Raw genomic sequence first — 238,051 nt, 5'->3', positions numbered from 1 at the left:
AAAATATGAATATTTTCGTCATTTAAAATACTTCTGTATTTTTGTTGCACCGTATTTAAACTTGCTTCCTCGAGTTATTGACATTAAATTACATTAATTCCATTATCTATCGGAAAATAATTATAGCAAATCATCTATTTACGACTTCTCTAAGAGGTCACCTTTTAAGAGATCTCTATTTTTGGGAACATAAACAAACATTGGTAGTGAACATAATCTTCTTAAGACCACCACATGTAAAATCCTCTAAAAGCATGAATGGTTGCATTTAATGAGGACCCATTACTTTTAATACGGAATGTAACATTAAGCTTAATTATACATGTTTTTGATGTGTGTGCCAAAATAGTGATAACGTACTTCTGTTGCTTTCGAAATGTGTGAAATTAAAAAAATGGATACTATACAACAAAAATGTTATTATATTCAGATACACACCTTTTGAACACGTCTGAAATTCATTATTCTGCTCAACATAATTTGTCTGCATAAAATATTAAATAATATTAAACAATCAAAAGCTAAGTCGAAGTAGAAACAGTCATCTCTTCTAAACCATTTTAATTGAAGTAAACAGACGTTCGCCTTATCGTAAAGTAAACACCTATTTTTCAAACAGCGGATGAAACGGGAAAGAGGGAATTGGTGGGGAAGGCAGCGAACGAAATAACACTTTTTCGAGCTGGGGATGAAATGAGAAAGGACGAAACGATACTAAGCCAATAAGACAAGATCTGGTATTTTACTTTATTATTTAATTAGTCATCATAAATCTAAAAATCTAAAAAGTCATCATAAATCTAAAAAAATTAAAATAATTTTTATTTGTTTTTACATTTTTATTAAATTGTACTTATAAGTATCTTATATTTCAGTTGCTAATTATTATGTTACTTTGATTATTCATTATTTTAAACACTATTTTTTATTATTTTAATTATTAAGTTTTTTAATAAGTAATTTTTTGTTATTTTAATTACTAATTAATGTTATTATTGTAATATTTATTTTTTTCTTTCTTTATTTTTTATTTTATTTTTTCCTGTTTTCCTGACAGCCCTCCGTAGGCCCTTCTGACTTTAGAAACTAAGCCCTGACAGCAATAGAAAAATTAATAATGAATCCAGTGCACCAAAAAATAATAGCCAAAATAAAGTGAATTATTTCTACCCAAAAATGCGACGCAAAACTCCCTATTGCAGCACTACCCAGTTCCCGCGGAGTAGGATAGCTCACGTGATTCAATGCAATGCGACGTTTCAAGGCCCTTTTTAGGGCCGTAGACCGATAAAATAGGCTCAGGATAACGATCGATTTTACGGAAAGTAACGAGTAACGATACGATAGTAACGAGTACTGGTTCACCGAGTAACGAATACATACGGGTACACAATTTCTCGTTACTTCTACAGCACTATAACTCATAGCTCAAATTACAAAATGCTGTATCCGCGTTGCCAAATGACATTCGCAATAAATATAATACTGTTTACATTGCTAGAAATTTTTGTTTCGTTAGTTTTTCATAGAGTTTTTTAACACTGTAAAACTAAATAATAAATGTATATATATTTAAGTTTGGAAAAGAGTGAGAGGGGGTGATGAATTTCTAGTAAGGGCGAAAGGGGTGTGTAGGGCGAAAAAGATTAACAACCCCTGTTATATACCAAGCCAAGTGCGGCTGGTGGCTGGAATTCAAGTGCGACGGTTTGAAGACAAACCTCTGAAAACAACGTCACGATTATTGAAAATTTTGCAACCAGACCGGAGTTCCCGCAAACTCTTTAACCCTCCTTGTCTTTAACAGCGTTTTGTAAACAAGATGGTATTGTTTGATGACCGGCAAAGTCACAATCATGATTAATTTCTAGTTTTTGAAATATCAATGCAATTCTGCCGAATTATCAGTACTGGAGTTTATGATTCGCTTGGAATATCGCTGTAAGAATTTATGCTAGGAAGTGAGCCTTATTTAAATGCTGATAGATATTTTAATGGAAATCCAGGTATGTACAGGGTGGAGCAAATAAAAGTAACCTGGAAAACAGAGTTTCAGATTACAAAAAAACACAGCGAAGGAAAGTATATAAAATTGGGCCGAACGAGTGGATGTGAATGTATGCATATAACTACATATTTTGACGAGTACACTACGCGTCAAACCACTTCAAAGTTGTGTCAGTGTGAACTGAGCAGCGCAAAGTTAAAGGTGATACTCACAGTGCAGCAGAGGGTGTTCGTTGTGGAAAGTTACGTTACAAAAAGTCGTGAAAACAATGTGGTCAGTTGTTTTCTAATATATTTAATCGTGTCAAAGTGCTCTGCTACGATTATTCTGAATATGGCGTCAGACAGGATCTGTTTTGAACAAGTGAAAAGGCACTGCCGAACTTTTCCGAACACCAAAAGATGTGGCTGCAGCTCAGTAGATATTGCTTCAGAGTCCTACAATTAACCCCGACGCCTGTCGAAAGAGATAGACATATCACATCTATCATGCGGACGAATACTTCACCTTGGACCTGAAAAGGTATTCCTACAGAGTGCATGCATTAAACCTTGCAGATGCTCCTCAGCGCCACCGGTTTTGCGAGTGGATGTTCACTGAGATAACAATGAATGACTTGGACATGAAACTTTTCTTTATTTCTAATGAGGCCTGGTTTCACCTGAGTGGTTATATCAACTCACAGAATCGTAGGTTCTGGGCAGCGTGGGATTCGCATACCTTACACAAAACACCATTGCATGATCAGAAGGTTGAGGGTTTGGTGTGCAGTGCCTGCACCCACATTATTGGTTCCCTCTTCTTTCATCAGACGATGAATTCGGAGCTTTGCATTTACACTATTTTTAATCGACTTGTGGCAGCATTAACAAAGGAGGAGAAGACCTACAATTACTTCCAACGGGATGGAGCAACTGCCCGTTACTTTGATGATTGGACTTTTTGTCACTACGGCCGATGGGCCCTCTTTTCCTTACCTGCCCCTATTTCTCGGCCGGGAACTAACTGATAGTTGATATTCTGACTGTCCTTAGAGGATTAGTTCAATATAGCTTATATTAATCCAACTGGGCTAATAAAAGCAATTAGCATTTAAGTAACTGCCCATACAGCCGGCCACACCTCAGATCACATTTACACAAATTTTACGCCTGGCAGAGTTGTTACTAGAGGTCAGTCTGGTCAAAGAATACGTACACGTCGCGGAGGACGAAAATCTCGGCCGGGTCCAGTACATCATACACAAAGAATCTCTAAGGATTCTTTGTCACAGAGGGAGAAATTCTCGCCAACAGGTTCCGTTGCCAAATCCCTTACCGAATTTTCCCTCTTCTTTCTAGCGGCGTGGAACACAAACTGGTTTACATTACATCTACAGAGCCTTTCCTTCTTTACTAGACATTATTTTTTCTGATCTCGGCCCTAGATGGCCACCTAATCTGTCAGTGTGCGATTACTTTTTGTGGGGCACCCTCAAGTCTAAGGTGTATCGTAACAACCCTCATAGTCTTCAAGAACTGCAGTAGACTATTTTGGATGAGATTACAGCAATTCGTGCAGTCCAGCTTCGATCTGCCTTTAGTAACTTGTTGACCAGAGACGAAAAGTGCCAAGAGATGAATGGTTTTCAATTTCAACATCGGATATAGTTAGGTTAGTACTGTATTTCCAGTCATTTGTTATGTTTCTCTGTAACCTAAAGAAATTGGCAGCAACAGCAGGAAGCAATTCTGATGGTTTTAAGTTTTTACCCATGCCTGCTCGTCCTTCTCTGAAGTTATTCACATATGATGGGAGGAACTCTTGGCAGGTGTATTAGACACAATTTTCTACAGTGGCGGAAGTGAATAGATGGGATAGCCCAAGCTAAGGCCTGTCATCTCACCGCTTCTCTGAGAGCAGATGCAGCGGATTATTCTTTCAGACTCTTCCAGAAAACCAAAGGCTAGATTTCCAAGTTCTGTCCGGCGCATTGCAGCTGGTTCCAATTAAAATTCTATCTGCTGAAGCCCACGGAAACACTCCAGGAACTTTCCACGAATGTTTCAAAAAGGCGAGATGAACCAGCCACGGAAGGCTGGTTCATCTCGCCTTTTTGGAATATCCGACAGAAACAACAGAAATTCTGTCCTTGCAGTAATTCATTGGAGAAAAATTGAAATATTTTAGAAATTACTGTTTATTTATTATTATGTTTATTTTCCAGTATAAATATGTTTTTTACGTATAAACATTTTCTAATTTTAGTATTCTATATGCATGCAAATAAAGCGTTTACTATTCTAATAATAAAAATTTTATGCTATCGAAAGCTTGTAAACATTTGTACTGATATCATTATCATGAAATAGTTCCTTACTCCGTTGAAATAACCACAGAAAAGAAAAGTCAGCATTAGAAATGCAAACTTCAGCTTAATTTCATACATTTTCGGTAAGACAGCTGCCTTCTAACTTTTATCTTTCTCTTTGTATTAAATGTTAAAGCTGCTATAATGTGGTGTTGAAAAGATTTCCTTCAAATGCCTTTTGTATTGCTGTTACTTGCAGTGTGATGCTCGATATTCACTACTGGTGATATATAAGAATTATCGTACATATATGTATTTATATTTTGACACTAATGCATTGGCTATTACAGTCAAAAGTCGTTAATTCGGACACCCATAATCCAGAATGATCTATAATCCGGACCTCAAAACTACAAAATTTCTGCGCATGCGTCGCGTTGACGCATGCGCATAGGCGTTTACGTGTGCGCGTAAGACCTTTACGGCTGCGAATATGCGTGTGCGCATAAAACGTTTACGCATGCATGTTTAATGTATAACGGAGCTAAGCTAAAATTATCTAATATAAGCTAAGCTAAAATTATCTAATTCAGTTAATGTTGCAGATTTCGTTGTTCCTTAATCTTCGAATTGGATCCAGCTTATTATTTTTTGCAGACTGTTAAAGCAATTTTATAAAAGTAAGCTTGAACTTTCGATTATATCAAATAGAATTTCCGATATATATTTGCTAATATGTAAAGGATCTAAAGCGAAAGTATGTTTCGAAATCCGAAATCTATTTATCAGTTTCACGTTGCTCGGCGGGTGGAACGCCGCGGCGCGCAATGAATTGGAAGTTGATCTGTCAGCACTATCCTTATCTTCAAGGCAGATGTTTTTATTTTATTTGGCTTATAATTCCTTACTAAATGTAGTATTTCATCTCGATGTACTCCGTCTTTGATATGATTTAAAACAAGTTCCTCCTAATTATGATTCGCTTCCGATAGTGAAGAAAGTGACAGAGAGTTTATTGAAAACGAAAACATTTCGATTGACAAATTAGTCGGTATTCTCGACAGAGCAATTATAGGACTTGAACAGCGGAACTTTGTAACTAAACAAGAAATTATGTCTGTTTAATAGAATTAAAGAGAAAGTATTATCACATTAAAGGAAGCAAGTTAAACAACTTACACTGAAAGAAATATTTAATAAAGTAAACAAATAAATATTAAGCTTTTTCTTTTTGTAAATTTTGATACCCTTTAGATCATAATTGTTCTTTATTTCATAAAATACGGTTTCATATTTTTAATTTTGTAATTTCTGCATGCCATCTTGCCAGATCTAAACTGATGATCTATAATCTGGAATCGCTGAAGTCCCGACGAGTCCGGATTAAAGACGCTTGACTGTAATTGCAAATGCTTCTCCTCCCTTTTTTTTGTTTTTTGGGAAGAAGTGGCTCAGATTTCGCACTACAGATAAAAAAGTACTTTTTTATTTAACAAATTAAACATATTCTGTAGAAAATATTCCTTTAAATAAAATGAATTACAAGTTAAGTCTGAAAATATTAAGAAAAAATATTTCACTCTCTTATTTTGTAAAGTGAACTACCTTAAAAACATATTTCATTTCTGCTACATACATAAACTACTTTTTTAATGTTTTCAATTTCCGCTGCTTAGTTAAATTATTACTTAAAAGATTATCATTCAACTTTTTGCTGTAATTATTTAGAAAAATATTTGTTGATGATTATATATTTTCAAAATAATCCGTAGTACTGAAGTTGGATGTGTTACGTGTGACCAGAATGTTTTTTTCTTTGACTTCTGAATTAGTATTTGTTCGGCGTGTTATTGTGTCTTAACATATTACTATTTCAATTTCAGTATCAAAGTATTCAAAAACTGCTAGAATAAATAATATTTTAATACATGACACAGGTAATTAAAAACATTTTAATGTTACTTTTCTAAAAATCATAATTTTAACACATTATCTTTGCATTTATCTATTTGTTGTCCTGTCCAGTACTTTTGACTCCTAACCCAATGGAGTTCAGAATCTCTGCAAATTCACACCATTCTTCTTTTTGTTCGTTTAAATTAGCGTACAATTTTCTTGATTCCTCACTCACAAGTTCTTCGTAACTCTCAAGAGAATTAACAAGAACTTTCAATTCTCGCTCAGAAAAATTACTCGATCTTTGCATGATTTTAACTCAGTTGCAGTAGCACAATTCAAGTTCCCTTCGCTTATTGAAAAACGTGAGTTTGTTTACAGGGATACACAAGATTTTAATAACATGGTTGTTTATAGACCTCTGCCTCTCATGGTATCCTATTGCACGAAAATAGTAACGAGTCCTGAGCTGAACGATATTTAGTTGCTCATGGAACCAGTTATTAAAAAGGCACCACAGGGCAAAACGATCTGCCGCAGAACGTCGCAACTGGATTTCACTTATCTAAGAATGTAGCTTTAACTATAAAAAAGCTGTATGTAATTATAACCATATCTCTATCTCAGCAACGTAATCTTACATGCATCCTTGTAACTTGATTTAGTTAAATATAAAAGTTATCCTATAAAGACGATTACATATTTTTTCAAGTTAATTATTTCTCTTCCACTATAATGAACATGAATTAAGACCTAGTACCAAATATAGTACAGTCAAAAGTCGTTAATCCGGACTCTTCGGCGATTCCGGATTATAGATCATCAGTTTAAATCTCGTAAGATGGCATGCAGAAAATCTAAAATGAAAAATATGAAACCGTAATTTATGAAATAAAGAACAATTATGATCTAAAGGGTATCAAAATATACAAAAAAAAAAAAAAAAAAAAAAAAAAAAGCTTAATATTTATTTGTTTACTTTATTAAACATTTCTTTCAATGTAAGCTGTTTAAGTTGCTTCGTTTTATGTGATAATACTTTCTCTTTAATTCTATAAACAGACATAATTTCTTGTTCAGTTACAAAGTTCCCCTGTTCAAGTCCCGTAATTACCGTGCCGAGAATACCGACTAACTTGTCAATCGAAATTTTTTCGTTTTCACTAACCTCTCTGTCACATTCTTCATGTCTTTATCCATTTTTTGCAGCAATTCCACTTTTTGTTTAATGGACATCGAAACATACTTTCGCTTTGTGGATCCTTTGGGAGCTCCAGCATCAGAAATTCTATTTGACATAATCGAAAGTTCAAGTTTACTTTTATAAAATTGCTCTTACACTCTGCAAAAAATAAGCAGGATCCAATTCGAAGATTAAGGAACAACGCAATCATCAACATTAACTGAAATAGATAATTACATAATTTTAGCTTATACCGTCCGTTATACATAAAACGCGCACGCAAAAAGTATTCTTCGGTTGCGCACACACATATGCGCAGTCGTAAAGGTCTTACGCGCACGCGTAAACGTCTATGTGCAGAAAGTTTTTAGCTTTGAGTTCCGGATTATGGGTGTCCGAATTAACGACTTTTGACTGTACAAATATCTTGGTAATTTCAATGTTTCTACTTATTTTGCTATCAAGAATGTAAATAATTTACAAGGAAGTTTAATTACAGCTTTAATACTGAAATAACTAGGTTTTATTAAACAAAACAAGCAGATTAAAATACATCATCGTTACTTCAATAAATATTATTAAAAAAATTTTAATACAATATAGCAAAATTTAGTTATTTCTGTGACAGTCCTGTTTTGCAAACATCTGTGAACACACAAAAATAGTCCGAAAGTGGCAAATCTAGCCAGTTTCCATTCAATACCAATGTTACATCATACTTGGCATGGCCGGCACTAGCATTCTTCTGCTTCATGCAATCATGGTAGGTCTTAAATTCTGCTTCTCAGTTCTTCTATAAATTCTAAATGCCTTTAAATTCTGCTGGCCAGTCCATGCCCTTAATTCTAAAAATTTTGCCGTCCCTAAATTTTGTTGCTTGAAGCTTCACTTAATTCTAAAATTTTCGCTGTCCCTAAATTCTGGCTCCCAATGGGATTCCACTGACCCTGATTATGAACTGAACTACCAATGAATTAAGAAATGTTTTAATCTTCACTTTCTTACAATGCTAATTTTTGGCAATATTTGAAAACTGCTCGTGGGTTACAAATAGAAACTGTCACATTTCTTACAAAGGACATGTGCATTCTTGCACGTTCAAAATGTTTCTTTCATCGTTATATGAAAAATACTAGGTATTCTTCCACTGATTGTAAAAGCAGGCAGAGATCTTATCCCAATTCTTTCTGAGGAAATCTGGAGGTATAGATGCTTCTTTATTCAATAAATAATCACAAATCATTCTTTATTTAGTTCCACAATTAACAAATAGAGACTGTGTAGATAATTTTTCCAGCCAATTAGTGTCTTGTTAACCACATTCATATTTTCTTTCTTCCATTTAAGAAATGGTAATTCTCTCGACATGCTGCTGTTAAACAACTGGAGTGCAGGCACAAATGTAATTTTAGAGCCTTCAAATTAAAAACTTTTCAAATGGATATTTGACTGTTGCACTGCCACTTTTTAGCTCTTCTCAAGTACCATATAATCATATATACATACTTATATTTGACGACATAATCCCAGAACTCTAAAAATATGTCAATGTATGAAATTTGCTGTTCTAGTGAATGCAGGTCCCAAATTCAAATTATTGTTTTCAAAATACAAGAGAAAAATAAAACAACAGCAGTTAATTTACATCCTTCCTCAGAAAAACAAAATTCGCTTATGAAGCATAAATTAAAACTTACATAAAATGAAAGTGAAGAGATTGAGTGTGTTATGAAAATACTTTGATCTATCACGGGCACTTAATAGTACTGCTTGGCAACAGATTTACACTAGACAAATGAAGTGTATATATAAATATACAGTCAAAAGTCGTTAATACGGACTCATCGGGACTTCGCCGATTCCGGATTATAGATCATCAGTTTAAATCTGGTAAGATGGCATGCAGAAATTCTAAAATTAAAAATATTAAACCGTAATTTATGAAATAAAGAACAATTATGATCTAAAGGGTATCAAAATTTACAAAAAAAAAAAAAAAAAAAAAAAAAAAAAAAAAAAAAAAAGCTTAATACTTATTTGTTTACTTTACTTTCTTCACTATCGGAAGCGAATTATAATGACGAGGAATTTGATTTAAATCATATCAAAGACGGAGTACAGCGAGATGAAATACTACATTTAGTAAGAAGGAATTATAAGCCAAATAAAATAAAAACATCTGCTCTGAAGATAAGGATAGTGCTGACAGATCAACTTCCAATTCATTGTGCGCCGTGGTGTCCCCCCCCCCCCGCCACAGAGCAGCGTAAACAGATTTCGGAATGGTTGGATAAACAAAGGATATGCCTTTATCCATTTTTTCCAGCAATTCCACTTTTTGTTTAATGGAATTCGAAACATACTTTCACTTTGTAGATCCTTTACGTATTAGTAAATATATATCGGAAATTCGGTACTTTTCCGTTTTGCCGGCGCAAACGATAAAGTCGCCAATAATGGTTTAACTGATACCAGACGGAATATCTTCGCTGGTAACCTTTTACGCCTCAGTTTCAAAACAAGTTGCAGCCATTTCTTATCAGATTGTTTCTTTCACTACTGGCATACAATAATATAGAATTTTTACACGATATTTAAATTTTATCCCCTAAGACAATTCACGGTAATTAAGACAATTAGAACGCAATTACACCGCTCATCCGAAGGCAAGTGTTAAATTCATCAATTCTAATGAGAATGCACTAGCGAAGTAAAGCACTGCGGTTTTACGTAATTTCTGAGTAAGCTATTCTTACGAATTGAAATAATTCTTGCATTTAAACTTGTATTCCAAATTAAGATTTAACTTGAAATTAATGTAGATAATTACTGAGAGAATTAGATTTTAGTAACGTAGTTTACGTGAGATGAGATCACTTGGGGTCACGTGATACGAACCGACGAATCAGAATTTTGAACCATGAAATCATAGTAAATTCTTAAATTAATGTCTCTTTACAAATTTATTGGCTTTGTACAAAATTTTAAACCATATTAAAATGTTTATGCCTTGAAAATAAAAAAAAAATTCTTAGAATTAACATTTTTTATGTGTATACTGTATGTTGTCGCCAACAAAGTCTGCTTGGCGAGATTTGCGCTGGCGAAACGGAAAAGTACCGGAAATTCTATTTGACATAATCAAAAGTTCAAGCTTACTTTTATAAAATTGCTCTAACAGTCTGCAAAAAATAATAAGCCAGATCCAATTCGAAGATTAAGGAACAACGCAATCTTCAACATTAACTGAATTAGATAATTTTAGCTTAGCTTATACCATCTGTTATACATTAAACGTGAATGCGTAAACGTATTTTGAGCCTTCACATACGCATATTCGCAGCCGTAAAGGTCTTACGTGCATGCGTGAACGAGACGCATGCACAGAAAGTTTTTAGCTTTGAGGTCCGGATTATGGGTGTCTGAATTAACGACTTTTGACTGTACATTAATAAAAATGTAAAACAAATTTTGCACATAATTCTTACTTGCACTGAAATGTTTCTCAAGTTATTACTAGCATTTTAATCAATTGACAAATTACCTACCATAGTCGTGTTTTAACTAAAATGCAGAATCACCCACTTATTTGTTTGGCAATTTTTACAAGAATTGGATTTTTGTCAATTTTCTTTGACTTCTTAAGTGAAAATAGGTCAATGTATACATGGATAAAGTCAAGCACAATGCCATTTTTGTGCAATTCTGGGATGTTTTTTAAGTGAAAATATTGGGTTGGCAACTAAGTAATTGCGGATTTTTTTTAGAAAATCATAGACAATTTTTTCATGGAACTAAATAACTTTATTCTGTGATGTATTACCCATTTTGATCAATGATGTTTTGCCATCTTTCAGGTAGTAGCATTGCAATCCCATGTTCATAAAACGCCTGGTTTTTATTAGCTAAAAACTGAATCAGGTACGATTTGACATCATCATCATTATTGAAATTTTTACCATTCAAGGAGTTTTGTAAAGATTGAAACAAAAAGTAATCAGATGGTGCAAGGTCAGGACTATATGGTGGATGTGGCAAAACATCCCAACCAAGCTCCAATAATTTTTGCCGAGTGACCAAAGATGCGTGTGGCCTTGCATTGTCATGATGGAATAGAACACCTTTTCGATTTGTCAATTCAGGCCGCTTTTCTTCAACTGCATTGTTTAATTTCGTTAGTTATTCAACGTAGACATCAGAATTGATCGTTCGATTGGGTGGTAAGAGTTCAAAGTAGACAATTCCTTTGTAATCCCACCAAACTGATAATAAAAACCTTCTTTTGATGTTGTTTGAGTTGGTTCACCTGGCCTGCTCCACGATCTTTTCCGCTTGATATTGTTGTAAACAACCCATTTTTCATCGCCTGTTATCAGTCGTTTTAAAAATGGATCAATGTCATTATGTTTCTTTAGCAACTCGCAGCTGTTAATGCGTTTCTTTCAGTTCGTGAGGAACCCATGTATCGAGTTTTTGAACATAGCCAAGTTGTTTTAAGTGATTTTCAATGCATGTATGTGATACATGAAGCTTCTCTGCAATCTCACGTGTTGTACCGTGACGATCCTAATCGATTATTGCTTTGATTAGGTCGTCATCAACTTCAACTGGACGACCAAAGCGTTTTTCACCTTTGAGTGAAAAATCACCAGAACGAAATATGGCAAACCAATTTTGACACTGCTGTTCTTTTAAGGCTTCGTCACCACAAACAGCATATACCTTTTTATGAACTTGCGATGCGTTTTCCCCTTTGCGGCAATAAAAAAGCAAACTATGACGAAAATGTTCCTTTTGATTTTCCATTTTTCAACGAACGCCAAACGAAAACTATGCAACCGATCAAAAAACTTTTTTTACTGATTGACAGCTGAATTGCCAACTATCAAATAACAAAATGTGTTTTACATTTTTACTACATCTGCAACCCTAAAAATTCAACTGAAACCATCTATGAGTGAAATCCACAATTACTTAGTTGCCAACCCAATAGGTCGATGTGTACATGGATACCGAGTATGTGCAATTCTTAAAAATGCGTCAACCAGTGGGTGATTCTGCACTTTCTCTGGTGTTTCTTTGTGGTATCCTTAGAGCATTTATAAGTTCTTATAAATGAAGCTTTTCCTTAAAAGAATGAAGCTTTATTTCTTTACAGATAAATATACATTTCCACAGATTTACTCTTGTCTAAATTATTTATTATATATATTAACTCATGAAATTTCTCTCCTGCGTTGATACATATAACTGATTTAAATCACACTTTAGTATGACTTTTACGAACCTCCCAAGTGAAGTTACTGTTCTCTGTGAGTAAGCATATGCTGGTTTAAAGTATCTTTATGTCTAAATGACTTCCTACATAACTCGCATATATGAGGTTTCTCTAATGCATGAATAAGCCTATGCTTGCCTAAACTATACTTTTCATCAAAGGACTTATGACATACTTCACACACACAAGGGTTCTCTCCCGTATGAATAAGAAGGTGCTTCTTTAAAGCACCTTTTAGTCGAAATGACTCTTTACATAATTTACACGCATGAGGATTTTTTTGTGTGTGAATTAGCATATGCCGTTTGAAAGTACGTTTATGTCTAAATGATTTACTACATATCTCACAAACATGAGGTCTTTCCAATGTGTGAATAAGCATATGCCGATTTAAAGTAGCTTTATGTTTAAATGATTTGCTACATATTTCACACACATGAGGTCTCTCTAATGTATGAATAAGCATATGTTGATTTAAATTATATTTTTTATGAAAAGACCTGTTACATACTTCACACACATGAGGTTTCTCTTCTGTGTGAATACGCATATGGTCATTTAGAGTACCTTTATGTCCAAATGACATGTTACATTCTTCACACACATGAGGTTTCTCCCCTGTGTGAGTAAGCATATGGTGCTTTAAATTACCCCTTTCTCCAAATGACTTATTACATACTTCACACACATGAGGTTTCTCTCCTGTGTGGATCAACACATGCCTGTTTAAACCTGCTTTTTGTCTAAATGACTTGTTACATATCTCACACAAATGAAGTTTCTCTAATGTGTGAATAAGCATATGCTTCTTTAAAGTATACTTTAGAAGAAATGACTTATTACATACTTCACACATGTGAGCTTTCTTTCCTGTATGAATAGGCATATGCATTTTTAATCTAGCCTTACACCTGAAGGATTTGTTACATACTTCACAAACATAAGGTTTTTCTTCTGTGTGAATACGCATATGCTCATCAACAGTACCTTCACGACTAAATGTCACTTTATATACTTCAGAAACATGAGGTTTCTCTTCTGTGTGAATTCGCATATTCTCGTTTAAAGTACCTTCATGACTAAATGGCACTTTATATATTTCAGAAACATAAGGTTTTTCTTCTGTGTGAATACACATATGCTCGCTTAAAGTACCTTCATTACCAAATGTCATTTTACATACTTCACATACATGAGGCTTCTGTCCTGTGTGAAGAAGCACTTGCTTGCTTAAACTGCCCTTTTGTCTAAATGACATGCTACCTAATTCTTACTAACTTTCGGTGCCTTTGGCAAATACATGCGACTATCTTATTTAAAATATGAATACAATTTGTGGGCAAGGGTCACCCAATATATGTGATATAAGCATATTTTGATTTATAGTAATAGATTGAAATTGCTGTATTTCATACAAATATGAATTCTTACCCGGGGTTTTCATCCGCAGAGAACCCGTTGGCGCTTCGGGAGCGAACCCGTTGGCGCCGTTCCATTTTTACTCGCCAAGCTCGCGTTTCATCGACGCTTGAGGCGAGCCGTAAACGTGATACTTTGTAAACGTGATTTTTAGTGCATGTAAATTCTAGTTAGCAGACTAAACAATATATTAAGCATATGGTAGTAAAAATTCACAGATAATAAGCATGTAGATGTAAAACTAACAGGTTAAACGTGATATACGGAAATAAATTGGTATTAAATTTAAACAGAAATTAATTATTAAATTATTAACTTTTGTTATGAATTTTGCTGATTATGATACTTCTCATTTTAAACTATGCCATTTGACATAAAATCAACCTGCTACTTACTAAACCGCTAGCCTGACCAAGTATGTGACATTATGAGACAAAAAAAAAGTTACATAAAGTTAGTAAAATGTAAATGTCACTTCTTTCAAATATGCCCAACTATTATAAGTGTAAAATATTTAATGCTACTTGATCAATTACTTAAAGTTTATTTCATTTTCAAACTTATTAATAATTATGTTAATTCATGTTTAGTAATAATACATACTACTTATGGATCTATTTTATTTTTAGGATGGTATTACAAATGTGAAATGCAGGCATCGCTAATATTTTTAATTGAATTTATTCAGTTCGCGTTTACTCATAGGTCCTGAATTTTTTTTCATTAATGGTCCTTAATTTCTGTGTGCAGAAATGTGTATGAACTCTGATTAACAGTTTTCAGTATTTTTTTTTTTTTTTTTAATGTTACTTGCATGCAGGTTAAAGCAATTTACATTGAAACAAATACCCATCCTTTTCATAATTTATTTCACAATACTAATAACCTTCAACAGTAATCAAATTTTCTTCAGTAGCATTGTTAATAAAACTTGAACATTACACATTTCATTACTTTTCAAGAGTCATTTGAACTATATTCCTTACACCAGCAGTGGTTTGCTAATTTTGATGACCATGGGAATACATCAAACTATTTTGTCACAGATAATCAGTAATAAATAGTATTTATTATTAAAATTTAATAATCTATTTATGTCACACCTGCCATCCTCTGAAAGGTTATTGTAAGAAAAGCATTAACAATATATTGTTACAATTTTACGCCATAAAAATTGATTTATTATCATAGTTTTAGGTGAGAATAAACAATAATAAAAATAAAAGCATTACTTAATTATTTAAAACGCACATTTTTGCGGAGTACGAAAACGAATTATTTGAGCGTTTCGAACCTCATAGTTCTGCGTGCGTACAGCTGTTAATAATTAAGAACACAACGTGAACAGCCGTGTTACAAATTAGCATTCACCCCTCCCGCTTTATTTTCTTCCTTTCATCCCGAACCGAGAACCGGGATCTACGAAAATATTTCTATCTATTCGTTGTTAAAAAATTAAGAAAAAAAGTAATAAATAAAAGAAGAATAATAGAAATCTGCAAATGCGAAGAACCACAGTGATAACGAAACAAAATGGACGCAAGATGAATGGTTGCAACAAGCGAATAGGTTGAATCCGCTGGGTTACCAGATTTTAACTATTATCGCCAAATTTGGCAATGTTTACATTCACCGGGTTCTCTCCGGAAGTGCTTCCCTTACCCGAACATATGTACATGTTTAAATAAGAATTTACGCAATCAGGTTATATATGCTACATGAAGTTTCAAAGTTACCGAGAGCTTAGTATTTTCAACAAGACGTGTTACACGATCTTCACATTCCAAAATAAAAATACTGTATTCCATGTTGCCAAATTACAATCGTAATAAATATACAACTGAAAGAGACTACGTAGTACTAACTAACTAGTATCAACATTGGTAGAAATTTGTTATCCCCTTATTATTACCAAGGAGATTAGAATAGACTATTCTAACGTCTTTGATTATTACAAATGTTTTGGCTGTCAATAACCTTCTGGAGCTGACATATGTTAGATCTTTCGAGGCTAAGCAACAACAACAAAAAAATTTTTCACATCAGTTTTTCAGTTTTTGTCCCCCTCACATCAGTTCTGTAATATTTTCGCATTTGTTCCTCTTTTTTTACGCAAACCATTTCTTCTAAATTTATTTCAAAATTGTGATTTAATATTTCCATTCCCCATTCGGTATGTTCGATATGAGGAAAATTGTAAACATATATATATAAATATATATATATATATATATATATATATATATTTCAAGTTTTGGAAAGGAGTGAGGGTTATAAAATTAGATGGGGTGGGGGGGTGCTTGAGCAAAGAACGTCTATGCTTTGGCTTGGGGTCAAAAAGATTGAAAATTCCTGTTATGTATTACTTACGCGCGTAATTTGATCTGGCAATATATTTTGTGCGCGTAACATTTGATTGTTTATTATTTATTTCCGTCGATTTTCATATTTTGCATGCCCAGAATGGTATTGATAACTCTTGTCAGTATATTTAAATACTGTTGGGTTGCGTAAATAACACCTGCATAAGATATTCTTTATGATTAACATAAGCATTTGTTATCACTATGAAGTTCACGAAGATTTTTATTTGACAGCTAGCTTTTAATCATGAACATATTGTTTTCGATAAGTAAGTGTGACTGAGAAATTTTTATTGCTTTTCCATTTATTGATTATCGTGTAGAAAAAATGTTTCATTCAGGTTTTCTCTGCAGTATTATTTTGCACTACACAATGAAATAATTTGATTTTTTCTATTAGACTGAAATTTAATTAACTCCAGACTTAATTCTCGATGCGTGAGAAAAAAAAATTCGAATTTCTGTTTATAATGAAGTTTCTGCTGAAGAAGCCAATTCAGGTTGGCTCCTCTGTTATATAAAACATATCAATTCCTGTAATACAATCTCGTAGTTAAAACAAATATAACCATATTTTCCAGATTAAATTGTGCACACTTATCTTTCCTGATTTTGGAATTGATTCATGTAATTATATGCCAAGTATTTTCATTTTGTTTATATCCAATTCTTGTTCCTTTACATGTAAAAGTTTTTTTCTCTCTTACTTTAGCAAAATGTGTAAACTGCTGGCATTTTATGGAAATCTTCTTTTCATTATTCATTTCTACACTATCTATGGAAGTTTAAGAACCTGTTTACATGATGATATTGTTCTTGAAGATATACCTGCAAGCAGTCACATTATGAAAAGTAGGCATCACCGCCATGTCCATGAGACAGTCTATGTGCCACTTCAGATTTCAACATACATGGAAAATATTGATCAAAGTATCTCAGGCAATGCTTTGTATAATGTAGAAACGGCACTGACTAAAGTAATTAAATATGTGTCAGAAGTATTCCAAGGTAATATTCTTTATATTTTAGTTCATAAGTTTATGCATATTTTTTATGTATTACTTTAAAATGTGTCCTTTTAGTAACTTTTTATCACATTGAGTTGTTAGCAAAAATAGTCAGTGAATGGTATTTTTTCTTTTTTCGTGTGTGTGCGCTTCTAGCATTGAATTAATCGGCTAATGTTTGGAATATGATAACAGGTAGTTTGGCGACATTTTGGTAAGGCGATAAAGGTTACTAGCTAGGACTTTAGCAATAATCTGAGAAGCACACAGTTCGAATCACAGATTATTTTGTCTCAGAGAAATGAGCGATCATGAGACATGTAATGTGACATTTTCCGGGAAATTCCAATCGGGATTTTAGCTAATAAGCATTTGGAAACAATTTCTATGCTAAAGTGCAGAATCGCCACCTTATTTGTTTGGCGCTTTTTACAAGAGTAAGAAGAATTGGATTTTTGTCAATTTTCTTTGACTTTTTAAGTGAAAATAGGTCGATATGTACATGGACCATTCTCGGTAATTGAGTCAATTGTGATGCAACCACACCGTTTACCCGAAGGCGAAAATATAGAAAAGGCAAAATCAAGGGTTAAATTCATCAATTCTAATGAGAATGCACTAGCGAAGTAAAGCACTGCACCCAGTCAATATGAAGCGTTTATTCGAGCGGCACAGCTATTGCACATGGGAGGTTTGATGCATCCACTCCAATGTGCGTTGTGCCGTTTGGAACTCGATCTGTTTATTTACGATGTGAGATAAGATATTCTTATCTGTTGTATTTTCGTGGACCAGGCTTGGCTTGTTTTCTTAGTTTAGTTAGTCTCAGCATTCGCTTGAAGGAAAAAAGAAATATGGCTTCAAGCTTTAGAAAATTTAAAGCTAAACCTATGTTAGTTCTTCACTAATGTAGTCGAAATTGTCTCTAGTTGCTGGCTCATCCAAGCAGAAAAGGTCTCAAGGTTAAAACAACTGTTCCCTTTACCAAATTTGTGACAAATGCATTCCTGCAGAAATTTTACCATATGGCTGTAGAGCCAAAATATTATGACCACCTATTTAATAATACGTTTCACGACTTTTGGCCTGAAAAACAGCTGCAGCTCACCTGGGCATGGATGCTACAACTTCTTTTTAGATAATTGGAGACAGATTATACCATATGTTTAAGCAACGGTCACACAAAGTCGAGGTATTCTGAAATAAAGGCGTTTGACCTCTGAGCTGCTGGTCGATGTCATCCCAAATGTGCTGTATCGTGCCCTCTTAGCGTTACAGACGGATTTTTCTGTATTGAAAGATGGCTTAGCAAATCATCACACACGGATTATTTTGTCACCTCTTGATGGATCTGAAAGCATTTCAAATAATTTTTTGTGCCTCAGATTTTTCGTCTCGAAATCGTTGAGGACGGAATATTCTGTACTGTCGTTCCCCTGACCTCCTGTTGCGCTTAATTGGTAGTAGTGAAACAGCGACCGTTAGAGAAAGATGTTACAATGGGAGGGTCATAAATAAAAACATCAAATCCAGCCGTACCATCTGCTGACCTGAGGGCGATTTTCATGCCGAAACTGGAAAATAATGGAAAGCCTTCAACAAAAACCTATGTGTATGCGAAAAATTTGTGAAACAAAATTTCTGCTGCAAAAGTAAATGCAATTAGCACGGAACCCATGAATAATTTTTAAAGAATTTAGCATCACCTAATTTACAAATAAATTCTTTTAGCATAAAATAAATACTTAAACAGGTATCTTACATTGACTGTAGAAACAGAGAAAATGGATATAAGTTTTATTTTAACTGTGCGCATTGATTAAAGTTACTGTATTTGTTTAAATTACTATAACAGTTCACAAAAACAGTTACTTCAATATATATTTTGAATAATTGTTCTGAAATAAAAAATGAGATTTTTGAAAGAGTTCAAATTGTGTAATTCTATTTTAAACTAATGTATCATTTACTATATGTTTGCATCGAAATTTAGTTGTGTGAATGTGAAGTATGGACATTTTATTATTGAAATATGAGGACAAGACGCGTTTCCTTAAAAAAAAATTCGTTTTACTCTTCTGATTTCTCATCTAAAACGAACTTCTGAGAAATTTCCTTGGCGTGATATGAAAATCATTCACAAATAATATATTTGATGAACTCACTTTTTGGCATTGATAAAATAAGTACTGAAAGTACATGAAATCATATGATGCATTTTTTACTTTAAGCAAAATACTTCCATTTTACTGAAAATGCCATCGAATAAAATTCCTATTCGAAATAGTCCATAGAATAAAAAGGTCCAAATGATATTTAATTATGAATATTTTACTGTTATGAAGTTATGTTTATTTCCAAATTTCGAAACGGTTAGGACAAAAAAGTCTCAGCAGGTAAGAGTAAATATTTATGAAAAATAGTTGTTAGTGGAAGAAAAATGTAAATGGCTTTTTATAAAATCCTTGCAATCATTATACGAAGGTGAAAAAAATATGATGGTGATCTGGGTGATGCAAAAAATTTCAAAAAAGGAAATAAGAATTTCTGATTCTTTGTCTACATCAAGATTTGAAATGACACAGTTAGATGTTCTGATAAAGATAGACAACTTTAATTTTCGTGGAGGACTTTCAAAGGGAAAACAATTTGTTATTTACGACTATGGTTGATTAATTAAAACAAAGGAGGTCTGTCTCAGTATGGGAAGCGGTGCCTTCTTGGAAGTCTTTTTAAAGAAAACTGGCTCGTATTCATGTTACATGTGAGGAGAACTCAAACTACTCGTGTTCAGTGACATTACTGCTCAGCCGCTAATGGACGTTATTTACGATTAAGGACTGATGAGCTATGTTAAATTAGGTATTTTTAAATTCATTAGTTAATACTTATGATTGGGGTTTTACTAAAAATCCAATATATGTATGTATTTCTTGAAATCAGTGTTCCCATCTTATTAACATTTTATGTGCAGTTTTATGGTATCCTTCCTTCACATCGACCCAAATAATTTCACAGCCTAAGAACAAAATAGGACTATTTAAAATTTAATATCTATGCTTCGTTTGAAGTACTTCTTTTTGGTTTAGTTTACTTGACAAAGGGCTGTCTGCCAAAGGAAGGATGCCTTCACATTGAAGTGTCTAAGAGAAAATGGCTCCTATACATGTTACAGAAAGAAAAAAATCGTGAAAACGTCCATGCAGCCAATTCGAACCGAACTACCCGTGTTCAGCAATTTTAGTGCTTGGCCATTGGTAGGCGTGTCACCTTTTGAGATAATTATCAAATTGCTATATGTTTTAATAGGCATCAATAACAATTCTGTGCTTAGTATTGTGATTTACATTGCCAGTGATGTTAATCTCGTAATTAATATTCTTGTGTATTTCATGGCTCTGTGCCTTAAAGCAGTAAAGCTTCAACTGAGGACTTTATAAATGGAACTGGCTCATATCCACATTATACATGGGAAAACCACTGTAGTTAATACAAATATGGTAATATATTTCTTGTCACTGTCAATAATACCAATCGTACCATTTGGTATTCACTTTCAGAAAAAAAATACATTGAGAAAGAAATCAATTTAGAGATAAAAAAGAATTGATGAAATAAGTATTATAAAAAAGCCAATTCCTTTCATATCTTGGGTCATTTGCTAAAATTCTTTCAATTCTAAATATTATTTTCGGTTGATCTTTGGATTATGGTAACTTGGCGATTTTTTTGCGAAAATTTGACGACCAACTCTGCTACAGCAACCCTCTATATTTTTTTCGCCGCCATTTTGTCTTCACGAAGTAAAGACATGTTTCTTTTCTTTTTATTTACTCAACACTTTTTCCAACAATCTACTAGCCGAATTACACTGATGCTAGAAATTTTATCTAACAAAACTGCTTAATCATGACAAATATTAACTGCAAAATTGGGAAAAAGTGTAGAATCGCAAACTCCTTGCGCGTTTTTCAGAATAGCACATACACATAAACCATTTACACGTCCACTTATTTTTACTTAAAAAAAAACATCGCATAATTGCACAAAAATGGCATTGCACACACTCTTAACTTTATCCATCTACACTGCTATTTTCTCATAAATTACAAAAATTTGCACGAAAATGCAGGAAAATTTTCTTAATCTTTAAACTCGATAAAAAGCACATATATGAAATTACCTGATCGCGAAAAAGTACATACCCTTTCCAAGGATGAACATTTCCACATATAAAATAAATAAAATATCCAAAAGCTTTTACCTCTAAATTATCTATTATATTATAAACGTCACTAACGAATTTATACACAAACATTAAAAATAGTTACAAATACTTAGTGTCAAATATTTAAATTATTCCCCTACACGTTTACTTCAACTGAAACGTCTACCAAATTCCTACAAACATAAAATTCACAAAATAACTATCATTTAATTAAAATATCACTAAACCATGTACACGTCGACTTATTTTAACTTAAAAAAACATCCCAGAATTGCACAAAAATGGCATTGTGCACACTCTTCACTATATCCATGTACACTGCTTTTTTGTCATAAATTTGAAAAATTTCACGAAAATGCATGGAAATACTCAACGTATTCTACTCAAACATATTCCAAAATACTACAAATATATAACTCATAAAATCACAATCATTAAATTAAAATATAATTAAATTAAAAAACACTAGTTAAAATATAAATAAGCACATACATTAAATTAATAAAAATTAGATTACAATCCTAATTACTTTAAACTAAATCATTGCTAATAACAATTTTCCAATAATACCACATTAATTTATTTACTCCTTACATTTGGAACAATGCATAAAAACAATATCCTCAAATGATTAAAAATACTAACTTACCTAATCTTCTTTAGAATCTTCATTACGTCGCTGCAGTACTACTGCTAATTTCTAAATCCTAAATCCAGTAGTCAACTGGAAGTCTATTCACCAAGTAATAAGAAATTAATAAAATTTCACCTATACTCAAACTACTTTCAGCAAACCACGTACCCTTCCTTACACTCCTTTTCACAAAATGTCCATTTTCACCATATTTCTTGCACCGCCATTTAAACTTAACTGTAATATCCTTCCTTTCACACAATCTCATTATTATTATCAGATAAACGCATTAAAAATTTAGAATTCACTTTACATAGCGCCATGCAATCTGAAAATTAATCAACACAATTTCACACAACACACAATGAAGCTTTTCCAAATTAACCCCCTTTTCCGATTAAAGAACTGTAATTCGTTCATTAATGTCACGTTTCACACAACACAGAATATAGCTAAATACGAAATTTCCAAATTTCCCCCCTTTTCCGATTAAACAACTGTAATTCGTCCATTAATGTCACATGACATATCTCATGATCTCTCATTTCCCTCACACAAAATAATGCGTAATCGGAACTGAGTGCTTCTCACATTATTCCCAAAGTCCTAGATAGTAACCTTTATCGCCTCCAAAATGTCGCCAAACTAGCAGTTACCATATTCCAAAGATCAGCCTTATTTTCTTTCCTAGTTCAAAAAATGTATTCTTGATATTATAGAGTAACAAAAAGATATAGTATTCACTAAATCAATATGCAATTATCGTTAATTAAAGTGCATTTTGGTAGTAAATTCATGATATTTGTAATGTACACATGCTTCAAAAAGATTGCACGACTAAACAATTTTTTCTCCGTTCTGGGCAGAACCATGGTTTTTCCAATTCAAACCAATTTCAAATAAATAAATAAAAATAAAATAGGCTTCCGCACAACGACAGTTTTTTGACTCATTTTATTACAAATGTATGAAGCAAATTTCTTTTCGTTCTCAAAAGAAATAAATATGTCAATGAATAATATGTTTTTCAATGTGCTATTAGAATAAGAAATCCATACTCATCTGATGCAAATTAACTGATTTATTAATCAAAATTTTGCAGGAGAGATTTCAAATATTATTTTCAAGCACTAACCACACAGAAGTCGCATTTTAAAGTTTTTAAATACAGTTTTCGATAGTTTCAGCATCTTTTATAAGTGCTACGAACCGTCTTATTTCTCTAAATTTTCTTTAGCAAGGTAAGGAACAAGACATTCAGTGGCACTTTTTTCTCACAATCGCTTTGCAGACACATAAATTTCACATATGTCTGTCATACATTCCTATTCGAAATAGTCCATAACTGAAAGCCTAATTTTATTCAATTAATTTCTTACATTAAAATCATAACCACTTGTACTCTTTTTAAGATGTTCCCCAATAAATAGGCATTCTTCTAAAATAGAAATGGTAAAATCATTTGAGATATAATTTTTCCTTCTCAAAACAAACTATTTATTTCGCCAAAATATAATCGAAAATAATTTTAGAGCTATGAAATAAATTCAAGAAGAGGAATAAATATTTTAAAATTCATTCAGTTGTATAAGGAAGTAAATGATGGCAGCACAACATTATAATGCATCATAATATCAGCTGAGAGTTGTAAAAAGGTTTCATTCCTACTAAATGGTTTGTACGAGTATAACTATCCTTTTATAATAGTCTGAAAAAAAAAAAATAATATATATACGAGGGTTGGAACTTTAATAGTGGCAACACCGCTGAAAAAATGCTATGCAACAAAACCAAAGAATATCGCGTATACCACACGTAAACTACATACCTACCTTACCTCTCATAAAAAAAAACTCGTCCTGGCTACGTAACATGCATGCGGAGTGACGCGAAGAACGGATCCTTGTATTAGCTCGCGGTCTAAAGTCAGTCATGATGTTTTCAGAACAGGAACTACGATGTTGGATAAAAATTGAATGTGCCAGAGGTCGTACAGCACGACAGTGTCATCAAGGGCTTCAAGAGGCTTGCGGGGAATCTGCATTGCCTTACAGAACTGTAGCAAGATGGGTGAAAGCATTCAATGAAGGACGCCAAAACATGGCACACATGCTGTGGCCAGGTCGTCCGAGTGTCAGCAATGCAGACGTGCAAGCTGTTGCTGCACTAATGGACAGTGATCGCCGCCAAACGATTCGTCAGCTGGCCGGACAAACAGGATTAGCGCATACGACTGTGCTGCACATTCTGATGGAACGTCTGTCCATGAGAAAAATTGCTTCACTATGGGTTCCACATCAATTGACGGAAATGCAGAAATGGCTACGATACGATCCTGCCCGAACCCACCTGGAGCGCTATGAGCGCGAAGGAGATGCTTTTTTACGCCGTATCATTACGCTGGATGAGACTTGGGCCCAATCGTACCAGCCAGAACTGAAACGCCAATCAAACGAATGGCGTCATCACGGGTCACCACGACGTTCGAAATTTCGTCAGAACCCCAGCAGTGTAAAAGTTAGGGTGATTCTCGTTTACGACTGTGATGGTGTCATCCTAACGCATACCGTTCCCCCACAGCAGACCGTCACTGCGCAGTATTACTGGTCATTTTTGGAGCACAATCTCCGACCAGCTTTGAGAACAAAGCGGCGACACTTTCTGCAGAATGTTCCTCTCATTTTGCATGACAATGCTCGGCCGCATGCAGCGCAAGCTGTGACTGATTTGTTCAAGCGATGGGGCTGGGAAGTGCTTTACCATCCACCATACTTCCCAGATCTAAGCCCTTGTGACTATGACTTAATTCCTAAGATGAAGGAACCACTTCGTGGCACTTGCTTCCAAACTGTTCCTGAGACTCTTGCGGCAGTAGACCGGTCCATTCAAACTATCAACAAAACAGGCATTGCTACAGGTATTCTGTGACTTCCACATCGTTGGAAACGGGTTGTACACAGTGCTGGCGACTATATTGAAGGACTGTAAAACATGGTGACATGAATCACCTTTGAATTCCTTGTAAATAAATAGTTGCCACTATTAAAGTTCCAACCCTCGTATATATCATGTGCATTGGTAAATTAACATATTAAAGGCATTGTTGTATATAATATAAATATTTGCTTATTATTTTATGAAATAGAGTGTCTGCAGCTCATTCAAATACCCTGTAGAATTTTAACAAATTGTTTTATAGGCTACAAATACGCATATGCGTTTTATGAAATTTGCAAACCTCATGAAATATAGTTTTGTTTTATTAAAATTAAGGATTATGAAATTTATTTTAATATAAATATATTACCATACATAAAGACATCTGCAGCCATCGTTATTCCCATTGTTTTTCTATTATTATCATCGAAAAAAAAAATAACAGTCTTCATCTTCTAATAAGCCAATTGGATTAGTTTAAAAATATGACCTTAGAAATCTTTTTGTCCTCCTTGCTTCAGTTTTTCTTATGACAGTTACACACTTTTTTTAACCTGATATAAGATCCATTTATTTTAAATACTTCTTTAAAACGTTTTATAAAAAATAAGAAAATAATCCTAGCGCAAAATATTTGTTTGAAAAGTTATGTAAAACTGGATTCAATACCCCCCCCCAAAAATGAAAACAATTTATTATTGCTATATTTATATGTTTATATTTTATATTTATATTAGGTTCAAATGGGCATTTTTTTTTCATTTACAGACACATACATGTTTTGAGAGCATTTGGGCTGATGCCACTTTGGCCTAAAAATATTTAGAAACAGCATATCATTAGAATTTCTGATACACAGGCTCGCAGGCTGTAGACAAAAATGTTTTATTCCTCACAGTGTTGCCATTTCTCGCTTTGAAACTGTTCAGTTTTTTAATAAAAAATCCGTTAAAGTTATACAGAATATGAAATAGACAATAATAACAAATTCCTGATTCCAAATTCGGGCTTTCAAGTGTCCTTGTTCGGAGGAGGACTATGTGATCCAAAATGTGATGACTCTAGGTAACGTTCTTTTTCCACAATGCAAAAAACATACATATGTTCATGTAGATTCTCATTATTTAGTTTCTTTAAATAAATACAGGGCAATAATATTTAGTGGCAACAGTTTAAAAAGTGATTCGATGCAAAATGCCGTTTCGAAACTAATAGCCCTTCTGTACTAACTCTCATTTGAACCTTAAAAAAGAATTATAAAATTAAAAACATTAAAATAAAATTCAGAAGCTTTCAGATTTTATATTATGCCTAAAGGGACTTTTTTGATGCTGAAAGCAATATAATAAAATATTTAGAAACAGCATATCTTTAGAATTTCTGATAAATAGTCTCGCACACTGGAGATAAAAGTGTTTTATCCCTTACCACTGCTCGCTTTGAAACTGTTAAGTTTCCTAATCAAAAATTCGTTAAAGTTTTACAAAATATGAAAGAGATAATAAAACAAATTTGAACATAAAAATTCCATTTACAGTGTGTATATTCGAGGGGAGGATTACGTTATTCAAAATTTGATGGCTCTAGGTACTGTATTGTTAATAATACAAGACAAAGTAATGTTAATGTATTTAATGAAGATTCTTAATTATTTCATTTCTTTCATTATACTACAGGACGATAATAGTTGGTGGCAGCAATTTAAAAGTTGAGTTGCCGTTTACAGTGAAACTCTATAAAATGCCGTTTAGAGACTAGTAGCCCATCTGTCCTAGTGCCGTTTTGGGGTTAAAAAAGAAACTATGATTTTGAAAAACGAATTTGTAAATATATATATAATCATAAAATCCATTCTTAAATTTTGTGTATATTATTGACATATTTATTATAAAATTGAAGCATTTTGCAGAATATTTTCCTACGGAATTGTATTCACAGAAATGCATTCTTACATTCTGTTGAATGTCTTTCTTCTACGATACTGAGAAATATTTAGCCTCTATTTTTGAAAACAGATCAAGTATTTTCCAATAGGGTGCATTTTGAAAAGAAGCGGTAATGTAAAACGACTAGAAGAAAGAACAGGATATGCGCTGAAAATTAGAGGAGGGACGATAAGAATGAAAGGCAATGTGCGTTGTCATCCACGTATTATGTATGGTATCTTTGATGAAAAAGATGTCTTTTCCACTATCCACGAGTCAGTACCCCTTGGACCTATATAACTATTATCTGTTTCTGTTTGTATAACTGGGCTCCCATTGTAAAATTTAGAATGATGTGAAAGAAAATTCGAAAGTGCAATTTGCTTTAAAGCTTTCCAATATTGATATTACCTGCTAATTGCATTAAAATTAGCTAACTACAGAGCACAAGAAATATAGTAAGAATAGAATTCTCTTATTGCGGTTGTCGAGTTAAGTATTGTATGCGAATAAAATTTTTGAATTGGTTTCGTCTAGTTGAACTTTGCTAATAGCCAAATGATAAAACACTTGCTGATAGTTTGATTTAGGTTTGAAGATAGGTGAATGAAGTGACTGCATCATAGGTCTTTTGTGCAAAGTCAGTTTCCCTTAGAAAGCCCTTCACGATGGCAGCCCTGACATGTTTGCGATAAATAGCTCTCTTATGTTCTGCAATATCCAAATAGTATAACCTATTTTCGGTTGAAAATGAATAAATTATGGATTTTTGTTTTCTAAAAAAAGTATCTTGTTGAATTTAGGAAAGAAAGGAAGAAAAAAGATTACATATTTATTTCTAACTGAGCCAGCCAGCAATGTGAACAAAACTTAAATTTGATTCTTTTAGTTGAAGTAGAAATAAATTGTGCATTTTGGTGAATAAAAAGGGTTTCACACTTCAGTTTTGCCTTAGAATGTCTATTTTGCATTTTGTTTTATGAAAATTAAAATCTTTAATTTTGTTTGTTGCAAACTCCAAAAGGGGAAAACATTCTCTGTATAAAAAAATAGCAGTCACACATGTGCATAGTAATAAATAAATATGAGCCTATAGGAAGCAAACCTGCTGCCCAGACTTTCTTAAATAATCAGATAGATTGCGATCATATTACTCCGAGTATTCATTGAAATTAGTTGAATTTCTGTTGCAAAGTTTACTTCTACTTCAGTGCATGTTTTAAATAATTTCTAATATTCGCACTTTAAGCATATATATTAAAACATAAATATTCTTGAGAAAAACCTAACTGAAGGAAGATTAATCTACTTGTTCAGGAACATGCACGAACTCAGTTAATACACAATAATTTAATATGTTCGTTATAATGTAGATTTTTTGTGGCAACAGTGATGTTGTTTTATATATTACTTTGAGCGTGATAACGCATGGAATTTTATTCTTTTGGATTTGTTTAGAATGCTAAATAAATAAGTTCATTGTTAATTAAAAAGATTTTCTCTGCCAAATATGTTACCATTCGTCCGAAGTTATTAAATAAGTCAAGAAATTGATTAATTTCAAACACTAATCATGATTAGTTCTACACAATTTTATTTTAAAATCCGTTTTCATTTGCATTTTTTGAGTGCAAACATAATTTTTTTCTTTTCATATTTCCAAATTTTCATCATTTACACCCTTTAAAAACAACTGCATATTATTATACTGAAAAATGAAATTTAAGAATGTATTGAATTCTGGGAAATCTTAGTTCATTATATCGAAAACCAAATTATAAATATAAATATTTATAAAACTTTATGTTTCTGTATTAGGTAACTACACTGAAAGTAATACTGATAGAAAATGTTTAGTAAAACTATGCATTACCTCTATTTAACTATAATATTTTCAAAAAAATATTTTCAATATTCCGACTGCACATACAAAACTTATATTCCATAAAACGCATCAAGAGCGTTGGCCCATCAGCGAAGAGCAATAGGCTCTAAACACTGATAATTCGGCCCAGGATTCAATTTTCGGCGAAAGAGCTCACTGCGTAGGCGTTTGTATTTTTCCCACGTGCAACATGCATACGAAACAGTTTCCCTTAGAAATTCCTCCATGAAGACATGCCTACTCTTAGGCAGATAACCTTTGAGTGTTTTGCCATAATCAAATTAAATAAAATTGAAAAACTGAGTAAGCATCATGAGCATTAGACTAGTGTATCTGTTTAATTCTTTAATTCTTTGTATATAGAAAGAGAAAGAATTATAGGTATAGAGATTAATAAAACCATGAGAATTAATCCATCAAAATCCGATGTCTTTTTTCATTAATGCTCTTATATTTTTCAATACGAAGATTTCGAAGAGCACCTGTGTATTTGCTCTTAGCCACCCCCCCCAAATAAGTAGTTGAATAGTAAAATATGCTGATATTTTCTTAGCTTTTAACGAAAACAATATCATTATGGCACAATTAATGAACTTGCAGATTTCCTTACTTATGGCTATACACAAAAGCGGAAAATTCCATGAGAAAAACTTGGAGGTCTTTAATTATGATTAGCAAATAAACAAGTTTTTTACTTCATGTTAAGTTAATTAGTTCTGGCAATGTATCAAATAAACTGTGAAATATTATTTATATCCGTAACTTCAAATAAACTCTGGATCAAAAATACCCAAAGTTGGAAATAGAATAAGAAATTTTCTAAGTGCCCAAGATATTTTATTTTATTAAAAGAAGTAAACTATCTTGGGAACTGTTGAAAATCATATTGTTTCAGTGAGAAAATATTCCTTTTATCTTAGGCAAGCAATCGTATATAAGGGGTAAATTCAATAACTAAAGTAAAGGATATTAGAAACACAACAATATTTTGATATTATGGCCATATGCACATTTATTTTCCATAAAAATTTTAATATATATATATATATAAACACGCACACGCACATGTATATATAAGTACATAAAAATTCAGGTTTATGAACAGAAAAAAATTAAACATTTATAATTTTTTTCTTTCAAGGTCTTGATTTTCAGTTTCTCTCAAAATTTTTATTTGATAACAAAATCCATAACATAAAGCGGACAATTACTGTTACAAGGCAGATGACTTTCAAAGCACTCTACTTCTTCAAAATCCCCAAAGGACAAAGTTCTGACAGTGATTGATATTTTTAAAGTCAACGCTAATTAGTTCATCCGGATGATTCGCTGCAGGTGTGGGGAGGGTTAAGAAAACTGCTTAACGCTTTCGGTGGTTTCAGTAAATAAAACATTCCACGCTTTCCAAAAACTTCGTTGACAAAGCTGTTGACGCTTTGCAAAACAATACCTGATTTCTTTCAAAACCTTCGGAGGGTTAAGATCTGGTGAGTTAGATGGCCAAGTCATTAACTGTAATTCATCATTATGCACCTCAAACCACTCCAACTGAGTTCGAGCCTTGTAATATGGGGCATTATCCTGGAAGATTCCATTTCAAGTTGAGAACACAGATGCCATGCAAGGGTGCAACTGGTTCGCATTTATGTTCAGATAGTCTGCAGCTTTCATGGTCTGTTCTACCACAGCAGAGTCAAATGAGAATGTCCCCCAAAGCATATTACCACCACTACCAGCCCATGTATGACCTGCTGTACAGGGGAAAGTAACTGTTCGCCTGGACCATAGACATTTTGTAAGGTATATTTTAATTTTATAACAGTTATTTTAATTTAATGCATATTTCCTATCTTACAAGTCCCTACTTTTTTGAATTGAATACATTTTTGAGTGACTTTTTTGAATCGCATTAAATGCAAATGAGAAGGAGAATAATATTTAAGTCAAGTTCAACTGACTTCGACACAGATATTTGGGATTCCTAAGTAGTGCACGTTTGTCTTTGGGCTACGTCTCCTAAGCTTTTGTTATGCTCAGCCTTATTATGTGCCTTTTTTTAGTTAGTTGGCTAATTTAAGATCACAGGCCAACTAGTTTAGAATTGTGTTAGCTTCGGCTAAATCTCTTTAGTGAGTTATTATTTAGTTCTTATTTTTTACATTTTGATTTTAAGCCCAAGTGGAGTCTTTGCTGTACATCCTGAGAAAGGGGCCAGCTGTTAAATCTTAGTTTGAGTGAATAAAGGGTAATTAATCCTTCTTGAGTTTACATTTTTGTTCTTGGACTTAAGTGGTTATTTACTTAACAGTTCACTTGGTTCCTTGACACTTAATTTAACAGAATAAAAGTGAGGAACCCTATATTGGCATCCGTAGCATTTTAACAAACCATGTTGTTGGAAAATGGAAAGCTTATGCTGACACTTCCTACCTTTCAAATCCTGAATCCATCAGTAAATCCTATGGAGAGATTTGGTATCATAGTAGAAACCATGCAAGCAGCTATGAAACCAGCTGCGATGTTTGATGGCAAAGACTCAATGATGAGCTTCCTGGAACACCTTGATCTGCATTTTACACTACATCCTGTAAATCTGATGCAGAAGATCACAGTAGTAACTGCCAACCTAAAAAAGCCCTTAAGTTGGCTCAAGGGCATTGGAAAATTCTTGTTGGGGAAATCAGCTTCTAAAACCTACACCTGGGAAGGAGAGTTTTTCAGTAAATGCCAGACGAATGTCAAAGATATGAGCGATTTTTTTTTTGAGAGAAATACAAATCTTCAATCTACTCTACGGAAAAAGGCCAGATAATGATTAATCAAGGTAATTTTGTCGCACCTGCTTCCTTCAGTTTAGAATTTACTGGAGGTGAGAAACCCACAGACATTAGAAAGTCTATTTCAACTGGCCGTGAAGTTCCAGAGCAGACGAACAGCTGAAAACATGCTTTCAGCAAATTTCTGCCAGTATTTGAGGTTTTTGTCTCAACAGAAACCTCAAAATAAGCAGTATCATTATCACCAATGGGGGAAGATTGTAAAAGGCAGCAAGAAGGCAGGTCAACCAAAAGTATTTGGAGATTGCAAAAAGAAGCAGAAGTAAGGGGCCAAACAAAAGGTCAGATCAGATCTCAGATCAGAGTGGCCGAGAAGAGGGTCTGGTCACCCTTTGTGAAGAAAACTTCGGAAATTAAATTAAATACGGTAGGGTACAGAATTTGACCTTGCTAGAAATTCATATCTTGTTAAACAACGCGCCTACTAGGCCTTACTCAACACTGGGGTGCAGTGCAGTGTTTTGTCACAAGACTGTTTTAAAAAGAATTTTTGCCGTTACAGACTATTTAAAATCACGGGACAGAAAGTAATTGCCACCCAAGGAAAACAATGTGTCTGCATTGAGCTGCATGTACAAATAAAAAATAAGAGACAGAAAGTTAATTTTCTTGTAGCAAAGGATTCACTAACTTCGGTTACTTTAGAGGGTCGATTTTTTTTACGGGCAGCAAGCGCAAACTTAAATTTTAAGAACGCTAGCTTACAGGTTCAGATGGACACTGTTGAAGAAGGAGTGGGGGCCACTCCAGACATAGACCATAACAGCCTCTAGGAAGAGGAGAAAAAGAAAATGGAAAAAATGGTAAGAGATTTTTATAAATCATTTAACGAGAAGCCAAGTTGTGCAACATTAAATAAACATGGGAAATGTTCCCCCCGGCTCGGTCTAAGCCTTATACGTATGACCAGAAGAAGGAAAACTTTTTGGAGCAGTACATTTAACAGATGCTGGCCAATAAAATAATTATTCTGAGTATTAGCCCTTACGCTAGCTCGGTAGTTTTATGTAGGAAGAAAATCGCCCTCCCACCATCAGATCTGAATTTGTGGAGATTTGCCATGGACTATCGTAAATTAAATAGTGTAATGAAATCCTGTCGATAATTGCTGAGATAATGAGAAAAATCCAATTTACTAAGTATATGACTATGCTTGGTCTGACATCAGGATATTTTCAAATTGCAGTAAAACCAGAAGATGTGGAGAAAACAGCCTTCATAACGAAGTCAGGTGTGTATGCCTTTTTGAGAATGCTGTTTGGATTAAGTGGAGTTCTGGCTACATTCCAGAAGATAATGGATACCGTATTAAGACTTGTCTTAGGCGGAATACATTTATTTATTTAGGTGATATAATAATCTAGAGCAAAATGGTAAACAGACATATTGACCATTTAAAAGAAGTATTTTCATTATTAAATGAAGCCGGCCTTAAATAGTGAATTTCAAGAAATGTAAATTTGTGGCAAAGGAACTTAGATACCTCAGATATAAGATCTTGAAAAAAGGCACTGAAACTCACAATTCTCAAATCTTAGCAATTAAGAGTCATCATCCTCCTAATGCAGGAAAAAAAATAGCATCTTTTGTGGGTGTGTGCTCATACTATTGATCCTTTATTAAGGACTTTGCATAGGTAGACGAACCCTTGCTGATTCTCAAACGCAAGAAAAACTAGATTCACGTGGACCGCGGAAGTGAACACTGCGTTCGAGGAATTAAAACACGCATCAATCAACTCCCCAGATCTCAAGTTCCCAGGAGGGGACGAGAATTTAGAAATTGTGGCAGGCGCCTCTGATTTGGTAATTGGTGCTGTCTTCTCCCCAAATGAGCAGCCATTTGCCTACTGCAGTAAAATGCTGAATCAAACTCAACGGAACTATTCTTTCGACAGAAAATGAAACTCATTGTCATAGCAGTTCAGAAGTTCCAAATTTGTTAGTCTACTCAGACCATGCGGCAGTTGGTCGCTTGTATACAGGGAAAAATCTTTCACCCTGGCCTATATGTTGGCCATTAAAGCTTCAGAAGTTCAATTTAATAATAAAACAGACAGCAGGGAAGTAAAATGTTATCACGGATGCCTTATCAAGAATTAAGATTGCCGAAGTGGAAAATACAGCCAGATGTACGATGTTAATTTCGAAAATAATTGAGTCCCATGAAACAATAATTGCAGAACTGAATTTGGGATTCAAAGAATTCAGAGATATTTATGCATATATCGAAGATCCCGAACATTTTGAGCATATGGACATAATGGAAATTAGAAATAGGGTAGTCCACTATGGAATCATTGATAAATTGCTATTTTACATAAAAATAACTAACGAGAATCAAGAATACTGGTCAGTGATTGCAGTGAGTCTACGATTAAATATGTTATAAGAGCTGCATGATTCACCCATATCAGGTCACCTCGGTATTAGGAAAACATTGCACGTCCACGAAGCTGTTTATTTCCTGCAGTTACAGAGAGTTGTGACAGTATATGTCAGTTCATGTCACATGTGCCAATTAATGACGTTAATTAGAACACTGCCGGGTTCTTAAATAACATAAAGACCACTTTACGTAATGAATTGTTTGGCATTCATTTCCTCGGACCCTATTCTGGAACAAGGCTAAATAAGAATAGATATCTCTTAACTATCATTGATCATTTTTCAAAATGGGTGAAAATAATTTCTCTTAAACAAGCATCAGCAGAAGTAGTGTCAGATTCGTTCTTAAATAAATATATTTTAAAATACAAGGTCCCAGTAAAAGTAATATTTGATAACAAAAAGCAAATTGTTAGTCAATTATTTGAAAGTCTTTGCACAGGACTTGGCATACGTCATCTAAAAACGGTATCATATAGGGTGCAATTGAATATAGCGAAACACATAAACAAACATATTGTTAAAATTATTCGAGGATATGTTAAGAATTGTCATGAACGTTGGGATAGCTGCGTCAATAAATTAGCCTTCGCTTTAGGAATGGCGAAATATAATACAGACCCCCGCAGAACTCTTTTTAGAGAGGAAAATTTTAACTCCCTTAGAAACTCTTTTTTGTGCAACAAAAGCAAGAAGAATTTACGTTAAAGGACATTCAGAAAATCAAATCTGATTGTTAAATCTTAGTTTGAGTGAATAAAGGGTAATTAACCCTTCTTGAGTTTACGCTTCTGTTCTTGGATTTAAACAATTATTCACTTAGCAGGTCACTAGGTTCCTTGACACTTAATTTAACAGAATAAAAGTGAGGAACTCTATATTTTGAATGAGAAATTGTGTTCATCTGACCAGGCAACTGTCTTCCAGTTGTCCATGGTTGTCTGGATGTTCCCAGGTCCACTGTAGGCTTAGTTGATAATGACGCTTGGTCAATAGAGACAGACGACTGGTGTTGCTACACAGGCCCATATCCAACAGTGTCTGCTGAATTGTGTGTTGTGAAACGCTTACACTCGGACCTGCATTCTATTGGGCTCTCAGCTGAGCCGCTGTTTGGCATTGATTTTACTGTACCAAACCAGAGTCTCAGACGTCCTTTTTCTTTGATTATGCTTGGATGTCTAACACCTTGGCGTCTATTTCTGGTTTAACTGTCATTTATTCACTTTCCATAAATACTAACAATTTTTATCCCTGATTATTTGCCACAGTACATTTTAAAGAGTTGTTTATAGTCTGTACCATTCTCTCAGCCTGGCCATTTCCAACTAGATGATATGGCACTTTAAAAAGTTGTCTAATTCCCTTTGAGGGAAGAGCAGAATTATTCTGAAGAGTATCTGTAAGAATAACATCAGGAATTCCATGAGCGGAAATACCTTTTCTAATATCTCAATGTGAGCCAATGTTTAAGGCATATACTTTTCTCCTAGCTGCTTTGAAAAAGAATGAATTATAATTAAAAAAATTTGGCCACAAAATGATCCTGCAAAATCAAGAAACAAATAATACTATGGGTAACTTGTTATTTCTCACAAGGTTGAATTGGAGCTGTACGAAGTTTATGTATAGTTTCTTGTCATGAATTACAACTTTAAATATGTATTTGCAATGTTAACATGCATTGGACCCCATGCATAAGAATGTGGTAATGTTTTCATATGCTTAATAACCTGGATAACTTAAATATCCTTATCAATTTTTGCATAATTTTTTTCTGTAGAAATTATGAATTCTGGTGCAAAAACTACTGGATCATCTGAAAGTTTTTGATTTAGCTCATAACCTAATCAATATGGTGAAGCATCAGACATAAGAATTATAGGTAATTTTTCATCAAAAGGGATTAATGCACTTTCTGAAAGTCATAAATGTAAAGGCAGATAGAGCGAACTTCAATAATCAGATTTCATATAGGAATGTGTGTGCAGTAATGCCGCATTAAAGCACTAGTACGTTAAAGCAGTATGAATCACTGGAAACTAAACAGACAAGTAAAGACAAAAGAAACAAATTACTAACAGTTTACAATAGGAGCTTGAAAGAGTGGTCACCAACAGAGATACAAGATTCGCAGCAGTGGCGCATGGATCGCCATACATTGGAAAAGATGTCAGGCATTTAGAGCACATGTCCAGCAGCAACAGACAAGAGAGCAACAAGATTTTCTGCAGATGTGACTAGACTGTCATACACGAGGTTTTTAATATGACCTACCCCCCGAAAAAGAAATCCAAATACGTTAAATCAGAACTTGGTGGTCAGGAAACTGGTCTGCCCCGCCCCATCCATTGCTGGCTCTAGACACGTACAGGTGATTCTTGACGTTTTGGCTGAAGTGAGCTAGGGCTCCATCGTGCTGGAACCAAATTTGTCTGCGAACAGCTGGAGAAACATCGACCAAAAGTTCAGTTAAGACCTCCTGTAGGACGATGCTGTACATGTGGTCAATTAAATGATGGGTAGAATGTACGGTCATATTAAGTTACTGTGCACATTGCCTGCCCAAACATTAATGGAAAACTTTTAGTAGGCATGTATTATTGTGCCATGTGGGTTACCTTGAGCGCACAGGTGAGAATTATGAATGTTAAACATACTCGACCGCATAAAAGTAGCCTCATCAGTGAATAAAATATCTGCAAAAAAGAAAGTTTGATTGCCTGCCAACTGCTGTAGGTACCAACGAGCAAAGTTGAGACATGGAAGATAATTGTCATGGGTCATTGTTTGCACTCTCTCTAAATTATACGCATGTATTCTGTCTTCATGTAAAGTCCTCAAAACAGTTGTATGGCTGACACCCAGTGCACATCCTGCAGCTCTCGAGCTCGATGAAGGGATATCCTCTACTGTGTGTAGTATTCTTTCTTCCAATGCAGGAATTCTGCGATATCTTGCAATGTCAGTATCATGCCTGGACGCATAAAACAATCCACCCATGCTTAAATCTCGGCGAAGGCGCTCGAATGTTCTACTATCCTGCTAATTTTCCCCTGGGAATCACTCCCTGTACATCTTTTGAGCAGCTAATAAATTTCACTGTGCAGCCCCATACATGAAATATATATCGGTAAGCTCTGCATTGATGTAACAATGCATGCTGCTCAAGATCCGTGCAGGAAATGAAGAATCCACCTAAACGCACTCATCTGCTAGCCATGCTAGCTTTTATACGCTGCACTCATCAGTGCTCTTCTACTGGCTCAATATAGCATCACTGCACACACATTCCTATACGAAATCAGCTTATTTAGGTCCCCTCTACTTGCCCTTACATTTTTGACATATAGTTTTGAACCACCCTGTATATTGCTTTCTTTTAATAATGGAACTATCTTAATGAATATGAATTTATGAAAACAGAGATTAAAATGAGTATTTATTCGAAATTAAACTGCATTTCCAAGGTTAAAATGCATTTTTTGACACCATATACAGTCAAAAGTCGTTAATTAGGACACCCATAATTCAGAATGATCTATAATCCGGATGTCAAAGCTAAAAACTTTCTGCGCATGCGCCGCATTGACACATGCACATAGGCGTTTACGCGTGCGCGTAAGACCTTTATGACTGCGCAAATGCGTGGGCACAAACGCAGAATACGTTTTCGCGTGCGCATTTTATGTATAACGGACAGTATATATGCTAAAATTATCTAATTATCTATTTCAGTTAATATTGATGATTGTGTTGTTCCTTAATCTTTGAGTTGGACCCGGCTTATTATTTTTTGCAGACTGTAAGAGCAATTTTATAAAAGTAAACTTGAACTTTCGATTATGTCAAATAGAATTTACGATGCTGGAGCTCCCAAAGGATCTACAAAACGAAAGTAAGTTTCGATGTCCATCAAACAAAAAGTGGAATTGCTGCAAAAATAGATAAAGACATGAAGAAGGTGACAGAGAGGTTAGTGAAAACGAAAAAATTTCGATTGACAAGTTAGTCGGTATTCTCGGCACGGTAATTACGGGACTTGAACAGCGGAACTTTGTAACTGAACAAGAAATTATGTCTGTTTATAGAATTGAAGAGAAAGTATTATCACATAAAACGAAGCAACTTAAACAACTTACATTGAAAGAAATGTTTAATAAAGTAAACAAATAAATATTAAGTTTTTTTTTTTTTTTTTTTTTTTTTTTGTAAATTTTGATACCCTTAGATTATAATTGTTCTTTATTTCATAAATTACGGTTTCATATTTTTAATTTTAGAATTTCTGCATGCCATCTTACGAGATTTAAACTGATGATCTATAATCCGGAAAAATCGATAATCTGGAATCGCCGAAGGCCCGACGAGTCCGGATTAACGACTTTTGACTGTAGTTAGATAATAAATGCTTTTTAAATATGGGTCTTCATAAGCTGATTGAAAAAGCCCTGCCATTCAGAACATTAGTTCCACACTGAAAGCATTTAATCTTGTACACACTTCTGTTTCTAATAATAAATTGTCTGAGCTTCAACAAATTTTTAACAACTAAAAGCCAAATTAATTTTTGCAACATAAATTCCTCCTCTTCAGTTACATAATAAAAGATTTACAGTAGGAAGATGGTAAGTTATCTGCCATGATTTTATAGTCACCACATAAACGAACTTCACCAAATTGTTTAATTCCAGGAAAAGTAGTGTTGATCAAGCAGGCTTTGCAATGAAATCAGTAACTTCTTCTGTGAGAATTTTATCTAAAAGCAGTGCTAGTTTTTGAATGCATGAGAATAGGAATATTTCTTGCTTTACAGAGAATTGGATTAACAACAGGATCAAGAAATGATACTATGCATCCCTTATAAGAGTCTAATGTGTTGCTGAAAACATTATCGAATTCGTTAATTACTTTCTGAATCAGATTAAGATTAATTAAATTTAGACACTCCACTTCCTAAGGTTCAGAACCTGTCATGAGTATATTTGTATATTTTATATCTGCAATCAATAGCTGAAGTTGAAACATTTTTATGAGTTACTTTAACTACACACAACCTTTTCAATAGAATTAAATTTCTCTGAAAATCAGAACAAGAATGAAAATTATTTTTTTTTCTTAGGGAAAAATTTTTTGAAGGTGCTGTAACAGTTCTAATAACTGTTGTTAAATTCTTGTACAATTTAAATAGACAAAGAATAACACATATGTTAATGGCAATGTTTGAAACGCAGGCTCGAGAGCCGCACGCAGTTCTCGTATGAAGAAGAGAGCATTTATTTTTATTTTATATAAGTTAGAATATGTTTTCTCTTCTTGTTTGTATGTCGCCATTTTTGAGTGTTAAATAAAAATTTATTGCTGTGTTCCATTAATGGAGTTTACCTCAAATTGTTGAAAGAAGTATCTCAGTGCCATAACAAATAATAGAGTAAAACCATCCTGAAGCGACTTCCATAATACTTTCTTTTTTCAATAAAAATGAAAACCTTTTCCTTATGAGGTGAAACATTTTATTTACCAATTGAATTTATGGAGTATTCTGCATTATCAGTAAAATGAAATAGTATTTCATGTATCTTATCTTCCTTTGAATAATGAGGAACTGATTTTTATCGCCGTTTATCTTAGAGTGAGGAACCATCGTGATTTGATTTTTCTGTTTACACTTATAAAAAATAGCATTACAAAATTTACACACTGTTCAATCATGCTGACCCCCTCTCACACAACTATGGCAATTTCCCATATTAGCATTTGCAGTCACTTTTGCTTTACCATTAGAATTTTTAGCTGGCTTTAGGTTATTTTTACTGTTACGTATTTATGCAGCCATGCTAAAGAATTTCACATATTTAGCCTGTGTTTCCAAATGGCAGATATCATAGAAAAATAAGAAGAAGCAAGTGTTGCTAAACAGCAGATACATATCATAACAGTGATATTTTGCTTTTTGGCAGTTAAGTCTTTCTAAAGTGGAGTTCCTGCTCTATTTCCACAGATTTTTAAGCAATTAAAAATAAATTTGTGAATTACTATCTATTGTAAGTCTAAAATAGAGTTAATAATAATATATATATATAACTCTATAAATATTTTAGAATGGAGAAGCTATAGTGAGAATGGTATTAAATTAAATATATTAATTGGAAAATTTAATTTATGGTGTAAAATTTTTAGTACTTTCATATTATCCCATCAACCATGAAACTGTTGCCAAGAAGTGAAGTTTAGCGCCAATTAAGGATGAGCATGGTCTAATAAAATAATCATAACATCTGTGTTTTCATTTGATGTAACCCTGACTAATTCTCGATAAGCCACACTTTTTTTATGAACAAAGATATAGTAAAAATCCTTTCCTTATTTCAATATAACGGATATTGAACCTTGTAGAAAGAACAAAGCTAAATTTTCAGAATGAACAAAATACTTTTATTTGAATTTTAGAACAGAACCAAAAAAATAAAATGCTGCAGCTCTTAACTATTAAAATTTTTTAACTGCTAACTATTACAGTTAAAACTCTTACAACTATATATAAAAAAATCTTCCGAATTCTCTTCTTGTTGCCACACCGTAAGATGCAAGTTTTTGTCCTATTATTTATATTTCACGTTCTCTTTAAGTCACGATCTTTACAAGTCATGATCTTTACAAGTCACAATCTTTACAAGTCATGATCTTTACAAGTCACGATCTTTATAAGTCATGATCTTTACACATATAAATTAACTATTATTATATTTTTCATGTATTTTGAAAAAGTGGTTAAAATTTAAAACTTGTTTTCTACAGAACAGCAATCAGGAGATTTTTTTCAAATTAATGGAATCCTACTGTTTAAAAAAAAAAAAAAAAAAAAAAAAAAAAAAATGTATTAAAGGGCATGATATGGTCCACGGAATGTGGCTGACAGAACAATGATAAATTGGAACTAATACTTGTGAGAAATTTGTACTCATAGTATTCTAAAAAAGGCTTCCATTAAAATGGGGGTGCCCAATAAAATAGTAGAAATCAACAAAATCATTTTTACAAAACACAAAAAAGAAGCTGAATATTAATTGTTTGTTAAATAAAATGGGGTCAGTTCCTAACCTCATTCTGCATTGTTTTTAAAATCAGTTGTTTTCATTTTTGAAGTTTTTCAGAAAGTGTTTTCTATATTGAAGAATGAGGAAATATGAAAACTAGCATTATGTATTGCTTTATGCTGTTCTACAGTTATCTTTGTGTTTAATGTTAGCATTGGAATATTTCTAAACACACCAGTTATAAATATGAAGTGCATATCTGTTTATATTTTAAATAATGCTGTTACTTATAATTCTGTATTCTTTATGTGGTTTAGTACCTCAGACAAAAAATCCTTTTCTTTTGGATCGGAATAATTGTGTTCAGCGATGGAAAAGTGGAGTGAATAAAAATAAGTATGTATTTAGTATATTATAATTCTTTATATATGCATTCAAAATCCTGATTAACAGGGGTTTGCTGAAAAAAAGTAAAAAATTAGTTAAGTTATTGTTACAAACGATCACTAAAAAACAAAATTTCTATAGAAGATACAAAAAGGAGAAGAAAATATGCGAGATAACAAGATAGCCGATGATGTTGTACTATTTAGAAATTGTTTTAATCCATAGTAGTATGCAATTTAATTGTACATAATCGGAGTCTAATCATAACTGAGTCTCTAAAAGTAATGATTAAATCATCCATTAGGAAAAAAATTGTTAAATCTTCTGTTTCCCATTATTGACTTTTATTAAAACATTAAAATAATATAAACAAAATATTATTTTTTTCTGTTTGTTTTGAATGATTTAATTTACATTGCTGGTCATTAAAATTGCAACACCGTGAAGGAAAGCAAATACAAAAAATATATTTATTGTACATAAACAGTATCGGATGAAGATGAAATAATTAAATTTGTGAGCAGTTTGGGAATTTACAAGAGTGAGACAGCTGCTTTCCCTGGCAGCTAAAATGGCCTTTACCCAGTTAGGCATGGAGTCGAACAAGGCTTGAATGATAGAAGCGGGCAACTCATTCCATGCTGCTTCAAGTCTATTCCACACTTCATCAACCGCATTAACTGGAGACGGGTTGCGCGCCAGTCTTCCGGCAACCCATGATCAGATGTTTTCAGTGGGTGGGTCTGGAGACAATGCAGGCCAGGGCAATAATCAAATACCCTGTGTATAGAGGAAGGTCAGAAGAGGACATGCAACATGTGGTCTTGCATAATTTTATGTTTGACCTGAACTTGATTTTAAAAGTATGTTTTTTGAATTACATATTATTCAGAAAATTGAATTGCTTTTTCAAAAATGTTCATCTATAACAGCTAATATACAGAGTGTTTTAATGGGTTTGAATGAGTTATTAAAAGGAGAAGATGTTGAGGAAGAGAGCATTAGATCTAATTTTGCTAATATACATAGAATTGATTCTTAGCTAACTGAAATAGATCATGACATAAGCTCTTTATTACAGAGGCTGTTCGCACACTTTTTAGATGATTTGGCTTTGCCGTTAAAAAAAGAATCTTCTGCTGGGAATTTTTTTTTTAACTGCAGCTATACTTTTGGAAGTATAAATTCTTGACTGCTACTTCACAGTTTTGTTTTCATGCAAAATGTTGCTTTTAAAGATGCAATGGAGGGAAGTTTATGTTTGTGTTCTTTTTGAAGAAATTTATTCGTATCTAGTTATTAATATCATTGTGAAAGCCATAGTTTTTTTATATCTAAAGCTACTAGGGCTGTGAGCTGTGGATCGGAGTCGGGCAGATTTTGGGGTAAAAGGAGTCGGAGCTCGAGGTCGCTAAAAACAGGTCAACTCTGACTCCAGTTTTTGTTGGACAGTTTGAATTTGAGATGAAGTTAAAATGAATTGAAAAAATTATTGACAAGCTGAGTTATTATTTTTATTTATGAACTATATACATTAATAAATAGTTATTTTCTGTTTTATTAACATACAAATAAATAAATATAAGGGAGGAGGATGGATGTGATATTTGCCATTAGTGATTAAACTGATTTATTTACTTACTTCATTTAGTTACAAATCTCACTGGTAAATTTAGGTAAGCAGCAATAGCAGCAAAAATTGATGCGAGCTGGAAAAGGAGCAATTATTGATCAAGCAACGCGATAAGGAAGTACATATTTGATGACAAACAGGTTTCTAGATTAAGAACCTTTTTAGAAGATGTAGATAACCCTAATGTTTCATTAACAGAGGACTGTGGAATGTTCTTGCAGAATTGGAAATTCTTCTTTCTACACTGTATATAGCCACAAAAAAGCTGCAATCTGAAGAATTGACAGGAGGCAAGAATGGAAGAATGGGTTGTTTGTTCTTTCTGAGATGGAGGGTTTATTGCAGAAGGAATCATTTCTTCAATGACGAAAAGAGAAACTAGTTTGTTAGACAATGAGATCTTGCTGGGTTCAATATATGTAGGTCCGAAATACCAAATTTTCTTGGATGATGAACAAATTAAAAAGGCAAAGAAAGCCATGTATGAACTTTCATTAAGAATGAAATTATTCTCAAAACAATTGGAGAATTCGAATCAGGACAGTCAAACTGCAGATATTGCAACTGAGTCTCTATCATCCTATTCCAGTGATGAATTATATTTTGAGAAAAATTTTTGGATAATATTGAAAAGGCTAAGGCAAAGCGAATGAAAATAAAGAACCAAGAGCCTTTAGATATAAGAATGAAAAAATGCAAATAAGATTTCCGCACGACCTTTGAAGAAATAGAGAAATATGATTGCGCTTGCAAGACACCTCTTTTAGAACTTATAAAAATCTATCCTGATAAGTTAAAAGAAGTAACCATAACAGTAACATCTCTTCCTCTTATTCACGTTAGTGTGGGACTTATCAGCTATGAAGTTTATCAAATCGGATCTATGGCCCTCCAACAAAGATCTTGCCGAAGCTATGCTGTTTCTTAGAAATAACTAATGCCAAATTTTCCATTTCATAATAAATGCTAAATAATATAAATAATTTGCTATGCCATCAATTTTTCCCTCTGTAGCATCTATTAATTCTTTTATATTAAAAAAATAAGCTGTAACCCATGTGTATATGTTTATATATATGAGGGAGTCGGAGTCATTAAAATTCTAGGAGTCGGAGTCCGTCATTTTCCCTACCGACTCTTATTTAATCAATGACAATTTCTACTCATATGTCAGGAATAAGCCTAGATTCTTCTACTTAAGTGTTTTAAAACTTATTTGTAATTAATTTAATAAAGATAAGATGAAGGTATGGAATCTAAATCTGACCCACCTTCTGGTAACACACATCTTCTATATCGCTGAGTTTTTTCATTAAATTTGAAATATTAATCCTATTCCCAAATTCCGAAACACCAAATTTTCTTGGATGACGAACAAATTAAAAAGGCAAAGAAAGCCATCTATGAACTTTCATTAAGAATGAAATTATTCTCAGAACAATTGAAGAGTTCGAATCAGGACAGTCAAACTGCAGACATTGCAACTTAGTCTCTATTATCCTCTTCCAGTGATGAATTAGATTTTGAGAAATATTTTTGGATAATATTGAAAAGGCTAAGGCGAAGTGAATGAAAATAAAGAACCAAGAGCCTTTAGATATGAAAATGAAAAATACAAACAAGATTTCTACACGACCTTTGAAGAAATATAGAAATATGATTGCGCTTGCAAGACATCTCTTTTAGAACTTATAAAAATCTATCCTGAAAAGTTAAAAGAAGTAGCCCTGACAGTAACAGCTCTTCCTCCTACTCAAGTTAGTGTGGAAAGACTCTTCCCAGCTCTGAAGTTTATCAAATTAAATCTATGGCCCTCCAACAAAGAAGATTTTGCCGAAGCTATGCTGTTTCTTAGAAATAACTAATGCCAGTTTTTCCATTTCATAATAAATGCTAATTAATATAAATAATTTCCTATGTCATCAATTTTTTTTCTGTAGCATATATTACTTTTTTTATATTAAAAAAATAAGCTGTAACCCATGTGTATATGTTTACATATATATGTATATATGAGGAAGGCGGAGTCGGAGTAGGTCATTTTCCCTAACGACACCACAGCCCTGAAAGCTATGATAGGTAATGTCAACAACAAAAGAGAAAAACATTAAAATTAGCTTCAAGTGGAAAAATTATTCCAAATAGATATCCAAGGAAAAAATTAAATGTTTTGAATATTGCAAAAGTAAGTTCTCTAATGTTAAAAGAAAATCCGTTAAGGCCAGTAGCAAAACCATTAAAATGCTCTGTGTCAATCGTAAACAAATTGATTAGTTCTGATTTGAATCTTAAAAAGGCAAAAAACATAATGTACATCATCTTTCTCCATGACATATCGCAAAATGCGCTGCAGAATTCTTTATGAGAAGCATTTGTCCAAAAAAAAAAAATGGAAAAATTTTGTCATAATAGATGAATCTTGGGTGTACTTAAATGACTGCAATAAAAAGAGATCCATTTGTTATCATCAAAGAGAAGGGGAAAACTTAAAACATGTTTCAAGGAATCTAAAAAACGTTTTTCTGGGGATTTATGATTGTTGCTGGTTGTTCATATAACCGCAAATTAAAAATGAAGATAGTGGAGAAATGCATTAAGATCAGCATCACATATTACCAAAAATATGTTTATACCCAATTTTCAAATATGAAATACCTTCTCTTTACACACAACGTGATCAATCAGTAGAATTGCATCAAGACAGTACAAGCAGCGATACATGAAAATCTATTGTTAATTTCCTGTAAAAAATGGAACAAGAAACGGATATCAAGGCCATATCCTTCGCTCATATCCTACTAAATTTTTTTATCTATCACCAATGTATTTTTGCACTCTAGGACTTTTAAAAAACCAGTTTGTCCAAACATCAACCTGCAACCGCCACAGACTTTGGAAAACTGTTCGAGATCAATGGGATAAAATACCTCTTCTGATACTGCAAAAGACTTTATTATCTTGGAAATCTTGGAAATTAAGATTGTAAAGAATAAGAGTTATCAAATAGAAGATTTAAAACATCAAAATTTTAGGTTAAATATTTCTGTAATTACAATGAAAAAATCCATTTAAAAAATGTGCAATCAGCCTCCATATGAGAAGATGAAGATGGTGAAAAATGTATACAATAATAGAAGGATATAACACAGATTACATAAAAGCAGAGGATCATTGGAGAACATCTGTTAATGAACGAATGGAAGGAAATAAAATGTTTAACATCAAAGAAGCAATGGCAGCATATCCTTGCAAGCTAAAATTTGGCTGTCCCCTCTTCTAGAAGCTGTTCTGTGGAAGTTTTGCTCAGATCTAAATGTTGGAAGAGTGGTCTAACCATGGCTTAAACTGTCTGAAGAAAATTGCCTATTTCTGAGGTATAGAAGTTTATAAAGATAGAAAAAAAGAATTAATGACCTTAATTACCTCAATTTTTTCTGACGGATACTGCGATTCTTTCAAAACTCTAAAAATCCAGATCACAAAATGAAATAAAGTATCTGTTCAGGAAATTAAAACAGCTTATAAAAGGCTTATGTTTGTCATTCAGAAAGAATCCTTTAACATATCTATTAAATCTCTTAAAATCAAAGTTGAAAACTCTTTTTTTGCGATGAAGAAGGTCTGATGATACTGAAAACAAAAATCCTTTGAAGAGAAGAACAAATAATTTTGTGTGTTCTATATTTTTAATCTCTGATCATCAGGTTTTAAAAAATTTGTTTTTGTAATGAGGTGGATTGCATGTTTTATTTGATTGCCTGCTTTTAGTTTATTTGATTGCGTAGGTGAATTGCTTGCAGTCCGCTTAATTTGGTTACTTAGCGGATTGCTTTATTATATTTATTTAGCTTGGATTGGCCATCCGGTCCGAGTTATTGAATTGCTTCCAAGTCAAGGTAATTGTGTTAAAATTGCAAAGGTGAAAACAGCTGTGAATAAACAGATCCAGCTTGTGCAACAGTTGTATCCTTTAGAAGGGATGGATGCAATTTTACAATTTAATATTCATGCTAATAAAGACATTTAACTTCCTAATAGGATACTGAAATTAAATGCGGTTGGACAGCTGTTCATGTTATGACTAGTTTTTTTTCTATAACTATACTAAGTATATTACTGTTTAGTCTTCTTGTTAAGTATATGGTATTTTGGTTTATGTTCCACCCACCATAAATCAAAAGGTGAAAGGAGATGTGGCCGGCAATTCAGCAATTGTGTAAACACAGTCTTTCTCTTTAAAGTTATTTTTCATACATTGGAAACTTTTAATTTTTAGTTTTATGTTTAATTTATTAACCTCTTCACAATGGCAGGATGCTGAACTGAAAGCCCTCTGCAGATGGGTGTGTCATATATACATCAGTTCCAAATGTTACCAGCAGCCTGGTGATGCACTGGTGCATCCCGGCTTACATTGATCTTCTTGACTGACGTGTCATATATGCACTTTCAAACATAAATGTTCTTTTAGAATTTTTTTAATCAGTAGATGGCGCTCTGTATTTACTACAGTTAGCTTGAACATATACATTGTTGACTTTGTGTCCATGAAGTGCTCTCTGATTCTGGTGATTCGTAGATGATATAAAGTAAACAAAACCCAGCTGATATGCAGTTGAGGCTTCACATGATATAAACATTGACAGTTTCCCATGCTTCACATTTGTTTTTTCTTTTTTTTTCCTATGGGAGGATTGGGAATGGAGCTGTGGTTTTAGGAACTCTAGTTTGCATCTTCTTTAGATAGCAGATGTAAGTTTTTTGCACCAGTTCAGAGATTTAAAGTAATACTGCAATGTCTAAGAGAAAGGATTTTTTTAACAGAAGAGTAAATTCAAATTGTAAAGCCCACTAGTGTCTATTCGAGCCCATGAGTAACTTATTTTGACACTGAATACTCTTAAATTTAAGTGAAAATAGTTATTTTTATACCGAAATTTTGTCAGAGACTGAATTGGAAATTTGTTTTTCTTTCACCTCACAGTCCAGCAGAACAGCCTCACAGTCCTCCATCATCAAATTGATTTGTTAAGTAATTGAAGCCTTATGAATTTACGGGAATTGCAGAAGTAAGCGTAATTGAAAGTTATGTGAATGAAATTGATTTTCCCCTCATTTTTTTTTTTTTTTTATAATCTAATGAAGATAATAGTTGAAACTAGTAATTTCTATGAATAAAAGATGAGTGAAAATCCATCGTCATTTAAAATAAACATAATCCTGTAGATGTACCTACTATGAGAGGATTCCTAGAATTAATAAATAATGGGATAATTAAAAAGTTCAATCTATAAATGTGTTTCATAACTAAGTAATTGATAGCAACTAGATTATCATACACTGTCTTCTTTCAGAATCATTTATGCTATAATATTTAATCCTATATATATATATATATTAATATGTTTAGATATAGATTTAAGTAAGTTTTTTACAACATTTCATCAAGATTAGTCAAGTGTTTTTATTTTGCATTTAGATTTTAATTAAACTTTTTTCAGAATCCCTTGATATTCTGTATTTATGATTACATTGCTGTTAGATACCATTACAGAAAAAATCAAAACAATTGATAAAAAAGTATTTTTAATGAGGTTTTTTTTTTTTAAAGTTAGGCTTAGCGATGCAAAATACCTCATTTTGTGAAATCGTACTAGTGCAACAACACACCATCTCCAAGGTGAGTTACGTTAAGCGGCATGCCATCGTGTAAGTGGATTAAATACTGATGCACATATGGTACACCCATTGTGAAGGAGTTAAAAAGAAAGGCGAAAATGCACCATATTTTCATGCTGAAGTGGATTGCCTTTTTTACTTAGGTGGATTGCCTGCTTTACTTTGATTACTTATTCCAGTTTCTGTTTTTTACATGAGAACCGACTCCATGAAAAAATTCAGATGGAATCCTGCAACAGGGTTCATATATCAGGGTTTTTTTTATGCTACTCTGTAAATAAATAAATAAATGTGTTTTTTCATGACTCAGATTTTTCATCTTGATGGGTGATTTACCTCAGATTTTTCATCTTAATGCCTCAAGAAAACCTTAATGTCTTGAAGCTAAAAAATCTTACACTGTAGAAAATTTTGCCACTGTTAAACAATGCTGTAGTAGAAAACAGCATGATTTATATATGTTTTTTATGTACTGTTTAATGTATTCAGAAGAATTGAAAGTGTGTATGATGCATAATTTTAGAATCAGAAAAATAAATTTCATTACGTATAAAATGAAGTTAAGTAAAATAGACAGCGAAATGGCGAAGGTAAAAATTTACTGTTTTGAAAGAAAATAAAATCTTTAAACTTTTGATTAATTTTCCTTATAAGTTTAAAAAATAGCTTTTCATTTATTATTAATAAATATTTATGAGTCATTTTTAATAAAAATTTTTTAAAAAATTCTCATGAGTAATCATCAGTAAAAGTTTATTTGGAAATTTAGAGTTTAAAAGAGCTGTTGCAATTCATTGAAGATTATAACAAACTGTTTTAACCACATTTGGTACGAGGGCTATCCAGAAAGTAGATTACGTTTTGGAATAAAAAAATAAACAAAGTATAGGAAACAAATTTTATTATATACAGATGAAAGCTACACTCAAATACTACTTTTCTACATAGTCACCATACAAATTAAGGCATTTATCGTAGCGATGTACGAGCTTGGAAATTCCTTCGTCGAAAAATTCGGCCGCCTGCGCCTTCAACCACTTCGTTACCTCTTCTTGCAGCTGTGCGTCGTCATCAAAACGCTGCATAGCCAGCCACTTCTTCATTGCTGGGAATAGGTGGAAGTCGCTCGGTGCCAGGTCGGGACAAACTTCGCGAAATTTGTGGAAAACTCAAAGAAAGTTCCGTTATTGTGAAATTTCGATTTTCACGGACTTTAGCATCGACTTTTTCGAGAAGTTCAGCGGTCACTATACTGGGTCTCCCACTTCGATCTTCGTCGTGAACATTGGTTCGGCCATTTTGAAATCTTATGACCCACTGATGCACTCCACCTTCAGTGATAATGTTGTCCCCATACACTTCACGAAGCTGCCGATAGATTTCTATCGGTTTACAGTTTTTTGCAGTCAGAAACCTTATTACTGAGCGCACCTCGCAGCTCGCGGGATTTTCAATTAACGCAGACATTTCAAACCGTCACAGTATCTGAACGGAGCACAGCACGAACCTCTCACTAGCACGGCTAGATGCAGACTGAGCTGCGCAACGCTCTGACCCCAAGATGGCCGCGCTAGCCCCGCCCCTAGCGGACACAGACGGAAACGTAATCTACTTCCTGGATGGCCCTCGTATTATTATCACTTATATCAAATATGCCAACGTTTTCAAAATGCGCCAATATATAAATTCGCATGTATCTTGGAAAATTTTGAATAAAATACTCAATTTTTCACAAGTGTCTCTCGAAATGCATGAACTTTAAGTTGATAGTAAAAATTTTATGTAATTAAAAGTTTTTTTTTTGAAAAATTTTAATTTTAAGACTGAATTTTTTAAAAAATTCTTGGTTGATTTTTACAAAGCTTGGCATTTAGGCATAATTTGAGGTATAAAATCTAAATATGGAAAAAAATCAGTATATTATTTCAGAAAGAAGTCTGTGCCAGAATACTTATGTTAGGATATTGCTATATATAAATCTAATATATATTCTAAGTCTTTCAAGACATGAAAAACGCAAATTGAATTTCGTCAATTGGCCCAGCAGAGTGTGAGATATAGAACTGCCCTCTTCTTTAAAAAAAAAAAAAAAAAAAAAAAAAAAAAAAAAAAAACTCGGTAACCTTTCTGCTGTTTTTCTATAAGTGTTTATAATACTTACTCCAATAAACAAAACGGCATCTATGATATAACCATGAGTGTTTGTTTCTCATTTGAATAGTATTTGCTTCACCATTTTTATAATGAACACAATGAAGGAATTATGCAAATTGAATTAAACTTACAGGAAATATAAAGTAAGGTAAGACATGCAAATGATTAGAATTACATAGAGAATGCGCTTGCATGGAATGAGAACCAGCCGGTTGTTCCATGTATACAAAGGATTGTAAAGTTGTGTTGAAATCTGTTTATCGAACTGTGTCTGCGGTGAACGTTTAATTAGTAGTTAATATGCCTAATCAACAGCAGAGGGTGCCATACCAACAACTAATGGAGTTTCACCAAAAATGTATCTTCGGTAAGCGAAAGGTTGGACTTTCGTATCGAGCAGTCGCAGCCCACATGCAGCGTAATTCTGTAACAATGATGTGTATTTGCAAGAAATGGACAGAAGAGAACTAAACAAGATGAAATCCCAGCAGTGGAGTACGCAATAGCATAACGACACAGGACAACAGGCACCTCATCGGCATGGCTGTGAATGAATTGCATGCAAGAATTCCTCTACATAGGCTTTCTTCTGTCGCTGAATCACAGGCATCTTCAACATTGATGAGCATGGCTACATGGTGTGTGGTGTTTCCAGTGGAAATAAGTTGTTTTCTCCAATGAATCTCGCTACAATCTGGAGTACAGTGATGGAAAAAAATCCATCAGATGTTACGGGGGGGGGGGGAATGTTTGCACCCACAGCATGTTATCCAGTGTCCTACTGCACAAACGCCTGGCATCATGTTTTTTGGGTGGCTATTGCATATAATTGTCAATCCCATCTAATGCAGATTGCGGGCAACCTCAACAGTGATTGCTACATAAGGAACTTGTAAAGCCAAGGGTCCTCTCCATTCTTTAGTGCATTCCGGACAATGTATTTCAGCAGAATAATGCCTGTGCACATGTTTCTCAGGTTGCACAATCCTTCTTTAGGGTACAACAGCTTTCACTTCTTCCATGGCCTGCTTATTCTCTGGATATGTCACCCATTGAACATGTCTGGGATTTCACTGTTTGGTGACTTGCTCGTACAGCTGGTGGGGTACAAACTAAGACTGAATTTGACATCAAGTGGAAGCCATATGGAATGCCATTCCCCAGGATTACATTCAAAAACCTGTATGATTCAATGCCGTAACATGTTCAAGCTCTGATCACTCAGCATGCTGGACTAACAAAGTACTAATTTCCAACATTCATTTTTTTTTTTTTTTGTCTTATAAATTTGATCAATTATTTTTAACACTATCAGTAATACACAGAATAAGTTTCATTCATTTTCGGCAATTCCTTCATGGTGCAGCATTTTTTATAAACATTAGTATGTATGCTTTTTTGTTTATGTCTAATCTCAGTGCTTTTTTGCTTTTAAAAAATATTGCCTTTTAAATAGGTGTGCAAGAATTAAAGCAGGGCCTGAATTTTGTTCAATTAAAGATACAAACTTTGCAGTGAGTATATGTTATTATTGAATCACTAACTGTAAAGTTTTGCAGTAATTATATGCTATTATTGATTCACCAATTATCACTTTTATCGTCTGCTAAATAACTTATCAAAATTTTATTTTTTTTTTATTACTGCTTAGATACCAGACAGATTTCTGAATAAATTAAATGTTTATGATTTTTCGGATCCCGTGCCACGTTTTGTTGCTGCGGCTGGTCCTGGAATAAAAAATACCAATTTTATCCTCTGTGTCACTAGTAGACCTACCTCCTGGTGTGAAGAGCCTGTAAGTTTCTTTTTTTCTTTCTTAGTTTTATAGAATAAACTGCTGGTCCTCCGAAATGTAACAGTATAACTAATAAAATATATCAAAGCTATATGCTGGCCAACTAATCAAAGGTGCAAAGGTGAATTAATTAAAATTATAGCCCTGCTCAACTTGCAGAATACAAAGAAATCAGTATTTTGTGTAGCTACCATGGCTGGCAATAACTACAACAGCATTGAAAATTTTGCCATTGAAAGAAAATAGTTTAGCTTGGGATGATATGTCATTTTTTTATATTGAATAAGTTCATCTGGCATAGGTATGGAAGATGTATGCTGGGCCACTTATTTACCAGCCATCGACCAGATGTGTTTGATGGTCAACATACCAGGGAATGGATTGGTCAAAGCAATATGACTTGCTGGGCAATGAAAAGTTATTGAATAATGCAGGCCATATGCAATAGTGCACTGTACTATTTAAATTGGACTATTAAAAAGCCTTAAAAGTGAAAAAGGACAGCATGCTGCGAAACTTCAAAGGTATAGCGATGGCTGTTTCGTATGCCAGCAGTGCGTATTCAGTGAGTGCAGGAGTAAAATCCAGTGACAGCCTAAGTCGTTACTCCAGGTGATGAACCAGTATAGTGATGCGTGATTCAATAGTCATTACATCTTATCAGCTCTGTTGCAACAGACTTGGATGCAATCATCATGGTGTTACAGACACAACAGAGATTCACTTAAATAGATATCATGTTATTCTATTTATTTATCCATGTTAGCATTCAGCACATCATTGCAGCTGCATAAGCCTGTGATGTAGAGATGACAGTTAATTGCAGCAACAGATGCCTTGCAAAGATTATCCTCCTGTGTAGATTTATAATGCTACATGCTGATCTAGATTGTTGAGCAACAGATCCCAATTCTTGTGATAGGATTCCTTTAACTGCTGTGCAGTCAGTTACTGCTACCACACTACATACATGTCCTGTTGTTCGGTGCTGAGTTGAAGTTGCTGCAATTGTTTGTATCAGTTGATTTATCTTTTCTGTATACACTGATTTAGTATCTGTATCATCAGAGTTTGATTTTATCAAACATGAGCATTACTTTCATAGAAGGATATTTTACAGTCTATGAGCAGCAATTCTTTTCCTGATAAGCTCAGAAACTAACTCAAATAATTGCCGTTTATTTCTGCAATGCATCTTGAAGCTTTCCACGCAAAGAAATAGCAAGAAAACATGTTTTGCATATATGCTGCAGTACTAATCATTTCCATGGCTTACACTGGTTACACATAATGCAAATTTGAAGCTTATTGGATGTTTCCTTCATAGTATTGCATTTTGGATGTCTGGTAGTATAAATGTAACTTCTTTATTGAAGTGGTGCAAAACTTCATTCTTTTCTGATGCAGGTTGTTACAATATTTCAGTACATTCTGTCAGGAAAGTTAGTTAATATTAAACTGTAGGTTTTCTATACATTATGTTTAATGTTCAAATTACAGATTTCTGACTAACATAATTACCGTATGAAAATATATAACTAGGAAGCACCTGTTGTCCATATATAACTAGGAAGCACCTGTTGTCAAGCACAAATTTCATGCAAAATATAACCTGAAGCCTTAAACAGCAACTTTGATGATGCTTTCAAGATGCACAGTTGACTTAAATTATAATCATTTATTCATCACAATTGTTAAAATTCTAATTACCTGTATCCTTGCTGAAAAAATGCAGAAAGTTTTTATGAGGCAATAAAAACGTCAAAATATATGTAAATAATAATTGGTTTTATCATTTATTACCTAAAAATAAATTTAAATCTGTAGTATAAAATTAAATGTTACTAAATAAACAAATATAACAATATAGTAAATCATGTTGATATAAATTTGTCATGTATATTATACTATTGTAAAAATGCCAGTGTTACCTACTGTTGCTAGTATTGTGTTAAGCTAGAATGTTCCTAGTATCTTATCAAAATGCTGCAAAATACTAGTCATTTTGGATTGAACATATATCAGTCCAGTAAATTAATTCAGTTGAACAGATCATCTGTAATTCAAAGTCATTTTTATAAATCTTAATACCATCAATATCTGATAAATTATTTCTAGTTTTGCTGATTAGCTCCTAGAAAGAAACAAAAGCTACAATATTTTACTGTTGTATTACTTAATATTTTTTAATACAATTGTGTGTTCCAAAGTGCTGCTGTGGATATAACTGTGTATTTTAAAAATTATATGATGACTCATTTCATTAGTGTTTTAGACTAAGCTTGTTGTGATGTAATTATATTGATTGTGTTTTCTTTTTTGTTATAAATTGCTGGTGCTGTGTTATTAGTGCATGAATCTTTGTACTTTTAAAGAATTTACTCTTTTGGTTGTTACATAATATCCCATCTACTGTGAAACTTTTGCCAAGCAATGCGATTTAGCACCAGTTATTGTATCACAAGACATTTGTACATTCTTTTGATGTAACCCCAATTGATTCTTGATAAGCCATCTGTTGTTTTTATGAACAAGGCTATAAATTATCTGTTATTGTGATATTTTTCTTTCATTTTGAAAAAAAAAAAAAAAAAAAAAAAAGTAACTGAAGGCTTGAGAATCACACATGTGATATACTTAGGTTCATTTACAGCTTGAGAGAATTAACATCTGTTGAATATGGAACATAGTAGCTAGACATGGACATCAAAAGAGTAATAATTGGAACACCTGCAGGAAGTTTGTCCTCCTAGTGTTTTAAACAGAGCTTCTAGTAAAATTCGAAGACCAAGCAAAATAGTAGAAATCGACAAAAGTCTTTTAAAGCACAAAAATGAAATGGATGAAACACTTCTGCAGCAATGGCTATTTGGTGGACTATGCAGAGAACATGAATAACGAATATATTATTTTAAAAGTTGCAAGTAGAAGTGTTGCAGAAGTTCTGCAAGAGCTATTAATGCAGCCTTTGCGAAATCCCTGCCAACTCTTTTGGTTTGATGGTAGCCAACTTTCACAGTAAATGGGATAATATGTAAATACTGTTTCTTTTTACATAACCTTTTCAATTTTGTATTACTTTTATGCCATTTCTTATCATATAAGACAGTACTGATTTAGGTATTGGCAAACAGATATAGATAGATAAATAGAGAACTCCTGTAAATAGAGAACATAAACTTACATTGCTGAAATGAATGCAGTACTATTTTTTTTTTTAGTTAAAAAAACACGTCTTGTACATTTTTATAAGAATACAGCATGTAAATCATGTTATAGGTAAAGCTTTTGTTCAGGTGAAAGCTACTTAAGTTATTAGGAGTCAATTACGAATGAATTTTTTATATGCAAGGCAGATATGTATCTATCCATCCATGGGCTTGTTTCCAGGCAATTCATATTTAACTGCGTTATGAATTCGTATTTTGAGTTTGACAAATCATACCTAATAGAGGTAGTAATTCTAACTAAATAAATTCACAAGCATATTTTAAACTTATTTGGGGTGAATTTTGATGGTAAATTTCACTTATACTAAATGCAGCATTATCTTTTGGACCAATTTGAAAATTTTTTTAAATCATTGATTTTTTTAGAGAGTTAATTAATAAAATTATTTTAGATCATCTTTAATTATTAGTTTCAAAATTACTCTTGAAATCTCAACTTGATTATTATTTTTATGCCTAACATCATATTAAAAGAATATAATAAAAATTATATCGTGGGTATCTTGATATGTTATCACCAGATGCCACATGATTTTTATGTGAGCATAATCTGATTGCAGCTTTACTTTTGATTTTAGCATGTATATATACCATACTTACTCTCATATTTCCCCCCTCTTTTCCAACTAATTTCATTGCTTCAAAACTAGGTGTGCGTGTGTGTGTGTGTGTGGGGGGGTGAAATAAGCAGTGTATACAATTTGTAAATAAATGACTTAAAAAATGATAAACTGTGTTAAAAAACTGTGTAAAGGCACATTAATATTATTATATTATGTATTTCAAAAGTCTTATCAATATCATTAATATACACAACTTTTTACTCACACAAAATATTTAGGATATTGTTTTAAATAATTTGTATGTATTATGTAGTAGATTATTATGTTATTAATTGAATGCTGATTTTAACATAAATTATACTGATGAATTTATATATTGTATTCATTTCAACTGAAAATTTAGAAATGATTTTTTCCCCTTGTTCTAATATTTAACTACAGGACGTTCAAGCATACGGATCATATTGTAGACTTGATGCTAACAACAGGCCAGTTGCTGGACTTTTAAATATATGTCCAAAATATCATAGCAAGAAACTGTATGCTTCAAAACATTATTTTAATGTGAGTTCTTTTTATGTCGAAATCAGCTTAATTTTAAACAAATTATCCTAAAAATTTTATTATAATGTATGCAAGAAATTCAGCAAGTTCTGCTATATGTTTTTAACCATTTAACTCATTTCATTTAAGTGCATTTAAACTAAGTAACACATATGTTATGTTAGAATACATGCAGTCAAAATAATTTTTTCTGTTTATTTCAAATTCATTTATTCATATTTTAATTAAACATTACTGTAGAAGTACATTGAATGTGTAAAGTAATATAGGTATTTGAAAAAATTATGCAGGTAATTTTCCCTTTTATGAAAAAATGTGAAAGGCAGAGATGCTATTCAGCTATATGTAGTGACTGCATAAAAAATAACACTTAAATAAGAAGTATCATACAAATTCAAAATATTTTGCAGTATACTTTAAATGAAAAGAGAAATGAAAAAAGAAAGAGCTGTATGGTTAAAAAAATGCATGCTTGCTGAGAAGTGTGTAATTAAAAAAAAAAAAAAAGACTTAAAATTTAGTAATATTTTTTTCACTCTGAACCCTTCGCGTAACATGAAGCAAATGATGCCTTGATTTTCAGCTTAGTCTGGCAGACCACATAGACCACATAAACTGTACCGTTTATGTGGTCTATGTTGTGTGGTATTTTTTTTTTTTTTTTTTAGTGTAGGTTTAAAGAACTATTTCATATAATTTGTTAGATTTTCTCTGAAGACCTGGAAATGTTTGGATTCTTTCTGTATATAGATTAATTGATAATTGCATCTTTGCTTTATGCCATTTTACCTTATGAAGTTTCACAGAAATTCTGTACTTTCATTGAGCTGAGGATACCTGTACCAACACTTAGTGTATTTAATGACTACAATGTATTCATTGTTAATAAAGTTGAATGTTGATGTGTGTAATCAGATTATTTACTTCAAAGTTGTGTAAATATTTTACATTTTTTTTAATTGTAAACAACAATGACTTAATGCCACCATTATGAAGATTATCATCCAATTGAGATAGCAGATCTTGTTAACTTTTCTGAAAGGAATTTTTTTTTAATTCAAAAATTTTAAAAGTTTATGTGAATATTGGAATTTATGCATTATATAAAATTTATGCATTTATTAGATTTTATTTTTTGTTTAGTAAGCTGTCACAAAGCATGCAAAAGGTCATTGCAAAATGTGGTAATGGAAGATTTTTCAAGAAAAATTGTCTCATATCCACGCTATATATGTGAAAAACAACAAGAATACCTGTGTAGCTCATTCATTGATATTTGAATCTGAGTCAAATTCGTGGTTTTGTCATCTTGGCTGATGCTAGGCCATTTTCTTAAAGTCATAAAACAAGAATATTTATCGTTAGTTACTAATTTTGCTTTAAGGATTGACAGCATCATCTATCAGTCTAATGAACTCAGCAAATGCTATGTTATCAGATTTATATGAATTTATGATTTTTATATAAACAGTTTTTAGCAACATAGGAAAAAAAAAAAATTCAAATACACTCTTCTTTAGTGAAATGTGTTTTTTATATATGATTAATCTTTCTTCCTTTTGCTTTTTGCTTATATTTTTTATTTCTATGTTTTTAAATTATAAAAAAGTTACTGAAATTATTTTATGATTATGTAGGTTATAATGCATGAAGTGTTCCATATTCTGGGTTTTTCCCGTCACCTTTTCCCAAAATATAAAACTTGCACATCAGGTAAACTAAATTCTTTATTATTTCAACCATCTTGGTAATGCAATAGTATCATACACAATGTACCCTCATCTTAGAAAAGCTAGCAACTGATGAATGTGATTATCAATTTTCATGACATATTTGGCCTATTTGAAGCTCTAGTATTTCATTGAAAAAAAAATATTGAGATACTGAAGTGCACTATATCTCTTCATTAGGTACTTTCCCATTCTCACTGGCCCTTATATAATAGCACTGAGATCATCTCTAAGGCTGTATGAAATGAAATGAAATGTTTCTTGGAAGAAGGATATGGTATCTTCCTCAGTTATCAGCAAATAAAATATTGTTAACATTTAAAAAAGATAAATGCATCATAGTCTACTCATATCACTTATCTTCCTCGGATGTATTTTTGGAAAGTTTGAATTTTTTCTCATACTACTTAATAAAATTTCAGCTACTCTGTCCAACAGTAAATGAATCATAACAGTGCTAGAAATGATGTTCTGGAGACACTGAACCATTGTTGTTGTTGTCTTGTCCATATTACATGGAACAATGGTTGCCAGAGCCTACTCCAAAGAGAGATTGGACTTCGATTTTGCTCTTATGAAGAGAAGGTTAATTTTTCCTTTGGGCTTTAGACCTTGCACCTAGAAAGGTCTGAAGGCAGTATTTTTAGATTGTTTAGAAGGCAAGATTTATAGACTTAAAATTTTCAGGAAAGTGCGACAAAAGGAAAAGTGTCTTTATGATATTAACACGTAATGGATGTGTTTTATAGGAAATTTATGAAGAATTACTTATCTTTTGGAAGAACAGTAAAAAGAGAATTATTTTAATTTTGTCCTTTTGATCCCAGAAGTCTTTCTCTTAATATGTTTATCTTCCCTTTATTTTCTTATATTTTCATTAAACACAAGTATTAAAGCAATGAAAGAAAGCAAAGAAATTTAAAACCGAAAATTTTAAAGGATTCATTATATATGTGTCAGTGCAGCATACATACCTTAGTGCCTGCCCTAACATGTGTTGCTCAATGCTTCAGTAAATTCTAAAAATTCTCGCAAACTGGCTGTGGCGCCAGTGTCAAGACTTTACATTATGAACAGTCAAGTGAGAAAGTCAAGACCTTACGTCATTTCATATTTATTTTCAATGTAAGACCTATCTCTATCATTCCACGTAAACTAAATTAGATCCTACAATGAACCTGGTGAATTCTCGCACAGGCGTGAATAAATTACCAGCTCAGAAGAAGGGTGAAAAATAACCCTTTATTAATTCAAACTAATTTAACAGAATGGCACAGACTTCATGTGTTACAAAAACACCGTCCACTTGCGGTGGGAACTAAAATGTAGAATATAATACAAGTCAAACCTGAAATAAATAGTGCAAGAGTGGACTCAAGTTTATGCCTAAGAGGCAGATTCACAGAAATCTAACCGACATGATATTAATCTGATAAGGCCAAGAGGCTTACAAGCGTGACCACGAAATAACAATGAAACGTGCACTTGGCTAGCAAAACACGCTCTGAATAAACTGAGATATTCACATGTTTAAATATCACTTCATTTAACTTTAAGTTTACATCCTGGTGAGAGAATGAGAGGGAAAGTTGAGAAGTTTAGAACAGGAAATCAAACTTAAAATAAATTTGTTATGCAAAATAAGGAAAACCCTACATCAACACTCATAAAGAAATAAAATTAGCAGTTTCATTTAAACATTCTAAGTACAAGCAGTTTTTTAGAATAACAAAAGCCTTTAATTAAATGCAAAAATTCTAAAATGAAGAGGAAAGCCATTAACCACCTTGCTCTACGACTAAACTTCACGGTTGCGGTGCCGTGCGCTACAATATAACAAGCGGTAAAGTGTTTCATTTACGCCGCTCCATGTCTGCAAGTGCAATCCAGAGCTGTAACTTTAGAAATAAACAATCTCGTTTTTAGGCGACATGTGCCCCACGTTATTTTCATTTTTGCGATAAATGCCTATCGACGGGGTGTTCACGTCGCTCGCGGTTTGAGGCAAAAGCATCTCGACGTGCATGCAGGGGCGTAGCTAAAGGGCAAGGGGGGCATCTGTCCCTGGGCGCAGAATCCAAGGGGCGCCAAACTGATGTTACGACATTTTATAATTAAATGTTTTCCATCCTTGGCAAGCAGTAGGAGGCGAGAAATCTTCAGTTGTCCCTGGGCGCTGAAAACCCTAGCTACGACTCTGCGTGCATGGCACATCTTTTTAGCACAAGTGGTTAAAACAAAAATTTGTTTTATAAAAAGAGAGAAAATTATTCTTCAAAGGTACATTGTTGAAACATTAACAAATTAGGAAATGAGACAGAGACTATAGGGAGTATTGATTTATTTATTAACCGCTTCCCTAACAAATTTTTTTGAAAAAACTTGCAAAAAAATCATCACATTTTTTTATTTTATTATTAAATACAACAAAATGAAACAAATCAAAATATGTAGGTTTTAAGTTGAATTTTAAATTTTTTGAAGGTGTAAAAGCATTTAGTTTTAATATTAGTTTACTGTCTTGAGTTATCTTAGGCAAATGAAAAATGTTAAATATTAGTCTTTGTATGATAGTTTTCGGAACAAGGGACAACACAAAGTGATACCTGACATTCTACGCTGGTATCTGGTCCCTTTTTTTTTTATTGGTTTACCGCTGGAATCTTTTTTATGGGAGCACAGAGTACACTGTCTTATTAGTTTTTTTTTTTCCCCAATCTCTTCATAATCACTATCTGAAAAATCATCGCTTTCGCTATCTTGCATCATTGCCATTATTGTATTTTTTTTCAATGTATGTATTCTTTATTCATTACTAATCCACAAGCCGACGTATACTATACAATAGGGAAACATGTGACCAGTCCCTCGAAAAGAACCACACAAAATTTGGCAAACTGCCAATCAAAGCTGAATATTTCCTTTCATTTCCTCCAGGCCGAGTAAAACCGTGATTAAACAAATCGTACTAATAAATTCTGCTTCACCCGAGTTTTCACGGGATCATAATTAACTGCAATATATACGAACCCGATCTAACTCGGGATAATCAGGCAAGCGGTTAAAGCAAATAAACTTAGAAAAGATGCTAAAGAAAAAGAAATCGATCTAAATTAGCTAAAATGCCTGGAAAATTTTCAAGTTTAAAAGGTGCATAAACATTTTGTTGTTTGTCGTTGGTACAAAACAGAGTTTTTGTAGCTTTCAATGTGCAATTATATTAGTGTTATTTTAGAATAAATATTAGAAATAATAAATGCTGTAAAATGTTCTTGGTGTTTTTTTAATGGATATTTTTTGGAAATAAAAAATTGTATTTGTAACAATGTAAATATGTTATGGCTAAGAATATCTAATTTAATATTTGTAATGTTAAATTAGACAAATTTAATATTTGTAATTAACTGCTCACCTTTAGAAGTTATCTTTACTTCAAGCTATCCCCTATCTTTAATCTTTATTGTGTATGCAAGATACAACACAAAAATGTATAAATCAACATACAAAATTATTCCTTACAGCTAATGAGACTTCAAAAATACAAAATAACCTATCATATCTGGTACTTCAGTGGTGTATTGGAACTTTATATTAACCACTGTACATTAACTGTGTTAAAACTTCAGCAAATTTGCATAAAGCTATGACACTGTCTGGGTCAGACAAAGTGCAACTAAGTTTCAACACTTACCGATGTCAGACGTTCATGTTTCTGATCGGTGGCTCTCTGTCTGTAAGCAAGCAACTGCAGTGGCAACAGCCAAGCTTTCGTTAAGAGTCATGCTGATTATTATTTTTACTTCACAGTTTAACTTATGCCAGTTGACAAAATTTGCATGTACCTCTGGACTGAGTGAGTACGTGATGAAATGAGGCATAAAAGAAAGAGTCAATATAAAATTGTTAGTAAAATTTAAATAAAAAGTCACTAATCTTGTTTAAACTATGTGAGACTATTATAAGTGTAAGATATAAATGTTTCAAAAAATTTTATAAATTAATGCAAATTACTTGAAAAAATTTGTGAATTTTACTCTTGAATTTATTTTATAATTAAATATTAAATAATGTTTAATAATAATGTATCCTACTTACAGATTTGTTTTGTTCTTAGAAATTACAAAAGTGAAGTTTGGGTGTAGATAATTGCTTTAGTTTATTCAGTTTTATTATTATTATTATTATTATTATTTATTTTATTTTCTGGATCTAGAACCATTCCACAGATTTTGCCATTCATTAATTGATTGATGATTGGAGCTTTTCATTGCAATAAATATTCTTTTGTTATATTATCTTCATTTATTACCGCTTCTCCACATTTCTTTTCAAAATCCATTAAGTGAAAAATTGCACCTTTGGTTTGTGATATCGGAAAACCTTCACATTCGCAGCTATCATCTTCCTCATCCTCACCATGAAGTATGGTAGCCGGCTATAAAGTATGCCAAGCATTTTTTAAAGTATCTGGAGACACATCCTCCCACGACCTTGTGATGCTCCACACAGGATATTTTATGCTAAAATATTTCAAAAATTCTTGAATAATCTTGCCATTCAAAAAATTTAATATGTATTTTAAAAATGCTGTTTTATATTTGCATTTCAGCGCACACACTATTCCGATATCCATAGGCTGAATGATAGACATACACTTTAGAGAAAGGAATAATATGGATACATTATCTTTCACTAAAACTAATTGAAGTATGAGCTGAACTGTTGTCTACAACCAGGACAGTTTATGTGTCATCAGGTAAACCACCCGAATTCAAATGTTGCCGAGCCTCGGGTATGAAATGATTTTCAAACCATTCATTCGTTAACGCTTGTATCATCCATGCTGTTTCACTTGTACAATATATATAATGGGGAAAATCTTTACTCCTTTAAATCTCGAGGTTGTGTATTTTTCCTGATTATGAAAAGTCTACACTTATGCGTTCCTGCAGCATTTGCACATGCCAAAATTGTTAATCTCTCTTTGGGATCTTTGACACCAGTTGAGCCATTTCTGTAGAGGTTGCCAAGATATTTCGCGATGCATATTGCCAGAGAAGACGAGTTTCGTGAGTGTTGTAAATTTGTTCTGGAGATAGCATTTCACTATTAGCGAGTTCAATAAATTCATCTACAAATATTTCAGCAGCTTCAGTATCAGCTGAAGCTTTTTTACCTGAAATTTTTAAATTTTCTTATACCATGGCAAGTTTTAAATTTGGTTAACGAACCTGTAGAATATATGCACTTAGTCCTGTAATTCCCAAACCCTTGAACTAAATTAGTTAATAAAAATAAAAATTTTTAGAGTTGCTTCCTGAAGCTGTCCAGATTTTCTTTGTGTGTGTGTGTAAGAGGGGGGCTTATAATTTAATAGAATGTAAAATATAAAATTGTATGCTAATAAAATGTTTACATGTTTCCATTTCATTTACAGATCTTTAATGCATGTGTTTAAATTTAGTTTTGTAATTTGTATTTATTGGACTTTTTTTTCATTTGCGAATTGTAGTATTTCTGTATAATGAATGTCTTAATGAAAAAAATTATTGCAGTATCTTAAATTTCAGATTTATGCTTTCAGTATTTATTATCATAGCATGATAAGGCTTCGGGGGGATGTCATTAGATATAAGAGAAACACAGTAGGTCCATGCTGGGGGGGGGGAAAGTAGTTTGGACATTTCATTTAAATCTGCACATCATCATTTGGTATTTGTTTAATAGCTTAATGTTAAATGATAAATGGTTTGTGTATTCATGACTACCATACTGATATGAGGTCAAAAGTCACTAACATGAATACAACCTCTGTCAACAAATAAAGAATAGTTTAGACTTATTATATCTTTTGGAAAAGTGGGAAAAAAGTGTATTTACCTTTCAAATCATAACCAAGTTTAATATTTAAGGATGAATGGTGCATACTGAATGTTACTTCCATGAATATGTCTCTTTTACATCTGAACATTATTGCTGTCTGTTAGTGAGTTTCCCCTTTACTTTGAATATTTAGTAGTAGTTCATAAAATTAACAGAGCTGGGTGCTAGGACATAACTTAAATGTGTAAACTATAAATAAATGAATTCTGTGTTGTCTGTTATTCCTGGAAGAAGCTGAAGTCAATTTGTTTTCATTAATTTAATTTTGTATTTCTAGCTGAAAGCACGATAAGATAGTTTTGTTATTATTATTATATCTGTTGTATTCTGGAGTTCTCGTATTGTGAATAAAATGGGAACAAAATTTGATTTGGCATGTTAAAAGGTTAGAGTTGTAGAATTAAGTAGCAAAAATAAAATATACGAAAAATAAATAAATAATATAAAAAATAAAGATGAAAAAGATGACATTACAAAAGGTATTAAAGAATTTTGACCTACTGAACTTTGATAAGAATTATCATGCAATGAATAAAATTCGTATTTTGAGGTATATATTAAATTTATAGATTTGAGTGTTTTAATCATGTATATATAGTTTAATAGTTCTAAAAACCATCTGCTGATAAAATAGGGCAGTCTAGTTTCTTAATTTTTTTAATACAACCACTGTATTTGCAAATTATCATATTCTTTAATCCTAAGCATTACAAAATTATTTTGTGTCTGTCTATTAAGCAAGTACCTTTCAAATATATTTCACCTTTTCGGTTTTGAATAAGCAATGTAAATTCCTCTGTTTTTTGTTATAATTTTCCTGACCCATTTTAAATCATTTTTAGCCTTTTGTAACGTTCCTATGAAAATCGTGCAAACTGATTCATTTGGAGTACAACGGTTACTTTATCCTGAAGTTGTGAAAAGCATGCAAAGTCATTTTAATTGTTCAGATGATGAATTTGGTGCGCCTTTAGCAGCAAACCCCCAAAGCAATTCATCAGATAATGTAAGTATTTATTTTTTCCTCTTTCTTTTCTTCTGTTCCCTCCCAGCTTGTCTTCTGGTATTAGCTGCTTGGACTTATAAATTCATGAGTGCGTTTATGCCTATCACTGATCATAGGCGTTGACCAGTAATGATGATAATTAGTTTTCATTCATCTCCAGCATAATTTTAATCATGAATGCATTGAGGGTAATGGAATCCAATAGTACTGTACTATTATATTATTTCCCTGCATCCGACCTATCTAAAATACTTTTATGCAGTAAGTGCCTCTAAACTTCTTGTTTGATCTATCTGTATCTTGTGAAATAATAACTATGCTTGAAATGGATGCCAATTTGAACTTTTGACAATCCCTTGGAAAATTCTATCTTGCCTTTGGCATTATTTTCAAATAAAAAAGCTTAAAGAGATTTTTGGTCGAAACCCTTTGCTTTCATTATATATATATGAGTTCCCTTTATGAGGTTAGCTATAGTCTAATCAGTCCTTCTTTTAAAAATTCTCAGTTGCTAAAACTGACATCAAACTTTATTTGTCTTTGATTTGAATGGAACAATTTACATAAAGTCTGCAATGAAAGCTATTCAAAGTTGTCAAAGGAAACTGAGAGGAAGAAAACTGCAGAGCATACTTATATTACTGTATGTAAATCAAATTCCAATTCTGTAGCATTCATTTCATCTGATTAGCCAGTCTTCTTGCCTCACTTCCAGATATTCCCCTTCCAGAAAGAAAAACAATGAAGCAAGATTTAAATTAATTGGGTACTTTCTGTTTATCTACACCTCCATGAAAAGCTTTCAACTCTTCAACATGGGAATTGGTGAAAAATATTTGCTTGGTTACATAGTTTATAGGTATTCTTTTGTGCATAAATGACAATAAAAAGAAGCATTTTATAATAAACAAAGTTTTTTTTCCAGAGAGGTAAGTATATAAGCCCAATATTTACATTTTGACAGCTGTGGATATTGTTCAGTGAAACTATAATTAAATAGGACACATGTAAATCAATGTGCACTCAAACACCTCTGTTGTTCATACGTGCATAGTCTGTTGTGACTTGTAAACTTGAAAATGTGCTAAACCACACAACAGTTATACCAAGTGTTGAAACTGCAGATGTGGATAACTAGAAAGTACAGTTGATTATTTTTTATTTCTTCTCTCTTGGTTTATAAGATTTTATTTTCATGTTTGTGCGAACTAAAAGAATAGTACAATAGTTTCTGTAAATTGTTAATATATTGTTTTTCTTCTGTATCATTTTTATCATATTTTAATCATTATGATATTATTAGTTATATTTCAAGAATTAGTGTTATTATTTGTGCTATTCTTCAAGAATTTAAATTATTTACAAATCACAGGAATTTATCATATTTATAACTGAGAACCACTTATATTCTTATTTAATGAATATCTAATTAATCTGCTTATCAATATTGTAACAAACAAAAATTATCAGTTAAGATAAAATATAATTTAAATATATTTATTACATCTTAGTTTAATTTCAGATGAGAGTTTTTATTCCTTTTAACTTAAGATAACCAACATTTCACTAAAGGAATATCTCATTACGGATTACATATCTGAGTTAAGTTAAAATAGTTTCTTATTGCTTTAAGTCAGATTAATGATTTTTTAAATTTGTAAAAATTATATTATAGATGGGAAAAGAAATCACTGAATAGCAAGAAAGTGAATGTAATTAATATTACTAAAAATTTTTAAATATAAAAAAATGTTCTAGTGTAGTACTGAATTGGAAATTATGTTCCATTAGTTATTGTATAGTACCAGTTTAATGAAATATATTATAATTTATGTGTACATTTAAAATATATTAGAATTATGTTCATTTTATATAAAATGAGACTATTAAATTGGAATTACCTGAAATTATGACCTATGACTTTTTCTAATGTTTTCCATTGAACAGTTTTTAATATATTTTCTTTCCTTTTTTTAAACAAGTCTTATACTTCTCATTGGCATCCTGTTCTTATGTACACCAGCATTATGACACCCTCAATATCTGAGGTAAGTTTATTTTTGTAGTTAACATACAAACTGTTAAAGAGGTTATAACTTTTATGTAAAGGTTTATTAAAAAAATCTATTAAGATAACAATTACCAATCCCTTACCTCACAAACAGATTATCGTGGCTAGGAAGGAGCTAAAAATAATTGCTCACAATATACTGTGTCCCATATAATCACTGAATAGCCAGAAAGTGAATGTAATTAAGTGTACAAATTGTTCTTAGCTGTAATGTGTACATGAAGAAAGCATACATGAATGAACATGTGTAGAAAAATGTGAATAAGTGTATGAGTAAACTGTTACAGTAAGTATTGAATGCAATTACTATTTCTCTCCATTTATTCTTTTTACCTTTTTACAGTGTTTTCTATTTTTCCTTCCTCCCCTCTCTTTTTTTTGAAGTTTTTGGTTAACACATTTTTACAAATCTCTTCATTGTGATCGTTCATTGTTCCTGATCCACATAGGGAGGAAACTCAATAAGAAACTGTATGGTCAAACCTCATTTTGAGATGTTGGTAGCCTGAAAACTGCAGCTGATGACACTGTTGCCAAAAAATACTAGCGTACAAAAACACTTAATGTAATGTTTCTTAGTTGTATTGCAGATAATAGTCTTAGTTGTCATCTTTCAAAAATGTGGTGAACTGCATCAAAAGACAATATATCATTCCCCCCCCCCCCCGGTGCTGCTTTGAGGTACAAAGAAAATTAATTCTTTTTTGTAGTTACAAAAACTTACTGTAATGCTAAAAATTCCTTTCATTAGCCTTATATACCACTTTTTTACAGGTTCAAAGGCTAGTATTTGATGATTTTACATGTAGGATTTCTATGCTTTTTTGTTTTTGGCTGTTTTGCCAATTTACAATCAGAATACAAGGTACTCGGTGAATATAATACAGCCTATCACAGGCAAAGGCCGTCTCAACAAGCTTCCTCCAAAGCTTCCGATTAGTCTCTGCGGTCTGCCAATAATTGATTTTTAGAATTCTGAGATCTGTCTGTCCTGTCTATCCATCTTATGCGAGGTCTTCATGTTTTCCTGGTACATTTGCAAAGGTTACCTTTTTAACAGGGTTGAAGTTGTCATATTTAAAAATATGTCCAAGCCACCTGATATGATAAGATTTGATGACTCAGACAATATTAGGTTGTGTATATCTTCTATATATTTCATGTTTAAACAAAATTCTCCATCTATTTTTTTCTATAATTGGGCCGTATATTTTTTGCAATATTTTTCTTAAAAAAAATTAGAAGCCTTTGTTAATGCCCACCATTCACTACCGTACAATATGATAGGTCTAATAAGAGTTTTATAAAGATTTATTTTTGTCTTGAAGTTTAATAATTTAGATGTTAAAAAATTCTTTAAACCATGATAACATCTATTAGCTTTAATTAATCCATTGTCAATTTCAAGTTTAATATTAGGACTGTTAGAGATGGTGGTACCAAGATATGTAAACAGAGAAACACCCTCGAAAGTATAAGATTTTATTTCCAGTGGGAGGGGATTATGTACTCTGCTAGTTACTGCCATAAATTTTGTTTTAAACTCATTAATGGTAAGTCCAATGTCTGGCTGCAGATTCTAGAGAAATATAAGTCTCCAAACCACCTATTTGCTTCTGTCTATAATATTGGTGTCATCAGCGTATGCTAATAACTGTAAAGAACTCTGAAGATTTATTTAGTTAGTTAGTTAATCGCTGTTCAATTGTGTATTTATTGGACAACATTAATGATGCTGTAAAAAAATTACCATTGCTTTGCATTAATTAAAATAAATCAGGAAAGGTTGAAAGATATTGCCACTTTCTTTTTTTCATGTTTAGTTTTTATTAAAAAATGATGAGAACAATACAGGTGAAAAGGATTATAAAAAGACTTCTATAGTCACTTAATTTTGCTCATAATTTGAATTCCATTTTGCCAGTTCACTAAAAAATTATGTGTTCCATTCAATATGATTTACTTAATTTAATTATTTAATTGTTTACTTAATTCAGAGTATTAAAAATATTTTTGATCTGTTTATCATATATTGCTTACTGAAACAGTATCTGAAAGGCCATAATATTAATAAACTATTATTTTTGGCTCAGAAAAGATATAGCAGTGCCATATCTTTTACTTCTTGCCAGTTTGATGATATCCTTTAATTATTTCCCTTGTATGCAAATGCAAGTTAAGAACCTTACAAATTACTTTAAAAAAATCTTGATTTGTTTTAAATCCCTCCCTCAAAGAGTATAATTAAGCCCTTGAATAATAAATGCATTAAGGTTACCAACTGCAATGCTGTCAAAAGTCTTCATGTAATTTTTGAGTTCCTCCAAACTTAAGCTTTTGCATGAGCATCAACAGACTACTGTTGTTCAGATATTTATTGATAATAATAAACTTAAGCCATAAAATAATCTATAAATTAGAGAAAAAGAAATATTACTGAAGATATCACAAGGAAGAGATTTACAATATTCTGTGCATACTTAATTAATGTCTTCTGTTTGTATGATGCAGGGCTGTGGAGTTGGTAGGGAAAATGGCTGACTCAGACTCCTGGAATTTTAAAGACTCTGACTCGCTCATATATATGTCAACATATACACATGTATTACAGCTTATTGTTTTTTAAGATAAAAGACGTAATAGATATACAGAAAAAAAAAAAAAAATGATGGCATAACAGATTATTTTCATTAACTCTTTCACAACCAATCCTCCCCATGCGGCTCTACATTGAAACAACCAGAACCACCTGAAAACAGCCAAGTTCTTGTTTTCTTCCCTCCCCCTAAGGTATGCAGTAGCAGGAGCAGTTTCAACAAATGCATTGTATTAGTTTACTGCAGGCAGCTTGTCCTAAGAGGTTTCTTATCTTTTAGTTGCTCGTGACATTCTGTTGTTGATTCTTTTGTGGTACAGTGTGCTTTTAAGCTTTAAACAGCAATAAAAGTGCAGTTTAAAAATTTAAGGATTATATTTATTTTTAATCAGTTTATTCCTTCCTATAAAAATAACGAAAATAAACAAAATCTCAGTTGTGATCATAACAAAGCCAGAAAGGCTTGTTAGTCTGACCTTCAGAATAGTTTTATAAAGAATGGGGTCAAAGGCTAATGGAATCTTTGTTAGAAACTACAAAGGATGTCATTCGAAATCTTCACACCTATTTTTCACATTAATGGACTGGGAGGGGAGGAAATTGCAGGGCGGTTTGGTATTTTGAAGATACAGGTTAGCGAAGGGTCTGGATTTCAAAGAGTTAATTAGCATTTATTATGAAATGGGAAAACTGGCATTAGTAATTTCTAAGAAAAAGTATATCTTCGGCAAGATCTTTTTTGATAGAGGACCATAGATCCAGTTTGATAAACTTCAGAGCTGAGAATAGTCTTTCCACACTAACTGGAGGAGAAAGAGCTGTTACTGTTAGGGTCTTTTAACTTTACATGATAGATTTGTGTTAGTTCTAAAACAGGTATCTTGCAGGAGCTTTTATATTTCTCTATTTCTTCAAGGGCTGCTTAGAAATCTTGTTTGTATTTTTTCATTTGTATATCTAGAGGCTCTTTGTTCTTTATTTTCATTCTCTTTGCCTTAGCCTCTTCAATGTTATCCAAATTTTCTCAAAATCTAATTCATCGTTGGAAGAGGATAATAGAGACTCAGTTGCAGTATCTGCAGTCTGACTGTCCTGATTTGAGTACTCCAATTGTTTTGAGAATAATTTCATTTTTAGTGAAAGTTCATAAATGCGTTTCTTTGCTTTTTTAATTTTTTTGTCATCCACCAAAATTCAGTGTTTTGGATCTACGTATATCTTATTGTCTAGCAAACTAGTTTCTGTTTTCTTCATTGGGGAAATGATTCCTTCTGCAGTACTTCTCACATTTTAGAAAGAACGACATCACATTCTTCCATTTCTGCGGAAACAAGCTTCCACATAATTTATCGGATTATAGCCCTTTTGTGGCTATATTGTGTTTCCAATTCTGCAAGATCATTCCACAGTCTTTTTCTTAGTGAAAAATTAGGGTTATCTACTTCTTCTAAAAAAATTCTTAATTCTAATAACCTTTTTATCATCAAATGTGTACTTCACCATCATGTTTCTTGATTAATAATTGCTCCTTTTCCTGCTTGCCTCCTAAGAATGGCATGAATTTTCAGAGTTCTTGTTACTATTGCTGCTTGCCTAAATTTACCAATGAGAGCACAAGCATGAGATTCCTTCAACCCATCTCTAACAGCAAGCTGTGGACTGCACAATGCATTTGTTTGATTTGGCAGAGTTTTGGTGCCTCTTCAGCAGTAACATCTAAAGCTTCATATAAATATGCTTGAGAAGTTTCAGCATCTAAAGCTGTCTTTTTTTTCATCTATTATAACAATTTCTTCATCTTCATTCATCTTCTGTATTGTTTTAACCATATTAGATGAATTATCAGTATCTATGCAAAGAATCTGCTTTTCCTTTTCTTCAGATTCTTTTAAAACTCTTTCAGTTAATTTTTGGAGATAATGGCTATCATGATGAGTTTCAGTATCTTTTATGGCCAGTGCCTCTGTAATGATCACTTCATCATTATTAATAAATATAGCATTAATTTCTAAATAGTTTACTCTGTGTCTGGTAGCTGTATCCATCTTTAAGTATTTGAATTTCTCTTTGAGGTCATCTTTCAAATTTTTTTCGTGCTCATACCATTATTGAAAATAAGTTTTTGGCCACTTTCCATGTCTAATGAAGTTCCAAGTTTCCTTGCTATTTTGTTATTTAAGTCCTAGGAATGCAGGTTGCAAAAATACATTCAGGAATACACTGTTTGGTACAATTATGTTAATAAGATTTTTTTTAAAAATCTCTCATCAGTCATAGTTTTAATTATCTTGTCTGTAGTGAAAAAAACTAGTGGGGTAAGCTTGCCACCAGTAGAAGTGCAAGGTCCTGATATCTCTTTTTCTGTTGCACAATTTTATCAAAAATTTGTGGATGTAAGCGTGCTATGTGCTTCAATAAATTTGAGGTTCTTGTTGAAGCACCAAAGACTTTTTTTCTCACCATCAATACCACACTTTAAAGTCTCACGCTGACACGCAAAATACTTTTCATCTGTTATAATGGTGAAATATTCATAGACACTTGGTCTCCTGGATTGTTTCTTTGACATCATGCTTCAGATTTTAGAATACATAAATACGAATACCTGGAAAAATGTGAAATAATTACGTAAGTGAGCATCATACAATAATATTTATGAAATTACATTTCAATAATAATAAATATGTGTTATGGATGAAAAATCTTAAAAAAAAAAAAAAGCTACACCAGTGCTTCTATCTATGTTTAAAAATAAAATTAAATGACAGCAACACTAAAATATCCTCACAAATAGGAAAAAAGCCAAAGGCAAATAGAATTATTAATTTTACTTAATTATCATATATGTATTGTTGGGAAATGTCCAGCCATTATAGGATAGCTTTCCTGCAAACCAGGTTTAAAGGGTTGCCATATTTGGCGACAAAAATGACGATATGCCATAGATGGATGGAGAACCTTCTGGAACAAATTCTTACCGGTTTGGCCCAGAATGTTAGGCCAGAATGACTTTTTTTAGGGTGGGGGACATAAAACTTAGAATAGTCAATTTTAAGGTCACCAATAATTTCTTAACATAGCCATCACATTTTATTATATCTTACATATATATATAATGTTGTATGTATATTGTTTACATTCAAAGATGCAACGCTGGTTATAGGTGTTTGTGGAATATTGGTTATCTACTGTATATCTAGATATTCTTTTCAGCAATTTTTATTTCAAAATGTAAGCAAAAATATTTTATTTATTGCAATCGCTTAAACATTTGTTGGATCCATCATAATTTTAAAGTTATGAAAATTTACTTAAAACTTAAAAAAATAATACAATTTAATATACAGTCAAAAGTCGTTAATCCGGACTCGTCGGGACTTCGGCGATTCCGGATTATCGATTTTTCCGGATTATAGATCATCAGTTTAAATCTGGTAAGATGGCATGCAGAAATTATAAAATTAAAAATATGAAACCGTAATTTATGAAATAAAGAACAATTATGATCTAAAGGGTATCAAAATTTACAAAAAAAAAAAGCTTAATATTTATTTGTTTACTTTATTAAACATTTCTTTCAATGTAAGTTGTTTAAGTTGCTTCGTTTTCTGCGATAATACTTTCTCTTTAATTCTATAAACAGACATAATTTCTTGTTCGGTTACAAAGTTCCGCTGTTCAAGTCCCGTAATTTCTGTGCCGAGAATACCGACTTACTTGTCAATCGAAATGTTTTCGTTTTCAATAACCTCTGGGTCACTTTCTTCACTATCGGAAGCGAATTATAATGACGAGGAACTTGATTTAAATCATATCAAAGACGGAGTACATCGAGATAAAATACTACACTTAGTAAGGAATTATAAGCCAAATAAAATAAAAACATCTGCGCTGAAGATAAGGATAGTGCTGACAGATCAACTTCCAATCCTCCGCGTGAAATTGATAAACAGATTTCGGATTTCAAAACATACTTTCGCTTTGTAGATACAAATTACATATTAGTAAATATATATCGGAAATTCTATTTGACATAATCGAAAGTTCAAGCTTACTTTTATGAAATTGCTCTAACAGTCTGCAAAAATAATAAGCCGGATCCAATTCGAAGATTAAGGAACAACGCAATCTGCAACATTAACTGAATTAGATAATTGTAGCTCAGCTTATACCTCCGTTACACATTAAATGCGCATGCGCCAAACATATTAGCAGCCGTAAAGGTCTTACGCGCTCTCGTAAACACCTGTGCGCATGCGTGAATGCGACGCATGCGCAGAAAGTTTGTAGCTTTGAGGTCCGGATTATAGATCATTCCGGATTATATGTGTCCGAATTAACGACTTTTGACTGTATTTGGGATGGCCATTTCTATTTATCCACATGTATTATTGTTCCATCTATATCCTTAGTGTAGCCATTTTGTAAAACATGCATTCATGGCACATATATAAAAACTGTATTAAAGTAACCCACAAATAAGGTTTTTAAATAGTAAATTATCACTATTTTGATTTAGGCAGTCTTTATGTACATGAAAAAATGAGAAAGATGCAAAAACTGAACTTTTGAGTTCCATATTTGGTGACTCAACTTGCATTTTGCAGCCATGGGCTCCTTTTTCTTGTTGTGAATTATGCTACAATTATGCCATCTATGAGTTGAAAAAGTAACTAAATGAATCAGTTTAATGAATAATGGCAAATGTCACATCCATCCTCCTTCCTTATATTTATTCATTAATATATCAATAAAATAGAAAATAACTAAATATTTATTAATGTATGTAGTCTATGAATAAAAATAACTCAGTTTATCATGATTTTTTTTTCCAATTCACTTTAATTTCATTTCAAATTCTAACTGTCCAACAAAAACTAGAGTCGGAGTCAACGTCTTTTAAGCAAATCTAGCTCTGACTCCTTTTAAGCAAAATCTGTCTAACTCTGACTCCAACTCCAACTCCACAGCCCTAATATGACGAGTGTATTTCGATATTGTCTTTTACGTGAAATTCAATGATACTATTCTTATTGGCAGTTAAATGCTTGAAAAATTTGCATTGAAATCAAGTGGCATCAAATCTGCTTTATTTTTGTAATATTTTGTTGGCTGACATTAAAGAATATTTTATATACTATTAAAAAAAAAAGAAAAAGAAAAAGGTTTCTATGTTTGATGTGGATTTCTGTCCAAGCAGCATGTTAAGTTACCACGAAAACTGATAGCAGAAGTTATGCATGTAATTAAATTTGTCTGCCTGTATAGGTTACAATAATCTGTGCTCTTAAGTTGTCAATATTGACTAGAGCAGAAATGAAAAAACTTAGGTAGCTTATAAATAGCAGTTAGATGGGTTGTAGTCATATTAACCCTCTGAGCTGTGCAGATTTTTGAATCTGTCCTGAAGACCTGTGTTTAAACAGCATTTATTAGTTAAATTTGTATATTTATTTATTTTAGTCTTTATTTTCATAAAGTTACACTCATTAAGATGACATTTATGTCATTAAAGAAAGTAATGAAGCAAAATATCTTAAATTATAAGCTAATATATACCAACTGATGAAAAAAATCTCATGACTGGCTGGTGATGCCACTCAGAGGATTAACCCCTCGCAACAATATATTGCTGAAATGAAAATCCTCTGCAGACGTGTGTGTCATGTATGCATCCATCCCAAATATTGCTAGCAGCCGGTTGATGCACTGGTGCATCGAAAGCTGCATTCTACTGGTGCAACATGCTGTCTCCAAAGTGAATTATGCTAAGCAGCATGCCATCTTGTAAGAGGATTAGCTGCTGATGCGTATATGATACACCCGTCCTATAGAGGTTAAATCAAAATTTTTCAAATAATTACATTGACTTGCAACTTAGATAAACAATAAATTATATAGAAGAAATTGACTTTAAAGAGGTTGTGTTTAAGGAAAAAACCTTTTCTAAATTCGTTGATGACTTTTTTTAAATTTAAAACTTCTGCATTTAATATGGCATTGATGTAGTTATACGTTTTAGTTTTAGAAAAGTTGTATATTTCTTATGGAGCAAATGACTTTTTTTATAGGATGACTATGTTGTAACTGATAACATAACTCTAGCATTATTTGCTAGCACTGGATGGTATAAAGTAAACTTTTCAAAAGCTGAAGACTTCAACTTTGGTTTAGGTAATTTACATATGTGTTTACATACTTTTAATTTATTGAAGTAATGAATCATACATGTGGCTTCAAATTTTTAATTTAATTCGAAATGATAGCATTCAGTTTGTCAAACCATTTTTAAAAACTTAAATTAAAACACTGAACACTGTTGAAAATAAATTGCTAAAAAAATAGGTCCTTTTCTTTTAACAGGGTGCACTTAGCAGTAAACATAAAAAGTGGGAAAGCTACCTAGATGGCTGCAATTGTAATGATACATAAAAGGAATAACTATTTCATACATTGTGAATATAATAAAATTATGTATAATGTGTAATGTGTGCAGTGTTAAGCCTGTATGTGATACCAGATTTGTGCAATATGTGATTTTTTTTAAGTGAGCACAGCTATTTGTTTTTGTTTAAAAAAAAAAATCAGGAAATTATAAAGATTTGGTATTATTTTCTCCTTAAATAGAGATATCCCGTCTTCAGAGAGTATATACTGAAAAGGAAATGTAATTTAATTAGAAATTCAAATTGTATGAAGCTTAAATAAATTATTTATAAGTGTATAACACAGTCACAGTTTATTTGAATTTGAATGAATAAAAAATGAAAATTCTTAATTTAAAAAAGTGGATTCATTGCAGAAAGTATGAAATGAATAAAGTTTTGTACTTTGTGAAATTTATTCAGAATAGTCTGTTGCATGGGTTTATTTGACGGTATGTGCATTGCAAGGATTTTTTTGCCATGGGGGTTTTAAAGTCACTGATAATCTTCATTGTCCGTGAATATTTTTAATTAGGACATGTACTTTAAAGCAGCTACTATATAGTTTTTTATGTCACATGTTTCCTCTGGCTCTTCATCATCTTCCTCACTGCTTCCCAAGTTATTTTGTTAAAGCTCACATCAACTATAGTCGAAATAAAAGATTGTATGTCATTTTCAGTACACAAGTTTTCTTTAATTGCTAAGTATTCTTGCATTTGAGCACTGCCCCTGATTTTGACAAGTTCAAACAGTTCATTTCTACCAGTACTGTTTTCACTTGAAACAAATTTCAAAGCTTTCTTTTTTAAAACAGTACTGAACACAACCTTGTATACAAATTTAACAATCTGTGTTAACCACTGACATGCCATAAAAACAGTTTTCTGTAACAAACCTTGAAGTTTCCACTTATATCTATATCCAAAGGCTGTAATACTAATGTGCCATAAGTAAGAAAAACACTAATCTTGCTGATTTCAGTTTTACATTTGGTAGATGGGCTGGCAAATTGTCAAGAAATAGCAGAATATTCCTATTTTTTTTTTAGACATTGTTGCATCAAGAGCAATCAAACATTCTGACATTATGCTTTGCATCATCTGTGAATTTTTATTAAGATGCCAATGGACTGATAAAACTTTTAGATTAATGTGTTTGAAATGTCTTTGTTTTTTGGCCTTTTTGATTACAAGAAGTTATTCAGACTCTCCTTCCAACTTGTTACTACAAAATAGCATGGTGATATGTTCCTTGGAGCTTTTACCACCAGAGCACTTTTCTCCTTTGAAGCATAGAATATTATTAGGCAAAATTTGATAAAGTGATCCAGTTTCACCTCCACTGTATATGTTTAGCCTCATATCCTTCATATTTCATTTATCTTTTTTAACCAATATGTTACATGGGTTAATCTTTGGATTATGGTAACTTGGCGATTTTTTGGCGAAAATTTGATGACCAACCCTGCTACAGCAACCTGCTAGTTTTTTTTTTTTTTTTGGACGCCATTTTGTTTTCACAAAGTAAAGGCATGTTCCCCCCCTCAACATTTTTCCCCCAACAATCTGCTAGCCGAATTACGCTTATGCTAGAACTTTTATGGAACAAAAGTGCTTAATCATGATGAAGATTAGATGCGAAATTGGGAGAAAGTGCAGAATCACCCACTGCTTGCCACGTTTTTAAGAATTGCACATACACAGTATCATCCATGTACACATCGACCTATTTTCACTTAAAAAAAATTCCAGAATTACACAAAAAGGGCATTGCGCACACTCTTGACTTTATCCATGTACACTGCTAAAGTCCTAGCTAGTAACCTTTATCGCTTTACCAAAATGTTGCCAAACTACCTGTAACCATATTCCAAAGATTAGCTGTTACATGTACTTATCTACTGATTTTTCTTCACCACAAATAGTCTTAAAACTAATATTATATCTTTGCATAATTTTTTCTAACCATTTAATAATTTAAGTTCTGTAATCCAGACTTTCTGAAACTTCTTTTGCCTTTTCTTGCAATAATATTCCAAATGCAGGAGTATTGTTTGCTGTTACACAACAAAATCAATGAACATTACTGTATCAATATCACATTTTTCAGTTTTTCAAAATTTTACAGTCTTGGAATGTTAATTTTAATTGAGTATCCATAATATTTTTATTTCTTCTCTATCCCATTGGAGACTTACGTGGTTTTTACTTATTCCGAATCTCTCCCTTAAATCTCTCAAACTAAGCTTTTCAATTTCTGCTGCATGAATCACATTGATTTTTTTTGTTTTAATATAAGTCTTTTCCTCTTTGAAGCCATTCTAGATAAAAAATAACATACAAGTGCCAAACTATACTTCTTTTCCTCATCCTAACAAGAACTAAAAATTATAAAAGTTTTTCCTCTATTTACATTGTGAGATCCCTGCCATTGGCAGATGGTCCAGTCAACTCAAGACCATTTCTCTTAAATTGGTTTCCTGTCTTAGATTACCTTACAGAGGCTGTGTGCACATTTTAAATGACCTTGTTTTGCTGTCCGCCCTCCCCCCCAAAAAAAAAAAAATCTTAAAACATGTTTCAAGGAATCTAAAGAAAGTTTTTCTAAGGGATTTATGATTTTTGCTGGTTTTTCATATAACGGCAAATTAAAAATAAAGAGAGTGGAGAAAAATGTTAAGATCAACTCTACATATTATCAAAACCATATTTTATACCCAGTTTTCAAATATGAAATAATGTCTTTTTATACACAATGTGATCAATCAGTAGAACAGCATCAAAGGCAAGCAGTGACTCATCAAAATCTACTGTTAATTTCCTGGAAAAAATGGTATTAAGGCCATCCTTTTACTCATTCATGTACATTTTTGCTTTTGGACTTTTAAAAAGAGTGTTGTCCAAATGTTGAACCTACAACCTCCTTAGACTTTAGAAAGCTGTTCATGAGCACTGGGATAAAATATCTCTTCTAATACTACAGAAGGCTTGATTGTATTGAAAATTGCAGTTTATAAAAGTAGTGAGGAATGAAACTTTAGAAAGCTGTTCATGAGCAATGGGATAAAATATCTCTTCTAATACTACAGAAGGCTTTATTGTCTTGAAAATTACAGTTTATAAAAGTAGTGAAGAATAAGGGTTATCAAATAGAATATTCAAAATCTTAAATGATTAAGTTTGGATGACAAATGTATGGTGTTTTTCCAAATGCCAACACACTTCTTTTAAATCGATGTGTTTTAATCAAAAATTCATTAAATTTGTATAAAATATAAAATAAATCAAAAATAAATTCAAAATACTGTCTTTGAGGTGCACATGTAACCAGTCAACTACTGTTGATAAATTTGTGTCAGCATCCACTGGCAAAATGCAGGATCTGTTATGAATTTTATTTAAAAAATAGGAAAAACTTATTACTTTTTGTTGTTTTACAGCCATCATTTTTTCAACTAAACCTATCTGCATAATACAGAAGAAATTCTTAAAGACATATTCATTATCTTTTTTATCCTGCAATCTGGCACCATTTTTTTGTGTTTCATATCTCTTTCTCATGCGAATACAGGGAATTAATGCTTTCTTGTCATGTAAAACATTTTAATGCAGGAACATTATGCAAACTACATATACATTTTTAAGAATATAGCTGAAGTTTAACAAATATGGGAAATCAAAGTTAATTTTTTTTTTTTTTTACTAGTGGAACCTCTGGCACCATCTAATGAGGGAAAGAACACTTAAAACTCAATTCCTAACAGCACAATGTGTTTAGTTGAAGGACTATGTGTGAACAAAATTTGGTAGCTCTAGGTGCCATTTTTCTACCTGAGTGTGAGGAACACACATACATACATATTCTTCATTATGTGTATGTATGTGTACATGTAATGAACATACATTATATAATAGTAAAAAAAATGTAATTTTTTATTCTTTTTCTGGGTAAAGCTCTTTTTTTGGGCAGGGGGAAAGGACTAGGAGAAAGTAGAGATGGCTTCCCCACTTTTTTTTTATTTATTTTTTTAATTTTTATATCACCGGGAACTTTAGACCTGTTAGAGCAATTTAATAAATTTTTGGAAAGCAATTAAGCAAAAATAATGTATTATTTCCAGGCATATGGTATTTTGAGGGAAAACAATTTCTCCCCCTTAAGCATTACAATTTTTATGCAATTCAACATGACAGAAGCTGTATGATGAAAACATATTATCAACAGCAGCTGAGAAAATTTTAATAAATAAAAATCAGAATTGGAAACTGTGTTAAGAAAAATCACTCGCTCTCCCGTTTAGGAAGACCCACCAGCGGCCAAGCAGTAAGCCACAGAAAGCTGATAGTTTGACCTGAGTTTGATTCTAGATGAACAGGCTTAATTTATAATTTTAACTGTTAGATTGAGAAAGATTGAAATTATTTTAATTATTTTAAAATTTATTTCATGTTTCATTTTTAATCAGTGTTGCTATGAATAAACTTCTTGTTTGTATAAGGTGTTTTTTTCACTTAATATTCCTTATAAGCTTTCTTATATAGAACATTTTAAACTTTTCAGATGGTGGTTGTGATTTTGGCTTCCGAAGTACATGTGAAAGTAGTAAACATCTTTGCCTTCCAAGGTAATAGAATAGTGTGAAATTTAAGTTTAAGGTAATTATGAGAGAAAATTCCTATGCATAATTTAATTTCACTAATTGAAATAGTATATAGTTGTGTTAAGTATACTTTTTAATTAATTTTGAGCTGAATATATGTACATGTTTTTATTGTAGAATAAACCTACATTTGTGTGTATTAAAATTCTTCTGCATTATTTTATACATTGTATATCAAATTAAAATTTTAATGTTAAAAGTATCAAACTCTAAGAAAAAACATGAAAATGTAAAATTTTAAATGGGCCATGTGGCTGGTTAATCTGGAAAATAAATAATTTTATTTAAAATCTCCATTCAAAGTAAGATTTCTCTTTTATCTGTTTTAAGTTTTAGATATATTAAAATTTTTATGTCAGAAGCTGAAATGAAATAAAAATTAAAGCAAAATAATATCTTTAGAAAATAAATACAAAATACATCATTATGTTCTGCTATGTTCACTTATTTATGATGTGTCTACCTCTATTTTCAATTTTGATGCATCATTTTATCCTTCAGATAAATAACTATTTTACAAATCTTTCTATATTGTACCTTTCTGAAGCAAAATAAATAAATGAGTAATGAAAAATAAATTAAACATATATGTGAAATTATAGTTGGAAAAAATTTGAGGCAAAATACATATTCATTATTTTATAAATCTGGCAGCATGGTAAATATAACAGCACTTTATGTATGGTCTTCAACTACATATCAGCATTATTGGTATTATCTACACAGTCAAAAGTCGTTAATTCGGACACCCATAATCCGGAATGATCTATAATCCGAACCTCAAAGCTAAAATCTTTCTGCGCATGTGCCGCGTTGACACATGCGCATAGGCGTTTACGCGTGCGCGCAAGACCTTTACGACTGCGCATATGCGTCAGCGCAAGCGCAGAATACGTTTTCGCGAGCGCGTTTAATGTATAACGGGCGGTATAAGCTAAAATTATCTAATTATCTATTTCAATTAATGTTGACGATTGCATTGTTCCTTAATCTTCGAATTGGATCCGGCTTATTATTTTTTGCAGACTGTAAGAGCAATTTTATAAAAGTAAGCTTGAACTTTCGATTATGTCAAATAGAATTTCCGATGCTGGAGCTCCCAAAGGATCTAGAAAACGAAAGTATCTTTCGATATCCATCAAACAAAAAACGAATTGCTACAAAAAATGGATAAAGGCATATCCTTTGTTTATCTAACCGTTCCGAAATCTGTTTATCAATTTCACGCTGCTCTGCGCGGGGGGGGGGGGGGACGTCGCGGCGCGCAATGAACTGGAAGTTGATCTGTCAGCACTATCGTTATCTGCAGGGCAGATGTTTTTATTTTATTCGGCTTATAATTTACTAAATGTAGTATTTAATCTGGATGTACTCCGTCTTTGATATGATTTAAATCAAATTCCTCATCATTATAAATATCACGAATACAAATTAAATAGTTTTCTGGTTGCAATTTTCTAATTTCGGCTATGCGTAAGGTATGCTTTACGCATGCGTGCGTTGAAAGAAATGTTTAATAAAGTAAACAAATAAATATGAAGCTTCTTTTTTTGTAAATTTTAATACCATTTAGATCATAATTGCTCATTATTTTATAAATTACGTTTTCATATTTTAAATTTTATAATTTCTGCATGCCATCTTACCAGATTTAAACTGATGATCTATAATCCGGAAAAATCGATAATCCGGGATCGCCGAAGTCCCGACAAGTCCGGATTAAAGACTTTTGACTGTATTATTTTGCTAAGTTGATTTGTTAAGTATTCATTAATTTATTACTAGCTAATTTCCAAATGTTTACTAGCTAATTTCCAAACGAGTTGTGTATTTTTTTAATCCATCTAGAATATGAAAGAAGGCAATAAAATGAACAAAAGATGGTATCAAGCTTCATCAAAACTTTTTAAACTTTATAAAATGTTATATGTAAGCATGGTCTTTAAAAAAAATCTCTAATACCAAATAATGTTAATTGCAAAATTTCCGATTTTTCTTCTTTAGACTGTTTTGCATCTGCAATAAAACTGAACAGTGGTGATGAAATTTTGTAGTAATTTATGAATAGCAATCTATATATCGCACCTTTTTTTAGTTTTATTCAAACTTGTATATGTTTTTTATTATTTTGATATTTTCTGTTTATATCATATATTTCCATTTAGGCAATCAAAAAAGCTTTTAAAATTGAAATTCTTGTTCAGTTTGTTGACTTTCATTCAATTATGAAACTTATTTCAACAAGTTCACAACACTACTTCCTCAGGGGCTCACTTTTGTGAGTATGGATGCGGCAATCCCGAGGTACCCTAGCCTTTTAGGGCTATCATCATCTTGGTGAGACGGATGTCACAATCCTGGAGCCCCTGTGATCTATCCTCTTTTGTGCCTCTTCTCCTCTGAGCTGAAACTTTTTCCCATCATTCTCCTTTGTCGTCTCCCTCTTTAGAGGTTGAGGCTCATCATGAGAAGCTGGTATAGTTTTTATTCTTAGTTTTCAAGTGGCGAGAAAACTGCCCATGTGTTTGCTGTGCATGGAGACCTATGTCTTTGGAAAGGAGAGTCCTAGTAGTTGAGGAGTGAGGTACTGTCCTCAACATGCTGCTTTGGCCTCTGCTTCAGCTAAATGGAAGGCACATTGTTGTCTTCACCGGTGTCAATTGACTGGTCACCAGTCCTTGTGTCAGTGGCTTGGGGAAGTATCTGCTTTTGGGATAGCTGACTTTGAGGCTTCAATTTGCATAGAGGTCTGGCTAGCCCTAACACAGGAATCTGTGGTCCGTCATTAGGCTCCGTGGTGAGTATGGCGGTCGTACCCGAATCTTTTTTCTATTAAACATAGCCTCAAATATTCATATGATTATGACTGATTCTAGTCCAGTCCCATGATTTTAGTCCAAGCTGGTTTGCATGGAGTTCTGCAGAAGGTGAAGTCTCCATCCTGAGCCTCAGCTTTACCTTCAAGGGTCACTGATTCTAGTTATATCCGAAGTAAAATTTTTAGATGTGTTCTTCAATCAAAAGCTAACCTTCCTTCCACATGTTCAGTATTTGAGGAAGAAGTGTTTGAAGATATTAAATATTTTAAAAGTCCTGGGGCACAGAATATGGTTTATTGCTCCATATCTATAGAGCACTTGTCGGCTCAAGATCGGACTATAGCTCATTTGTCTATGGATCAGAAAGGTCTTCAGTTTTATTGAAACTAGATCCCATTCACTATCAAGCTCAACAGATTATGTTCTGGAATCTTTAGAATATCTCCTGTCCAGAGTGTATATGAGTCACTCAGAAGCCAATGCGGTTAAGTCCAGAAAACAAAAATTGAGAAAATTAATGTTTTTAATACATTAATTTTTAAAATTCATGGTTTATTAATTTGATCAGAAAAGTATATAAAGTCTTTTTTCTAAGTGTAAACTTGGCAAAAAAAAACAAGATATATACAGCATGTATAAATAAAAACTTAAGTATTTATTGGAACAATGACAGCCTCTTAAAAATTTTAGGGCTTATATCTTTTGGCAGATGAAAAAGATAAGAAATTTCCCTTAACATTTCCTATTTCCCTTGACTTTTTTGATCAGTCCGAGATTTTACATTTATTAAAGAAAATTTATTTAATATTTTTGATAACGCAATAATTTTCACAAACACATCAATGTAATATTTTTATGTTTCAACCAAAGTTTAGATATTTCAAATTAAAAGAAAGCACGTACATAAAACTCAAACCATTCGAAATAGTAGAAGTAACAGTTACAGTTACTATGAATTTGTTCTTTTTCAGTGTTGCCAACAAATATCGAAAGAAGAAGGATAATTTATTTTTTATTTCAAAGTTTATCTAAAAAATATTGAAAAAATGGTGGACTTACAATGGCTTCTGAAATTATTATACAATATATTCAAAAGCTATAAAAATGGCTGTCTGACCTAGAAAAAAGGAAGCAACGAGTAAATCATTTAATAACTAAGAAGAATATTATTTACTTCATCAAAATTTACAAAAATCAGAAAATATAAAAAATTGAACTTAACCATATTGGCTTCTGAGCAACTCATATATTTATTGTTATGAACTAACCTTCAATTAAGATGTGAGCATTTGTGTCTCTAGTGTTATTTCAACATTATATCGCAAGCTGACCATCCTTGTCAGATTCTTTTGCTTGATGACATGTGTGACTGCTTATTTGGCTCACAACCATCTCGTATGCCTTCCTTCTCTGTAAGGGCTTGCTCTCTAATAAGAAAATATTGCATGGACGATGTGGATATCCAGCCAGTGAAATATTTTAAGATCCCTCCTTGGAAGTATACTCAGATTCGGCTTCTGCATGTCCTCCAACATCTTGAAAAATGCAACATAGATCATGTATGTACATGTTCACTAGATCATGTATAAACAATTTTTTTTTAGCACAGAGATGAGTACAGCAGTTATATGCCATTTACATAGATGGATCAAAAGCAGCGAATCAAGTTGGAGCAGCCTTTGTGATTGGAAACCATGCAGAGGGTCAGCGCTTACATGAGGCATGCTCTGTGCTTACTTCAGAATTAACTGCTTTGTATTATGCACTTTCTTTTAATATCTAGACAGTGCCAGAAAATATTAATTATTTGTACTGACTCATTTAGTGTGCTAAAAGCTCTAGAAGCAATTTAAGGTGCTCGGAATCCATTAATTGATGAAATTCAAAGTATAAATCTGAATTTGAGAAGTCGAGGATATTAGATTCTGTACTATGAGGTCCCTGAACATGTGGGCATACAGAGAAATGAGCTGGTAGGTATTACTGCAAAGTCTGTTGAGAGATGGTCATGCCGGCTTGAATCCTATTGAAATATTAGGAAAGTCATCAAGCAGAGAATCCTCAATGAATGACAACTCTTCTGGAATAATCAGCTTACTAATAAGTTGAGAAATGTAAAATCTCAAGCAGAGTATTGGAAGGCCACTAGAAACCAGAAGGATGAATTAATTTTAACCTGTCTTAGAATTGGTCATTCTCGAATTATGCACAATTACTTGTTAAAAGCTGAGAATGAACCTATTTCTGCGCATTGTAATGCTGTTCTCTCTCTACATCACTTTGTAGCAGAATGTCCATATTTTAACAGGTTTCGACTCAAGTATTTTAATGACTGTGACTTGCCTCTTGACTCCATAATCGGGAAGGAGGCCAATACTAATTTATTTGACTACTTGAAAGTGACAGGTCTTTATCATTTAATTTGATTTTCTTTTCATGTTGCACATTGGTATTTGATGTTGCGTATTTTAATGTATATCATGCAGTAGGATTTTACTCCTGTTTTATATCTTTTATCATTATCTGAATTTTATTGTACATCTCAGCTTTCATTATTTTATCATTTCTGTTCATTTTATAGTGTGCTGTTGTTTTAAACATATATTTATCCAATACATAAGTTTGTCAATTATTTGTGTGGGAAAGTATAAAACTTTTATTCGCCGCATATAACCTTTCAGGTTTTGTGCCAGAAACCTGCCATTACATCGCAATAGTACATATTACTTTTATGTAGGGAAATATATATTTTTAATGGTTATCTTTTCTGATATTTGACTGTAGTTTCAAATTTCCAACTTGTGGGGCTGAAAATTCTATTTTGTACCTCCCCCTCATTCCAGTTTAATTATTTACACAGACACATATGTATATCCAGACTTCTGAACCACCAGTAGAAAACATATTTCTTCCTCTCACAAAGTATAGATATAGAAAAAGTAATAACTCAAGAAAAATTGAAGCGTGTGCAAAAGCATTTTTTCTCCTATTTTTGAATTGATTTTTACATGGCACTTTAAAATATCGCTTTGTTAGATAATTACACTGTGGTCAAAGACAATGCATTCATTAATGATGTATTGATGTTTTCATGACCACATTTTTAGCCCTTAAATGGTTGAGGGGGGTAGTATTTTTCTATATGGTCATCAATAAGTGAAGCCCTAGATGTATTTGTTTGGAGTGGGATGTTCTTCATACTTTTTTTTTTTGCATAGCAATAGATGAGGAAGAAGGATTCCTAGTGAACTTAAGTTCAATTAATGTAGCGAATTGCACTGTTCCTTAACTTTCTAATTTGATCAAGCTTGCCATCTTTAACTGGCTCATCAAAACTAATATTTAAATTTTCAGTTATGTTGAAAAGAGTTTCTAATTCTGGAGCTGCAGCAGAAACTGCAGATTGAAAGCATATTTCATTGCCAGTCAAGCAAAAAGTGGAATTGTTATTAAAAAAAGTACTGTTGTGTTATTGGAACCAGATGAAGAATATTATGTATGTATGTATGCATGTATGGATGGATGTGTTCATGTATGCATGTATATATGTGAGTACGAGTATATGTATGTAAGTACAAATATATGTATGTGTATACATATACACATACATTTCTGAGTTCGGTCCCGATAACAGAACAGTACCAATAAAAAAAAAAAAAAAAAAAAAGAAAAGAAAAAAACTAGATACAGGCATATCTGTCTAAAAAAATAAATGATTAATTGAACAAAAAAAAAAAGGAACTTTTTAAGAAAATCACCAGAACATCAAACAGAAAAATCATTTGTTATGCTCAATCATGATAAAATTATTTTCGAATGAGTGAGACAATATCACAGTGAGGACATATCATTGATGGGTCCAATGTTAATGGCTCAAACCAAAATATTTCATGGGGAAATGGACTTGAAAACTGACTGTGCGTACTCAGGTTGGTTAATCAAATTAAAAATAAAAAGCAGTTAAAAAGTTAAGTGAAAAAGCATCAGCTGATACTGAAGCAGCTGAACAATTTGCAGATGAGTTCATCAAACCCAGTAAAAAGTCCAAAATTATAGCACTTACAAAAGTAATTTTTTCTAGCTATATGTGTGTTAAAATACCTTGGTGATATTTATGGAAAAGACCTCAACATGTGTAAGACTAGAGATTTTAGTTTATGTGAATGTTGCAGAAATGTACTAATGTTAACTACTGTTCCAAAAAATCCCTGTGCACCTTGACATTTCTATATTAATGGTCAACCTAAGTTGAGAACACTGGATGCAGTAGAAAGTGTATGCGTCTGGCATAAAATATAGTTCTATCACTTCAAGTTGTCATATTATAGAAATTATGCTATAAAATATAAATATTGTTAAGAAAAGAGAACAGAATGAAAAATAGATTACATTACATCAAGCCTTTTATTTAAAAATTTGCTAATATCATGTCAGTCATCTGATGACCAGTAGAAAGACATCCCCTTTTTTGGGATAGGGGAAACTGTAAATTCCACCAACCCCAACCTCACCCCAATCTCGACGAGAAGAGATTTTGAAGCATTTATGCATGCATTGACCAGAAAGAGAAGAAATAACTGCAATGGCATCTGCTTCATCTTTGACATAGGTATATGATTTTAAAACATTCTAAGGCTGAAAAACCACTATGCAGCTCCGCTAAGATTATTGTTATGAATGCTTTTGTCAAATTATGAGAGGATTTTCTTAATAAGTCTGGTGATGAAATTGTTACATTTGCTGCTGATTTGACTGCTGTTTCTGTGACAAGCATCAATTGCATGAAATCCAACCTGAAAGCAAATGGTGGATTTTCGACTGCAGCGAATGACCTCTGAAGGTCGGTACACGCAAACCCGAATCAAATGAACTGACTTTAGCAACAATACGAAGAAAATTTCACCGTTTTTTTTTATAGAATAAGCCATGAAAAGGTTGTTCTAGCTTTATACGTGTTCTCAGGTTAGATTTTCGTGAGATATATCATGATAATATTGTGCAATTGAGGTGCACTGGTTCGTGTTGTTGCTGGCATTGTATTTTTCTGGTTGGTATTTTTCTGTTTTCAGGATCAGATGCAGAAATGTAAAAAAAAAATAAAGATTGAGCTTTTTATTTTATATTTTTATTCCCTTAAGGCCATAAATACTTTATTATTTCAAAAAGGTTTCATTTTTTTTTTTTTAAATTTCATATTTTCTATGTGTCATTTTACTAGATGGATGATCTAAAATCCAGAATTGCTAAATAATTGTTTATTATTTGTGCTTATAATATACTGAATAACTTTGGGTCAGTTTCTGTGCTCATTGGTGTTTAGGTATATAGTGGATTGTTTGAAATATTTATAGTATATGAATTTAAAATTATTTCTTTTATTTAATAACACAGTTTGTTCATATATATATATATATATATATATATATTCCCCTCTTATCTTTTAGCTCTAATTTAACAAGCTGTGATGTGTTGTACTACACTGTTGGTGCATGTAAGAGTGTGGTGCCTTATCATCCCTGTGGCGTTTATAAGCCAGATACTTCAGTAAGTATATCTGAGTAACATTCGTAATTTAAGCTGTTTACTCAGTAAATTTGGTTAGCCTCTTATTTCTATTACTGCGGCAAAATATTCATCTAAAAATTTTTTATATATAGTTTAGTCTAAGTATCTCATGTTTTACAAAATGCTTTTCATATAAAAAAATTATAAATAATTCTGCGCAATCCAAGAGAAATAAATGTGGGTAATTTTTCTTATATATCTACTTATTTTAATAACATGTTTTTCATCTGTTCAACATTCTGACATATGAATAACCAATCAATTTCCTGTTGCAGTCAAATTACTGCTAATTTTTCCAGTTATTTTCTTTCTTTATAATGCATACAAACAATAAATGCAAGAACGCTACAAAGAAGTTTTAGGAGATAAAATTATTCCAATTTTTTTAGAAGTTTTTTTAGGGAATTAGATTAAATTACTTTAATGACAAACTGTATTAAAAAGGGTCGTTATCTGCATTGGTATTGAAGTGAAATGAAAAGAGAAACACTTGTAGAATTCCCCTATCCGAATTAAGTGTGCATTTTATTCTTGGTATATAGTTCATTACAATAAAATAAAAAGTTTCAAGTTAAAAAAAAAAAAAAAAAAGTTTTAAGTGTAGTAGTATATTAAATTTAGTTTTTATCTTTTTAACTTTAAATCAAATTGAACAATTACTTTATTTGGCTTTTGAAGAATTTATTAGACCAAAATATAGCCCCACTGTATAATCAGCCTGAATTAATTATATTGGAATTACTTAATCATAAGCATTGTGAAATTTGTTTTCTAAATTTATGGTATAGTTGATTTATTATTTTAAAGGATCAGATGAGTTTTCTATACCAGTCTGTAGTATTGTCATATAATGTACGAGGGGTGATCCAAAAAAAAGTTTACAAGGCAAATGAAAAAGTATTTATTAACAATAGAAACAAGATACAAATGGGAATCAAGAGACACATCTGGCCTTCACTTTTCCACATAGTCGCCAAACCTGTTTAGGCATTTGTCAGAACGTTCGACCAACTTGTGTATCCTGTCTTGGTAGTAATCAGGGCCCTGCTCGTTGAGCCATTTCTCGGCAGCTGTTTTCACTGCATCGTCTGAGGTGAACAGTGTTCCGGATAAGTATCGCTTTAACACCGGAAAAATGAAATAGTCACTTGGAGCCAAATCGGGGCTGTTTGGGGGGGTGATTCCAGACATCCCACTTGAACCTTTGCAGCAATTCCTGAGTCTGGCGAGCTGTATGGGGCCTGGCATTGTCATGCAGAAAAATGACGCCTTTGCTCAGTAATCCAGGCCGTTTGCGTCGGATGGCTTTACGCAATTTCGTTAAGGTGGCACAATAACGATCAGCCTTAATGGTATGGCCACGTTCCAAATATTCGATTAGGATAACACCAGTCGTATCCCAGAAAATGGTTGCCATCACTTTACCGGCAGAGACCTTAAACTTCTTCCTAGTCGGTGATCCAGCGTGTTTCCACTTCATCATGGCTCTTTTGGATGTGGGGGTGAAGTGATGAAGCCATGTTTCATCACCGGTAACAATGCGATCAATGAAGTGTTTGCCGTCTGAATGGTATCGCTGAAGAAATGTGAGAGTACACATCATTCGAGTGGCCTTATGCTCCGCGGACAACGCACATGGAACCCAGCGGGCACAAACTTTGGAATATTGCAACTCATCGGTTACGATACGCTGAAGGTTACCATAACGCAGGTCCAACTCTGAGGCAATATCACGCACAGTTACTCATTGATCCCTTTGGATGATTTCTTCAACACGTGCCGTGTTGATATCTGTCCTTGAAGAACTTGGGCGGCCGCTCGCTTCGATATTGCGGTTTTCCACATGCTCCCTGCCCGCTTGATAAGAATGACACCATTTCGCTACCTGTTGTCTACTCATTGCTTTGTCCCCGTATACCTCAACGATTTGTCTGCGAATTTCGGATGCGGCCACATTCTTGGTCCATAAGAATCGAATTACGGCTCGCACCTCTATGCGAGACCACTTTTCTAGACGTCATGCCATTACCATTGGTCTTAAGTGTCTGCGTACTGACGCTACTTACTCGTAGAACCTACTTACTTGTAGTGAAGGAAGTAGTTTCTGAAACTACAGTAACAAAACATGTAAAATATTTAGGCAAAAGCTGTTAATGAGAATGAATGAAAAAAAATGGCTGTTCTGTAATATTTGTGTATTTTTCCTCATTTTTATGTTAATTTTTTTCTGAAGAAATTAAGTTGGAAAAGTCATGCAAAAAATTTACTTTTCGAAGGACAAGTAAGAACACTGGAAAGTAATCATGGGTAAATTGCAGATATTTATTACAAAAATATTTCTCTGAATGAAACTTACATTTTGTTAAAAATATATAGTAATATTAGCATTATATTATCTAATAAGGTAGCTCCATTTCTGTTTACTTGTACCTTGAATCTTACCCATTCTTACTGTCATCTCTACTACTCCTCAGGCTTTGAATTGTCCATAAATAATTAAAGAAGGTGTGAAGCAGACTCGTTGAAATTGTAGATTAATGTCAATTAGTGTTTTCTTCATTTTTGGGTCGAGTCATGGATTAGGCTGGCATAAAGTTCAGCAATTAAAAGGGAAGGTTTCGACGTGACCTTCACTTCTGGTGTAGGAGGGTGTGTCTTTGATAGTAAGGCGAAAACAATCACTATGTGGACAAATTCATTTTTTCAATTAGGAGAGCTTGTTGTCTGAACGCTTTCAAGAAGAAGAATATTAAATGAATATTTTTTTTATTTTTCGGAATCTGGCACTAAAAAGCTATAGGGAGAAATACACAAAGAAATATGGTTCATAAATTAAATAAATTTAATGAAGTTTTAAATGTTTAAGTAGGTTTGAAAATTGGAAATAGGATGTGTAGAGACATTCAGTTTCCCATCTTTTTTATGTTACTTGATTTTCAATGACTGTATCTACATTGATCATTAATTTCATTTATGTGTTTTTTTTTAATTATTTAATTTTTTATATATATTACTTTTAGAATCATTGCATAAATTTGAACTTCTTGTATTTATTAGGTTAATAAGCTATTACTTTTCACGATAAATTTGTTTATTCTTTAGAAAAAATGTATTGATAATGAAGGAACACTTTATGAAGTTGATTTCAAAGCTAGTGGGGAAGAACAGCGATGCATGTTGATGCAGGAGGGAAAACAGGAAGTAAGATTACAATTATTATGCCCATTTAAAAAATATATTGAATGGTTTTTGTATATGCAAGGTTTAACTTTTCTTATAGTCCCTACAGAACAGAAAAAGAGAGTTAATAAAATGTTTATTATGCACTAGTAAGTTAACTACAAAAAAATTTGATTTTTGCAAGAAACACTTGTTGAGATATTTGTTATTAAAGTTTGATGAGAGTCAATTAAAATAATATTGAGTGTTGTTTCACTCACAGCAAAACTTATAATATCCAAAATTGTTTAATTTTGTAACTGCTCGTTAAATTTTAGAAATATTTAGAGTAGGTTGAAAATGTGCATAGGGAAGTGATGCAAGTCAGTGAATTCTTTCTTTTATATTTACTTAAATTTTGTATTAATTAAAGGCTTGGAATATTTTGCATTCTTCAGGTTTTCTGCATATATTAGAGGTAACTGAGTTATGTTATTTAAGTTTTAATTAATTTGTTTAAATGAAAATTAGCATCACTAAACATGAAATTTAAATCTAAAATTTTTTCTTTTGAGAATTCAATTATTATAAGTTATTTTCCTTTAACTTAAATTGACACTTATTTTGCTTATGTCAGTGTCAAATGCATTACAGATGTTCATATTTTTAACTGGGAACTAAAAATTTTACCAGTATGTTCTAAAAATATTGCTCTATGGGGGGGAATCTTTTTTTTGGGGGGGGGTACGTGTGATAAACATTTTTGTTAATTCTTCTTAATTTATGTAAAAAATTCACAATATTCTCCTCAGCTTTTTGAAGAGTTTTTGTTTATTTAGAACAGTAGTCTTAAACTGGCTGCCTGTGTGCTGTATGCACCCCCTTCCCAAAGCATTTTATGCAGTTCATGAAAACGTCTCAATTGCATATTTGCAGCCAATACAGTGTTGCAAAGATTTCAAAATTTTAATTATTTGAAGCCCGAATTTCCATCATTTCCATTTCTGTAAAAAATGAATGTAAATAATAAATGGAGATAATTTAAAGTGGAACCTTATTCAGAGGTATAAAAATACAGATTTTATAACCTTTTATGTGTATATGTCAAAAAATAAATAAGTGTAACTACGAATTTTTGTGCTAAGAATAATCACATTGTTCAGGAATCTTTATATATATAAGCGGTTAAAGTGTGTGTCGCCGATAGTTTATTGTTGCCACTCGGAAAAATGAGCGCGGAAGTTAATGTTTCCGCAGTTTTTAATTAAGATCTCGACAGATTAAAGTCGTACGAAGATGAGAACGGTATTGACAGGTTCGGAGAATTTTTTGGAATCCGTGGATATGCGTTTCGAATTTCAACTCTGAACCGTTCCGTAGATATTCGAGAAAAAGAATTTGCCATGTAGCCAAATCCCTGTAATATGGAAAACACAAGAAAGAAAGTGGAAAATGTAGAGAAACCGTAGGGGGAAATTAGTTTTTAATTAATATCCAGGCTAATTAAAGTCCCAAGAAGACGCGAATGGTCAAAATGGCGTGCCATGGACCTGTGGAATCCAATGGTGTGCTTTGCTAAGCCCGGGAGCCAGCCGTTTCGGAGGAGAGGATGTTAATTCACCCCATATATATATGCGGCTTAAGTGTCTGTTTGTTGCCCATAGTTTATTGGTTGCTTGCGTAACTGTACTAGCCAATGGGGTGAAGTTGCCATGGCACAGGGTTGCCGTTTCAATTGAGACGGAGACAATTTCCTGTAAAACTTGCCTTTGCTATGACCATCCATAAGTTTCAGGGCATTTTTTTACCTGAGCCTACATTTGGACACGGTCAACTTTATGTTGCCTGTTCAAGAGTTTGGGCAAGAACGGAAGTAAAATTAAAAATAATTGATGGTCGTCTGCAAGGCGAGCTTAAAAATGATGGAAAGATCTACACAAGAAATGTTACGTACAAAGAAATTTTTGATATATGAATTAACATTTCATTATTTAAATCACCTTTATTGATTGAGCTAGCGGTGGACTTTTAAGAAATGTACCGCCAATGGTTTCCTTCATTGCACTCTACTTTAAGCAATTAAGCAAGTAGAAGGACGAAACCCCGTGGCGCAGTAAGCAAAGGGGGCATCCTCACCGCCTGCTCTGGGTAATTCAGATTAAATTAGCAGACACCTTTGCACAAATCATTTTAATTACAATTTATAATATCTAGAACAGTGGTCATTTCATATGACCGCCAGGCTTTCTAGTACATTAATAGGTGAATAGTCTTTCTCATGGTTGAAATTTAATAAGAAACCAATTGATCAATGAGCATCTGTAATCCCCAATGAAGATAATTTCTAGTATTACTCTTGAAGGCTGAAAATTTTGTCAGAATCAATAGTCAGACTGTAGTAAGAGATGACCCCCCGGGGAAAGCGATTAGAAATATGATTATTTGTATGCGATTGAAATGCGATATTATCGTGCAAAATTGATATAATTCTGAATATTTTGTTTCACTTCTTTTTTCGTGCTTTCCCAATGCTCAGGTACCTTGGCGAGGTCGGGGGGCTCCCTCTCCAAGGAGGGTCGAAAGCCTGAGCAAAAGTGCCTACTACTTACTGACTTGGTGTGAACCCCAGGGTACCAGGTCGGTCTACAGACCTAGTGCATATTATTTTGTTAAGTGTTGAATAACTCTACTTACATTACAATGAGTTCTAAAGGCATTCTCAAAGAAGGACAGGCATATATTGCCACCTTAGAGACAATATTGACAAATAAAGCTTCTGGCATAAACAAGGCAGTAGCTGCTGATATTCGACATCAATTTCAATTGATGTTCAACCTTCTAACTGAGTAGTGTGTCGAGATGGCACACATGGAAGGACAAATACAACAAACGACAAGCATTAAAGACTTATGCGGACGTACTTAAACGTCCAGCCCGTGACCGATCCAAAACACAGAGAAAACCAGACAAACAACATGTCACTATATTATACCCCACAAATGAAGGGGATAAACCAGACAATATCAGAAAGAAGCTCTTAAAAACTATTGATCCCACAAAGCTCCACATTGGAGTGAAAAGACTTAAAAATGTGGCAAAAGGTGGTCTCTTAATAGAGACTAATAAAGCGGAAGATATAGAGACGCTAGAAAATGAAATAAATACTGTTCCAGAACTTAAAAAGGACTTACAAATTGTACGTCCTACACGTAGACTACCCAAAATCATAATATATGACATTCCAAAGGATTTGACTAAGGAAGAACTTAAGGAAACTATCTTAGCTCAAAACGAAGGCATCGACGGTGATGGCCTACAAATTAAATTTTCTATCAAGCATAAGAATGGAAATCATTGGGTTTCAAAACCTCACCGGAGGTTTTCAAACAATTAAGTAAGTTACGCAAATTGTGCGTTAATTGGGAACGTTTTAATTTACGAGAATATATCAGACCAACGCAGTGTTTTAAATGCTGCCAATACCGACATATTTCTAAACAATGCCAAACAGAAGAGGCATGTGGACATTGTGGAGAAGTGGGACATTCCCACAAAAATTGTGATAATAACTACCAACAATGTATTAATTGTGCAAAAAGGAATGTGAATAGTGATAAACACCTAGACGAGCAGCACTCAAGTTTTTCAAAAGACTGTCCTAGCAGACAGCTAGAAATTGAAGATCTTTGAAGGAAAATCAATTATGGCTAGAGAACCTATTCAAAGTATAAAAGCGTTGCAAATCAATTTAGCAAGATCACATGTAGCAACCGCACAACTAAAAACTTGTATTTTTGACTACGACTTGATTTTTATTCAAGAACCATACTGTATTAATGACAAGCCGTCTGGCTTTCCGACTCTAACCAGAGTCATCTTTTCTCCAAATGAACGTCCCAAAACAGCCACAGTAGTGGTTAATCCACGACTTACGGTTCTGAATACTTACGCTTCTTCTACTTTAAATGTTATTACATTAAAGATTGAAAACAGGACAATAACCATTTTCAATTGTTATAGTCAACCTATAACGGACTTAACAGATTTAACTAATCTGTTAAACTTAGCTGAACGTTTCTTTGATGATCAACATGATCTTCTTCTCCTTGGCGACTTAAATGCGAAAAGTGAGCTCTGGGGCTCCCCTTTTGAGGATCCCAGAGGACGCACACTTAGAGAATTTTTAACAATGCATAGACTGGTTGTTGAGAACGATCCGGATGGTCCCCCCACTTATAACTGCACAAGGGGGAAGAGCTGGATTGATATTACAGCTTCCAGATCAACTTATTCTACGTCTTTCATTCATAATTGGAAAGTTATGGATTGTATCACTTTAAGTGATCATTGTTATATCTCTTTCGAAATTATGTATCAGCATCCTAGCTCAACTCAAAGAGTTAAATATAAACTTTCACAAATGGACTGGCTATTACTCAAGGCAAAAATTGGTCGCTTCTTTGGTTCAATGGAATCCCACTTGCCTAACGATACAGTTGATCTTAATCAACTTATAATTAAGTGGACTCAGAAAATCCAGGAATACTGTGACTTGGCAACCCATGCCAAGGGAAAATATGTTAAAACTCAACACAAAGGGGTCCCTTGGTGGACTCCGGAACTCTCAATCTTACGAAAAAGAATCCTCGCTTTGCGAAAGCGTTATCAAAAATGTTCACATGATGATGAATTAAGAGCACATTATAAGCAAGTCTATAAAAAGGACCTTGCTCTCTATAAAAGACAGCTTATGCAAACCAAAAGAACAACCTGGAAAAGATATCTGGAGCGTCTAAGTCCTAGTTCACCCTTCGGGGTACACTATGACATTGCTAAGGGGACTATGCAATCCCCACTACAATTGAAAGCGTTACTCAAACCAGATAAAACTAAGACTTCTACAATAGAAGAAACTATACGTTTCTTAATGGATTACCACTTTCCCAAAGATTTAATCAGTGAAGACACGGAGCTACATACGACAATCCGTAATAACTTAAGGATTCCGTATAATTCAATAAACAATGTTCCGTTTACAATTCCAGAAGTGGAAAATGCTATCAAATCCCTCAATCCAGGCAAAGCACCTGGAATGGACAATATACCTAAAGAAATTATAGCTGAAGTTTTTTACGCTAATCCGCCATTACAAGTAGCGTTATTGAATGAACTCTTCCGTAGAGGAATATTTCCCAACTGCTGGAAGACAGCGAAATTAGTACTATTCTCAAAAGAAGGAAAAAATGGTGAGCTTCCTGATGCTTACCGCCCTATCTGCTTGCTTAACGCATGGAGTAAAGTCTATGATAAATTAATCACAAACAGATTGACTTATTTCTTAGTATCGAATTCCAAACTAAGTGAACAACAATACGGCTTCACGGCGGGAAAATGTTCCGCGGATGCCATTAAGGACATAGTCTCACAAATAGAAGCAAACCGACGTAATAATAATTACACCAATGTTATCTCTTTGGATATAAAGAGTGCATTTAACAATATCTGGTGGCCGTTTCTCTTACAGGAACTCCGCAATCTGGGATGTCCTCTAAATATTTATAAAGTTATTGAAAGTTTATTGGATAATAGACATATCATTTATGAAATAAATAATGTTCAATACTCCATAAAACAAGAAAAAGGATGTGTACAAGGATCCAACTCTGGACCACTATTCTGGAATATAGTGATGAATACAGCTTTAAAACTTGAATTACACGAGGGAATCCACATCCAAGCTTATGCGGATGATGTTTTACTCCTAGTAACAGGATCTACGCATATGCAAATTCAAACCAAGGCAAAGTTGGCGCTTCAAAAACTATCAGAATGGGCACTCAAGTGCAAACTTCAATTTTCTCCAGAAAAGTCAAAGTCTATGTTTATAGCGATCAAAAAGCGTGGTGCAGCCTATTCAGCACCAACCATAAAGATGAATGATTATACCATTAAACGACAAAAATCTATTCAATATCTTGGAATAGTTATCGATGAATGCCTTACCTGGCTATCTCATCTAGATTATATTAAATCTAAAGTTTGTAAAATAATGAACAATCTACTTAGATTACCTGGGATGCCCAAACCAGTATTGAAAGAACTTTATAAACGTGCAATAGAGTGTACTATAGTATACATATGTCCTGCTTGGTGGTACCCACCTACGGTAAAAATGCGAAACAAAACAAATTCTATACAACGTATAGCACTTCTAGCAATGACCAAAAGTTATAAGACTGCCCCTACTGCAGCTCTACAAGTGATTGCTGGAATAATGCCGCTTGATCTTAAATTGGATATGGAAAGCATCATCCAATGTACCAAACGAGGATGGACTGACTTTAAATATGAGGACTTAGAAGTTTCAAGAGATCAGATTGAATTTCCAGTACAAAAATGGCATTCTTATCCAGCTCATATTCAAGTCTTCGGATGGGACAACAAGCCTCCAATCAATAAAGGATTGGAAATCTATACGGACGGCTCAAAGAGTGAAGACGGTACTGGAGCAGGTTTCTGTTCCTTCACGAATGGAGTTTGTCAAGATCAATTTATGTTTAAACTAGATAAGACTAATACAGTCTATCAAGCCGAAACTTTAACATTAAAGTCGGCATTACTATGGTTAAAATCACACCACAGTTCGGCGCATATCTATTCGGATAGCCAAGCTGTTTTAAAGTCTATTCATAAATACAATATTTTTAATCAGAACATTATCGCCATCAAGAAACTACTGGCTTTTACAAAAGCAAAGCTTCATTGGATAAGAGGGCACCAAGGCACTGCCGGCAATGAAAAAGCCGACGAGCTAGCCAAACAAGGGATTTACTTGAACACATACCTAGATTGCAAGATCCCTATGAGTTATATTATCAGGACGACAAAGATGAAAGCTCTCGATCAATGGCAAAGACAATGGAATGATGAAGAAACAGGCCGACATACGTATACACTTCTACCGAATGTTTCGGAGAAACGGCATTTCAGTGATTTTTTCCCTAAATCAAGTTATCACTAATCACGGAGCCTTTCCAACTTATATTAATAGATTCAAGTTAAAGGAATCTACATGCAAGTGTCAATGTGGTAATGATTCTGCGGATGCACTCCATATGATAATAGACTGTTCCGGTGTATCAACAAAGCGCAGAGAAATCTTCAAGCAAACTATAACTTTAGAAACTCTTAAAACAACTAATCAAGAATGACAAGGGTCGATCTCTGAGATCAAGTTTTATGGAATACATATACCATAATGAATCTGAGCTATACTTATAAGTTGATTGTTATATATATATATAATATTTTTGTACCTATCTTGGAATACTCATATTATATTTAGATCGGTAATTGTAACTTTCATTGTATCATGTAATATCTTATACTTGTATTGCCATGTTATTATTCTTCTAATTATTGTATTACTTAATATTGAATTCTTTTCTTTGTTCTTCTTATTGTAAGATGTTGCATTGTATAACTCAACTTATGTTCAAAACTAATTCTTTGTAAATATAAAATGTAAGCTATGTAATGTGTTTTTCAATAAAGACGTTGACGAGGAAAACACATCTCCTAGTCAGAAGACTTCAAAATTCTAACTAGGTTTTTTCAAAATTCTAATTGGCTTTATTTATTCTTTGAGCTCTTGCTCCAAAATTGAAAAATTTTCTTGGCCTATTGGCTCTGGTGATACTTCTGCTTAAGAAGTGCGGACCAGATAATCCATTTTCATGTAGTAAGAGATGAAAAAGTTTATAATTATTTACATATAAATATATGCATTTTATTTATTCATTGAAAAGTAAGTTAATAATAAAAAAAGACTAGGTTGTAGATATTCTCAAATTTTGTCCCACTGGGTAAATTTTCTGAAAATTTTTTAAGTTCTCAGAGTTTTTTTTAGTTTAAATAAGTTATTTAATGATTAATTAAACATATTAGATTTATTTGAAAGAAATGTTAGTCTAAGAATTTAACATTTAGCTGCCAATATATTAAAATTACAAAGTGTAACCAATAAAATTCTTCTGCCGGTATGAAACTTCAGATTTCAGATAGAAAATAAATATAAATTTGAATTTTTTTACTCTGTGATATTATTAGTATTGTTTATATATGTTTGTTAAATATCTAATGTAAATGAAATTTAAATTTAAGATATTTTTTTATTTTGTTAATAAAATTTTTCATTTTGTCTATATATATATATATATATATATATATATATAAAAAAAAAAAAAAAACTTGCTAGTCAGCTATTTTTAGATTGTGCATTCATTCCACATGCATTTGTATTGATTTAGAATATAGTTTGAGAATGCAAATGTTCATTCAAAGTTTAATCTTTCTGAATTAAGTTTATTCTTCATGTTTTAACTCAGCTCATGCAAAACAGAAAGAGCTTCAATGAGAAAAATATTTATTCACCATCTCTTTTTGCAGTAGTACTGAATTTTCACCAAGTAGTTCATTCCCCAAAAAGCCACAACTCGCTATATGTTTTACTTTAAAATATGCTGTAGACACATGATTCTAGAAATACTCTTTCCCAGTACTAATTTAAATTATAGATTCCTAGTTGCAATATTTTGCAGTGATAGCAAAAATGTTCTGTTCAACATTATGTTTATTGTACATCAGATAAGTCAATAAGCGAGAAGAAAGAAATGATCGCAGGACTTTACCACATAATACTATCTGTTATCTTTAAGAGCAAAGATTCTTCAAAAAATAGTGTTTCATGAAGTATTGAGGAAAACTGTTTTCTGGTCTGATAAACAGTTAATAAATAAAACTTATTTCTGTGCACATAGCATTGTAAAGAACTTTTTTTTTCTAACCAATTATTTTTAACTTCAGAAACTTTCCTTTCTGACAGTTTTCTGCCAGAATTTACACGCTATGTTATTAAAATTGACAGTGGTTTTAAGACTTCGAGAGGAGAGTTGGTTCGAATTTATGCCCGTATTTGAAGTAGCTTTGTCCGTGAATAATTGGTGCTTAGCCACTATCTTTAGATTATATGGATATTCTAGGTTCGGCTTTACTGTGTGCAGCAGATAACGATGGAGCCAGTCATGCAGCCAAGATTACTTTATTGTACATCTTATTTTTCTGCGAAGTTAGTTAGCCACAAGTGGTGGTAGATTGTTAGCATTGAGTGAATGTATTTTCTGTTCATATTAAGTTCAAATAAAAAGGTTATTTAAACCTTCTTCTGCAGTCATCTGTTCTTCCAAGACCTAGCAAGAATTCACTGCTTAGTCTTTTCAGCTAGGGTCTACAGTATTCCAAAACATATGAGAAGACTTTACAGCATTTCAAATATCCTCATTTGAAGGTATCGGAAATAGTGAACTGAAAAATATGTAAGTTAGGCTTATTCCTGAAGAGAAAGTAAATCATTATGAAAGGCCTGCCCTGTATTTGTCCAAAACACTGCCCTGCCCTTTACAATGATAGTATAATATTTAACTTGGGCTTTTCTCTTCCCAACCTTCTTCCAGAAATTCGTATGTGTATTACTTTTGTACATATTCATGTCTATGTTGCCTGACATACCTGAGATGCACCAGTTATGGAACGGAAGCACTTTCGCAGAGAACCCGGTAAATGTAAATATCGCCAATTTTGGCGATAATAGTTCAAACCTGGTAACCCATCGGATTTAACCTATTCATTTGTTCGAAGTTTGCAACCATTCCTCTTGCGTTCATTTTGTTTAATTTTCACTGCCATTGTTCGCGTTTGCAGATTTAGTATATTATTCTTCTCTTATTTATTATTATTTTTGATAAAATTTTTTAACAACGAATAGATAGAAATATTTTCGTAGATAGATGCCGGTTCTTGGTTCGGGATGAAAGGAAGAAAATACGGCAGGAGGGGTGAATGCTAATTTGTAACATGGCTGTCCGCGTTGGTTCATAATTATTTTCAGCTCTAAGAAACATGAGGTTTCCAACCTCTAAAATAATTTGTTTTCGTAGGCCGCAAAAATGTCATCTAAAAATTATGAGAATAAATCAATTTTTATGGTGTAAAATTTTAACAAGATAATATATTGTTAATGCTTTTCTAACAATAACCTTTCAGAGGGTGGCAGGTGTGACATAAATAGATGATTAAATTGAAATAAAAAATATTATTGATTATCTAAGATGACAGAATAGTTGATGCATCATCATGGTCATCAAAATTAGCAAACCACTGCTGGTGTAAGGAATATATTGTTTTCTGTGTTAACTGGAATTTAAGACAAATTTTTTTCGTATATCACGTTTAACCGGTTAATTTCAGTATATTAATACTAATTTATTATTTTTTAATGAATTTTTATTTCCGTTATAAATGCTTATATGTCTTATGCTTAATAATATATTCTTTTCTGTGCTAACTTAAATTTAATACAAATTTATTTTCGTATATCATGTTGAACCGGTTAGTTTTACATCTACATGCTTATTATCTGTGAATTTTTACTACCATATGCTTAATATATTGTTTTGTCTGCTAACTTGAATTTACATGCACTAAAAATCACGTTTACAAAATATCACGTTTACGGCTCGGCTCATCGTCGATGAACTGCGAGCTTGGCGAGTAAAAATGCAACGGCTCCAACAGGTTCTTTCCCGAAGTGCCAACGGGTTCTCTGCGGATGAAAACCCTATGGAACAGTTATTTACAACCAGCTTGAATAAAGACTCAATGAAATATATGGAAATTGCCACCTTATAGTAATTTTGAAAGCTTCAAGTGGTCATTTGAAAGCAAAACATAGTGTTTCTATATGGGAAGTGTAAAGAACTTTGATGGCACTATTTTATGAAACACTATTAAAAAAAGCTAACAAGGTAATTGTACAGAAAACTGTTAGGATTTAAAATGTATGCATATATGTGAGACAAAAACACATATGCTACAAAAAAAAAACTGCATTTGTACTTCAACAGTTTATATTTTTTATCAATACTTGTTATTTTTTCATTCTGTCAAACAAATAGAGAAAGCCTGTATACAAATTACAGAAAAGAATTATAAATGCTAACTCTTTAACAACTATATTGTGGTTTCACAGGATGCAGTATTTTCTTACTGATTTCATGGTATCATCATTTTACAGAATGGATGCCATATAGAAATTATACAATCGACATAGTAAATATAATATGTTTAATTTAATAAAAAAATTAGTACAATATGTGTGTCTCACATATATGCATACATTTTAAATCCTAACAGTTTTCTGTACAATTACCTTGTTAGCTTTTTTTAATAGTGTTTCATAAGATAGTGCCATCAAAGTTCTTTGCACTTTCCATATAGAAACACTATGTTTTGCTTTCAAATGACCACTTCAAGCTTTCAAAATTACTATAAGGTGGCAATTTCCATATATTTCATTGAGTCTTTATTCAAGCTGGTTGTAAATATATTTTTCTGTGTAATATTATACAGCATTCAGTTTACTCATAGTACAGATAATTACACATTAGTAACTTAAGGATAACAATTGAACTAAGTATATAAATAGAAGTTTTGGAAAAAAATACAGTCAAAAGTCGTTAATTCGGACACCCATAATCCGGACCTCAAAGCTAAAAACTTTGTGCGCATGCGCCGCGTTGACACATGCGCATAGGCGTTGATGTGTGCGCGTAAGACCTTTTACGTCTGCGCATATGCGTGTGTGCAAGCACAGAATACGTTTTCGCGTGCGCGTTGTATGTATAACGGACGGTATATGCTAAAATTATCTAATTATCTATTTCAGTTAATGTTGATGATTGCGTTGTTCCTTAATTTTCGAATTAGATCCGGCTTATTATTTTTTGCAGACTGTAAGAGCAATACTATAGAAGTAAACTTGAACTTTCGATTATGTCAAATAGAATTTACGATGCTGGAGCTCCCAAAGGATCTACAAAACGAAAGTAAGTTTCGATGTCCATCAAACAAAAAGTGGAATTGCTGCAAAAATAGATAAAGACATGAAGAAGGTGACAGAGAGGTTAGTGAAAACGAAAAAATTTCGATTGACAAGTTAGTCGGTATTCTCGGCACGGTAATTACGGGACTTGAACAGCGGAACTTTGTAACTGAACAAGAAATTATGTCTGTTTATAGAATTGAAGAGAAAGTATTATCACATAAAACGAAGCAACTTAAACAACTTACATTGAAAGAAATGTTTAATAAAGTAAACAAATAAATATTAAGTTTTTTTTTTTTTTTTTTTTTTTTTTTTTTTGTATATTTTGATACCCTTTAGATCATAATTGTTCTTTATTTCATAAATTACGGTTTCATATTTTTCATTTTAGATTTTCTGCATGCCATCTTACGAGATTTAAACTGATGATCTATAATCCGGAATCGCCAAAGTCCCGACGAGTCCGGATTAACGACTTTTGACTGTATTAGACTTATGTTTTATAATTATTTTTTATTTCTTTAATCTTAGAAATATAAACAAATTTTCTGAAACTAAATCACAAATTTTAATTGCACAAAATTTCGATTTTAATTAATGTGGTTGGCTGTGCTTGATGTATTGATGAAGGTTTTTTTAATCATTGGCATAAAGTTAATTCTTAATCCACCTCATTCCCAAATATTCAACAATATTTTTATTTGGGGATATTTCTCACGGATGACTTTTAAATCCTAAAAGTTAATGTACACATGTGTTTTGAATTAGGCTCATGCTTAAACATCCTCCTTCAATGCAATCAACTTTTGTTCCATCATAATATCAAAATTAAATATATCGCAGTTCAACGAGTCCTACTGGAATATTCATATTTTCAGTGTCTTGGAAGCAAACATTAAAATCTATTTTTTTAATTTTGCAAGTAGCTTGAAAATAAATTTATATCTTCTGAAAAAGTTTTTCGCACTTCATAATTTTCCTCTTTCCCCCCTCTATTGCACTTTTTGCATAAAAAATTTGTAGATTTTAAAAATTTTTATTAATTTTAAAAATTTAAAAATTTTTATTAATTTTTAAAGCATACTAAGTAATTTTTTTTTTTTTTTTGTATTTTGTCCCTTATATTTAATTTATAGGATTTTCCCCCTAAATACTTTCTTGCTTTACTTTGTGTAACTTTATATTAATAAACAATTAACTATCAGTTTTACAATGTTAATAATTTTTATAAGCATTGGGATTTTATGCCGATCAATTGGCCATGCATATTTGGCTGTTGACCCTCAGTTCACCCCTTGATTGTCTTAGACCCCTCGGGAACCCCTATTATGGATTGTGCATTGAACATACAAATTCGAGGTATGAAGAAAATTAATTGAAAATATGGATTGTTTAAATGCCAGATGTAGAATAAATTTTCATATATTATTAGAATTTGATCTAAATTATCATGCATTGTACTTTTTACCTTCATTCTTTTATTTAATACTTAATAATTTGCTGCTTTCAGGCTGAGCCAACATGTTTAGTTATGAAGTGTAAAACATCCAATGTGTACGAAGTGCTCGTAAATTCGACATGGCTCTCTTGCCAGTACAGAGATAAGGTACATGTTGTTGTTAACACTTTTGTGCTCTTTTTTCTGTTTAAAATCTGAACAGTTTTCCATTTTATGTTATTGTAATCCGATAAAAATATATTATTTATGTTCATATATATTTTTTAGGTTGAAATAGGTAACATAACTGTATATTGCCCGCAAGATCGTAAATTTTGTCATTCTAAAGGGTCAGTTGTGAAAGCTGGAATTTGTCATCCAGGGGAAAATTTTGGTAAGTAATAAACTTTATAATGATATATAATTTTAATTCTTGTTACTCTCACATGGCCAAGGCTTATGTCCAATACCAGCAAATGTCTACTAAATGGGAATACACTGGTGTTTATTTCAACAACCCAGGAATTATCCATTAATGGGGAATGTGTGTTAAAGAGGAGTATCTGTTAGGGAAGTTACAGACATAAAGCATGTTGCTTCTTAAAATAAAATTGAATGTATTTGTGTTTGATTTCAATGGTAGATTATTTTTGATTATCTAAAATTGAGAATATTTTGCTGTTATTTACTGTCAAGAAAAAGAGTATTTTTGAAATAGAGTGTGTAATTCTTAACTTGTTAACTGGGGAATAAGCTTTCAGTAAAATCGTTTCACAATGGGGACTTTTTCCTTTGCAGTAATTTCAGCACATTGCAAGGAATAAATAAAAGAAAATCGTTTTAAAATATTTAATGATATTTGATATTAAATATTAAAATTAAACAATTTTAATCCGGAAAAACAAATTAATTGAACGAATTTAAACAATTATTTCGTATGATATTCCCTAAAGCAATGCAGCATTCACAAAGCAACACTGTAGTCAGGACACCAAAATCTCGATTCGTTAAGACCTTTGTAATAGCATAATTTGCATCTCCTCGTTACATTTACTCTTGAATAGTCGGATGGTATATAGTCTGCAAAATGTCTTTCAAAGAGTCTAGATGGTTTTGATGTCAAAGATGATCGTCCTGTACTAGTAGATGGCAACTGCGATCCGTCTCTATATTTTTCAACACCTTTTTCTACAGTTTCGATAAGGAAATAAAGCCTATCTAGGAGACCGCCATCTTTCTTGTATAAAAGATATGCATTCAAACACACCATGTCTAGTGCATGTAAAAATATCTTATAGTAATACTTTTTTACTTGGTTTCTAGCGATTTCATAAGTTTTCATTTGTCCGTCAGCAAGATCAACTCGTCCCATATTTTTGTTGTAGTCAGCGATAACTTCCGGTTTTGATATCGTTTTCCTTCGTTTTTCTATTTCTACAAATTTATTGCCGTGGATAGTACTCATTATAATAATTACATCCTTTTTGTCTTTCCACTTCATAATCATTATTTTGTCTCTGAACCTAGCAATATGTTCATCTTTTTTGAAAACACAATTTTTGATATCAGATGGTATTCCCTTTTTATTTTTTCGCATTGTTCCTACAACATCGTTTTTTTTTCTGCACATCTTCTCAGCTAGATCAGTAATAGTATACCAATTATCGAGATATAGCGTATATCCCTTATCCAACAAATCGTGGCACAATTCAAGAACAATACGATATGGTCCCTGTTCTTCTGGATAGTTCGAACCATACTGCATGTCTTTACCTGTATATATAATGAAATCACTTATGTATCCCGATTTATTTTCACATATCTTATACAATTTAACACCAAATCGACTTCTTTTCGATAGAATGTACTGTTTCCAAGACGGTCTTCCTTTCCATAGCAAAAAGACTCATCTACAGATATTTCCTTATCTGGTACGTATAACATTTTGAATTTGTTTCTCAAATAGTTCAAAATAGAATCGATTTTGTAGGTTTTTTTGTAGCACACTTTTAGATCGAAAGCATTGTTATCACTAAAATGTAAAAATTTTACTAAGAGTTGGAATCTTTTTTCTGACATAATTTTATAAAAAATGGAGTCTTCAGACTTTCTGGCTTTGTGAAATAAAGCTGATAAGAAGGTTTTCCTATTATTCCTTGCAAAGTTAGTAAAAAAATAAATACTCTCATCTCTCGGTCATTTGTGTCAACCCACGAGAGACATCTTGAACGCGGTTTCATGGAAGTATTTTTTTTTTCAAAAATCTGTCCGGCGTATTTGTTTGATTGTTCCACAATAAGTTCTACAAAATTCCCATCGATAAATTTCTCGAAATATAAAAGGCAATCCTTTTCTTCAGGTCCTTCAAATGTAAGTCTAGATTGAGATAAAAATGTGAAAGGCGATCGCAATATTCTTTCACATTTCCATTCAGCTGATGTCGGTTGAGTATTTTGGTCTATAACATCATCATCCTTTGATTCAATGTCCGGACCATCAGTAAAGAAGTCGTTATCGCTTTCTTCCGAACTGGTACTTATTCTTAGAATTCAACGTCATTTACCAAACCTCCCGAGCAATATTTCATCGTCACTTTCAGACAATTCAAAAATATTTTCTGCTTCACAATAATTTTTATCCATATTTATAAAAAACTAACAATTACTCAAATCAACAATTTATTACTAATATGCAAAATACTGAAATACAAACTAAAATGAAATTAAGTTGTGCAAATTAGGAGTGTTATCACAATTTATGAGTGGACAGGTGTTTCCACTGATTGATTTTTCTTGAACAACAGTCAAGTGACAGATTGCAAAAAAATGTAAGAAAAATGTCGTCATGCCCATTGAAATAGTCTTCCCAGCATGAAGAAAAATTTCGTCATGCCCATTGAAATAGTCTTCCCAGCATGACGAAACATTTCGTCATACCCACTGAAATAGTCTTCCCAGCATGACGAAACATTTCGTCATACCCATTGAAATAGTCTTCCCAGCATGACGAAACATTTCGTCATACCCATTGAAATAGTCTTCCCAGCATGATGAAACATTTCGTCATACCCATTGAAATAGTCTTCCCAGCATGACGAAACATTTCATCATACCCATTGAAATAGTCTTCCCAGCATGACGAAAAATTTCGTCATACCCAGTTAACAGATTAATAATTAAAAAAAAATTTGTAATAAAAATGTTGCAATATTATTGTATTTACTTGAAAATAAGGCCCACTTGATTGTAAGATTCTCCCTACATTGAAGGATGATTTTAAGAAATAAAAGTGTAGCTGAATATTTGTCTTGCAGTAATTCTAAGAATGAGAACTTTAGTTCCTTCCTTCTTTTAAATTTTTCTTGAAATAACAGTAATATTACACGTGGCCCCAGGACATTGCTACTGATACATTGTTGTTACCTATATATTTTGAGGGTGGGTTAGTAAAGTGGAAACAGGCTTAAATTGAAATTACTTAACTAGAAATATTTATAATTAATGGTAGCTACACAATTATAAGGTATTTTCTCCCTAGTTTCAGCATGCCTTCGTGGTGTAATGGTTAGCACGCTCGGTGTGTATTCGAGAAGTCAAGGTTCGAGTCTCAGTGAAGGCACTGCACATATTTCATGTCTTCTGCTTCAAAAAATCCCAATGCAACTACAGTGGCACCCAAACTAAAAGGTGGTAAATGATGATTCTTCACCACCAAGATTTGCAATTGGATCCCTTATTACCAGTTGCTCTTTAAAAGGGGGATTATGTAAGGAATTTTCTCTCTCCTTTTGGCATGCGTTCGTGGTGTAACGGTTAACACACTTGGCGTGTATTCAAGAGGTCTAGGGTTCGAGTCCCGACAAGGGTGTTGCTCATTTTTCATGTTTCCTACTTCAAAATAACCAAATGACTCTATATGGTTTATATATACTATAATTACCTGCATAATTTATTTAGTATTTAAAAAGTATAATTAATTTATATAATATAATAATTAAACATCTTTCATTTTGCAATTATTTTATGAAAATATGAGATTATAAGATCTTCTTGAATTTTAGAATAAAAGTATAATAAAAACCTGACCAAAGAGAATATTTAGCCCAAATGTGCATTAACCCAAAAGGGCTATTATTCTGAAACCAGCATTTCATGTCGAATCACTTTAAAAGTCCAAATAATTTTTCAAATTATTGCCATCAAATATTATCACCCTGTATTATATTTAAAGAAACTAAATAATGAAGAATCTACATTAATGTATGTATGTTTCTCACACAGTGAAAAAACAATGGTACCTAGAGCCATCAAATTTTGAATAATGTAATCTTCCACCCAAACATGGGCACATAGAAGCCCGAATTTGGAATTTGTTTTATTGTGTATTTCATATTTTGACAAATTTTTGATAAAAAGTCAATAATTCCACAGCAGGCAGTGACAACTCTGTAGGAAACAAAACATTTTCATATCCAATATGAAGACTGTCTATTGGAAATTCTAAAGATACGCTGTTTTTAAATATTTTTAGCACAATATGGCATTACCCTAAATGCTCTGGAAATGTGTATGTATCTGTAAATGGGGGAAGAAGCGGAAATGCCCATTTGGGCATAATATAAAATCTGAAAGTTTTCAGAGTTTCAGTGTTTATATATATATATGTATAAAAATTTTCTTAACAAAAAATTCAGACATTTTTAAAAAAATTTCCATAGCACAATATATGCAGGTAAGAGACTTGTAAAGGTATTATAAAACACATATGACACTTCTACCTGCTTGTAACATCTGAAATGTGAATGCAGTTTATAGCAGAGGATATTGCTTAAAATCTTGTCCAGGCACACATATGCAGTTGCATCCATCATATCATTTCAAGAATTTGTCCTTGGATCTGGAGGTGCTTTGTTGGCATATTTTTCATCAAACCATTTTCTTCAAATGAAAATTATCACCAAACAGCGTAATTTAGTGCTAGTAAGAGATAAGCATGACAACCCAAACAATCATAAGATTTTAGCTATGCTTTAATACTTGTATGTTCATTGCCGAAGTTGATGTAGTGCATTTCTTTGCATGCGCCCAGATCCTATTTGCACTTTTGTGTTTTTAAATTATTATTTCTTGTTTTATTATTTAAATATAAGTGTAGCACAGATTACTTAAAGCAGTAAATGAATTCACTGTATACAAAAACTAGCATATGAAATAATATTTTTGCTCTTGTGCCAACTACCAGATAACTCAAAATTGGATAAACACCTCTTAAAATACTCGCATGTTCAGTGCATTCACACAAAATTCCTGCATGTTCAATACATTATTTTCCATTACTTTTACACGTGTCATAGAACAGGAATTTGAGATGTTCATTTATAACATTTCCCCCAAGTGAATAAATCAAAAATAAATAAATAATATTCAATAAGAAATGGTTAATTATTGTATCTTAGTTTTTCAGTTATTGTATCTATGTTTTGAGAAATAAAGGATTCGTTTCAATACACCAAGTGTATTATTTATCCCCTTCCTGTGTGCCGAATATCTAAACATTGCATGCATTTACTAGTGTGGTATTTGCACTTGGTGATTGATGTAAGATGAATAGTAGTAAGTTATCTCATAGATTACAACAAGTTTATCAAATAAACTCATTTTTCAACTATGAGTATTCTCCTAGTTGGCAGCAAATGCAGTAATGTAAACCTGATTAATTCCCGATAAACTAGTTTTAATCTGTAAAGAATATAAATTAACTTCTGTTCTCTATCTTTCCCACATATTTTGAAAAATGATTAAAATTTTAGACCTTCCTTCTATGGAATGGTATGCAGTGGAGTAATTTCAAAGTTACAGGATCCTATCATCAAGAAAAATTGTATTAATGGGCATCATATATGATTTTATTTGAAAATGGATAAAGGGTGGTGATGCAATGTGAAAAATTAATGACAAGCAATTAAAGTTTTTTATGTATTATATCCATAACCGGTATGAGTTGATTATGTGCTAAATAGAGAACAATCTGTATCTTTAAATTTCTTAGCATTGATCGGCACAGATTTGGGGGGGGGACACTGTGCCTATATTCATGGTCAACAATATTTCATATAATACATAATTGTCCTTTTTATATGTTTAAAACCTACAAAACCATTGATATCTGAAATGCATTTTTTCACAATCTTGCATAGTTTTCAATTTAAACTTTTGGTAACAAATAAAGTGACTGTTTTTATAATTTAAGACTGTTTCTTCTATGCATTTCGCCTCAGGCACGAAGTGCATTTTTCATATGCTCAACTAACTGGAATTTTCACATATCCAGCATCTGATATTTTCCAAGCTCTTGCTGTGTAGCCAAATATATATATATATATAGGAGAGTAATTTTCAAGTAAATACAATACTTATGTTCTATAAAATGCAAGTCTCAATGTTACTAACTTTTTTTTTCTCTTTGTTAGTTATATCTATTCGAATATATTTTACAAGACCAACATTTGATGAACTTTTAACTGGAAACAATTTTAAGAATTTCAAGATTAGCACTATATGGACTATTGCTTCCAAGCTTGAAATTCCAGTGAACTATATTACTAATGCAACACTATCTGTGTTCAAACAGATCTATTTAGACTTTTCCATTTGTCCTCCAAAAGCTATGACCGATGAAGAATTAGGATCTCTTATTAAAAAAGTTCAAATATTTCTTTCAAACAGTGTTTTCACGCATGTCCTACAAGGAAGGGAAGATATTGCTGTATCATCTAATACAATCTTGTAAGTTTTTCTTATTTATCTTCTAATAGTGCATATATAAAACCATTTATTTGCTAAATTATCAAAAAAATTTGGTGCTTACATCTTATTGCAGCTGCCTTAATAGAAGTTGCCAAATTTTCAAAATGTGCCAGTGGCAGCAGTACATATAACCATTCTTCAGGCAACCATGGTCATAACAATCCTTTAATCAAGCATCATCATGATTTTCTTATGCATTCTATTTTTTGTATCCCAAGTATCAATGGTTTTATAAACAAATCTGTGATATTTTTGGTCTTAAACACAGTTTTAAAATATGTGCATTTGGAATTGGCCATCAATGGAAAAAACTATGGTAAAATTTCTGCAGGAATACAGAATTTTACTTAAAATTTCTAAAGAAAACAACAAGGAGATGTATTCAATAGATAGCCAGTGTTGCAGAGGTTTCCGCAATAACGAGTCTCTGCGGTGCCGATGTTTTTTTAAGTGAAAACAGATTGCACCCGTAGAGAAATATAGAAAAAAAAAAAAAAAAAAAAACCTGCAGAAATATTTGGATAGAATGCAAGGGTTTTATTTTGTAATATATTATATATAATTCTTATTTAATAATTAAAATTTGCATTTTAAATTGCTAAAGTATGCTTTCATTTCATACGTTCAATAAATATTGATAGTTCAGAAATCTTTTGTAAAAAGTCATGAAAACCACCAACTTACATCCCTTAAATAACTTTTATCTTTTCATCTGTAAAGTACTGCCAAACTGCACCAAGGTAGTTATGCTAACAAAAAGTACCGTAAGTATCAATTTTTTTTTTTCAGTCAAACTGTTGATATAAATTGTTTCTTATGAATAAATAAAAGCTATGATATGAAAATATGAAGTCATTTCTAATATAGTTACAACTTGAGTCATGTTCCTTTTTTAAATTAAAAATAAATTATTAGACTAATAATCTAGTAGCTTATTGTACCGTTGCTACTTTAAGCTCTGTCATATCCATTTGATTTTTTTTTTAAATTAATGGATTTACATATTTGTAATGTATTTGTCTGGCATCATTGCATATTAGACATCTGATTAAATGTCCACAATGTTCACAATTAATCCAAAATTGCAGTTAATCTAATAGCAGTTAAAAAAAAATATATAGGAAAAAGAAGTAACCTATCTTAAATTCAACAAGAAATGATATTGATAATTTACCTAAATTGGGGAATAAGTTTAGTTCCATTAAATATAGATTCAAAATCGGAAGAATTAATGCACATCAAAATAGGAAAAACAGTGTTTTTGTTTATATTTTTCTTATGTTTGTGAAACAGCTGTGCATTTAATCTATTTATGTTATTTAGCAATTTATTTTAAATGGATGGATGATTTAACAAGATGTATATATTCCAGATTTTGTTCTGTTAAAATACACATTGTTGTGGATAAAGAACAATTCCTAATTATTACATCGTCTGCAGTCCCTACTATTTTCTCACCCCATTTGCATTTCCAGAAGACTTTTTCTCCAGTGGTCTGTGATAGTAATTGTTCCACAATAAAAAAATTTACATTAGAACCTTTTTAAATTAGGCAAGAAACAAAATTAGTATCTCTGATTTTAATTCTTGGAGAATTTGTATCTCGAAGAACATACTTTCAAACTGAAAGAGTATTAAAAATTTTGTGTCAAAGGAAACTGTATAACAGACATGGCTAGAGCCACATTAGCCGCCACATGCAGCTCTCCAACACTTAACTACGGTTCACGAGCTACTTCTGATCCTTTGCCATCTGAAATGTGACTTGTTTTAAATAAATATAGTTTAATGTTTTAGTACAAACGAAATTTGAAATAGAAATTATGCAGTGCCGCATTTCTTTGTTAATCGATAATTTAATTTCTGATATAAAGCATGTAAAAATTTGATAATTTTCAAACTGTCTACTGTTGGTTTATCTTCAGAGCAGTAAATATTTAAAATTACAAATAATTCTAGTTGTGGCAATTACTATTCTGGTTATGTTACTTTTTGAATGGTAATATTTATTGGAATACACTAATACGAAGTTAATCTAAAGCGCAATGCTAATATTTTTATTTAACTATTCTCCCTAATATTTTTTCTTCTTCTTCAATGACCAGACAGCCCAGTATGGGCCCTTGGCCTTCCTCAGAATCAAATTCCAAGCTCTTCTATCCCTGGCCATGGACATCCAGTTGGTTATTTTTAAAATTCTTAAGCTTGTTTCCAGACAGTCGAGCCACCTAAGTTTAGGTCTCCCTCTTTTTTGGGGGCCAAATGGACTGGCCGAGAAGATCTTATTAGTTACTTGATTTTTATCCATGCTGCACAAGTGTCCTGCCTATTTAATTCGCTGAATCCTTATATATTTTACTATAATCTATTTCTTTAAAGGATTTATAGAGTTCAGAGTTAGTTCTTCTTCTCCAGATATTGTTACATTTTATGCCACCAAAAATACTTCTCAAAATTTTTCTTTCACGGAAATGATACTTTTAAATATTTTTCTATCAAGTTAATTTTACTTCAGGCAGTATCTGCTTATATTCCTGTGTGATCCCATTGTTCACAACAGTTGTGATTCACTTGGAAGATTTGTTATTTGTTGTAGGATACTACTTTTATTCAGTCCTTGAATGGCATGAGTAACTGCTGAAGAAACCTGTTTTGCCTTGTGGTCAGTTCTTTTAATCTGTGAAAAAATTTTATGGGGATTTTATTTTTGGTAGTGTGAACCTTCAGCCTCTTATTTGGTTACGAGACTTATCTCAATTTTCTGCGGAACTCCTTCAAAATTAATTTCCTGTCACTAAGCAAATTGGGCATTTTTATGCAATTGCATCACAGAGTTTGCAACTATTCATAATAATATGCTCAATGTACATTTTTCCCACATGAAACACTGCCTTTCGTAATAATACCCTGTTAATCCTAGGCAGATATCATAATTTATTTCACCAATGGTTGTGCATGCTGAAATAACTGGAGTCATGGGAAGAATCCCTGGTTTAACAATGATTTAAATTTTAATTAAAATGTTTAATTCCCAATTTGCTAAATATTGTTATTTCAGATAGAGATCTTTCACCTTAATCATCAAATCTTCAAATCAATAACTTTGCAGCAAGTAATGAGGGATCAACAGCACACAAACCTCTCTCTTTCCCAAAGTTTCTGTCAAAATCAGCATATTGATATTGGTAACAACTCTTTAACTTGTGATATTTTCTCGTATTTTTTGTTTGATGGCCTTAAAATTGCCAAGCACGCATGCTGAAAGGTTAATCTGTTGATATTTTCTGTCTTCCTAACTTTCGATCGTCGTATACATCTGACATGTCCTTCATGAAATCTTAGTAGCCAAACAAAAAGTTGTACAATGATCCACTGCTTGATCACTACGAAGTTCAGACAATAATGTGAAATTTTACTCCCATAAACGTTGATTTTTAAAGTCTGATCTTTTATTTTCTAAAGTATCCTCTCTTATAGACTCCATTTGAGATTTGTTTTCTGTACACAGATTAGGTAACCCAATGGAAAGTTGTACTATGTAACTGTTAGACTGGCAGTAATTTATTTTAAACTTTCTTCTGAGTTATTTTACTTGGAAATTCAAAGCAAGATGGCAAGTCATTTGACTGCTTTTTTGCGTCCAACAGTTAGAATATGGTGGATCTATCCGCCTATTTGGCAAGAGCTTTAAGTAACTATTGTGCAGAAGACTATTGTGAAACTATTGAAAAACAAGATGTAAACTATTGTGCAGACATCTGTCGTATAACAAAAGGCCTCAGCAACGAACATCTCTGCATGTCTGTAGAAATATCAAGAGTTACACTTTCATGTTATATCTGCATTTGCAAAATAAATTCACTATAATAGTGAGAGGTATGTTTTCGTTCTGTACATTAGTTTTGATTTACCATGTATTTTAAAAACAGGTCAAAATTAAACAACTAAGTTGAAGAGTTCGGTGGTAGAGGTATGTTTTCTTTGTGTACATTAATTTTGATTTGCCATGTATTTGAAAAACATCTCAAAATTAAACAGCTAGGTTGAAGAGTTCGGTGGTAGATAGATCGAATATGTGTTCGACGAAGCGTTTATGTCGCCCGTCATGATATATGAATGACAGGTTATGTATGTCCAGAATTATTGTACTGTTTCAAGAGGGATTTTTGATGAATTTAAGTGATGCTCATGTACTTCGCTGTCTCCAAAATTATCAGGACAATTCGAGAGATAATTTCGAGAATTTTCAATAATGCATTGTATACTAATTATTAAAAACTTCTGGCAGATTTTGTTGGATGCTATGTTGAAATACTGTATCAATCAGGGCTGTGATGAGAGATACTGATAATTAAATTAGTAAAATTGCAATCTACTTCTTTTTGTGTGTGTGTGTGTGAATTCTTCTATACTGGCATCAGTGAAAGTAGTTATTCCAAAGTTTGGGGCAAAAATGTTTAATGATTTCTTAGGTTAGGATCCAAAGATTCGAATGATTTCAGTATGTTGGTCCTTATGTTAATTGTGTGAAGAAATAAAATTACTTTTTAAACAAAAGCCTAAATAAGTTAACAGCTTATTTTTAAATAAATATCCTTTCTTGAATAGCAGTCTCTGTGGAGAGCACATTGATGTGTATTATTTCTTTTATCTTTTTTAAAAGACTGCTCATGAGTTGAAAAAAACACTCAATTTTCTTTTAAATAATGATTTTTAATTTACTCAAATAACATTTTTTATGTAATTGTAGACTAGTGCTTCTGATTCATTTCACTTCTACTGAAATAAAACAATAATTATAAACTGAGAGGTATAAAGGAAATCAGAAGGAAATATTTGGTTTCTTTACCTGAAGAAAAAACTCTTAGTTGGCCAGTACAAGAGTTACAAACTTTTATTTTCTTGTGACTTAACTTTTCTAAACACAAAACAGTAGGTATAAAATGTATTTATTTATGGTTATGTGTTAATCACACATTCATTAATTTATTTCAAAAGTTTCTTTATATTCAAAATCTGTCTCATTATTTTTAAACAATATAAATTTGGCTCTCGAAAGTTCATAAAATCTATCATGTGGTTCCCGTCATCTTAAAGTTTGACCCTCCCTGCTATATAATATTAGTTCCAATCCAGTTCATCCTAACACAATTCATCCACACAGAATTCTAACATCCTTTACATTTTATTTCTATTATTTTTGCCTCAAAAATGGCACTATGGCTCATTTTCATTGTGCTGGACCCATTGCTTTTGTTGTTTCAAAATAGTCGTGCTCCTCTTATATTTTACTACTAAAGAACAGGAACCGGTGTCTAATTACCCTTAAAATTGATAAGAGTTATTAAAAATTTGCTCCAAGCTAAGACTGTTTTGGGCCTAATTTTTATATTAGCAGTATCTCTTTCAGTATAAATGCTTTTTTAGACAAAGCCTTGTTAATTATCAGCTCTATTAAATCAAGAGTTCGACTGAAATCATATATACGAACAGAGAATTGGTTGGAGAGATTAGTTTTATGAACAAATTTTTATCTTCAAAAGAATTTATTAATGTTATAAAAATAAAAGAAATATGTTAGTATGGTATAATATATAACATTTATATCACAATTAGTTGTAAAACAAAGTAAATACAACTTTAGTAAGTTGTATTTAAAATTATGAACAGTCGCACATGAAATAAGTAATATTTTTAAAAAGGGGGAAAAAATTTAAAAAAAAAATTATTGTTTCAAAGCCTTTTCATCTTTATACTTTTTATATTTCAGAATTGATCCAGAAGATGCTGTAACCTTTAGTGATTTTGAAGGATTTCGACTGTTCTCAGCCGTACCTGTAATTTGCGGAATTTTTGTGATTGCGAGCTTCATTGCATCTGTAATGAGGCTTTATCTAATTCAAAGGCACAGACCTCAACGAGCTATAGAAATGCAAGAAGTTAGTCAAAGTGTCTTAAATTCACAACTTTCTGATGTATCATTACATTCTTGAAGTGTGGATAAAATTCTGTAATAAAAGAGAGACTGATTTGTATAAATAATTCATGTATATATATATATATACATATAAAATATTTTTATATGAAATTCTGACTATAATAATCTTTATTTTTCTCCTTTTCTGTAGAACATTGACAAAAGTTCTAAAATTAAGATGTAATATTTGTAAAATATGAGTAAGAAAACTTTAAAATAAGTGAGAAATATTTTGTGTAAATAATTATATGTAAATATATTTGCACTTAAAATATTTTTATATGAAACTGGGGCCTATGTAAAATAGTGTTCACAAAATTGAGCAACATACCTCTTTTTATTGGTGCTTATTATTAACTTTTACTCCTGAGTATATTGCAGTACTTCCATTGTAAAGTTAAGTTGTTTATGGATCTATAAATTAAGTGTAAGGAATTTTATTAAAATGAAAAAGTTGTAGAATTGCCATTTACATTTTTTTGTCTGATTCTGCATAGCTGTCTATATGATTTGTGTAGTGGAAATAAGTATTTATAAAAAGATTCAGGGAATCTTTTATTATTCAAACTATGTTAGTGTAGACTAGAAGAGAAATACGCTAATGTGACAATCAGAATCGTAAAAACAACCTTGTATTTAGCATAAGTATATTGAAACACTCAATCGATTTTGAGGGCAGCTAAAGGTCCCTCCTCATCAGAAGAAAACTAAAGGGGAAGGAGTCTCAGAAACATGTGATTCTTATCAGCACTGCACGTGGTTATAACCGGATTTTTAATCAGAGTTACACTGGCCGCCTACTTTTACTGAGCCAGGCTATCTGATCAAACATGTAACCCAAAGGACAAAGAATTAGTGAAGTTAAAAATAGGGAGCGAGGAGCAACTGCAACTTCACCTTCAAAATCTGAACTTCGAATAATGGAAAGTAACCACTGAACGGATTTTTATACCCTCTGGTAGTACCAAACGCGAGGAGGTAACGTCATCAATCGGCAAAAATAGTAATTGAATTAAGATAGTAGAATTTTAAAGGCATTAGGAAGGACTGGATTGGACTTAAAATCATTAAGTAAACATGCTAAATCTTTGTGAATATAAAAAGCCTCAAGAAAATCCAATTCACCTATGGAAAAAGTCTTTTGGATAATTTTTGCAGACCCAAAGTCAAAATTATGGTTAAATGTCCAACTATGATACGCTATTGACTTGTTAATTTCGCCTTTTCTGACATAAGATTCACGTTTCTTGATACGAAACTTCAACGCTCTTTTTGTTTGGCCAATATATCTTAAACCACACTGACACGATATACGATAAATTCCCCAGAATTCAAGACAGAAACGCAATCTTTTAGAATCGAAGGGTGAATTTTATTAATAGGGGAGAAACCGACTTGAAAATTGAATTTCTGGAGAATCCGTGTAATTTTATAGCTAACAGAAGGATAAAATGGAAGCACGACAAGGTCATTAATATTATTTCTAACAGTGGAATGTCTTTTTTGATGGGAATCTGAAAATTTTTTAACGGCTTTATCAATAATCACGGGAGAAAATCCACGGTCAATCGCAACTGCTCTCAAATAATTAAGTTCATTGGTAAGCAAAGATTCAGAGGAACAAACTTTAAGTGCGTGGAATACATAATAGTAAAAAGAAGACATTTCTTGCTTAACAGGGTGGCATGACTTGGCATGGGTTGGTAAACAAACTGCAAAGGGTTTACGGTACACAGTAGTGCTAAAATCAGTTTCATTGCGGATTATAAGAATATCAAGGAAGGGGAGGGAATTGTTGGATTCAATTTCAAGAGTGAATTGCATGGCTGGATCAATTGAATTCATAATAGATAGAGTCTCGGGTAAATCCTCTTTATAATTGTCAAAAAGCGCGAAAGTGTCACCTACATACCGAATCCAAAGACGAAAAGATAGTATATCAAATAATTTCATCTCAAAATAGTGCATATAAATGTCAGCAAGTACCGGACTGAGAGGATTACCCATAGCCAATCCTTCAACTTGACGAAAATATGCATTTTGGAAAAGAAAGTGGGTTTGACTCAGAGAGACTTTAGTTAGCGAAACCAACTCATTAATTTCAGTATGTGTGAAGTGAAATTCCCGAAGCCTAGTTTCAAGACAATTTAGTGCTCCTTCGACCGGAACATTAGTAAACAGTGATTTAACATCAAATGAAACCATAATGGAACGAAGTGGAGAAATATTTTTAAGTTTATCAATGACTTCAACAGAATTTTTTACAGTGTGAATATTGTTAGCAAGTAGAGGAGAAAATCTGGAAACTAAATATTTGGTCAAAGGATATGAAGCAGTACCTATGTTGGGAACAACATAGGTTTCCCTTTGTTTTCCCTCATGTATTAACAATTTTCTTAAAGCCAAAATTCGCCATGAGAAAAACCATTTATATGCAGTAGCAAAATTGAAAATATTTGGAAGAACAAGGATTGAATTTTAAATAAGCAACAGAAAATTAATATTTTGAAATATAATGCTGAAGTTTATCTAAATAGAGAAAATATGACGTGATTTATTAGTATGTGTTGTTTGTTGGCAAAACAAGAGTTTCCATTTAGATGTTACAATAAACGATTAAGATACAATTCTTTTAATCAGGGAAACTACGTCTTACAGGTACTTTTAAAATAGGATAATAAATTAAAAATTCATTTAGGAAACATCAAACAAAATTCAAAATGTTGTTACTGATAATACTGGAAAACAGTCTCCCAGACAGTATAGTGGTTAAGGGAGCTGACTGCGATAACAAAAGGCCCGGGTTCAAATCCTGGAGAAGGTATGGTTGTAACTGTTCGTCTCCTTTAATAGGAGGCAAAGGTGGCCTACCTATTAAGTTCCTCCATAATAAGCCGAAGTCGTCTGAGGGCTCATCATTGGTAAAAAAAAAAAGTACTGGAAAACAAGAAAGAAAGGAGGCTTCATTTGTAACAACGTTAGATGAAACTACTAATATTGCAAATTTATTTAGAACTTTCTACTGTTTTTCTGTGAAAAATGAAAAAGTTCACAAAAGATTTCTTGGCTTTATAGATGTCAGTAGCGATTATTCTGCAAATAGTTTGGGTGAATATATTTTTCAATTGCTTTTAAATTTCCACCGTGACAAAAAATTTCTAGCTTAAGAATATGACAGAGCAGCAACATTTTCCTCCTACTTGAATGGTTTGCAGTGGGAAAAAGAAGTGCCCAAATGCAATTTTCATTTATTGTTACACACACAGAATTAACTGCACAACAGACTGAAAAATAACATCTAGCTGAAACATTTGCACCGAATGATTTACAGCGCGAATGTCTCCGCAAGATTTTAAAAGGTTGCTTAGCAAACAAGCTGTGCTGTGAAGGCAACTTGATTCAAACAGCGTCTCCGAAATAAATATTTTTACATTTGAGTATTCAGATAAGTATTTATATATAATGTAAATTTTTTGTATGACATACAATATTAAAAATTAAATATATATAACTTTTTATTTTTCATCAAAACTCTTTTAACTCCACAGCTCTATGGTAAAACATCTGCAAAGCACTGCTTTAGTTTCAAAAATTATCTTTTTCTTATACCTAGTTCCTTTGATCAAATCCACGGCATGCCACTGGGAATTACATACTACGTTTTGGTGATACAGCTCTAAATTTATCAGAAATAAAATCTTTAGATCCTCTGATACCAGCCAAAAAAGTTGAAACTTTAAGCACATATCTTGCATTTTTTAAACTGGCTGGCTTTTTGATAGCATTATTCATACCTTTTCTAATATTTTAGATTCAAAATCACTGGCTTTTAAGTATTGCCATATACAATATATTGACGAAGAATTCAGTAGTTAATACATGGAGTGAAGCTCAGCTAACTACAGTGGAATTACTTTTCCTTCCTATTAAAATTGGAAATCATTGGATCTTACTAGTTGCAAAGGTCAAAGAAAATTTTAATTTTGTGGTCATCAGGGTGTTACCAATACCTAGGTTAATAAAAATTATAAACCCATAACTTATTTTTTGGGGAAAAATAGCTGAAGAATCTTTTTAAAATGGCAGAAGATTGGTTTACATTTGGCGAACTTGATAATATCCAAAGTGAGAGCTATGGTTTGCTTTTATCCTTACCAATCAGAAATAATCTTGATATAATATAGAATTGAAAAACCTCTTAGAAGATTTATGTACAATTCATTACGAGGAGATTGTTTAGCAGGTAACAAATATCGATAATCTTACGATTTAAAGAATAGATGCTCAATATCTATCGAGAACATGATAGTGAGAGTTTGCAAGTCTCTTCCACAGTGGAATAATCTATGGAAAAAAGTGGCTGGAAGAAACAGGTTTCCCCCCTCTAAATTACAAGAAAATAAGACTTGACTTTATTTATGTTGTTATATATGTATTTTATTCACATGTAGCACTGTTGTATTACTAGTTTAGATATTTTTATTTTGTATACTTTTTATAAGATTTCTTTCCCATCTGTGAATTTAAACAGATTTTGAAACGGAGTTTCAGTTCACATCAGTAAAAAAATAACAAAATAATGCAAGGATATAGTACCAAGATAAATAGAAGAAAGGGCATAATATCAAGATATTATCTGCAAAATTTCCAGATTTTAGTATACTCCTATGCATTAATTTCCGATCAACCTTATAGTGCAAGTTACTGCACTTCTGATTTATTATAATAAAATAAAAATGAATGCACTGAAATTTTTTCATACATTTAAACCATGGACTTTAAATGCAGTATACTTTAAAACTGCCATGGAAATTATTCAGTAAATTTTTGGCTTCAGTTGGATAAATGTTTTAAAGCAAAACTTAAATTCTTATACATAATCTGTAATTTATTTTCTTTGCTTTTAGGACAGTGACTAAAATATATTTTACAGGACCTTGACTTTGGGCCATGGAATGCATCAGCATATGCCCTGGACAAGTGGTGAGCTTGTCGCGGGATCCCTCAGTGTTTAGGCTCCCAAGTGAAACTTGGTACTCATTTTATCGACCCACTCAAGGAATGAAAGGCAAATTTTACAACTATGTTTTTAAAATAAAATATCAAAGAAGATGCATTCTTTGAAATATGACTTCATTTGTTTTCAAAGATTTACTAGCCATATGAAATTCAAAAGAGAATTTGTATCCATTTGGATATTTGTGTTTACAATTCTGAGTTTTTCAATTATCTTAACCATATTCCATATTTTTGAATACTTTTCGTGAATTTAAGTGCACAATTAATACATTGCAAAACCTAATAAGAAAGTGTGTGTGTGTGTGTTGTGATAATGGCAAAGCCTCGAGGGCTATCTGCCTAAGAGGAGATATGCCTTCGTGGAGGACTTTCTAAGGGAAACTGGCTCGTATACACGTTACACATGGGGAAAACCACGAAAACGGCCATGCAGCCAGCCCGTTCACGGGATTCGAACCTCGGACCGAACTACCAGAGTTCAGCGACTTTGCCGCTGGTGGGCCCTAATAAGAAAGAAAAACTAATGTTAGTGTGGACTTTAATATAAAAAGGTGCTAAAAAATTTCCATATATATTTTTTATGCATTATTTGAATAAAAATAAGAATTGAATCAAACAGAGTATAATAGATGTATGTAATATATAGGGATATCAAAATATGCTTGGTTATGTTAACACATCTGATATTAAATCTAACATATCTACTTAAATTCAAAGAGCATTTGTGTCTTATAAGTGGAAGATTCAAAATTAAAATGATTCTGGTAACCATGCAAAGTAAAATGAATGTATAACACACAAAATGTAAGTAAGCATTCTTAACTTGGCTTTAAAGAGATTAAAGGCCTGGGTTCTAAATAGTTTGTTCATTTTATAAGAAAAAACTATACATTTAAAAGAAAATGACATGGATTCCTGTGTTAATGTTTGTTAAAATAAATACTAGATTTATATACCAAATGCTACAGATATTCTATTACAGTCTGTAATTCTTATCTATAAGACATATAAAACTGAAACATCCCTCAAAATTATATTTTTAAAGATAAACTAATTGAATTGTTATGATATGTGTAGTACCACAGGATTTAGAAAACTTTGTGCTGCACATGTCATGTAGTTTTTGATATTTTTAAATTTATTTCAATATGGCAGAAATGCATTATCTCATTAAATCTCTTTGCTAGATTACATTAGTTTCATGAAAAACTTCAAAACTAATACAGAAATTAGTTTCTTTGTTAAAGCACTTTTAAAAATAATATATTTTGCATACCAAAAAATGAGTTTTTCTGATTCACATACTTTTTAACTGTATCATGACTATAGGTTTTAAAAACAAATATTTAATTTACATCAATTGTTCAGATAATAAGCTTAATACCAACTGTTTAATAAATAGTAATGAGCTGCTGATGTGGACGATTTAAGAACAAATAAATTTTTTTCTTAGAATTTCAAAATTTGGAATAATATTATTTAAATAATAGATTCATTAAATTCTATATTTGTAAAACCGAAAATATGAATATCAAAATACTTATATCAGAACAATGCTATATGTAACTCAAATATATATTCTAGGTCGCACTTTCGAGACATGAAAACCGCAAGTTGAATTATTTCGTCAATCGGCCCAGTAGAACGGGAGATATAGAACTGTCTCTCTCTCTATCTCTTTCTTTCTTTTTTTTTTTTTTTTTTTTTTTTTTGCAGTGTATAATAATGCCAAGAAGCATTTCTTATAACTCTCTGTGAGCATTATGTGTCTATCCCAAAGGGAAGATTTTGAATGTAGAAGTCTTAAAAGATAAAGTGCAGAAGTTGCACTCCCATTCTCGTTGTAGCTGCTATTTGAGAAGGGACATTCATTCATTTACAGTGCCTTTGGAAAACTGATTTTGTTACCCTTACGATAAGGTAATTCTGCAAACAGTGAGGGCAAAGAACTCTGGAAACAGTGTCTGACAAGTACAGAGAGTGACAGGAAGAAAAATTTTAGTCAAACCCATTTTATTGTAGCAAATTGTTTTTTCACTAGTTGCACATTCACAATCACAGACTGCAAGAAGCTTTCTAAAAATCTGCATAACATTATCTATTCCTGCAATGAATTTTCAGAATCAAAACTTTATGTTCCTTTATGTAGCGCCCCATTTCAATCAAACTGCCATGAAGCTGCAAAATGAACTAACACTGATAAAATGCCAGTGCTACCAGGCCAAATCAAACATGACAATCTTAAAAAGGTAAATCAGAACATTTAACTGTCATAAGAATGTAAAAATATTTTCCATTTTCTAAGAATAAAGTGTATTTTTGGGCATATTAAATCCGGTGCTTTTATTGCGATAACCTAAACATACATGTGTATGTAGGTGTTACTAATAAAAGGTCACTGCAAGCATATAAATGTGATTAGTTAAATTAGGTAGAAAATGAAAATTTTTTAATTACAGTAGTGAATACAGTAATTAAATACAGTCGAATTCCAGTAGAGCAAACAGCTTATAATAAACAAGCTTTTTGGTCCGGTTCAATTTCCCACAGATTAAATGTTATTTGATACAGCTATCGCAAACGTCCAAGACTGGATATAATCAGTTTGTAACCTTACAAAAATATTTTTTGCTTAAACAGGGACGTTTCTGAGAAAATACATTGTAGAATCATTAGACTATTTTTGGAGCAGGAGACATGAAAAATGTACAATGCCCTTGCCAGGACACGAACTCTGGACCTGTCGAATACACGCCAAGCATGCTTCCAATTACACCATGAAGACAAGTGGAAAGGAGGGAGAAAATACCTTATGTACACCCTCTTTTAAAGAGCGACTGGAGATGAGGGGACTCAATGTCCTAGTGGGCACCATTTGTAGAGCTATTGGTTAAAAAAAAAAGCAGGAGATGTGAAAAACGTGGAATGCCTCGCTAGGACTCGAACCCCGGACCTCTCAAACACGTGTCAAGTATGCTTCCAATTACACCATGAAGGGGCACGGAAAGGAAGGCAAAAATACCTTGTAACTCATGACAGAAAAATACGTTGATAAATAAGATAAATACCAATGACTGAAAGGGCTAAATAAAGAAATCATTAACAAAAAACAACCATGAGTTAAAAGAAATTTTTATGGACTCTTTACTATTAAGAAGTTATTAGTATTTCTCATTACTGTGGAATTTTTTTAAATTCATTATTTTTAATGGCATTAAAAAATTCACTCAATTTAGTTCACTCTAAAATTTGTAGCTTACAGTTGAGAAATAAATGCAAATCTGATCTGCAATCTAAACTCTAAGACAGGACATGCACAACAATCATATTAGTTGGTTATGTTCCAGTACTGGGAATCTAATTGGAACAAAATGTTTTTTTTTAAAAAAAAAAAGAGAGAGAGAGGAGATATCTGGATCTTATTGGCTACATGTTGTTATAAATTTTGTGAAAAAATAAAACATCAGAACACATTAGACCACATGCTAAAATTTTGGGAGAAAACATTAAAAGTATGATCTAGATACAAAATATTTAGATTCGCAAGAGTAAGCAGAACAGATAGGATAATTAACTGCCAAATCCCCATTTTACACAAGTCTGTACTATTTTTACTTCTTGCATATTTAGTACATTTAAAATTTTATCATATAACTGGAACAAAATTACAAACCAGTTGAGATGCTGGGAGCATATCATCTAACTAGAATAGCCTCAGGCAAAGTGGGACGTCTGATAAGCTTAGATATAACAAACTTTGCAGATATCTGAAACAGAACAGTTTTCACAATTTTTTTAGAATTTCTGCAGCTTTAAGTGAAAAATCAGCAACCCTTAAATTCATCCATGTTTAGGCTATAAGAATAATGAAAAACATAATTTTTTCAGAATTTCTGCAGCTTTAAGTGAAAAATCAACAACCCTTAAATTCATCCATGTTTAGGCTATAAGAATAATGAAAAACATATTTATGTTACTGTGTTTCATTCCTACTTTTCTCTGTATTATAAACAAAAGGCTGGTGCAACATTAAGTTCTTGGAAAACTAGGACATACACTAAACATACCTTAGGAGATCCCACCACATCATATAATAAGCCAAAAAACCCTTGATTCATTGACACAACTTCTAACTGGTTCTTTAACTGAGTTGTAAGACGGAATTCTTATCTCAAGTAGAACAGTCTATCACCCAGGTACTTGAACTACAAGGCCCTATTCCTTAAGTATACATTTATTTAATTATTATTTGTTTACTCGATTCTAAATGCATATTTTAGACAGAAATGTCCAACTGGAGAGATGCATCTAAACCAAGACTTTTATGCTAAGCAATTTTTTGTGTAAAATTATTTAAAAAATTATAAAAAGAAATTTCATTGCCTGTAATTAACTTTTTATAAAATTAAAATTATTACTGACATTTTTTTGGAGATGTGATGATGATACTAACCCCCCTTTCTGTGAGATTCATCAATCAATTTATCAATTTTTACATTACTTTGCAAGATGATCTTTTTTAAAAATTTTTTTCTTATCAGATCAAATACAGCAAATAAAATTTTTGGTCCCTTAAAGTCTGTTATAGAATGTTTCTGCTGTTGTGCTCCATGTAAGTAAAATATAAATACAATATTGTGCTATGAGTTCAAAAATTAGTTTCTTGCATTTCTTCCACTAAAGTGTGTGTGGGGGGGACATGTTTCTTCTAGCCTCTTTTTTCTAGAGTTTCTTCTGATGTTTCTGGCAACTGCTACTAAAGAATGTTTTTCATGAAAGAAAATTTAAATATATGTATATTTAAAGAAAAAAGAAAAACACAAAAGGTTATATATTTTACACTGAAATTTTTACATCCCATTCAAAAACATATGCATAGTTCTAACATATTTAAAGCTTTCTTATATAAAAATAGTAATAAATTATTTTAAATCTTCTCTTATATCAACTGCCTCCGAATGTCAACACAAATAAATGCCATTTATAGGATTCCCTAAGCATCGGCCAGCCTCACTTAGTCTTACGATCCTCGTCCGTCTTCTCATCATCTGTTTTATTTTCGCTGACTTCGTCGACCTCCACAAACTCGAAATCGTTCTCGCCTTTCTGTCTGTCACCCCCGTTTTCTTCCTGCTCGGATTCAGAGTGGTTCTGGTCATTCTTCCTGTCTTGATCAGAGCTCGATGCATCAGACTTTTCCTGTTCTTTCTGAGATTCCTCCACACTAGTACTCACTGTATCATTATTGCTGTGTTTCTTGTCTTTCGAGTTTTCCTTCTTATCTTTATCTTTGCTTCCTTTGTATTCATACTTATATAAAGGCCAAAACGATTCAAAAAATCCGACATCTTCTGTAAGGTTTGGTAACAGCCACAAATTGTGTTTTCCAAAAGTTAATATCCATATCAGAACGAAGACAATAAGTCGAACTGGAACAGAAGATATTATCAATAAATTATCATTTAATACACATAATACAGTACAAGATCCGAAATCTGGACATCCAATATTTGGACCGCCCATTAAATAATAAAATACCCCTCCAAAGGCTAGGAATGGATAAAATGCTGAATTCTCCCCTTTCTTTACTAATTTTATTGTCTGAAAATCTAGAAAAGAAAATTATGGGAATAATTTAATTCTAAAGGACGTGCCTACAGTAAAAACATAACAAATGAAAAGTAGATAAACTACAAGCAACTATTACAATATTAGTTCTTTAAAAGAAACCTACATTCCAATAAAAATACATAGTGATATAAATATTACAATATCCGATAAGATGCTTTTATTTCTACTTCCCCGTAACTTGAATTTCACCCACTCTTATTGTATCTGCTGCTCCTTAGGTTTCGAATCATCTACAAATAATTAGGGAAGTTGAATGGTATAGCTGACTTGGCAACATCATAGACCAAATGCGAATTTGTGTTTGCTTCACTGTAGTTGGTTGATTCCTGTACCAGGCATAAAGTTCGACAGTTAGAAGGAAAGTATGGCATGACCTTCACAGGTAGTTTTTCTCTTTGCTAGTACGACGAAAACAACAATCACTAGGTGGACAAATCCATTTTGAAGTTAAGGGAATTTTGTTCTCTAAATGCACTGAGAAAGGGGAAAGTGATGTAAATATTAAAAAAGTCTAGGGGAAAATATGCAAGGAAATAAGCAAAACTCAACAAAAGGAAGCACGTCTACCAAAACTGCTTTTTTTCTCCCAAATGAGATTTCAGCCTGTCACTTTTAAGCATTTGTTGGCTAAGAAGTTGCGCCAGGCCAATGACAATACACCAACAGACAATGTATTGGTGTAGGGCCAGGATCATACTTTCTTCCTTTGAATGGTTCTGTAGGATCACCGTTTTTCTGCCTGACCTAAACAATAAGTGAAGGCCAAATGCTACCATGTCCACATGTCTTTTTACTGTATTTAAACACAATAACTTAAAATCCAGAAATTTTAAAAATCTGGAATCGCCCAATTCCCAACAATTCCAGATATTGGACTTTGTACTGTATTGCATGCGAGTAAAAATATTTAGATTTCAAGATTTTTGCATTAGCATGTAATTTTAACAATAACAAAAAACTAATTATCATACCTACCAACTTCATGACTTTCATGAGGAGATTTTCGAACAAAGTTTAGAAAAAAATATAAAGTAATTTTACAGAGGAAATCGTAACATAAATGAATAATCTAAAGTAATTACGGAAGGGGGGAAAAAACTTAAATAGAAAAATCACATAAATGTAATTCATTTAAATATAGTATTAGAATGGTAAATCGCTGCTGAATACAGATATGTGAAATGCAATTTTGCATATACTTGCATTACCTTAAAAGTTTTCATTTCACTTCTTCAACACTAAAATTTTATTCACATATGGTATGCTATAGAACAGTGGTGGCGAACCTTTTTGGGGCTGCGTGCCCAAAGCGGAATGGTCGCGTGCCATTCTGTGTAAGATATTAAATTAGAATTATTCATAAGTTATCTTAAAATGCTTATATATTTGGAAACTGGATTCTATTTAGCAATGAAAGTATTAAAACTCACCGGCAGTCTTTTGTAAATTTGAATTCGTTTTAGCAAACATTAGCTGCTTCAACTTTGGCATATTCTTTGCAATATAACAAGTAATATGATTGGCCCAAACAATTGAATTGTCATAAGTTGGATCAATAAATATGGATATAACTTCTTCGGCAATATATGAAAATCTTACATCTAGGCTTAGGTCCTATGCCAGTGGCATTATGTGATAAGTAACATTCAAGAACAGACTAAAACACTTTTTTAAATTGCATAGTATCATTTTGTGATTGTTGATTAAGGAAATAATATTTTATTCGCGTGCCAGCTGATGAGGCTCTGCATGCTGATTGTGCCACGCATGCCATAGGTTCGCCATCACTGCTATAGAACATTGGCAACATGGCCACAGCAACGCACTCTTTAAAACAGCACATCTAGCAACTACACCGGGCACCACCTGCCAGTTGACTGACCTAGCCCGAGTTGCAACCATTTTGCTCATGTTAGCAGAGCTGTAATCACACATTTATCGGTGTTTATACTCTTCTTCTTTTTCATTTTTATTTCTTTTCAATTAAAAAATTCAATATAGCACCTAGCAAGCAGGGCTAGGGATTTAAGATAAGCTAAAAAATGGCACACGTTTCATCACTTGTAAGAGAACAGCTATAAATGAATCAAGCATAAGATTAAGATTCGGTCTAGAGGCGATGCTTTGAGCGATACTTCCGTAAATCCTCGAGTTTCAAGAATTCCACAATTGGAAAAGATGTAAACTTATAACAACAAGAAACCAAAGCGTTAATTGTGAACAACAATTGAGAAATTACAAAAGAAGAATCGGATGATCTTATAACACTATAGTGAAAAAGATATAGAGTACCTTTAATTTACAAAAAGTTTAAGAACTTGTTAAAAAAGGCACAGAAACTGCCCGATTTTGCAATGGAGATTGACCAAATGAAGTACGAAGTTATTAGTTTTGTTTGTAAAGAAGCTATTTGACAATCTCCACAGAAATGAATAACAGTAACAATAATTATTAATAATAACACCAATTTTAAATAATTTTTATACATTTATTTAGATTCTTCAAATGAATAACAAATAACATAAAGAAATTAAAATACAATTTGAATGATAAAGTGAATGTAGAATGTATAATAATACTGCCCAAATAACTTCAACAATAAATTATACTTACACACAGCTAAGCCTATGATGAAAACAAGCAAAAATGCAGCTGCAACACTTAGATAATAAATATAATGCCTAATTGTCTGTGGCCATAGGGGGAAGAGGCATATCAGCACAGCTGCTATAACTACAAACGAAAAATGCATTTATTAAACAATACAGAAACTTCACGTTTTTTTAAAAATATTTTCTCAATACACAAACAATTAAAAATGGAAGTCAGTTTTACAAGTACATGCAATTTTTAATCTCTGTTATTAAAAAATGACGAATTTCTGGGCATATGCCATAATGGGTTCGCATTATGGCAAAAACGCAGCAAGCAGAGGCACCAAATTGTGAACACATGTAGTTCCCCATGTAGAAATTGTATTGCACCAGATGGCGCTGTGTGCGCTTGAATTCTTCGGACTAGTGCAGAATCTTGATGATCGCGAAAGATGTAACACCAACGCGAAACATTAACCAAAGTTTATATGTGCTTCTCTTTGTTGTAAATGTATTTAATTGTGTCATCAATAAAATATGGAGAAAATCATAAAAGGCAAGAATGCGTCTGACAGGTAAGTGAGATTTCTTTATATTTTGATTTGAATTGAGTTTTAGCGACAAAGAATGTATATGCGTATTTACACCCCACTTAAACATGTACATTGTGAAGCTTGAATTATGTTTTTGGTTTTAAATTTATTTTGTTTTGATTCAATAAAACTTTGATTAACAAACTCACCCATTTAAAAACAATGTGCTCTCATTTGGCAAAGAGTAACATATTCATGTTTCCAATTTAATCTCAAAGTGCAGCAATTAAAGAGATACGTGTTGTCCCCTAGCAATGTGTAAAATATATGTTTACATATGAAAACCCAGCAAATTACAAGAAATGTGTTGTCACTGCTGAAATAAAATATTTTCATCTTCCATGCGACAGTACGTTGACATTCGGCAAGGAGTAAAATACTTAATTTTTCTTTTGAATTACATCTGTCTGTTACAGATGACAAACTAAAATTTTAAAAACAATAAATAGAGAATTCTTCAACTCCAGTACTGTGAATTATTAGCTGGGCTCATTAAAATCAATATATTTTCTTTATTTATGAGTTTAGAATAACGATTTTAGCAGTTGGCTATGCAAGCAGACAGTGTAACTAAAAAATATTCAGATGTGTTTTTAGTAAGAGTCACGAAAGAGCACAGTGTTACCAAATATAATGATTAAAACCAAAAATCTGATATTAGAAAAGGCTAACAGAAAAAAAAAAAAAAAAAAGTGAGGGCTGTGGATGTCCTCAGCTCAGAAATGTTTACATTTACAGAGTGTTAGGTGTTGCCATACTTTTTTTATATTCACTATACAATTCATATTTGAAATGTAAATTGATAAAAATATCTGGATTTGCTCCAGATATCTTCACCTGTAAAAACTAATACTGCAATACTGCTTGAAGCTATAAAAAAAGGTTCCACATTTTTGGTTAATAATATATTTGCTCTTCTAGCATGTCTATTCACAAAGTTCATATGAACTGTTAAAACACAAAATTACTAATTTAGCATTTGAAAACACTGAAAAATATCAACATATTTAAATCAATTATTCCTTATTTTGAAGCTGAGGATGGTAATGATTTATAAAGCAATTTCAAATGGAATTCTAAGTTTCATGACTTATTTTGAATAATGGGTAAGACGTTATTTTTACATATTTGAAATTGCGAATTTTAATATTCTAATAACAAAATAGATAGGATGTTACAAGATTTACATTTCCCAGTATATCTTTTTCAGGAGGTTGGTACACCAAGAAATGTAAAACAGAAAGGCTGTTTTTGAGTCAACAGAGCCACAATTAAATCAGAAACAACTAACAGGTTAGAAATGGTGAGCCAAAATAAAAGCGAATTAGTAAATAAACAGAAACAAAGAATAATTAGTAAATAAACAGAAATAAAAATTTTCAACTAGAGAAAAGGGAACTACACACAGTAACACTTCTGTTTTCACCTTAAAAGCAGAACAATTGTGAAACGACGTGTCTGAAGAAACAGAAGCACTTTTGTTAGAAATGGAAAAATAATTGGAAAACAAGATAACTTGAATAGAAAAATAATTAAGACATTTTAAATAGTAGAAGAAAAATTGTGAGTAACAGAAAAGAGTAAAAGCATATAACTAAATAGACAAACAAACAAAAAACTCACAACCAAATTATTCAATCAACGTGAATCCACAGAACTTAAAAAAGCAAAGTCAAGCAAGTTTGCAAGAACAAATTAAATATTACTGATTGATTAAATCTGCATAAAAAGTTAAACCTATAACTAGTTTAGAATTAGTAGATCCAATAAAATTTAATAAGATAAATTGTATTGAATATCAGTGCAGCTGAAGGAATGAACTTTTCACAATTTAAGTTTCGGTAATTCAGTAAATTTCACTTATCGCTGGAAACCTTTCGTTAGTAAAGGCTAAAAATTGCAAGCCATGAGATTTCAGGGTTTACTAAGAGAGAATTGATAACTATAGGTACAGACATTGTTGCTTTTATTACATCTGATAAAAAATACAAAAAAAATCTTTTTACATTCTTACCCATTAGTGTTCCTGTAATCCATGTACGTAGAGGTATGGGATCATATATCCACACATAAGGCTGAAAGAAAATATATACATATTTATTTGTATAGATATCAAAATCTCTATAAATCAATATATAAATAAAGATAAAAAGACTATTTAATCAATATATAAATAAAGATAAAAAGACTATTTAATCAATAAATACAATTAATGTCGGATACAATGTTGCAAAATTAAAAATTTAACAATAAAAATTAATTTAATATTAAAAAAACATCCTGAATGGCATAACTGCTTGTATCCGGTCATTAGATATTTGTCACTAGGTTTAGTTATACAGTACAACTCCAGTTATCCGAATCACGTTCAGAATTTAAGAAAAGCGATAAGGAAGAGACAGGAATATATGAGAATGACGTGTCGCTTGAGGAATTAAGAAGCATTTTTTTGAAAATTCCTGAATGTTCAGAGGTTAGTGCTGAGGATACAGGAGAACAGATGGTGTTCGATTCGTCAGACCTGGGTTTCAAATCCTAAATGATGATGAACTTATTGAAAGTGTGACAAAAATAAGTGTCGAGGAAGTAGATGTCGATGTTAATGTCGAAGTCGAAGCAGACATGGGACCTTCAGCTAGTGAAGCATTTGCTGGCCTTGAAACTGCATTGAAGTGGATGGAGCATCACCCAAGTGTGAACCCATGCAACTCCTCATTGTCAAGCTGATGTACGACTCGGCTGCCCAAAAACGGATGAATACAATCAAACAGCTTACTTTGACCAAGATGTTCAGCAAGCAATGACTTTCAGCACTTGTAAGTACTGTACAGTATGATATATAACATATACATAGTACTGCCCTTTCATTTTAATTAATTAAAACCTCTTTTTCTTTAAAAAATAGTTTTTTCTCCCATTTCCAACATACAGTAATTAATTAAAGTGTACGTCGAACTTTTCTTCAGAAAAAATCCAATTAACCGAATTTTTGGGTATCCGAATGGGGTCTCGTCCCAATTGATTTGGTCTACTGTATATATCTTAGTTTATAATTTAAAGTATTTTGATTTTTTATTTTCTTTATTGATCTTGGAAATATTTGTAAATATTTCCAAGATCAATAAATATTTGTAAATATTTCTTTTATTATTGAATAATAAAGGAATTCAATAATACAAAAATTCAATAATAAAGGAAATATTTACAAATAAATATTTGTAAATATTTCCTTTATTATTGAATTTTTGTTTTTCTGTATTGGAAATACTTTGTACAGTCAAAAGTCTTTAATCCGAATGTCCATAATCCGGACCTCAAAGCTACAAATTTTCTGCGCATGCGTAAACACATAATGCACGTAATACCTTTTTGCGTGAGCATAATACATTTACGCATGTGTGTTTAATGTATAACGAATGGTATAAGCTAAGCTAAAATTATCTAATTATCTATTTCAATTAATGTTGCAGATTGCGTTGTTCCTTAATCTTCTAATTGGATCTGGCTTATTATTTTTTTGCAGATTGTTAGAGCAATTTTATAAAAGTAGGCTTGAACTTTCGATTATGTAAAAAAGAATGTCTGATTTTGGAGCTGCCAAAGGATCTACAAAGCGAAAGCATGTTTCGATGTCCATGAAACAAAAAGTGTAATTGCTGCAAAAAATGGATAAAGGCATATATATCCTTCGTTTCTCTAACCATTCCGAAATCTGTTTATCAATTTTACGTTGCTCTGCCGGGGGGGGGGGGACGTCGCGGCAGGCAATGAACTGGAAGTTGATCTGTCAGCACTATCCTTATCTTCAGGGCTAATGTTTTTATTTTATTCGGCTTATAATTCCTTACTAAATGCAGTATTTCATCTCGACGTACTCCGTCTTTGATATGATTTAAATCAAATTCCTCGTCATTATAAATATCACGAATACACATCAAATAGTTTTCTGGTTGCAATTTTCTAATTTTGACTATGTATGCTTTACGTATGCGTGCATTAAAAGAAATGTTTAATAAAGTAAACAAATAAACATTAAGCTTTTTTTTTTTGTAAATTTTGATATCTTTTAGATCATAACTGCTCTTTATTTCATTAATTACGGTTTCATACTTTTAATTTTATAATTTTTGTATGCCATCTTACCAGATTTAAACTGATGATCTATAATCCGGAAAAACCGATAATCCGGAATCGCTGAAGTCCTGACGGGTCCAGATTAAAGACTTTTGACTGTATTGCTTTTAGAATATCAATTTTATGGTTTGCATTTAATTTAGTTTTTGGTCACATCTTGTATTTAAGTGTATTAAGTGTATTTGTTGAACAGAATTATAGATGATCTAATGTGAAAAACACATTTTCAAAACCCTACAACTGGTTCTTTCAAAAGCTTCCAGAGCACCTGCTGCAGAGTATAAATAAGAGTAAGTGAGTGAGTGAGTGAGAGAGTGAGAGGTTATTGGCGCATACCAAAGATGATTATAACGCGCCACACATGAGCGAGTATAAATAAGAGTCAGGGAGCTGAGAGTTTAGTTGAGAGTAGGCTGCAAGATTTAGTAGTCAGCTGAATCATGAGTTAGGGTTTACACTGAGAGTGAGCTGAGGAACTTTATGATTTATTTTATGGGTTAAAGAGGAACTGGTGAATATTCATGTTTTCTTAGTTATTTCCACCATTATTGTGTCATGTTTATTATTTATTGAGCCTGTTTTCCCAATAAACTGTTTTATATCTTCCTGTTTATCAGGACTTGCCATTCAAAGAAACATCAATGATCCTGTAGCTCGTAACAACTAGTATCAGAAGCGGGATTTCTCTTAATGCCGATTACCAGTACAATGGGAGAACGGTTGAAAGCCAGAATGGAAACAATTGCTGCAAGTTTTACAAAGATGAAATCACCAAAAAAAGCGAATGCTGCAGAAATGAAGAACTCTATCGAAGCTAATGTCGCTGAGATAAAGGAGAGGATTGCAGCAGTTGAAAGTAACATCGCTAGTGCTAGGAATGAGAAAGTAGCAGCTGTAGAAGAAAATTTTAAAGAGAGATTTCTGCAGTGAATGCAAAACTCAAGAAAAAGATTCTAGGACTATCCCAGAAAATTGTAGTACTGGTTTCATTCACAAACAGCTTACTAGCTTAGCCAGCTTTGAACATTCTAGCTCGTTCTTCTTTGAATAATATTCCATTCCAGTTATCTCACCCCACAATTAAGCTCTCACCATACGACAGAAAGTCATCCAGAAATGTGTTTACAATTTCAGATGATTTCTCAAGCAAATTAGTGGTTCTATAGTGTCACCAAAGCATTAAATCAGGCAGCCTGTTTACGAAGAGAGGCAGTGGACATTCTGCAGACATTCCCACCTAGAAAGGTTTGGATATTGGCAGCTTAATTAATGTGCAAGAATTGCAGTTTGGAGAAACATTCCTGAAAGATTACCATTGACTGCAGCTTAAGATTCAACATCAGAAAGCAGGAAAAATCCTTCAAGAACTGGCAAATGACACTGAAAAGTTAACACAGCTAGCTTTTCTGGATTGTGAGTGTAAATTAAAGGCACATTGAGTGTCCAGTATTTTGTGGATGCTGTCAGAGATTTGAAATACAGCAAGCACTCCAGATAACACTTAATAAAAACCTGAAGAGTGCTCTAATATTTGCCATGAAAATGAAAACTGCAAAAAATGCCAGCAGAAAGGATCATCGACCGGTAAGGCCCATATCACACGTGCATTTGTTTCATATGAACTGTTTCGGACAACTTTTCTGCCTGGTTTACTATTGAAAGAAAGACGCACGATTTTTTTCTTACTTTTGAAAAAAATTGTAAGTTGTTTATTTTCAACCAATCAGCTATCAGTTTCAAATACTATCAGCTTATTTGTAATGGAGAACCCGCTTCCCCTTCACATATTAACCCCAAAATGATCTGTGGTGATTGGCTGTTGTAACAAAGCAGAAAAATTGTTCCAAATAGTTGTTCTTCTGAAACAAAGGGATGTGTGATAGCAGTTTAAGGGATATCTGCACAACAGATGACACAATGCTAAAAGTGGTGGTGGAACTGAAAAGAGTGGAGACAATGGAAACCTTTAAGATGAAATGCAGTAATGATAAAAATAAGAAAAAATGTTGGAACCATAATACAGAAGGAAATCCATGAAAACAGTGTCATATGCTTCCACTTGAAAAGACCAAAAAACATGCCGAAAGCGCATCACAGAAACTAGTACACCGCCACCTCCACGGTCAGAAGTTGCAGTGTTCCCATTCAGCTTACGGGCCTCTTAATGATCCTATTCAATGTTCTTCATATACCTTTTCTTAAAAGATGAGATAGAGGACCATGAATGGAAGGAGAAATCAATGGTTTTTCATCCCAAATGACAGTGAATACCACAGCAAATGTGACTGTTCTGCGAGCAGATACAGCCCACGATTTGAATAGGCACCTTCTGTATACGGCTCTATCCTTGAATCTACAAACCATGAATGCAGAGAAAATGCCAGTGCATTGAAAAATGATGGTGCATATCAAGTTTTCATCCTGTTTGTGGCTGATATAACCAATCCAAGTACCCTCGAACTTGACTTTCTAAAAAAGGATGGATTTTGTTTAGATATCAAGAATAATAAATTGCGCACACTAATGAAGATATATTGATGTTTGGGATAGATGAAAAAGAAACAAGTTTTTACAGAATAATTGCTCATAATATTATTATTCCTCCAAAAACAGAATGCATCATCAGTGATGCAATGAAAACTCATGAGAAATTTCAGGTGGGAATTACTGATTTCTCCAAGGAAACTACACATTTGAAAGGACTTTGTGGCTGCCCTTGTGGTCTTATCAAAAGGAACCGTGTCAGTCAAGATAGCTGGGACAGGCCATAACATAAGCGACATGGTATAACATAAGTGACAGGTCTTGAACTTCTCTGAAAGGAGAAGAAACTACTTCATGTTCTCCTGTGACAAGTAGTTTGTGAAGTGCTCTCGATCAGAAGCAGATTCTGCCTGAATTAAAAAGATTTAATCGACAGTACAGAATTAAATGATAAACAAATTCAAATTGCAAGTCATATAACTAAATAATTTAAGGACATCTCTTCAACCTCATTAGTGATATTGGTCGCACGAATGTGACACATCAGATCAACACTAGAAACCATTCACTTATCAAGCAACATCCTCGCTTCCGTTTGGAAAATAAGAAATTGGGAAACTTCTGAAGGAGATGTAGGACAATAAAACTATCGAGCCATCATCTAGTCCTTAGGTATCACCTATAGTCACAGTTTGGAGTACAGACAGATCCAGGAGATTTTGTGTCAACTACAGATGTCTAAATGACATTACGAAGTAAGACTCGAATTGTCTTTGCCTCAAATTGATAATGCCTTAAGACACCTTGGCAAGAAAAAAATGTTTTCCACTTTGGATTTGAAAAGCAGATACTGGCAAATGGAAATATGCTATCAAGATCAAAAGAAGACTGCATTTACTACCGATCAAAACTCTGGCAGTTTACATTAATGCTTTTTGGACTGTGCAACACTCAAGCAGTATATGAACATCTAAGGGAGACAATTTTCAAAGGACTCTGATATGGAGTAGCATTCCTTGCGTATCTCAATGACATTTTTGTTGTATGCACGTTTGCATGCATGGAAAATATTCGAAAAGTACCAAGAAGCTTAGAAAAGCTAATTTGAAGCTCAGTCCTATGAAATGTACTATCTTAGTCATACCACCACCTACAGAATCAAAGCAAAAGTTTATATGGATTGACGAATGTGAAGAAGCGTTTAAAAGTTAAGAATGCTTTCCTGTGTTGTGTTCTCTCCTGTGCAGGCTTATTCTTAATCGGAACATGAGTTAATTCTTGATACAGACATCCGCAATGAAGGAATTAGAGCTGTTCTTTCACAAGAAATTGATGGCCAGAGTATGTTGCAGCACATTTGAGTAAAAGTCTTTAAAAACCAAAAAGATATAACTGTTAACCAGGAAAGAGCTGCTAGCCATTATGAAGGCAGTGGAAAATTTACACCACTACACCTACAGCCAAAAATTCCTACTGCAACCAACCACGCATCAACAAGTTGGCTGCTTGCTTTAAAAAATCTGGAGGGTCAAGTGGCTAGATGGATATAGTGGCTCCTGGAATATGGCATGAAAATTCAACATGGCAGAAGAACTTCATGTGGAAATGCTGATGCACTTCCAAAAATACCTTGTACAGAAAGTGCAACCACTATTCAAAAGCCAATTAAAATATGGTTTGATGTTTCAGTTGTCATACAAATTAATACAAACTCTCTCACACCAGAGACTGATCCCTGCAGCAGCGAAGAAATGAGACAGTCTCAAATGGAAGATCCTGAACTAAGGCCATGATTGGAATTAATAGAAATGAGAAGAAAGAAATGGCACCCTTTAGTGTAGTAACAAAAAGATAATCAGCTTTGTGTAGTTCCCTTTATCTGCAAGATGAAGTTCTTTACTGCAAATGGGAAGCTGACGATATAAATAGTTTTAAATGGCAGCTCATCTTGCCAGATCTTGAGTACCTAGTGTTCGGTCAAAGCTTCATTACAGCCTTACTGGAAGTCAGTTTGGTGTGATGCAGACATTGCACGTTTTGTTTGGATTAAAGACAATGTGGTGCAAATCGTGTAATGCGTATGGAGCTCAAAAAGGCTTAACAACATGTACACGAGGAAGATTCCAGCACTACAGTGTGGCAGCACCATTCAAGAGAATTGCTTTGGACATTCTAGGATCTTTACCTTATACAACTAAGGGTACCTAGCTGACATGGATTACAATTTGGAGTGCCTCTTCTTAATCATTCTGACCAGGAACAAAGTTAACATCTTCTACACTTAAAGGACTTTGTAGAATTCTTGGAATGGGGAAGACTCAAACCACTCTTTACATCTTTAGTCAGAAAGAATGGTGGAGAAATTCAATCAAATAATCTTGGACTCTCTCTTTATTTGTATGCCGAGCCAGTGTGACTGGGACTAAAAATTAGCATTATTCCTGCTAGCATAAAGGAGTGCTGTTCATGAAAGTACTGGATTTTCTCCATAGCAAATGATTTTTGCGCATGATCCTGCCAAATATGCCTTCCTTGCCCGAGCCACACTTAGAACATCTGCAGGCACGTCTAGAGGACATTCAATGGTTCACCAAGGAAAGAACGAATACAGCCACTGAGGTTAAAGATGAGATATGATGCCAATTCAAAAGACAGAGAATTCAAGATTCAAGCAAGGATATCAAGCCCTTTGCACAATCTTTCCCCTGCTACAGATATTGTGAGAAGGGCCCAACTCTGCGATAAAAAATGAATGATGTAGTGGTGCACATACAAAGAACTTCTTTTAAACCTAAGGTAGTGATAGACTTGCACCTTATTACTATGGTAATGAGAATTGGTTATCCCTGTCTTACAGATTTCACTGCCTGGAACATGCAAGTCCTTAACGAGGGGGCATGTTGTACATATTCATATATATTTTAATCCTTTTCAATTGCATTTTTGGTTTTCTATATTGTTGTAGTATTTTGTATTGTTCTATTTATTTTATTTTTAAAATAAAATAAATAGAACAATACAAAACTTTGATGATTCTTTAGCTTGCAACAATATCATCTTAAAGAACTGAAGTTCACGAAAACAGAAACTAAAGTATTATACAAATCTAGCTAATAAATGCTGTTCAGATACAGGTCTTCACCCCCAGATTAAAAAAGGTCATACCACTTAGAGGGTTAATATTATTTATCAACAAAGATTTTCAACAGAGATGGCCCACTTGGAACAGTGAAACATTTTATAGAATATTAGATGAACAGACATTTTAGACTTATATGAGAATTCTATACCTTTTGTATATTTGAAAAACCAAAAATATCATTCTGTATAAATATTGAATGTTTTTAAACAAGATGCATCATGAATTCAGTGCATTTTTATTTAAATTAATTAGATTAAAAAATAAAATAATAATAATAATATTAACTACATCTATTGCTTTTAAACAGTTTAGTTTGTTTAAAGGAATAATTTTAACTACATCGGTCATAATTTCAGTGCATTTTTATTGAAATCCACCCCTTCAAAAGTATAATATAGTTATAAATTTTGTACATAAAAGTAATTTTTGTGGCACTATATGTAAATCGTAATACCCCTTTGTATAATGTAATGTGAAAGGTCTTGGAAATTCAAAGCTCCGCCGGTATTGGGGAAGGTCCATTTAACACTGAAGTAAATGGCTATCTTGCAAAATTGGTACATAAAAATTGCAATGGTTTTGGCAACGAATTTCTGTCACCACATTTGGCGAGAAAGCACCAAAAGTTGCCAAATATTTTGGTCCAATTCCTGCATAACTGTGACTGATGTGATCCCTATATGTAATTGTAACCATATTTGGCCCTATGTAATTGTACATGAGTATGCCTTCCAACAATTTTGAGAAACTGAAGGTACTGGAAATTTCTTGCCAGCCAGGGGGAAAATCACATGACCAGAGAGAGCATTAGCTCTCTGTGTTTAGTTCTGAGTATTGAGAGATCTCCATGCGAGCTCCGCTTTTTAGATGCACTTTGAATTGCATTGTATTTAATGTTGTTAGCAGTTGAAGTGGTAATTACAGATTATACTCTGTCATACTGAGAAGAGTTGTATGAGTGCTTCTGTGAAATGTTCCAGAAATGTGAAGTGCTTCTTTCGGAAAAATAAATTTTATCAAGCTATCATCATTTCTGAGCACATTCAACCCATATGCTTGAAATAATGTTCTTAAGAACTGCATCTATTGCTTTTTTAGCATAGTTTGTTATACTGAATGTTTTTCAATTAGATACATAATGAACTCAATGCATTTTTATTAAAATCAATCTAATTGAAAAGTAAAAAATAATATTTCTAAGAACTGCATCTACTGCTTTTAAATAGCTTAGTGTATTATACTGAGCATTTTAAATTAGATTTATCATGAAATTCAATGCTCTTTTGTTATTTAAATCACCGTGATTCAAAAGTAAAAGAGTAATAATCTTAAAAACTGCATCTTTTGCTTCCAAATAGCCTTGTTTGTTAATCCACAACAGACATGTTCAATCTACCTTACATTTTGATAAATGGCAACAAGGTCGAATGAAAAGTGAAACAACGCATTCACAGTGAAAGACATTTAAAGTGAATTAAAGCAAAACCATTTGTAGAGACTAATGTGGGTAAAGAGATAAAATATATAGAATCAATGTCAATCAAAAAAATCAAAACTAAATAACAGAAAAGCATAAATTAAAAATAGTAAAAAATCTGGAAAACAAAAATGAAAGAAAAATAAATTATTGCAAAAACAAAACAACACAAAACTGAAATCTTTTTCTAAAGTTCCAGGAAATTGTATTGGTACAACAGTTTTTTACATCCTTTTTTACGTTTAGTTTTAAATTTTGTTTTGAAACTGTTTTTAAGACTGCACTTTTTTGTGGAAGGGGGATCAATAAAGCTTCTTTTTTGCTTGTATTTGGCACAATCTTAAGTTCTCCTGTTTTGTTTTGAGTATTTTCTTTTTTAAACCTAAATTGGAATTTAATTTTTGAAAATTTAAATTGCTTCTTGTTAATTTCTACATTTGGAAAGCTTAGGGTATTTTAATAATAATATGATTCAGAAGTGTGGCTCTGCTGATAATTCTTTTGGCTGCTCCTTGGCAAAATACAGGGAAATACAAGCTATTATTTAGCTTTCTTTAATTCTAGGTCTGTTTCAAACTGTTTTTGTTTTGTGCCTTCCTGTTAGATATTTTGCCACTATAGCTTAGAAACTGCAAAATTAAGATTATTAAAGTAGTGCAGTATATTTTGAAATTAATGAAATACCTAATTAGATAATTATTTAGTTGTATTATTTTGTTATTGTTTCAGATTTCTATTTTAAATATTATTTTTATGTTAGTAGTTCCACTTTTAATTGATTTAATTACTTTAATTATACCTTGATTATGTATATGTACAAATACAAAATGATTTCAAAGAATTAATTTCAAAAAGGGTATTTCTCCTTTCCATTTTAAAAATATTATTTGCTTATGATAAATTGCTATAAAGTGCATCATTTCAAAATAAATAAAAATAAATAGTTGTCAAAAAACATCTACAGTACTTTACCTCATGATGATAATAAATACTGTAAGGATTTATTTTATTCTAACTAATTATTTTTCGTTTTCCTTTCCCTCCTGATTTCAGTTTCCTGCCAGAAGGTAAATTTTGTTATGATGTAGTACTCAAATTTAAACATGTTTCAGAAGCAGTATTTAAGCTGCATGTCAAAAGTTCAAAAAGAATAGTAGTGGACTTAGATCCCAGTTTATGCTGCATGTTTGAATTTAGCTCTCTAGGCGGTGTTAGACACCCTTCAGTTTATACTGATATTCCTCGTCTAGGCTTTGCTGTACATAGCTGATTTAGCGTTAGTTAAGCTAAAGAACCAGTTATTAGATATCTTAATTCACTAGTGATTTGTTATGTTCTTTTATTAATTTATGTAGCCACAAGTGGTGGTGATTTGTGAGCACGATGTGCATGCATCTGTTCTAATTTAGTTTAAATAAAAAGGTTATATAAATCTCTCTTCTGCAGTATTTATTCTCAAGAACATAGCAAGAATTCCCTACTTCGTCTTTGACTTAGAGTTAATGTTGTATGCTCCCTAAAAGAATATGGACACTATATAATATAATACAACTATAAAAAGAAGCATTTCGTGTAACTATTACTAGTTTTTATAATTTCAATCAATCTTACCATAGAAAATTCAAATTAAAAAGAGGAACAATTAAAAAAAATTAATAACCTCATTGCTATCAACAAAAATTTGCTCCAGATGCATATCTAATTTTATTTTTTTCTTCTCCTTCTTCTTTTCAATGGTTTCACTTCCATCCTAGGGAGGAGGGGGAAAAAAATCAAACACTATTTACTAAGCCTAATTTTGCTTAGATTAAGTAAAGCGATACTTTTGTATCAACAGGGCACAATCAAATATAGTAACCTGTTTGTATTCCATCGCAGACAGCCAGACTGTGCTTAATGTGAACAGCAAGGTTGTGTGTGTTGCTGAATTTCTCCAATTCTGATTTTTTTTAGAGCAAAATCAGTTCACTGTGTTCATGCAGAGAACAATAATACTCTCTATGCACACAGCAATCTATAATAGTTCTCCCCATGTATACAGTAATCTCTTTTCACTTAGAAAGTGAACTGCACAGTTTTGGCACTACACATCATATTACATGATTCACTACTGTTACTAGAGGTTAATTTTTTTCAATGAAGCTTTACATATGGTTAGGGCTCTGCCATCTAATTAGAAATTTGTGCCAACGTTTATGTTTGGCATTAAGTGGTGCCTCATTAATATAAAAGTACCATCATAACATAAAAGTTAATACAAAAGTTTTTACTTGTGAACAGAAATATCTAATTAATTCATTTAACATGAAAATCATACATTTTAATAGACATAATATGTATTAACACTACAAACTTTTGGATTAGGCATGTTTTCGTAGCTTGCTTAAAATTCTGATGTGCCTGCGATTTTCAAAATTACCTCTAGCAGTTCAGTTCATGATGAATGGGGATACCAGACCTTTACAATTGATTAATAGCTATTGTCCCACATTCATCATTAACTAGATTTATTTTAATTTTAAATAATAACAAAATTAATTACATTTTTCATATTAAAATATGTAATTTAAAACTATACATTTTGAAACATATTTACATGAAAGAGGTTTTAAAAAAATTTAATAAAATGCAATTGCATTAAAAATAAAGTTCATAGAGTCCACGGTTGATGGATTTGATAAAGTTCAATCAAGCATTCATAAAATTAATCAAACAAATAATCATAATGCCTTAATTAAGACCTCATACATTATGCTCATATAATAAAATTGTGTGCGAGCTTTTAAATAAAATAATTAAGATTTTAAAGAAGTAAATATGTTATTATTACTTTCTTATTTTTTAAATGGGATGACAAATATCTTTTCTCAGTGAAGCAGATTCATAACTTAACAAATTTTAAGAACAATGTCTGCTTAATAAAGAGCCTTTTGAAAGATATGATGCTAGCTTCAAGAAATTTATAAAGCACTCTCTTGCAACAAAATTTTTTTATTCGCAATGCAATTTCAACAAAGATTATGTAATTAAAATCTGATGTGGCCAGCACATGACCTTTCTCCAATTTCATGTTTTAAATAGCAATGAACTTTAACTACAGTATCACTTCCACTTGATCATCTGGAAACACAGTTTAATTTGTTGTTCCAATAAATAGAAAGTTCTGTAATATAAAATATGAATTCCATTTTATTAGATATAATTAACTGGCCATGTATAAAAATTGGTTTTTCTGGATTTACACCAATATAATCCAGTGTTCACCTCTTTATTTTTTAAATTAAAAATGTATTTTATTATGCAGTTGAATAACACACAATGGAACTGCTTTTTATAGAAAATTAAGTGTTTACAATATATTTAAAATAAATACCATAATTTAATTTTCATCTATGTTACTTCTATTATATCAATCAATCTAAATTCATCCTGATCTGCATATATATGCTCACAATATTTAGGTGCCAGCAAATAATGCTCACTATTGTTCTCTAATACTTGTTAAATTTTGGATTCTAACATATTTTTTTAGAAAAAATCTGTTCACAGCTTCAAGAAAAGTATCATTTCTCGTTATCCAATTTTACCTAAATCTAATCAATTCTTTATATGAATGAAAAAAGCTAAATTACAGAAAACAGAAATTTTTGGAAGTTTAATAAAATTACTATTGGGAGGGGGGAAATCATCACACGTAGACAGACAAATGGATAAACATCACTGGAAAAATCATAAAAATATGTTATGGGGAACCTAATTCGCGAGTATCGTTGAAAAACTCATCAGCAAATTTCTGGACCAAAAAGATTATCTCCCTTACCAGGTATACAGGTTGCTAGGAGGTAAAAACAAGATATAATTATTTCCATAATATGAAACTCCTTTTTGGAATACAATTAAATAATGAAACTATTTTTCTAATTGACTAAAAAAGTTACTAATAAGACTAATTTTTATTCCCTTTTCAAAGATCAATCAACTTCTATCAATACATTTCCATTTCAACTTAAAAAAAAAAAAAAAAAAAAAAAAAAGGTCTTTCATTTTTATTGTGCTAAACAAAATTCACAACTTATCAGTATTTAAACTAAGATATAATTGAAACATCCAGAAAGTTATGCAAATTTTTAAATTAAAGCATGTTTTCTTTTAATTATTTTGCTACTGTCAATATGGAATGATCTTGATGGAAGCAGATACTTAAATGCAATATTTCTGCTCATGTTGCAGAATTCTAGCAATGCTGTGGCATAATTTTTGTTTCAGGCCTTCAGGTTTCTAAATGGAGAATCCAAAAGCTCATTTTTGTCATATTATGCCATTTATTTTTAAAAAGGAAATAATCTTAGTCATATTACACATTGAATTTGTGCTGTGTATGGAGAAAATGCAGTTTCTGATGACACAGTTCAAAAATAGTTTGAGGAAGGTGTGGAAATTTTAGGCTCGAAGATTCTCTGTAAACAAATACCTGTTAAAAGAAGCTATTTCAGTGAATATCTAGTTTATGGTAATTTGGCGATTTTTTGGCGATCAACCCTGCTACAGCAACTTGCTAGTTTTGTTTTGGACGCCATCTTGTTTTCACGAAGTCTTTTTTTTTTTTTTTTTTACTCAACATTTTTTCCAAAGATGTTGCTAGCCGAATTACGCTTATACTAGAACTTTTATGGAACAAAAATGCTTAATCATGACGAAGATTAGGTGTGAAATTGGGAGAAAGTGCAGAATCGCAAACTGCTTGCCGCATTTTTAAGAACTGCACATAAACAGTATCCATGTACACGTCGACCTATTTTCACTTAAAAAAAATTCCAGAATTGCACAAAAATGGCATTGCGCACACTCTTGACTTTATCTATGTACACATCGACCTATTTTCACTTAAAAAGTCAAAGAAAATTGACAAAAATCCAATTCTTCTTACTCTTGTAAAAAGTGCCAAACAAATAAGTGGGCAATTCTGCACTTTAGCAGCGAAATTGTTTCTAAGTGCTTATTAGCTAAAATCACGATTGGAATTTTCCGGAAAATGTCACATTACATGTCTCATGATCTCTCATTTCTCGAGACAAAATAATCTGTGATTCGAACTGTGTACTTCTCAGATTATTGTTAAAGTCCTAGCTAGTAACCTTTATCGCCTTACCAAAATGTCACCAAACTACCTATTACCATATTCTAAAGATTAGCCCCTATTTCTAGCAATAGGACTGCAATAGGACTATATTACTTCAGCAATTCAAATGATCACTTATATTCACAATATTTTTCTGAATTGTTCAATTTGGTGGCAACAATTCATAATATGTAATTTCTTGGTAGTCCTACCATACAGAAAGCATAACTTTCGGGAGTTGCAGCCCTACTCTCAATATTATTGAAGAATGTTCTTTTGGCTTACCAATGATCTTTTTCTTATAACATTTATAAGGTAGTTTCTCCCTCCTTTCCAAATGTCTTCATGGTGAGACTGAAAGCATGCTCGACGCATATTTGGGATGTCTGATGTTCTGGCAAGAGCATTGCACAATTTTCACGTTCCAGCATCTATACAACCTAATGACTCTACACATTATTGTATAGTATCCACATCTCATCTGCAGTAATGAGCCATTTCAGAAAAGAAGCTTCTTTATTTCCTTTTGGGAGAAAAAAATCACAAGCTGAAACTCAGGCAAGCATGAAGTATGGAGTAACCCTACATCATAGCAGTTTACACACCTAATTTTCATGATCCTGTACTGTATTTTATAGAACATTTAGTCTGTCTGACAATTCCTAAACTGTATAATGTGAATTTTCAGTGGCACATTCCGTTAATAAGTTTTTGTTTACAGAGAATGGTCATACAGAGCAGATATCCTCTTCAAGAATGAAATCTCTGCACTTTCTCTTTTGGAATCACCTTGGAACTGTTCCATCAGAAACAGTACTTTGTTCACATAGAATACCATTTTTTTAACACTCTGTCCAGCACTTCCCCCCTTTTTTAATTAACAGCACAATATAACAAAAATGAATTTTGGGAGTTCTCCAATTTCAGAAATATACTGAAACAAAAATTATGCCACAAGATATACTAGAATTATGCAGTGTGACCAGAAAAGACCTTATTTAATCATCTGCTTTGATCAAGGTCACAACTTATTAGCAGTAATAAATTAAATAAAAAAAAATATGCTTCAGAATTTGAAAAAACACAGAACTTCTGGATTACGAAGTATAATTAAACATAATTATATTATTTTTACCAAGAGAGACAAGAGAAAAGACACTGAAAAAGGTAAAAGTAACTTTAGAAACATGAATAATACAAAAAGTATACTTTTTTGGCATCCTTTTCTTCTTTTTCTTTCCCTTCTTTCTCATCTGATTTTCCTTTGGTCTTTTTAGAATCTTTTTCTTTTCCAGATTCTTGAGCCGCTTCTTCTGTATCTTTTTTCTTTTTCTTTGTTTCTTTCAATACTACTATCTTTTTGGCACGGTGGAAAAACTTATGTTCAAGTAACCTGCAATTAATGAATTAATAAACATTAAATAATATTTTAGTAAGAATTTTATAAAAAGCTGCACTAAAAATAAACTCGATGAATATGTATAATTTTATGTTAAACTTGAATAGGTACCATTCAGTTAAGGTTGCAACCTCTTTTTAGAAAGGGTAATCTTTTAATAAGCTTTTCCTGTCTTGTTCTGTTTTTGAGTTCAAGAAAATTGCAATATGTCCTTTATTTTGAAATTAAAAATCCTTTAAGTTCTCATTTCTTAAGCAAACCACCACTGTTCTAAAAAATTATTTAAACTGCTTTTAATCGATGATAATTCTATTGAAATCACACCAAATATTAAAATATATTTACTGTGCTAATGTTATGTAATGGCAGTATTGAGCTTAGCTATTGAAGAACCAGAGAAGAAAAAAAAATTGGTTTAGATATTTTCAATGTTTTGACTAACTTAAGAAATAAGCTTAAATCTCAATATGATCAGGAATTTTTTGGCTTTTCAATTCATCAACATTTGAAAAAGTTACATAATGCAGAATCTCAGAGATTACTGAATATTTATTTATTTCTTAGAACACTTTGATGAAAATTCTACATTTGACAAATTGCCAATTCCAAGTCTGTTAAATAATTCATTTCTAGCATACTAGAAATTTTTTGAAGTTATTCAAGATTTGAAGCAAATAAAAACTAGATCTGAATGTGGATGACCTTTTTGATGAAGTAACATTAATTCAAAAAAAAACTTACCAAGATCCAAAACATCAAGTAGCAAATGGCATGTGATTTTAAAACCAGTTGATTATAAAAGTATGAATATTTTTTAAACAGTTTCACATTTTTTTTTTCAAGTCCTGCAATATCAGAATACCGTGAACAAATTTTTAATGTAATCAATGGAGAAATTAATAAAGCAAGGTGTTTGGTTGAATTTATAAAAAATGAATTATTAACATTTGAAACAGTGAAACATTTCCCTTTAATTGGGAAATGGTGAAAGATCTCCTATAACAGCCAATGAAAAACATATTGCTTCTGAGCAACTGTGCCAAATAAAAGGTTAATATATTTTATTTTGAAAGAAAGTTGTTCAGAATTTTCCGAAAAAAAAAATAAAAGGTGCACACTTTATCAAATCTGACAAAAAACTAAAATTTTTATCCTAAAAGTTTGCCATATTTTTTAATTAAAATTTTTACTGAATTTGAATGACCATTCTAATAGTGCGTATTTTGTGTATAAAAATGTACATCTTACAGAGGTCACTCTGAAATTTTTGAAATACTTGCAAACAATAAGTAATAGAAAAAATTTAATGGTTAGATTTTAAAATATGAAATATTTCAGCCTAGGAGATGATTTTTTATCGGCGAATTTCAAGTAGCTTAGCATAGAATAAATTTTAGGCAGAAGCAAAAATGGAGTTGGTGGGAGAACATTATTGCACTATTCAGATGGTTTACGGAATTTCACAGAGGTTGCAACTCTCTTGAGGACAAAGAACATACACAGGAAGGCTGTTGTCAGCAATAATTCTCAACAATGTGTTTGCCATACAGAAAATGTTAATCGATGATAATCGTTGCACCTAACAAATGATACAAAAGGAACTTAATGTTGTATGTGCTGCCATACATAAAATTATTCATGAAGAATTACATATGATAATTACTTAAAGATGGTGGCCAGTGCATTATTTCTAAAATTGTAACTGGTGATGAAACATATATACCATTTTTTGACGCTCCAACACATCAAGAAAGTAAAGTATGGGTCTTTGAAGATGACCCATGCCCACAATGGTGAAAAGATAATGTGTCATGAAAAAGTAATGCATGCCATTTTCTTCAGAAGCACAGGACTGGTCAAAGCAATCAAGTTGGAAGGACAGAAGATAGTCACAACTAACTGCTCTTTCAGAAAATCTTCAAGAAATGAGTGTTAGGACTCATCCTCTACATCTCCTTCAGCAAAATTGACTGCTGAGTTTCATCAACAAAAACACATTAAAATGATAGAACATTCCACCCTATTTACCTGATATAGCTATGTGTGACTTTTCACTATTTTTTAATCGAAAAAAGAATTACGTGGAAGTCTTTTTCACTCCGAAGATGAGTGATGAGGTTATAAATGCATTTTTTTCATTCAATCCAAAAAAATAACGGCTTTGGGCATTAATCTTTGGAAAATTTGCCTATAGATATATACTGATGCTAGAGAAGAGTATTTTGAACACTCCTAAAATTTTAGAAGTATAACTTAAAAAACCTAAGTGTATCTTAGAAAATTTCAGAGTGACACTCGCATCTGATACTTTTTGATATCTACACTCCTATGAAAGTAGCCAGCACGTTGGCAAATTTGTGAATTGATAAAAACCTTTCCTAGGCTAAATTTAATTATGTGGCTCATACTGTTCTGTCCATGATAACAATTAAAAAAGCATAAAAAGGGACATTTTATGACAAAAATCAAAAATTTATATGGCTAATATTTACATTCTCATAATTATTCGTAAGTTATGCTTATATCATATAAATCATACATATAATATAATTATGTATCATTCCCAAAACAAAACATTTACACAGTGTCTATGCTTTCAATTATGTATTCCATAACCAGGATAATGTGCAAAGTACTGATAAATAAAACTACTGTCAATTAGATGATCATTATATGAATTAGAAGTGACTTCAAATAAACTTCCTGGCAATTTTCACTTGTATATTCATACATGCATATAAAATACAGATCTAATAAGTCATATATTTATATGTACAAAGACAGAGAATGTGATGGTTCAGAAGTTGTTGATGTATATGTTCATTAGTATTAATGTAATGAATAAGATGTGTATTAATGATGTCTATTTTTCATCATGCATAATAATACCTCTAAATCCATAAACTTGATATGTAATGAGTAAGTAGCATTTACAATAAAACTAATAGCATACAAATTTAATTAGTATTCTCATTATTGCATAAGCAATACCTTCATTTTTTATGCATCTCTATTGTTGTTCACAACGTCATTGATTGTGCAATAAACAATTTAAAAGATAATTAATAGAAAAGTAAAGACATGCATATATAAACATATTTTAACGAATTATTCACTTTAAATTAAATAAAAATATATTAATATAATGATGATACACTCTTTTGCAATTTTGCGATCGTGATGAAATTTGGTATGCGAAAACATCCTGATCGAACATGCAAATGACCAAAGTTTCAAGGCAAATGAACAGGAATTGTAATCATAGTGTGTATTTCTAGTGTGCAATTTGCAAAGTATAAAACCAATAACAGAGGCGGAAAACTTATCTTTTTTTGTTGCTGCCATTGCAATTCCGTAAAGAAGCAACTAAAGATGTCATTTACGACGATAAGACCTTACAGACAACTAAACGACTTTGAAAATGTGGTCTCATTGTAGGCTTGCATGAAGCAGGGTGGTCATATCGAGCAATAGGCTGCTACCTGCAGAGTACAGAAACTGCTGTGCAAAGATGGCAGCAATGGTTGCTACAAGGAAATTGTCGATGAAGGCTCTGGAAGGCCAAGGAGCACAAATGCGAGGCAAGATAGGATGAATGTTCACCAGGACTGAACTGCCCCAATGGCATAATTGTCGACTATTCAATGCACTACAGCCACGTCTATACCTCCTGTGGTACCACCCACCATCTCACAGCGCTTGTCTGAGGCGGGGTTATGCTCACAGAAGCCTTTAAGAAGTTTGCCTTTGACCCCCACAACATCTGCGGAGCCATCTGGAGTAGTGTCGCAGTCGATCATCATGGCTGCCATCAGACTGGCATCATATAGTGTTCAGAGATGAATCCTGCTTCACTCTTAAAGCAGATGACCACCGTGTTCATGTCTGGAGAGGACAGGGCCAGCGGTCCCAATCAGCCTTTGTTTCACACAGGCATACAGCCATAATTCCTGGTGTGATGGTGTGAGGCGCTATTTCTTATGACAGCAGGTCATCTTTCCTCCCTACATCTTTAACAGGTCAACGATATATTGATACCATCCTGTGGCCGGTTGCATTCCCTTTATGGTACTTCATTCTGGCGCCATTTTCCAAAAAGATAATGTCAGGCCACATACCACTCGCATATCTTTGGGCTGTCTCCGTGTGGTTGATACAATTCTTGGCCAGTGAGTCACCAGACCTTTCATCAATCGGCCATGTCTGGGACATAGTAGGCCCCTAGATTTGGGCACCACAAAATATCACAGATCTGGAGCTACAACTGATGAATGCCTGGCAAAATGTGTCACAGGATTATATTAGGAACCTCTACCACTCCTTGTCTCGACGAATTCAAGCATGCACTGCCGCCAGGAGCAGTTCGAACAACTAATAATTTGAACACTGAACAGGTGATTGTGAGCCGTGAACAGGTACTATGACCTTGATCCTTTAATCATTTTATTATCTGTGTATGAGCTATAAACACATTCAATTTCATCAAAAACCTTTGTGGTGCTTCGATTTTTTTGCAAAAGAGTGCATTTCTACATGGTACGGTATGGATCAGTACGAAACATAACAAGTTAAGTGAAATTTTGGTGATGAAAAATTCATAAACAAATCCTCAAAGGTACAAGAATGTCACAGATGCTTCATAAAGCTTACTATTAGCATCTGGGCAGAACATGATTCAAAACTTCCAAAGAAAGATCATAATGCAGTTCTTTTTATAAACATGCAGAGCCTGACTAAGGCAGGGGCATATGGGGCAGTTGCCACAGGCCTCCATATGACAGAAGAACCCCCAAATCAAATACCGTACAAAGTCCGAAATTCGGATTCGTAGTTTTCAAATTTAGGATTTTTCTGGATATTAGATCATCAGTTTAAATCTAGTAAGATGGCATGTAGAAATTATAAAATTAAAAATATGAAATCCTGATTTATAAAATCATGAAGTATTTATGATTTAATAAAGGGTATAAAAAAAGGGGGGGCTTAATATTTGTTTGTTAGACATTTCTTTCAATGTAAGCTGTTTAAGTTGCTTCCTTGTTTTGGGGGGGGGGGTTCTAATACTTTCTTTTTAATTCTGTAGACAGACATAATCTCTTCTTCAGTTATATTGTTGAAGTCCTGCAACTGCTGGTTCGAGAATTCCGACTAACTTATCAATTGAAATTTTCTCGTTTTCGGTAACTTCTCTGTCACTTTCTTCACTATCGGTAATGGTATTTTCTGGTTCTAGAACCAAACTACAGATTTTGCCATTCATTAATTGATTGATGATTGAGAAACATTGTCATCACAATGAAAAACTTCTTTTATATCATCTTCATTTATTATCACAGCTCCACATTTCTTTACAAAATCCATTAACTGGAAAATTTCACTTTTGTTTTGCGATATCCGAAAACCTTTAAAATTAGCTTCTATCGTCATCAAATTTAGCTGTCCTTCACTATACATATTTGGCTATGCATCATGCGCTTGGCGACTAACGACACGTTGTTCCGTTAAATTTTATCTTGCTTCTATCGCACACTGAGACAATTAAGCCTGAATTGTATTAGTTTAGTTATTTATTAAAATTATGTCTATTTCTTGCATACACTTAAGGCTTATCAGAGATCTAAATAAATAAATTTCCACATATACTTGAGCCTTATTGAGGTCTGGCGCTAGATATCTTATCGCCTCTTTGGGTCCTAAATTCTGTGATTCAGTATGGCCATACGAGCTCTGGCGCTGGTTCTGGGTTTATTCTTAATTCAAATAGCCCTAAATGCAATCTTTGGGTCTATGAGTATCATCAACAAAATCTATTTTTAGCATATGGAAGGAAATTTTTGGTAAATATTTCGTCAAAAATTTTTAGCGCATTTAAATTAAATCTGTAATCATCGCCAAGCGTAATGTCAACATAAAAAAAGGTTACCAGACTCCTTTATTATTCGATGACTAACATAAAAAAATTGTTTAGGCATCGCTACATGAGTCATTACTCAAGTTGTCATGTTTTGATAAACATGCGGTGATGAATAATAAATAATTATTCACAAGGTTGGCATCAGATCAACGATGTATCTATGTGAAATGTCTCGGTTTGAGATGCGTGCCAAAGAAATACACAGCAATGGAGCTAAATTACTGATTGTACAAATTTATGCTAAAATGATTGTTTCTTCAATAACAAGGTATTTTTTTTAGTGTTGAAGTGAAATTAAGAATTGGGACTCTTCGGATGTTTTATTATGCACGGATGGGAGAATCAAATGCGCCTGCGTAAAGCCTACGAGAAAACAGTGGTGGTTTTGAGGTTCGGATTTCAGACTTTGTACTGTAGAAAGTTTATTATTATAAAAATTTAAATATCTCCAAAATGTTCCCTTGTTCATTACTGAAGTAGTGAGAAGCAGAGGGGGGGCCCCAAAAACGTTTTTGCCTCGGGCCGCAGTTAGGCTATGTCAGGCCCTGGAAATACGATAAGAAAACTGCGAAATCTGCAGTGTAGCATGTAAACCCGGTTTCACTCTGAAAAATTAATGAATATGTATAAATCCTCTTATAACACTTTATGTATGTACCTATCTCAATGATATGATTTTTATTCTAAGCATTTATGAAATTAAGCTATGTACTATGTCACCATGTGTAGTACACTATAACAATCTCTTTATTTATACACACAAAAATAAAATAAATTCTGGTGATACACACTTTTTTTCATGATAATATTCTTTTGAAAGTGAATGACCTTCATTTACATAGTAACTATAAGCATTCAGTTGGTAGACTGCATAAAATATTGTTATGAAATGTCTAGGCAAGGTAGGATAGCTTTCCCACAAGGGATGACAGGGTTGCCACATTTGGCGACAAAAATGACATTATGCCATAGATGGATGGAGAACCTTCTGGAACGAATTCTTATCGATTTGGCTCAGAATGTTCTTGAACGCAAGCCAAAAGCTATATAAACTCTGCTGGTATATGGAGAATCGGTGCTCAATGCCTAGTCGAGTGAGTTAATAGTCTGTGAGCGAGTGTCTCGTAGTCTAGTGCATCGAAAGAGTATCTTACTGTATTGTGAGTTAATGCATCGTGAGTTTTAAGAGTTTGTTGAGCTAAGAGAACACCCGAACCGAGTCGAGAGCTGTACTTTAGTGTATTGTCGAGTGCACCGTGAGTTATATTGTGGAGAGTCTTGAGAGTATGTAGAGTTCCGAGAACGCCCAAGCAAAATTGGGAGCTGTACTCTGGTGCTTTGTCGTGAAGCTGTCTTCACCGTTATAGCCTGAAGGCTGTGTCACTAACTGTTTCAGCATGTTCATAGTACTTCTTCGATGACTGTAAACGTGATTTTGAACCTGTCCTGAGAATATTGACTAATAAATTGTGTTTCAGTACTTCATCAAGTGTTGTCCTTATTCACTCCAAATCCACAAACCCATACAAAGAAAAACGTAACAATATATAACTGTAATTTGGGGAGAAACTTTTGGATACATGTTACTTTTGGTTAATTAGCTTTGCCATTTCAAGAGTAATTATTGTGAAATTATATTTCAATCCCAAAATATTTCTGAACGTAAGAAAACAAATTTTAACAGAAAATTTATTTCTTTGGAGATGAAAATAAAAATTTTGAAAGATTTGTTAAAAGAATAATCACTTCAGGTTGCAAAAAGGTATAAAATTAAATGAGACAGCAGAGAGAACCTTAAATAAAAAAAAAAAAAGATACTACAGTCAAAAGTCTTTAATCCGGACTCGTCGGGACTTCGGCGATTCCGGATTATAGATCATCAGTTTAAATCTGGTAAGATGGCATGCAGAAATTATAAAATTAAAAATATGAAACCGTAATTTATAAAATAATGAGCAATTATGATCTAAAGGGTAGCAAAATTTACAAAAAAAAAAAAAAAAAAAAAAAAAAAAAAAAAAAAGCTTAATATTTATTTGTTTACTTTATTAAACATTTCTTTCAACGCGCGCATGCGTAAAGCATACATTATGCATAGCCGAAATTAGAAAATTGCAACCAGAAAACTATTTGATTTGTATTCGTGATATTTATAATGACGAGGAATTTGATTTATAAGCCGAATAAAATAAAAAATCTGCCCTGAAGATAACGATAGTGCTGACAAATCAACTTCCAGTTCATTGCGCGCTGCGACGTCACCCCCGCACAGACCAGCGTGAAATTGATAAACAGATTTCGGAATGGTTAGATAAACAAAGTATATGCCTTTATCCATTTTTTGGAGCAATTCCACTTTTTGTTTGATGGACATTGAAACATACTTTCGTTTTGTAGATCCTTTGGGAGCTCCAGCATCGAAATTCTATTTGACATAATCGAAAGTTCAAGCTTACTTTTATAAAATTGCTCTTACACAGTCTGCAAAAAATAATAAGCCAGATCCAATTCGATAATTAAAGAACAACGCAATCTGCAACATTAACTGAATTAGATAATTTTAGCGAAAACGTATTCGGCGCTTGCTCACACGCATATGCGCAGTCGTAAAGTACTTACGCACACGCGTAAATGCCTATGCGCATGTGTCAACACGGCGCATGCGCAGGAAGTTTTTAGCTTTGAGGTACGGATTATAGATCATTCCGGATTATGGGTGTCCAAATTAATGACTTTTGACTGTATTCAGTTTCGAGGGTCGTAAAATATCGCCAAACTATTGTTGATGCCAGTACTGCCAAAAGTAATTGCGACAACATTAAAGCAAGAAAGGAAGTATAATAATAAATAACTATCTAAATATTGATGTTTTAATTTAGATAAAAGGTCAATTTCATATAATATTTCACTACCGAGTTATTGCTAAAGCATAATGTCGTCTCGATGGTTGTTCAAACATAATGTTCTATAATGAATGATGTCTTTTCTTTGAAAACATTTTCGGTAAAGTGCAGAATCACCCGCTTACTTCTTTGCTGCTTTTTACAAGGGTAAAAACAATTGGAATTTTGCCCATTTTCTTTTACTTTTTAAGTGAAAATAGGTCGATGTGTACATAGATAAAGTCAAGGGTGTGCGCGGTGCCATTTTTGTGCAAGTCTGGGGTTTTTTTTTAAGTTAAAATAAGTCGATGTGTAGATGGATACCGAGTATGTGTAATTCTTAAAAACGCGTCAAGCAGTGGGTGATTCTGCACTTTACCCAAAATTCTATCACAGACTTTTCATCATAGGCAATTCCCAAATTGTTAAATTCATAGGATATCAAAAAAGGAAATAAAAATTAAACTATTTCAATGGCGTCTTAAGAAATATAGAACTATATAAACATACACAATCTGAAATTAGTGTGTACGCGAGATTTGGCGTGCTTTAAACGGGCGCGTTTGCTAGATTTGGCGATTTCGCACATACATTTTCACTGCAAATTTTTCACGGCCCTCGAAACCGAATAGTACCAAAAAAAATATGTTTTTAAAAGTTTTCGAAACACATCACTCTATTCTACATTTGCTGTTATGCTCATGCAATAAGATTTCACACAACACAGTATTTTCTAGAAACTATCTACCATGTGATAGGATGGATACTCATATATAGATAGTGGATATTATATTCAATTGCTAGCAACATATACTAAAATGGAATTTCCTTAATAATCTCATTTCCCCAAACAAGTTATTCTTAGACTTGTTCATTACAAAACAAAAAAGCAGTATGCAGAAATGTTTAGTAATTTTCTCCCAATACTAAAAAAAAAAAAAAAAAAAAAAAAAAAAATTGTTTTTGAGCCAACACAATGGATAGGTGCATAACAAAACAATAATGTTAAGCATTTTTATATTAATTGCATACAAAAATGATTATAAAAATTAAATACAAAATTCTTACACAGCCATAAAATCGACAGCAGCAACACGATTTGGAAAATGAAGTTCACCTTTCTTCTTTTCTTTTGCCCAAGGAGATTCTAGAAGACAATCGACTGCTCTCGAGGCTGTAAAAGAAAAAAAAAAAAAAAAAAAAGTTAATGGCTTTAACATAAAAAGGAAATAAATTCAACATCTCCAACACATGCAAAAAATTCTTTCTCTGGCTCTGAAATAATAATAAAAAAAAAATTCGATCATCTGTTACTAAATAATGAAGAATCTGTGTGCTGCGTCTATCTATGTGTATGTAATAGTGTTCTTTGCATTGCCTTTTTAGCTACACCCAGACTACCAAAATATTCATCACGAGTAGTCCTTCAATGAAACATGGGCACCTCGAAGCCTCAATTTCTTATTTCAAATTTATTTATTTATTAATTTTGTATTTAATGTGAATTTAAGGAACTTTTGAATAAAAGCTCAGCAATTTAAATGCACTGTATTGACAAAATGTAAGATATTTGTTTAAACTTTAATCAACAAATCTGATGTGTACACCATGACTTCCTTGTATGGAATATTAAATTATACGCAATTTTCCTGCATTTCATTTAATCATATTGAATTAACAGTTAACGAATTTTGAATTAAATCTACTTCATGGATAGCGCATAAACCACAACAGAATAAATGCACTCTTTAAAATTCTCTATATTTATTTACCATAGTGACACTTTGGCGCTAGGTCCACTTAACAGCATTACACCTCATTCATTTTATAACCCAGAGTGCACAAAAGTGATATCACCTGAAGAATATCCACAAGTTCTATTCAAATACTATTATAAATCTAAAACGATGTATAAAAGAAATTAAACATATAAAAAAGAAACAGTTTTTTGCAGATGATTCAGCGCCGCTTATCTAATGCGCATGTGCTACTAATTAATTAAATTCTCACTTTGTGGCAAGGAAAAAATACATAAAAATTCAAAATATTTTCATTAAAAATTGAAAGATATAGACAAATATAAAACACCCAAGTACAGTTAAAACAATTAAAAAAATTGTATACAATTAAAATTAGTTTCTATGCAAAAATAAGCTAATAACTGAAATGACAATTCCAGAATGAATTAAGCATAATTTAATTTGCAATAATAAAAGAAGACATTACTCTGTTGTTGTGAAGCTTAGTATTTCTAGATTGGGAATAAATCTACCAAGTTTCAAATGTAAACAAACATGGCTCCCATGGTAATAAAAAATTAGGCTTAGCTGGACTTAAAAAACTTTCAAATTGTTGATAATTCCCCAATTATTGCATGCAGGTTAACTAAAGGTATAAAAATCTTAAAGAGAACAACATAATTCAATCACTTTTAAAGCAAAAAATGCACAAAGAATAAAGAAACTGAGCTCACCGAGCCAAGTAACAGAGTAGATATATATATATTTATATACTTTTGGTGCGGGTAATTGCAACCAAAATGAGAGGTGCACATCTACATGTTATAGCAGTCGTACATATATAATTTCAACGTTCTGAAGCTACTCGTTTTTGAGTAATGTGAGATACATGCCTACGTAGAGACGCCACAATAAAATCGCTTCAGAATTCATTTTAAATCAGTTTTATAATTTTTTCGGGGAAAAAGAGACCTTTATTCATTCCTTATGTACAGATGTCAGGCAAAAACATCATTAAATTGCATTCGACAGCGGTCAAAATGGATATTTTCATTGAAATACGAAACCCGGAATTTTTCGTGATTACAATACTTCCTTTTTGCTTTATACAAGGAAGTAAAAATGGTGATACTAAACACTCTACAGGAAATTCTAAAAATATGCTGCCTTTTAAAAGTGTTGCTATTTTACTGTTGAATTTTATGTGATGTAAGAATGAAAAAAAAAAATGCGCTGTTATATAATTAAATTAAAAACACAAAAAATTGAGTTAGCAGGAGTGAAACAAGAGCAGATTGCTGAATTTCAAGATCAGTAAAAGCTTTAATAAACCTCTGGCATAAAGCCTGAATCCTTTCAAATTTTCTTTTCTTTTTTAAAATAAACTATGACTGTAGGGGAAACTTTGCTTGTAATCCCGGAATAAAAAGACTAAATCTGATTAGGCTTGTTCATCATGGTCACAGAAATTTTGCTTTCAGAAATCTTGAGTAAAAATCAAACTGGTGAACTTCCTCAGCTGGAAATGGATCTTTGAAAATAAACAGTTATATATATTTAAGTATTTCACAATCTAATGTATAGGAAAACTTAATAAGAATATATACTATTATATATATATGACTATACACTCTGTTACAAAAGAACATATGCATCGAGAAGAAATCGAGCCACAATCACGAAACTCAAAATGTAGGAACTTGGATGCACAGTATTGAGACTACAGATGCTTTTGGGACGTAACCGGTGACAGTATGAACAGTTGTCAGACTTTAAGAAGGGGCATATATTAGGCCTCAGAGAAGCTGGTTGGTCGAACAGGCATCTCGGCCACCATCTTGGTCGGAGCAATATGGTAGTTGCTAAGTGTTGGCAACAACTGATCATAGAAGGGGCAGTCTACTGTCACGAAGAGTCAGGGTGTCTCACGAACATAAATGAGCATGAGGATCGCACAGTCATAAGAGCAGTCACTTCACCAACAAAGATATTAGCATTGATTCGATGACATTTACCACCTTCCAGGCATCTGATGGTATCACGTGAAACCATTCATAGATGACTGGCTGATGCTGATGTAAGCTGCCGACATCCATTCACTCTTTGAAGATGGGATGGCAATTATAATGACCATAAAATGACCCGTTTGAAAGAATGGGGTTGTCCACTTTAGTGGCCATATCTTTTCCCCCCATTTTCTAGGCTGAAAATGTGGGATGAAATGTCAAATTTGACGACCCTGGGGTTTTTAACCATTTATCTCTTTCAAAGGTCTTTGTGTTAAATTTTTCTCTCTTCCTTCTTGTAGCTGTAAAATTCGGCATAACTGCATTTGTAAACCGAGCTTTGCATTTCTTTAAAATATTACATATTTTTGTAAGTTTTCTAGGAATTATTTTGATTTTTTGCAACAACATGCTCAAAAGGAAAAGAGGACTGACTGAGGAAGAAATGCAAAAACTTCTTCAAGAGCTTGAAGATGAAAACTATGGAGATAGCGAATCGGATAGAGTAGACTTTAAGGTACCCTTTGTATTATGGTGAAGTTGTTTAATTTATCGCCAAGTTGTTGTTTCATTTATGGTAGCCTGAGTAGCTGAATGTTATGAAAACCCTATTGTGACATCATCGGGTGCATGATTCTGGGAAATTTTGAATCATGGGATGTTTTGTAAGCGTTTTTGTGGTGTGTGTTGGTTTTATTGTTTCGACGGTAGAACGGCCGAATGTAGTAAGATTAATTTAAACTTTCTGTACGATTTGGAGCGAAAGGGGAAAAGAGCTTTAATTGACTGGTGTGTAAATGAAGGTTTACTTAGTAGCCATTATAAGTGTCCTGTATGTAGGAAGGATATTCATCTAGTCGAACGTACAAACCGTTTAGATGGATTTGAATGGGTTTGTAGGAAGAAAAGTTCAGATGGTCACTATGTGAAGCGTTCAATCAGAAAGAGTACCTGGTTTGAAAAAAGTCATTTGAGTATGATTGATATTTTGATTTTTACGTGGCTCTGGGTGTACGAAGTGAACTCGAAAGTCATGGTAAGTGAATATTTACTTTTGGTAGTGCTTAAATGTATAACATGTTTTTCCTTTTTTATGTTATTTTATTGTTCAGTTTAAAATGTATTTTATTGAGATTATGCATTTCTTGTTTGCTTATATTGTAGAATTTGGTGCTCCTTTGACTTTTTAAGTGAAAACATATCGATGTGTACATGGACAAAGTAAAGGGAATGCGCAATGCAAGTTTGTGCAATTCTGTGATTTTTTTTTAAGTGAAAATAGGTCGACGTGTACATGGATAAAGTCAAAGGAGTGCGCAATGCCATTTTTATGCAATTCGGGGATTTTTTTTTAAGTGAAAATAAATGGATGTGTACATGGATACCGAGTTTGTGCAATTGTTTGTCTTGTTATTTTGGCTTTGTGCAGTGGCGATTTTTGTCAAAAATCGCCGCTTCGCAAGCCAAAATAACGAGTCAAAGAATTGCACAAAATCGGTATCCATGTACCACCAAAAATCGCCAAGGGGTACCCTAAACTATACTTTTACAAGCGAATCCAATTGCTGGATACGGAAAATGGATCTGAAAGTGAACATGAGGATGTGGAAGGAACTTTATATTTACTGACTAATTCGGTAAATTAAAGTGATGAACAAACTGATAACGTGGACAAAATCTCTCAATTCAAAATTTTACAAAAATCTTTTCTGTGAAATATTATTGAATAAACTGTCAAAGAAACAAATCGTTATGCAGAACAAATACTACGGCAAAATTTCAGTTTTAAACCTGAGTTAGAAACAAAAAAGTACACAATTACATGGAAGGATGCTAATGAAAATGAATTGCAAAATTTTTTTTTGCGCTGAAATTACTGATGGGGCATATCGAAAAAAACAAGATTGGTCAACAGATGAAATGCTTGAAACACCTTTTTTAAAGAAAACTATGCATAGAGATAGGTTCTTGCAAATTCTTCGTTTTCTGTACTTTGAACATAACATGTGACCACCAGACAGAAACAATACTAATTATGATCGATTTTGGAAAATAAGGGATATATCTGAGCATTTGAGAAACAATTTTAAGGAAGCATATAAGCCCTTTGAAGAACTGGCTGTAGATGAAGTACTTGTTATATTTAAGGGAAGAGTAATTTTTAAATACATTTCTAAAAAGCAAAAATGTTTTGAAATTAAAATTTACAAGCTTGTGGACCGTCATGGTTACACATATGACATGAAAGCATACTTCGGAAGAGATTCCTAGAGTCAAACAGTGGGAAATGTGCTGCTGATAGCACGGTAATATCGTTAGCAGATAAGTTTCCTTTTTTATGTTATTTCATTGTTTGATTTAAATTGTAGTTACTGAGATTATATATGTTTTGTTGGTTGCTCCATTGACCTTTTTAAATGAATACAGATTGATGTGTACATGGACTAAGTGAAGAGAGTGCAAATGCCTAGTTTGTGCGATTCTCCGATTTTTTTTTTTTTAAGTGAAAACAGGTCAATGTGTACATGGATACCGAGTTTGTACAATTCTTTGTTATTTTGGCTTTGTGAAGCGGCTATTTTTGGTGCAAAAATCTTCGCTATACAAAGCCAAAATAATAGTCAAAGAATTGCACTAACTCAGTGTCCATGTACCACCAAAAATCACCAATTATAGCCAAGAAGCACCCATAAATATATTTTTACCTTATTTTATATATAATATTATATAAATAATATATATATATATACACACACAGGATAAAGTCCGAGATCCGAACGTCCAATATCCGGAATGATATAAAATCCAGACCTTAAAGCCACCAACAAAAAATATTTTTATGCTTTAGGCATGCACATTTGATTTTTTCCCATAAAAAAAAGTGTGGAAAATCCTGATTCTTAATTCACTTTGCCGGGTAGAGTAGACTTTAAGGTACCCCTCGTATTATGGCGAAGTTGTTTGATTTATCGCCAAGTTATTTCATTTATGGTAGCCTGAGTAGTTGAATGTTATGGAAACCCTATTGTGATGTAATCGGGTGCATGATTCTGTGAAATTTTGAATCATGGGATGTCTTGTAAGCATTTTTGTGGTGTGTGTTAAAATAGTTTAGATGGATTTGAATGGGTTTGTAGGAAAAAAGGTTCAGATGGTCACTATGTGAAGCGTTCGATCGGAAAGAGTACCTGGTTTGAAAAAAGTCATTTGAGTACGATTGATATTTTGATTTTTAGACCCTGGGTGTACGAAACGAACTCAAAAATTATGGTAAGTGAATATTTGCTTTTGGTAGTGCTTAAATGTATAACATGTTTTTCCTTTTTATGTTATTTTATTGTTTGGTTTAAAATGTATTTTATTGAGATTTATGTATTTTTTGTTTGCCTATACTGTAGACTTTGGTGCTCCTTTGACTTTTTAAGTGAAAATATATCGATGTCTACATGGACAAAGTAAAGGGAGTGCACAATGCAAGTTTGTGAAATTCTGGGATTTTTTTTTTAAGTGAAAATAGGTCGACGTGTACATGGATAAAGTTAAAAGAGTGCGCAATGCCAACTTTTGTGCAATTTGGGGATTTTTCTAAGTGAAAATAGGTCAACGTGTACATGGATAAAGTCAAAGGAGTGCGCAATGCCATTTTTGTGCAATTCGGGGTTTTTTTTTTTTTTTTTAAGTGAAAATAAGTCGATGTGTACATGGATACCGAGTTTGTGCAATTGTTTGTCTTATTATTTTGGCTTCGTGTAGCGGCGATTTTTGGCAAATAACAAGTCAAAGCATTGCACAAAAACAGTATCCATGTACCGCCAAAAATCGCCAATGGGCACCCTAAACTATACTTTTACCCACTTCACCACTAAATAAAATACATTATTATTGAAGAAACAAACATTTTAGCATAAATTTGTGTGGTGTGATCAATGATTTGGCTCTTTATCTGCTTGGCATATATCTCAAATATATTGTATAATATTTTATATCCCTGATGCTAACCTGGAGAATCATTATTTATTCTATTTTGCTTTCATCAAGGTATGTTTATCAACACATGACAACTTGCGTCATGCAGTGATCCCTAAACATTTTTTTTTATATTAGTAATTGAATAACAAAGAGTATGGAAATCTTTTACGTTGACATTTACGTTTGGCGATGTTCACAGATTGAAGTTAAATGCACTAAATGTTGACAAGGAAAAATGTAACAAAAATTTCTTTCCATATGCTAAAACTAGATTTTGTTAATGATACTCATAGGCCAAAAGATTACATTTCGTGCTTTTTGAATTAAGAATAATTGTTTTCTTTTTATTCACATAAATGCAGAACCAGCGCCAGAGATCGTATGGTCGCAACATTTAGGAAAGACAAAATTTAGAGAAAAGTTAGAGAAGCACCGAATAACAAAATTAAGGGATGAGAAAATTTTTTAGAGTTTAGGAAAAGCACTGGGACCCAAAATTAAAAGACGGCAGAAATTTAGAACTTAAGGAGATGCTTGATAGAAGAATTTAAGACCCGTCGAGACTGCATCAGGAGGCAAAATATCTAGTGCCGGCCATAAGTAAGCTTAAGTATATCTGTAGGAATTTACTTATTCAGGACTCTGATGAGACTTAAGCATGTGCAAGAATTAGATTTAAGTATAGTAAATTAATACAATTCAGGCTTAATTGTAGAAGCAAGGCAAAATTTAACAAACCATTTTGTAACCATGCTACATTGAGCCAATCATGTATAGCAGACACTGTTAAGCTAGGCTAAAATGAAACCATGAACTCTGGTTGATGCACCACTTCTATCAAATTAAGTGGGAGTTACTGCATAAAAGAGATAAACTTTTTAAATACCAACAAAAATTTTTTAAAAAATTGTATTTTTTGAGCGAAACAGCAAATTAAGCGAAAGGTCAAGGGTCACCTGTAGTTAAATTGCAAGTTCAGGTTTTCCCCAAGAGAGATTTGAGAAACTTTATAATCTACTTTGCGTGCTAAAGAGGGATTAGTAAATATTTGCTTTTCCCTTATTTATTTTCAGCTATTATTACCTTGTTAAACTTACATGCTTGTTCGTTTCTTCCTGCTTATTAGTACTTGAAGAAACATTAACAATCTCATAGCTTGAAATAATATTCAGTTTTACTTTTTCCCTACCTCCCATTTAAGTATTTTCTACAAGTTTATGTTCTGCTTGTTTAACCCTCTCGCTGCGCATCCCGTGATTTCCAACGTAGAAGTAGCAAAATTTGCGCAACACTCGCTTTCCGTGGGGATGAATTTTTGCTGTCTTTTTAAGTGTGCAATCCGCTCTTTTCCCGTTCAAGGTTTCCTTTCGGCTTTTCTGTGATGATTAATTGTTTATTTAGATGTGGGCTAACAGATGGTGTTAATTGCCCACATTTCTGCCCAATATACAAGAATACATAATGCAGCATTCTGTTGCCGTTTTTCAGAGCTCAAAGACGTCTGGCAGAAAGTGTTTCGCGAAAGATATAACCTACATTTTTGACGATATTTCCAACACTGATAGTAGTTCTGACTCTGATTTCTCCGATTCCTTTGCAGATAGTAATAAATCTGAAAATTCAGTTTCTATTGAAAGCGTTCAACAGTGGTGCAAAATTGATATGCAAAATATTACATTATGCAAATATTTTCATTAGTATATATGTTTTACCTTTGTATTTTTATAAATTAAATCATAATTTAACCAATATTAATTTTCAAAATTTTCCTTTTATATCATTATTCTTCAATTTCAGTATTCTGACAACCTTTTTCTATGATCTAACTCTATATTGAAAAAAAAAAAAAAAAAAAACTCTTTTACAAAAAATTTTTTGTATATTTTATCTCTAAAAATAAAATATATGTAGATTTGAAATATGTAATAAAAAATATGAAATTTTTTAACCTATTTTGATAAAAAAAAAGCACGCAGTGAAAGGGTTAAATTCAAAGAAAGAGCTTATTTTTTGATTTTGTATTACCAGTTCGGATGTTCTAAATGTTAATAAAGCAGCAAAATTGCTGCAATAAGATAAGATAGTCCATAGTCTGATATTAACTGTAACCTGTCAATACACCAACATTCTACATGCATCTTTTGAAGAGGAAGTATATTTTTGACATCACAGATCAAAGAAATGGGTTTTTTTATTTCTAAATTGTGCTACCTAACAAACATGTCAAATGGATTGTTATTCTTTATTTCCATATAAATTGTACAACATGTGTGACGTGCAACATGTGAAATTCTGCAACATGTGAAAATGTGTGACAGCATAGTCACAAACTAGTATTATTGGCAGAATTTTCACAGATGCTAGTTAATTACTGAAATATCAAATATTTCAATTTTTAATTAATTATAATGAATTACCTATGAAATATTCTACTTTATGGCCCAACAGAGTTGTCTTCTTTTCAGGCAGTTTTTGCTTGAGGTACCTTGCCACAGCATATTCCTCTTTGCTTGGCTTTTTATCTAGATCTTTAAGATCAGTCTGTAAAAAAAAGATTCAGTCATGATGAAAAATTTATAATTTTTTATGGTAGTCTGAAGCTATTAGAGAATCATACATTATACTACTAAATTTACATGCTAAAGAACATATTTCAAGTGACCACATATATATCACAAGAGTCTGCGACCCCAAAAACTATCTTAGGTTAAAAATCTCGCATAATTTCAAATATTACAGACAATTAATGCAATAGAAAATACAAAATACACACAAATTTATCAAATCATTTTCATTACCAAATCAAAAAGTATAACGTTAATTTATTATATGTTTATTTTTTTACTACATCCTTCCATAAAGTTACTTACCCATCTGTTTTCTACACAAAAAACTAATTTTATTATTTAATTTGATTTTACAGTTATACAAGGTCTCCATTTGTTTGTTATATAAGCAATACTGTACAAGATGTTTATATGGATTTCAAAGTTAAAAAACGTTTAAGTAGAGAGAATTACCAATAAAAGGTGATTATTTTTGGTCATCTGTATTATGTCATACAGTATGCCCAAAAATAAAAATTTACTTTGATTACAGTTTGAAAAATTTGCAAATTTCTTTTAAAGGCTAAATTTTCTACATGATTCTGTTCTATGAAAGAAAGCTTTATAGAAATTTCTATCGAATCGCAACTAAAGATCTAATATGAAGATTACTTATAATGTTCTACAGGAATTTAAACAGAATTCTGTCGGCATTTATAAAAATTTTTCGTACGCACACAGTTGTAAATTAGGATGAAAATTTATACTGCGAACATTTTAAATATTAATACTGCCTCTGAATATGAATTTTAAAAAAAAATTATTATTCCGTTGATGGTAAACATATGCAAGTAGTTTACTCTAAAAATAAATCTAATTACAGGTTTTCAACCGCAAAGAACCAAATTACTAAATTCTTTTCATAATTCAAAATACTGGCTAATAATTAAGGAGTATTATTACAGCTATAATGGTATTTTGCCGAAAAGAGCACAAATTGTCTTGCTGTAAAACCGATCACGAACGTTGGAATCTATAATTTAAAACCGAAAAATGCAAAAGAGCATTGATTACTTCATAAAAACATATACTTAATTAAGTACGATAACTCCAGTCATATGACAAAGAAATAAACTGTTACCTCCTTTTTCTTCTTGTTTTTCCTCTTTTCAGCCATGACCATGAAAATTCGATTGACAATCCCACAAAGTACACGGTGGAAATAACAACGAAACCAACGCCACGACGGTTACAGCAAAGAACTCGTTACAGAGAGTGATTGTCAAACATGTGCTGTTAATTCATTGGTTAGCCAAAGAAATGTAGGAAGTAAATTGCAAGAAGCTTATGTACATGAACCTAGCGTCTCTGCTATCGCTGTACAAAAGTGAAGCCGGTGAATAAGCTCCGCCAAGTAGGGCAGCAAAGCTTTACCAAATTTCAGCGGCAGTTTTTAAGGCAGGTTGTGACAGAGATAAAAATGTAACAAGTGTTTAGGACAAAATAATTTTTATATTTGAAGGAAGATAATAGTTCTTAGATAATTATTTAACAACAATTTGGAAAGAATAAATGATTTTAATGAACCCAAGTCATGATTCAAGAGCTGTTTCAATATCTATTGACCAATTCGAGGGTGTTTTGTCATTTTTTTTACAACTTCCCAGTTATACCATTTAAATGAAATTGAACTTCAGCAGCATGATTTAAAAATCTCTTATAGAAATCAAAAATTCCCAAAAAACGCCAGAGTTCATTAACAGTTTTTGTTTTCGGAAAACCGTTAATCACAATTTTTTTTTTTTTTTTTTTCTGAGCCAAAGGAGTGTAGGCCCAAGAAATTTGATTGACCGAATTACCATCAGTGAAATACTGCTGAAACGCAACGAAATTGAACCATTTTTGGAGCGAATTATTACACGCAATGAAAAATGGGTGAAATACGAGAATATCAAACGCAAACAATCATGGTCAAAGGTCAGTGACCCTCGACAAACGACTTCAACGTATGGATTGTCGCCATATAAGGTTATGTTGAGTGTTTGGTGGGATTAGAAAGGAATTGTCCATGTTGCAACATGGCGAAACCATTAATTCGGCCCTGTACTGTGCACAACTCGACCGTTTCAACCAAGGATGTTATAATAGGTTAGAATTCTAACCTTTTTCGCTTGAAAGAAGCAATCTAGAAAGAGCGACCAGAATTGGCCAACAGAAAGGGAGCTGTGCTCCAATACGCGGCCACACACATCTTTGACGACTCGGTACAAATTGACGGAGCTTGGTTGGGAAGTTTTGATGCATTCACAGTATACACCCTGATTTTGCTCTGTCTGACTACCATTTGTTTCTGTCTCTGCAAAACCAACACCGACTCTACTTCTTGGCAAAACTCTCCTGATGGTAAAAAACTGGCCAACCGAAGCGCCACTAAAAAACACTTTGTTAAGTTTTTCGACGACAAACCACAGAAGTTCTACAACGACGAAATCATGAAGCTACCCGAAAAATGGCAAAAGGCCATAGATAATAATGGTCAATATCTACTTGAATAAAATTGATTTTCAATAAAGAAAATTTTTGTTCAAAAATGTACCAAAATGCGCGGGGACTTTTTATAAAGGTATCAATATTTATCGCGATTGTCATTTGGCCAAAGAACGTCTATGAAAGACGCCAAAGAACGTCTATGAAAGACGCCAAAGAACAATATTCATTCTTTGATTTGGCAACAGGGAATACAGCATTTTGCGGAGTTGAGTTGTTAGTAGTACGATGATTTCTTTCTCAAAAGTGAACTTATGATATTCTGCTTTCTAAATTGTGGAAACTGTTTACCACGTCTTGTTTAACCTAAGCAATTCTAGAAAAATTGAAACTTCATGAGCATAATATGGCATGATTGCATAAATTTTTATTTAAACATGTATATATATTCGGGTAAGAAATCATATTTGTATGAAATATAGCAGTTTTAAACTAGTAAGTACTAGGTATGCAACATGTCATTTACACAAACGGGTAATTTAAGCAACCATATGCTTCTTCACACACCAGCGAAGCCTCATGTATGTGAAGCATGTAAAGTGACATTTAGTTATAAAAGTACTTTAAACAAGTATTGACATAGTCACACAGAAAAGAAACTTCATTTTTGTGATGTATGCAATAAGTCGTTTATGAATAAGGATAGTTTAAAGATGTGTACGCCTAATCATACAGGAAAGAAAGTACACATGTGTGAAGTATGTAAGAAGTCATTTATTCGAAAGTGTGTTTTGAACAAGCATATGCTTATTCACACACTAGAGAAACCTTATGTATGTGAGGTATGTAACAAGTCATTTAGACAAAAAGGATGTTTAAATAAGCATGTACGAATTCACACAGGAGAGAAACCTCATGAATGTGAAGTATGTAACAAAGTATTTAGAGAAAGAAGTAATTTAAAGAACCATACGCTTATTCACACGGAAGAGAAACCTTATATTTGTGAAGTATGTAATAAGTCATTTAAGTATAAGGGTAGTTTAAAGCTGCATATGCCAATTCATACAGGAAAAAGATTACATGCGTGTGAAGTATGTAAAAAGTCATTTATTCGAAAGTCTATTTTGAACAAGCATATGCTTATCCATACACTAGAGAAACCTTATCTATGTAAGGTATGTAACAAGTCATTTACTCAAAAAGGATCTTTAAACAAGCATGTACGAATTCACACAGGAGAGAAACCTCATGTGTGTGTAGTATGTAACAAGTCATTTAGAGAAAGAGGTAATTTAAAGAACCATATGCTTACCCACACAGGGGAGAAACCTCATGTGTGTGAAGAATGTAACATGTCATTTGCACATAAACGAAGTTTAAATGATCATATGCATATTCACACAGGAGAGAAACCTCATGTGTGTGAAGTATGTGACAAGTCATTTAGAGAAAGAAGTAATTTAAATATCCATATGCTTATTCACACATCAGAGAGACCTCATGTGTGTGAGATATGTAGCAAATCATTTAGACATAAAGCAACTTTAAACCGTCATATGTTAATTCATACAGGTGAGAAACCTTACGTGTGTGAAGTATGTAATAAGTCATATAGAGAGACGAATAAATTAAAAAAGCATATGCTTATTCACACATGAAAGAATCCTCATGTGTGTAAATTATGTAACAAGTCATTTCGATTAAAAGGTGCTTTAAGCTTTATGTGTCTGAAGTGTATAACAATTATTCACGCATTAGAAAAACTTCATGTATGTGAGGTATATAGTATGCTATTTAGACATAAACTCAATTTAAACCAGCGTATGCTCATTCACACAGAAGATGAACATCATTTGTGAGGTATGTAAAAGTCATACTAAAGTGTGATTTAAATCCGTGTATGTGTATTCACGCAGGAGAGAAATTTCATGAAAAAGTTAACCTCACCCTATACTGAACAAAAAATAAAAAGAATCTTTTCTCTTACAGGACGGTGTTAAATAATTTTGTGTAGAAAAGCACATATGTCAGTATATTTCCTACACGAGAACATACTTTTATAATTAGATTATTTTGATGTGGTAAAATCTTTTTAAACAAAAGAAAATCCATCTGTTTACTTCAGTAAAGCGGAATGAAATAGAATTGCTTATTGAAAATCTGTTTATTGATAATATTTTCTTCAGAAACATGAACATTGGTATAACAACTAAGAAGCACACAATTTAACCGTGGCAATTCACATCTCTTTTGATAGGATATTATCTGGTGTATGTTGGCCGACAGTGAAAAAGATCAAATAAACTCAAATCTTTCTAGAAAAACTAGAATAGCTGTAATGCTTTCAAAAAAGCAAAATCATGGGTGATTGTTGGTTAAAAGCCACTATCCAAGGTTAGGATTGTAGTATAAATAATGGCTTACTTTTTGTTTCTTTAATATGATTGAAAAACATCTACATACTCAAATAAATATTTGCACATTTAAATCAGATCTAAATATTAAATAAGGACATCATTCCATTTGCATTCTTTAGTGAAAATATGAAACGGAATTAAGTAAATGAAAATGCAGAGTTTTGACCAAGAGAAAATTTATCTTGATATTTATACAATGCTCCTGTCAATGAACTTTATCATCATCTGTACATTTTGAAAAAAAAAAAAAAAAAAAAAAAAAAACCTTTATTTTTTGGATTATTTGAAAAAATTATTTAATTCATATTTCCAGTATGAATGATATGGTGATAATTTGATTAAGTATTGGACATATTATAAATAACTGTAACACAACTGACAAAAATAATGAAGAAATTTATTTGAAAATTTACTGTTACTTTGGTTTGTCTTATATGTATTATATGTGAACATATTCAATTTATCATAATTTGCAATCAATATTATAATTTTATATATACTGCCCCAAAAGTTATAATACCTAATCATGTACAATAATTTATCACCACATTATAGTCTAAAAATGCATTAGTTTTGAATATTAGCTAGAATTTTTATACAATTAAAAAATTATGCATATAATACATTACTACAATTTTTTGCCAGCATCCATACAGCAATGCTTAATCTATCCTAGAAACTTTCCAAAACCTCATTTGTGTCAGTAAAATACAGAGTCCAAGAAACACACATTAACCTGATAGTTCTTTAATACTTTAGCTGAATACCTGCTTTTGAATAGGAATTTAACCCAGTGATGTAAACTTGAAAAAATGAATTTAGATTGTGAACATGTAAAATGAAAGGTTTCATCAATTACAGATTTTGAAGTTATGAGTAGATGGTTTGTTGATATTCATGCTTATCAATATGGTGAAAAATGCAATATAATGTGTTAAGTGTTGGAAAAATATACCAACATGCCATTTTATAGGATGGGAATGTACTTAAAAGGGAATGTACATGAAGTAGTAAGATTTTCAGATTAAAAATAGTATTTCTTGTGCTTGTTATTTGTAACTTGCTGCTTAAGACAAAAGAGTAATTTTAGCCTTTCAATGTTTGTGAGGGTTATATGTTAAGAAAAGAATTTATTAGATTATATATATATATATATATATTGTATATATATGAAAGAAATATTGATTATAGTATCTCCTAATATTAATTTTAGTAGAAGTATCTAAAAAGAGTGAACCCATAGGTAGGAAGTTTAAAAGTAACTTGAATGTAAATTGTTAAAAATGTTTTACGGGGACTTGAATTAAATCATGAATAACAAAATTTCAATTGGAAAAAGAAATGAAATTAAAAGCAAGTAATTATTGCTATTGATCAGAAATTAATTGATTTTTCAAGGGGAACAAACCAACTCCCGTTCAATGAACAATAATTAATAAAAATACGAAGGTGATTCGTCTTTTACTCAAGAAATAATGATGCCAAACTGGCAAATTAAGTTAGGCCAAATATTTCCGTGAAGTGAAGGTATTTAGAACCAAAGTAGAGTACCAAAGAACTCATTCTTATTAAGCATTTTTGCTAATACAGTTTTGAGTGAAAAGCAATTTTTATAGTAAAATTGATAAAATACTTGAGTAATTGTCCTTCGACACCCTCGTTTTTGTGCATTTTAATTCAAAACTCTTTGTAAAATAATTGAACATTGGTAATTAGAATTATGAAATAGAACTCAAAGTAATTGAAATAAACATTAGAAAATTAAGAAATATAATGCAATCTTTGCAAAAACAAATCAGATAATAAAAATTGAAAATTAATATATATGTATAATAAGAAAAGGGAATGTACATAAAGATATAAAAGGCCAGAAAAAGCCTTAATTAACTTAACGTTTTTTTTTAATGGGATGTGGGCAAAGTGTTTTCTTCGACGTCTTACTCAGAAGGGTTGTGTGTCCGAAATTTTTTATCGGCAGTTTGGCTTTAAATTATTTCAGGCGGCGAAACTTGTGAGAAGTAATTTATGGGACAAGGGAGGGACTAGGAATGCTTGAGGGACGTTTGTTGCGGAGTTTTTATGTGAGTGAAAACGTCTGTGAAAATTTTGAATATTATTGGAATGGAAATTAATTAATTTCTGGCTAATTGTCATGTCAGAATGAGGAAGAAATTAAGAAAAGGAAAAAAGTAATTTTCACTGTCAAAGAGCTATTTGACAGACTAAAGATTATGAAATAGGCCCATTTTTTAGTAACAGCATAAGAAAAGTCTGAAAACAATTAACTTTTTACATTATATACAGCTTTGTAATTACACTATGTACAAATCTTTCAACTGATAGTCATCCAACTTATACCGCCTTCTTGGGTTTTACTTTTCACTCAAAATTGTATTAGCGAAAATGCTTAATAAGAATGAGTTCTTTGGTTTTCTAATTTGGTTCTAAATACCTTCACTTCATGGAAATATTTGGCCTAACTTAATTTGTCAGTTTGGCATCAACATTATTACTTGAGTAAAAGACAAAACACCTTTGTATTTATTTATTAATTATTGTTCATTGGAGTTGGTTTGTTCCCCTTAAAAAGACAACTAATTTCCAATCAATAGCAATAATTACTTGCTTTTAATTTAATTTCTTTTTCCAATTGGAGTTGGTTTGTTCCCCTTAAAAAGTCAACTAATTTCCAATCAATAGCAATAATTACTTGCTTTTAATTTAATTTCTTTTTCCAATTGAAGTTTTGTTATTCATGATTTAATTCAAGTCCCCGTAAAACATTTTTAACAATATACATTCAAGTTACTTTAAAACAATTTTCGGAATTAAACTTCCTGCCTAAGGGTTCACTCTTTTTAGATACTTCTAGTAAAAATAATATTAGGAGATAATATAATCAATATTTCTTTCGTAAATAAATTATTATCATCTTACTTTGCAGCTATTGCGCAAGTATTAGAATAACTTGTTTTCGAACTAAGTGAATTTAAGATCATGCAACATTTGATATATTGCATATACAGTCAAAAGTCGTTAATCCGGACTCGTCGGGACTTCGGCGATTCCAGATTATCGATTTTTTCGTATTATAGATCATCAGTTTCATAAAATATGAAACCATAATTTATGAAATAAAGAACAATTATGATCTAAAGGGTACCAAAATTTACAAAAAGAAAAAGCTTAATATTTATTTGTTTACTTTATTAAACATTTATTTCAATGTAAGTGGTTTAAGTTGCTTCGTTTCATGTGAAAATACTTTCTCTTTAATTTTATTAAACAGACATAATTTCTTGTTCAGTTACAAAGTTCCACTGTTCAAGTCCTATAATTGCTGTGTTGAGAATACCGACTAATTAGTCAATCGAAATTTTTTCGTTTTCAATAACCTCTGTGTCACTTTCTTCACTATAATGACGAGGAACTTGATTTAAATCATATCAAAGACGGAGTATATCGAGATGAAATACTACATTTAGTATTAAGGAATTATATGCCAAATAAAATAAAAACATCTGCCCTGAAGATAAGGATAGTGCTGACAGATCAACTTCCAATTCATTGCGTGCCGTGTCATTTCCCTCCCTCCGCAGAGCAGCGTGAAATTGATAAACATATTTCGGAATGATTGGATAAACAAAGGATATGCCTTTATCCATTTTTTGCAGCAATTCCACTTTCTGTTTAATGGACTTCGAAACATACCTTCACTTTGTAGATACTTTACATATTAGTAAATATATATCGGAAATTCTATTTGACATAATCGAAAGTTCAAGTTTACTTTTATAAAATTGCTGTAACAGTCTGCAAAAAATAATAAGCCGGATCCAATTCGAAGATTAAGGAACAACGCAATCTGCAACATTAACTGAATTAGATAATTTTAGCTTAGCTTATACCACCCGTAATACATTAAATGCACATGCGCACACGCATATTCACAGCCGTAAAGGTCTTACGCGCACGCATAAAACGTCATCGCGACGCATGCGCAGAAAGTTTGTAGCTTTGAGGTCCGGGTTATAAGTGTCCGAATTAACGAATTAATGACTTTTGACTGTATATATATAATGATGCAGTTATATTCAGAATGTTATTTTACCTTATGCATGATAGTTAATAAAAGCACTAGGAGGATATAAGAATTTAGGTATCCAATATAGGTTGATTTTGTGGTAAAAGTATAGTTTAGGGTACCCCTTGGCGATTTTTGGCGGTACATGGATACCGAGTTTGTGCAGTTCTTTGACTCGTTATTTTGGCTTGCGAAGCGGCGATTTTTGCGCCAAAAATCGTCGCTACACAAAGCCAAAATAACAAGAGAAACAATTGCACAAACTTGGTATCCATGTACACATCGACTTATTTTCACTTAAAAAAAAAATCCCCGAATTGCACAAAAATGGCATTGCACACTCTTTTAACTTCATCCATGTGCACGTCGACCTATTTTCACTTTAAAAAAAAATTCCAGAATTGCACAAGCTTGCATTGCGCACTCTCTTTACTTTGTCCATGTACACATCGATATATTTTCACTTACAAAGTCAAAGGAGCCCCAAATTCTACAATATAGGCAAACAAAAGTATGTAATCTCAATAAAATACATTTTAAACCAAACAATAAAATAACATAAAAAAGGAAAAACATGTTATACATTTAAGCACTACCAAAAGCAAATATTGACTTACCATGATTTTCGAATTCTCTTCGTACACCCAGATCCACGTAAAAATCAAAATATCAATCATACTCAAATGACTTTTTTCAAAGCAGGTACTCTTTCTGATCGAACGCTTCACATAGTGACCATCTGAACCTTTCTTCCTACAAACCCATTCAAATCCATCTAAACGTTTTGTACGTTCGACTAGACGAATATCCTTCCTACGTACAGGACACTTATAATGGCTACTAAATAAACCTTCATTTACACACCAGTCAATTAAAGCTCTTTTCCCCTTTCGCTCCAAATCGTACAGAAACTTCAAATTAATCTTACTACATTTGGCCATTCTACCGTCTAAAGAATCAAACCAACACACACCACAAGAACGCTTACAACACATCGCATGATTCAAAATTTCCCAGAATCATGCACCCGATTATATCATAATAAGGTTTTCATAACATTCAACTACTCAGGCTACCATAAATGAAACAAAAACTTGGCAATGAATCAAACAACAACTTCACCATAATACAAGGGGTACGTTAAAGTCTACTCTACCTGATTTTGTTTGGTAACATTTGAAAAAAATTTAAAATTTTTTTTTAAAATTATTTGTTTCAACTAAACTCTAACAATATTTAAAATGGTATTCTTTCATCTTTCTTAAATGTTCTGATTCAGCTTTTATTCTTTTTCTTACTCTAGTTATTCTTTTTAATCTATTTAGAAATCCATATTTTTAATTTCCATCTTAATACTCTGTTATTTCATTAAATATCCATAAAGTGCATAATTTTACTCTCTGCAGAGAACTGAAATAAATTTTAATTGCAATTCTTAATGCTTATATACTATGGCAGTGAAAAGTTTCATATTGAAACATATGGCTAACCTATATTCTCCAAGACTCATCAGCTTTCTTCAGAGACACTAAAAGTTAGTGAAAATCTGAAATCTGAATTGTCACCGACAGATATCCTGTACAACACATACAAGACTATATCTACCTCTTTCATGGGAAACACATATTCTGTACTCTAGATCTTGCAGGAGCATATCAAATCCCCATTCATGCTGCCAGGGTCGTTCCTAGGCTTCCCTCATACTTTCCTAAGGTTGCCGCCCCAAAATGAAGGAAAAAAAAAAACAATGATTAATAAAAATTTTATTTCATACTCACTAAGGTATGTACTACTTACGTATGGCAAATTGTATAAAAAGTATTTTCATATGACAAGTACTTATAATGAATTTAAAATATATAGTGCTGGTATTATGGGAGTCCGACCACCCACGTACTTTTACGCACTGCACCTCTGCTAGGAATGGCCTTGCATGCTGCAGATGTTCCCAAGATTGCTGTGACTACACCACTTGGCCTCTATGAGTACTTGTACATGCCATTTGGCCATACATTCCAAATAATTCATACACCAAGTATTATCTGGTCTCGATTTCTGCATTCCTTAATTTGATGATATCCTAGTAGCATTCTAGAGATGCGGTAGAATATCTGCACCAGATTTTCACATGCTTTCAAGAGCATGGATTAAAACTAAAACTCATCCAGATGTGTACTGGGTCAGTCTTCAGTCTCCTTTCTTGGATGTTTCTTGTTTTCTATCACTCTGGATGGAGTAAAACCTCTACCTGAATAAGTCAAAGCAATCAATGACCTGCCTTAACCAAAAACTGTTTCAGAACTGAGACATTCCCTGGCAGTGCTGAATTTCTACAGTTTTTTTTTTTTTTTTTTTTTTTTTTGCCAAATGTTGTAAAAACACTGGCACCTCTTCATGAATTTCTGAAGAATTAAAAAAAAAAAAAAAAAAAAAAGATAAGCAACCTGTCCCATGGACTGAATCCTCATGTTCAGGGCAGATGATTCAGTCCCATAAACTGAATCATTTCTACAATGCAAAAATGATTTAGCAAATGAAGCCACACTCTCTTATCACTTACCTAATGATCAGCTCTCTATAATGGTAAATGTATCTGACACGGCCATATGAACTGTGCTAGGCACACAAGACTTAAGGACTTTGTCCAATAGCATTCTTCTCAAGGAAACTTACCACTGCTGAAAGGAAATACAGCACATATGACAGAAAGTTCATTCCTGTGTGTCGTGCTATTAAATACTTCCAAGATAGTTTGGAAGGACATGAGTTCATCATTTTCATTGACCATCAACCACTAATCTTCGCATTAAAAAAAACTCAGATTCATGCTCCTCTCGTCAGCTTCGACAATTGGATTTTATTGCTCAATTTAGTACAGACATATCTCTGGTACTGATAATTGTGTTGCTGACACTTTATCTAGGATACACAGTATTTTACTCACTGCTCCAGACGTTTTTTTTTTAAATTGAAAAAGCCCAGTTGAATGATGAGGAACTAAAGAGCCTGATATCAAATCCACAAACCTCCCTTGAATTACAACTACTCCACATTCGTCCAACACGTAAAATTTACTATGACACATGCAACAGTAAGATACATCCTTATATCCCTGTCAGTTTTCGATGTTACACAATTTTGCACATCTTGGAATTCATGCCAACATAAAGCTATTTTCAGACAGATCTGCATGGCGAGCAATGAACATAGACATCACAGAATAAACTCTAAAAAGAACTAAACACCTTTGCAATGTATTAATTATTGTTAATTGAACAGAGGGTGGTTTGTTCCCCTTGAAAAGTCAACTAATTTCTAGTCATTGACAATAATTACTTGGTTTATTGATTGCATTTTTCACTTTTGGTTATGTATTTTTAGGGTTTTTATTTTAAATTTATTCAAGATTCATTTTTGATGTTTTTGTTTTAAATTTATTCAAGATTCAATTTCTAAATATGCTAATGAGTTATTCATTTCAATAGAATTCTAACTACTTTTGTTAAAGAAGATAATATAGTATATAATTTATAAGAAAATAAATTATTAGTTTATTACTTTGCAGGTTTTGCATAATTATTAGGCAATTTATTGCAGTTAATTAAATTGTTTACTTAAATCTTATATATATTGTAATTATGTAGTTTAAAAATGTAGAAGATAATATTTCTTCAATTTTTCATAAAGTAATTCTCTAGCACATAATCTTTCTTCAATTAATAATAATATAGACATATGAGAAGAGTCTACTCAATTTATATACAGCAAGAATTAAGCATATTTTAAAATATAGCAGCGGAATACCTTACGAACAATATTATGAACACAGTAAAGAATGTCCTTCATTATTACCCGAAATTCACACTACTGAAAAAATAAAAAAATTTAAAAAAATAAACTATAAAATTTTTGTAACTAGAGTGGAACTTTCATAAATTATTTTTATTTGTGTAATTTTGTTGATTTAAAACTAGTTAATAATAATAAATATATTTTATTTAAAATGAAATATTGGTCATAAATTTAAATTAAAGGCCTTCATTATTGTTTTGAGGAATGGTGCATATTGAATTACTCGTATCATATGAAAATAAATGGTCACACTGTTTTTGAATTCTTTATTTTTACAAGGGAAAAAATTGAAATTAGGAAAAAGGTATGATTTTAATGCCTCTCTCAATGTAAAAAATCCATTGTGATTATTTGACATATATTGAATACATGTATAATCTAACAGTAATGATAGAAATATCAGTAAATTAAAAAAACTTTTTGACTTGCATTATTTAATTTTTTGAAATCATATCTAGCTACTAAATGTTTTTATACACAATTTATAACTGTGTAACTTGTTAGGTACTAAAATTTAGTAGTAGTAGAATAATACTGCATTATTGTATTACGTTCTAAAGTAACAATGCATGTGGTTCATAGCAGCAGTCCATAGCAAATGAATTCTGCCTCCAAGTTAGCCAGTCTACTGCTAGTAGAGCAATTTCACATGTTGCTGCTGCTATCAAGAGAAAATTACTCAGAAAAAGGTTAAAATTTCTAAAAAATTCAAGGTATGAATAACCAGCTGTATTATTTTAAATAAAGTCTGGTTTTAGGTTTTCTAACCTGGGGGAAAAAAAGAAAGAATATATTAGTGTTTTAGAATAATGTAAGTATTACTATATCGGCTTCCTTTTTTAAAATTAAATTTTAATCTTTTATTGGCCAAATAAATATTATTGTCATTATTTGTGGTAAAATAGATTAGCTATATGTATACTTTCAGAGTTTTCTTGTGTGTAATGTACAGTCAAAAGTCTTTAATACGGACGTCCATAATCCGGAATGATCTATAATCCGGACCTCAAAGCTACAAACTTTCTGCGCATGCTTAAACGCATAATGCATTTACGCATGCGCATATGCGTTTATGAATGAGCATAATACCTTTACGCATGCGCGTTTAATGTATAACGGATGGTATAAGCTAAGCTAAAATTATCTAATTATCTATTTCAGTTAATGTTGCAGATTGCGTTGTTCCTTAATCTTGGATCCGGCTTAATTTTTGCAGACTGTTAGAGCAATTTTATAAAAGTAAGCTTGAACTTTCGATTATGTCAAAAAGAATTTCCGATTCTAGAGCTGCCAAAGGATCTACAAAGCAAAAGCATGTTTCGATGTCCATCAAACAAAAAGTGGAATTGCTGCAAAAAATGGATAAAGGCATATCCTTTGTTTCTCTAACCATTCCGAAATCTGTTTATGAATTTCATGCTGCTCGGGGGGTGGGAAGGGGATGTCGCAGCGCGCAATGAACTGGAAGTTGATCTGTCAGCACTATCCTCATCTTCAGGGCAGATGTTTTTATTTTATTCGGCTTATAATTCCTTACTAAATGTAGTATTTCATCTCGATGTACCCCGCCTTTGATATGATTTAAATCAAATTCCTCGTCATTATAAATATCACGAATACACATCAAATAGTTTTCTGGTTGCAATTTTCTAATTTCGACTATGTGTAATGTATGCTTTACGCATGCGCAGGGTGAAAGAAATATTTAATAAGTAAATAAATAAATATTAAGCTTTTTTTTTTTGTAAAATTTGATACCCTTTAGATCATAATTGCTCTTTATTTCATAAATTACGAGTTCATATTTTTAATTTTTGCATGCCATCTTACCAGATTTAAATTGATGATCTATAATCCAGAAAAACCGCTAATCCGGAATCGCCGAAGTCCCGAAGAGTCCGGATTCAAGACTTTTGAGTGTATATAAAAATTTTTTTTTGAAAACGTTTGTACGGATGAATGGTCTAAAGCAAAAACTGAACCAAAGAGCATGTCAAATTAATTGTGATGACAGTTTATATTAAATAATTCTGGCTACATAAACACTTATAATTATCATATAAAGAAATATGTAAACTGTATGCGTACATATATGTGATGTTTTGACTTGAAGAAAGGAAGCTGCAACAGATCTGAGTTGGTGAGGTTTAACTGCGTAGTTAGAAAGATGGATCCATAAACCAAAAACTTTCATGCATGGCCATTTTGAAACATAATTTTATTCCTTGATAATGCACGTTAAATGTTTCTTGTAGACAAAATAGTTCTAGATCCTAGTTAGCAACAATAATTTTTATGCACATGGTTTTTAGGTAAAGAACAATAGAGCATAGCAGCGCAGAGGTTTTGCAGGGCAGAAGTGAAGAAGAAGAATGACATAATTGCTTGTGAAACAGTATTTATACTAGGCAAGTGCATTATGTTGACGCAAAAAGCAAATTCTAAGTTGAAATTTCTACTGTATCTAAAATCTATCTTTCTATAAGAAGAGCGTTAATGATTGACTCAAAGCAAGTTAAGTTAAATATTTATTTGCACACTATATACACTTAATCAGTTAATAAATCCGCATATGAAAATTCTATAAATCTAAGGATATGGCTTAATACGCCATTCTCGTCTAGCATCTAACATGTAACTTTTATTTCAGGTGGGGGCGCTCCTATTGCCACATGACGTCATATTTCTCTGCACTTCCCTCCTGAACTCATAGAGTTCACACAATTAAGGGGACTCATACACCTTAAACCCCTCATGATCTTCGAATATGTGACTATTGCAAGAATTGGGATATTTTATTTATTTTAAAAGCAATTACTTCCAACTTTTTACAGCTGACTACATGATATAGCTGCTTTGGAAATTAGTAACCAGAAAGTTTGTGTTGCCACAAATATTTTTGTAATTTAATCCTCTTTGTGACAAAATATTTCGCCATGTTTCCACCTTGCGCGCATGATATTTTAAAAATGGCTAATGGTACATACTTAAAATTTGATGAAATTCTTTATATGGGCACTATTTTCTAACTGAACCAACAATCTGATGAATATTTTAATATTGAAAAATTTTATGGACGAAAACATTGCAAATTTTTTTAATAAAATACATTTTATAAACTCAACTCCAAATAAAATAAAAATTTAACATGACATTTTTAGAATTTTAGGTTCACAGTAGTTTCCAGATGTTATAAAAGCTATATATTAAATATGGAATTAAATTATGAAACAGAATGTTTTAAACTGTGCGCGCAAGTTGAAAACATGACGAAAAATGTTTTCACAAAGCGGATTAAATTATAAAAATATTTGTGGCAACACAAACTTTTTGATTACTATTTCAGAAAGCAGCTGTAAAAAAATGGCAGTAATTGCTTTTGAAATAAATAAGTTATCCCAATTCTTGCAACAGTCACCTATTCGAACATCTTATGGGTTTTAAGGTGTATGAGTTCCCTTAAGAAGAATAACAATTAAAACCCAATAAAATGAAAATACTTACAATTACTAACTATTGCAAATTTAAAAAAAAAAAAAAAAAAAAAAAAAAAAAAAAAAAATCTTCTTGAACATCTACTAAAATATGAAATAAAACAAATTAATCAATTACGGTACAGGTCAATTTGACGCCAGCATTTCGACGTGTGGTCCATTTGACGCTTTTGTTTGACGCCATACTTTTCGTATTTTTATTTATTTTTAGAATAAGTTTGCATCATCATTTGGTGTTTCACACCCCAGATTATGGGAATTCATAGATGGTCTCAGGCGTGTTCAAAAATCATTTGATCAATGTTATGAACAATTTGTATGTGGAGATGAACCGTCGCACAAGCGGAATAGGTATCTGCGAGCTGATATGAGAATTAAATTAATAGTTGAAGATTTTGAAAATTGAGAAATAATGGAATACCTGAAAGGTGTGGCGCATAACTTTGCAATGTATTAGTATAATGACAGTTCTGTGATGCAATCTTATTTATCTGTAAACTTATTTATGTGTAATCTTATTTATCTGTAATTATATTTATCTGCAATATAATATAACTGCATTGTATCCGTATGTTTATGTACCATTTGTGTACTTTGCCTTTTTGATGCTGTTTTGTGAAATAAATGAATGAAAAAACCCTCCCTCATGTCCCGGGGCCTTTACGTTGGCGAGGGGGGTTCTCACTAATCTGGGACACAAACAAAAATCTAGAACACTTTCACACATATACACACATATATTTATTTCAAATATGCATGCAAACAATCGCTAATTCAATAAATAAAAATCTCATATTACTTATTTATATTACTTTATATTTATTCTAAAAAAAAATAGAAATACGAAAAAATATGGCGTCGAAACGTACGGCGTCGAACTGCCCTGGCGTCGAAACGTTGGCGTCGAACCGTCGGCGTCGAAACGACCTGCTTCGAATCAATTAAACATAAGAAATTATTGAAAAATCAGTAAGTTCTAAGAGTTTTCATTAAATGTTGGTGGGGATATTTCAGTCAATAATTCTCAAGTTGGTTCACAACTTCTAAAGGGTATAAAAGTTCTATGGGTCTCTTGTCCTTTGGACGTATTAATTAAACAAAAATGAACATGTTGATCTTGTCCTTTGTATAACTCCACTACCACACCAAGTTCCCATAAGTTTGGGCTACGTAGATCCTTCCAAAAGAGCGACACCTCCAACTTTTAATTCTTTACTTGGGTTAGGAGTATCTGAATGGTGGGCCCTTCGCAAGTAAAGTGGATATTCATGGGTGTAGCCAGCTCAAATTACGGCGGGGGGGGGCGCCCGTTACGACTCCTATGGCTATACTGTTCTACCTATTAGTATAACATCTTCAAGTATATAAGGCGATTATTTTATGACAAATATATTATGTTAATGACAGTTATCTTAATATAAATAATAATTATATTATGAATTTTATTAATAATAAAATTATGTAACATAATTAAGGATATATTGCATTTCATTATCGTGTTTGTAATTATTACCTTACAAACATACTGACTGGGTAATTCAATATTTTTGTTTTTAAATTATTTAAAAATTCTTATTAAAATATTAACATAAATTTGAAATTCATCATTCTTTGTTTCATAATAGAACTATAAAGATAAATAAATACATAAAATCCATATTAATTTTGTATATAATTATATAATAAAGATATTGAATTAAATGCATATAAAAGCTGTAAATACATCATTTATTTTGGACATGAAATTAAACTGCAAATGATTTTTTTTTTTTTTAAAGGCAAACATTTTTCTGGCCTCTCATTTTTGTTCGGCAATTAAAATATTCCCGAATTCCATTTTCCGTGGCTGTAAACTGGCAAATATATCAATAAGTTTGTCAATTGCTATTTCTTTGATATAATGAATGTGCATTAATCCCAAAGAATTTCTGTGCTCTTCTGTTATAGTAGTTCTATTATAATTTTCTAACCTTTTCAAAGCACTTGCAGAATGTTCACATTCACAAGATGTTATCGGCAGTGTAGCTTCTATGTGCAAAAGCACATCAATATTTGGTAAAAAGATTTTATTTGAAGCTTTTAAGGCCAAAAATGGCGTGTCTGGGAGCTTTGCTTTGGCAATAGACATAAAATGCCGTCGCCAGCGTTTCGTCTCTTCGATTAAAAATTCCGGAGAGGGTAAATCATCTTTATATATCACCTTCAACTTATTTACCACAATTTCATGTACACTATCAGCACAAACTGATGGCTGATGCAAAACAGGGATGACGCAGTCTTTTCTAAATTTGAAAATTGAGATTTTAAATGGAAAATGAGACGGTCAAGTAAAGGGATTGCTAAAATAGTTTTATAATAATGAAACACAGAATCACAATGAGCATTATTTCGATAGACTTGCTTTCGAATGATACGTAGCAGTTTAAACTCTACATCTAATTTTTTACATATTTGCAAAATGCATATTTACATATTTGATCAAAACTTCAGGTCGTCCCTGAAGTTTAACTGTAATTCCTTCTAAATGAGATAGATTATGATATGCTGTTATGAATATTATAATGAAGGTAAATGAAATGATTGAATTCAGCAGAACCATAGCGTCTGGCTTTCATTGCGCACTCCATTGATTATACACATAAGCATCTGGTTTGGTTGAGCACACCATTTGCTCTAGGGCTTCAGTTACATCGAAAAAACTTTAATAAAAATGCTGGTACGCCTTATACTGCATGATCCATCTTGTCCGGCCGGTAAGGTCTAATATTATTTTCGCCGACCTAAATCATATGAGGAAACTCGACCATATGGGTTTAATGTAACCAAAAATGCAAATTTATTAGCCACTAAAACGTAAGACACTATACGGTACAAATAGACTTATATTAAGGGGACTCATACACCTTAAACCTCTCATGATCTTCGAATATGTGACTGTTGCAAGAATTTGGATATTTTATTTATTTTAAAAGCAATTACTTCCAACCTTTTATAGCTGACTACATAATATAGCTGCTTTGGAAACTAGTAACCAGAAAGTTTGTGTTGCCACCAATATTTTTGCAATTTAATCCTCTTTGTGACAAAATATTTCGCCGTGTTTCCACCTTGCGCGCATGATATTTTAAAAATGGCTAATGGTACACACTTGAAATTTTATGGAATTCTTTATATAAGCACTATTTTCTAACTGAACCAACAATCTGATGAATATTTTAATATTGAAAAATTTTATGGGCGAAAACGTTAAAAAAAATTTTAATAAAATACATTTTATAATCTCAACTCAAAATAAAATAAAAATTTAACATGAAATTTTTAGAATTTTAGGTTCACAGTAGTTTCCAAATGTTATAAAAGCTATATATTAAATATGGAATCAAATTATGAAACAGAATGTTTTAAACGGTGCGCGCAAGTTGGAAACATTTCGAAAAATGTTGTCTCAAAGCGGGTTAAATTATAAAAATATTTGTGGCAACACAAACTTTCTGATTATTATTTCAGAAAGCAGCTATATTATGTAGCCAGCTGTAAAAAGTTGGTAGTAATTGCTTTTAAAATAAATAAGTTATCCCAATTCTCGCAACAGTCATCTATTCAAACATCTTACGGGTTTTAAGGTGTACGAGTCCCCTTAAAACTTAACCATTTAATAATATTTTTAATATTATTAAATGTATTTAATTTTAATATTAAAAATATTAATGCATTTAATAATATTTTTAATATTATTATTTAATATTAATAATTATTTAATAATTATTTAATAATATTTTTAATATTATTATTTAATATTAATAATTATTTAATAATATTTTTAATATTATTAAATAATAGAAGAACAAATATATTCATAACAGAATAAGAATAATACTGAAAACACTGTTTAAAACTTAGCGTATGATAGATAGAATTCACAATTTTTTCTCAATATAAGTAATAACATTTTTAATTTAAAACAATAATTTGAATATAAATAAAGATGGATTTCAGGCAGTGTTTTACCTGCGAGATAAGAGTTAATGATTGCTAAGCTACAGAAAGCAATTGTAGGCTTTTTATATTGCTGGGGGATTTACAGTTTTTCAGTTAGCATTCTTCATTTAAACGGTTTATTGGAATTTATTATTTGAATATAAAATTTAATTATTCAACTATTTTACCTGTGTGAAATTTGAACGCTTTAAATACCGTGAGTCTTCTTTTAAAACGACAATCTTTTATTGCAGACAATGTAGGCTGTAGCCTATGGTCGACAGCATCCAGAGTAGTAAAGTAGATTTATAAAAATACAGAACAGTCACGTTCTAATTTAATTGTGAAACTGAAAATATTGCATTAAAACTGTAATTAAAAAAGACTCTCTAGAGAATTTTATTGTGTAACTGAATAACGTAAATTGATGACAAAAAATATTGCAGTTGAATTTTATTGCTTTTCAGGTGCGTAGAACGGATAAACGAAAAAATAAATGAAGGTACACAGAAAACTTCACGAAAAGAGACGCCCTAAAACAAATTTTTGACACGTTCGATTGCAAACATAATTGTTTATACGTAGAATTAATATTTGCACTCAAAAGTATTGCTTCCAACTGTATACAAAATGCACAGATACGGCAAATGGCAAAATCGATCGTGTGCAGAATAACAACTTTTTTTTGAATAATTTTGTCATTTGAAAATATTTCAATATACTCAGTAACGAAATATTTGTCGACTAAAGGGTTAGATTACATCCTAGCATATAATATGGTTTGGGAGGTTACAAGCTCTTTAAAAGTCATTTCTAAAGATTTTGATTTAATATTTAACGCATCAAAATATCGTTTGCAACGGGTTGTAATAATAAACTGGAAAGGCTGGGTTGAAATATAATTATAGAAGAAGAAATACTTGCTAGAAGATGACGAAAAGTGAAGTAAATGGACGAATAATCGTCTAACTATGATTTGAATTGCCCTTTCAAACAATGCGAAGTTTCTGTCTTTAATCTGATAATGGATAACACCATTTCATCAATGGAAAGTAATTTTGAAGGGCACAGGAAGTTGAAGACATATCGCTTCTCGATCCCCAAAGTTTTTTGAAGCCATTGTCGCCGAACTCTTTTGACTATTATCTATATTATTAGGGCACTATGCAGGTTTAACAAATCATCATCTTAGGGATGAATATCGGAACCTAGTAAGTAAATGGGAAATGCTAAGAAATTCAATTGAAAATCACTATTTTGAGTCTGATACTAAGTCAGAAGGAAAGAGTGCTCTATCTATTAATGAGCACTCAACCAAAGCTAAATGCAATTTTTTCAAAAACTGCGTCATGTGTGTATATAAATTACGCTCGAAATATAATTTATATAGTAACGCGTACGTACTGCAGTGTCATTTTTGCTTATAATTTTGTATTCACTCTATCTATAACGCAAGTTGAGGGCGAAAGAGCCTTTTACAAAATTTAAAAATTGTAAAAGGTAGATAAAGGAGTACTATGAAGCCAGCTAATAACACAGAGAAGGATATTTTGGCTGAAGCAAAAATTAAAGATATAATGGAGGAACAGTCAAATTTCGAATCAGATAGAGATTTCTGAAACTAACTATAGACCTTTCGTAAATCGAGGAAAAATGTGTCAAAAGAAATGCTTCACAATGATCGGATTAAAAAAATTTTCTAATTAAAAGGTATTTTGTTGGTAATTAACTGACTCATTGTCCGATTATTAGTCCAAAGGGGCTTTGTCCCTGAAGGACTATTGTTTTCGTTTTGCGATTTTGCGTCGGACTCATAAACGTCGGTTCACTTTTCAAACTGTTGTTACAAAATGTTAGAGTCCTGCATTATATTTGAAGAAATGAAATAATGAAAAATCTGCATAAATGATTGTCTGTTTCTCGCATTGTGATAAAACAATGGTACATAGAGCCATCGAATTTTGAATGACGAAATCCTACTGCGAATATGGGCATCTGAAATCCCAAATTTGGAATTTGTTTTATTATAGATTTTATATTTTGTAAAACTTTAACGAATTTTTGATTTACAAACTCAATGCTTTAAAAGCGAGAAATGGCAACGTTATATATATATATATATATATAAAAAAAAAAAAAAAAAAAAAAAAAAAAAAAACTTTTATCTCCAGCTCGCGAGACTGTGTATATCGGAAATTCTAAAGATATGCTTAATTTAACATTATTTTGCGATATTGCTCTTGAACTGAATTTTATGGTTTAAGTGCAAAGAACATGATATTTAATAAATAAAGGTAACACTCAAAACGTTAAAAAAACGCCCCTTTGGACGTAATTTAAAATCTGAAACATTTCAGATTTTATTATTATTATTATTATTATTATTATTATTATTATTATTATTATTATTATTATTTATTGAATAAAATCAAAGGTTTAGGTTTTTATCACAATCTGAATCCCAACGACAATGGCGAAGGAATATAAAAAAGTAGTGTTTTTATTAATGAAATAACCATCAGCTCTCATTCTGGAAGATACAATTAGGCATCGAGTTACTTCTGCATCGGAAATTAAATTGCTTGCAAAGAATCCATTGAAATGAAACATTTCTGCCATTGAATAATATTAACACACATTGCAATTATGTCAGCGTGTTGTCAATCAAACGGCCCAAGGCCCAAGGCGTTTTGCTTCCGGAGTACCTTTGCAAATAAATGCAATAACCTCCACAACTTCGTTAAGAAAATTATTGAATAATTAAGAGTGAGCATAGCTAAAGTGAGGAGTGAAAACCGTTAAGGGTTTAATCAAATGGTGACCGCCAAGGTTTCAAAACAGTTTCTATTTTGTGAAAAATGTTGTATGGCGCCTGACCTTGAACCTGAACAATGAACCGGTTTCAAAGACGTTCTTCTCAAAGAAAAATAAAAAGGAGGTGTATTATGTTGCTTCTAATTCTTTTTTTAGATGTTAAGTGAATGTGAATAAGGATATCTTTATTTGTAATCCCATTCACTAATTCATGCTATATTCTGTTAATATTTAAAGCCAGTTAAAACTCTTAGCGAGAAGAATAGATTATGAAAGCAACAGAAAAAATTAAATCTAAACACAGAATCTTTAGTAAATACAGAATTATTATAAGTGATTACATATTTTTATTTTACATAACTAATAAATTTTATTTTACATAACTAATAGATTTTATTTTACATAACTAATAGATTTTATTTTACATAACTAATAGATGTAAGATTCAATCTTATATAATATTGAAAAATCAATTATTTCCTACTCAACTGTGTCGTGCGATAATTGTTTGATTTATTTTGGTTAATTTTAATTATAGCTAAGCTCTTGAGGAATATCTGCCTGTGGGGAGGGTGTGTGTGTGTGTGTGTGTGATTATGGCAAAGCCTCGAGGGCTATCTGCCTAAGAGGAGGGATGCCTTCGTGGAGGACTTTCTAAGGGAAACTGGCTCGTATACACGTTACACATGGGGAAAACCACGAAAACGCCCATGCAGCCAGCCCGTTCGCGGGATTCGAACCTCGGACCGAACTACCAGTGTTCAGCGACTTTACCGCTCGGCCGCTGGTGGGCCCCTGTGGGGAGGGAAACCTCAGTGGAGAACTTTCTAAGAGAAACTTGGCTCGTAGACACTTTACAATGCGGAAAAGCACGAAAACGCCCATACACAGAATCCAGCCCGTTTGCCGGGATTCGAACCCAGGACCGAACTAAAATTTTCAGCGATTTTTTACCGCTCAGCCGGTAATGGCCGGTAATGGTAATGGTTGTTCTTGTTTTGAAGTTTGCAAAAATTCCTTTGTGTTGAAACTGCTTTTGTTTCAGTTTTACATTTATTAATATTTTTAACTACAAGAGAAATGATAATTGCTATCCGTGCTTAACCATGAGTAGGGAAAAATTTTCACAGGAACCATAAATTTCTAATATACCTAATGCATCATGGAAACCGAATGAGTTACCGCTGAAAAGATAGTCTCCTTTGAAAGATTATATATTCTTCCTCTTTTTAAGTAATGTTTTACATTTGCTTTGTGTATCTGCTTTAAAGGATCCATTGACATGTTGCAAAAACCTTTCGTATTCTTTTACTACTTCAGTCAGGTGATGATATGACCATCCATATGGCTATGAGAATTTTGTAAAAGGTCTCTCCGCTTTTCATTAATTATTTTGCGATCAAAATATTTAATTACTTTTTCTGATAAGGGAGATATAACATTCGAAAAGTATTCCGTATTTTGTAAATGAATCTGGTATTTCAAAGTAATTTTAGATTCGTCTTTTCTAAAAAATAAAATGTCAAAGAGGCATGTATGGATGAAATTAAGTTGGTGATATTTCTTTAAAAGTTATACTAATTGAATAAAATCGCTAATGAAATTTTACGAAAGACTCATCTAATAAGGAAATCGAAATTATTAATAATTCTTCAAGAGGAAGTAATCTGAGTTACTTGAGATCTTTATATTTGCGATACAACTGAACTTCCGTGTTTTTTGTTTAAACAAAAGTATTTTTTATAGGAAGCACATTCACTTCAGTGTTGAACATTTGAATGTAAACGTGTTTCAGACAATGAACAAAGACAGGAAAATGAATGTTTTGTATCAAAACATTTATTTACAGCTAAAATAAATCCCTTGTAAATAAATTATAAAGCTATTACTGTACATGTGAGTACAAAATTCAACACTTCAAAACGCTCCCAAAATTTTAAAGAACACCTACAGCTTCCAGTTCCTTGTGCTTGAAAGAATAGGTTTCACAGATTGCAGTCACTGAAGAAGTGCATACAATGAAAATAAAGCTTTTATAGAGGAAAGTTGGCAACATTTTCTGTTTGAACGAAATGATGAGATGAGGTTTCCGATCACAGTTGGAGGAAGAGCTAATACCTGAAAGAGAGGATTTATGCTTTATAATTGGATACCAAAGCATTTGCTTAATAGAGATGACATACAAAGAAGAAAGACATCACACAGATTTTATTAACGGCATTAATTAATAAGTGGAAGATTGAGTTGTTTAATTATTAGAGAAAAAAAAGCTTTAATCCTTAGATACTACAGTACAAAGTCTGTAATCCGGACTCGTCGGGACTTCGGCTATTCCGGATTATAGATCATAAATTTAAATCTGGTAAGATGGCATGCAGAAATTACACAATTAAAAATATGAAACCGTAATTTATGAAATAAAGAGCAATTATGATCTAAAGGGTATCAAATTTTACAAAAAAAAGCTTAATATTTATTTGTTTACTTTATTAAACATTTCTTTCAACGCGCTCATGCGTAAAGCATACATTACGCGCATTCTTTGCGCACATGCGTAAAGTTTGTGGCTTTGAGGTCCGGATTATAGATCATTCCGGAAAATGGAAGTCCGTATTACGGACTTTGTATTGTATTAATTTGAAACAATTTATTTTACATACGGAGTAGTTGAAAAAATATTTGTTTGTAAATTAAAATGTAACATCACTTTAAAACGTAGTTTCAATAAGATTTCCTATAAGTTACGTGCATGTGCAGTTCCATGTACTGAGCTTAAATTAATCAGGGGAGATGAAATTAACAGATCACATTATTATTATGTTTAAAATTAAAATGCATAACTAACATGTTTATTTCAAAAGGGTACATTTATTTTTTAAAAATTTTATTCTATGAGTGAAGAGTAACTTTATTTAAATTCAACTCGAGTATATGGTAACTCGAAGAGTTTAATGCGATAGACTTTAGTTTGCTAAATTAAATTAGGATTAAATGTCATAAGTCGCTTTTGTGACTTATCTTTACTTTTAATAATAAAACTTTAAAGCATCTGAGTTTCTGAGACTTATAACACTTTTAAATGAAATTATGATAGTTTTATACTAACTTACATCATTCTTGACTTAATGGAGTCCGTAGTGTCCGAGACCGTGTGCAAGAGCTCCATGTCCCAGGAGACCGTGTCCAGCCAAACCATAACCTAAGGGTCCGGCTCCATGCAAGCCATAACCCAAGTGTCCGGCTCCGTGCAAACCATAAGCCAGAGGAGCGGCAACTGCAGCATGGCCTACAACGGCAGCAGCGGGGGCTACATGATTGACAACTGGGGCGACGGGTCCAGCATAAGGGCTGGCGACAAGGGCAGCAGCGGGAGCGCTGGCAGCAGTTCCAGGTTCGTTGGTCTTGACGGTAGCGCGGAATCCATGTCCGTCAGCGACGTAGTCTACGCGTCTGGCCCTGCCATCAATGTCAGCAATGGTGTAGGATCCTTTTTTGTTGCCATGGGCATCACCTACTTCGGATCTAGAGTTAGCGGCACCAACACCATTGACGATGTCATATCCGAAAGCATAGTTGCCGAAAGCCTGTGAAGACAGAAAAAGAGCAGTTTTGTTAGATAATAATTTTTACAATTTAGGTATCTCAGTCTGAGAATGTTTAAATTTCGTTGTCAAACCTTGGAAAATATCAAATTATTATATGATAACTATGAATATTGTGCTTACATCTTGGCTGCGAGCACTAGTACTGGCTCCTGTGCTCACTAAATGTCCATGTCCATGCAAAAGACCGACAGCATGGGTGGCTGCAACAACAGCGAAAAGAATAGCAACCTGCAATGATTAAAGTATTGAATCAAAATCACGTAGTTCAAATTTTCATAAACCACTGTATTTTATCTCAGGAACTGGTAAGGGTAAAATGTTAATAGGTAATATTTAGTAAGACGCTTGATTCAACATATAAAGGCTACATGGATATTGTTGAATACAAAAATTGTTTATTTATTTATTTATTTTTTTAAATAAGGTTTTCAATAAAAACAGCTCTGAGAATAAAATATGCATTGAGATATTACTAATATTTACTTCAAAATTTTAACTAAACCATTCATTTCCTTTCTCAAATGAATTTAATCAAATTGAGCTAAATGAAGGGACAGATTTAAAATGCTGAACATCAGCTTAAATTAATCTAATAATCAAGCATTCTACTGCAAATCGTCCACAGATAGTCTTTAAACTTCATCTCACTGCCGTATCCTTTAAGAAGGTAAAGAATTATTAACAATCAGGCATTCGGCTGCAGGAAATTTATTAATAATCAATCAACTGCAGGAAACTTATTAATAATCAGTCAGGTATTCGACTGTTGGAAATAAAAGGAATGGGAAGTTAAAGAATTATTAATCATAAACATTTGACTGCAAATCGTCTGCATATAGTTCATCTCACCGCAGTTTCCTTTAAAATAATCATAGTTAAGAAGCTAAAGAATAGGTGAACGAGATTATTGAATAATAATCTTCGCGAATGGTCCATGAAAATGTGTAAGATCTAAAGAAAAATTATGTTGTTATTATTAAGACTATACTTTACAGGTAAATTTTAAGAAACATAATTTATTTAGATGTTGTTTGTAATACCGAAACCGATTTTTATGTCCAAAATATTTTAAATGGCATACATTAAAATGTATGCTAAAGAAAAGGGAAAAAAAGGACTTAGTATTTTACTAAGATTATTCCATCGCTCAGAAAACTCACAGCTTTGAAGAAATGATGCAGAGGAATATGGTGCTATGGTGCCGAGCATGAATATGAGCTATCAAGAAAATATCCAATCTAGAATCATATACAAATTACTTGAAAGGCTTTTTGACTTCAACAGATATTGAAATAGCAGGTACTGTGTTCGCATAATATTTCCGGCTTTTAATAAGCAACAGCATTAACCTCTTTTTAGAGGGTTAGTCTTGAAATTTATTTATTTCATCTTTACGTACCATATCAGATGAAGCTAATTGTATTGTTATATCTAAAATAAACTTAGTAAATGCTGTAAAGCAATCGGTTTTGTACATGCACATATTAGAACTCATTCTAAGCCACTTCACTGAATTATAAATTCTAAATTTCTACCCATCGTATTGTTTACATTTAAGTAATGCGAAAATGTTTATAGAAAACTGTTAGCAATGCATGTGCATTATTCGTTACGGCTTCATTATGCAGTGGAGCGAAAATTTCCTTTAGAAGCGGGCAATCACTTTATGCTGCTAACAAGAAAATGCAATAATTTTGTTTAAACCGCAATATCGAGAGTTTAGCCTGTTTGCGAAGTTAATTTTCAGCAATTTTGTAATTATCTTTCTCAGGATAAAATACAAGATTGCTCAAAAAATATTAACATACAAATCGAAGTCATTTCTTGCGATGGAAATATGAAATAATGCACAGCCATTCCAGATAATATGAGATAATAGCATTCATTCTGAAACATGCACAGTTGAATATTAGGGAACAGAATTTTACTCTTTAATGCGAATCTGTATACTTCTAAATTTTATAATATTAATTAAGTATAATTATTTGTATTAATAAAAGTACTTAATTTAGCCAAGAGAATTGCTGAAAATAAAGCTATGAAGTATTAGTCGAAGTATATTTCTATTCTGTTGCGTTTAATTAGTTAATCAACCACAAATAAAAGTACCGAATAATAACATAAAATTCAAAACATTAAGCAAGTATAAGTCACGGTAATAAAACTCACCTTAGCGATCATGTTGAAAAGTGCGATTAGTTAGCCACACGAGACTGAGTAAAACCGTAATGTCTTCTCCAGAATTCATCTCAGCTTATATATTCATCTTATCCAAGGACGATTCCCACTTGCACCATGAAGTACCTGTCCCCAGAAATGTTAAATAATCCAAAGAATGTTTTTAAGCCACCCCACCCAACTACATAGAAATATATTGATACCCCGACATCTCCTTGGGACCGCTTTCTTCATTAATGGTAGGGTTCGCGTCCGAGCAAAATGGTATGTATAATTCTTTTTTTGCTTCTTGTTCTACTCGTGCTCCTTCAGACGGTATGGCATGCCTGCAGGTAGATAAGAGAACATTCGATTATGCTGAGATGCGGAAGTAGGGATAAAAGGCGTGTGTCCACTCTTTCTTTTTTCTTTTGTTTTTTGCTATGGGCGTGATATAACCTTCGCCCACTTTTATGGATTCATAAATGAAGTTAGCGCTGTTTATGCTCGTAGAGCGTCTTTTGGTTTTTTGTCCCTGGAAAGTAAAGCAGTGATGGAACGATACTGAACTTCGTGCGATTCTTATTTTTTATTTTTGCGGTCACATGTGAAGAAAATAGATTACCGATAAGGAAAAATATAGAAAGTTTTGCCCGATGTGTCAATACATATTTGAACGATAAAAATGCATTTTTGTTTACAATTTATTGGGATTTTATATTTCGAATTTTAGCCTTTGATGTTTTGCCATTAACTTAATCCTATTCTTGAATTATCTTGAATTCTTGAATTAAATCCTATTCTTGAAATTAGGTTGGTTCCTAAACACCGCAGGAGTTTAGTTTACATAGATTACCCTTTTTTGTCGAAAATCTTTGTTCTTAAAATCTTTGTTCTTAGTCGCATAGTTTTCCCTTCTTTGTCGAAAATTTACGCACCTTTTTTACTTCCATGTACGAAGTAAAAAGGAAGTATTGTAATCGCGAAAAGTTTCAGCATATTTCACCGAAAATATCCATTTTGACCGCTATCGAATGCAATTTAACGATATTTCTGCGTGATATCTGTACATAAAAAAAGAATAAAATACTCTTTTCCTCCAAAAAAATTATAAAACTGCTTTAAAATTAATTCTGAAGAGAATTTTTCGTGGCGTCTGTACGAACGTATGTACGTACGTGCGTACGTACGTATCTCGCATAACTCAAAAACGAGTAGCCTCAGAACGTTGAAATTTTGTATATAGGACTGCTATAACATGTAGATGTGCACCTCGTATTTTGGTTGCAATCGGCCGAACCAAACGTATATAAATATATTTATATATATATCCCCTCTGTTACCCGGCTCAGTGATCTCAGTTTCTTTACTCTTATACGTTTGTAAATTGTACATTTTTTTGCTTTAAAAATGATTGAATTATGTTGTTCTTATCTTCCGGTTAAGGTTTTTATGCCTTTAGTAAATCTGTATGCAATATTTTTAGAATTATCAACAATTTTAAAGCTGTTTAAGTGCCACTAAGCCTAAAAATTTTTTTGATGGCGGCTCTTGCTTGTTTACATTTGAAAAAGCAGACTAGTGGATTTGTTGCCAATCTAGAGAAACTTAGCTTCGCAACAATAAAGATAACGCCTTCATTTATTATTGCGAATTAAATCATGCTTAATCCTTTCTGGAATTTTTTTCGAGGAAATAAGTGTTTAAAATTTGCTTCGTAATTTTTAATACATATATTTTGAGTTTTTATGTATTTTTGGCCTTGTCGCGAAGTGAGAACTGAATTAATTGAATGAGAAATACTCAATCGTCTGTGAAAAACTGTTTCTTTTTTGTTTTGTTTGCTTAATTTCCTTTATAAATCGTTCTAGCTTTATTATAGTATTTGAATAGAACATGTGGCAACGATTAGATAATTCTTTAAATGATATAAATTTTGTGCATTCTGAATTATAATATGAACGAAATTTAATATTAAGTGAATCTAGCGCCAGAGTGTCGCTATGGTAAACAAATAGAGTGAATTATAAAGAATGCATTTATTCTGTTGTGGTTTATGCGCCGTCGGCGAAGTAGATTTAATTCAATCCAATAAGTGTAAATGAAATGCATGAAAAATTGCGTATAATTTAATATTCCGTACAAGGAAGTCATGTGGTGGACACATCAGATTTTTTTGTTTCACAGAAATATAATTGCTAATTGCCTACTCAGAGAGTTTCCTTTAAGAAGTTCGTCACGAAAGCATTCTTTCCTTGGGTAGATAGCCCTAGTGTACTTTGCCGTATCCAAACAAACAAGAAAACTATTTCTTCCTATAAGACTAGACATGTTACCGATAAAGTAAACCGTTGGTTAAGACATCTTTTCTATGCTCGTATGTTATCTAACATATTTCTAAAGTAAAAGCAAGAGAAAAATAAATGGTCTTAAAATATTACAAAGAAGAGGAAGTACTTTTATTTTAATGTTACACTTACATTGCTGTATTAAAATACTATTCAGCATTTTAAATTTTCCGAAAGACGAATCTCTTGCATCTCAGCATCCACATTAGTATTGTTTTAAGTCAATGCTTCCAACTGGGATCCTGAGCAAATCTAGGGGGAAGGTTTTTGGTGTGAGGGGCAGTAAGGAACATCAACAGCAATAGAGTGATAAGAGACCTTTGAAAAATTCGGTTACTTTTGAATCGGTGAGATAATTTAAATATGCACTTGATTATACTTATTTCACATTACAGTCATGCATTTTTAGTAGCATAGTTGTAGAGAAACCAGCTGCCATGGTCTTAGGCCTGGGCTCTAATCCTGGTAATGGTATATAGACCAGCGATTCTGAACGTGTGGTACACGCACGACTGGTGGTACGCAAAGAAACAAAGTATTTTTAGCTGTTAAATTAAAAAATTTAAATATCCCAATATCCGGTTTAAGGTTTTTCTCTAACATTCGTAAATTTATGCGATCTGGGTATTGTTCAAGGTCAATAGTCGTCCATTGACTATTATAATATCAAAATAATCCGTTTTTATTTTCGCAAAGGCAATTCAAATAAAGCTTTTTTTCTTTTCTTTTCTTTTTTCTTTCTCTTTTTTTTTTTTTTTTAGTCCAAAGGGATTTGAATCCCGAAGGACTATTAGTTTCGTTTTGACATTTTGCGTCGGACTCATAAATGTCGGTTCACTTTTCAAACTGTTGCCACAAAATGTTAGAGTCCTGCATTATATTTGAAGAAATTAAATAATGAAAAATCTGCATAAATGTATGTATATTTCTCGTATTGTGATAAAACAACGGTACATAGAGTCATCGAATTTTGAATAACGTAATCCTCCAACGAATATGAGCATGTGGAAGACCAAATTTGAAATTTGAAATTTGTTTTATGATCGATTTCCTATTTTTTAAAACTTTGACGAATTTTTGATTAACAAACTCAAGGATTTCAAAGCGAGCAATGGCAACGTTGTGCAGAAAAAACATTTTTATCTCCAGCGCGTGAGTCTCTGTATCGGAAATTCTAAAGATATGCTCGTTTTAAAACTATTTTGCGATATTGCTGTTGCACTGGATCTTATGGTTTAAGTGCGAGGAACATGATATTTAATGAAGAAAGGTAACACACAAAATGTTAAAAAACGCCCCTTTGGACGTAATTTAAAATCTGAAACATTTCAGATTTTTTATTTAATTTTTTTTTTCTTTTCTTTCTTTCTTTCTTTTTTTTTTTTTTTTTTTGCACAGCCTATTTGTGTGAGCATGAATTTTCTTCCATGTCACATTTGAAAAATAAATACAGAACAAAATTAAAAGTGGATCCTAATTTATAGTTAAAACTAAGTGAAACAAGACCAGACATAAAGAAATTGATCTGTCTTAAAGAGGGTAAAATTTCGCAATAAATTTTAGAAGCAAAATATTATGACTTAAATTTTGATAATTCAAATGCTAACCAATATTTAATCTATTACTTTTTGCTTGTACATATTTAATACAAACAGGCGAAGCTAATGACAAAATGCATATTTTTTAAAAATATTTCTATTGAGAAAATGAAAAATAATCATTTTAAAATATAGTGGGGGTACTAAAGTTTTTCAATTTTTGTTTAGATGGTACACGTTAGTCAAAAAATTGAGATCCGCTGGTATAGATGTTAACATGTGTATAGTATGTTTGCGACTCGCTTAAAATATTACAGTGCCAAAAGTTCTCATAACCCGAACCGTCAGTAAATATGTCCAGTTCTCCTACGCAAACATTTGTTTTCCGATATTTCACTGCTTTCCTTAATGCAGTATGTATATTAATATTAAAGAAAAAAAAAATCTGGAATGTTTCAGATTTTAAATTACGTCCAAAGGGGCGTTTTTTAACATTTTGTGTGTTACCTTTCTTCATTAAATATCATGTTCCTCGCACTTAAACCATAAGATCCAGTGCAACAGCAATATCGCAAAATAGTTTTAAAACGAGCATATCTTTAGAATTTCCGATACAGAGACTCACGCGCTGGAGATAAAAATGTTTTTTCTGCACAACGTTGCCATTGCTCGCTTTGAAATCCTTGAGTTTGTTAATCAAAAATTCGTCAAAGTTTTAAAAAATAGGAAATCGATCATAAAACAAATTTCAAATTTCAAATTTGGTCTTCCACATGCTCATATTCGTTGGAGGATTACGTTATTCAAAATTCGATGACTCTATGTACCGTTGTTTTATCACAATACGAGAAATATACATCTTATGCAGATTTTTCATTATTTAATTTCTTCAAATATAATGTAGGACTCTAACATTTTGTGGCAACAGTTTGAAAAGTGAACTGACATTTATGAGTCCGACGCAAAATGCCAAAACGAAACTAATAGTCCTTCGGGATTCAAATCCCTTTGGACTAAAAAAAAAAAAAAAAAAAAAAAAAAAAATATCGAGAGGTGCGCATACCGGCCAATATGCAAGCGACTTGGTTTAATACAAGGAGTGGAAATATGCTTCTTAGTCTTGAGACTTAATTTAGAAAATCTGCCGATGACTGGGAGCAATCTATTTATAATACCAATAGCCTTGCTGCGAATACTGTTAATGTGATCAAGCCAAGTAAGATTTTGATTGAGAATGATTCCCAGGTATTTGGCTTTAGCAACAATGGAAACAATTTTGCTGATTTGCTGAACAAAATTAGGTTTCTGTAATTCTTGTTTTTCTTAATTGTCTTGGCGAGAATAAGTAACTGAGATTTACTGGCGTTTATTTTAACCCGCCAGGTCATACACGAGGGACAGGGACAGGGAAAAGTGGACGGAGCACCAGAACTTCGTCAGTGACTTTTACATGTGTTGCTCCGCTGCACTACTGTACCCCGCTGGGCTTTTAGTTGGCCCGCATCGGATGCTAGCCTACCAAGACATTTACATAGTAATTTTACATTAATATTAGACTTACGTATTGAATATACAATTACAAAGACATAGTATACAATTATTGCAAAGAAATTAACCTATTAACAAAAGTTGGATTATGGCAAATTGATATAACATAATTACTTCGAACATACATACAAACTTTCATTGTACATTGTACTTCATACAAACAATATATTTACATTAGTATATCTAGTTACATCGAATTAAAATAAACATCATTTTAAGGAACTAATTGAAGATTTTTTTTTTTTTTTCATTTTATTATACTTAGTTGAATTACTAAGGCGAATTCTTAGTTGAATTACTAAGGCGAATTCTCTTATTAATACATTTCCTTTCATTTTTTAAACTTGTTACACACAAATGCATCAGCACTGAAGTCTTGCATTATTATTTTTGTAAATTAATGTATCATAAATACAGAAAATATACATTAGTAAATCACATAATACTTTCATCTACACTAATATATCTAATAGAGTCGTATATTATTTATATTATTTTTTAATTAATGATTTAATTATTACAAGAACTTTTCCTCCTCGTCTCCTAATACAGTCCAAATTCTTAATGTAACTATTTTATAAAAACTATTTATACCATATTTAGCCTGTTTCAGACATTTGCAATATTTCTGAAATCTTGCATTATTTTTGCAAGTTGTAGAATAAGAGGTATTTATACAGAAGTGATAGCATCTTGACATATGTCTTCTCTTTTATATGCGAAAAGTTTCTTCATAATCAAAGAAACCTTTTGTTGTAATTGAGGTATCGTTAGCATGCATTTAATGTACTCAGGCGGTCATACACCAGTTTTCAATAGAGCTTACTTAATTCTGAAGTTTAAAGACGGCATATTTAGCTTTAAAAGACTTGTTAGAGATGGCCGTACCATCGGCGATGTCCAGTATACACATGTAACATGTTTTCATATAATATAACTGCACATGACGGGGCAGAAATATATCCATGTCTTGCAAGATTCCTTACTATGAATGCTTCGAAAAGGTTATAAAGTATTTCTCCCTCCTTCTTAGCATGCCTTCGTAGTGTAGCGGTCAGCACGCTGGGCGCGTATTCCGGAGGTCCGTGGTTCGATTCCCGGCAAAGGTATTGCTCCTTTTTCACATGTGCTGCTTCCAAAAAAATCCTAATGTCTGTACAAAGTTTTTATTCGCTATCATCTGCTTTCAGCACTTCCATGAATTCTAATAATTCACTGAAGTGCAATAAATACCTAAACTTTTTAGTGTTTTCAGCTAATTCCTACAGATCGTTTTCGAAAGGCATTTGGTATTTACTATTCTTGCAAAAGTAGGGGGCATTAAATAAAGTGGGCTATGTGCTGAGGAAAACTCTGAAAAGATATCAATGAATCAGATGTTATTGAGAAACTATGTTTTAGCTGTTACAGAAAGCTTCAGAGGTTATGCGCATTACTAACTTTAGACGTTAAAAATTAGGATTTTCATGTAAATGTATTTAATAGTACTGAATGCTAAAAAAACTCGTTTCTTCATTTCAAAGAAGAGTCTGTCTCAGCTTAGTATCATTAATCAAGATGGCCTTAAACGTGTATCAGCATGTTACTTTGTAAGGATCCTAAGTTTTACCAACGTTTATTTTATTTTAAATCTTTACTACTTATTTTCTACTTCCCGCCAGAATTAAAAGCTTTAACTTATTTATGTAAATTTGTCTTGCTAATGCCAAGTACTTAAGTTGTGGCTTTTTGCCAAGCAAGAGAGAGGAAGGAGTTATTAGAAGCAGGCCGCTTGCCATAGTAGTTTTACTCGGTTGCTGGTTGCCTTCAAGGCCAGAGGTTTAATTCTCTTGATAATTTCAAACGTATGGTAGTTTTAGCAGCTCTCTGTACTACATACGGATTTTGTTAAATAACGGCCAATCTTAAAGTTAGGCACTTGTATATTAATCCAAAGTTAGTTTTAGTTAGAGTTTTAGTTAGTAGTTTTATATTCTTACGTTCAGACCACAAGTGGTTGGTCTGTGTATTCCGAAGTTCCGGAAATCTCTGTAAAGATAGAAAAATAAAGGGTTTCGTATACCCTTCCTGTGTGTATTGTCTACTTCACAATTTATTGAACATAGCTTGAGCAAGCTCCCTGTTCCGAGTCAGGACAGTTCATGTTTCTAAGGCAAGTAAAGAGGAATACAAGTCCTGATAACTTTAGCAACAAAGAATTTAGCTTTCGCAACCGCCATTGCTTCAATTAATTATTGCTCAGTATGGTCTGAACAGTGAGCTTTAGAATAGTAATTGAACATAGTTTAGTGTGATCATGAGGACGTAAGACTGAACTGATATGGTTTCAATGCAGTACAGGAGCCATCCAGTGAAGACAGGCGGAGAAAACCGCTGCCTGTACTAGGAAATAATGTAAAAAGAAAGATCTCCTGAAATAACTTAAACTCTGATGCAATGATGCAGGATTGCATTGTAAGGATTGTATTTCTTAGTAAAATATTCTTATAATTTTTGGTGCTAGTCAATTTCATTTCAGTTATGCCAGTGTCACCACCTCAAAGCTATAACAACAGTTTTTGAAGTTTTCTTTTTTTAAATATAATTTCTTTGTTATATTTCGGTATTTTACATCACATTTACACAGGGACAAAAACATGTGTAAAATGAATATATTGAAAATGTTGTGTAGAAATCACAATGGAATCTTTAAGCAAGCGTTCGGTTAAACTCATGACTAATCACAAATCGAAATTCTTAAGACCGTTGGAGGCCCACCAGCGGCCGAGCGGTAAAGACGCTGAACACTGGTAGTTCGGTCTGAGGTTCGAATCCCGCGAACGGGCTGGCTGCATGGGCGTTTTCGTGGTTTTCCCCATGTGAACGTGTATACGAGCCAGTTTCCCTTAGAAAGTCCTCCACGAAAGGCATCCCTCCCTTTAGGCAGATAGCCCTCGTGTGCTTTGCCATAATTAAATACACCACACCTTAAGACCGTTGGTATCCATTCTCCAGATTCCCATGTTTGATATGGCGTGGACGAAACCAAGAACCAACAAAAACACTTCTAGCACTGCACTTGGGTTACAAAATTTCTCTTTGAATTTCCTGTTCTATCATCAGTATCGGAAATAAAACAAAATAATGCATTGAAAGCTTTATAAATATCTATTTATATAAATAAATGCTATGGGGATTTATTTAAATTAATTAACAGTTATTTTATGTTTAAGCAGCTTTCTAGTCGCTTTTACTTTCACCTCACACTTTCTTGCCAACATGCAAACTGACTGAAATTCATTACTCTTAAGCTATTCATTACCTCTTAAGTTAAGCCAAAAGTGTTGGCTTTTGTTAACACGAATTGGCTGTCGTTCGTGAAACATTATTTCAGTTAATAAAGGGTTCCTTACACCCTTCTCCTGACTTTGTCGTACTTTTAAGGACTTGGTGATAATTCACCAAACAGCCTTCAACATCAAGTATGTTTTATTATAACCAAGCATACAAGACTTTATAATGCATATCTGTTTATGTAAAGTTATAAGATATTTCTCGCACTTTCCTAGCGTGCCTTCGTGGTGCAGTGGTTCTGCACGCTGGGCCGGTATTTCCAGAGGTCCGTGGTTCGATTCCCGGCGAAGGCGTTGCATATTTTTCATCTCTTCGTTTTTTCCAAATTACCTAATATCTCTACAGAGTAAGTGAATGAAATTACTTTTATTTAAACGAAATTTTTACCATATTTTATTTATAATATTATGAATTAAGTCCCGCTTTATTAAATTATCGCAATAATAAACTAAATTGCATCTGTGAAGTTTAAATGTTTGTTGGAAACACCCACAAAGCATTCTTTGCCTCCATGTCCTTCATTCTGGAATATTATATGAAGCTTGCTATTTATTCGTTCTATGTTTTTTAGCATAAAGTCAACCTCGCTTTCTTTGATAACCACTCCGATAACAGGTGGTATACTTTACGTTATACAAATTTTACGCTTATAAGAGGAATTTCAACTGATTTTTTAATGTTTCATAGCAAATGACTTGTTTTTAGCAAATAGTTTATATCCAGAGCGATGAAAAATTTTATCAGGATTACATAGATTTCAGCAGTTAATAGTCGATCTTACAATCAGTGATCTATGAATTCACTTCCATTTAAAATATCGTAATATTAATATTAAGATATGCATATAATTTTTAAAAGCTTACTTAGCCTTAAGGAATGTTATGAATTAAAAGGTAAAACTTCTGTGCAACATGACTTCGTAATACGCTTATTGCATTTACCAGTTTGAATTGCCTCAGAAAGTCCTTTACGAAGACATCCCTTCCCTTAGGCAGATAGCCCTAGTATGCTTGCCATAATCAGATAACGCGAAATCAAGAAATAAGTCCTATCAGGATGGAAGTGTGCTTGTGTGGCATACCTACATCTATGGAGAGCTAAGAATCAGGCAATTATTGTACCGTGGACTGCTGGATAGGTACATTTGAGGATTGAGGCTATATATTATTAATTATTTCATTCAAACAGACTCGTTGACAGATGTTCAATAAATATCGTCACGGAATGATGCATATTGACGGAACTGTTGGCAAGACAGGTGGTGGACACAATTTCGTCGTAACAGGGCGATGTAAGGGCAAAAAGAAAAATGGCTATACTCAGATGGATATTCTAAAGCATTTGATTTCTCGCTTTGGCGATTTGATTTGATTATTCTTCTTTGTAGATTTTTCAGAAACGGGCTACTTTCTCAAAGAGAGAGTATTCACATATCGTTTGAAGTCGACTGATGACTGCAGACGAAGTTCAAAGTCTCTCTGTTTTTATGCCACACATATGCACACGCATTCTGGCAGAATTACCAGCTCATGTTAGTAGATATAACATGCAGCACTGTATAGTTTCTCATTTTTCCCTCCGAGACGGGATTTATTTCGTAATTTTTACGAATTCCACGAATTTTTAATTAACAAGCTCAGGGATTTAAAAGCAAGCAGTGGCACAATGTTTGAAATAAAACATTTTTCTCGCCAGCTCTAGATGCTGTTGCAATTCGGAGAAAGTATAAGCTATTTATTTTACAGTTTTGATTAACAAACTCGGCTTTGTGAAAGCAACGTGTTGCCACAGATGCAAATAAAATCCCTTTTTTTTTTCCTTCTACCTACCAGATTATTGCCATTCAGTTAAGCCTAATATAATTCCAAATTTAATCTGGAAGGTTATTGAATAATAAACTAAGCGATTTAAAAGCAATAAATTCTGATCTTGAAAATATTTTTTCTATTTTTAAATCTGATTTAGATCAAATGCATTTAAATCATGAGATGTCTAATTAAAAATATTAAACGTTTTTCTAAAATTACACTAGCTGGAATTATTAAAATCATTATATATATAAAGTAAGAAATTTAGAACTAAAATTTCACGAAGACCAGAAATTGAAATTCGTAATTAATAAATTTCAAATAAACATAAAAATGCAACAATGAGATACATTCCGCAAGAGAAGAAGAGGAAGAATGACCTTGCTTGTTTGCATTAGCTGTACATAAGTTACGTGATCTCTGAGGTTATCTGCATTGTTTGTTTATAAAACAAATACATCAGTCACGTGATCAATGAGGTCATCGGAATGTATCTCATTAATTTATAAATGTTTTTGTAATTATATGTATATATTATGATAATTATTTTTGACTGTTGGCCGAGTAGCGATAATAAATAAAATAGTGATGAATTATAAAACATTTGCTGCAATAAAAATATTTAAGCAAATAATTTAATCTTTTCCTTGGGTAAAATGCGCTGTTGCCAGTCTCCATGCCCAGGCATACAGCCGCCGGAAGAACCTCATCTCATAAGAGGCATTTGCTGGTCAAGGCTTTGGACCTATAACTGTCGACATTACGGCTTTACCCAGCTACATTCCAATTTTCATCGAGAACAGTCTGGCGGAAAATCCCCATTTTCCTCTGCCAACAACCTCTCGAAAAGACGTTTGACCCGACGGATTTTAAGTGGCCTTTTTCTTCAAAGACATTTACAAATACTCATGCCTTTGTTCTCTGAGATTCGAAATTGAGCCTAACAATGCGGCAGCCGGCTCCGTTATCCACTGCCCAAATAAGACTGGATAGGTAAAATATGGTTAAAGAATTTGTATTGTTAAAACAATGGGTTGAGGAGTAATCAATTGATTTTATATTAGATTCATTTTACCCTAAACACGCAGACTGGTTGAATATTTGTTCAATTCTTTGACTTTAGAGAAATTTCCGAAAACTTCCCCTACAGCTTTAAATTTTTAAAAATTGCTATTGACTTTAATTGCAGAAATAAAATAAATGCGCATTTTTCTGCTGGAGATGGAGAAAATATCTCGTGTTATTAAAATTAAATACGTGAGAAAGCAAATACAAAAGAATGACATTAAAATATCCGCAGTTCTTCCATTTATCATGAAACAAGTTTTTTTTTTCTTTGTTAAATTGATGGGTGGATATAACAATGCCTACTATTTTCCCTTTAAATAAAGAGAGAGAGAGGAAAAAAAAAAAAGATCTAGACAATCAACCTTAACATATATTGACCCTATGATGGAAGATTTGAAGTTGTAATGTACGAACGGATTGAGATCAAAATGACCTGGCGTGGGAAACTAGTCTTTAAATTACATTCAGATTGTTGATGGTTTTGAGAAGTTTCTATTTCTTTTTATACAACAAAAGATAAAAGGCACCTTTAAAGAAAATATTTACACGAAGTGAAATTTGATTATGTATTACTTTCACTTTTCTAAAGTCATGCAGCTGGACCGTTTCTCGTCTGAATAGGCCATTAAGATACGAAATCTTGTTTAAAATGACAGACGTGTTCGGTCAAGGTGTTTAGTAAGAATTCGGTACAATTTAGTTGGTTAGTATGGAAGAATGGACACAACATCGAAAAAAGCTTCACAAAATTCTGAAATTAAGAGTGTAAGAAGTTTATTTATTTTTCTGGATAATTCACTTCACCTTCATCTTAATTTCACTGAATTATTTTATTAATAATAAAATTCGCTATTCTTCGACACCTCATTTTCTAGATTGCAAATTCAATGCACGTATTTTAATAAAATGAATGAAAATCTTGAATTAGTTAAGTCAAATATATAATATTTATACCAAGCTATCAAAGCCTAAAATCTCTCAAATTTAGCACTGGAAGTGCGAAGCAATATCACTCAATATCAGTTTTCTCTTCGAAACGTATTTCGGAAATATTTCTTTTCAAAATTTTTATTTTGGAATGTGTGTAACCATCTTATTTTAATGACCTGATACATAACAAGAACTGAATATTTAAACTAAATCCCTTTTTATAACTTTTTTGAACTCTAATTTTAAACTCCCAGGATTAGAATACTACAGATTTTTAAATATTTTGCTTCAGTGATGAAAGCAGTGATACGGAAAACTTTTAAAAACGCATTGAATATCACTTAAAAGCTATGAACTATGTAATTCTTTGATATTTGATTTATTCTGGTCTATACTGCTGTTAGATGCTTGTTCTATTTTATCTTATTAAAGAAATTCTTTGAAAATTTACCAAAAGTTTAGAAATAAAATGATTATAATTTAAACCATTAACTACAATATTTTTCGTAGCTATGTAAGAAAAGTCTCATTACTTATTCGTGAGCGATATTGCCGATTATTTAAATACACTACTCAAAACAGGTGATATTATGATTTTGGATATAAATTGAGGATGGTGAAATGTTTTGGTGACTGATTATGACGTATAGGTGAGGTGTTGTAAGATATGAGAAAAGAAAAAGAAGCAAAGAATAATTACATTTTATTTATTGAAGATTTGCCGGTAAACAAAAATTCACAATCTGCGCATATTATACAAACAAACCGAAAATGTGGTTTCTTGGATACAAACCAGTTCCAATAAGGGATACGGTTTCCGCTGACCGAAAACAATGTCGCACATCGCACACCTACGAGGTTTGGCATCAATGAGGTTATCAATGGCTTGGCATCAATGAGGTTATCAATGGCTTGGCATCAATGATGTTATCAATGAGGGACTGGGTCTATCTCTACCACTCCTAACTTTGAAACTGCCGAATTGTTTCTGGGAGTGATAAGCGGCTAGCAACACTTTTTCCTAGAATGTCCCAAACATATTCTGTTGGGTTCATATATAAGGAACATGTTAAATACACTGGTGTGCAAAACTTAAGCAACAGGTGTTCTTTTTGGCATAACTCCACGAGAAATCATCTGAGAGACATGAAATTCAGAATTAAGAGACAGCATTTTGTATTTAAACGATGACGAAAGCATAATTGTTCTAAAAATGAATACAATGCATACAGTATGGAATCAAACAAAAATAGGCTTTATTGAACTCATAGTATCGTTACACTTGATTGTCTGTACAAGAAGAAGAACAACAAGCAGGTGTTCCTTAGTATGGGATATGCCCTCCCCTTACTGCAATGGTTGCTTCGAACTGTCTCTCCATACTCAGCACCAGATTGTCCAATAGATCTTGAGGTAAAAGTGCCCATTCCTCAATCAGCGTCTGTTTCAGTTGCTGGGTGTTCCCCGGAGGATGTAATCGTGTCACAAGCGTCTCCCCTAAGCATCCCGCACATGTTCTATGGGGTTTCATAGAACATGTGCATCAGGCTCTGGCTGTTATATAAGTGTCGAGAAGTAATTAAGGCACCATTCCAGTCTCCAAATCCTAACCCTATTGAATATATTTGGCGGGAGCTAGAATGAAAAATTTCGCGAAAAGAAAGCAAATTTTCGCGGCAACAGTTGAAAGCAGTGAAAGGAGGAAAAGCAATGTAACTTTTGTCACTTTTTGGCTGTTACTAAAAGTGCCCGATTATTTTTGTGAGAATATTTCTCTTTATTAAACAAAAAATACTGAGTTTTGAATTCAATTCGAAAATATACTTAGTACAAAATGAATGTTGAATTTACATATAATCAAAATAAAACTCTTAACTTTTTATTTTAATTTGTTTTAGTTTTATGGTCATTAAAGTATATAAAAGTTCAAAGAGTGAATTTCATTTTGTGAAAATCATTTTTGTGACACTCTAATATTAAACAAAGTAACAGTAATAATAATTAATAAAAGTTTATAATAAAACTTCTCTCAACAGAAACTTTAAAAAAACATAATACTGAATCAACGAATTCAGAATCAGATATTTTCGACTTTTTCCGTTGTTTCGCCCTTTAGAAGGTGTGGTGGTGTATTTAATTATGTCAAAGCACACTAGGGCTATCTGCCTAAGAGAAGGAATGCCTTTCGTGGAGGACTTTCTAAGAGAAACTGACTCGTACACACGTTACACATGGGGAAAATCACGAAAACACACATGCAGCCAGCCCGTTCGAGGGATTCGAACCTCGGACCGAACTACCAGTGTTCAGCGACTTTACCGCTCGGCCGCTGGTTGGCCCTCTCTTTAGAAGGAAATACTTATTAAACAAAAGATACGGACAAAAATATTCCAGGCTGGAGAAATACTCGAATAAATAAGATATTCACTATAAACAGAAGATACCGGACAAAAAATATTCGAGGTTCAAAAATATGTGAATAAATACGATAGTTTTCATTATAAACAAAAGATATGGGACAAAAATAATCGAAGCTGAGAAATACTCGAATAAATACTATGTTATTCACTACAAACAGAAGATATGGGACAAAAATAATCGAAGCTGAGAAATACTCGAATAAATACTATGTTATTCACTACAAACAGAAGATATGGGACAAAAAAATTCGAGGTTCAGAAACATGTGAATAAATACGATATTTTTCATTATAAACAAAAGATGTGGGAGAAAAATATTGGAGGCTCAGAAATACGAGAAAAAATACGATATTATTCACTATAAACAGAAGATACGGGATAAAAATATTCGAAGTTCAGAAATATTCGAATAAATACGATATTATTCAGTATAAACATGAGACATGGACAAAAAATATTGGAGGTTCAGAAATATGTGAATAAAATAAAATTTCACTGTAAACAAAAGCGATGGGACAAGTGTGATTTTCTAAATTTCTTCACTTTGAAGTCAGAAATTTAGAAAATCTAAATTTCTTTATTTTGAAGGCAGATAAATTAAAAATAAATAAACTAAAATTTCAATAATAAAATAATTTTAATACTAAAAGAATATTTTACTTATTACCTGATGCCATTCAAGAGTTTTGATTCATATATGCGCAGAGTAAATATATTCAATTACTGGGAAAGAAAAAGAGTGAACTACATGTAGGTGGAAATATGTTTCCTTCTCCCCCAGAAACTGCAGTGAGAAGACTTCAGATTAAAGTCTCACATCGTGAACAAGTTCAAAATTTAAATGAAAAAATAAAAAATATTAAAAAGTTTTAAAATGTAAAAATTATAAGCATAAAAGACAAATTGCAACCTGATCCGGGTAAGCAACTTTTGGTTTAACATCGGAAACATTTTTGAGATTAGCAGTGCGATAGCAACTTAAACCTCCCCGTCCCCAGAAACATAAAATCCTATATTTAAAATGAACTTTCAAAACGGGGAAAAATATTCTACAAAGTTATTTTGTCATTAATTGAAGTCTTGTGAAGACATGTGAATTTATTAATAAAAAAAGATTTATTTATTCTAGATGTATTTAAGTATTTATTTCAGTATTTCTTTTGCAAAAAGTGTTTCTTTCAAGTGTTAAACACACTTTATTTTGCCAAATTATTGAATTTCTACTTTGACAAATTAATTTTTTAAAAGTAACAAGTATGAGTTCTATATTCTAGAACTCGAAATGCGTGAAATGAAAGCAATAAAAACCTCGAAGAGTTTTTCTTCGAGATTTTTAGTAACTAAACCGAAAATTGAAAAGGGACTTTTATTAATTGCTTCCAGAGATTTGATTTAGTAATGTGCAGCGCTCATGAATTCTTTAGTAAAAAACATATATGAGCTAGGAGTGTTGGAAAACAGTGTGTATGTGATTATGGCAAAGCCTCGAGAGCTATTTGCCTAAGGGGAGGGATGCCTTCGTGGAAGATTTTCTAAGGGAAACTGGCTCGTATACATGAGTGTTGGGAAACAGTAATGGGAATGTGGGCAATTTTTTTTTTCTTGTTCTACAATTAGATGGTAAAGAATGAATAAACAATTAATTTAGAACTTTCTTTTATAAAAGTAACAGCAGGTGTCTATTTACTTCGTTTCTTTGGAAAAAAAACACTAAATACTTTCGAAATTTTTTGATATTCCTTTACATCTAAACTATCTTAAACTATTTCTTTAATAAGATTTGAGTTCTCGTAAACGGAGCGAAAAAAAAAAAAAATCTGAAAGTTGTTCAGATTTTAAATTACGTCCAAAGGGCCTTTTTTTAACATTTTGTTTACCTTTATTTATTAAATATCATGTTCTTCGCATTTGAATCATAAAATTCAGTTCAACAGCAATATCGCAAAATAATTTTAAAATGAGCATATCTTTAGAATTTCCGATACACAGTTTCGCGTGTTGGAGATAAAAAGGTCCCCCCCCCTCCGCAGGGTGTTGCCATTGCTCGCTTTGAAATCGCATAGTTTGGTAATCAAAAATTCGTTGAAGGTTAATATGAAATCGATTACAAAACATATATAATACAAAATATGAAATCTATAATAAAAGAAAACTCAAATTCAAATTAAGGCTCCCACATAACCATATTCTATGGAAGATTACGTTATTCAAATTTTGATGGCTCTAGGTACCGTCGTTTTATCACAGTGCGAGAAACTTACATACATTCATGCAGTTTCTTCCTTATTTAATTTCTTTAAATATAATACAGGGTTCTAATATTTGGTGGCAACAATTTGAAAAGTGAAACAATGCTTATCGGGAAACAGTTCTTCTGGGAAAATTGCCGCTTTGGACTAATAAATTCTAAATAAATTTCCTATTACTGCATTGTATGAATTCATTGTGGGTTTTTGCTTTCGAGAACCATATTACAATACAATTCATATTATCAGTTCATGTCTACCTCATGAAAACCAGTTCTGTATTATCCAGAGCATTGAGAAGAAAGGGATCAAAATCCAATGCCAAGCACCTGCCTACTTTTGAGGGTGGAGAAGACTTATGGCTCCTCAAGGACGAGTTTGTAACATTATGGTAGTTTAGTAGATCAATTTATATTTGTGTTTGTTTCATAAACCACGTGCTGTTATTTTTCTTTCACCCCCGTTAAGTATATAAACTCTGACTTTACTCCGTTTGTTATTCACTCGAGTAGCTGAGTAACTCAACAACAGCCAAAATGTTCGCAAAGGTAAGTATACAAAATTTTATGTTTCGTTACTAGTTTACGTATTTTGATGCTTAAGTTTTTGAAGAACTTCTTATATATGTGGTTCTTGCAAATCTCTGATTTTCGTAGGGAAAATGAAATGAGTAGACAGATTACAAGTTTTTTGAGTAAGCAATGTAGATATTATGTTAGAAAATGCCTAAACTGGATCTTTGTTTCAAGCTCACGTTAATATGAGTTTAATCTACATATTGATTTATGTTACATATAATAAAAGAAAGAGTCTGTCTGTGTGTGTGCCTTTCGTTCGCGCTGCGAGTAAGCTAATAGACCCAGGGCTATGAAATTTGGTACATAGGTGCATCTAGACAAGAGCCAGTGCACCTCGAAGAGATTTTTTCGAAATTCGAATTAGATTTTTTTTAAATTTTATGTTTTGTGACGAAATCGCGTCATTTTGAGACATAATGGGCTATAGGAAAGCGAAATTTTACTCTACACACTCCATTTTCACATCGTCATGAAACGTAGGCACTTAGCTATTTTACGAACTTAAATAAATTTCGTGTTTCAATAAATCGATTAAATAAGAATTTAATTAACAAAGTGAGCTTAACACCTTTTCAACGGGATTTTTTCTAAAAAAGTTTATTTTTAAAAATGTACAGTTTATTTTTCTTTTATTTTTGAACACGTTAAACTTTCATCGTTGCGACTGCTTTTACAAGAAGAATTTTGGAAAAATGATAATATTTTGTATTTAAAAAAAAAAAAATTAAATGAAGTTTCCAAGTACACTTCTCATATCTCACATCTTTAAAAATGTGATTTTGGCAACCATTTTCCTTTCTTATTGTTGTTGATAGATTTTTGATGAAATCGCATCATTTTGAATAGTTTCATTCTTTTAGAAATATAGTTTGGCAACAATTTTTCATCGTATTTCTTATGTCATTGTTTTTAAGAGATTGGTATATTTCATTGTCATTTTTTATATATATAATACATTTTTATTGAGTTTTTTTTTGATAACGTTATTCTGCAGAGTAAAATTCTGAGCGGAATTTTTTGGTTTTTTGAGTTTCTTTCATGTTATTTTTTGCTTATTTCACTGTCTGTAAGATATTGAAAAGTTTTGCATGATTGTTTTTCTTCACCGGAAAGCTGGTTAATTTTTTTTATATGTAATATATATTTTTTAAAATTCTGTTTTTTTTTCCGGAAGTTTTCTGCAGAGTAAAATTCTGAGCAGTTTTTAAATTTAACGTTTGGTGTTCCCTTCAGGCATTTTTACGGTACATTTAAAAGCCACACGAAGGCTGGCAGCGTAGCTACACATTTACTTCTCTATGTTTAACCAGTCTAAGAAGCCTTGGACTTAAGATTCTTGCTATCATATAGTTATGAATTTATACATTAGGAACTGTATTTTATTTAAATATTATAAATTACTAGTAAAATAGGGTTTTTAAGAAAATAATTTAACTTCTGATTTAAGACGTGGGAAGAAGCTTCGGACTTTAATTCTTATAGCTTTAAATAAAGGAATGATCTTTAGTTCCATTAAAATACGTAATATTACCTGCTACCTTGCAAGCCTTATATAGTATCTTTCACTAAAATAAATTCTGATTTTTAAATAACGCATATTATTAATGCCTTGAATTAGATTTTTTATTTTCTTCAACAATGAAACTTTTAATTACAGACTTAACTTCTTAACGAATAAACGTACGGGTAAGTTGTAGGACATAAAATATACTTTTCTGATAAGGTAAATATTAAACTTATCACTTGTTGCAGCAGATTGCGTTAAACAGTGCTGTAAATTTTCTCACTTCGCGACTTTTCTGTCACAAAATTGCACTTAAAAGAGACAAAGAAACATCTATATTACTTAGTGTACACAAATTTGAAGAAACATTGATTAGCTTTTCAAATTGTTGCCATCAAATATTAGAGCCCTGTAATATATTTAAAGAAATTTAAATAATCAAGAATCTGCATAAATGTATGTATGTTTCTCGCATTGTGATAAAGCAAAATACTAAGAGCCATCGAATTTTGAATAACGTAATCCTTCACCGAATATGGGCATCTGGAAGACCAAATTTGGAATTTGTTTTATTACCTATTTCATATTTTGTAAAACTTTAACGAATTTTTAATTAACAAGCTCAACTATTTCAAAGCGAGCAATGGCAAAACTGTACGGGGCGAAAACAATTTTCTCCAGCTGAGATTGAGTATCGGAAATTCTAAAGATATCCTCATATTAAAATTATTTTGCGATACTGCTGTTGAACTGAATTTTATGGTTTAATTTCGAAGAACATGATATCTAATAAATTAAGGTAACACACAAAACGTTAAAAAAAAAACGCCCCATTGGGAGTAATGCAAAATCTGAAAGCATTCGGATTTTAAGTCCAAAGGGGCTTTGTCCCTGAAGGACTATTGTTTTCGTTTTGCGATTTTGCGTTGAAAATTCTAAAAGTCTGTATCACTTTTCAAATCGTTGCCACCAAATACTATCGTCCTGTATTATATCTGAAGAAATTAAATAATGAAGAATCTGCATAAATGTATGTATGTTTCTCGCATTGTGATAAAACTAAATACTTAGAGCTATCCAATTTGGAATGACGTAATCCTACTGCGAACATGGGAATCTGAAAGCCCAAATTTGAAATTTGGAATTTGTTTTATGATCGATTTCATATTTTGTAAAACTTCAGCGAATTTTTGATTAGCAAGCTCAACGATTTCGATTTCAAAGCGAGCAATAGCAATACTGTACGGAGGGGGGGGGGATTATCTCCAACGCGCTGAACTGTGTATCGGAAATTCTAAAGATATGCTCATTTTAAAATTATTTTGCGACATTGCTGTTGAACTGAATTTTATGAAGTGCAAAGAAAATGATATTCAATAAATATAGGTAACACACAAAACGTTAAAAAACGCCCCTTTGGACGGAATTAAGATCTGGAATCTTTCAGATTTTTTGTTTCTGTTATCGTTTTATTTATTTATTTATTTTTATTACCTTTTATTTATTTATTTTATCCAAAACTTTCTGCATTAATTTATAAACATAAAAATTCTGTGAAGATATAAGTCTAACAAATAGCATGAAACAACTAACAAGTTAGAGATATAATAATGCAAAAAGACCCTAATTTAATTTTCCGTTCTGAATGCTACTATATGGGAATATATAAGTATGATTATGATTATGGCAAAACATTCGACAGCGATGTGTCTAAAACTTGACATAAGATGGAATCATTCAAGGTTTTGATAAAGTGGTCTTGAAAGGTCATTTTGATTCTATACTGGGGGGGGGGAGTCCCCGGGGGGTTCTAACGGGAATTAGCTCTTATTCACATTACACATAGGGAAAATCACGTAAACTTCCATGCAGGCAGCTGGGATCGAACTACTTGTGTTCAGCCATTATTCTATTACCGCCGTAGGCCAAACAAATATTAGACAGATATATGAATAATTCTTGAATTTTGAAAAATATATTTATATTTTGAATTACTGCCTATGTTTTTGCGCTGTATCATAACAGAATTTTAACGCAACTTTGAAAAAAAAAGTTTATTATTAAGGTAATTATTTTCGTGTCTGTAAAATTAAAATACTGCTTCTGTAACTAAGAATAAAAGTGTACCTTCTGTAATTTGCATTCCTGTAAAAAACTTTTAAAGCGGGCAACATTTTATGTTTTGGCTGTACATACGTTTCAGAGACTATGTAAGAAAACTTGAATTACTTACAAAATAATGCAGAACATGAAATACAAAGAAATTTTCAATTGAGATTAGCACCTGCCGTAGTAACGAAAAACTATATTTCAGGCTAAAGTTTTAAGAAATTCTTTCAATAAATATAACCGATTAAAAATAACCGCTTAGCGTATAACTTTATGATAAGTGAAAAACCTACGGAAGTTAAGGCATTTCATAGTAAGAAGCTTTCTTAAATATTAATGTAACCAATTACTGAAGTAAAGCTAAGTATTATATCGTTGTCAGTCATATTTAATTTATTCTCACAAAAGTAATGTAACATTTACAGAAGGTTTTTACACATTTTATCAACGATTTTGCAAGATTTATATATAAACAAATCTTGGAATTATATTTTCTACTGATACCCCTTTTGTTGAACTATCATATTGCATCTTGATTTCCAAGATAAAAGTCCTTTTCTGAAAACACCAAGGTTGATTTTATTCCGCTCTTCCTTCACAATCTTCCAGAGTCCATCTAGTGTTTTGGGATGCCGCTTATAAAGAGCTTGTTTTAAAAGTCGAAATGCACAGTAATCCGTAGGAGACACATTGGAGGATTAAGAGGTGATGCATTTAAAGTGAATAACTTTAATTCCGGTTTCATTTCTCATTTTTTTTTCTCAAAAAAATAGAGCAGTGGTATTATAGGTATGGTTTGGAGCCTTATTCTGATGGAGCTTAACATAGTTTGTTTGGATAAAGAGATGGAATTTCTTCTGGAAAAATAAGTGTTAAAATATATTTCTGATAGTAAACCATACTTTTTACATCTTTTTTTAATACTTGAATAAGAGCATTTCTCTTCGGACAGCGCAAAAATATAGCCTTCGATCCATTATTCATTTTTCAGTGACATTTTAAAGAAAAGAATATTTTTAATGCTGCAGACGATAATTAAATAAACCTTATTCCAGTTTGATGCCAGTAATGTTTATATTTTAAATTCAATATTTAAATTAAATTTGATGTTAATTATTATATATCAAAATTGCTACAAAATGTGTCAATATATTTCATATGCTGCCCTTTTCTAGCTGAAGTTTTCTATTTCGTCGTTCGAATGCTAATTAAAAAAAAAAAAAAAGACATTTTATTCATTGCTGGAAACAATACCCAAAATTTAAGATCATCTTCATTTCAAAACTGTTGTAATCTGATGTAAATTTCAGCCAGTTTTATTAAATTTAAAGTTCTTTAAACTTAAAATCACCTTTTCTGAAATCGGTTTTGCTTAGTTGGATTTAGAAATACTTGGAAGTCAGTAAACAAAAAAATGCAAAAGGATTTTTTTTTAATATAAATGTTCAAGAAAGCTTTCTAATTAAAAAGCTGCATTCAGGCAAGCCTTAAAAACAAAATAAACTATTTTGCAATGGATATCATTGGAAATTTTAAGGTTTTAATTTCTTTAAGGGGTTGTCGAAAAGCAATCCATTGGTAATTCTCCATCTGAGCAAATTATACTATTAAGAGCTTACATTAGGACTGGAGTAAATTATGGTATATTTTTCGATTTGATTCAAAAATTATTAAATTAAGACGAAAGCATTTTCTGTATAAACTGTATAACTTAACAAGCAACAAATATTAATTTTTTCTACTGGGATATATTCGTATTTTAGTAGGTTAAACATACAATAAATCAATTCATTCGAACGAACAGAGAACATCAATCCTTATTAAATATTAAAAAAATGTTCTAGCCAAATTTTCAATATCTGCTTTATATTTACTACTAAAAATCCCCAAACTGACAAAAGGGCAAAATCTACTTGTTAAAATGACATAGTCTGAATTATAGCGGCACTGGTTACTTTATTTTATCTTTTTATTTCCAATGGCAGATTGTAAACAATTGCAAAATAACCCAGTCCATTAATCTATACAATGCCGGATGTGGTGGTCTCTTTATTATGGAGGCACCTAATAGGTGGGCCACCATCGCATTTCCTATGAAGGGACGGACAGTTACAACCATGCCTTCTCCGGGATTCGAACCCAGGCCCTTCGGCATCGCAGTCAGCTTCCCTGACCATTATACCGACGGGGCGACACTTTATCTTATCTAGTGTTATACATTTGCAATGAATATTGTTGCAGTGTACATCGTGTTTTTTCTGTAATATATATATAAGTATGTTTCCCTTTTTCTCATTTAGGTTATTATTTTCTGTGCCGCTTTAGCCGCCGTTCAGGCTGTAGGTCTTGTTGGCCATGGGGTAGGATACTTAGGAGCGCCCGTATATGGCTATGGCAAGGGCCTTGTTGCCGGACCTGTAGCTGGAGCCGCCTATAGCACCGCAATCAGTCACGTTGCTCCTGCTGCACCCCTTGCTGCTGGACCACTCGGCTGGGCAGGACATGGATACCTTGCTGGTGGACCTCTCGCATATACTGGAGCATATGGTCACGGACTTGCTGCTCCCTATGCTGCTCACGGAGCTTATGGGCTTGGTCTTGGAAAATACGGACTTGGAAAGGTCTGGTAAATGTCATGATCACAAGCTAATCTGTATCAGAAAAAAGAAAGAAATAAACTATTTATGTTAATGCAATATAGCCTTTCGTTTTACTTCAGTTTAAAAACGCTCAAGTTCTATATAATTCCACGATTCTAATAAATTCAAAAGTAAAGAGTACCTCATACACTGAAATCATTAATACCAAGAAGTATAAATAAAACATGAACAGCCAAATCAAATGCATTCATCTTCCTGGCAACCATTTTATTTATGTCCTCTCAAAATTATTTTTGCACATTTACATTATAAGTAATTTTTTTTAATGAAGCATGTAATTTAGATCCAAATATTTGAAACTTTAGTGTTTCTTAATTGAGAACTCAACATTTTTTCCTCTAATTTAGTAGTCTACAGTACTTCATAAAGAAACCACTGCAAAGAATGCTTAGAAAAGAGCATCATTTTATTATCTACTAATTATTTGTTGTTGTTGTTACCGATCTCGCTTGTGTGACGAAGGTCAGACAAGCGAGACGACCACGACATTCATCATGGCAAGGAGTCATATGCGCCTGTCGTTGGCAAGGACTCCCAACCTTCTACCTCTACCATCAACCTCTCGAGAGGACTTTCGGCTCGCCGGATATTTAGAGTGCCATCATGGTGTACAGATACTCTATATTTACTAGCATCCATGCCTTCGCGGAGATTCGTGGAAAGGTCTTCGGTGGGTAGTCAGAGTCATGAACCACTGGCCTGTTTGGGTGGTATTGATTTTATTTATCTCATAAAATAAATTTAAATTCACCTTTTGAGTTTCTTGGTGTCTTCAGAATTTCATCTGCATTCATTCTTCAGAACTTAAAATCTGCTTTTTTTAAAGAGAAATCATCATGTGTCTGAAAACATTTAGGGAAAGAGACACAAATGTTCTTGAAACTTAAAATGAAATTAACAGTGTAAGGAAAAACATTAACACGAATGCTTGTGTCTTATATGCATATTCATATGTCGAAATGTCAAAGAATATTGTTAACAAATGCGGACTGGATGAACAGAACATTTATCACTCAACAGTACCATGTGATTGAAGTTTTAAATCCTGAATCATAAGTAAACATCAAGAATTATTTCACGTGATAATCCGGTAGGTTTATGTCACATTTTTTATAAGAAAATAATAATTTGCAACAGATTTGAACAAAATATACTTGACATTTTAAACATTTAATATAAAATGCGAGGTTATTATAATATTGTTGCATTACAACATTAATATTACCTATTTTTTCTACACTTAACAGTTTGGAATTTGGTTACACATCTTACTATCGATGCCATGCATTGTAATTAATGTAATCCACGTTATTAAATGCAGAAAGCGAGGCAATTCATAATACTTAAGAGGACTCACACACCTAAAACCCATAAGATCATCGAATATGTGACTGTTGCAAGAATTGGGATAACTCATTTATGCTAAAAGCAATTACTTCCATCTTTTTACAGCTGACTACATAATATAGCTGCTTTGTGAAATAGTAACCAGAAAGTTTGTGTTGCCACAAATATTTTTATAATTTAATTTGCTTTGTGACAAAAGTTTTCGTCATGTTGCGCGCACAGTTTAAAACATTCTGTTGCATAATATTATTTCATATTTAATATATAGCTTTTAAAACATTTGAGAACTACTGTGAACCAAAAATTCTGAGAATTTCCGATTAAATTTTTATTTTATTTGTAATTGAGTTTATAAAATGTATTTTATTAAAAAAATCTGTAATATTTTCGTGCATAAAATCTTTTAATATTAAAATATTCATCAGATTTTTGGTTCAGTTAAAAAATAGTGCCCATATAAAGAATTCCATCCAATTTAAAGAATGTACCATTAGCCTTTTTTAAAATATCATGCGCGCAAGGTGGAAACATGACGAAATATTTTGTCACAAAGCGGATTATTTTACAAAAATATTTGTGGCAGTACAAATTTTCTGGTTACTAGTTCCCAAAGCAGCTATATTATGTAGTCAGCTGTAAAAAGATGGAAGTAATTGCTTTTAAAATAAATAAAATATCCAAATTCTTGCAACAATTACATATTCGAAGATCATAAGGGGTTTAAGGTGTATGAGCCCCCTTAAGTTTATAAGAAAGAAACGGAAAAACTTTTCCTCTCTTGATAATTCTAAATTCGGTTTCACTATTCATCTGTTCCATAAATTCCTTTCTTCTTACTTTGCACGATTTTATTGACTTTTTTTCTCCGTTTGTTTTGGCCAAATTTTATAATTAATTTTTGATTATTATCTATCAAGCATATTTTCTTGAATTTATTCGTATTTTGATAATATAATATCTCGCGAGTCCAAGTTTTACTAAGTATCCTTCATATACCATACGTAATATTTCGGGATACTATATACAATGCTGGACATTAAAATTACCCCACCATGAAAGAAAGCAAATACAAACTCCTCTAAACCTCCAGCATTTTGGAGGTTTACAAGGATGCGAAATTAGTAGAAACAGCTGCCAACCCTGGCAGCTAAAATGGCCCTTACCCGGCTAGGCATGGAGTCAAACTGGGCTTGGATGACAAAAATGGGCAACTCATTCCATGTTGTTTCAAGTGTATGCCACACTTCATCAACCGTAGTAGCTGGAGAAGAGTGGCGGGCCAGTGTCTCAGCAACCCACGACCAGATGTTTTCAATGGGTGACAGATCTGGAGACCGTGCAGGCTAGTGCAGCAATCGAATACCCTGTTTATCAAGAAAGGTCAGAACACGACAAGCAACACGTGGTCTTGCATTATCTTATTGGAACATGGCGATAGTCTCGGAGACAGGGACAACCACTGGACGTAAGATGTCAGAAACGTGTCCTCCAGGCAAGTGTAAAATAGAACACATATAAAATCTTTTAAACTAAATGGTTTAAAGCAAGTGCTCTAAAAACTGAAAATAAAATAGCAATCGTAATATTCTTGATCATATGGGATTAAAATAAAGTATCAAGAAAGGTCAAAACACGACGTGCAACATGTGGTCTTGCATTATCTTATTGGAACATGGCGATGGCCTCGGAGATAGGGGCAACCACTGGACGTAAGATGTCAGAAACGTGTCCTCCAGGCAAGTGCAAAATAGAACACATATAAAATCTTTTAAACTAAATGGTTTAAAGCAAATGCTCTAAAAACTGAAAATAAAATAACAATCGTAATATTCTTGATCATATGGGATTAAAATAAAGTATCAAGAAAGGTCAAAACACGACGTGCAACATGTGGTCTTGCATTATCTTATTGGAACATGGCGATGGCCTCGGAGATAGGGGCAACCACTGGACGTAAGATGTCAGAAACGTGTCCTCCAGGCAAGTGCAAAATAGAACACATATAAAATCTTTTAAACTAAATGGTTTAAAGCAAATGCTCTAAAAACTGAAAATAAAATAACAATCGTAATATTCTTGATCATATGGGATTAAAATAAAGTATCAAGAAAGGTCAAAACACGACGTGCAACATGTGGTCTTGCATTATCTTATTGGAACATGGCGATGGCCTCGGAGATAGGGGCAACCACTGGACGTAAGATGTCAGAAACGTGTCCTCCAGGCAAGTGCAAAATAGAACACATATAAAATCTTTTAAACTAAATGGTTTAAAGCAAATGCTCTAAAAACTGAAAATAAAATAACAATCGTAATATTCTTGATCATATGGGATTAAAATAAAGTTCCATGAGAGCTGTATTAAAACATTTACAAAATTTGATAGAGTATTAAGAACGAAAACATATGAATATCCTATATGATAATAATTGCATCCAATTCAATTAAATTTGTCGTTGGCAATTTTGATGTTTATTGTATTGTAAATTGTTACACGATCTTAATTTTAATTACGTGTGATTAAGAATATTATGATAGTTAAAAAAAAACTAATTTTTACTTTGCAATGCATTTGCTTAAACCTGAATTGTTTAATTAAAAAAAAAAAAAAATATTTTGTCATTCCTATTCCCCTTAGCAGGGAACACTATAAGTCCTTTGCGTTATTCACGGCGTGTTTTATACGGTTAACGATTAACGATCTTTGGTACGATTCTGCTTAAGAGTGAATTTTGAGAAAAATGAAAGTAACCTTTTGGCAATAGATGGCTCTGACCATTGCACTGGTTTTCTGACGTCAGAATCTGACCTTTGGCAGGATTCTCGCCGAGGTGAAAATGGAATTTTTTGCCAGAGTTTTGACGCTAGTGACCCAAATAACCATAGCAACACCACATTAGGATTTAAATAAAAGACAAACCCCTCAAGCTATGAACACCATCTGGAATATTGGAGAATGGAAAAAAAAAAAAAAAAAAAACAGAAAGGATATACATTCAGTAATCGTCTTTCACTTGTGCAATGTTAAGCGCTGTAATGAATTAATACTTTCTATTCGTTCATTGTCTTCTGTAAAATTAAGCCATCTTTGAAACTGCTTCCTGCCTAGTGTAGCCATCTGGTGCTAATATAATGAAGTGAAAGTTGTTCTACCAAATATTTAAAAACGCTGATTCGCTTTCCGATAAGATTATAAACTATAGGAAAACATGAGCGTAGTCATCCCAAATTACGGTAGGGTGCCCGTTGCGACTCCTGTGGCTATCCTACTCTACCTATTACAGCATCTTCAAGTATATAGGCAATTATTACGTGACGTATACATATATTATGTTAATGGCAGTTATTTTAACATAAATAAAAATTATATTATACATTTTATTAATAATAAAATTATATAACAAAATTATTGGTATATTGCACTTAATTGTCGTAGTTATAATTATTACCTTACAAACATATTAAATGCGTAACTCTGTTTTTGTTTTTCACCTTAACCCGCTTTAACCTTTATTCAAGCAATTTTAAAAAGCATAATAAAGGAAATAACAAATATATATATATATATATATATATATATAATAGAATAATGCTAGTAAAATTACTTCTAGTATTTTACTTTCATTTCTGCCTTACACACTCACATGAATACAAAAAATATTAAAAGAATTTTGAAATTGATCTTACTTTGATTTCATAATACAACTATAAAGATAAATAAATATATACAATCCACATTTCTGTTCTATATAGATATCTAAAAAAGAAATTGAATTAAATACGTAAAAGTTGTAAATGCACCATTTATTTTGGATATAAAATTAAATTGCAAATAAAAAAGGCAAACATTTTTCGGCTTTTTATTTTGATTCGACAATTAAAATATTCACGAATTCTATTTTTCGTGGCTGCAAACTGGCAGATATATCGATAACTTTGTCAACTAATATTTGTTTGGTATAGTGAATATGCATTAATGCCAAAGAACTTCTGCGCGTCTCTGTCTTAGAAGTTCTATTATAATTTTCTAGCCTTTTCAAAGCACTTGCGGAACGTGCGCATTCGCAAGAGTTATCCGCAGTGTAGCTGCCACGTGCAAATGCCCATCAATATTCGGGAAAAAGATTTTATTCGAAGATTTTAAAGCCAAAACTGGTGTGTCTGAGAGCTTTGATTTTGGAATAGAAATACGAGTAATATGCCGTCACTAACGTTTCATCTTTTCGTTTAGAAATTTCGGAGAGGGTAAATCATCTTTATATGTCCCAGTTCCGGAGAGGGTAAATCATCTTTATATGTCCCAGTTCCGGAGAGGGTAAATCATCTTTATATGTCCCAGTTCCGGAGAGGGTAAATCATCTTTATATGTTCCAGTTCCGGAGAGGGTAAATCATCTTTCTACGTTCCCTTCAACTCATTTACAGCAATTTCATTTACATGATCAGCGCAAACTGATGGTAAACAGGGATGATACATTCTTTTCTAAATTTGAAAATCGATATTTTAAATGGAAAATGATATGGTCAAGTAAAGGGATTGCTAAAATAGCTTTGTAATAATTAAACACAAAATCACAATGAGCATTTCGCTATACTTGCTTTCGAATGATGCTTGCCATTTTAAGCTCTATATCTAATTTTTTTAATGCATTTGCCCAGCATGATCAAATATACTCTCCAATCTCTTTTCCACATTTTTCCGCTTAGAAATTTAAAACTCAGTTATTTTCTGGACCATGATATAAGCTTCCACAATATCAATAACTCGTCCCTAAAGTTTAACTGCAATTCCTTTCAAATGAGACAGATGATAATATGATGTTATGAACGTTACAACGAAAGCAAATGAAATGGTTGAATTCCGCAGTACCATAACGTCTCGCTTACATTTCGCACGTCATTGATTATGCACATAAGCATCTGGTTTGGGTGAGCAAACGGTGTGCTTTATGGCAGGGTCTCTTAAACGGTGGGTCGCGACCCCTAAGGGAATCGCGAGATCTGCAGTAGGGGGTCGCTACAAATTTTAGCAGTTTTGACAGTTCTTTCACTTATTGTAGTAATTTTACAATTACAGTCAAAAGTCGTTAATTCGGACACCCATAATCCGGAATGATCTATAATTCGGACCTCAAAGCTGAAAACTTTCTGCGCATGCGCCGCGTTGGCACATTCGCACAGGCGTTTTACGCGTGCGCATAAGACCTTGACTACTGCGCATATGCGTGTGCGCAAGTGCAGAATACGTTTTCGCCTGCGCGTTTAATGTATAACGGACGGTGTAAGCTAAAATTATCTAATTATCTATTTCAGTTAATGTTAATGATTGCGTTGTTCCTTAATTTTCGAATTAGATTCCGCTTATTATTTTTTGCAGACTGTAAGAGCAATTTTATAAAAGTAAACTTGGAACTTTCGATTATGTCAAATAGAATTTTCGATGCTGGAACTTCCAAAGGATCTACAAAACGAAAGTATGTTTCGATGTCCAACAAACAAAAAGTGGAATTGCTGCAAAAAATGGATAAAGACATGAAGAATGTGAAAGAGAGGTTAGTGAAAACGAAAAAATTTCGATTGACAAGTTAGTCGGTATTCTCGGCACAGCAATTAACGGGACTTGAACAGCGGAACTTTGTAACTGAACAAGAAATTATGTCTTTTTATAGAATTAAAGAGAAAGTATTATCACATAAAATGAAGCAACTTAAACAACTTACATTGAGAGAAATATTTAATTAAGTAAACAAATAAATATTAAGCTTTTTTTTTTTTGTAAATTTTGATACCCTTTAGATCATAATTGTTCTTTATTTCATAAATTACGGTTTCATATTTTTCATTTTAGATTTTCTGCATGCCATCTTACGAAATTTAAACTGATGATCTATAATCCGGAAAAATCGATAATCCGGAATCGCCGAAGTCCCGATGAGTCCGGATTAACGACTTTTGACTGTACCAAATATTTTCACACAATGTATCTGAAAAAAAAAAAAAAAAAAAAAAAAAAAAAAGGAAAAGACAATTTAGACAAAGGAAAAAACGAAATATTTTTACATTGTTTTATGTTTTAAAATTAGAAATTAAAGCTAATGACCTAAAACTGCTATAGTATCTCCGAAGTCAAACAACAAAAATCAGCGTTGGATTTTTGGTGTTTGACTTCTGAATTAGTGTTTGTTCGGCGTGTTATTGTATCTTATGCTATAGTATATTACAGTACAAGTAAAAAAAATATAACAGTTTCACACACGCGTGTGCCGCATTTGCGTAATACTTATGGGGTCCGCCCACAATTTTTGTACATATTATGGGGTCCTGGGGGGTCTCAAAAAATCTCAGCGATAAAAAGGGGTCGCGACTGAAAAAAGTTTAAGAAACCCAGCTCTTCAGTTATATCGAAAAATCTTCAGTTATAGAAGCTTAGAAGAAGAATAGCTTAGAAGTTATAGAAGCTTCAGTTATATCGATATAACTCTTCAGTCATATCGAAAGATAAAAATGATGGTACGCCTTATGCCGCATAACCTTTCTTGTCCAGCAAAAGTCTAATATTATTTTCGTAGACCTAAATCATATGAGGAGACTCGATTATATGGGTTTAATGTAACCAAAAATGCAAATTTATTAGCCACCAGAATGCAAGATACTATAAGGTACAAATAGACTTACATTTAAACTTGGCCATTTAATAATAGTACACAGAAGAGCAAATACATTCGTAACAGCAAAAGAAAATACTGAAAACACTTTAAAACTTATCGTATGAAAGATTCATTTCGCGATTTTTATCTCAATATAAGTATTAATATTTAAAATTTATAACAATAATTTGTATTTAAATAAAAATGGATTTCAGGTAATGCTTTATCTGCAAGATAAAGAGTTATTAACGACTGCTAAGCATGGACCTTATAAGAGATAGACTAATCCAGTGGGCGGGGCGCGCGTCACCGACATGTCGGCAAGAAAGAGTAAGGACAATCTAGTTTACTTTAACACTGAAACCTATGGCGTTTGTATCACATAACTCTTTTTAATTATTAAATCTGATACGTTGTATAGTCATGAGATTATGAAAGCAACAGTTTTCTCCAAATAGGATTTAATATATCTCATTAAAGCACTTTTTACTGTATTTCGCGCACTTCTTTTCACGCGTAATTCTTGTACAAACATCTTTACTTTGGTAAAACGGTAAAAGCTCTAGGCACAAAATTTGTGAACTTAATTTTGCGTACAAATAACGCAAAATTAAATAAGATTGATAGTACGTGATGCTTTGAAATAAATAAGATAAAATTAAACAAGATTTGATAATTTTTTTAAAATTTAATGACCATTTTCAGGTAGTGATTTTCAAAACTATAATAACATTACAAAACAATCATTTATTTGATTGTATCATCATTAACTTATTAACATTAAAGTGGAATATTTATTTTAGAAATTTACAAAATTCGGAGCATAAAATTTTCTGAGTGTAATGAAAAAAAAAAAAAAAGATAAAATCCAGAAGCACTCAGATTTTATATTACGTCCAAAAGGAAATTTTTTTTTAACGTTTTATGTGTTACCTATATTTATTGAATATCATGTTCTTCGCCTGTAAACCACATACATTTGAAAACAGCATATCTTTAGAATTTCCTCACTGGAGATAAAACTATTATTTTCCGTACACTGCTCGCTCGAAACTCGTTGAGTTTGTTAATCAAAAATTTGTTAAAGTTTTACAAAATATGAAATAGATTAAAACAAATTCGAAATTCGGCCGTCCAGATGCCCATATTCGGGTGGAGGATTACATTATTCAAAATTTGATGGCTCTAGATACTGTCGTTTTTGTCACAGTGCGAGAAACATACATGTATTCATGCAGATTCTTCATTATTTAATTTCTTTACATATAATACAGGGCGATAATATTTGGTAACAACAATTTGCAAGGAGACATGGACATTTATAGTAAAACAGCGCAAAATGCCGCTTCGAAACTAACAGCCTTTCTAGGCTACTGCCCCTTTATGCTATATAATTAAATTAACAGTAAATAAAAAAAATCTTATGCAGAACTAAAAACAAATTAAAAAAAATAATCACTAGAAAATACAAGCAAAATTAATTATTACGGTTAAATACAATTTTAATGTTAGAATTAAATGTATAAACATTTTTAAGGAGTCAAAAGTGTTTATCACTATGGTGTATTCTGAAATATAATTGAAATAAAAATCCTTTAGAGAAATTAGGCTATAATACTCATCTGTAATTTTAAAAAAGCAGCACAATTTAGAATTTTAAACACAACTTTCAAAAATTCGTTTTTAAATATTTTAGTATTTTTTACTTATTTACAGCAATAAAAGCATAAAAATTGCAAGAGAAAATTGCTTGTTTGAAATTTTCTATTAGTTCAGATTAAAAATATTATTTTCTAAAAGAAGTAGTTACAAATTTCCATACAGCATAGGAAAAGCTAAAAAAATATCCAGTCCTGAAAGCATGCAATAGCTTTATAATTATTTGGAACGTTAATTATGCTTGATAAATATGCTAAATTTTTAAAAATCAATCTCAATTTCAAAAATAAAACTATGTAGAAATTCTAATTTGTGAAATGAGGCGCTACAACCAGCTTTTTCCTGACAATTATACACGCTGCAATAGGCAACTAATGTTAAATTTCTGCAAGTCGTCCCTACTCCTCCGGATGGGATCAAGGTGACAGCCGGGAACGCTTCAGACGAGGGAGAAAACCCATTTGGGTCACTCTATTTCTTATAAGGTCGATGCTGCTAAGCTACAGAACGCGATTTTACGCTTTTTATATTCTAATCAATGTCCTGAGGGATTTACGATTTTTCTCTTAGTAATCTTCTTTAAACGATTTATTGGAATTTATTATTTGAATATAAAATTTAATTATTTTATCTGTACTATTCAATTATTTTATCTTTGCAAAATTTGAATGAATTAAATACTGTGAGTCATTTAAGCAGCCACGAAAAATGGAATTCGGAAAATTTTAATTGCGGAGTCAAACTAAAAAGCCAGAAAAATGTTTGCCTTTTTTTATTTGCAATTTAATTTTATGTCGAAAATAAATGATGCATTTACATTTTTTACGTATTTAATTCAATTTCTTTATTACATAATTATGTAGAACAGAAATATGTATTTTATACATTTATTTATCTTTATAGTTGTATTATGAAACCAAATTAATATCAATTTCCAGATTCTTTTAATAATTTTTGTATGCATGTGAGTGTGTACGGCAGAAATGAAAGTAAAATACTAGAAGTAATTTTGCTAGCATTATTCTATTTTTGTTATTTCCTTTATTATGCTTTTTAAAATTGCTTGAATAAAGGTTAAAGCGGTTAAGGTGAAAAACAAAACCAGAGTTACGCATTTAATATGTTTGTAAGGTAATAATTATAAATACGATAATTAAGTGCAATATATCCATAATTATGTTATATAATTTTATTATTAATAAAATGTATAATATAATTTTTAATTATGTTAAAATAACTGCCATTAACATAATATATGTATTCGTCACGTAATAATTACCTATATACTTGAAGGTGCTGTAATATGTAGAATAGGATAGCCATAGGAGTCGCAAAGGGCACTCTCCCGTAATTTGAGTTGGCTACGTCCATGTTTTTTAGAGTTTATAATCTTATCGAAAAGCAAATCAGAGTTTTTAAATATTTGGTAGAACAACTTTCACTTCAATATATCACCACCAGATGGCTGTACTATACAGCAGTTTCAGAGAGAGTTTAATTTACTACCGAGGACGTCGTTTTTAAAACGACATTGCAGATAGTTTTGATCTGCTAAGTAAATCGCCGTTCTCAGAAATACCGATCACTTTTACAGATGGACTTCTAAGGAAAATGGTCACCATAAATTCCTTGTATTTGTCTTTAAAACAGGAAATGGAACATGTATTTTTCCTTGATAAATAGTATTCGTATAGTGGATATATAGCTGGAACCAATAATGGTATCTTACAAAAAGAAATTATTGCCTTCTATTATTTTTTTATTAATTTACTTTTAAGTGATTGGGATTATCATTTAAGTATAAATTTATTTTTAAACTTTTATTTTAATTCTGAGTTTATTAGTTTATGGATTAGAATTTTATGAGAGTTTCAATAACACTTTAGATATACTATTTAAACATTTTCATAAGCAAAGAGTCACACTACATACCGACTCGGTCTTTTAAATTGACAGAAGCAGTATCGGTTACCTTATTTACAGTTGATTCTTCAATGTAAAAAAGTAGAAAGAGAGCTTTGTACTTTTTCTTCCGCCACTAAATCAATGATTCTCAGATTTCTTTGAATTTTTAATAGTGTACAAGAGATTTAAAAGTTCAATCCTTGGATTAAGGAGCAAGGAATATGTCACAGCTATAGATAATTTTTTTTTTACAGCTCTATAAAATCGGTGAAGTTGAAACATTATTAGTAAATTTTAATCTACTCATTCCTTTGTGATTAGTGTTGCTCTTCGAAGAAAAACTTCAAATAAGAATTTAAATAACTGCCCTCTTATTAATATCATACATTCAAGAACTCTAACTGCGCAACTTGGAAGCATTAACTAGCTATATGATAATATATCTGAATAGTATAGTTAAATCAAATTAAGATTATTTCAAAAGAAACTAATGTTTCGAGTACGATTTATAACCGCAGGTATTTAATAATTGAACAAGTTTACCACTTACCAAAATTTGAAGTTAAGAGAAATGCATTTAAATACACAATAGCACATACTGCATGAATTTTGAATGGCATAAAAAGTTATTTTATTTATTATAATTACATCTATTATTATAATAGTCAGAGTTTTCAAAGGAGAAGGAAAAATTGCTTTCCTTTTTCCATAACAGAAATGCTTTCGGTAGAGTTCACTTCGTTGAAAAGAAACTCTCAATTTTTTTTTACACTTTTTTCTAATTTATGCTTTCTTTTTTCAGGCCGTCCCATATTAAGTGATTTATATTAACTCAACACAAGTATTATTGCTTGTAACACAACACACAGCAAAATTTGTAGGAAAAACATAGTAATAACTTTCGAAGACGTTAGATCTGATACGTTATTTTTCACTTTCTCAAGATCAAATTGGCCGGATCCCTCATAGTTTATCTCTAAGAGCTAACTGGACCTCTTACAGTGATTCCCGCAGCTTAGTAAAATGCCCCGGTTCTGTTCGTCGAAATGATTTGTTCTTAAACAGAATAAAAGAGCAAAGCGTATGTGTCTTCGTTTTATGTTACTTTTAGATGTTTACTTTCTTTGCTTATAAAGGAATTTCTATTCCTTTTTAAGCTTTAAAACTGCAAAATTAAATGCAGTTTTTAAGAATTTTTCAAAAATTGGTGATCTACGCTATAGAATTTAAAATTGAATAACTGTCATTTAAAAATTTTAGGCCATGAATCTAAACTATTATATGATGTAAATGAAGGAGAAAAAAATCTGATGTGTACACCACATGACTTCCTTGTATTGGAATATTAAATTATACGCATTTTTTCTTGCATTTCATTTAAACTTATTGGATTGATTTAAATCTACTTCGCCGACAGCGCATAAACCACAATAGAATAAATGCATTCTTTAAAATTCACTCTAATATTTGTTTACCATAGCGACACTCTGGCGCTAGATTCACTTAACAGTATTAATAATTATAGAACAGTTAACTTATATAATAATTATATAACGGAAACTAAGTTAACTGTTATATAATCCAATAATTATACAACAGTTAACTTATATATTTCGTTCATATTATAACTCATAATGCACAAAATTTATATCATTTAAAGAATAGAATTTTCTAATCGTTGCCACATGTTCAATTCAAATACTATAATAAAGCTAGAATGATGTATAAAAGAAATTAAACAAACAAAACAAAAAAGAAACAGTTTTTCACAGACGATTGAATAATTCTCATTTAATTAATTCAGTTCTCACTTCGCGAGAAGGCAAAAATACATAAAAACTCAAAATATCTGTATTAAAAATTACGAAGTAAATCTCAAACATTTATTTCCTCGAAAAAATTCCAGAAAGAATTAAGCATGATTTAATTGGCAATAATAAATGAACGCGTTATCTTTGTTGTTGCGAAGCTAAGTTTCTCTAGATTGGCAACAAATCCACTAGTCTCCTGTTTCAAATGTAAACATCAATGGCCGCCATTAAAAAAAGGTTTAGCGGCAATTAAACAACTTTAAAATTGCTGATAATTCTAAAAATATTGCACACAGATTTACTAAAGGCATAAAATCCTTAACCGGAAGATAAAAACAACATAATTCAATAATTTTTAAAGCAAAAAATTTACAATTTACAAACATATAAGAGTAAAGAAACTGAGATCACTGAGCCGGGTAACCGACTGGATATATATATATATATATATTTATATACGTTTGGTGCTGCCGATTGCAACCAAAATACGAGGTGCACATCTACATGTTATAGCAGTCCTATATACAAAATTCCAACGTTCTGAGGTTACTCGTTTTTGAGTTATGCGAGATATGTACGTACGCAGGTACGTACATACGTTCGTACAGACGCCACGAAAAATTCTCTTCAGAGTTAATTTTAAACAGTTTTATAATTTTTTTGAAGGAAAAGAGTTTTATTCTGTCCTTATGTACAGATATCACGCAAAAACATTGTTAAATTGCATTCGATAGCGGTCAAAATGGATATTTTCGTTGAAATATGCTGCCTGAAACTTTTCGCGATTACAATACTTCCTTTTTACATCGTACAAGGAAGTAAAAATGAACAGTATTTTCGCATTCCCGTCTGAGAACAAAGGCTAAACAATTTAATGTTATTTTTTTTTTCTGTTATTTATCTGTTTCGCATTATAATCAAAACGTAAAATGCATTTGCTTTTGATAAACATGTTAAACTATAGTGTAAAACATCGATTTTTGTAAAATAAAGTCTGTGCCAATAAAATTCTTTCCATCGGAAAGGGATGTTGTTGATTCGTGGTTTCGGCTTGATGTCGACGATGTTACATAGTTCTACAATTACATAAAATTTTTATCATTATAATTAGTATTTCATATATGCTTTTGCTACTGTTAACAGGAAAATAATAGACAAATTTAATGAGTATTCTCATTATTACATAAACTATTCTTTTCTTCTTTTGTGTGCATCTTTTATGCTGTTTAAAATGTGTCACTGATTTTGCAATTAACAATTTAAAAGATATTAGGGTAGAGTAATTAGGAGAAAAGCCTCGCATATACAAACGGATTTAAAGAAAATATTCAACTTAAATTTAAGAAATAAAATTCTATTATATTAGTGATAATACTCGATCAGCACGAAATACAACAAATTTGGCGAACTTTTGGCGACGAACAATTTGTAAACAAATCCGAACTGCAAGAACGTCGTAAAATACTTTCAACTCTGAAATTTCCACGATTATATATTTAATGAATATATAAACATTTTAAAAATGGCCCAGGCAGTTATATTACAACAAAACAGCAATAATTAAATCGGCCTCTATTTCCACCGTCCATGACATCACAGTCAGAGCCGTCGCCATGTTCATTCGCTCTCCCAACATTGTTTAAGTTCGGATTG

General features: G+C 32.2%; 5 protein-coding genes across 8 annotated transcripts; 2 read left to right on the top strand and 3 right to left on the bottom strand.

Annotated features, from left to right (window-relative positions):
* Positions 1–12,538: 12,538 nt before the first annotated feature.
* On the bottom strand, positions 12,539–13,965 carry LOC118191821 (uncharacterized). The gene has a single exon (XM_085812106.1). The coding sequence runs from the start codon at positions 13,911–13,913 to the stop codon at positions 12,678–12,680; it is 1,236 nt and encodes a 411-aa protein (XP_085668232.1). The 5' UTR covers positions 13,914–13,965; the 3' UTR covers positions 12,539–12,677.
* A 233-nt stretch (positions 13,966–14,198) lies between these two features.
* LOC118191827 (ciliated left-right organizer metallopeptidase-like) lies at positions 14,199–125,288 on the top strand. 4 transcript variants are annotated; one of them, XM_085812104.1, is made up of 18 exons: positions 16,384–16,706; positions 17,150–17,445; positions 41,632–41,710; positions 52,624–52,681; positions 52,819–52,965; positions 57,200–57,322; positions 58,960–59,035; positions 65,778–65,941; positions 67,924–67,989; positions 76,680–76,782; positions 81,597–81,660; positions 89,960–90,059; positions 93,183–93,281; positions 106,691–106,786; positions 106,907–107,012; positions 113,088–113,403; positions 119,195–119,363; positions 124,335–125,288. In XM_085812104.1, exons 2-18 carry the CDS (start codon positions 17,154–17,156, stop codon positions 124,386–124,388), a joined length of 2,112 nt encoding a protein of 703 aa, XP_085668230.1. In that variant the 5' UTR covers positions 16,384–16,706; positions 17,150–17,153; the 3' UTR covers positions 124,389–125,288. The 4 variants fall into 4 exon arrangements, with proteins under 4 accessions (XP_085668229.1, XP_085668230.1, XP_035218575.1 ...); XM_085812103.1 differs by lacking the exons at positions 16,384–16,706; positions 124,335–125,288 and adding an exon at positions 14,199–14,350 and having other exon boundaries at positions 119,195–119,680; XM_035362684.2 differs by lacking the exons at positions 57,200–57,322; positions 124,335–125,288 and having other exon boundaries at positions 119,195–119,680.
* Positions 125,289–129,233: 3,945 nt separating this feature from the next.
* Trp1 (translocation protein 1) lies at positions 129,234–171,348 on the bottom strand. Its single transcript, XM_035362682.1, has 8 exons — positions 171,191–171,348; positions 169,921–170,044; positions 160,858–160,963; positions 150,804–150,987; positions 146,136–146,225; positions 135,253–135,313; positions 132,665–132,784; positions 129,234–129,849 (listed from the first exon to the last, which is right to left on the bottom strand). The coding sequence occupies exons 1-8, from the start codon at positions 171,230–171,232 to the stop codon at positions 129,431–129,433; spliced, it is 1,146 nt and encodes a 381-aa protein (XP_035218573.1). The 5' UTR covers positions 171,233–171,348; the 3' UTR covers positions 129,234–129,430.
* A 23,651-nt stretch (positions 171,349–194,999) lies between these two features.
* Positions 195,000–199,105, bottom strand: LOC118191825 (adult-specific rigid cuticular protein 15.5-like). The gene is made up of 4 exons (XM_035362681.2): positions 198,953–199,105; positions 196,904–197,011; positions 196,289–196,762; positions 195,000–195,296 (listed from the first exon to the last, which is right to left on the bottom strand). The coding sequence occupies exons 1-3, from the start codon at positions 198,962–198,964 to the stop codon at positions 196,301–196,303; spliced, it is 582 nt and encodes a 193-aa protein (XP_035218572.1). The 5' UTR covers positions 198,965–199,105; the 3' UTR covers positions 195,000–195,296; positions 196,289–196,300.
* A 17,470-nt stretch (positions 199,106–216,575) lies between these two features.
* LOC118191824 (uncharacterized) lies at positions 216,576–223,066 on the top strand. The gene is made up of 2 exons (XM_035362680.2): positions 216,576–216,727; positions 222,671–223,066. The coding sequence occupies exons 1-2, from the start codon at positions 216,716–216,718 to the stop codon at positions 222,998–223,000; spliced, it is 342 nt and encodes a 113-aa protein (XP_035218571.1). The 5' UTR covers positions 216,576–216,715; the 3' UTR covers positions 223,001–223,066.
* Positions 223,067–238,051: the final 14,985 nt, after the last annotated feature.

Source organism: Stegodyphus dumicola, chromosome 2, assembly GCF_044657685.1.
Source record: "Stegodyphus dumicola isolate Sdum_Otavi_A_Nest chromosome 2, ASM4465768v1".
Classification (NCBI taxonomy): domain Eukaryota; kingdom Metazoa; phylum Arthropoda; class Arachnida; order Araneae; family Eresidae; genus Stegodyphus; species Stegodyphus dumicola.
The sequence above is the reverse complement of the archived record's forward strand: the minus strand, read 5'-3'. Positions and strand labels throughout refer to the sequence as shown.

Coding starts and splice junctions, on each gene's coding strand:
- LOC118191821 (XM_085812106.1), bottom strand. CDS start 13,913: ATGTCATTTAGACAAAAGGGCAGTTTAAGCAAGCAAGTGCTTCTTCAC.
- LOC118191827 (XM_085812104.1), top strand. CDS start 17,154: ATGTGTAAACTGCTGGCATTTTATGGAAATCTTCTTTTCATTATTCAT. Junction 67,990..76,679: donor TGACACCCTCAATATCTGAG/GTAAGTTTATTT, acceptor CTTTTTTTATAG/GATGACTATGTTGTAACTGA. Junction 76,783..81,596: donor AGACTTCAACTTTGGTTTAG/GTAATTTACATA, acceptor TAAACTTTTCAG/ATGGTGGTTGTGATTTTGGC.
- Trp1 (XM_035362682.1), bottom strand. CDS start 171,232: ATGGTCATGGCTGAAAAGAGGAAAAACAAGAAGAAAAAGGAG. Junction 146,226..150,803: donor AAGAAAAGGATGCCAAAAAA/GTATACTTTTTG, acceptor CCTCCTCCCTAG/GATGGAAGTGAAACCATTGA. Junction 132,785..135,252: donor GATTACAGGAACACTAATGG/GTAAGAATGTAA, acceptor TTTCGTTTGTAG/TTATAGCAGCTGTGCTGATA.
- LOC118191825 (XM_035362681.2), bottom strand. Junction 196,763..196,903: donor CTAGTGCTCGCAGCCAAGAT/GTAAGCACAATA, acceptor CTGTCTTCACAG/GCTTTCGGCAACTATGCTTT.